Consider the following 288,358-nt stretch of genomic DNA (forward strand, 5'->3'; position numbering starts at 1 on the left):
TACTGGATACATTAACTCTCTGCATGCCTCAAACAAACATCACATGAAACAATCTGAGGAGGAACATTTTGTCTTGAACTGCTCACAGCTTGAGACAAGATGTTGCAAACAGTCAGAGTATTTTTCTATTTTATGTTACTTTATAATTCTACCCCACTACATGTAATCTGACTGCTTCAGTAAGTTATCGGTTACTTTGCAGAGTCGGATTATATATATATAATATAAGTTAACGTTAATCAACCAATAAATAATGATGTATTGTTATGGATTAAGCCACAGGGTATTTACAGATGTTTACAGATTAATGCATCAATAATTTTAAATCAATGATAGAATGTTCTGAAATGGGCCATAAGGCACCAGGAGTACTTTTACTTTTAAGTATATTTTAATGCAATTATATGAGCCTAAATATTGTTTTGAATGCAGTACTTGTAACAGAGTATTTTTACACTGCGGTATTGTTATTTTCATTCAAGTAAAAGATCGCTCCTTGTAGCTCTTATGTTTAGGGTTTACGGTGTTCTTTCTCACCCTCAGTATACACAGTTTTATTGTTGTGTTCAATTGAGTGGCGATAGGAGGACAAAAAAATCTCATAGGAGGATTAAATATAATGAATCTTATATAAGCAACGATGAAAAACCATGTGAATTCTTATTTATTTTAACTGAGGAACTCAATTGAAAAGAATAAGAAACTACATAACGTGTGTATGTGTATGTGTGTGTGTGTGTGTGTGTGTGTGTGTGTGTGTGTGTGTAGGGGGTTGAGGGTGGAGCCTGTACTCACAGCTCAGACTTCGACATCAGTTCTTGAGCGAAGTTTAGGTGAAAATAAATGGTAAGTTTTTCTTCCTTTTTTATTATCATATTTTTATGTTCAACTTTCTGGCTGTCCACTCAAGATTAAACACAGTGTTTCTGATAAATTTAATTCAGTCACTTAAATTAAGATTAAGATTGTCTTTATTTATCCCACAACGGGGAAATTCACATGTTACATGTTAAATTACATCAATGTTTTCCTCTCGCTGTTAACTTATCCAAACAGAGAAGCTCAGGTGTGACGATAGAAGTTTGTAAATTGACACACTTTGACTGTTTATTGGCCTGATTGTACATTTTAATCAGTAACAACCTTCATTGTGCTTTTAAATGGACTTGAATGGTTTTCAACTTGTTTTTAATTAACCAAATCTTGGGCAACAGGATTTTTTAACTTGAGGAGAGCAGGGTCATTTTTATCATCTATGTCTATACCTTCTAGTATCACATTTAATAACTAACCAAATAGACAAACCATCAGATATGTGTGATGCTTTTAACAAATATGTTGCTGCTGCTGGAAATCAAATTGACATGGTGTACTCAGGTTTTACTTTTAACAGTCAGCTGCTGCCTGATGAGCCCTCCTCAAACCATTCCTCTGTGTTTACACTGCAGAACTTAATTTCCTCTATTGTTAAGGAGGCAGTTCAAGGTGTAGATATTGGGAAAGCAACTGGGGAGGATAAACTACACCCAGATTTTTTAAAGCTCTGTGTTCCATTTTTTTCTTTTTGATCCATCCATTCATTCTGGGGTTATCCCTTAGATCTGTAAAAACTGTACACGTCGTCCCACTGCATGAAGGTGGTGATAAAGCTGATATTAACAACTATTGACCAATTTCTGGCACCTTTGCCTACATAGGGACAGTGCAATGGAACAAATTAGATAGGGATATAAAAGTCATATCCAGCCTAAACTCCTTTAAAAGGAGAATTAAGGCCTGGCTACTAGAGAGGGTAGCGGAATAGAGAAGGGGACCATCGAATGTATTAATGTATAATTTCTTTCTTTTTTTTTTTTTTTAAATGTTTCTTTGGTTTTATGGTTTTAGGTGACTATTATACACTCTGTGAGTGTCATGTCATGTCTTGTCTTGTCGTGTCTTGCCTTGATGTTTTATGTGAGGACCACAATGGAAATAAGTCCTGGACTTTCTTGTGTTTTTATCCTCAATTGTACTTTTTATGTCTTAAAGTGGGAGACATTTTATGCTGCAATTAAATAATTCAAATCAAATCAAAATTCTAAACTGCCCTGTCTTGCTTCAGTCCTGGAATCATTAGGTCAATAATCAGTTCAAATCAATCCTCTCAATATATCCTGTTTTGAGTCCTCACCAGTCTGGTTTCAGAGCTAAGCTAATATTGTTACTACTGTTACACTGAGTGTTCAAGCCTCGCGCAGGTGTGTTTTCATAGTTTAGCTGCTGTAGATGAATGATGGATTTATGTTGATTGAAGTATTATTGATTTGATCAATTTGCTAACATTAATAAACTCTATTATGTTGTACATCATCTGTCTGTTTTTGCGGTAATTTCTGGTTGTGATGGTCAGAGCTTGGATTCGCTTTTCCTTCAATTCTAAATATTTTACAGATATTTACATTTATAGTGAACCCTTCTTTAAGACGTTTTTTGGTCTGGTTATTGTTCTCTGATTGCAGGGTGGTGTCCGGTTTTAATGATTTGATTATTGTTTGAAGTAATTGATTTTTATAAATTTTATTTTAATAATTACTATCAATAATTATACATTTCTAATAACCACACCTGCCCTACCATAAATATTAACAATGGTGTCCCATGTGAAGCCATCTTAAACCAGCTTTATTGCAATATTTATTCACAATAAACCAGAATTATTCATTTTAATTTTTCAAAAAAAAAAATATATATATTATTTTGGTGGACAATGTGGATTTGATAGTTTGGGGAAAAAAACAAAAGGAAGGAACACATGGAACAGAAGGTGTTAATTTGCTAATGCTTTTTGACATACTCAATTGAAAACATTACAAAGACAAAATACTTTATGTATCTATTTTTACCTCATTAACTTCATTGTTTTCTCTAAATATAGGGACAGGGGCAACAAAAGAATGGAAAAGCTCTGGAATGCTCAAAAATGTTATTAATGTTCAGGAACAAGACCACAACAGTCTCTATCAGTCACCTGTGCAGACCTGTGAGGTGTGTCTAACCCTTTTCTCTCCTGTTGCATGGGGTTGCACAGCAGCTCAGCAGTTGGCAGTCGAACGCTGGCCATCCAGGGTCCTTTTTGCACAGAGCCCACATTTCAGTGCTCGCGTGGGTTACAACAGGTGCTCCAGTTTCTTCCTATCATGATTAATACTTCTTTCTCAGTAACTCTTCTTCTCTATCACAGGAAGCACAGGGGGGGTGATCAAGCCACAATATGCTCGTTGAGATGTGCCCCCAACCCTACCCCTTCCATAAGACCTCAGCAGGGCCACAGGCTGATCGCCTCCATGCCACGCCACATTGATGCAGTAATTCATGCAAAAGGAGCCCTGACCAAGAACTGAGTGCATAAATTAACATACTTTTCAGAAGACTGACATGCCTGTGTTATAAATCCTTTTTGTATTGGTCTTATAAATATTGTAATATTTTGAGATACTTGATTTTTGTTTTATGTGTAATGAATATAGACTATATGAAAGTTTCACTTTTCCCCTGTAAAGAGGAATAGAAATGCTTTAAAAAGAATCCCACTCATAACCTGTTCAACATAATGAATAGTCTTTGATGTTGCTGTGACTATCCAAAGGTTAGTTACTGGCTTGAGGAGTGTTCTTCAGTCATATGTATTTGAAATACGCAATGCCAAAAATGCTAGGTTTTTGGGGAGAAGTTGTCATGTATTGCAACAGTTAAATATGTTCAAAACAGTATTTTACCACTTATGAAGTCTAGTTTGATGCTGTGTTTCAGACATAGCTGGATTCAAAACGTTGTGCTCCACACCACCTACAGGCTCATACTGCACACCTGTTCATTAAGAACACCTGTCGCTGTGCTGCCTATCACCACGTCAACAAAACCTATACTACACCCTAGTGGTCAGTATGACTAAGGCCAAGGTCAAATTGAAATTGACGACAAGGCTAATGGGTGCCAGCTGTATTTCCTCTAAATACATGTAGTTCCTGAACATAAACTGCAAAAACAAACTGCACTCTGAACATGAATTAATATTAATTGTTACTATGTTTCATATAACTGGGACACACTTCCATAGAGGCCATCAGAGATTTATACTGTAGCAGATGTAGTCACAGAAAATCAGAAGTCTAATAAAGACAACATTTTGATCCCACTTGGGTTTACAGGCGTAACCTTTTTTTATTCATTAGAATTCCTGATAGCATATCAACCTAAACAAACCATGTTAAACTCAGAGGTTACATCTGTGTGTTTGTGTGTGTGTGTGTGTGTGTGTGTGTGTGTGTGTGTGTGTGTGTGTGTGTCTGTGTGAGAAAGCGTGTGTGCAAATATGTGTGTGTGTGTGTGTGTGTGTGTGTGTGTGTGTGTGTGTGTGTGTGTGTGTGTGTGTGTGTGTGTGTGTGTGTGTGGTCTGAAGTTGTCACCACGCGTTCATTCTTCATAAAACACTGGTTTATGTGTTGGGAAAAGGTGATGCATGTTTTTTGTGCATCACATTATTGAGGGCACGGTTTCACATACGCAAAATGACCAGTGGAAATTATTCACCTCCTTAATACAATATGAATATCAGAATCACTCCTGCAGAAGGCAGCCTTAGACTTTGTTAAAGCCGTAATTGTATTGTTATTGTACAGATTGTGTAGAGGACAAGGCCAGGGCACATTAGGAAGTGTAAACACTGGCCTGATGACACTGACACACCTGATCACATCGTAACTTCTAACTTCTTTTAGAGACATTAAATATTATACTATACTGTTGATACACTAATTATTAAGTCAGGGCATTCTCAAAATATATAAGTGAGCTTACATTGTTGAAAGAAAGTACAGCTGTGATTGAGATAAAGAAATATCCCAGTTGAAAGTTTCTGCCTAGCTCAGCAAAAAAAACACAACAACCTCCACCTCACTGCTGGATTTTAAAAAGGAGATCATCTTTAATCAGTAGTAACAGTCATGGTGCTCTCGTGTGGACTTCAATGGTTTTTGATTTGTTTAAATTGACCAAATTTAGGGCCAAGATCATTTTTTATTGTGTTGGATGTGGCATAATGGTGAAAACACACCTTGGAACATAAAACTTTTTAATGTAACTATTTGATCTTTCCTCCAACACACATCTCACTGGGAGGACTGAACTTTGACTGTGATATATTTAATTTTAACTGACACAACTTTGTAAAAGAAGAGTGATAACTGTGTATCGTTGTGCTGTGCTGTACTGTATGATTGATAAAAAGTGTATAACTATGTTTTTAAGTCATAACAGCAGAATAACAACAAGAATCTGTAAACATTTCTGACAGAATCACATTTATTGTTTGTCTTCAGTGGTTTTACAAATGTTAGTTAAACATTTAATGTAAATCATCTCATCTCTCATCTCATCTCATTTTCTTTTGCCGCTTATCTGTGAGGATCGCGGAGATGTTCCCGCTTTATCCCCCCCCTTTCAGGGGGTTGCGGGGTTGCTGGAGCCAATCCCAGTTTCTTTATGGGTGGAGGCTATAATGTATTGTAATGTAATGTAATGTAATGTAATGTAAATCAATTAATGGTAAATGCATCAATTTCAAATTCAGAGAAACTCAACAGTTTTCTTATTAACTGTGAAATGACTGTTAAATGACATAGTTCACTTTATGCCAGTTTTCTCTTTGATCCAATCCATGTATTTACAGACGTTCACGAATCCAGCTTGTGGATCACATATGCTCGGGTCCTTAACAGAGGACTTATGGACACCATAAATCTTGCCATTGTACTCCACTCCTCCACCAGAGTCCCCCTGTAAGAGAGATGCATTGTTTTGTTTCAGAGTATTGCGTAATTCAGAAAAATACTTATTTACTGTATATGAAAGTGGTGAAACTTGCAATGACTGTAGAAAAGATAGAGGGTGAGAAGCCATGCATACTTACACCACACATTCTCACTCCATCAGTTTTGCCACAGAACATGGCCCGATCTGGATCTGGGTGGACATCATCAGCCTCACAGGGAGAAACAGTCAAGTCTGCACATTGGAGGTTTACTGACGCTGTAAGAAACAGAAAAGATGTTTTACTAAACTTATCTTGTACAAAGAAAATCATTCTACAAGCAAACAAACTAAACACTGTATTACCACTGGAACTGGAATATTCATACTTATTATTATTAATTTTTTAAACCTTTGTATTTAAAAAAAAGAAAAAGACAATAAATTAACCTTGTCAATTTGTCACTTTGTTCTTGATGATGTCAACGTAACAACGTAATGTAACATAATGCACAGAAACATCTTTGAAGAAAATAGGAAATTACGGACTCAAACAGCATCTTTAAATTAGGTCATTTATCTACTGAATAATTCTTCAATTGTCAGTTGACTTTCCAGACTTCTTGAATTGTGCTGCTGGCATAAATAAAATACATCTACTAAGTCTACTGACACATAGACAGCTTTTATTATAAAATAAATAAAATTTGTCTCACGTGGATCGGATCCATGACCTGCAACCCGAACTGTTGCACCTCTGAAATACAATAAAACAATAAAAGAGAAAGATTTCTGAAATAACGGTTTTCTTTTAAAAAAATCTACGAAATTGCACATAAAACAAAAACAGAAACTACTTCAGCACAAATGGCTCTACATTTAAAAAAGAGTCCACATGAATTTCTCATTTTTGAGTTCAGAGAAGTTGAGCTGTCAGACTTATAAAAAGAGAAAGATGAAGCTCCAGAGAGTTCAGACAGGAAGACTGCTCTTTTGTATGCTCAGTCTTTAGTTTATTTCTCATGCCATCCTTTCATTCACTCCTCTCACACATGCTCACTCATAATTGCTTGTCATTATGTCTTTCAATTCACATCAGCTGCTCACATCAGATGGGCACTATAGCCAATAGCTATTGGATATAGTGCCTACCATCTTGCTGCTGTCTCTGTAAATACAATAATCTCCCACCTTTAGTTCATTCATGCTGCTGTTTTGCATGCCCCCTCTACTGTACCTCACCGTCTGTCTCAGAAGAGTCATCAGTCACCACCACCAGTGTCTGAACTCCATCGGGGGATTTCTTCTTGATGCTGCTCAGAGCAGAAGCCCTCGTTCACAAAGACTTTCTGACTGGACTGATCACTATCACATATCATCTGCTTTCATAAACATTTTCTTAACTTCAATCATTTGTCTCTCCTGATTGAACTCACATTGGGGGGGGATCCTGAGATACACAGTCAGGAAGGTTTACATGTTGAATCCTAGGATGGTATGATAGCTGCAGCAACACGATATCATGGTCATCAGCATACACAACAGGTGCCGCGGTTATTATCTCCAAAACTGGTTGTGGTGGATTTGAATATGCACCTAAAACTACTTTCATACCCCTAAAAAAAGAAGAGGTCAAACAAGAGCATCACTGGATTATTGTACATACATCATAATTTAATTTCAACTTTAACTGAATTTAAACATAAAACAATGACAGCTTCATTTTGGGAATTCTACTTCAAATCATTACTGAGTGCTGCTTCAAGACGTTCAGGTTCAATTTATGAGAAATATGTTAAAAGATTTGAAGTACAACTTTCACTTTCTCACTTCTCCCAGCAATCAGCTGCAGTCAGAATCCACGTGCCATTGAGCAGAGAGCCACCACATCTGAATTGATTATTTTGATTAAATATTTTCACATGGTACTGACGCTCATTTTGACAATCATTACCGCCTTCGACCCTCTTCTGCAGATCCAACACTGTGCTCACTGTGACACCTGAAACAGAAAAGCTACTGTGAGTTAGAACAGTGGTCATTGTAGAAAACAACTTGTTCCAACTTTACAAAGTTGACAATCAGAATCAAAATCAGAATTCCTTTATTTGTCCCGCAATTGGGGAAATTTCTTAGTCACAGCAGCCAAAGGACAGTGTCACACTTAACAATAATAAAAAGTAAAATATATATATATATATTGTATATATATATATGGACAAAATACATTATTCAAAAGTTGGTTCCATTAAAGCCCAGTATTACAGTTTTTTACAGCTGGGAACACATTTCTTTATACTGAGTTCCCCTTTATAAAACTCTTCACACACATGACGCTCAGTACAACAGTTAATGTCACATTCAACACACTCTAATGCAACAAAACACACATCTCAGAGTCAACTTTTGTGGCAGAACACTGACAACAATAAGACTTGATCACTCATCACACAATGACACAACACTAACCCCCAGTACCATTAAAATATGTATCACTATTGTCTTTAAAGCAGCCGATCTTTCTACATTCATTCATTCATTTAGTCAAAACAAAGATTAAATTAGAAAAAAGTGGCACATCTTTACTGCATGGATTGAGCCACCTTACAGTACATGTCACATAAATGAACTAGAAACACTGTAATAAAAGGGCCTTTTACCATTTTTGCAGAGTAATTTCAACTTCACAAAATGGAATTAAAGTTATTCCAGTGAGACAATACACAACTACATAATCACTATACAAAGATGTAGAGGACAGCGTCAGATATAGAAATACAACACGTGTCTTCTACATTCAGCCTCAAGTTATCATTGAGATCACACCTTATGTTCTCTGTTGTAATGCACCTGGGAAATAATATTTTCTGATCTGTCACTGACAATCTTCTGCAGATATGCCTGACATCCAGTATTCACTGTGTCCAAGAGGGACATGTGACCATGTGTGGCTGGTGGTCATGAACTTTACACCTAAACAAGGAAGATGATTCCTCTGGTGGGTCGAGGAATGGAGAGTAAAGTTAGATTAAGCGACACCATCTTTGGATGGACTGAAACTGGAAGAGAAGGGTGAGAAGCCACATTCTCCCAAACATACTTGACTCAAAGTGTGAATGTGAGTGTGAACTGTTCTCCATCTCTGTGTGTCAGCCCTTTAACTGACTGGCAGCCTGTCGAGGCTGTAGCCAGCCTCTTGTCAGCTGCATGGCTCCACTGGATACTGTTATCACCTGCAATTCAGAAAACAACCCTACAATATCCTCACTAAGTGCTGTCTGAGCCTGCATAACTTCTCTTAGCTGTGGACTTCTTCATCTGTTTTCCCTACACTGGTGATGCAGTGTGAGACTTCACAGGTAATTACAGAACATACAGTAGTTAAAGTCAGTAACAGACGCGTGAAGCATAGTGATCTACTCACCGACGCACAGCAACAGGAGAAGACTTGTCAAGCCACCCATCTCTGACTCTGACTCTGACTCTGACTGCCCTCCTGGTTAAACTGTGGTGCCTTTTTAAACCTGTTCACACTGACCTGTTGGCCTTCGAGCCACCAATCACCTCATGAAGGTTTATCAAATCAACCTCATTGGCTACAAAGTTCTGGACTGATGCAAATTACCGATGACGGGCTCGTTGCACCTGTCTCACATTAAGTGATGAAACTTTGAGTGACGAATTCACACAGATTCCTGGACCTTCATGAATCTGCTTCAGAAGGTGCAGAGATGACAGTTTCTTGGAGGAAACACACATACTGTGCGGGGATGACAGATATGTGACAGCTTCTTGTTGCCCTTCTGTTTAGTTTAGTTGAGAGGACTTTTTTATATATGAAACAGGACATTCAAAAATACGTTTTTCAAGCAAGAGACAATATAATGAACCTTTAATGAATAACGGTGAGCTGTAGAGGCAGTTAGTGTTAAAAACTATTTGAATGACTATTTACTTTTACTGAGGAAGTCAATTTAAAAGATGAAAAAAAAATATACTGGTTGTAAAACATTAACTCACTCATTCGATAACATCATAACTGCAACTGTGTGTGTGTGTGTGTGTGTGTGTGTGTGTGTGTGTGTGTGTGTGTGTGTGTGTGTGTGTGTGTGTGTGTAGAGAGAGAGGTTTGGAGGTGGAGGCTGTCCATAGAAGGAGCTGTGTAACGTGACATTTTACACGTCTGTCTCTGTGTTTTTTGTCTTCGGTGCTCAGAGTATTTTCATGTTTAACCGTCTGACTGTCCACTAAGGCTTTGATAAGTTTATGTCAGTTACTTAGTAAAATGTTTCCTTTCATCTTATCGAAAACAAAGGAGCTCAGGTGAGGCAGTACCAGTTGTTAAATTCAAACACGCTGAGTTTTTATTGGCCTGATTGTACATCGTATTTTAATAAATGAACGTCGGCACAATACGGCCGCTCATGTCCGTGTAGTGAATGTATCCAAATGTCAATTTAAATATCGCTATCTCAGTGCAATTACACACGCTTTCTGTTGTTTTAATTTAACTTTTCCCTGACCTCATTTGTACTTTGTTCTCATGAAATACTGGATACTTTAACTCTGTACATGCCTCCAAAAATCCTTCAAATGAAACAATCAACTCTTGAGATGAACTGCTCCCAGCTCTTGTGACCAGGGGCCACAAGCTGGATACAACTAAGTACCTGATTAAGCGTATTTTGAGCAACTCATTTCTGTTTTATGATACTCCATTACATTTATTTAACAGCTGTAAGCCATTACTTTGTATAGTCAGATTATATAAATCAAAAATACATGTTTTAATGCTAATGTAATTTTACTTAAGTAAAGATTTGAAGGTGGAACTTTTACTTTCATTAAGTAAAGGATCAGAGTCATTCTTCCACTACTGCTGTGAGTTTACATTGATTTGTTTGAGGGTTGAGCACTGGAGTAGAAGAGCAGAGGAAGGAAAGTAGTGATGGAGATGAGATAACAAAGGAAAATGGTAAAAATGGAAATAAACACAAGTATGAAAGAAGGAGAAAGATAAGGGGTAGGATAGACTGCCAACGGTCCAGCCGTCAAATTTGGCAAAAGATTTTCATCATAGCAAAACAAATGTAAACTTATCTACTTCTGTGTGTCTACAGTGTACACTGTGAGGGGGAGGACAGATGTGTGACAGCTTCTTGTTGCCCTTTTGTTCAGGTTTTAAGGTATTTTTTGAACCCCAATATATAATTAGGGCCTGAGCAGGGAACCTGCAAGGAGCCTATTGTTTTTCTAATGATTATTATTTTTAGTTTTCCTTCCTCCCAAATGATCGCGTTTTTCACTACCTGAACATGGATGAAAATGCGATTTTATTTGGCAAACAGATTAGGCTAGGCGAAAAATGTTATAATCTATGGTCGTCGTGAAGTTCCACCACTAGGTGGTGCTATAATCAAAGAAAGTGCGTTTTGGCTTATAACTCCCATATAGCCTGCTTTGTCGCACATTCAAAAGCCTTATAAGAACACCTGTCGCTGTGCTGCCTATCACAACGTCAACAAAAACCCTATACTACACCCTAGTGGTCAGTATGACTAAGGCCAAGGTCAAATTGAAATTGATAACAAGGCTAAGCTGTATTTCCTCTAAATACATGCATGGTTCATATAACTGGGACGCACTTGTTTGTAAACCTGCATTGATGCATCTGTGCTGGAGGGCTGGTTAACGGGTTTGTAATGACACTGTGTGAATAAAACTTCCGGCATAGAACAAAGGTCCGTTTACAAGGTTTACATTGTAGTGGGCATGTTGGTATGGTGATGTGTGTCGTTTTGGGAAATGCAAAAGTTCGATTGATGCAGTTGTTGACGTCCGTGAAACTGTTGGTCAGTTACTATTTTTCTGAAGGCTTTTTGTTATTGAACTATTACCACACCAATAAAATGGCTTCTTTTTAGAAAACTTCTGCTAAACAGCAGACCAGAAGTATCACTGCAGTCACTCTCATTTGTGTTGCTGAACAGTCATAACATACTGTATATAACATATACACTTACACAAAAAAACACTTATACAAAATCCTCCCACTCACATACAAAGCCATTAATGAACAGGCACCGGCATATCTTAAAAAGGTCATAGTAGCCTATCAACTAGATGTTGAACAGTAGAAATTGTGCAGAAATATGTTCATGTATCTTTTTTTCCGTGACATTAAATCAATAATAATTTCTTAAATTATGATCATACATCTACTTTACTTCAAGTGACATAACCTCATAAAAAGAGTCATAATTGTTTATCATTGTGTTTTTCCATACTATGAATGTATATTAACAGTCATCACAGGCTGTAAAAGCATAATAACAGGCATCATCCATTGAATTTAAGTATTGAAAATATAGGATTGTAGATATAACAGCAAGAATCTGAACATTCATGACAAACATGGCCTTGTATAACTTTGCAAAATCACTTTTATTGTTTTAATATAGGGCATTGCAAATGATAGTTTGATAATGAACATTTAATGCAAACCAATCCAATGTAAATGTTTCAACTGCAAATTTGGAGTACCTCAACATTTTTTATTAAAAGTGAAATACCCTTTAAATGACAGGACATATCACAGCTTAGTCACATCTTCCTTTATCAGGTCTATTTAGTGGTATCTTCGATCCATTTCTTGTATTCACAAACATCCATAAATGCAGCATCTTTATCATGTGCTTGTGTAGCATTACCAGTAAAAGAATTGACACCATAAATCGTGTTCCCGACCACCACTCCTCCTCCAGAGTCCCCCTGTAAGAGAGATGTATATATTGCCTGCTTGTTACAGACTTTTGCATGATTTATTGAAAAGCTGATTGACATTAAAAAGGATTAAACTACTACTGTAATGACTGAAGAAAAGATATTAGGTTGGAAGACATGACTACTCACATTAGATATATCCACTGTGGTAGTTTGGCCACAGATCCAGAAGTCATACTTTCTTAGTTCATAATAGTCCCTGATAAGCTTGAGGTTCCCACAGTCAGAAAGCTTGATGTCTGCACATTGGAGTGTTTTGGTTTCATTAGTCTCTAGATTAAAAAGAAAGTTTTTTTTATTGAATAGTCTACTTTTCTTCACTACTACTGCTATTATCTGCACCTTACAAATGAAATCAGATTAATCCTACTTCTTTAGATTTATATAAAATCTATCCAGACATCTTAGAGAAATCAAATCAGAAAGCATCTTTAGATCAGATCATTTATCTCCTTTATTTGGAAAACGTGTCGCTGAGTTTGACTAAATTTTGAAATGCGTCAAGTTGAGCGTGAATGGAAAGTGTACTGGCAGATTTATGTCTTATGTTTATACTGTAATTAAACAGAAACAAAAGTTTAAGACAAAATAAAAATTAATGTAATATAATTAGTCAGCAATGTAACCAATCATACATGCATAAATAATGACACTAACTGTGATAAACATAGATAATAATTATTATAAAATAAAGAGGATTCATCTCACGGTATTCCTTATTAGGGCCTGTGTAGTTGGCTCCATGACCTGCAGTCTGAACTGTAGCACCTCTGAAACACAATAAAAAAGACAAAAGGAGAGATTTTTTACAATAATAACCATTTTCTTTTTAAAGAAGTCAACAACATGAAACACCAAAACAGAAAAAAGCTTCAACAAAAAATATTTTTTCTACAGGAATATTGCATTTTTTAATTTCACAATAAGTTTAGCTTCCAGATGTATTAAAAGAGAAAGATCACAACTTACAGCTTGGGTTTCTTCGTACAGTCTACAGGAAGATCTACAGGTTTAATCTGAATATGGCTGAGTCGGGGAGGTAGCTTCAGTAGCATGATGTCATGGAGCCTGTTTTCGATATCCCCATGCATCACAGGCGGTGCTGTGATCCGCACAGTGACCGGTTGAGTAGCTGGTGGAGTACCTGGATGCACACCTACAACTGCTTTCATACCCCTAACAATAAGTGGAGGTCAAAGAGGAGCATCACTGAATTACTGAAGGTACATTGCATTTCAAAATCAGCAACAGCATGAACATAAGCAATGATATCTTTATTTTGGGAATGCTATAGTTTTATATATCAAACCATTACTGATTGCTGCTTCAGGGTTTTCAGACTGAACTGATGAGAAATATGTTTGTTTACAGATTTTAAGTTGAGCTGATGCTCTCTCACCACATCCAGCAGTGAGCTGCAGTCAGAATCCAGTTGTTCTTGAGCAGAGAGCCGCCACACATGAAGTCACCATCCCCATCAAGTATTTTCACATGGTACTGACGCTCATCTGTATGACAATCATGACCGCCAATGATCCTCTTCTGCAGATCCAACACTGTGCTCACTGTGACACCTGAAAGAGAAAAGTCCTCCACCAGGTTACTGTGAGTTAGTGCAGTGGTCTGCGTAACTTCTCTTAGCTGTGGACTTCTTCATCCATTTTCCCTACACTGCTGATGCAGTGTGAGACTTCACAGGTAATTACAGAACATACAGTAGTTAAAGTCAGTAACAGACGTGTGGAAGCATAGTGATCTACTCACCAACGCACAGCAACAGGAGAAGACTTGTCAAGCCACCCATCTCTGACTCTGACTCTGACTCTGACTGCCCTCCTGGTGTAACTGTGGTGCCTTTATAAACCTGTTCACACTGACCTGTTGGCCTTCGAGCCACCAATCACCTCATGAAGGTTTATCAAATCAACCTCATTGGCTACAAAGTTCTGGACTGATGCAAATTACTGATGACGGGCTCGTCTCACATTAAGTGATGACAGGAAAATTACAAAGAAAAAAAAACATATATACATATGTATTGTTTAAGTTTACACATTTTATTATCTTATCTTATTCTAGTGGAGAGGACTTTTTTATATATGAAACAGCAACATTAAAAAATACGTTTTTCAGTCAAGAGATGGAATATAATGAACCTTTAATAAATAATGGTGATCTGTAGAGGCAGGAAGTGTTAAAAACTATTTGAATTCCTATTTACTTTTACTGACGAAGTCAATTTAAAAAATGAAAACTGGTTGTAAAACATTAACTCACAAGTCGATAACATCATAACTGCAAATGTGTGTGTGTGTGGGTGTGTGTGGAGAGAGAGAGGTTTGGAGGTGGAGGCTGTCCATAGAAGGAGCTGTCCACTAAGGCTTTGATAAGTTTATGTCAGTTACTTAGTAAAATGTTTCCTCTCATCTTATCGAAAACAAAGGAGCTCAGGTGAGGCAGTACCAGTTCTTAAATTCACACAAGCTGAGTTTTTATTGGCCTGATTGTACATCGTATTTTAATACATGAACATCGGCACAATACAGCCTCTCTTGTCCGTGTAGTGAATGTATCCAAATGTCAATTTTAATCTCACTATCTCAGTGCAATTACACACGGTTTCTGTTGTTTTACGTCATTTGTACTTATACTATATTATACTATACTTTAACTCTCTACATGCCTCTAAAAATCTTTCAAATTAAACAATCAACTCTTAAAATGAACTGCTCCCAGCTCTTGTGACCAGGTTTCACAAGCTGGATATCACAAAGTACATTCACTATTCTTTACATTCTTCCACCACTGCTTGTAGGTTTTCATTGAGTTGTTTGAGGGTTGAGCACTGGAGTAGAAGAGCAGAGGAAGGAAAGATGGAGATGGGAAAACAAAGGAAAATGGTAAAAATGTAAATAAAGACAAGTATAAAAAGAAGGAGAAAGATAAGGGGTCGGATAGACTGCCAGCGGTCCAGCCGTCAAATTTGGCAAAAGATTTTCATCATAGCAAAACAAATGTTAACTTATCTACTTCTCTGTGTCTACAGTGTACACTGACAGCTTCTTGTTGCCCTTTTATTCAGGTTTTCCAATCGGGAGACAGAAAATAATGAACCTTTAATGAACAATGGTGAGCTGTAGAGGCAGGCAGTGTTAAACACTATTTGAATTCCTATTCACTTTTGCTGATGAAGTCAATTTAAAAAATGAAAACTGGTTGTAAAACATTAACTCACAAGTCGATAACATCATAACTGCAACTGAGTGTGTGTGTGTGTGTGTGTGTGTGTGTGTGTGTGTGTGTGTGTGTGTGTGTGTGTGTGTGTGTGTGTGTGTGGAGACAGAGAGAGAGAGGTCTGGAGTTAGAGGCTGTCCATAGAAGGAGCTGTGTAGTGTGACATTTGACATGTCTGTCTCTGTGTTTTTTGTCTTAGGTGCTCAGAGTATTTTCAGATTTAACTGTCTGACTGTCTAACTGAAGACTTCTGATAAGTTTATGCCAGTTACTTAGTAAAATGTTTCCTCTGACCGTTGGGTTGCTGTTATCCCCCGCAAGGTTTGTTTCAGGAGACGGGGGAAGCGCGGCGGAGTGCTGGTGAAACTTAAGGCCTACCTGGAGTCCACCTGTGTGACGTGTCCTTATGATGGATGCTACGTCCCCGCTGCCCAACGACTGCTGGAAAAAAGAGGCCGGTGGCTCCGTCCTGTTGTCCCTGGCTTGCTGGATGTCTCCGACCTGCTGACACTGCTGTCTCCTCCCGTGCGGTTTCGGCTCCACACAGGTGGCGTGGATTTTTCTAACTTGGATTGTGCTGCGCCTTCGTTTGGCTCTGATTAGGCAAACAAGACTTTTCTGCTGAACGACTTCTTCACTCTGCATAAGTTGGATTTTATGTTTTTTGTTCACGCAGTTCTCCGAGCTTCTTCCTCCTCAGTGTGACTTTCTCAGCTCCCATCGGACCACTGGTAAAGGTGGGGGACAAGCATCTGTGTTTAAGTCCTCTTTCCACTTTCTCTTGACCAACCTCCCAAGTTTAAGAAGGATCTTATTCAGGACTTTGCAGACTTTGTGGCAGGGGTTGTGTTGAAATATGATCAGCTTTTAATTGTTGGTGATTTTAATGTACATGTCTGCTGTGAGTCCAGGCATCTGGTCAGGGATTTTCTTAATCGTATCCACGCTTTTAATCTCAGTCTGTCTTAGCTAAAGTCTTGGAGAGAATTGTCTTTCCTGCATGATTTTAGTATTTATGAAAAGTTTCAGTCTGGTTTTAAGCCTTGCCACAGTACTGAAACTGCCCTTCTAGGAGTGCTTAATCTTCTTTTAACTGTTTTTAACTGACTCAGGAAACTCTGCTGTTTTAGTGCTTTTATATTTGACTACTGCCTTTGATACAGTCGATCACTTGATTCTTTTATCCCGACTTGTAAAGTGGTACTGCCTTTAAATGGTTCAAATGTTATTTGACAGAAAGGAGTTTCTCTGTACAACTCGACAAATTTTCTTTTTCTGTGGGCCCTCTCTCCTGTGGGGTGGCCCAAGGGTCTATTTTGGGTCCTTTACTATTTTCGTTATATATGCTGCCCTTGGGTTCCATTTTTAAGAAACGTAATATCTCCTTTCATTGCTTTGTAGACGATGTGCAAATCTACTTGCCATTAAAACCGAATGATTCAGACTCACTGCAGCCCTTATTTAACTGTTTGAGTGATCTAAATCTAAATATATATATTTTTATATATACAAACCCCCCACACATATATAATACATATTTATTTATATTGTAAATGGCACTGACACACCTGATCACATCGTAACTTGACAGGATGCAGACCGAGCTCTTTTAGAGACATTAAATATTACTGTATACTATACTTTTGATACTTTAATTATTAGGTCAGGGTATTCTCAAAATATATAGTGAGTGTGCATTATTAAAAGAAAGTACAGCTGTGATTGAGATAAAAAAATATCCCAGATGAAAGTTTCTGCCTGCCTCAGCAAAAACATCAACCTCCACCTCACTGCTGGATTTTAAAAAGGAGATCATCTTTAATCAGTAGTAACAGTCATGGTGCTCTCCTGTGGACTTCAATGGTTTTATATTTGTTTAAATTGACCAAACTTAGAGCCACAGGATTTTTAACGTGGGTAAAGATAATTTTTTGTTGTCTTGGATGTGGCATAATGGCGGAAACACCTTGATGATCTATGGACCATATAAATCACGCTTTTTAATGTAACTATTAACTGACACAACTTTGTAAAAGGAGAGTGATAACTGTGTATCATTGTGCTGTGCTGTACTGTATGATTGATAAAAAGTGTAGAAATATGTTTTTAAGTCATAACAGCAGAATAACAACAAGAATCTGTAAACATTTCTGACAGAATCACATTTATTGTTTGTCTTCAGTGGTTTTGCAAATGTAAGATGAACATTTAAAGTAAACCAATTAATTGTAAATGCATCAATTTCAAATTTTCAACAGTTTTCTTATTAACTGTGAAATGACTGTTAAATAACATAGTTCAGTGTATGCCAGTAATATTTTGGATCCAACTCTTGTATCTGCAGACGTTCATGAAGTGAGCTTCTGGAGCACGTAAGGTCCTGTTCTGAGAGCCTTGAATGACACCATAAATTCTGCCATTGTACTCCACTCCTCCACCAGAGTCCAGCTGTGACAGAGATGCATTGTTTTGTTTCAGAGTATTGCATAATTCAGTGAAATACTTATTTACTGTATATGAAAGTGGTGAAACTTGCAATGACTGTAGAAAAGATTTAGGGTTAGAAGCCATGCATACTTACATCAAATGTTTTCACTCCAGGAGTTTTGCCGCAGAACATGGACCGATGTGTCTGTGGGTGGTCGATATCAGCCGGACAGTGGTCAACTCTAATGTCTGCACATTGGAGGGTTCCTGTCGCTGTAAGAAACAGAAAAGATGTTTTACTAAACTTACCTTGTACAAAGAAAATCATTCTACAAGCCAACAAACTATCCTGGAACTGCAATATTCATACTTATTATCATTCATTTTTTAAACCTTTGTATTTTAAAAAAAAGAAAAAGACAATAAATTAACCTTGTCAATTTGTCACTTTGTTCTTGATAATTTCATAAAATGGACAGAAACATCTTTGAAGAAAATAAGAAGATTAGAGATTCAAACAGCATCTTTAAATTAGATCATTTATCTCCTGTATAATTCTTCAAATGTCAGTTGACTTTCCAGACTTCTTGAATTGTGCTGCTGCCATAAATAAAACACATCTACTAAGTCTACTGAGAAAAGTAGACACATAGACAGCTTTTACTATAAAATAAATACAATTTGTCTCACGTGTATCAGAGCCTGCATTTCTGGGTCCATAACCTGCAACCCGAACTGTTGCACGTCTGAAATACAAGAAAACAATAAAAGAGAAAGATTTCTAAAAATACAGGTTTCTTTTTAAAACAAATCTATGAAATTGGACATTAGACAAAAGCAGAAACTCCTTCAGCACAAATGACTTTACATTACAAAAAGATTCCACAGGAATTTCTCATTTTTGAGTTCAGAGAAGTTGAGCTGTCAGACTTATAAAAAGAGTAAGATGGAGCTCCAGAGACTTCAGACAGGAAGACTGACTTTTGCATGCTCAGTCTTTAGTTCATTTCTCATGCCATCCGTTCATTCACTCCTCTCACACATGCTCACTCATAATTGCTATGTCGGGCTTTCAATTCATATCAGCTGCTCACATCAGATGGGCACTATATCCAATAGCACAGCGACAGGCCTTCAGTGTTAGCCTACCATCTTGCTGCTGTCTCTGTAAATACGATTACCTCGTGCCTTTAGTTCATTCATGCAGCTGTTTTGCATGCCCCCTCTACTGTACCTCACCATCTGTCTCAGAAGAGTCATCAGTCATCGAAGACTTTCTGACTGGACTGATCACTATCACATATCATCTGCTGTAATAAACATTTTCTATACTTCAATCATTTGTCTCTCCTGATTGAACTCACAATGGAGGGGGGTCCTCGGATCCACAGTCAGGAAGGTCTACATGTTGAATCCCAGTGGAGTTGGGTAGCTTCAGCAGCATGATATCATGGATCTCTTCTGATTCATCCCCAAACATAACAGGTGGTGCAGTGATTAACACAGTTTGTTGACTTTGGCCTGAATATGGATGTGCACCTAAAACTACTCTCATTTCACTAAAAAAAGAAGAGGTCAAACAAGAGCATCACTGGATTATTGTACATACATCATAATTTAATTTCAGCTTTAACTGAATTTAAACATAAAACAATGACAGCTTAATTTTGGGAATTCTACTTCAAAGCATTACTGAGTGCTGCTTCAAGACTTTCAGGTTCAATTTATGAGAAATATGTTAAAAGATTTGAAGTAAAAATTTCACTCTCTCACAACTTCCAGCAGTGAGCTGCAGTCAGAATCCAGTTGTTCTTGAGCAGAGAGCCACCACATAGTAACTTAAAGGGAAAGAACCCGGACCCTATTTTCACATGGTACTGACGCTCATTTTTACAAGTAAAACCGCCTCCGATTCTCTTCTGCAGATCCACCACTGTGCTCACTGTGACACCTGAAAGAGAAAAGTCCTCCAACAGGTTACTGTGATTAAGACCAGTAGTCTTTGTAGAGAACAACTTGTTTGAGTGTTTGACAAGAAGTTGTAGCCAGCCTCTTGTCAGCTGCATGGCTCCACTGGATACTGTTATCACCTGTGATTCAGAAAACAACCCTACAATATCCTCACTGAGTGCTGTCTGAGCCTGCATAACTTCTCGTTTTCCCTACACTGCTGATGCAGTGTGAGACTTCACAGGTAATTACAGAACATACAGTAGTTAAAGTCAGTAACAGACGTGTGAAGCATAGTGATCTACTCACCGACGCACAGCAACAGGAGAAGACTTGTCAAGCCACCCATCTCTGACTCTGACTCTGACTCTGACTGCCCTCCTGGTGCAACAGTGGTCCCTTTTTCAACCTGTTCACACTGACCTGTTGCCTTCGAGCCACAAATCATCTCATGAAGGTTTATCAAATCAACCTCATTGGCTACTTAGTTCTGGACTGATGCAAATTTCCAATGACGTGCTCGTTGCACTTGTCTCACATGAAGTGATGACAGGAAAATTACAAAGAAAACAACTGTGTATATATTTAAGTTTAGTTTAAAAGATGAGTAAAACTCTTGTGAACAACTGTGGACTGTGAGAAAAGTAAAGAAGGGTGGTGGTCCTTCAGCACGAGGAAGGTTTTCTGGCATGTAGTGTAGCCTGCACTGCTGCAGCAACTCATGAGCTGAAAATGTTTCATAGCTTTAGTGATGAATTCACACAGATTCCTGGACCTTCATGAATCTGCTTCAAAAGGTACAGAGATGACAGTTTCTAGGAGGAAACACACACACTGTGAGGGGGATGACAGACATGTGACAGCTTCTTGTTGCCCTTCTGTTTAGTTTTCATGGTATTTTTTCTAACCCCCTGTATACACATGTTATTATCTTATTTTATTTTAGTGGAGAGGACTTTTTTATATATGAAACAGGTCATTCAAAAATACGTTTTTCAATCAGGAGATGGAATATGATTAACCTTTAATAAATAATGGTGATCTGTAGAGACAGGAAGTGTTAAAAACTATTTGAATTCCTGTTTACTTTTACTGATGAAATCAATTTAAAAAATGAAAACTGGTTGTAAAACATTAACTCACAAGTGGATAACATCATAACTGCAACTGTATGTGTGTAGAGAGAGGTTTGGAGGTGGAGGCTGTCCAAAGAAGGAGCTCTGTAACGTGACATTTTACAAGTCTGTATTTTCATGTTTAACTGTCTGACTGTCCACTAAGGCTTTGATAAGTTCATGTCATTTACTTAGTAAAACGTTTCCTCTCATCTTATCGAAAACAATGGAGCTCAGGTGAGACAATAACAGGTCATAAATTCACACACACTGAGTTTTTATTGATCTGATTGTACATCGTATTTTAATAAATAAACTTTGCAGAATACGGCCTCTCTTGTCGGTGTAGTGAATGTATCCAAATGTCAATTTAAATCTCACTATCTCGATGTACTTACACAAATTTTCTGTTGCACAACTTTGTTTTAGTTTGACTTTCCTTGACCTGATTATCCTTAACTTTGTTTTGTTAAATACTGGATACGTTAACTCTCAGCATTTGCACGCTGCAAACAGTCTTTTTCTATTTTCTGTTACTTTATAATTCCACCCCACTACATGTAATCTGACTGCTTCAGTAAGTTACCGATTACTTTGCAGAGTCGGATTATACAAAAATATAAGTTAATGTTAATCAACCAACAAATAATGATGGATTTTTATGGATTAAGCCCCATGGCATTTACAGATGTTTACAGATTAATGCATCAATAATTTTAAATCAATGATAAAATGTTCTGAAATGGGCCATAAGGCACCAGGAGCACTTTTACTTTTACGTATATTTGATGCAATTACATGAGCCTAAGTATTGTTTTACTTGTAACAGAGTATTTTTACACTGTGGTATTGTTATTTTTATTCAAGTAAAAGATCGGAGTACTTATACCACTACGTCTTTCTTTCTTTCTTTCTTCTTTTTTATCTCAGCAAAGAAGATATGAACTGATCAGTCTTTCTACATGTAAACAAGGGTTAGGGTTTACGGTGTTCTTTCTCACCCTCCCTATGCACAGCTTTATTGTTGTGTTCAATTGAGTGGAGATGAAGAGGACATTAAAAAAATCCCATAGCAGGATTAAATATAATGAATCTTATATAAGCAACGATGAAAATCTATTTGAATTCTTTTTTATTTTAACTGGGGAACTCAATTCAAAAGTCAGAACTTGGCAGAAAAGGCTAAACTGATGAGGGGAAGCGATGCAGCTTGGTTCATAAGAAACTAGATAACATATGTGCGTGTATGCGCTAGTGTGTGTGTGTGTGTGTTGGGAAAAGGTGATGCATGTTTTTTGTGCATCACATTATTGAGGGCACGGTTACACAAACGCAAAATGACCAGTGGAAATTATTTACCTCCTTAATACAATATGAATATCAGAATCACTCAGTCAGCAAACCCCTGCAGAAGGCAGCCTTAGACTTTGTTAAAGCCGTAATTGTATTGTTATTGTGCAGATTGTGTAGAGGACAAGGCCAGGGCACATTAGGAAGTGTAAACACTGGCCTGATGACGCTGACACACCTGATCACATCGTAACTTGACAGTATTCTCAAAATAAACAAGTGAGCATACATTATTGAAAGAAAGTACAGCTGTGATTGAGATAAAGAAATATCCTAGTTGAAAGTTTCTGCCTGCCTCAGCAAAAAAAAAACACAACAACATCCACCTCACTGCTGGATTTTAAAAAGGAGATCATCTTTGATCAGTAGTTACAGTCATGGTGCTCTAGTGTGGACTTCAATGGTTTTATATTTGTTTAAATTGACCAAATTCAAGGCCAAGATCATTTTTTATTGTGTTGGATGTGGCATAATGGTGAAAACACACCTTGGAACATAAAACTTTTTAATGTAACTATTTGATCTTTCCTCCAACACACATCTCACTGGGAGGACTGAACTTTGACTGTGATATATTTTATTTCAACTGACACAACTTTGTAAAAGAAGAGTGATAACTGTGTATCATTGTGCTGTGCTGTACTGTGTGATTCATAAAAAGTGTATAAGTATGTTTTTAAGTCATAACAGCAGAATAACAACAAGAATCTGTAAACATTTCTGACAGAATCACATTTATTGTTTGTCTTCAGTGGTTTTACAAATGTTAGTTGAACATTTAAAGTAAACCAATTAATTTTAAATGCATCAATTTCAAATTTAGAGAAACTCAACAGTTTTCTTATTAACTGTGAAATGACTGTTAAATGACATAGCTCAGTGTATGCCAGTAGTCTCCTCGATCCAATCCATGTATTTACAGACTTCCGCGAATAGAGATATTGGGCCACTGGCTCGGGTGAAAGTGCTGCTATGGACACCATAAATCCTGCCATTGTACTCCACTCCTCCACCAGAGTCCCCCTGTGAGAGAGATGCATTGTTCGTTTCAGAGTATTGCGAAATGTATTGAAATACTTATACACTGTATATGAAAGTGGTAAAACTTGCACTGACTGGTGAAAGATGTGAGGTTAGAAGCCATGCCTACTTACAGTACGTGTTGTCACTCCATCCTTTTTGCCACAGAACATATATCGATCGGGTTCTGGGTTGTTTGTGCGAATTTCCGTCCACGGACAGCCGACCTTGATGAGGTCTACACATTGGAGAGTAGGTGACGCTACAAAAACAGAAACAGTGTTTTACTAAACCGGTCTACTGTCAGATTTATGTTTTATCTATTATAGACATAGAGGCAAAAATAAAAACACTGGACACATGGATGATTATAAAATAAATACAATTCATCTCACGTGCATTGGAGTTTAGATTTGTGGGTCCATAACCGGCAACCTGAACTATACCACGTCTGAAAAACATTAAAAAGAATAAAAGCAAGATTTTTGAGGTGACAGTTTTCTACTTTCAAATTTTCAGATTGACTCAGAAACTACTTTCACCACTAATGACTATTAAACTGTTAAACAACATTTCATGGGAATTTCTGGTTTTTGTGCTCAGCAAAAGTTGAGCTTTCAGACTCATGAAAAGAGAAAGATCACAACTTACAGAGCGGGTTTTTGTTCACAGTTAGGGAGTGGTATTATATGATTAATCGGAGCAGGGTTTGTTAGCTGTAGCAGCATGATGTCATGGTCCGGGTTAAAGACTTTCACATTCTCTTCTCTGATTTGCACAGTGGGTTGTCCTCCAGCTGGATGCACACCTACTTCTGCACTGATAGTCCTAAAAATAAGTCGAGGTCAAAGAGGAACATCACTTAAATCCAATATATTTTAATGTTAGTAATAGCTGAACATTAACACAGGCAATGATATCTTTATTTGGGGAATTTTATAGTTCTACATCAAACCATTACTGATCGTTGCTCCAGGACGTTCACATTGAAGAGTATAACAAACATATTGTTTCCAGTTTTTAGGTAAAACTGTTAGTTTCTCACCATCCTTGCTGCCAGCAGTGACCTGCAGTCAGAATCCAACTATTACTGATCAGAGAGCCACCACACAGGAAATCACGGGACCCGTTATTTATAATCAATTTCACATGGTACCGACGCTCATTATCCAGACAGTCACGACCTCCAACGATCCTCTTGTGCAGATCCAACACTGTGCTCACTGTGACACCTGAAACAGAAAAGTCCTCCACCAGGTTACTGTGAGTTAGAGCAGCGGTCTTTGTAGAGAACAACTTGCTGCGTGAATTGTTCTCCATCTCTGTGTGTCAGCCCTTTAACTGACTGGCGACCTGTCGAGGCTGTAGCCAGCCTCTTGTCAGCTGCATGGCTCCACTGGATACTGTTATCACCTGCAATTCAGAAAACAACCCTACAATATCCTCACTAAGTGCTGTCTGAGCCTGCATAACTTCTCTTAGCTGTGCTTCTTCATCTGTTTTCCCTACACTGGTGATGCAGTATAAGACTTCACAGGTAATTACAGAACATACAGTAGTTAAAGTCAGTAACAGACGTGTGAAGCATAGTGATCTACTCACCAACGCACAGCAACAGGAGAAGACTTGTCAAGCCCCCCATCTCTGACTCTGACTCTGACTCTTACTCCGACTGCCCTCCTGGTGTAACTGGTGCATTTTTAAACCTGTTCACTCTGACCTGGTGGCCTTCGAGCCACCAATCACCTCATGAAGGTTTATCAAATCAACCTCATTGGCTACAAATGTTTTCATTGATGCAAATGTTTGACCATTTATCATGTGTTCCTGTGAAGTGACACAGGAAAAGTATTCCAAAGAAAAAAAGGAAAAAAATTCTTGAAATCACGTTGAAACTTTTATCAAATTCATAGGACCTCATGAAATCCTCTAAAGTTATAAAGTTTGGCCCTCCGAGCTGAATTTCAGCATATTTGTGGTTGTGTATTTTAAAGCCTCAGCAATTGCTTATTCTTACCTGGATTGGTTGAAATGTGCCCTGAACATCCAGGAGACCCTAAGGAAACTTGGCAGTTTGGGTTATTTTGACTGTTGATTCTTTCATCAAAACTTTTTTTTAAGGTGAAAGTGTTGATATTAACTGCATACAGCAATCAGCCAAAACATTAAAACCACTGACCAAACACTGTCGTCAACCAACTATACCCCTCATGGCAACGGCACTCCCTGATGGCAGTGGGCCCCCCCAGTCCTGGTGCCGGACACCACCGGACACCCCCAGAGGTCATATGACGTACCATGGCTGCACAATATTAAGTGGGTGGTTTTTAATGTTGTGGCTGATGGGTGTATGTAAAAACACCTGTTTGAACACCTGTAGAAGTCTACTGTTTTTACATCCACCACATCTGTTTTTTTCTTTTCTTTTTTGTCTTTGCACTCCCTTCACTTCGTATCGTTACCTTTTCACCTTACATATCATTACTCCTTTGAATATGTGTGAGTTATGATCTGACCTGAGCGTGAACTTGAGTAAGGTAACAATGTTACGGGGGAGCTGTGTGGGCACAGAATAAACACTCTGTTCTCAGGACACTTATCAGTTCAACGTAGGTACTGAGGTATTTTCAAGGCAAATCTCATATGAACCTCCCTTTTTGTCTTATTATCATATTATCCTATGAGATGTGACTTTCTCTGTAGCTCTTTGTCAGACTCATCCAGAGCGCCCTGGAGTGAAGAGCGCTGACCTTTGAGCTGATATAGTCCCTGTTAGCCTCTCTTTTTACCAATTTATGAAATAATACATCTTCTGTCGATTCATCCTCTATTTGTTCACTTCTCTACGAGGGGAAATAACAATTTTCACCACACAAAGAAGATATAAATTGATCAACCTTGGGTGCGTGCTTCACATATTCCCACAGCTCTTCTCGTCTTGCAGGGTTTGTGGTATTTCCTCTAACCACCTGTGTGTGCTATTTCATTTTATTTGGATGGAGAGGGCTATTTATATTATATCATATTATATTATATTATATTATCATTACATTAGAGGGGATTGAAATATATTGAACCTTTAATAAACAACAGTTGGCCACAGAGGGCGGAAATGTTAAATCCTGGAACTCAATTAAAATGTCAGAAATTGGTTCCCAAGTATTGACGCAAAAAAGGCTAAACAGACGAGGGGGGGGGCAATACTGCCCGGATCATGGCCTGTATTAACTAACAAGTCGATAACATCATTAACATCATAATTGCATTTGTGCGTGCGTGTGCGCACGCCCGAGCAGAGGGGGTTTTGAGGGTGGAGGCTGGTCTCAGCTCTCTGTGCGCGCAGACGGAGCTCTGCGGACGCGACAGTTCACGAGTCACATTTTAGGGGAAATTTAACCTCATTTGGAGTCTAACGATGATGCAACATCTCCAGCTGTTGGTGGACTGTGGTGAGTTCTTCCTTCTCTCCTTCTTCTGATGTGATCGCTGGCTCTTTTGTGTTCTCCGTCTTTGGTGCGAGCAGTATTTCCATGTTAAACTCTCCAACTGAAGATAAAAAAAAACAATGTTTCTGATAAAGTTCAGGTCAGTTTCTTAGTTAAATGTCTCCTCTCGCCGTTGGCTTAACCAAACAGAGGAGCTCAGCACCACTGAGTTTGCATTTTCGTATTTTAATAAACGAACTTTACGCACAGTACGCTCCTGTAGATGTATCCAAATGTCCAGTTAAATCTCATTTATCTCAGATTCGTTTAGCCTGTATCCACAATGAGCTTTGTGTCCACTGACTCATTCAACAGAAACAGTAAGTATTGTGTGTTGCTCACTGTAGGACCTACTCATGCGTCCAAAGGTATTATTCTGTACCGCTCGGATAAGTCTTGATCAGAGTTAGTCTGGCACATGAGAAATGATCAGCCCTTTTTTATACGACTGAAAAATAAGAGTTGAGGAGAAAAGAGGAGATGAGAGCTGAGACAAATGGGCTGCTTCCCCAACCTGTGGTTCCCAAGATACATCTGATGGCTCACAAGATGATCATAGGTAGGCTATAAGAAGACACATATATTGTCTGTTGTAGTTTTCCCTGACCTGCAGTAATTTGTGCTTTTGTCTTTGTGAAAACTGGACACTTTAACTCTGTGCATGCCTTTAAAAAAAAACCTTCCAATGAAACAGCCAGAGAAGGAAAAATCACTCATTGCTCACAGCTCATGTCCACGCTAAAACTATAATTTATGATGAGGATTTAATGGAGTACTTGTACTTTACAAGAGTATTTCCATTTTTCTGCTACTTCACTACATTTTGAAGACAAAAAGCTCTTTTTACTACATTTATTTTGACAGCGTTAGTTACTAGCTGCTTAGATTCGGATTATCAACACACATATTCAACTAATTATGATGTATTTTTATGGATTAAGCCAGATGGCAGTATATTAAATTTGATTTAAAGCTCCACCTTTATAAGCTGCAATAGATGAGATGCATAAATGATAATTATTATTCTGCATAATGGGTATTTTTTAAGTAGCCTATATTTTAATACTTCTAATACTTTTGTACGTTAACTGATGGTATTTCTACACCGTGGTATTCCTATTTTTACCGAAGTGAAAGATCTTAATGCCTCTGCCCCGCTGGTTTCCAGTAGACATTGATGCGTTTCGAGGGTTCACAAGCCTAAAAGGTTTGGGAACCCCCTGAAATGGAGGACCAGAGGAAGAGTAAAAAAAATAGAGAGAGAGATAAGAGTGGGAGGAGAGGAGCATAGAGGAGGGGAAAGGAAAGGGGGGAGGAGAGAAGAGTCATAGAGGGGAGGTGAGAGGAGAGGAGACAAGGAAAACAAGGAGAGGAGACGAAAAGAGGCGAAATAAGAGGAGAAGAGACGAAACCAGAAGAGGAAAAATGGTTGTAAAACACTAATGACTAATGTAAAACACCTCCACTGATAAGAAACATACTGAGCAAACACTACATCCCCAGTATGTTAATTTTCCTCTTCCCTTCATCAGTTTGCACCTGTGAACGAGTGAAGTCTCGCTGCTTGAAATAATGAATAGAAGCCAAATGAAGAAAATTATCAAACCTCTCATGACCCGTCTCTCTCTCTCTCTCTCTCTCTCTCTCTCTGTATCTGTCTGGGGACATGCAGGAGCTTTTAATTTAATTGGTAGACCTCCACTCTAGTGTTGCTTTTAAAGCTTTTTATTCCATTCTGTTCATCTGGCCAATTTGCTCTGTAATTACATGCATTTGTTTTGGACGCCGCGTGTGCTGCGCGCTGCGTGGGAAGAGAGAGTTAATTGTTGCTGACATTGTGTTTAGAAGAACTGTCAACACAACATAAATACACTCCAACATAATGTATAACAATCCACTTTGTGTCAGCTGTGGGTGCGGCAAAGTCTTCATCGTGTCACCTTCACTTTACTTACTCAGGGCAAAAATGACTCACTTGCATGTGTGTGCGTGAGAAGACGTCTGTGGGTTCAGAAAAAGGGAAAACAACACTGAAAAACGTGCACGTGCATGACGAGCTTGTAGGAGTATTGATCAAAGTCAGGCTAATCTGTGAGCTCTTGTCTGCCTTTTGTGATGAAGAGCGTGGAGGCAGCGACGTGGTGGGGATTCAGACCTGATCCAGCCCTGCAAATCCGTTAATTGATCGGCAGCAGAGGGAGTCGACTCCCCCGTGGGAAATAAGACGGATGGATCCCCAATTAGCTGATAGTGTATCCCTCTTCCACTAATAGTTTCTTGTTCCAAAGTGTCAACACAGTTGTTGATTTTCTGTCAGCTAAATGACCAGTACATACGGATAATTAGCCCACTGTCGTACCGAAAAGGGCATCTTCTGCGGGTCAAAACGCTGCTCGGTGCTCTGTTGCTAAGAAGATCCCTGTGTGTGTGTGTGTGTGTGTGTGTGTGTGTGTGTGTGCCACTTGTATTTGTAATGGCATTAAGCCTTTACCCTGTAATGCTTCTGTGATGTGATGGAGCTATTGATGCAGTTGATGTCATTCAAGCCAATCCAGGGGACATTTTTATCAGCTTTCTAATGCACCTTTGCTTCGATTGATTCTCCCATTCCCTACTGTGTGTTTACAGGCTGCCTTTTTTGTATAGCAATAAGTAATTGTTATCTTTACACAGCTACACTCATACATAACAAGTACCAACGATTTCATTTCATTTCGCAGGTTGTTGTGACGCTCAAAAAAGACGTTTTTCACAATGTAAGCTTAAAAACGTTTTTTTCTTAGGCCCCAATGCATCACGTGATGATGTGCTCAAAGGGTTTAACCACTAAGAAAACTTGCCTCAAAGCCTGGTGCTCGTCCTCGGGGCCTGGTCTCCACCTCCCCCAACTGTACAAAAATGAAGCCCTGACATGAGTGCTGCCATCTTGCGTGACGCACATTTTGAGCTAGAGTCTGCACAGAGATGATTGGGCGGCAGAGTCGCCATATCAAGTCAACTGCGCGCAGGACTCAGCTGTCAATCATGACATTTCACCTCCTTTTTATAGCATCAAATAACTGAATAAAACCAAGGGTAACAATGTTTTTACAGTTCTGGACCAAACTTGCTGGGAGAAGGCAGGAAGACACCATAGTAATGTATCATGGACAAGGACTTTATATTTATCTCTTGTGGCAGTGAACACTATACACTGCTTCTCAGGGACTATTAATCTGCAACCTGAGTTTATCTGGTTTATCTGGACACTTTTTAGCTGACGTAACTTAACTACCCCTAACAGCACACACTCTTCTGTGGCACCGTGCTGGCACTTCTCTCCACCTGCTTTCTTTAACAAACCTTCGAGACTGCATCACACACACCAGTTACCCTAGCACGGTAGGGGGGGGATGTTCAGCCAGTAACACATAGGTTAAGAGCAACAAAATCACCCTCATGTAGCCTAAATCTAACATTAAGAATAAAATAGGCTATAATAGGCCATTGACATGTATGCCAACTATTGTTATAACTGCTCAACCCTTTATAAAGGATGCCTCACTAGAATCTGAATCAATTTCTGAGATTAGAAAATCATTTTGTTTATATTTATTTCCTGTACTTCCTGGTCTGATTGAAAAAATGACAATATTACCTCTTAGTGCAAGTACAAAAGTGTGTGTGCGTGTTTCAGAGGACTGGGGTGCAGTCACGTGTACAGGTGGTGGCTTTGTGACCTCTAGCATCAGATATAGCCTATCAGGTGTGTGTGTGTGTGTGTGTGTGTGTGTGTGTGTGTGTGTGTGTGTGTGTGTGTGTGTGTGTGTGTGTGTGTGGAGTTATTACTGTGTGAAAGCTGTTAAGAAGAAGTAAAGGTGAAGAGATCTCTTTTAATGTAAAGTCCCCCAGGCTCAGTATTAATGGCAACGCAGTGAATTTCAAGCAGAGGGTGGAAAAGCACTTACCTGCTGCAAAAAATATTATGCAAATGTGTTCTCAATGTTAAAAAAGGTCTCCGAAAGTGACCAACTTTTAATTACAAACAAGACAGAGTGTAAAAAGAAACAATGGAAAAGGCCCTAAATGCACTCAATGAATGAAATAATAGTCGTTTCTATCGGAGCGATCAGCCCGACTGAATTATTTACCAGACGGGCATTTGTTTTAATGGTGACCTTGTTGCCTCTTGATCCCGCCAGCATGTTGTTTGTACTAAGCTGCGGCTTGAATAATTATGATGTTATTATACAGGCATCAGTACGGCTTTCAGTGAGGAGGAAGCGGCTCTTCACCCGCAGTGTGAAGCATGTAATCATGATGAGGCCTCTCATACGCAAAGAGTCAACAATACTGTCGGCATAACAGCACGGACTGCTTTTTAAAAAATTCAGCTGTTGAAACTGAATGGCTGCGTGTTGTGAAATATGCATTTGTGTGTGTTTATTGATACCAGAAATGAGAGCTGTTAAAGGTCTAGTGTGTATAATTAATGGGGAGTTCAGGGGCAGAAAGGGAATGTAATATTTATAATAAAGATTGCGTACGTGCTGCACACCTGAAATTGAAAATCATTACGTTTTCATCACCTTTGAATGAGACTTTTATATCTGCAGAGGGAGGGTCCTCTTCCATGGAGTCCATATTTCTACAGTAGCCCAGAACGGACAAACCAAACGCTGACCTTTTGCATTTTTAGCAGCCACCATACGGGGGAGGGGGGGTGAAACAAGGGGTATTCAGTTGGTTGCAGTGTGCAACCACATTGCTTTTGACACGCTCGACAGATGTGGCCACAGACTGAGCCCTAGCTGTAGCGGTGTGGAAACTGATGCATCCTTTAGGGAGAAAAAATGCCTCAAAACATTAAAAGTAGGATGTTAAAAGTTTGCATGCCTTGGTCTTTAGCAGAGGACGGCAACTGAAGCCAGCTTGTTTTCATAGCGGGGGTTTTGAAATAGCGATCTAGCGAAAGTTTCCACAATTGATCCTGTTCATTGTGTTCAAACAATTGTCCCCACACCAATAAATCTCTAAATGCGCCACTTCCACTGGGGCTTTGAAGCCCTGATTAAGTAATAGCACGTCATAAAAGTATTCATTGTAGACAAACAATGAGGAGCACAGCCAGCGTGGGAATCATTGATGGAGGAATGGATTACACTCCAGTTGTTGAATCCAGTGTCGTCAATACAGGCAATTTCACTCTCTCTCTCACACACACACAAACACACAAACACACACACACACACACACAAGCATTGATTTTGAGCCGTGTTCGTGTCTAACTGGCAAATATAAGTCAAATATTTCCTACACTACATGTTGCACTATGTTTACCACTTAGTCATCAACTTTGTCTTTGTGGGGTTTGTTGCTGGACCTACAACATGTTGTTACATCACTATGCACAACCTCTACATATAGTCATTTGACCCATTGTTAATACAATCATTTTAATTTGTGCAACTTTACGGTTATGTATCTTGTTTTGCAGAATCCACGGTGTTATGGAAATGTCAAGACTGTTAAGTTGTTATTGTTGTTAAGACTTGGACGTATAATAATACATTTCAAATATTGAGGAATCCATTAGATTAGCCATTAGTTTGTTATTTCCCTCCTACACCTGTTGAAACGGCACCTATGCTCTTTGCATACAAACTGTTCTCTTTAGTTGCATTTACCTGAACAGCAACAACAGCAACTCCCACTCTGCTCGCTCTTCGGCTTTAGTTTGTACTTTACTATTTAAGTAGTAAGTTAGTTTCTTGACAAGAGAGTTCTGACTATGCCAAAAAAAAAAAAAAGACCAACACAAAGATCACAGTGATGACCAAATGCTATTTTTTGACCGGTGGTCTGCATGACGTTGGGTTTAGAGTGATGGTGGTTCACTTCTCACCAAGTTTCATCACCATGGTAACTCATGTTTCACACGGTTAGGTTCGAGTTAGCACATTAATACATACAAAAGCACCACCTATCGACGATTCAATTTCTTGGATAATTGCATTATTATTTATAGAAGATCCTGTGGAGCTCAGTGCGTGGGCCGTGATGGCTGTGCACCTGTCATCCCATTTCATCTTGTTTTTCCTCAGATGGCTGCAAGCAAAGTCAGACCCATTTCATTTTACTGATGCATATGATATTATCCTATAACAGAGACTTATTGAGGCACTAAATCCCTGTGCTAGTTGTATTTATAATATATAAAAGCATTGCTTTGAACATTCATTTTTTGCCAGCTGTCCTTTCTGCATTTGGCAGCTGCGACTTTCAATCAATCTCATCAATGCCAGCAGACTCGCCTATATTGGCGCCTTTAATGTGAATGGCTGGATTGGGGAAAACTTGGATTGACTTTATCAAGTTAATATCCATTTTTGTGTGATCAGAGTGATTGCAGTTGTTAGGTGTAGTGAAGCCAGACAACAAAAAAAGATATATCAGGTAACGTAATGATCAAACCAAACCGTTTTCGTCAATAAGCAAACTAAGACTCAGTAAACGGCAACGGGAGGAAACAGCTTAACCGGCTACTATCTTTAAATACGTCAAAGTTTCCCTGATCTAAACCTGCAGTATCTGCACTCAACAGATGCACAAAGGAAGCAGTCTGCACACACACATGTACAAATGCACATACCACACACATGTCAACTCACACACAATGCTCACTAAAAGTCATTATTTCCTTTGTGTGTGGATGTAAAGCATCGGCTCTTCAATCAGCATTCATTTCGACTCCCTTGTTTGTCTCCGTGCAGGCCTTTAGGGCCTTGTCTTGACCCCTTGATCACCGTAGCAACATTTCCCAGGAAAGGTGTCCTGAGAGCCGACCATAGAGTAGCAGACAAAAGAGGTGACGCCTCCTGGGAAGACATACAGTCCGTCTGCTCTCATTGTGTGCGTCAGAGATTAGAGCGGCAGGTTATTGTGCTGCACAACCTGGAAATCAGGAGCACATTGGGAAGCCTGTGTGTGATTACATGAGATGTTCTTCTCTTCAATAGGACATTTAGTGAATATATTTAATTTTTTTGTACTATGATTTTGGTAAGAAGCCTTCTGAAGTGCATGTAATCACGTATGATTTAAAAAGATTTTAAAAAAGAAGACATAAATGTGCTGCACAAGGTGGTCATTTTCCTTTTCCACCTTACACCAGCTGGTCCAGGGGATCCAGGTCTACTGGTGATAACCCTGTATCTCTGTCCTCGAGACTGACACTGCTGTGATTTATGAATCACAATAATCCACAGCTTGCTTTACATTTTTAAATTTATCTTGTGCATTTTGTTAATATTCCTTTTCTCATGCATATTTAATGTTACCAATTAGTTTTAATGTTTTTTTTCTCCTGTATTTTCACCGCAGGACTAAGGTCAAGCATTCGTTGTTTTAACATTTAACTTATTGTCCATTAATGCGGTTCTTAAAAAATAAGTTACCCACTCTTTAATGACGAAGATGGACTTCATAACCAAACATATACATTCTTTAATATGCAGTTAGGGTTGGATTTTTTTTTAGAGCTCAGAAAAAGCTTCAACTGGACTTAAAATTGACTTTATATTCACTAATAATTAATAAAATACAGTACTTCAGTCATATTCTCTGAAAGTCATCATTGCATGAATCACTGTACAATCCACTAGGCTGGATAAGAATAATATTTTCACAGAACATATGTTCAAAAGAGTCAAATATAATTAAGATTATGAGAGATTTCTTTGATATGCACACAGACACATATGAGGCTGGGCACCTTTAAATGTTTGATACTTGAATCAAAGGATTACTTGGTTAATCTTTTATACAAAATCCTATCATACCCTGTCTCAGGTGATTTCCATGTCTGTATTATAGAGTGGTAGGTAGTTTGGACACAGAGCGGGGTCTGAGTGTGAATGCGGCATGCTGTGTGTTAGCTGATTTTTAACACCATACGCTTGCACAACCACCTCTGTGACAGTATTGATTTGCCTCTATAGGGTACCTCCACAGAGGGAAGTATAGCTCAAATGGTTGTAGTGCTCCATTCAGTTTGAGTTTGACTGGAATGACTGCCAGTAATTATCAACAGTGTTTAAAGTGGTGCCTTCTTTGATCGTATTGGAGAGTCTTGATCTTCACACCGCTGCGCTGCGGGACTTTGAATGATGTTAAACATAGTTTTTTTTGTTCTTGATATGAATGAACATCAGGTTTAAAAGGGAAGAAACAACAGGAGAAAACACCACGTTTTCCTGGCACGGATACATTTTGAGATGTTCCTCTTTTAGATTAGTTGAAAGAAAATGTACAAAAATATGTAGGTGTTCATTGTCGTTCACATGTTCTGGAAATGAATGCAAAGTATATTATAGTATATATTTAATTGCCTCATTTCCATTTCCGAACATTAAATATCAGAAAACTTTTAATACAAAAAATAATTGTTGAAGTAATGAATCGGGGAAGTTTCATATCTATTGGTTAAAACAATGACCCTATTTACCTGTAGTGTCTCCGCTTAAAAGCTCACAATCACCCCCAAATCAGAAACATCAAGACTGTATCAGGTGCTCCTGCAGCACTCTGCGACTCCAGTGAGGAAAATACAATAGAAAGAACCCAATATTGTACATATACTGGGTTGTGTGAGTGTGTGCTCGCATATTTTTAAGTATTAAGTGGCTCCGGTTGTCTCGCAGCTGCACAACATATACTGTCCACTGGCATTTACTTTTAGTAATTGAGGCCCTGACCTCTGGCTGCTGGCTCCTGCATTCAGCCTTGAAATGAAATATACATTGAAAAATGCGGATGAGTCATGTGCATCGAGATTTCAGCATGTTCTTGAACTAAGGTGACTTTTAAGTGGTGGCTGACCTTTACTTTGAAACAAAACCAACCTACTTCTTCTATTTGTTCTATTTATGGCTGTTGCAGTATTAAAACTTATGCAGCACAAAGAGGAAGAAAAATAAAATAATAATGTGTGTTTAACTGAACATGTTGTACAATATCCTCTGTTGTTTGTCCTTATCCTTTTAAAATTCCTGCCTTATATCCGTTCTTCATCCCTCTTCCCACTTCCCGTAATCCTCACATGCACATTGATGCATTTAAGTCAAGGTTGTGGAGGACATGCCTCTGTTATTTTTTCTCCATAGGTCAGTGCATTTTGTTCCTAACAGAGCACCAATTATTAGCCATCGCTGTGAGGGATGAGGGGTGTGCCTGTGCGCGGCATGGTAGTTATTAAGAAGGCTTCATCAACAAGCCCTGTACTAATGGAACTAAATGCGTTGTGTTTTTGTTCCGGTGCAGGCTTGTTTTTGTTGTGACGGATGATGGGTTGTTCGGATGATTAATAGCTTATTATTATGCAAGCCACCGGTCTGAGATCGGACCAACTTTTTAAAACTTCAGCACATTTACCCTGATAGTTAACAGACATTTTGGTGAATGTGCTTGTTATTTAAAAATATCTGTGTGTTAAGTATGGAGGTGGAGCTAGGAGACCATTAGCTTTGGCGGAAAACAGCTCTCTGACTCACTCTCCTTTTCCTTTCAGGCCTGTCGACCTATCACTGATGGGATCTCATCGACTTCTGTTGCTTCAACTTCCTTAACGCCTCCATGGAGCTCATCCAGGCCAGCCAGGTTTCCTTGCTGCCTCAGGAGACCCTGACAGCAGCCTGGAGCAACAACTCCCTTTCTCTTTCCAACTCCCTGCTCCTCTCCACTCCTTCCAACCCACTTCTCCACTACACCCCCAGCGACGCCTCGTCCCTCTTAAACAGCACCTGCCAGAACTGCACCACAACTGAACCTGGACCACTCCCTGGCTTGGCTGGCATCTTCATCCCTCTCATCTATGGGATAGTGTGTGTCGTTGGTCTCGTTGGCAACACTCTGGTCATTCACGTTATCGTCAACTACACCAAGAATGAGTCGGTCACCAACATCTACATCCTCAACTTAGCCATTGCGGACGAGCTCTTCATGCTGGGCCTGCCCTTCTTGGCGGTGCAGAACGCTCTGCTCTCTTGGCCCTTTGGCTCGCTCATGTGCCGCGTGGTCATGACGGTGGACGCCATCAACCAGTTCACCAGCATCTTCTGCCTGACTGTGATGTCAGTGGACCGCTACCTGGCCGTGGTGCACCCCATCCGCTCCTTCTGGTGGCGACGCCCTCGCGTGGCCAAGGCCATCAGTGGCACAGTTTGGGTGGGGTCCTTTGTGGTGGTGCTGCCGGTGGTGGTGTTCGCCGACGTGCTGAAGGACGATGGGAACTGCAGCATCGTGTGGCCCGAGCCTGCGGAGGTGTGGAAGACGTCGTTCATCGTGTACACTTGCACCGTGGGCTTCTTCTGCCCGCTGCTGGTCATCTGCTTGTGCTACCTGCTGATCGTCATCAAGGTACAACATTCACAGCCACACGTGTTTTGTTTTAGATAGGTTAGATGTTATGACCACCACTTTTAGTTATTTCAGCTTCTCTTCTGCTAAATCAGATTATCTCAGTCTTTTTTGGGATTGCGGACAGCTCAAAACACTACAGTACCCATGAGCTTGGGCCACTGTTGCCTCCAGTTGGAGGCGCAAATCAGAGTGGTAGTGCATCTAAAGCATTCGGTTGTTGAAGTCATGGCGCCATTAGTGGCTGAATTAAACCAAAAGTGACTCAGAAGCCAAAAGTAAATTCAATTTCAGATTCAATTTACCTGTTTTCTCAACACTATAATTATAACTTTCAGTCCATTAGTGGTGCGTGTCACTGCATTTTAAGCTTGGTGATTGGCTGTTCGTTGCCAAAACACACCTCTGGAGTCATATTTAACTTCTCCTCATGCATTTGTATGAACCTTTTAGAATTTTTATCACCGAACCGGCTATTTTCTAGCAGAGTTCATCATCTTCTGGATTGATAATTCCACCAGGAGAGTTTCATGTCCATCCAAGCCGTAGAAGTGCTCCAACTGTCAGTCATGTAACATTGTCTACGGGAAAAATAAATTTGGATTTTCACTTCCAAAACCAGCCTGAAATACTTCTGCCCACTTCTTACCTCTGTTGCATGACATTATGAGCCAAAATGTTTTTGCAAAAGCTGTAGTCTACATTTACAAAGATATTCCTCGACCTAAAGCTGCCGTGAAGAAAAGCAGCTACCATCACAAACTACACAAACACACTAATATCCTCCATAATTGGACTCTGTTGTTCTCTTTTGATATTAATAATGACGCTGGAGGGCACCTGCAGCGAAGCAATATGTGCAGAGATAATAAAGAAGCACACTGTGCCAGCGTTAGTATTTTCCTGATTTTATGGAAAAACAGAGAAATTATCCAGCACAATATATCACATAAAAGGCAACATTTGTTTTTTTACTTTAGAAATATAATTGAATTTTTACAGCATTAAGCAGCTCTATAATGATGTATGAAAAAATGCAGATGGTGTTGGTAATATGTTTTGAGTTGTTGACTGTTATTTTACTGATTTAGTCATAACTTTTCTGTGTCTCATGTCATGAACAGTGTATTATATTTGATGTGAGAGCAGCTTTTGCATCACGAAGCATTTTCAAGAATAAAACATGAAATGCCACTTTTGCTAAAAATAAAAAAGAAGGCCATGATACACACTGTTATTATGGCTGACGGGATTCATTGTTCTTTTTTTATCTGAAGCACTTAAAAATGTAAAAACAATGTCATACTGGCTCCAGATAATTACTATCACTGTCAACATTTTCAATACAAACCATTTTTAGATACAAAGTGATTTGACATTTACCTACATTTACCTTCTGAGTGGGTTTGAGGCAGAAATTTCCGGCGAGGATAACTGAAACTTCAGTTAAAATGGCAAGATACTAATTGAGAATGTTTTTGTTTTTGTATTTGGGTGAACTGACCCTTTACTAGTAAACACGTGTGTTAAAATAAGAGAGGTCAACGTTCTCTGTCTTGTCTTTCAAAGGTGCGAAGTGTTGGAAAGCGGGCGCAGGCCACATCCTCTCGGCGCAGGAAGTCGGAGCGTAAAATCACCAGGATGGTGGTCGTGGTGGTGGCAGTGTTTGTCCTCTGCTGGCTACCGTTCTACGCCCTGAACATCGTCAACCTACTGGTGGTCCTACCCGGGGACTTCAGAGGGCTGTATGTTTTCGTTGTTGTGCTGTCATATGCGAACAGCTGTGCCAACCCGATACTGTACGGATTTCTGTCTGACAACTTCAAGAGAGGCTTCAGGAAGGCCCTGTGTGGCGCTTCACGTAGGGTGAAGAGCAACGACAGGGCCGGCACTGAGGTGCAGCGACCGACAGAGGAGTGGGGCGGCATCGTGCTCCAAGTACAGAAAAGCGAAGGAGTCATCAACGTGCAGAAGGAGGATTGTGGGGAAAAAGAAGAAGAGGAGGACATCAATGGACCAAAAGGAGCCATACAGATGCATGAAATATGCAAAACGTCACAAAATGGAAACCACAGCGCAGGTACAGAGGGCTCAAGGACACAGGTGGTGCAGAAGGGTAAGCCTGAGCCGGAGCTCTCTGGTCACAGCGGCAAACATGGAGATCTAGCTGGGAAAGGTCCAGACTCTGATCCTGCAGAGGCAGTGTCCTCCACGGCAGGTAGAAGTAGAAACAGCAACTCCCAGCCTGAAGAACTCCCGGACAGAGTGCTTGAAATCAGCTATCTGTAACAGATGTTGACATGTTTCCACTGGGTTTTACTACATGCTACCTAAAGTGTTTCTCACTGATATTTAAAATGGCTGTAAATATGACAAACAAGCTTGGATAACAGATTACCAGCTCAGTTTTAGATGTGCGCATCCATTTTTTCATGGATATGATACATGATGTAACAGTCTGCAAATATCAATGCAGATGTTTTTGCGATGGTGTTAGATAATAATTAGAAAATATAAAATCAGGCATGATGTCAACCGTGTTGGATTGCAACCAATAGAAACCTGAAAAGCAGGAAGAACAAATTAAAATAACTAAAATACTGCAAGAAAAATGACCACAACTTTTAAGAAGTAAAATGCTGTAAATAGTGGAAGACATCCAGAAACACTGGTATGGTCCAGATTGAAAGTTCATTCTTGTGATTTTGATTTTTGCTCTCGATTGTGTCTCACTCTTTTTCACTGGTGTGGTATGTTTGCTTTAAACTGAGAAAAATCAAGATTCAATCCCAAGACAGTCATGAAACACTGATGTTTTTTTCTATATTTGTTTGTGTATTTATTTATTTTTATTTATTTATTTATTGCCATCATGTTGAAGACCTTTTTAATTTTTTTTAAACGATGAACATCTTGTTGTGAAACAGCTAATGTACTCTATGAATCATGTCCCAGTGGAGACAACACAACTAATGAGCTTTTGTGAAATGAAAATGTCAGCGAGGTGAGCTTTGTACTTCTACTTTTGAAAACAGCTTTTCAAAAACACATTTCAGGTTTGTTATTTTGTGCTTTTGTTGAGTTGAGCGTGAAGCTGGACGTCAGCGCTCGATTTCTTCAGTGCAACCGAGTGATTTATTTTCTCCGTTGAAAGGTTATCTGACAGCAAATTGCTGTTGTCAAGATGTGCAATAACAACCCATAATAAATATAATGCAAGATTGCTGCTTTTTAAAGAGGTATACAGCAGATTTCAGGAGGATTGAAATACTACTTCATACTAAACCTGATTCATTGGTCTGTTGGCATCATATCTGAAACATGCTAGTGAGAAAACGGCACATCCTGTGCAGAAAACAGACGATTGTGTTTATATTTATTTGTTTATTTATGTATTATCTTGAATTATATATGAAGGAGACATGTGGGAGAAGACACTGGAACAGTGTAGCTAAGTTTACACATAAGGAAGATCTTATGGATCCCTGAAGCATAAGAAACACAACTTGTGTCACCCTTGAACATGTTAAGTGTCATTTTCAGCAAAGATCTTTGCTTCAAGTTGTTTACATGTTGATAGTCATTGTTAACAAAACTGATTATGATGGTTGAAATAGTACATGTGTGTTTTGTCGTGTGTCGTGAATTTTATATTTAACGTCTCTTTAGTGCTCACAGATTTAAGTCATATCTCAGATCGGCAGGTTATATTTCAGGCCAACTTCCTCAGTTTGTCGTCTATGCTCACAATGTGCAGTGTGTTTGCATTAACATGTATTATCTGCAGTGTTGTCAGAGCTTTGGTTAAAGCACTAATGCCAAGACTAATTCTGTGAGAGTGGGTTAAATTAATGTTTACAGATGATACTGGAATGTAATATTCTTGTCCTTTGATTGCTGTTGTATGCATCGCTGCACATAGTGTGTACACACAGTGTGTAACTTTCAACTTTACTGTACAGTGTTCTCCAACAATGACTCAAAACCAATAAAAAATAATGCTTCACTTTATTTCAAAATTCTTCTTTTACAAACAAAATCGGGAATCCAACTGATAAAACATTTTAGTGGCAGCTTCAGACAAGTCCGAGCTGTTGCTCAGTTTATTCTGGCATCTGGGTAACTTTGAAAATGAAAGACCACGGGTGCCCTCTAGTGGTTAACTCTATAATGAGGGCTGGAATACAGAAAAAAATACTTATCTTATATAAATTCATAGCATCCAATGTGTTATTTCGTGGCCACTTTCCCTAATCTCTCATTTTCAAATGATTTTTTTATAATCAGTTGATCCACTCATCCATCAGTCCATCCTTACTCAGGGACGATGTCTCCTATCCACTTGAGGTAGGGCGGGTTGCCCTGGTCAATAGGCAGGCTGATGACCTCGGCCACTTCGTAAGGATGGTTAGAGCTGAAGAGGACAATGAGCAGTTATGAGTCAGCTGAGCACAGACAGGCACAGCACTGCTTATTTGAGTCATGGCAGGTAATGGTCGACACAGTGTTCCTGTGAGTTAGGTCAGAGGTTGGAATGAACTTACCGGACATATTCAGCGAGAGCAGGCACCTTGGAACTTCTTGTTTTTATCATCTACGCAGAAAAGAGAGACTGGGTCAGGTTGGCCGACCCCATGCAATGTCTTACATATCCCATGTTGTAGAAATAGGGTATTTACACAGCCTCAAACATGACAACACTCACCAGCAGCACCTCATTGTCCTCCTCAATCTTCCCCTGCCATTCATATCTGGGCAACGAGACAAAATAAAAAAACCTGTCACCTAATAAATCCCAGGGAGTCGTCTTTACGTTTGTGTTTATAAAGTATCAATTTGTAAAGGACAGTGCGTGACATGTCTACATATTACAAAACACAACACAATTCAGCTTAGCATGACACTGAAAAGCAGCCATCTCAAAACTTACACAGATTTAATTGCTGGGACGATGTTGACGCACGCTGCTAGCTTCTTTTCCACAATGCCCCTGTGTGACAGAAACAATGAATCAGCCACAAATGAATATGCATGAAAGTACTGACAAGAAAATCTACATTTGTCTTGCAGGGTGATGAAGTATTCGAGCTAAACTTATTTTCCAGTCAGATTTTATTTTATCCATTATTCTGCAATCGTGACTGTGTGTCACCTGGCCAAGTCTCTGGCCACCGTGTCGTTAGGGCAGGTGACGAAGGCAGCAGAGTGTGTGCCCGACGTGTACGTCTCAGATGCCATGGAAAACGCCCTCAGTCCAACAGTCCTCAGCAGCTGGAACATAAACACACTCAGGAGCACCGTCTGCAAGGAGAGGAGGGGGAGGAGAAGAGGATCAAACCCAACCAACATGGTGTGGCTGATGCCGGTTACATAACTGATAATTTCACATTTTTGTATTTTAAAAAGAAACTCCTGACATGTAGTTTATGCACACCTGAGGGTCAGATAGGCAAAGATGTAGTGAGCAAAGACAAATGATTAAATATTTCATATTCTTCTTCTCTTCTGTGTTTATTAGTGGATTGTGAAGCTACTTTCAGGGTGCAAACAGCCACCTACTGTTTATGAGTGTGTAAAAGCTGCTCATGTTAAGTCAATGAAATCAGTTTGGCTTCACACTGTTGACTCTATTTATCGGCTAGAATTTCACCAATACTCATTAAAACAATAGAAATGTTTAGACATTGGACATCTGTTATATCTTTCATACTTAACAATAACATGCCAAAAATTCAGTAGAGTAAGGCCTGGAGCTCAACATACATGAACAATGGACATGGAAGTGGTGTGTTAGGAACATCTGCATGCAGTGTGGAGCGTCAAATTATTTAAATTTTCAATTCCAGCTTCTTAAATGTGAATATTTTCTGGTTTCTTTCAGCCTCTATGACAATAAACTGGATATCAGGTCAGGGGACAGAATTCAAAAACTCAACCAAAGGGAGGCTTTTTGGATTCACAGACTGGATGTGTTGAAGTATCCTGGTCCCAATGGGGACACAGCTTTCACATGTTTTCTGTAATGTATTTTTTCTGTATGTTGTAAGCATGTAAACCTTTTGTGTCATCTCATCTCTTGGCATTTCATTGCTTCATTAACTTGTATTTGTTTCACCTGGTATGTCATTCTCTGTGTCACGTAAATGGCTGTGACCCCTATACAGGTGGGGCCACATGGTGCAGTGATGATATAGCCATGACAATAAAACCTTCAAGTGTTCCCTTCCTCATTTCTTGATATTTTATTTTTTTGGAGTGCCTGGATTGCCTTTGTAATCACTCTTTCCTCCCGTTATTTTTGGATTTTTAGAAACAATGACTGACATTTTATAGACTAAACAACTAATCGATCAATCGTGAAAATAATCCACAATCAAAACAAGCGAACACCCACTCACCACAACCAAAGCTTTAAGGGATCCACCTTGCAGTGTCTCTGCACTGGGCAGTCCAATGCGCATTGCCTGAGCGGGTCAAAGACATGACAATGAGCAGCCAACATACACACAATCATTGCTGCCATGTTTAACGTGTGAGAACTGCTAATATACACTTCAAGTATGTTATATTTAAACAAATATGCTGAGTAGGAAAGAAGTATTATATTATACTGCTATTGCTGTGCACAGTGTTGAAGTACAGCAGCAGTGAGCATGAAGTCTGTCATTTCCTAACCTTATTTCATCAGATAAACGAGCTGTATGCATCAGGCAGACATGAATAATGCAAATGTAACTTCATGCGACCCTCTAAACAGAAAAGTTTCAGGCTTATGAACGGAGGCTTGAGGACGGGGCGTGTTTAGCTAGCTAGCATGTGTGAGCGCTAGCACTGACGTTAGCTGTTGTTAGTCGGGATAAAAAGCTCTGACGACTTTATGAAAGAGCAACACAGCAAGACAGACTGACTGAAATTGGACTAAACATGATTTAGTAAACAATAGCGGAGAAAACACGGTAATAGGAGACTTTTTTGTTACCGTCTGACAGCTGCCTGAGTCTGGAGAGCGAGCTACACACTTTACCGTAAAGCGTGACGGCTGTGTGTTTGTGAAACTGTCGTAAAGATCAGTAGAATGGTCGCCCTCAGCAGAAAACGCTGAAAAAAAAAAATGTTTTGGTCAATTTAATATGAAAGGAAAATCAGGAGGATTTTTTTCCGGCAATAAAGGTACCTTAGTATCAAAAGTACAAGCAAAAGTTAATTATAACTTATCTAAATATATACTTTAAATACTGAATATATAACTTAATAGTTTACATTTGTGTATAACGTGTATATTATGGGAAAACCAATTATCGGCCTGGGTGATTATTGGATCCACCAATCATGATTTTTGTATTCATCAGAATCAGTACTTTTTTTCTTATTTTTATCCAATTGCCCATAACATAAATACATTTAAAAACGCATTGCTTTGTCTTGAATTCAGCATGCAATCTCCAAAATTACAAGTGACTTGTTGTCAAATGATAAATGCAGTGGAGTGAAAGTATACATTAGCTGAAAATGTAAATACTCAACAAAAGTCCAAGTGGGCCTTATCTAAAAAAAAAACAAAGTTAATTTACTTATTTACATCCCATCACTGCCTACATATTTTATGTAGCACTGCTAAGCTTTCAGTACTAGTGATATACATGAAGTAATACATCATAACTTTTTAGTTACACGTGTGTCCATTGTCATATTTGGTGTTTTGACATTGGTTTAAAACAATAAAGTACGTGTAGGATTCTCATCAGATCCTCCACAAAACAGAAACATTTGGCTGTATTAGTTGATATGTTGCTGAGATCCCTGATCTGGACACTTTTGGTTGGAGTTTTACTTCGACTAGAGGGCGGCAAAGTGCAGGGCAATCCATTCAGAAGTACAAGTCACTGCAATACAGCAGGAGACCTATGGAGGGCCCCCCCAAACCTCTTACAGCATCCTTGCCTTGCTTGGTTCAGTGAAGGAGGGTTAGGGGTTTGATTCCCTTTATACACACAAACACACTTTAAACATCTAAACAATAGCTGTGTGACTTTCATGAAACATATAGTTTTCTTTAATTAACTTATTCATGTGGAAATGGTTGAAATCCTTCCAAACTGCCACTTTTCATTCTTGCATTTTCTGCAAGACTTTAAGTGCTCATGTGGGAGCGATCTGAAACACATACCAGGAATTGTGTGCACATGCATATAACATGCACACACACACACACACACACACACACACACACACACACACACACACACTGGTTTAACACTATTGCCACCAACACTTTACAGTGTTAGAGGCTGTTAAACATGCAGTGGCAGTGGACAACCATATGATGGCAGCTTTTGTACAGCAGACAAGACAAGACTGTGCTTTTATGATCAGCTTTGGTACCACCGATGACTGTGATTGTCTGTGTGCGCACAAACGATGCTCGCTCTCATGCTGTGTGTGTGTGTGTGTGTGTGTGTGTGTGTGTGTGTGTGTGTGTGTGTGTGTGTGCGCGCGCGTGCAAGACCCAAAGCCACTTTGTTTGATAACATCCAGCGCCTCCCTCACACTCTCCTCTCTTCTCCCTCACCCTTGATTAAAGAATGAGACAAGCATGTCATGCACTAATATGCACACACACACACACACACACACACATTAGAGGCTGTGACACGTGCACTCAGGACAAGATAGATTGAGCTGCAGCTGATGTGAGAGCTCTACCAGGAATGCATGGACACACATAAAGACGCAGCGAGACGTATTAGCGGAGCTTGTCAGGCTTTTTGCAAGAGCAATGAGGAGCGATGGAAGGAGGAGGGATATGTTGGCGGTGGTGGAGGTGGGTGAGGAGAGGAGAGGTGGAGGAGGGGAGGGGGGGGGGCTTGTTCCCATGGAAACTGTGCAGTCAGCACATCTGTACGTGTTATGCGCTGTCCTCTCTCATCGGCATCCCGCGGCCTCTCTCCACCACAGCTGGACATGACAGCATGCGCTCACATGCAGGAGACGCGCACGCTCGCGCAGAATACGCACCGCCGCTGCCCTGACCCCGTTGCCATGGCGACCATAGAGCCCTCAACCCATGGGATGCTATCTTAGTATATGGACAAAACACAAACAAAATGCATGTGTGTGTGTGTGACAGAGACCAAACATCCAAACAAGTTGCTGCTGGCATTTGCCCTCTCCGTTTCATCACCAAGATTTGAATCCTCCTTTTCTTTTTTCTCTCCTCCCTTCTCTTTCTCTCTCTCTCTCCATCACCCTCTTTCTCTCCCTCTTTCCGCTGTCTTTTTTCCCCCTCTCTCCCTCTGTCTCTCGCCCCCTCTCCCTCCAAGCATGAGGAGAATCAATATGTTTTCAATTTGCAGCAGAGCCTTCCTCCTCTGCATCCTAATCAGGCTCCACTGGCCCTTTAACTTCCAGAGAGAGAGAGAAAGAAGAAGAAGAAGAAGAAGAAGAAGAAGAAGAAGAAGAAGTGGGTAAGGACCTCAACCAAAGGACATTTCTAATATGCAGCTAAGATTTCCAAGTCAGGATCAGTGGAGCTGATGTGCTCGAGAATGTTTTTTTCTGCTGTTTCACTCCAGGCCACATGAAGCCTATAGAGAGCCGAAGTCATCCGGGTTATCAGCTGTCCATTAACTTCAACCAAACACTGTAACTCACTGCAAACTCTCACTAAAGATTTCTTTCATTGGTCCTTCTGGAAGAGTGAAACACGTTGCAATTTTCCAAGATAAACGAGTGTCTATACAGCACTTGATGATTTTTTGTAGTGAATTTGTCAGCAGTCAACACTCATAAAGTTTCTCAATCTCAATGCACAAACAGATAAGAGCTAACCTCACCTGCCAGATGTTTTCTGGAAAGGCGTCATTAGGAACTTTGTGGAAAAGGGCAAGCACTTTTAAAGAAAATGCTTGGCAGGTGATTGGACGAACCGTCTGTCTATCACATGTGGGCTTACTTCAGCCAATCAGAGTAACAGCAGGAGTGCACTACCACCAGCTGATTAACTCAAGCTCTTGCTGAAGCCAGTTGCGCCTTTGTTGTTTTTTTCAAACATCACCTCTGTCGCTGGTCATCACACCTAAACCACTCCCACAGCTTCCTGAAAGGACACTGATTGGTTTCAACCACTGTGGTTCAGCCACAGACACTAGCTTGAGGCCTCAGGAGACAGATTTGCAAGATGCACGATCATGTGATTGCGAAAATCCGACTTGATAAAAGCAATTCTTAAAATGAATAAAGCAACACCAGTTGATACTCCCTGGAGTGCACATAAAACACATGATTTAGGAGAATTAATCAAAAAAGAGAAATTTATTTTGGGTGTCCACTGACTCTTCTTATACTTCAATGAGAAATATGTTTTTTTTTAATTGGTGGGTGCATTACAACTTATATATTCTGTCTTTATTGGCTCCTGTTGCTGCTGTAATGACTGGATCTCTCCACAGGGATCAGTCATTATCGTCTTATCCTCTTGTGCTCGGAAAGCAAATAAAGTCATGCTGATTCATTAAGATATATTAGAGGAAGAGGAGTCTCTATTTGTCACATTCATTCATACTCAATACAACAAAGTGCAACTTGGTCATTGTATTTAACCCAGAACCTTCACGCTGTGGGGTAATGGTGCAGTTCTACACTCCTTACTACCTTTCACCTGAGGAGGTGGAGGTGAAGGAGGCGGAGTTATGGCAAGCTACAAGGCTGCCAAACAGGCGGCTGCAGTTTGGTTGTGTGGGGACATTTCGGACCATCTCCAGGTGTTTTTGTTCGGACTAAAACAGGTATTTGACGTTTTCTTAACCCTAATTAACGGGTTTTAGTGCCTAAGACGAGGTGGGTTAAGTGCGGCAGTACAGTACCATCCTCGCTGTGGGCACCAGCCAACAAAAACCACAAAAAGAGTCAGGAATACATTGACGGAGAGAATCTCCAGGAGGAGGTCAGATTATAAAGTGAAACACTGGGTAAGAGAGAGAGAAAATAGAAGAAGCTAAGGGTGAAAAGAAGAGTAAAAGACATCTTGATTGAGCTCCTTTCTTTCCCTCCCTCCGCTCTCCTCTGCCCCCATTAACACTGACTTCTGAGGAGGGAGGACCACTTGGGACCTCCCTCGTTCACCCAGGAGACGAGAGGAGAGAAGAGTTCACCTCTGTAACAGCAGGGTCTGGGAGACAATACCTCGGAGGACTGAAAATCCACAGCAATTAGCCCGTCTCTCCCTCTCCTCGCGCTCATTCCTGCACTTATCTGCTTATTCAAATTGTACCCGTGGCTTAAGGACGGAGGCATACATGTTGTCTGGTGATTAGCTCTTTGACCTAACAGTCCTGACCTTGAATGGGAGGCTTTTTATAGGTGACTAGTCACCCGTCATGCGTAAAAGTGCTGATCCCACAGTTACACGGTATTCTTCAGCCTGGAAGTCAAGAGGGTGAGCAAGATTTTATAATGTCTAGAAAGAGAAATGATTATCTAGTGACACTGCGCCTTGCAAAACAGCTCTGGAGTCATTTCACACATGTTTCAGTTGTGTTCAATATAAAAAAACACATGAAATAAGGAGAGAATGATCAGTGTAACTCTACATTATCACTCTACATTATTAACATGACTTTTGTCAGTATTTTGTCCTGTTTTTCAGTTATAACTGTGTTTTTGGGGAACCAGGAGGACAAGCAGCCACGTTGTTGAAGCTAATAACGATATAAATACAGAATAAAGAATGTTTGCTTCATTTTCTCTTTTTGTCAGTGTAAACTATTATGCCATTTGATTTTTTTTCCTTTCCTTCGGTGTGTTACAGTATATAAGATCTTGAGAGCTCCTCTCTCCCACAGAAAACACTGCTCCTGAAACACCTCTTCACTCGTCCCGCCTTTAATCCTGTGACTTTGTGACATCACACTACATCACCATGTCACAGACTAGTTTGGCACTTAAGAATTTATTTATTAAGCACAGCTGAAGTTGTTGTTGTTAGCAATGCTGGCTCAGGTGTGCGTGAGCTGATCAATCAGAGCAGACTGGGTATTTCGGAGGGGGGCGGGGTCTTAAAGAGACAGGAGCGTAAAACAGAGCGTTTCAGACAGTATGAGGAAACTGATGTGTTTTCTGAGCATCAAAGCATATAAAGCTATTCTAGTACTAACCCAAAACAAACCCAGGGACCCGAAAATGAGCATATGGTCTCCTTCAACTGTATTACAGTGTTTTCTATGTAGTATGCACTTAGGAAAGCTTTTCTTTTTAAATTCATGGTTAACTAACTGCAGATTCCTCTTTACTCTGGTCTTCTTTCTCTTCTGTCTTCTGTATATATATAATAATATATAATATCCACTGCCATAATGCAGTGGAGTGAAAGTATAATGTAGCAGAAAATGGAAATACCCGAGTAAAGTACCTCAAAATTGTACCTCGTACAGTACTTGAGTAAATGTACTTTCATTGAATGTCAGGAGTGTCAGAGGACGAACACGAGGCTCCAAGGAGAAGGAGAAAAAACATGTGTAACACAAACAGATAGGTGACAAAAGCTTTAAATGTCATGCAAAAGAAGAACCACAAGCTGTACAGCACTTCAGTTAAAGTCGACTGTTAATTAATGCAGAGGCGTTTTTAGGCGTGAATAAATAAGCGTGCGGTTAGCACACTGATAAAGAGCGTCTGCTCGTGATTCTTAATGTTTTGCTTTTGAGGATTCAGAAATCCTTCTACAAATACTGGGGTAGAGGAGAGTGTTGATGTATAATTTATTTCATGCAAATTATTCCTGAAAGGAGGTCAGGTCAAAAACATTTGACCAAAAAAGAAAAAACTTGCTATCTCTTTAGCTAAGATGAGAAAAGACTGCAGATACCTCAAGTTAGGAAAATAAAAATGACACACTCGATACTGATACCTGTAACACTACAGATAGGATAGTGGGACCAATCGTGTGTGTGTGTGTGTGTGTGTGTGTGTGTGTGTGTGTGTGTGTGTGTGTGTGTGTGTGTGTGTGTGAGAGAGAGAGAGAGAGAGAGAGAGATTTGGGTGAAATTACGCCTAAAGAGCTTTGCATATTCTCTCATAAACAGATACATTGCGAATAAATAACCAAAGCTGTAGCGTGGCAGTTTTTCGCTCTTTAACAAAGACCATATTTCTCATAGTCTCATGTTTGGGAGTACAGTGAGCATGTTGCTGTTTACCCCTCAGGTAACGGCTTCTGATAACAGTAAAAATGTATTCTGACGGGGTCAGCTAAAGACCAAAACTGGAATAAAGTCAACTTAGACTAAATCTGCAGCAACAATATGTGTGTAGAAAAATTGCAAAATACTTCCAGTTTTGTGCTCCACGCAAACTCTGACCTATTTTAATTTGGCGTAGCGGCTGCCTGTTATCTCAGCGATGGTGTAATTTGTTCAGGGCAATTAAAGTAATGTCTGAAAACGAACGTGGACATGATTTATTTAAATGATTCCACTCTGAGTGTTTCCACTGTAAATTAGAAAGCAGCAAAACAAAAGAAGTGGAGCAGCATGACCAAACTGAAAATTTCACTTTGTGTCTTTTTCCTTGCGAGTCTCCAGTTTTTGAGAGGGGAAAACACTCGAGAAGAAAAAGAAACAGCTGGACAAACAGATGTGGCAGCATCCATTCTGAGAGGCTTTACCATGTCTGGTTTTGCTTCATCGCTACGGCGGAAGATAAAAAAAAAAAGAGAGAGAGCATGAACCCCTTTACATCAGCACTGGCAGGAAATTTTCCATTGTTCTCCCACTGAAACAATGAATAAACCAGGATGTCCTCTGTAGAGTACTGCCACAATGTGAATGCAGCACGAAGTGCTCTTAAAAATATATTCAAAGCCTCACACTTTTCCTTTCTTTCGCTCCTCTCTTATCTGCTCTTCCTCTCCCTCCACATTGCTAATTCACCAGCCCACCACCTCTTTTCTGTCTGGCTGTGACTTTGCTGGTGGCGCTGGAGCAGAGCAGAGGAGGAACTTTCGAAGTAGGCCAGGTTGCAGCAGGTAACGCAGAGTCATTCATGCAGACTGGAAGCTCGCGATGAGAGCGAGGAGGAACAGGACACCCTGGCTCACCCTCAGGCAACGAGGGGTGGGGGGGGGAGAGGAAGAAAAAAGAAGGAAGGCGGAGGAAGGATGGGAAAAAAAAGTGCTCGGGAGTGTGAGGGAGAAAAAAAGAACTGTGAGCTTAGAAAGGAAAAATGAATCGAGAAGGAGAGCGAGAAAGAGAGGAGAGGGAAGAGGAGAGCGGAGCCACGTTAGCCTAAATTAGACATGTACAAATAGGACTCTTGTATGTGTCTGTGAGTTCTGCGGGTGCATCACTTTGTGCGTTAAATACTCACAGAGCCACATAAATTATGATTGTTCTTAAAATTAAAATTCAGCGCACATGCTTATGCAGCCACCTTCTGCACGCTCACACAGACATTTCTCCCGCAAATGGTGAGAAAAAGCAGCAGGGATGCACAAAACGGCTAAAAACCAGTCATGCAAGGCAGGATTCAGTTCATTTGAAGGGTTTGGGTTCAACTTTGACACATTTAATTTGCGTCTAAGGATCGATGACCATCTTCAAAGTTGTCACAAAAGTCGAACAAAAGGTAAATCTAATATTTAAAGCTGTGATAATTGATTGAATGATGGAGAATCAATTAAATTCTTTAGCCATTTTTGGGTCATTGGAAGATGAGAACACAACACTGACATAAGATCGCCTTAACAGTTGCCTTTTCACCAACACATCCCCATACCTAAACTGAGCAGGTCGATTGCATGGGACTCAAATATGACCATTAAACCATTAAAGTCTGGATACAGCTTCAGAGGCTGAGCCCAGTTCATGAAGCCTAAAAAGCTCAACTTCCTGGGTGCAAAATTACCCAGATCTCCTGCGCTGCGGGGCCTAAAGAGCGTGTGGAAGTTATAACGACAGGCGACCGAGTGAAATCCACTGATTCCTTAAATTAAAAATGACAGATTTCTGAATATTGTTGAAAAAAAGTACACAACTCAACAAAATATGTTACAAAGGTTTAGTGGATACTTGCGTTACGTTACTTATTATATCTTTTAAAAATAGCACTCATAGCTTAATGTACAATAAGAAACACATTTAACAACAATAACGATTTCCTTTTTTCTGAAAAAGTGCATGTAAAGAAAAAGCTCTTGAGTTTTTGATATACATCTAATGCTGCATTCAATACATAACTTGACAACGCAACAAGACTTTCGAAGGTGAAGATGATGAAAACACCAAAACAACAGACAAAACTGCAGACGTGTCACCGGCACGTCGCCCGTGCAGAGCGAGCGCATGAGATACAGCGGCGACAATGCAGCAACAATGCCACGCTGGTCATGATTAAGGGATTTTCTGTGCCTCTCCTCTCGTCTCTGGCCATCAGTAACCAGAGTGTAGCAGGGACTTGAGGCTGTGGCTGGATGAGAGGAGAGGAGGAGGAGTAGAGTAGAATGTTAAACATGTCCTCTAGACCCCAGAGGAGGAGGAGGGAGGGCGGCCAACATGGCAGACTGTTCACTCTCTGCCTCTCTCTTCTTCTCTGTGGCTCTTGTTTTCCATCCCTCTCTCTATCTCCTTTCTCTCACTTTCTTTTTTCACTCCCACTCTTATCTGCAGCTTTCTCCTCTCTCCGCCGGAGATCTTTTGTATCTTTCGTTTGGAAACCGTTCATGTATTCATCGTTCTCCGTTTGTCTTTCCAGAATGTTCAGATTTAGTTTTGTCACACCGATTGTAATTCACCGGGTGTAGGAAATGTTATTAGGCTAAAGGATTTGCGTCACCGAATGAGGTAACGCTCATTTGAAAGAAGTTAAACCTGTTCTTTCAGAATGATTGATGGAGCAATATCATAATACCTCGCTGGACGCTTTTAGAGCACTTAAATACCCTCGATTAACAAATCCCAACAGTTTTTTTGCACGCTTAATCATCTTTTTGAGACATTATAGGCAAGATTCTCCAACAGATTAGGACAAGCGGCAGATTGTGATGGCACTAAAAATGTACAAAGGAACTCAATGACACTTCCAAATGATGGATTTTGATTGATATGACTTTTAATTGATGGATTGGACCTCCATGGCTCAGGTTGTTTTAGGTTTAGGCAACTAAAACTACTCGGTTCATGTGAGGAAGGATTGTTGTTATGGTTCAAAATGTGGCATTGACTTTTTGTAGGAGACTAACTGTCTCTGCTTCTGAGACACATCAGGAATAATTCACACAATCACAAGAGGTAAAATGTATTTTTATATTTTTCGGTGCACATTTTTTTTTCTGGGTTAAGCAGTGGTTATAAATTTAACAGACTACCTTCTGGCATTGTGTGCTGCATTAAAAAAATTAAAGGATAAATGTATCAGTTAATTGTGTTGATGATTGAGACGTACTTTACATTTTGTGAAATATTTGCTTCTGGACTAAACAGCCAGCAGCAGGCTGGCAGACTTGGAACAAGGGGAAACAGCGAGCCTTGATCTGCACCCCTAATGCTCATTAATTACCATGTCATATATATCTCTCTCTTGATTAATCCTTAAAGGTCCAGTGTGAAGGATTTAGGGGAATTTAAGCCTACCAGTCTCACGCCAAAGCATGTACAGTAAGACGACACATTGTGAGGATGATGGTCTGGCTCGCCTCAGCGTGAAAAAAAATCCTTCACACAGGACCTTTAATAAAACCAAAGTGTAATTATTCAGTGACTTCGCCAGACCAAGGAATAGACATAACCCCCTGTTTTGTATAGAATAGAGTATGTTAATTAATAACAGCATTCAGATATATTTATTACCTTTGGAGAGAGCCAGGCTGGCTGTTCCCCCCTTGTTTCCAGTGATGTTGCTAAGCTAAGCTAACCCTCTCCTGGCTGTAGCTTCATATTTAGCTCATAGACATGAGTGGTGTCCATCTTTTCATTTCTTGTCTGAGCAGGATTAATCCACTATGTCAGATTTTTCTAGGAAATCTATAAATACAGATGACAAGTATTTGTTTCAGTGTTCTTGCTTTGACAGGTTCACATCTGAACACGTGTGTGGACCAAGACATTATCACAAGCGCACTGTGCACGTCATCACCAGCAGTTGGATGCAGGCAGCTGTGGGCCAATCAGCGACAAGACAGATCCTCCCGCATTACATCCAGATCAGACCACTGCTGCAGCAGTTGTGGCCTTTCAAAGTTTGAAGTTTTGACATTTAATTACAGCATCCCCAACAGGCAACTTAGTGTAATTTCAAAACGCTAGAACAATGACAAAGTCCTTCTCTCTGAGTTTCTCTAACAGTATCCCAGTAACGTCTCAGGCCTCATCTGAAACATGTATGAATTTAACAGCCGGCTGAACCGCTCGCTTTGCTTTCTCGGTTCATACATCCGCTCTGAGTCTCCTGAATTGCTATTTCAGGCCAGCAGCACTCGCAGCCTTGTACTGTATGTCGAAAGCCGTAGTGAGCAACTTTGCATATCAGAGGCTGCAAATGGCAGCGAGAGATAACTGTGAAAAATCTGAACTTTGGTACCTAGAAATCATGAAATGTGTAGGAATCGCACCTCCTCTGTGAGTTAGCCTTTGTACTGCATAGCCCACAGCGACGCTGCTGCTGCATGTGTAGGATGTGAGCGCCGTGCATCTGAAACGTCACAACTCATCTCATCTGAAAGAGTCTGCCTCTCAGTGCCAGCATGTAGCTATAGATTAGGATTTGACTCTGCATATCCAGTGCAGTGTAACTGTAATTCATGATCACGTTAACAGATAGTTTTAAATATTCTTTTCCTTTAGCTTTGATGGAGACCTACATGTATGTTGACCATGTTAAAGGGTCAATCCAATGATTTTACATGTTTTTTTTTTTTAATTGAAAGCCTGCGACACAAACTAGAGGTGGAGTGTTTGGACGTGGTGAGGGTCTAACAAACGAGTTGCATTATGGGATATGTAGGATCCAGTGTTTTTGGAGCATGACCCGTGCTTAGGACTCAGGACCCAGCCTGTTCTCACTCCCAACACGTCAGATACAGCAGCCTGGTCAGTCGCCCTACGCTTCTGAGTTTGATGAGTTTGATTTGTAAGTGACGTCACATAAGTTACGAATCTGTTATTTTAATCCAAAGTATGATCTTTTTCATAACCCGCCCGAGTAGTTTTGGATCCCAAACCTAACCAGATAACAGTCCACAAGTTGAATGTCATAATATGTGAACTGTTTGTCAGCAAGCTTTATTTTGAAGGTTTAACCGGGCATTGCATAGTGCGTATTGGTGCTAACCTGAGCATGGAGCCCTTCATGTGCAAAACCCTAGAGGGGTAGGTAGATGGTCATAGTTTGAAGCTTCAGGCCACGGACCCAGCTGCTGTAATTAAGGAGTTGGGAGTGAGAAGGTTTCCCACCGTTATGTGAGCTCACATGCTTATAAACTACCTGTTTGGTTTTAATACATATTGGGATACTAAATGGCAAAAAGAAGATGCAACATAACATAGTTAGTCTGGCTTTCTGTACTGTTTCAGGACTGTGATTTGGCACTTTGCGCTGTTTAAATGTGCATATCATTAAACATTTGGCATCAGAGAACAATGCAAAACAGACTGATCTAATAATGTTGTGATATGACATCTCTGTCACAAAGTATTTGTGTGATTTTGACAACGAACACTGTAACATAAATGTACTTTGTGATTACTGTGAAAGAGATTCCCTTACTTGACCTGCCAGGTAGATCAGAGTAAAGTGTTGAGAGTGCTTCAGTGTCCTGATATTGCCTTTCTTTTCTCCATGTAGTCTTCTTTCTTTTTAAAACCTGGCGCCTACATTACCCACAATGCAACTTAGCCACTGAGAGATATCACTTGAGAAAATGTGTCCGATTACACTCAGCTTCTTCTGGAGCCACAACAGGCTGTATACTACTTTTTCCATATATGCAGCGATACTCCCTAAGACCTGTTAACACACTGTAATGTGTGAAATTGGTGGAGTTACCCTTTAACCTTTTAAAGCCTGGTTAGTCCCCTATTTTATTGGATTAAGCATCCTCTTTTCTTGCAAGATAAGGCCATGAAGAGAAGCAGCAACAGTTCTGATCAATGAACGCGTGAGGATATTAGCTCGATGCATCCATGAACAACAAATCAACATCATCACCAACAGGCTGAAATGTATCCTCAACCCATCCTCGCCTCCAAACATAAACAGTTTGTTACCTCGAGGCCAGCCTGCTGCACTGAGTATCTCTATGTGTGTGTGTGTGTGTGCATCTGTGTCTGTATCCCTGGCAATCCCCATGAAAATACCATGTGGCTCCGGAGCAGCCTATCACAAGAGGGAGACAGTTGCCGTGCTTCTGGATCCGGAGAGGGAGCTGTCCATTTCAGCACCGCGGAGAGGCAGCAGTAACCATGGTGCACTGTGAGGACGAACAGGATGTGACTAATAAAAACACAAACAAACAAACAAAACATGCAGGGACATTTTTACACAAACATGATGAATCTATTTAGAGATATAATTAAACACGTACAGAAACGATCCGTATGCAGATCAGGTCTGGAGCCCATTCAGACTCCCATGTGTCGTTCACCACCTACATCTACAGCTGATATCTACATTTGCATGCATAATGTTTGGGCACTCGAAGCATAATTTACCTTTTCATAATACATTTATATGTATATACTCTGTGCGATTGTTGGAACACGTGTTTGAATATAATAAAAAGGATATTTCAGTGGGTTTGACAGCATCAGAATCATTGTCTTCTCTGCGAGGCAAGGCGATGTGAAACATATGACAGAGTCAAACATACAGAGCACGGATCACTGAGCTTTACAACCCATCCCATCTATTTCTGCTGAACCCATCCAAGCCCTTAACCGCCCTGTCAGGTGTTTCACACTCGCTGCTCGCCCCCTTTTTCATCATTTGTGTCTCTCGTATCTCCCCCTTCGCCAGGAAATTAAAATACACGTCAGTCTGTTGGAAAAATAATAACTCGGTCATGATAATAATAATAACGCGACACCTTATTGATCCCCGTCAGAGGATTGTCTTTTTTTTCTCACCCCAAGAGGTCAGAGGTCGGAGGTCACGGGGCGGTGGCTTGCTGCAGGATACAGGATACTTGATTTTAAGCATTAGTCACACCTGACACCTCGTGAAAAGCAGTCCGAACTGTGCATGTTTCTGTTTGAATTGCTCTGTTTGATCTGACCGGAAACACACGAAATATCACACAATCTAACCCCAGATTCATTTAGCAATTTAGGGCAGCTGCACTGCAAAAAATATCTGCCTTAACAAGCTTCACATCCAGGTCCACTGCCGCCATCCAGTTTCAGTGTGAGAAGGCTTACATACCAGCATTAGAAACATGCACATGTGCACTCATTTTCAGTGTGTTTCGACTATAAATCTTTAAATCTGATCTCTTGTAGGCCAACAAAAAGAGATGCATGAATGAGTCCATGTGTCTTTTGTCCCTGGCAGCATGCAGACCTGGGGAAATAAAACGCCAAACATTTATTTTACAATAACCGAGGTTTCCTCGAAATAACTATGATGTAACTGGGTACTAAATAAAGGGGAAAATGGAGCATGTTCTGGGGCAGTTATTTTAGTGTACGAGCAGTTGTTGATTTGCAACTGAGGAATTTCTCAGGTAGAAGTGGGACTCTAACTCATAACCTCTGCAGCAGCTACTAAAACCCTGGCTATGCTGCCCAGAGTGGGTGGGGGGGGGGGATTATGGAGATTGTTCCCTAGTTGCACTTATTCTGAGTATTATTTCATCTAATTACAGCACTATAAGTGCAATATAAGTGATTCTGGATATTTCTGTTTTTAATCTCATTATATTCTGTTTCCAATGATGTAATTTGGCTTTTTATGGCGTTTTTAATGCATTTCTTTGCCTCATGTGAAGCACTTTGAGTTGCGAGGTGCTGTATAAATAAAGTTGCATTGCTTTGATTCGATATATTGTAAAAGGACATCGAGAGAAATGACTCTGAAGACAATAATTCTGCACACAGGTTGATGGAAGGCATGATTTTTTTGTCACCATCGAGCCACAGGAGGCTTTTTCTTTCATTCTTTATTTATTTATTTTTTTGTCTCGCTCAGAGAAATGAAACACTGAGATGCAGCATTACATGAACTGACTTGTTGAAAAGGACATTTTTTGCAGTGCGCTTGTTTTTGCGTAAAGTGCTGCTGCTGCTGCGCACGGAACATCTCCCTCTCTCTCTCCCTCTCTCTCCCTCTCTCTCTCTCCCTCTCTCTCCCTCTCTCTCTCTCTCTCCCTCGCTCTCTGGTTGTGTCGATTTTTTTTTTTCATCCTCTGCTTCTAACCATCATCCACCCCCTCCTCCTCCTCTCCTCTCTCCACTTCTATCTCAGCTCTGCGAAGAAGAAAAACGAGGAAACCAAAGGATTGGTGTGTTGCTCGACTTGAAATTTTATATATATTTTTTTGCGCACATTCTCCCCCACGCCTGACAGCCTCGCCAAAAAGAAAAATAATAATAATAACAATGATCAGTGCTTTTGATGATATCTGATCTTTTTTTTTTTTTTTTTTTAAATGTGATGACAGTAAACGGGCTGTGTGTGTCTATGTGCGCTCGCTGTGCTCCGGTTGGCCGTGATATAACCGTGTAGGATCGTTTGGATGCTGGAGGAAGAGGCTCTGACGCTCCGGGAAGCTTCGTCCATCCCTCCGTGTCCTCCTCGTTCCTGCGACCGGCTGCATGACCGGTGATGCTCGGCCTCTCCGCCTGGATGCGCCCCTCTCTCCGCGGTGTGCCGTCGGTACCGCTGCCTGTATCCCCCTATAGCAGATTTCCAGTGTCGCCGGAGAAAGGTCTAGGGACCACATATGGAAACTGGGGATCAGAATTTTAGGAAAAAGGAAAACTAAGCAGGCTGCCGTTTGATTTTCATTAACTTAATATTTTTTCCTCCTCCTTTTGGCTTGATTTTTTTTTTTATTTGGAGAGAGGGGTTGATCGTCCCTGGTTGGTTTATTTTCCTTCATCTCTTTAAGGAATGGCTGGTTTTCATGGCAGTCATGGTACCGGCTGATTATTTGGCATTATTTATCACTCTGTCCTTGATTTTGGGGGAGCATTTGATTCTGCTGGTTTGAATTTGTTCTTTCATTTCTTTCAGCACATCCAGTCCTTCCTTTTTTTTTCAACATATTTTGGGCCCTGCCTGTCTGTCTTGCCTTGTCTCCCGTCACCCTCTTCCCACAGAGTACATGTGATAGCCTGATTCTTCAGAAAATGCCTGTGATGAGCCTCCATAACTCACTGATCCACTGGGTTACATCAAGGTAGACAGATCTCATCCTGAATTGTGTCATCATCTGTTGGAGGTCTCTGCTTCTGCCTCTTCTGTTTTTTTTGGGGCCATTTTAAAGAAATCAGGCCGCCAACTGTGTTAGTCTTAACCACCCTCCACCCCCACACCCCAGTGTTTCTTCATCCCTGTTCAGTATGAATTAATTCACACTGCGTGCATGCGTGTGCTCGTCCGTGTACAGGTGTGTGCCAGTGAAAGTTTGGCTCTGTGAGCGAGTGTGTGTGTCTGTGTTTGTGTTTGTGTGTGAGCCGGAGAATGACAGTGTAGGTTGTTGTGTGACGGCCTGTGTGGGAAAAAAGAAAAAAAATCCAAGCGCTACATGCACATCATTCCATACATCACCGTTGAAGCTGTGAGGATTGTAATACATGTTTTAGTCAGCTCAGAAAGCCAAATTCAGGCCTGAGACGACCACGGAGAGAACCAGAGCAAAATCCTCCATCTTCTCATTATCTCGGCCTTTTTCAGAGTTTGACATTTAGAGGCCTTCCAACTCAACAAAGTAGGCCTAGATCCCAGACCAGGTCTCTTGTGGGATCTGCTAGAAGCCTGTGTTTTTAGGTCAACATTTTTTTCCAGAGCAGGGCAACTTACTGCCACTTGAGGACTAGTATTTAGAAACCTCTGTAGCTGAGGGTTCTGTCATCCTCGCCAAAGTCTGTTTGACCCGTCTGTTGGGCCAAACAGCCTCCCATCCATCCCCCCCCTCCCCAACCTCACCCTCATCTTAATTCTCACCTGTTTGCTGTCCCAACCCAAAACCAACCATACGATTTCCCCCGAGCTCCCCTAACTCCCCCGCCCCCCCAGCGGCCCCCCGCTACCGTCGTCCGCCCGACACCGCCCACCCCCCGTTTTCCGAGCTGGCGTGGCGACGCAAACTCACAAATATTTACTTCCTATACATCAAGAGGAAAGGGGGCCCCCCTTTCGTGGAATGCGGCAACATGGGCGTGTTTGACCGCGGAGTTCAGATGCTGCTGACCACGGTAGGGGCCTTCGCCGCCTTCAGCCTTATGACCATCGCCGTGGGGACAGACTACTGGCTGTACTCGCGCGGCGTCTGCAAGATCAAGAGCACCAACGAGAACGAGACCAGCAAGAAGAACGAGGAGGTGATGACGCACTCGGGCCTCTGGAGGACCTGCTGCCTGGAAGGTGAGTCGAAAGATGCCGTATATATACATGCACAGATACACCGACAACACTCAGGCGCACAAGGCAGATCGATTCCTACATGCCCACACACACACATACACACAGTCCTGCATTTGCACTCACATGCCTACACATACGCTCACATGCCCACACTATTCTGTATGTCCTCTGCATCCATTTCCACTCATGAAAACACTCTCTTTAACCTACACACACCTCTGCTCTCGCTATCTATCTATCTATCTATCTATCTGCTTACTTCTGAGACAAAGTACCACAAGTCCTTTGGGTTCATGCGCAAATAGTGTACACACTCATGTATTTCACAGTTTACCTTTGAATCTAAAACTGCAGCAATCGTCTTTAGTAAAGATACAAAGAATTAACCCTGATTTGAAACCTTAAGTGAAGAGTGCAGCACCTTCCTTGGATGAAGCTTCAGACCAAAGGTGTTTGGTTGCCTTCTTGTCCAGGGTTTCGGGGTTGTTGTTTTTGTCGTCTGTCATGGCCGGTGTGTTGTCCTAGAAGATATCGGTTTGGCTCACTTAGCTTAACGATCACACCGGACCCCAGAGGACATGCATGGTCCGGCAAGGCATACAGCTGACTCAAACGCTCGTCAGTCCTGCGACAAGCTTGTTGCCACTGTTGTTGTTTTCAACTTTATCTTCACGACAGGCTGATAAACAGAAAAACCCGGATCTCTCTCCAGCAGTCTGTGTTTAGATTGGCACACAGGCACAGTCAAATTCAAGATTTCTCGAGTCCATCTTAATTTCACATTCCTTGCTAGAGTCTATGTAGGGCATGTTGAGCTATCTCAGTAATCCTTCCTCCTCTTCAGACTAGCCATGAAATGTTCTGCTGTAGGAAAGAATGATCCGAGATCCTGAGTCCATGCATAAATGTTGTTCAAAGTTGAACCAAAGCCTTTGCAGTTTTTCTCTTGCAAATTCAAGCGCTTATTTTATCATCATTTGAGTCAAAATTCCCTCTGCGTTGCATCTTTATTGTTGTATCTGTGGCGGGGGTGAACTCACTGATGTCAACTACCTCCATTGTTCTGGGTAGTTGTTTGCTGAACCATCAAATGAGGTTAGACTGAACATTGCGTAGAATAGGAGTTTTGAGAACATTGAGAAATGGACTCACATAGGCCCAATATACAGAGGAAGAAGGATTACAGAGACCCTTAACACACATTTTCCTTTAGTCAGTGTTAAAGTTGGGGTCTGACTGCAGCACTCACAGTCTTGTGTTGGCCCTTGGTCAGAACATTACTTGGTTGTGTGCGGGGGTCATTGTGTTCCTTCGACTCCCTGGGCTCGTTGACAAGAAGCTGAAACACTGGTTTAAATGTGGCATAAACTGACTTTGCCCAACGTTACATATTATAAGACATTACATAAAAAGTCACAAAAACATGTTGTGTGTGATGCAATGTTATGTCTTGTGAGTGTGATCTGAGCCTGTCCTAGTCCTAATCTCAACAATTGCCCTTAAATACATTACTAACAGTTAACGTCAACCTGTCTCTGACTCTAACCTTGCCAACACACCTAAGCTCTTAGAGAGGACTAAACAATCCTGAAGTTGCAAAGTTTGCTGGTCCTCACAAGGATAGCAATTCAAGTGCACCCACACACACACACATACTGCAGAGAGTCAGGAAGCACACACACACATATGGGATCCATCTCCATCCTGAATCACATAATACACTTCCTCAGATTAACTTGGTTTGTTGGACGATGTCACGTACTGATGACATAGTTTCAGTTGTGTTTTCTTCTTCAATGATTCGGTTCGTCGTCTTTTGGTGATTGCCGCATGCATGACACCTGTCTCGTCAATGTAAGTGTGGGTTTATGAGAGGAGTCAGGATGGAGAGACGGACATACAGACCAAAAAAACACCATACTGTGTAAAACTTTTTCCCAGTTTCCTACTTTACACTAATATTTGTGTGCATGCACTATGAATATGTGTAGCTTCTGATTGCCATTTAGGGATTTTTGAATACATCAAAATGAACATTGAATGACGTGGACACAATGCTGAGTCAAACCTCTTTCTATAGGATGTTTGTCATCATAAGCGCCTACCTATTACTCATGTACTGTGTGTTGTGTTATGTGTGTGTGTGCAGTTTTGTTTATGTATATTTGTGGGCTCCCAAATCCAAGAGCACACTTACGGAGTGAGGTCCGACAGCTTTATGGGGACCAAAATGTTGAACCTGTAATGTGAAGCATTATATTTTAGGGTGAAGACTTAGGTTATGTTTACAGTGAGGTCTAAAGTCTATGTAATGTCCCCACAAGTGATAAAACATGGATGTGCGTTGTGTGTGTGTGTGTGTGTGTGTGTGCACTCATGCATATCCAGTCACGGTGTTGACGCCGTGACGTGACTCTCTCTTATTGTGACCTCACATTTGTCGCATTGGTTGAGTAATACAGCCTGATCCTGTCACACACCTGGTTATCCGTTGTCACAAGGCCCCACCGTTACATTAAGATGTGTGGGTAGATTAACTATAACAAGTTCCTCACCTCGGTTCATGAGTAATCATTCGAACTATAGTGGCGTGCATAGCAGAAGTCACTATATATAGTTTTTTTCTGCATCTATTTTACATCAGTACCGAAGCCGGTTCATTCTCTATCCTGATGCTGAAGCAAAGAGATGTAATAGAAAAACACTAAGCTCTTTACGACACACCAACTGTATTTCCTGATCTGACATTATAGAAAAATGTCAAAAGATGGAGTTCAGGTCAAGCACATTTGTATATTGAAATGTAATGAGTAAGAACTAGTGTCAATTTAATGTCAGGTCGCTCTTCTTGGAAGGTAAATTTAGAGTTGGGGGTTGAGGTCGAACTCTTAACTCGTGCCAAACATGGGTTATACATACTCACTCCAGCCTTACAGTGCTGCTATTTGACATCTCAGTTTCACGTTATACCCAGATCACTTTGAGCAGATGTTTTGTTTTCTTGTTTTAGGTTTACAGCAGGTTAAACTTTTCCTGGATGAGTCTTTTCAGGTTCAGACAGGTGATCTTTTGCAGTTAACAAGGCAGATATCACAGTCACGATGTGCAAATGAAGCTGAAACATTATAATGGGCAGACAGCTCTTTAAATAGTGATAAATGAATAGTACTAAAGATTTTGTCAGCTTTCCTAAGTATTAAATCTTGGCCGCCATCCTTCCTACATCTTTATTCTGTTACAGTAGCTAACTTCATTTTTTCATTGAGGGCTGATACTGTCGAACAGATTCAAACATATGTTATGCTTCCTTTTCTGCATGAAACACTTTTATTATTCAAGCAAAAGCAATTTATTGTAGCCTACAACTTACATTTTTAGGTTAAATATTGCTAACATTTGACCTGTTGGGGTTAAAAGTCAAACAAACACAATTAACCAATTGTTGATGTCATCTTAACGTACTTCTCCCAGTTGCCTTAAACAGCACGGCTTGGTTCTTTGCTATGCTGGTACAACTTTGTACCAAGACAGAAAGGGAGGACATACCTGGCTCCATTTGTTTCACATCTGTTTCACATTTCTATTGATGCCACTTCTTTTTGTCAAAGCCTTGCTCCTACATCTCTGAACTGACGCTTCATAGAGTAAAAGTTCAGGCTCTTCAGGCCGAGACAATAATAACTCTGCAATACCTTTGTCCGACTCAAAAAGAAAATGGTGTCTTTTTACTACGTCCCTTACTAAACCGGGCATCCTGCCTAAAACAAGGAAAGAAATCCAGTCAGATAGATGCTTATAGACTATTACAGACAAAAAAACTTGTGACTTGTGGCCTTTGTTGGTAAGATTTGTTGGGTTTAGACTTGTGGAGTGACATGGGAAGGATTTAGCTAAGAATACCAAAGTGAGCTAATCAGAGGCAGAATAGGGCAGGTCATGCCTTAAACATCCTGGGGAAATAATATAATTAACTGGTTACTATTATATAAAAAATGGCTACTTAAGTGAAAGGTCAATACTTGGTTATTGCAAAAAAAGCCTATGTGAAATGCAAGTCTCTGGAAGATGAAAACAAATCTCCAACTACTACAAGATTAATGACTTTAGCAGTAAAGATGCTAATGCTACACATGTAGATAACCTGCTCAAAAAGGCAGGAAGGGGAAAAAGGAGACAGTTTCTGGATGTCAGGCTCCTTTATCAGGTCACTTACATCACCCAGTATGAAGTAGAACTAATGATCATCATTTTTTTAAGCGAGAGAAAAAAGAGACCCACAAAAAATGTTTTATTTAGCTCATGAAAAATGAGTTTTGCTCTTGTTCTGCACTTCGTGACCATGTTCTTTTTCATCCTGCATCCTGAACATTCCTCTCAATGATTAGCCCGGTTTATTTGAAATCACCTCAAAAAGAAAAACAGTGTGCAAACTTGTTTCACATCAGTGCTTTTTTCCAAGCTCCGTCGAAAATGACTAATTTGGTGCAGGTGTGATGAAAGCTACCTGTGATCAACCACGTGACCGCGTTATGTAATCATACTAAAGGCAAGGTCACGGGAGTGAATTCATCGCTGCAAGTTTGGAGCTACTTTGGTCGCTAGTTTCCTGCGAGTTTAAGGACAAAATGTCTTTATTTTTTAAGACAGAGAACATGAAATCTTGGCAGAGGTTGCAAAATTGTGTCACATCACCAACACATTTGTCGATGTGAATGCAGCCACGCCAACTCACTCCATGTGATATGCTTATTCTCCCCGCTAAGTGGCTTTACTTTTCACACTCTAAGCTCACTCGGTGTCCTTGGCACTGGAGATTTGAAATGGTTAAGAGCAGAGAGGAATCTGAGAGAGATCCAGCTCGCTCTGTGTGCTTCGCCTTCAGAGCTACAGTTGCTTTATAGCTGCGTGGTGCAGAGAGGAGAAAGAGAGAGGAAGAGAGAAATTGGGAGGTGTTGAGAAAGAGAAAAAAAGAGGGAGAAAAAAGAACAAGAGAGAGAAAGAGCAGGCAGCCCTGGTTTTCTGTCACACCCCCTCAGGCATCCTGTGCTATCTTTAACACACAGGCCTACGTTCTATCTAACCTATCTTGCCCCGGCTTTTAACATAATACGTCACAGTGTATGCTTTTATTTTAATGCTCGGGACATTATGTACATGATTCGCAGATACCAGTGAGTGACGGACTGTTGTGGTTCTGTCATCCCGGTGACATGTTAGCATCATAAAACCGGAAAGATCACACATGACATTTTCACGTCGAGCCTTGAGTTACATATTGCAGATTTGATTATGTTTCTGCTTCATGCTTAGGCTTCTTCACAAATGTGTGCGTCCTTGAGTGTGTGTGTGCGTGCGTGTGTGTGTGTGTGAGGCAGGCTCGTCTCAGAATTGGAGTGCATTACGGCGATGACATTAATTATGCTAATAGCCATCAGCTCCGTTAGCTTTGCAGTGCTGATCGTCAACAGAGCCTCTCCACGCTGCCTCTTTATCTAAAGCTCCGGCTAGTGATACGCCAGGATAGGGAGTAACTAATTACATGGAATCAGATTACAAAAAAAATAATCTGTTCACACGAAGGAAAAACACCACACAACCACTTTATCTAAAGCTCCAGTTAGTGGTTCAGTGGATGGGGAGCACAAATGACATGTAATCTGATTACTGATCTGGTTGGGCAAAAAAAAAAAAAAAAAAATTGATCTTTCATATCAAGCTACCAGTTGGACTAATTACAAATTACATGTAATCTGATTGCAAAAAACTTACACTGGTGCTTTATCTGAGGCTTCATTACGTGATGTGATGGGATTGGAAGTGATTATTACGAGCCGATTTATTCCAAATTTGTGTGATCATGTGTGATGTGGGATCTGCCGGCTGCCAGATAGGAAACAATTTTGGTGATGAAAATACAGACAAATTAAATGATGATTTGAGGAGATAGTTCTGTTAACACTCTTCAAATTACAGCCGGCACTTTTAGTGACTAATGATCACCTTTAATTTCGTCCTGTTCTGGTGGGTTCTCGGTCTCCTGGTTAGATAACGACCACATCTGTACTGTGCTGTGTTATCTAATGGCATTCAAGGAGTTAACAGAGTCATTTTCATAGAAGCTACAACAATGATAATGTTTGAGATTAGGTTTTCCTTGTGTTAAAATACAAGTTCAGGACAGCATTCATTCATTGTGTATCATAGTGCTGTAAGGCATTAGGGAGGCCTGCTTGGTGTTAAAAGAGACACATCTTCCCACAGTGTATTATGGGATACAATGTCAAATCCATAATGGACTGGTCCGAGACCAGTGATTGTAACTTAGTAAATTTCCTCAAGTACTGTACATAAGTACAAATTAGCATTTATACTACTTATTTGAGTATTTCCATTTTCTGCCACTTTTTACTTCCACTCACACATGTTGTACACAAATATTGTACTTTTTTCTCCAGAACATTTATTTGATAACTTTTGTAATTAGTTACTTTGTAGATTACACGCTGTATCATAGCTAAAATGAATTTTTTTTTTTTTCAGCAGTCGGATTAAAAAAAAAAAAAAACAGTGATTTCAATAAACAGAAAAAGATTATCAGATCCAACTAGGCCAAGCCAATAATCGTCAACAGTATATGAATACATGCAAATGTATGTTTACATGCATGTAGATATATGTATAATTTACTTTTACTTGTACTTTTGATACTTAAGTACTTTTTGCATTGCTGAAAGTATCGCACATGATTTGCATGAATGAGATGTCTACACTTTCAAATAACATTGTGAAAAAAGACATTTTAATTGAATGGAAGCCAGCGAGCGATGCGGGGGTTTTGCATTATTTTTTATTATAAATAAACCGACAAGTTATTGCAAACAAACTTTGTGATTGGTTCTATTGCCCCCGACGGACTCTTCCTTGCAGATGGTATTTCTCAGGGTTTATCCAACCATGTGAGCATTTCACAGACTGAAACCAATATAACTTTTACTGTGTTGGAAAGCCATTTAGCACTTGATTTCAATAATAACAATAATGATAGATCATCAGCGAACGGTGGCACTTATTGAAAGAGAAGACTCACAGTAACATTTGTCATGATGGAAAAAAATATTAATGACCATCTGAAGGTGAACGCCATCATCTCTGTCACATTTTGCATTTAACTTACAAAGAAAGACAAAACGTATTATTTCCACACATTTCTGACATCACAAGTAACCAGTTTCAAGCAGAGCAGAGGTGAAACCCATCGTCCCTTCATTAAGATTCAAAAAGATCTAACACGCTATTTATGGTGTGTGATGGAGGAGTGCTGGGTAAGGAAATAAGAGCCATTGTTCTGCCTCTGCACTGAGGCTGGCAAACAGTCAGCATCCAGCAGCGCTCTGTGGGCGTGCTGTTGTTGATACTGTAATAGAAGTGACTGACAGGTCACGGCAGCTGTCAAACCTCAGCCATCAATGTGCTGCAGCCGCCCAACTCCTGGAGACTTCTTCTTCTTCACAAACCCAACAAAAACTTGTTTGAAATTATTTTTAGCTTCATAACTTATTTAAATTTATTTTTTTTATTTTTTTTCTCTATCACGTAAAGTCTAGGACCAGGAATGTTTTTGCAGTAACAGCTTGAAAATTCTGGAAAAGCATAGACTCTGTTTTGAAAAGATGTTGACTCGGTGTGATTTTTATTGGTGTTTACTGCTGTTTTCCTCACAACAGCATAACATCTGTTTATACAGTCATATCAAACAGATAGTGATCGGTACTCACAATGTACTATAACAAATATAACTTGTTAAGTCTTGTCTGAACACCATAATTACTCATTTTTGTGGCATGTTTATTTTTAGCATGCTAGCATAGCATGGCTCTAGTGACAGTAATATTGGTCAGTGAGATGGTCCATCTCTTTGGTCCTGATTGAAATCACTCAAAAACTACTTGATCAATTGCCATGAAGTTGACATTCATGGTCTCCAGAGGAGGATTTTTAATGACTTTGGTGACCCCCCATCTATAACTTTTAATAGGCTTATTATCTTGCAGGAGAACAGGCAGTTTCTGACTTTTTGATAGTGTTAAATGGCAATAAAATAGTGTTTGGTTTACTGTAAAGTCCATCTGAAGAGAGAGAATACTATATGTATGCAAGATATATGAAACCAAGTGAGTAAATAAGAAGTACTGAAAAACCAAACGACATAAAAGCTGACAACAGAGAGGCAACAAGGAGAATCCAAGAAAACAATACGAGAGTTAAACAAAAAAAAGCACACAAGAAGACAGGAAAGAGTGAGGAGAAACGAACACCTTTAACAAAACAAAGGCGTACACAAAACACGGACGGGGAAAAAGACAAAGACAGGAAGTGGAGAGTAAAAGCTGGCACACAAGAATATAATCTACAGAATCAAACAGGAAACAACTACAACAAAGTTTCAGCGAGTGACTCCAAAACTGACTTTACACTAAAACTTGTGGAGCTGGAACTTTATTTTTGTAGTTTTAAGCAGTGATGCATACACAGGCAGCGACGTATACATGGATAAACATCTCATTAGGTTCCTTTACTTTGAAAGAGCACATTCTACATCTCGTAATCTATCTTTATCAATCGCACACACAGTATTAAACTCTGTGATTGTGTATTTGTTCTCAAAATGGCATTAACTTGTATAAAAGCGCACACACACACCCACACGTCTCAGCCTCAGCCTGATATCCGTGCAGCCATCACACGTCCCCTCGGACCCCACGCTCCTCCATCCAGCAGCTATCGAGTCTGCTCCAGTTGGATTCGCTCTGTGTGCCTGTCAGCCTGGACGGATGGCCCCGTGTCGGTGGTCCAGCTGTGGAGGCTGGCTCCAGAGATCCAGCCTGTCGCGGTCTTCCATGATGGATCTTGCCTCAGGACAGTCTCTCGTTCCTAGGCACAGACCGGAGCTGCCCTGGGGGCCCCAGCCTTGACAGGTGGAGCTCAGCAGGCTTTAAATGCTGCTATTAATCTCCATCACGGCGGGTTTGAGAGCGAGCGAGGTGTGTGTGACAGGAGATATGTTTCTGGGAATGAGGTGTGAGTGTCTGAGAGTGTGTGCTCTGTGTGTGTATGTGTTTGTACCGGCATTCAATTTTAGCTTTCATCACACTCAAAATCATTTTGTTACTGGAGACATCTGAACCCTTTGAACCTTTGAAAACCTCACCACCTTTAATAATTTCCATCTAAGCAGCAGTGGCCTGGATTGTCAAAACACGTGATCCTCTATGGATGGGAAAAATATCACCTTTGGACCTTGGTAATTTCACAGTTTAAGAGCAATATTCATTTTCCCTGAGCAATAACAGATACATGTTTTGGAGATGTGGAGGTTTTTTTGATGACAGCTAGAAGCAGAGCATTCATGATCTCAAGTCTGTAAGTGGATTCAGTGTTATTTCAGCCTTTGAAGAGAGAGAGGAGCTACACAAATAGTTACAGGAACATGGTAGAGCTGCTGCTTTAATTGATACTTGGAGAAAATATACATTAGATGTTAATTTTTTGCAAGTGTTTGTGTGTTTGTGCTATGTACAATGATTTGCATTGTGGGTAATGTAGGCATCAGGTTTTAAAAATCTCATTATGGACAAATGTTCAAAATTGATACAGCAGAATCAGAGATATCGTCTTTTCTTATTTGACACATTTTTCTTCCTTTTCAAAACCTGGCGCCTGCATTACCCACAATGCAACTTAGCCAATTAGAGGCAATTCATCAGGTTACAAAGCTGTTTCCTCTAAAGCCACAAAAGGCCCCAAGAACTGTAAACATGATTTAATGTGACTTACCCTTTAAACTAAGTTATAGCATACACCTTAAAAGGTTGAATATAAAGGTGTTGGAGTTTTGGGTTTTTCAATTTGTAGTTTGCAGAATTGTTTAGGAAGATAATTAAGTATTTTCTCTTGAAAAATCTAAATATTTTATTTATTTATATTTTGAACTCTGTGGTGAAGCCAACTCGTCCCCCTCCCTGAATGACTGAATAGGTCGATCGCCAATGGTTCCCAAAACGACAAATTGAACCGGTCCCACAATGACATGACAAGGTACCAGCAACAAGTACTGGACCTTTGTCGTCACGTGGTTAACGTTGCAAAATAGTTGTATATTGGTTAGTTACCTTACTTTTGTTACATAAGTCAGCGCTGACTTCTGGTTTCACATAGGCCATGAACATCCACCACAACCTCGTCCCCATGTGGACTTTGTCGCCCTTTCTACACTGTCATCTAACTTCGTCCCTTGCTCCCGTCATAACGGCCACTGGAGGTCAGAACATAAATATGGTTCGTACTAAGCTGCTCGCACAGACGACCAAAATGTTAGTTTTTCCGGTCAGCCACCACAGCGTCATGTAATTCAGTGCAGTGAACATCAATTTAATTATTGAACATGAGATGGTACATTTGTCAGTTGGTATGTTTTTACAGTATATATACATCATATTTATTATCTTTTTATCACCCAGTGGTTAAATCCCTAATGACCTTCTCCTCATTAGCTAATTAATGCAGTCGATTTGCAGCAGCTCTCCTCGTCCTCTTCCGACGGCAGCCGCCGAGTATCTGCGGCCGCATGACGCCGTGGCGATGCGGCGCTCTGCTGGCAGCACAAGGCCGCCTGTCAAACAGGCATCACGGCCTCTCAATCAAAGAGACTGTTTACGAGCACTCACACACACCTGGGACTGACACACACACTCGGCTCCGCACCATGGGAGGGACATCAATCACACACATACACACACACACACACAGGAGGATACAGAGCACATTTACATGCAGGAACATGCACACACATAGTCACAGGTGTGGCGGAGACACAAGGACACACAGTCGTAACACGCAGCACGCGTTTACAGCACGTTTAATATTTAAAAAATGTGACGACTCGCTTCGGAAGCTCAGCAAAAGTATTTCTTCACACAACATGTATCGGATGATTGTTTTTCACTGTGTGTATTATGATCCAGATGCAGATTAAAAATGTATAAGCACGTTCTATTATTGAAACGGAAAAAAAAATCTGAAGATTGTGCTTTCTAGTCAACAGCCTCACTGTTGACTAGAAAGCAGTAAGCTCGATGCTAGGGGCTGTCGGATCCAGAACACGGTGAAGAAAATGTTGCTGCTGGTGTGTATGTCATACATTTTTGTTGCGATTTCTTTTTGTTGTAGGCCTTTACCCTCGACGCTCCCACAGAAGTGGTATGTACTGTTTACATAGGGAACATGGTGTCTCTCAGGTTTAGTCAGCGGTCGCAAGCTTCAAACTACAGCACTGTAAGTGCCTACTAGTGTGACATTTGCATGTGCGAGGCTCCACAGTCATGTTAGCAATAATAAATATGCAATATCTGGTTGGAAATATTTATAATAGGAAATAAGAAAGATGTTTTCTCCCCATCTCTGCTTTTCATTTATCTTAAATCTGATCTGAAGAGAGAAAAATCGCCCTTGAGTTGAACTGGAAGTCACCTATAGACATATGCAAACTGTGATTTGTGACACTAGCATAAAAGGTTGGGAGCTACTGGACTAGTTTTATGGTGTTTGTATATCAAGTCCGTTGTTTTTCAGGGCAGAAACTGTGAAATATGTGCTGTGTTTTAACAGCATTCTCAGTCAACCAGGCCACAAGAGTCCTCACCAAATAAAACTGGACTTGCTCTCCAATATTGAAGATGTTTCATCAGTTCGAGACCAAAAAAAAAGGGAAATCCCGTTTTGTTCTCTGCTGTATTTTGGGGCTGTGGGTTCCCATTTCAGATTTCCATATTCGCCCCCCACAGGATCTTCAGTTTATGCAGAAAAATAAAGCCCGTCCTCGAAAACTTCACATTTGTTTGTGTACAAATTGAACTAAATCTCTACCGTGAATTATGAACAATGTCAACAGCTTTCTGTGAACAAATAATGAGCGCTTACTCTAACTCCGCTTCCTTCAGAGATTAATTTGATCAGTGATGGTAAATTACATTGTGTTTTAACAGCACGGGGACAACTTAATAAGTCACTACTTTACACTGGAGTAACAATGAATCATGTCATGTACCGTTTTGTCTCAGGAGACGTTTGACCAAAGACTTTAAGAAGTTTTACAAGCCTTAAGAGAAAAGGTATATAGTATTAGACAGGAAAAACACACAATATGTTGTGTATATTTTCCTTCCTCGATTCTTTAACTATCTTGTGACCCCTCGGATTTATTTATTTACACTGAGAACCGCAGTCTCGCAGTATAGTCACAGTGTAATAGTGTGATTTTCCACCATAATAACAGTATGTCATGTGCTGCGTTTCACAGTGGAGTCCAGTGTTTTATAGTAGTAACAGTATGTCACGTTCTTTGTTTTACAGTATAGTAGGTTGAGCGTGGTGTAGCGGAGAGCTGTTGGCACCTCCACACAGTCTGTTTAACGCCTGGTGGGAGAGGTGCTGACAGGCCGCCTGCTCCCTAATCCTACAGACATCAGGAGCCAACGGGAATGACCAGGGAGCTCAGTGTGTGTGTGTGTGTGTGTGTGTGTGTGTGTGTGTGGGCAATATGTATGTACAGTATGTCTCCCTCTGCATAGATAGACACATGGCTGTTCCTATGACTGCTAAAATTTGGCTCAACAAGCTTTGATTGCCAACCCAATCACCAGAATTAATGGTGGCTATGCACATCTTTGCAAATCATGGATATATTGACACCTGAACCATGAACAGAGTCCATTTTTTGGGGGGTATATGTTGTAGCAACGCTGTGCTTACAGTCTGGTTAGGTTTAGGCACAAATAACACTTGGTTAGGTTAAGGAAAAGATCATGTTTCATGTCTCATTAAAGGTCCAATTTGTAAGAAAGTCATATACTGATGTTTTAGGTTGGTAGGTCGGGTCAACCAACAGCTCAAAGTGTCATTTGAGGAGTGGGAATGACACTCAACAATAAACTTTCTTACAAATTTGACCTTTAAAGATAGCCTACCCAGTTTTGTTGTCTGAAAAGCACTCTGAACAGTTAAATAAACATATTCATAGGCTGAAGACTAAACATATTGTATACAGTGTAATACAATGGAGAACATACCTTCACATAAAAGTCGTGGGAAGTATCTTACGGAAAAGAATAACATTCATCTTTTCATAGTGGTTTGAAGGCAAAGAACCTGGTTTTAATTGGTTGTTCACACACTGCCTGTGTGTTGGAGTAACCTGGACACATGTACTGTACAAAGAAACATCTGCTTTTCCTCAACATGCTTCCTCCATGCTAAGACCTTTCATGGGTGCCAGAACAAGATGTGTAGGAAGACTACGAACAATATATCTGAAGCACATAGTAGCGACAGTATAGTAGAAGCACCAGCGTGGATATATGATGAAAACTTATAACTGTTCCTCCATATTTTTTCATCTACAAATTCTCCCGAGATCTCTTAAAAAAAATGTGGTTTTGGTTGCCACTAAAGCAGCTGGAGATTGTCCTGACGTCAGTGGTTTGCCACAAGCTGTGGTCTTTCTGGTCTCTTGCTTGACAGTCCTGCATCACCATCCCTTCCTGCTCCTGACAATGAAAGTCACCTTATATACATGTAGAACACATAATGATGAAATATACAAATGTAACGTATCCATGATCTAGACAAAACATAAAAAGCCAACATTGTATTCTGGCAAAGGACCATCTGTCAACGCAAACAGAAACTCTTAACCCTTAAGACAGGAGAACATCCATTGGGTCTATCGATGCCTTCAGAGCCTTCGGTCCCGCCCTCCATCAGTCAGAGCAGAGTGACGGATCGACCGAGCTGCTCTCAGTGGGAACGCAGGGTAAAGCTGCTGCTGCCGCTCCATTATGGAGTTTGTCTTAGTAGTAACATATGGTCAGACTGATGGAGTAACAATGCTGTCATCTGTAAGCTACATGAGTCATAAACACACACTCACAAACATAGTGTCTGTGTGTGTGTGTTTGTGCGTTTCCCACTCTCACTTGCCTGTATATGATACATTAGCCCATTGATTACTGATATGCAGTCAGACAAGAAGGCTCAAACAAACCCAGACACATACAAACACACACACACACACACACACACGCATACACACACAAACGTGCACATGTTACAAGACACAAACACACATTGCATTTCCTTGTGTTTAATGATATTTTGCTCCCACTTGCACACTGTGTGAGTAATCATGGATTGAACATTATGTAATCCTTTTAACAGAGAGCCAAAGTGAATCAAGAAACTTCCGGGTTCGATTACAGAAACAAATAAAACCCAGATCAAAATCCCCTTTTACATTTGTAACAGCTCTAATAACTAAAAATCCACTCTTGGAACAGAGCCCTCTGAGCAATATGTTGTCTGGCTCGCTTCAAATGCTGAGATAAGGATAGCTCTTTGACAAACAATCTAATATTGTTGTTGATTTATACTTTTTACAGCAGCATTTAAAAACACAATTTCACATTAGCCCTGGATCTTCATGGGCTAAACGTCACGGCTCGACCGAAGAGGACAGACAGCGGACCACGTTTAGGTTAGACATCTATAATACGTCTGTAATAACAGCAGGACAGAGAGAAGCTACTGGTGAAGAGATGATTAAATACTGTAAAAGGTATAACGACCTAGGTACCCACCCCGAGGTTGCAGCTAGTCACAAAGTAATCATGATCTCTGACATAAAAGCCATGAAAGAAAGGCTGAATGAGAGATCGCGTTGAGTTACAGACGCTCTCTATTAATTCACACACCAGACAATCACACCGGTGCATCAGTGTTTTCTTTAATGAGTACAAAAAAAATACTAGTTTGATGTTTTTGTGGCTGGTTTGCTGCTGTGGACTGTGTTTGTGTCTCACATGACAATGAGGTATCCATGCATCCACCTTTAAAAGGGTCAGAGTTCAGAGGTTAAAGGTCAAATCTGTTGTCTTGTAAGGTCAAGTGATGTATTATGTAAGAGGACTCTCTCTCTCACACACTCACACACACACACTGATAGATAAAATGAGTATTACCACCTAATTATCTGACAATGAAATGAAATGAAATGAACTGAATTTCTGTATTCATATTTATTTATGTTGTAAGTTCCATGCACTAAAACAAACAAACAAACAAACATGTAAAGTAGTAAACAGGCTGTTCTAAGGCTGTAAGATGATATTTATGTAGTTGCAGATGGACTTTTATTGGATACAATCCAGGACACAACGCAACCCGGTACACTGTAATACACACCACCTGGCAGTCATCAAATATACCTCTAACACTGGGATATTTAACGGTGGGGCTGGGCAGAGTGCAGCTGCAGAGTTTAAACTGCACAGCGAGTAACTTACACTTACAGAGCAAATATTAACAGTAGACAATCACTGACATGTAAAAAAGTGGCATTTCAGTCTAAAGAAAAGCATCATAAACACTGACTCATTAGTTACATTCATGCTTGTTCATTTTCCTTCTATAGACATGAGATATTCATCTGTTATTCCTGTTAATGTGTAGAAGGAACGTTCATTGCTCTCAAACTATTTCGTTGTTTAAGTGTACTTCATGAAACACACACTGCATGATAACCAGTCAACTTCGAATACTAATTGCTCAAAAAACTCAAAATCCATTAATTTCAGAGTTGCACAACTGATTGTTTCTGCCAAGACATTCCTACTCCCACCTCATCAAAGATGGCAGCTTTGGTTACTACCACTACTACTGGACCTGCGGATACTCCCAGTCACTGTCTGGCCCGCAGATGAAACGAATAGCTCTGTAATCTGCTTGTTGACTGTGCGAGAAGCAGCCAGATGTCTTCATGAAACCCGGCGAGGTGTCAGGTTCGATTCATCAGATTTTTATGGTCAGTGGGATGAGTTTACAGCGATGCGCCAGATGTGGCAAAGTCACGTTAACGGTAATGGTGCAACATTAAGCGGGCTATGATGAACTCTGGTGTCTGTGTTTTACGACTGGTGGTCTGCAGTAAATCCTCAGTGTGTTTATGTACTGTATAGTGTGTGTGTGTGTGTGTGTGTGTGTGTGTGTGTGTGTGTGTGTGTGTGTGAGATCTCCGTAGCCTCTTGTTGAGGCCAGCAGTTAGAGGCTACATTAGCTGCTCCTAGCACAACACAACACAACAATCTCCTACCGAACTGTTGGTGGTCGAGTTGTGTTGTATCTCCCGTCCTGCTGCATCAATTTTGATACTTTTTGGAAAAACTATATCTTGTGCGTGAGATAATATTACTAAGCTAAACCACTGCAGTACTCTTTAAATGTTGTAGATAAATATAACCAGGGCTAATGATCTGCTCACATCTGTCAAGTGCAACTAAAAAATGTTCTTTGGTTGCACAAGTTTGTTTCAAATTTAGCAATTCAGATTAAATAATGTATAAAAATATTTTTAATAAGCACCAACTGTGTGTGTAGACAGTTGCCTTTGAACAAATATTAGCCTTTGAATATATTTTCTTTTAGATTAGATTGTAGACTTTTTTTTACGATTTTTACCAATTGTGGTTACAGTATCTCAATTTCTTGTTGTGTGTGCTGTGATTTAATGGAAGAAAAACATTTATCTGCACCATTATTCCTGTTTACAAAAAAATCCAAATTCATTGCACTAAATTATTTAAAGACCAAGTTTCAGGACCTTGTGAGATATCAGAACTGTGGTTAGGTTACGTTAAGATGAAGGTTTTGGCTCATCAAACATGTGAGAGCAAGCTCCGGTTGCCAGGTTGAGTCTCTGAACTGGATAAAGGTGCCGTCATGATGTCCCTGAGAAAGGTTTTTAAATCGTACTTACAGCTATTTTCGACCTTTCGTCATCATACTATCAATGGCATCGATTTACTCATACAATTGTGTAATGGCTGAACTTTGCTGTTGCTCTTTCGCTTCCTTGTTTACTGGTTGTTGTGGAGTTGCGGCTCTGTCTTCGCTCACCTCTCAGCGGGGTGAAACTCTGAGTGTTAACCCCTAAAGAGCAGCGAAAGGCAAGTAGGAGGTAGCGATTACTATAATTAGCAGGTGAGTGTTTTCCTGAATTAATCCGTCATATCCTCCGGCCTTTCTGATTTTCAGCGCTACAGTCACGGAGCAAAAGGCTTGTGCATGAGGAGGAAATGGTATAGAGGAAATTGAGCCTGAAGAGATGAAAACAGACCATTATTCAGGTTTTGTAATTTGCATGAATTGGCTTTAGGCCGTTCTCTCGCAAAAACAGTTACCATTGCTTAGCCTTTTGGGCACGCACGGCGTCTCAGGTGTAGCTTCTAATGGTTTTAATCTAAGCTGGTTCCAGCAAATTTATGTTGAGCAAGACATCTCCATTTGGTCGTCCTTAATCACAAAGTGGAAGGGAAATTTCTTGCGTGCTTCTTCGGTGTAAAATAGGGCAGATAGTCTTTCATGTGAAGCCGTGGATAAAACTGGAAAAGTAGTTTGACTACAGAAGCTGGTTACTTCATTTCTTCGGTGCTCATCACCCCCTGCAGGGCTGAAGTGGAGGGGCCACAGAGAGACGTACAGTAAGTATCTGTGGAGTGAGTCGGTTACTGACACTTTTAAACACTCGCTGATCAATCGCAGCAGCTAAATGAGACAGTGAAAGACTGTGGTTGTATCGGGAAGGTGGTGGTGTGTGGTGGTGTGTAAACGCAACAATGAGCTGGAGTCTGAAAACACGGTTTGCACGCTCATCCATCATTCCCCTGTTTAAGCTACTAAATATATATATTTTTAATTCCCATTGTCTTATTTTTAACAGCCATCTAACAGAAGAAACACATACAAACATGGTTTTACTATTTTACAGTCCAAGGTTTGAATCTGTCACTTAGCTGGGGTGAGAATTTAGCAACCCAATCTGCAGAATGAATGTTGGCAATGTAAGTTAAAGCAACATTATGTCACTTTTTTACCTTAAAATAACAGCTTCGAAATCACTGCGATGGTACAGTGTCTTGTAACCAGGTGAACAGTGTCTCCGTCACTTGCCACTGCTCTATGTAACTTCAGTGAGAGGGTCGGATCACAGCATACAAGTTTTTAACACATAACATTGTCAGGACGTAATGAGTTTTGTTTGTGGTTAGCAGGAATTTGTATTCACGACAGTCGTGTTGCACTCAGAAACTGTGGGGGGCGCCAAATCGCACAAAATGCCAATTTCTTCAAAATGTTGCTTTAAAGAAAACCACATGTATGTCTAGGCTTTTCATTTCTTTATGTTTCATTGGTCGTTGCTTATGGTCTGGTTAGGTTAAGGCACAAAAAACACCCGGTTACCACTTGCCCTAAAATACCTGTTTTTCACAAACACAACAGGTGACGTCCCGACATCCTGTCCAAAAAATGTTTTAGACTCCGGTTCCTTTGACAAAAAAAATCTTGAACTTGAATTATTAGCAAAAGTGGCAAAGTGATTCAAGATCATAATTTTGACTGGTGATGGGGCGACTTGTCCCCTTCCATGTTACTGTTGGCTTGCTTGTTTCTTACTTAAGTCTCTGTGAACAGGGTCCTTACTGTCCAGCCGTCATCATCCAAATGAGAGAAGATCTGACTTGAGAAAAGTATTGCGAATATGTTTTTTTTTTTTCAGCTTAGATTTGTAATTTGATCAACATTTGTATCCACAGTTATGCCAAACACTGTCCTAAACAAGCAAATGAATTGAACATCTGTCAGAATTCAGGCTGTGAAGCACAAAGCACTCTGAGCTAAAGACATTATTCCCTTACTTCTGAAAACAAACCTGCACTCTTGAGTTGTTTGCTTGGATGGAAACCCAGTTAACGTGAAGTGATTCTGAAGTGTAAGCGAGATGTACTTTACTCATGCAAACAGTTGATGACATGGATACAAATGCGACGGTGCTGTTCTTTAGAGACCGGGGAGCTTCTTCCCTACAGCAGGTACTGTAGCGCACGAGTTGAGTCAGAACATGAAGCGAAAACGATTCAGCAGTTTCCTGAAGCCCTCTCGGATGTGTGAGTTCAGGTCAGTGCAGTGACGGCAGCATGTGGACACAAAATGGCCTCCAGCTAGTCTGCTTGTTTTGTTGTTTGGTAGCCGTGCTCAGATGTGCTGACGGACAGGTGACACACGCAGAAGCAACTTTATTCAGGGCAGGTTTGCAGTGAATATGTATTTGTGTGTGTGTGTGATTTCAGTGTGTCTATACGAGCACTATTTTCAACCCTCATTGTGAATTAAACGACTGTTAAAACCGCGTCGGCCCATCTGCTAACCGTGCGGCGGAGTGTCACTTCTCTCAGAGCGTCACATGTTTCGGTGTGTTTTGAAGCTCCAGATTGTTTGCTGATCTCTCTTCCTGAAGACTTCCCGTTAAATATGTAATGTCAGGTAAAAATGCAGCAATCTTCAAACTAGACGCACGAAAACAGATGTCACAACATATCCAGAGAAATTGGGTAACTTTATTGTAATTTTAAATGTCTCGCCAACAGTGAGCCAATCAAGTCATTAGCAGGTTGAAAAGACTCAACCCCCCCTGGAGCTGTGTGATAATTGTACAGTTAAAAAGGCAAAGTCAAAATGTATGTGTACTTTACTAGATGAGTTAAAGAAGCAGAATCTGATAGATTTTGGTGTTTTGTGCTTTTTTGTGATCCGGCTCTCTCTTTTTTGTGTCCACGGTTGAGCGCAATGTTTTCTTCTTTTACCTGCAATGTGATTTTAAACGCCACGGTGGATCTCACCTTGTTAAAAGCCTCACTGCAGTATTCTGAAAAGGCAACTCTGTCCGAGTAAATCAGCAGAATCAAACATTTGTATCAGTGCTTCAAAACAACGTATGGTTACAGCCAGCCCAACATGTGTTATAGATCCGCCGATCAACGACAGTTTGCCTTGACTGGGCGTCAAAACGTACATGAATGTATGAAGGTGCAGTACCAGCAGGGGGCGATATTGACTGAAGGACTAGCGTGGTAGAAAGAGCAGAAAGTTCGCGACCAGATGTAGATGGGGACGGTCGGGTGGCTCATCAGTAGGACAACATTAACCGAGTAGTTACTTACACCAGCAATAGAACAGAATAGACGTTCTTTGCTTTAACGTATCATAATGAAGTCAATGTTGATCACACGATATAATAGCTATAGAATAAAGCCACTGTCTGCATGCGAAATCAATAGGGAACTGTATTTGGTAGCTGCTTCTCTGAGGTCTTTGCAAACTCTACACTGCTTGGAAAAACTTTAAATCCTGTGGTGTGATGTTTCCTCCGCAATAAATCTAAACCCTCTTTGGCAGATGAGAAAATGGTCTACGTTCGTCGTTTGTTGTGTTTTGGCAGGCACCGAAAACCCTATATCGCCCTGTCAATAGGGGGGTTTAGATGCATTGTTTTGGAAGACAAGGACAAACAACATATTCTTCCATTTATTTACCGTGTGGGATGAACTCAAAGACAACGCTGCAGACAAAAAAGAAACAAGTCGAGATGGAAATTTGACTCCCGTTTTAAAAGCTTTGACTGACGGGTCAGAAATGTAATTTCATTAACAGGCTTTTTATCCTGCTGCTTTTTTAAACGAGCAGGTATCCCATTAGAAAAGTTTATATCCGGATTCTGAAAGAGACTCGGCTCGCTGTGGTTTGCCCTTGCCGAGGAAGAGGCTGGTGTTTTAATATGCTCCTTGTGATATTAAATGAGAATTATCGGGCTAATTTTTCCACTGCTGTTGAATTAGAAAGTGTTTTGAAGTCGTAGTGAAACACAGCTAAAGGCTGGCCTCTTGGTTTCAAGATATTTATGGATCTAAATAGTTTATGAACTTTAGGAGGGGCAAATATTTTTGTTTTTCTTTCCTAAGCATTTCGCCCTCCCTCCCTTCTTCTTCTTCTTTCTCTCTGCCCTCGGTTCCTTCCTGCTCGTCACGAAAACACTCGGGCGTTTTTGTTGAATATTCACAGATAATTTAGACGGCAGAGGACAAGGGGGAGGGAGGCAGGAGGGGAAGGAGAAGGAAGAGGGAAAAAAATAAAGGGACGAACAGAGGAGGTGGGAGAAGAAAGGAGGGATGGATGGAGGTGATCTGGAGGATCCAAACTCTGCACCCATTGGCTTTTTTTCTGAAGGCACCAGAGGCGAGAGCTGCAGCGAGGCGCTCCTCAGAATACTGGATGCTCCCTCCTCCCCTCCTCCCTCTCTCTTTCAATCCCTCCCACATTCTCAAGGAATCAATAGTCGCAAATTAATCATTCTGCCCAGAGCGCTTCGGGAGAGAGAGAGAAGGAGAGAGAGGAAGGAGAGAGATGGTTTGCATAAAGACAGCGAAGCAGCAGCACTGTGCATAATCACACCTTCAGTGCTTTGAGCCTGATTAGATGTTATTCATTGTTGTTTCACTTGTTTGGGGATGAGTAATCATTGTTGTCATGGCGATTGTTGTGGCGCCCCCGTTAGACACTCTTTATATCATTTTCAGGGGAGGAAATATCTCTCGGTCTCCCGGTCTGGAAATCAAACAGTCGGGGATTTTAAAGGCACATCGGCTCCGAAATGTGAAACTGAGAACAGGAGAGTCAAAAAGTTTGTCTCACGCTGATATTCAAGTTTTAGTCTTCCTGACATGTGAACTAAACCTGTTTTAAATTATACAAGATCAAAACACATTGTATATTTGCATACGTGTCACACATACGTGTTTTGTGCACTGACATTCACGTTAGTTTCCAGATACTTTACTTTTTGTCCTTGAATGCCATCAGCTATCAGCCTCATTTTTATTTGCTCAATTACCCTTTTAATGGATATTACTGCATATTCTGTATGATTGTATGAGCATGTGTGGGATGTAAAACCTTTGTGTCTCTGACTGGTTTTCATGTTCAAGCCTGGTCTGCTCGTACGCTTAATAAGAGAGTTTTAACGCTGTTCGATTTATATCCTCACATTATGTACAACAATTCAGGATGCTTGCATTTCTTGGTATTGTGTCACACTTTAAAAAATGGGAATGATAAAAGGAGATCCAGATAGCATTTTTTCCTCCGAGCTGGACTGTCTTCACACTTCCTGTTTTGTTTATGTTTCTCTGTATTTTCTGCTGACTCTCAGCACCTATTTCAAGGCTGATTAATCTATTGATTATTCAATCAATCCTTTAGTCTATAAAATGTCAAAAATAATGACAAATGTCGGTCACAATGTTCTGCCAAAGACCAAAATCATGTCTTGCTTACTTATTGACCAGCACCCAAAAAAAAAGAGAAACACTAAACAAAAGCAACTAGTGCACTGCAATAATTTTAGAATTGAATAATGAATAGTGATGACATGCAAACGTGCATTTATCAAATTACACCCTAATCAAAAACCCAAAATAAATGAGCTGTTCATTAGAAGAGAGGACTTTCCACACACGTACTGAATGAGTGTATTCTGACTTCTTCTGTGTGGAGTATCTTGACATGTTGGTGGTGCCACGGACGTCACTGACATCCCACAGACAGCCAAAAATAAAGTAGTTTTATCGGAGCTGCATAATTTTTATTTGTACTTCAGAACAACTGACTCTCCTCCTCCTCTTAACATTTGCAGCCCATCTGCCTAATCCCCTCACTCGGAGATAAACTCTAACTTTCTGTACGTGGCGCGTGTAATTTGCATTTTTTAGGACATCGTGCTCATCTTAACTTTTGTGAGAACAAATTGGACAAAAACATGTAAAATGCAAATGATACTGGAACGCCACTCAAAGTCCTACTTTTGGGGCAGATTTGGGGCACATCCATCTACTGTGACCTCATGAGTGAGCATTTGTTTGACGGCACACAGCAATGGGGAGGAAGTAGGATGTGTTTGTAGATGACAGTATTTGTTTTAGGCTAATGATTGAAATATATAGATACGTTTCCAAGTATAAAAAGTATTCAAAAATGTTTTTAAAGTTATAAAAGTTTGTTGTTTTGTGAGGCTGCACTGTCAAATTCTGACCTCAGACATATGTCCAATATTCACTCTCTTTTAGCTCTGTTTTTGGTCTCTTAACCAACTCCTCTGGGAAATATTGCGCTTTTTAAGCTGCTAAATGTTCAGCAGCTAATCGCTAACTTTGTCTGTCTGCCGCTGGGCGATGAGAAGGCAGTGTGCAGAGGGTCTGTAGAGCTTTCTTGCCAAAAGCTGACCGCTGTGGCCAAAACGACGCTATGAGAGCAACGTTGCGGGTTGGACAGATAAAGATCGAGCTGGAACTTGTTATAAAGCTCTGTGATCCTTGGGGGGATCTGCAGATTGAATGGTGATTCACTGTTGGTTCATCAATGTGAGCGATCCCTTCCAGATCGTAGATTGTAGAAGCTTGTGCAGCCCTGACACTGGCACTAAATGATCTGCAAACACCAAAAATGATGTTACAGCTAGGATATATAAACATATATGCCCACACACTTGCACACTCTTTTGCCAACCCTGCTCAACCCTGTGTTACACAAACACACGCTTCCACAGCTTGCGTGACGGTATGTGTTGCTTTCTTTATCGAGGCTGCGGGCACACGACTGTGACACGACCCCCCCAACCCAAAACAACAAGTACTTCTTTTGCCGCGGGACGCTTTTCAGTTTCATTATCACTGCGGGAGAGATCATCTCTGTCCAGAAAACATCTGGGAGAGAAATGAGACGGAGGGCTGGTGTGTGGAGGGAAAAGGAGAAGGAAAAAAAAAACAAGTGGGGAAACGAAGAGTTTGAACATTCGGGTGTGTGTGTGGAGGGAAAGCGAGGGAAGTTGGAGGAAGGAGTGAGGGGTGGAGAGAGGAAGGGAAATTGGGAGAAAGAGCAGATGGAGAGACAAACAGAATCTGGATGAAGAAGAGAAGCTGAAGCGAGCGAGAGAGAAGGAGTGTAAAGGTGCGGGATGGAGAGAAGTAGAAGAAAGGAGAAAGGAGAAGAGGAAGACAGGGACGGGGTAGACATGTGCCAAACAACATCTGCGAAGGGAGGGAGGAAGAGGGGAGGTGGCCGTGGATGTGTGCGGGAGAAAGCTTTCCAAACAACATCTGTAATGAGAGCAACATCTGTAACGGGAGGAAGGGAGGAGAGGTGAGGCGAGAGGAAGAGAAGATCTTAAACTGAGAGTGTGCCGAGGTGATGGCTGACGCCGCTGTGAGTGATTCTTACTCATAGTTAATGTTGTTGACGCAGCAAGCACGGTGAAAAAACAATCCCGACACTGGAAGCTGCGGCCGTAACATCAGCTGATGGTGACCAGCAACACTTTCATCTTGTTTACTCCTTTGCTGATTTTGGGGAAGAAAAAAAAAACTTGACTCCAGCTGAGTTTTCTGGGAAACATCATCCATCAGCAGCAGGGCTTGCTAGCTTTTGCTATTCGTCCCATCTATCACTATCAGTGCTGCAGGCGCCTCAGGTAGCACTGAGCTAGCTTTTAAGTTTCGAGTGGACGGTAGGATTGTGATGCTCGTTGTGTGAGGGCAGGTAAAGGCTGGTTTGCAGACTACCGTTTTGAAGTCTCCAGTTTGGCATATCGGCAGACGCCATCTTGGATTTTTAGAGCCAGCAGTGAGCCTTGGGGGAGGATATCCTGATTTGATCTGACTGAAAAACCCAAGAACTCGCCGTGGTAGCGACTTGTCAATCAGAAGGTAGCCACGCCCTAAAGCATACCCTGCTATTTTATTCTAATTCAGATCATAATTCACAAGAAGAACATCATGCTGTGTTGAAGAAGACTTGAAACGAGCAATTGAGACCGTAAACTCATTAAGAAGCTGCTCACTGAGGTAATAAATCAAGTGACAAGGAGGGTCGTTTTCTCATAAGCTTCAACTTAAAACAATCAGACTTGTTTTCGCAACCAGTGGAGTCACTTCTGCTGCATTGGCTTCACTTTTCAGATGTTGAAGCCCATATTTTATGCAGTCAGTGATTTTATAGCTGTGCGTCATTGTCTTCTCAAAGACCACAACCAAAAAAGGTCAAGGTCCGTGTATAACTCTGCTAGACGTAAAGGTTCAGCCTCACAAACAAACTGACTCAATAGCGTGACTCAGCGGTAGGCAGGTTGAGTCAAGACAAAGTTTGTTGTGTCGAAACAGCAGAACAAAGTTTGTGTCCAAGTCCATGTAGAGGGCTGGACAGGCAAGGAAACAGGACAGCTAGGTTCTAAGCACATCTAAGCACAAGCAGTATAATCCAGCAGGGAAGTGAAGGACGGTGTTTGGTATTTATACCAGGGGAGCTAATTAGAGGAATTAGGGGGCAGGTGAGGGTCATGTGACAGGGGAACAAAAGTTAGAGGTGAACCACTGGATGATGAGGGGCTGAGATGAGCGGTGAGCGGCAGTTCCTGTACCAAAATACAATCATCCATGCTGTTCCAGTCATGACACAGAGGTGACATGTTTGGTTAAACTTATATTCATATACGGTGCTTCAGCTGAGGATCTGAGCTTCAGATTGTGGCTCCCTGAATGATGATTTGAATCATTGACCCTAACAGAAAAGTGCTATTTTCATCAAATTTACCACACTCAAATGTAGGACGCTTTAATTGCAGTATTGATTGAGGGGTTTTCCACCACTTGAAGGCTGCAGTAACATATTACGTCCTTATGTTTAGACACCGATTACCTTTATCAGCAGGCATAAAGCAACATGGAGGATGCCGCCTCTCACTGGACCATCCCACAGAGTCTCTTAGCCGCTTGTATGCAACTAGGGATATTAACATCTAGTCCTACAAAACAGATCTATCAGCAGGCATAAAGCAACATAAGCAATTTTTGGAGTCAAGATTCCCTCCTAAATGTAACTCATTCTTCTTTAAAGCGTCCATGCACCCCTGTGATTGGCTAGTTAGATGCTGGCTAATTAGCTACAGCCTAAGCTTGCTTTGCCTGTCTGACATTTCAACGCTAACCAGTTGATGCATGATTAGAATTAATCAAAACACTGAAATTGTGGGCTGCAAAATCAAAAGAATGAGATGAAGGTTAATAAAATCGTATTACACATATTCATTTGAGCCACTGTTGGTGGATCAAATTATTTTGGGTAAGGTTTGGGTTTGGTTCTGAACATTACTGACTTGTATCCACAGTCTCTCATTCATATTTCGTTCAAAAACTTTACATCAGATCAGTTGGAGACGTGTCTACTTGACTTGTCTGCAAAGTACCGTGTGCTCGTGGATTGGTGTATCTATGATTTTCTGGGTCCCTCTGACCTGTTAATAGTGTTTATAGGCCACTACACTATCAGCAGTGGTTGCTATGGACCTATATGAGCTTTTGCACAACCGTTGCTATGCAGGGAGACAGAGAGAGAGAGAGAGAGAGAGAGCAACAGAGAGAGAGAGAGAGAGAGAGAGGAGAGAGAGAGCCAGAGGCCCATGCAGTGGATGAGTCATAGCCCCCCCAGCCCTCCCTCTCCTCACACTCATACCCCCTGCTTTCCTTCCACTGACTCAATGGGACCTCACACACACACACAAACACACACAGCTGGGAGTACACATGCATGTGCATGAACACACACACACACACACACACACACACACACACACACACACACAGCTCCTGGTGGTTTCTTACCAATCCTCTCAGTGGTAGCCAAACCTGTTAACATGTCTTCCCTGTGGATAACAGCTAATGGCTCATATTCATATGCATGCGTGCACAAAAACACAGCACACACACACACGGATGTGCTTGTGGACATGCCTGTCTCGTGCACAGCTGCAGATACACACTGTAAGTATATGGTGTCGGCGCACACGCAGGAATGCGGCCACAAACACAAGCACGCAGATGCACAAACATAACCTTTTTCACACACACACACACACTCCTCCCTCACCACATTCTGCCCTCAACAACCACCGCCGAGGTGTTTGAGGGAAGCACTTAACCTCGTGGCTGCTTATTGAAGGACCGGTTGGACTGTGAAGCTCAGAGGTGTGAATGTGTGTAACTGAATGAACGGGAGCACGACAGCTCAGAGGCGCTTCCTTTATGAATTGAGATGAGGGTATCTGCATAATTTAAAATTAGAATCGCTTCTGCATGTAAGATTTAGGGACACATGACTGGATCCATGGACGGGTGGAAGTTTTGAGGAAAGGAAGTTGATACAGACGGGGCAAAAAGAAGAGGGGTGGATGAATCAGCGACAGAAGGAGTCAAGTTGGACGGGAATTAATGGGATGCTTCCCCAAATTTGAACACTTGACTTTTTTAAAAGCCAGACAGAGGTGTGTTTTGCCATTAACAGTAAAACCGTAACATCCATGAATGCATCTCAAATGAGACCATGCAGCGTTTTGCAAGTCTTGGGTACGGCACCAAAACTTTTCTAGGTGGAGGGGATGGTGGTGAAGTTACAGGCGACAAGGCTGGCGAGCCAGTGACCACTTCAGGTCAGCATTTCAACATGTGTTGACAAAAAACGACCATAAAAAGGTATTTTAAGTCAAGAACATGTCTTTTCCCGACCCTTACCAAGTGGTTTGTGTGCCTAAACCTAACCAGATCATAATCATTTCATCATTTATTCCAGCGATTGGTTTGCTATAACCCACTTCTAAAAAAACACTCTCATGTCCACCTCTGGCTCATTTACTGGCCGATAGTTTTGCTCAGTAATTGCTCAGATAACATAACAACACGTTTGCCAAAGGGTAGCCAATGAGTGACCTTTATGACTGAGTGACCAATCCAGGCAGCCAGTAACTGATCCTCCCGACTCCCCATGGGTGAGGGGCGTGATGAGGATAAATAACCCTGTTTGAAATAGTTTTGTGTTACAAGCTAAGAACGGAGCTCGTCGCTCATCATCTGCTAAAATCTACTTACAGTCAGAATTACTGGTATCAGACAGCAAATGAAGGTAATTAAGATGAAATGAGGCTTTATGTGACACATTTTCAGCCATAATTCTGAAATGTAACATCCCGAGTTTTTTCAGGATGACATCAATTATGAGGGCACAGAATAAACAAGAGAGAAAATGTTTCGAGATGCGTCATACATCAAACAAATCTGATGTTAAAAGCACCAAAAGAGGCAAAATCCAAAGAATCTTCATGTGGGGAAACATCTTTGTACTTTGCTGTAGTTTGGGAGGATGAATCTGCAAAATCCACGGCGTGACTTCATCAAACAGAACAAAAAAAAAGCAGACATGAGGCGAGATATGGAGGAATATTTGGACGCGGGGCAGAAAGGGGGGATGCTAGAAAAAGAAAGATGTAGGGACGGATGGAGTGAGAGGAGGAGAGAGAGAGCAGACCAGTGTTGCTGCTAGTATCTTGGTTATTTATAGTTTAAATGTCCTGGCTCCTTTTGCCTGAATTCATTGTCTGCCCCTCTCTCTGTCTCTTTCCTCCTCTCCCCCTCTAGCCTCTCTCCCTCCCTCTGTCTCTCCCTCTCATTTTAACTCCCTCCCCTCCTTTTCTGTCTCCATTCTTTCCATCTCTCATCCCTCGCGCTGACTTCACCTCCGCCCTCTCCATCTCCATCTCCATCGGTCTTTATTCCCCTCCCCTCCCGTCCCCCTTCATCTCTCTTCTCTTTCATTAGATATTGGGTCAGTGCTCCCCCCCCCACCCCCCCAACTTCCCCACTCCTCACCCCCCACACACTGATGCTGCTCACTGGTGTGGCGTTTCTTTAGTAATGTTACGCAACGGCCATCACAGACACACTGTGGGGCATGGGAGGGCGGTGGGGATGAGGGAGATGCTGGATCGGGAAGAAAGACAGAGGATGAGAGACATGGGGGAGAGAGGGAGAGAGAGAGAGAGAGAGAGGGCTATTCATTGCTCATTGACCCACTATCTTACCCGGTCTCGTGGTCCCATCAGTCACATCTCAACCTTCATGAGCTAATGGCTGATTCTGACCCATTTACACTCCCGAGTTTTCCACTGGAGCGTGAATGCATTTTAATGCGGCGTAATGTGTGACATTATGACCACGACCAGCTTTTTCATTCAACTTTTTGTAGTCCGTAAATCAATGCACAGATTTCAGGTCATAAATATACAAATATTTCAGTATATGTGTGTTTTTGCGGGGCCTGCGACCGCTGCATAATATTAAAATTTTAATTGCACTATAGCAGCAATGAGTCACTCCGTGCGCTGAGAGTAAGACCGCTGGTTAAATCATTTATTAGATCAATAGGCCGCTGCAGTTAATTTGCATGGGCTTTTTAAAAGCGAGGGAATATTTTCGGCTGTGTAAAAAAGGTTTATTCTAACATTTTCGACATTTGAATAAATAGACCAAAAGAAAAATATGATCCTGTGCTCCAAAAAGTGATTATGCAAAGATGTTTGGATGACTCAGGACTTTGTAAGAGGGGTTAATTAAAAGCTAAAAATATTTTTTTGTAATGGTGCTGAAATCCTCACAGTCTGAATATCTCATTAGTGCAACAGTAACAATACTGTGGATGTAAATAACATATCACCGATGGGATAACGCTGATTTTACTTTGACTTTCAGTGTGTGCGTTCTGGAAGCTCAGATTTTGTTCTGCTCAAGGCTGATCCCAAAGCATTGTGGGCAAGTAAAGTTGGAAAAAGACACTTTATTAAGAAGAAGTGTTTGCTTGCTCACAGGCTTTAAACCTATGGAGGGCTGAAACTGTCAAACAATAGTATAAATAGATAAATAAATGGCTCCTTAAATATGTAAATATGCCAAAAGCAAAACTAAAAATCAACATCAGCATTGATTCATTTATAAAATCTGATATAAATTGATATTTATGCCCTCCACACATCGCACGCCTGCAGCTGCCTCACAGTTTAAACCCATCCAGACCCACTAACAATACCTCCAGCAATTGAAGGCAATTTGACTCATGTTAAGGTCTTTAAATGTGAGTGTCACGGTACGATGACTCACACTAAAACAGTTTTACCCACCAGCACTCATATACAACTAATTTACACAACAGCATTTACATATGGAAGGAAGCATAATGCCGGCCAGATTGTGTTTTCTATCAGGAGATGATAATTAACATATCTGCAAAGTCACAAAATGTTGATACAGAATGCGTTTTGTTTTCCTTCAGTATCAGTTCATGCTTTTCTAAAATGTTCTCGTACAATAAAACTTTTTAGAGCCTGAGTGTTATATCGATATTTTCGGCCTAGCACAGATATATCAGTATCAGTGAATGTTGTCCAATACATGTAAATATTAAAACTTGTAACATAACGCAGAAAAAATACTCTTGGTGTGATTAAATTCCCAGTGGAGTTTACTGTTTCGGTGCACTGACGTCTAGTTTATTTCTAAACTGTAAAAATATTCTGTCTCTGGTACATATTTCTGCCACGTGTTTGATAACCGCATTTAAGGTATTGTTGCAGAAAAATGTGCATTTATCATGTATGTATTCTGTATATATGAGAATACCAGCGAATATATCTTTATCTGAGTGTTTTTACTCCCTAACATCGGCCCCAAAGATCAAGCAAAGTCTCTAAAACTTTTATCATCTTCCCGAACTTTAACCAAAGTGCTTAATGTTTAAACAATGATTTGAACCTCAGTCTCCAGTGTCAGAGTCCTGCACTGCACCGTGTACACCCACTATACAACACCCTCCCTGCCGGATGACTTCTCTGAGGTTCAGCACTTCCTACACTTGAAAAACCGTTGCCAGGAAACATAATCCAGGCAGCAATTAGGTTTTCCTGCTAAATGTAATTGGAAAAACAAATTAGTAGTATATCAGCATCATTTCCAGGAGACAGACTCGGTCCCACGGCATCAAGTTACTGTAAATGAGTCGCGTGCCCCATTTATGTTTGTCATTCACGTGTATTCGTGGTGCGGACATTGGAATAGTACACAGAAATGACTCACATAGATTTTATGATGCTTAGAATAAAAAGAGCAGGAGCTGGAAATATTGGGGTTTTATTTGCCTGCCCTTTACTGTAATGCATCACCAACGTCTGAGTCAGTCTTTGGATTCTTGAAAACATTGGAAGACTTTTTTTTTTGCTTTTTAACCTATGAAACCACTCTGCTCGTGTGGCCAAGCATTACTCAATTTCACAGACCTTTACTTCAAATTCTCGAGCAGATTTCAAAGACTCAGTATATTCATAAGAAGCCATGTTAAAGTGTTGAAACATGACGCAAAAGACATCTATCCATTTTCTGAAATCGCCCGGACAAAAGACATGGCAGCTGAGTTTTTCCACTCATAACTGTGCAGTATAAGTCAACATCTAGTAAATCTAAAGAAGAGACAAAGCCTGACATTCTCCTACTATTCTGTAATTTCTGATAAGCTGCCAATGTAACGATACAGCAGCATAAATCATAATAATACAGTAAAAATCTGAGCTCTCATCATCCTCTCTGGCTCCGCTGGCCAGCTTGTTGTAACGGAGAGGATTTGGGGAGGATGTAATGTAGAGCTGCAGAATGAGGCCAGGTAGCTGTTCCACATATAGCTGCCTGGTGTAATTTTATACAGGACTAAACATCTGTTGCCTCATTTATCAATGAGCTTTGCCGGGACGCTCGCGGTTCTTTCGTTTCTGTCACCTCTCCGTCTCTCACATCTCTTCTGTCTGTCTCTCTCCCTCTCCCTCTTTTCATTACCTCATTTTTCTCCTTTTTTCCCCTCTTTCTCTCCCTCTGTGCCAAATGAATTCATCTGGGTGGGAGGGAGGGGGGGGAGGAAAACATTGCAGAAAGTTTCACTAAACAAAACTAGGATAGAGCAGTGAAGGGACCGGAGAGAGAGCTGAGGGATTTCTCAAAAGGGGGACAGTCTGGTTGTTTGCAGGTGGTTGCTGTTACTCCCCCATTAAAGCTCTTTCAGCCTTGTTTATTAACTGCAGTGTTTCCCATACCATTGCCTTTGGGGGGCAATGGTTTCCTCTGCAAGAAACAAAATATTTTATTTATGTTATGTTGTGAATTCTTCACTTTTCATAAACAATTACGTTCAGAGACTCTACCTCTATCCGCTATGTGTTTCTGCTCTCCTTACGCTACCGGTGCAGACGTCACTGATGATGTTAACTGCAACATAAGCTGCTATCAGGTTTATGTAGCGCAATAACGCAATTATTTTTATATTTAATGATGTTGCACTGTCTAGCCGATAAGACAGCATGTAAAGAGCTCGAACACCAGAGGTGGACTAGTCCCACTGAGTTAAACCAAAGTCCTTTCAGGAGAAGTCTTGCCACTTGGCAGCCATCTTGGCAACACCCCCAGGCAGTTATTCGGGGCTACCAACACCAGGTCCTTATCTTAAAAAAGTTTGGTGACTTCAAATTAAAGCTTAAAATGTTTGCTGATTACACTTCAATTACGGCTCAATCCACACTGCCGTGACGTGACGCCATCTGCTTATAGTCTAATGTTTGGATCACCTCACCTTACTTGATAGTCCTGTGCGTTAGCGTGATCTCCTCTTCTATGCTTGGTAGAAGTCCATCTGCAGCTGCACCAAATCGGTTGAAACTGTTGTGAATTTCAACTGTCCAACTGCAACAACGCAATTGGCTGATGTGTTTCCCAGTTCAGCTGGTAAAGCAGACTATTGGCTTTTGAAGGGAACTGGTAGGATATGTGTCATTTGACCGTCGACCATCTCTGCTGAGTGGCTCGTCTCCTCTCTTATAGCATCTCTGGTTCAACCTCAGCCTTGACAGTGGTGACTTTTGAGGGAACTGAGAGCTAAAATCATTTCAACTGTCTCGCACCATCTAGTTTAACATAACCCAGATTTGCTGGAGTATAAAGTGCTATGCAAAAAAAAAGATGTGAGACAGGAGGAGATGGTTCAAATACGTTCTGTTGAATTAATGTTGTTAACTTATTGTCTTGCTTCGTGACCGAGGGAGCATCACAGTGCGTCACCTAGTTTCTGGCACCGTCTACTTTGCAAGGACGACTGAATGAATTTTCGCTGTGGCCAGACACTGTGATCCTGTTTCCACCATGCAGTTGTTGTCGCAGTCACTTTGAGAGTCAGGATTCGGTAAAAATGCTTTATTTCCTGCTACGGCTGGCAGCTTCAGATTGCTGCACATGTTTTTTGGGGGAGGATAGTGAGGCTGTTTAATGTGCTCTGAAAAGCTGCAACCCTTGTTTGAGGGTAGTATGCACTCACCACGTTGTAACACTCTTGTCCTGAGAGTGCTACATGCCGGTGACACAGCTCTGTCCCTAAAAGCGTCGCTGTTTTTTTTTCAGCTCTCTGAAATTACACAGATACGTCTGGTAACAACAAAAACCCACCTTTTACAGAACAAATCTGATTTTATATATACGATACAAAAGAGATCTGTAGTTCTACAGTGGGGGAAATGCATGAGGGGAGATGTCTGCAACTGTTTGACTGATCCAATGCATGATGGGGATCAGTGATGGAGCTAACACACTTCAACATTTTACATGATACCAGTGCAGATCTAAGTGCCCGTGGTGCCTCTTACATGTACGCTAGCTTGTTAGGTTGTGTAGTTTCCTGTTAGCAGACACACGACTAAAGCCGGAGAACAGAAAGCACCGAGACGACGCAGTGAGTGAGGTTAGAAAGGAAGGTTAGAAGGTTAGGTTGGCTTTAAACCTCTTAACCTGTACTTTTCCTCAACAACTTTGAAAATGTCGTCACTGAATGTTCTGAAATGTTCTTATTCAACATAATTTTTGCTGAATTGTACCCTTCAGTCCGGTGAGAGGTGTGGTTGGAAAAGTTTCCTCCTGCTTGATTTACAGCCGTTTCAGTGGATCCCAGTGATTCCAGCGTGACCCAGTTTTACAGCGAAACAAATTATTCCCACTTTAGAGTCTTCAGGCATTATTCAAGATGGTTACTCTGACTGCGAGCCACATTGTAGTCGCATCATTTTACTGTAGCCTAGATTACAACCCCAAATCCAATAAAGTTACGACCCTGTGTAAAACATCCTGGCCCCGTCCTTGATCGTGAACGACTGAGCCTTACGAGGATGCCCCTTTCATACCCAACCCTGATACTATCGAGGTGTTTTTGGAGAATTCAACAACTTTTCCAGTCTTTTGCTGCCCCTGTCCCAACTTGTTTAAAATGTGTTTCTGCAAAAAAATCAGAAAAAGCACAGATTTACAAAAATCAATGACAAAAATGTTAATGTTAATTTCATTATATATCAAACAGGATCACAGTCTGTTTTATTTATGTTTAACACAGAGTCCTAACTTTTTTGGAAGCAGATTTGTAGCTACTTTTGAGTTACACATGTTACGCTTATACAGTACAGCTCCTTTTAAATGAGCAGTCGTCTTGTATTTAATTGTCAGGGCTTTGCTTTGCAGCCATTTGCAAATAGTTTGTTCATACCTCTTTACAAGTGTGAGATATTGGTGCTGTCAGAAATTCCTGATTTTTCACAGAAGCTTTAATGATTTCTTTTCTGATTCGGCTGCTCATACTTTCCATATAAATGATATGATGTCAAATCAGAGAAAATCGGTGAAAGATGGAAGTCATACTGAGAGAAGTGACAACATTACACCAATTCCTGCTGTCTTTCACTGGTTTCCTGTGAGTTTTAGAATTGATTTTAAGATATCAATGCTTCTTTTAAGCTTTGAATGGTCTGGCTCCTGCCTATATCTGTGATTTGCAAACCCCTTATGATCCTGATCCCTGCTTGAGATCCTCCTCTTCCTACTAAATGGTCCCTAAATCTCGACAGGGGCTTCTGCTGTTCGGGCCCCTCAGCTGTGGAGATGTCCGGCAGGCAGACTCAGTATCTTCCTATAAATCGATCCCAAGACTCACTTTTATCTCAACTGATCACATCTGTTATTATTACTTCATCTTGTTTAAATCTTGTTGCTATAGGTATAGGTGAAGGTGCTATATAAATAAAGTTAATTATATTATTATGAACTGGCATTAATCTGCTCACACTTTTGCTGCATATGGCCAAACAGAGCTGCTTAAAATTCAATCATCGCGCACGACCCTGTCAGGTTAAGAAGTGAGCTTGTGTGTTACATGTTAGAGTGCTTGCCTCATTCATTTTAATACTGAGGGGAAATTTTTTTAGCAGCGATGAACTCATTTGGATGGAAAGTGTGAACACCTGGTTGTGGAATAGTCTCCGACCACCTGGCCTCTTTGGTGCCCTTCACCACACTGCTCCTGTCCTGCCAAATTACAATTAGAAAGCCGTTTGTGCTGCTGTCACATTAGCAGCTTCTTGTTTTGTGCCACATGACAGCGCACTGCTCCATTTCTCTCCAAAAAATCAAAGACAGGATGGAGGCTTTCATCAGCAGCGAAACCCAGCAGTTTTATTTTTTCTGTCACATCTACACATCAAACTAATTTATGTGTTGTGTGTGTGCGCACACACACACACACATACGTGCGTGCCTGCAGACAGGAAAAGTAATTGCTTACTCTAAATTAGTTGGTGCAAGTAGGGTGAGAATCTAATTCCACATTTATTACAATTATCTTTAATAGGTCTCTCTATTGTCGAATGTGTTCTGAAATTGTGCGGAAATGAATTGGGCTGTCCGGGTTCAAAGATTAAAATGAAATACAGCTCACAATGAAGTCGTTTAATGAAGTGAACGCTTTTCAGGCGACACTGTTCCTCGGCTTCATGAAGTGGAACACATCTTGCATGTCAGAGTTTTTATCTCGAAATACACGAAGAGCTGATTTTGGTATTCACATTCATTGATTGCAGAGCATTTCAGAGTACGACCAAATCAATAAACTTGCGCGTATACTGTATGCATGGAGACACAGTCGATAACAAAGATCGGAAACCTAAAAGAATAACATGTCCTCCAACCTTCAAAGCGAGCAGATAGTTCAGCAATGTAATGAATCCATGAAAACTTTATGGGGGTTCAGTAGTCGAGGCTTAAAAATAGTATATGACCTGCATCACTGGATTCCTTTGATGGGTTCTTATAGCAGTTTCTATAGTATGAGTGTTCATGTGGATCTGCAGTGGCAGGGTACTTTGGAGAGTAAGGCAGTCTCTCCTTTTCTGCAGTATGAACTAATAAAAGAACAGAACAACAGAGCTGATTGTGAACACAACCTACTGGCACTGGATGTTGGACTGGTGAAGGAATAGGGCAGCCTAGTCCAACCTGCTCGGCACCTTCTGTAATGACAGGAAGCGTTCACTTCACCATCAGAGTTCTGGGTAGAGTTGAGTCCACACCCACCAAATCCAGCACAGCCAACAGCTACAGATGTAAAATAAAAAAAGGTCGTTGGAGAGGTGAGGAGGGGAGGTTGAACAGCGATCGAGACAACTACAACTTTCCGAATTTAGGGTTGCAGGCTGTGTCCGATTGTTCTCGCAACTATCGGAAACCGACAATCCAACATTCACACCCACTTCACACTCTGATCGGCCAGCTGTGCCGAGGCCAATAAAGGAGCCAGGGACTGAACTTCTCAAGGTCTTCATTAATTAAAATAGTATCAAAAACACATTATGGCCAAGTGCAATATCCAAATCACAAGAGACTTCAGAGATGTTCTGGCCCACAAATCTTGCTCTCCAGATGTAAGAAAGCATGTTTGTTTGATAGAGACCCCAACAAATGTCACATCATCATAATTTTTAGGTTCTTTTTTGGCTAAAATTGAAACTGTAATACAAAAACGATCTCTTCACTGATAGGGAATCAACTGGCAAATCTAATATCTGTCAAAATATTTGTGATATGGTTGTTTTACCATTGTGCAGCCTTGTAGAAACATGCAGGAAGCAAAACAGTCAGTTGTCTTGTGAACAACTGAATGCAACAAAATAAATATCTTCCAGACTGTCTGAGAATGCATTGCTTTGATGATGACCATATTGCCCCCCTGCCTTTAAGTGTTCATTTTTATGTAGTGACAACACTGTGCTTATGGTCAGGTTAGGTTAAGGCACAAAAACCACTTGGCTAGAGTTAGGAAAAGATTATTTTTTTGGCTTAAAATACCTGTCATGGCTGCCACAAACATGGCTGGAAATAGTCTGGAGGTCTCCTCAAAGATACCCACTTGTGTGACACTTACAAATGTTGAAACAGAGTCTGGAACTGCCCCACCACCGTCCCCTCCACCTCCAGATGGTAAGTAGTCTATGTCGCCTACAAATGTGAGCGTATCAGTGGTTTGCAGATCCTGGCGACTGGCCTGTGTAGTATTGTATCTTAGTATGGCATCCAGTTCAGAATACAGTCATATGTTTTAGGTTATCCATATTCAGTGCAGATGGGGAACCTACAGTACACAAGTAAATGTTTGCAAACGCGCGAAAGCAGAAAAAAAAAAGTGAGAAAACCGTCTCCTGGATGAATTAACGTTAAAAGATCAAGAAAAGCAAAAGCAACACATTTTCTGTGCATCACACCTGTAATCAGCTGAACTGAGCTGATAGCCATCTTTGCTGCGCAACACGTCTTCTTTGAGGTCTCTGATGTTCATCCACCTTTGCAGCTGAGGGATTACTTTAATGGCATTTTAGCATACAGATTGACTGAGCCATAATTAGCATAAAGAATAAAGACACTATGCCGAGTATTTGCATAACACACAGCGCTGGTTCAGAGGAGGGCGTTTGTACTTTACATTACATCTCTTACTCTCCCACACACACTTTCTGCAGTGGGTTAGGGTGTTAATTCTTCATAAAAGGATGTCTGATAGCGTTTCATCACACTACATTAACTTATCCTTAACAGCCACGAGGTCAGTCGACACGCAGGCCCGTTGATTGGCTTGTGACAGCAGAGGGGTCACCGGGGTCTCATATTATTGGTATAAATCACCTGCGGAGTGTCACACGGGCCCGTCTTGCTGCGAGGATAAGTGGGTGATGGAGCCGTCCTGACCCCTGAGGTGCAGGTTGGTCTCAGAATAATAGTATCTGTTCCATGTTTAAGCAGGATGTATAATTTAACAGGGGCAATTTGGAAGAGCGACACCTCATTATGACGACTGCAGGGAGAGGAGGAGGAGGACGAAGGAGAGCGTAATGCAATAGTTTATTTCAAAAGTAGAGATAGAACAGTGGTATGACTTTTATTCATAAAATCACAATAGAGAGAAGCTGTATAGTGCAACTCAAGTGTATGAAGTGTATATTTATTCATGTATTTTTATATATATAGTTATTTGTCTTGTTTATATCTGTCCTGCACTGTACTTAACACCCAGATTAACAATATAACAACTGGCAATAATATGGTTGGAAATTGTTGTAAATTAAAGACTGTTTAGTGCCGACTCGTTTATTTGTTGTTCTAAATTAAATAGTGTGTAAGTCAGGAAGACTTTATTTTAATTTCAGCTCTGTTCTTTATCTATACAGGCTTGTGAGTTAACATTCAATCTTCTTGTCACTTGCCTGCGTCTTTAGGCATAATTTAGCAAAATTTTGGTGTATATCTGTCCAGAGGCTGAACGTTTAAGTTTGTATTTACATTTACTTTTGCAAGGATCAGCTTTTGGTATTTGTGCAATGTGTAAACGTACGGACTGTTAATAATGTTGTCAAACAGCCGTGGATTAAACATAAAACTGTTTGGTCAGTGTTGGAGTTAAATCACTCGGTTAGGTTTAGGAAAACATCCTGCTTTGTGGTTGAATAGCGTTCACTTACGTAGAGTTGAGTTACGTGAATTCACTTATTTACGCAACATAACTTAAGAATAAATGACTGTAGACACTTGGTCAGGCGCTCCAGCCTCCCAGGGGAAAGTCCTGCATATCAGCCACCCTAACCACCCACTGACTCAGCCTTTCCTGCCCGTTATACCATTGTACTTGAGGGGAGCTTTCAGAAAAGACACTAGGGGGTACCTGGCGTGTCAAATTTAGAAGTGACCAGGCTGCTGTATATGACGCGTAGGGGGTGAGAACGGGCTGCTATATTTCAGATTTGCATAATAACTGTACCTATCAAGCAAATTAGTGATTTAGGAAGGATATGGAAATTTGTTTACACATCCACGGTACACCCACACAGGTGTTTGCACTCATTTTCCCTGATTAGACGTCTTCTCAGCACCGTGTAGGTGTTCAGACTGTGATTGATTGGCATCTCTTGCATCTGTCTGTCAGTGTTACTGCAGTGTTATTTGAATGGTATAACTTATTCCTTTATGCTTCTTATTTTTAATTGAGTGGCCTCTTGTAATCCAAACTCCGCCCAGTGTCAAGCTGATCTGAAGTTTAATCAGTCTAAGTAATCGACAACACCTGTGTGTATGTGTGCAGCGTCTTTTAAAGGTTATAAAGCCCAGGTGTTACTAATTACATTAATGACGGCCCCGATGTATTCAAGTGTCCCAGTAAATCATAGCAGCGAGACAGCGTGTACAAAACCAGGATCCTAAAACTGAAGCAGCAAAATGGAATCCACCCATCAATAATTTATCACGCCTGTGCTTTCTCTACAGCGTAACGTTGAACTGTCATCTGTGATGATCCACGTCTTTATCTCAGTTTTAAAATCCCACCAACATTAATTCTTTCAAACCCAAAAGAAGTTTTTCATCAACACCCCTGAGAGTGGTTGAGTTTTAAATTGCTGGTCTCATATTGCAGCGTGAACAGATGAAATGAAGCTTTCAAAAAAGAACAAAAAGAAACACTTGTTTAGTATTTCCACGAGCATCAGTGTTAAAATTAATCCGTCTGTCTTTCTACAACGTGGTTAATTATAAAATACACGAGCAGTCACAATAATAATAATAATAATAATAATAATAATAATAATAATTCATTTCATTACAATAGGGCTTTGGCTAGGGCTTGCAGAACAAGCGTATATTGACATAGACTGAAAATAATGTTATACGTAAGTCCACATATTTTGACTACATGCCAATATATTCAAATTTTTCTTCAAGAATGTATAAAAAAACATAATCAATATACATTTTGATGATATGTTCATGATATGTATATGAAAATCTATTTGTTGAAATATATATTTTTTTATATTGTATCTTTGTCAATATAGAGAGAAAATGTCATTTTATATATGCAATAATACATCACAAGTACACATTATAGTGTATATAATATAGTATTAAATATATTTTTGAATACATTTGAATACGACACCAGACATAAGCCTGTGTCATCTCTTCATATCAGTGTGTAATTACAAGGTGGAAAATTGTCACAAAACTGTTTAATTGACACAAATAATGAAAAGAAAGCATAAAGGCCGGCTGGTCCTGAGGCCTTAAAGAAAAACAATGACGACAGTGCTGTAAACTCACATTGTGTTGGTTTCTTTAACTGGTGCTCTACATGCATTTCCGTGTTGATTGAAAATCTGTGTGCTAGTTGTGACTGATTGATCAAAAAACCCCATTATGATGATTATGAGTAAACCTCACAAAACTGGTCTCACAGTCACAAAATCAGAACACAGACACGAGAAGCTCATTGACTCATCTGATGACAAAAGAGTAGTAAGACCATTTGTTCTTGGGTAAACATGTGACACATGAGAACAGTGTGTGTGTGTGTTCAGTACTCTGATAACTAGAAGTGGCTGTAAAACGCTCATGACTGAGGCTCATAAATGAATAAGAAACAACATGCCAAAATTTTCAGACCCAATTCATGTTGTTTGTGGCCGTCTGTTAAAGCCAGCGCCATCAGTGAATCTCAGATGATGACATAATGCTCCGCTCGGGATGCACAGGTTTCATCCCTGTCGAGACAATAAAGTGTGCTCTTGATTTTGAATTGCGGGAAGAAGAAAAAGAAAAGAGAGGGAGAGAGAGGAGGAGGAGGTGGAGGAGGAGGAGAGGAGGGCCGAGCTGCCAGCTCAGTTCAAATGGGAATCTGGTCCTCGGGGTACATGCACATGTATGCATGTGAGAGACAGATAGAGGAGCGAGAGGGAGAGGGTTGTGTTGAGGGAGAGATAGGAGAGAGAGAGAAGGGAAAGGGAAAATGCAATTCCAGATTACATGTGCTTGTGCTGCAGCGTGGGTGGGCATGTGTTGGAGGGAGTGAGGGAGAGTGTGAAAGGCAGAGAGAGAGGAGAGAGAGCAGTGATTGAGGAGAGAGGAGATGATGGAGATTCTGCCCGGCAGTGAGTGTGTGAATTGCTTGTGTTTGACATAATGTGGGTTTCTTCATGTGGAGTAAATTAAAACTGAAAACCAAACACTGACACAAAGAGTATTATTATTAAAGTTGAGGGAGTGTTGGTACAAGTGTTTTTTTATTTGTTTGGGGTTTTTTTTGACTGTGTCTTCTACTTTGCACATCTCCTAGCAACCACGACAGACACCATTTTGAATGTTTTATAACAGTGTAGCTACATGTGAGTTGGATGGTTGAGAAAAATAACAGAACTCATGTGAAGGCAGGAATGTTAAAAATGAACGGTCTGAGTGGGAGGGATGAGTCCAAACTGGATGAGCTGATATGCTGTCTTGTAGTAAGCAGTTACAATTTAATCTGGTTAACAGACCCGAAGACTTGGTAAAACCTATAAAGACACACCACACATACTGAGTCCATTCATTCCTGTGGGAACTTCTTTGATATAGAATGACGGTGGGGAAAAAATTTGCGGTGGGTTTTGGAAAGACCACATCCACCGAGGGCCACAGGTTAGCATAAAACAAATTAACTAATTCACAAAAAAGTTTGTACACTCGCTTGAGGTGGCTTTTGTCTTTTGCGAATCAGAGTCAATGCGCAAAATGTTTGATGGAAACAGATTTGCCAACTCAACTCACATGACTGATCAGCTGTTTCCACTGTCTGCTGCGTGCATTATAATCATCGTCTCCGGACAGCATGCAACATGGCCGATGCAAGCTGACATGCAAGAACAATTACAACGTGCCCTATCGAGAGTAATTCCTGACGACCTCTCTCCGATTTGTCTCCTGGTTAGTTTACCTCTAGCCTCTGTTTACTTCCACATCCACGTGTGACGTAGCCACGTAGCCTACACCGTGTCATCCTCTGACGTAGCCTACTTCATTCGCTCAAAGAAGTTTATGGAAACACACCAGATTCGCATTTTGACATTTTTTATTTTCTGCAAACTTTCAGAAGTTCACTTAAAATTCGCCTGACATTTTATGGAAACGTGGCTATATTCAGCTAACACTGTAAGCACGCTAGCTGTGTGACATATGCATGCGTGTTCATACTATTCTCAGTGTTGTGATCAAGAACACCTAAACCAAGACCAAGTCATGACCAAGACTAGTGCGTGTCCCACACTATGGTTTCCCACATGCAAACCATAGGACCTCTGGAAGATCCACATTCACATAAAAACAATGACGGAAGACAAATGAGACCAAAATACAAAAAAAGTGTTAAACCTTGGCCCATCCTTGCTTATGAACGACTGCGAGGATGCCGCTTTCATACCCAATCATCACATATTACCAATGAACCTGTTGACCTGGGGAATGTTTCAAACAGGTGTTTTTGGACTATACCACAATGTTTCCAGTCTTTTCTTGCCTCTGTCCCAACTACAAATTCAGAATGAGCATATTTTTACAGAAATCATTGAAGTTAATAAGATAAAACATTACATTTATTGTCTTTATTGGGTTAATAACACTCTCAGAAACATGTCATTTTCATGATATTATCTGTATCAGGAGTTAACAATTATATGATGCATGTAGCAACGTGCTGACGAGAACAACTGGGACTATCCTGTTATTTATAGATGGCATTATTTCAAGACAGAGCTGATAAGATCCACCCGTAATAAACCTCCAGTTGAACAAATAATAATGTTTTTGACGCTGATGACTCAGTCTTTTTAAAGAAATACTGAGACCTCATTCGTGTCCCCCTGGAGATCAAACTACATCACCCGAGAGACCCGAGCTCATCAACACTTTATTTCTCTCCTTGACAAAAAGCCTCTTGAGTGCACCCAGCATGAGTCAAGTCTATTTAACTTTGTAGTATCCCTGCCATCTGCACAACAAATAGTTACAGTAAGCAACCGAGACAAGATACGACGTGAATGCAAAGCTATTTCCTCCCGAAACACGCAGCGCTGTTGGTTCATCACAGTCCTCTCAGAAACGGGAAAAGGAATTTCAGCACACAGCTCCACACAGTTCACACCGAAATTATAAAATGATGAAAGCGTTCTCGCTGAAAGGTTTTTCCGAGCCGCATCCTGGTGAAATATCTTTAATGTATCTATCAAAGTCTACCTGATGAAAAACACTTTGTTCGCCTGAGTGTTTGCTGAGGTGTATTAAAGATATGTAAATATGAAACAGGCTTGTGGTAGACTTCTGTCATCATTTTTCTTTCACTTTTATGTGTCGAGCTTTGGTGTAAAATTGTTCGTCTTCTCCGTGGCCATGATGAAAATGCAGAATATCTGAAAACTTAGCCGTGAGTGTTATCACCGTGATGAGTGAGAAAGACAGCCAGCGAGGCTCTTGACAATAGGGCTGATGCTATAGTATATGAGCGCGTGTGTGTGTGTGTGTAAGTGTGTGTGTGTGTGTGCCTGTAAGTGTGAGACATATTGCGCAAGTGTGTGTGTAACCGATGCCCATTTGAAAGCCGGGCGCGAGCCTTTCGTCCTTCAATCGCCAATTAACAAGGGCCCATTTAATTGCAGTGGTTTGGGAGGGCATACAATTACCACTGGAGCTGAACCAAGCTAAACACACACACACCCACACACACACACGCACACACACACACACACACACACACACACACACAATTCTTCTTAATGAGCGGCACTATCAGCTCTCCTTTCTTCCTCTCCTTCATTTGCATTTTCGCTCACTCTCTCCTCCTGCCTCCTCCTCCTCCTCCACCTCACCCTCCCGCCTGCTCTGTCGAGGCGTTTAAATTAAACTCCTCCTGCTTTCTTTCCTCGTCTGTCTGTCACTTTCCGTCCTGTGATGTGTTTCCTTCAAAGCTGACAAACCTCTCTTCCTCTCCTTGTTTCCTTTGTCTCAAACGTTGCATCTCTTCTCCCCCTTTCCCTTTTTACCTTTGCTTTTTCGCTCTGCTCCCCCTCTTCTCCCTCTTTTCTCTTCCTCTCTCTTTCTCTTCCATCATCAGTTTTTACTGCAATGAAAGTGATGAGTTTATGGACATTTAACTGAGCAAAGAGTCATGAGAGGCACACACACAAACAAGCGTTTACATAAACATTGTTGGATTTTATTATGTTTTCTTTACACTGTTCCATTTCTCCAGTCATATCAAATGAATTCAGTTGTTTTTGACTTCTGACTAGTTATAACTGTCCTGTTCTTTCTCCTCCTCTCTCACACAGGTTCTTTTAAAGGCATGTGTAAGCAGATAGATCACTTCCCTGAGGACGCCGACTATGAGGCGGATGCTTCCGAGTACTTCCTACGTGAGTCCTTCCCTCCGTCCATCTCTGTATTCTCAGGATTTATTGTGTTTTCATCCATTTTTTGCGTCAAGGATTTCTTGCACTCATGATCATTATTACCTCAGCCAAGGGAGGTTTTTGTTTTCACCCGTGTCTGTTTGCTTATTGGTTGGTGAGTTGGTTTGTCAGCAGGATTACACTGAAAAACTGCTCAACTGATTTCCAAAAAAACTTGGTCTCAACTCAGAATAGACCCCATAATCTTTAAGTACAGATAAAGTGACGGATCCAGGAATGTTTTCCCCCATATTGGGTGTTTTTCATTAATTTCTTAGGGAATAATGCATGAATCTTGATGAAAAAAAGTCGGTATTTAGGTGGCTGGTATCTGTAACTGAGTACAATTTTATGCAAATCCATCTACAATACATGTCATATCACATTCACTTTACATGTTAATGACCTAACAATCATATTGTGAGGTTGGGGAGAGAAGGCGAGAAGGCTGCCAAGCCAGTAACCACAGTTCGAGACTGCATTTAAACATTTGCGAAGCCATCGGATATTTTTAAGGAGACCTTGGGACAATTTGTAGCCGTTTTTGTGGTGACATTTTTTTGATGCCTAACCAAGTGGCATCAAAACTTCCTAAGCCTAACCAAGTGTTTTTTGCACCTAAACCTAACCAGAGCATAAGCACTGCATTGTCTCATCATAACATTGGAAATGGAACCTAAAGAAACGTGAAGGTTTCAAGATTTCAGAAATTTCAGATACAAGAATAAGTCAGTATCAACTTTGCCATCAGAAACCTTAAAGTGTTTCAAGCTTCATGAAAGATGGTGTGGACTAGGGGACAACAGCTTTGGCCACCAAGGAAAAAAAGGAGGCAGCTGGGGCAAGAAGTTTGAGGTGGAAGAGAGAGGGCGACGACAAAGAGTTAAGATCGGAAACTAGAGGGAGCGGTGTAAAGGTGGAGGTCCACAAAAGAGGAGTTGGAAGTCACGGTCTGCGGAGGAGGTCATTGATGTGGAAAAGGATGAAAGATGGGCAGCCAAACGGGCGATGAAGTCTTCGAGAAGACAGATGCTGGGGGGTGAAAGAGGACAGGAGGACGAGGTGGCAGAAGAAGGCAAAAGACAAGGAGAAGGGAAGGTGAAGGAGGTGAAGGACAAGGAGTAGGGTACCAGTGCAGTGCTGTTGCTCTCCCAGCGGCTTGCCAATTAGGACACTTTCTTCTATAAATACTCCAGGCTCCGCTATGTGGGTCACACCTCTCCCTCTCCTCCTTCCTTCCATCCATCCCTTGCCTCCTCCCTCTTGCTTTCCATCCATCTGTCTGTCCATCTCCACGGAGGCCTGCACGCCTGTCTGACAGCTGGTGGATGGAGGCTGTGGGGTGGAGCGAGGGGATAATGGGGAGCAGGACAGAGAGGGACCCGAAGTTGGTGTCAGAATCCACTTCAGATGGTTTTTAGCAAGTTTCAAGAGAGTTGGATTTGAAGAAAGAGTGCACCAGAGTTGTTGTCACAATGAGCCACTGTAGTCTGACAGTAGTCTGTCGAGGTTTTATGAATCTTTTACTTTGGCAGGTTTTATGGGTGAACTGTGATTCCTAAAGGTCCTGAAGGACTTTTTGAGTGGCTCCTCTGTACAGCACCTTGTCGGGTGAAGGTGATTAATAATCCCTGACAGAGATAAGACATTGATCAGTTGGTGGTCTGGTATCCTTTACACTCTTGTAGCCACTGAAACAGCAGTCACCATTTTGGGAATGGAAGACAGAAGATACTATTCATTTTGAATTTGCTGCATTTTTCTCAGGTGAACCGCTTATCCTGTATTCCTTCTTTACCCGCTGTGAGCTACAGCAACAATTTGAAATACCTGTGCACTCGTGTGTTTGTATATGTAGTAAATCCTTTCGAACATGAGCCTAACGTTGTCAAATGGTTGAAGTTTTGCCAGGTATTATAGAACCAAAACTACATGGTTAGGTTTTGGAAAAGATCATGTCTAATCTTGCCATGTTTGGGTTCACACTTGAGTTAGTTGAAAGCCTGGTACTTTCTTCATCTGTATGAGATGCCAGGGGCTATCTGGGAATGAGAGAGACCTGATCTCTTGGGAGAGTCAGGAGGGAGCATAAACCGCCTACAACTAAGCTTTGGCCGTAAACCCCAGCTCCAATTGTTACATGTTCTTGTACCATTCACTTCTCCAAGACATAAATATTTTTAAAAAACGAGTCGCAGTTTAATTTGTCCTTTAAACAACTGGGCATTGTAGTTTTGACCAAACATTACTTTCAAAAGAGAAAATAGGCCATTTGTTTTGGACTATTTTATTCTCATTCGGTGCACTGGTCAGGATTTGCACCACCAACTGATTGATTCAAAATAAACTAGTTGTTCCCATGTTCAAGGCATTACAGTAACATAAATCTAGTGCAATGATGTGGCGGTGTGTGGAGTTGTATAGTACAGAGTATTAAGATATAAGAGTTAAGGTTAGCTGCACAGGAAGTACTCATTGACAAGAAGGTAAATAAAGAATACTGTCAGGATTATCCTTTAACTGTCTTAAAAACATATCAAACCCAGCTGCACAATGTTAAGATGAGTCACCAGCTTACTAGTGAGCCGTTCAGCCAATAAGGACCACTTCTAGTGGGGATAGTGGAGAGCTACGCAGCGCATGTATTCAGCATTGCTGTGTCAGGTCCGTAATTGTATGTGACTGTGACCATTTGACAAATTGTCCCTCTGTTCTTATTCCGCTCGTTTTCTGAGCACCACTTTAATGGAGTGCAAGATCACATAATTATTGTAAACGCACTCACACACTGACTCTTGCACTGCTCGCTTTTGGTTTCCTGTAATCTTCAGTGATATGGTAATCAAAGCTCATTCTACTGCTGCACTCACTATAAGTCACTCTGAATCACAGTGTCAGCTAAATTACCGAAATGACAATGTAAAGTGCGGATGATGATACATTCTGACAGATGGAAATGATGCAACATTTGTTTATCACTCATACAGATTCCCTCCTGGAAGCTTCCCAACACAACCGCAGTCTTACAAGTGGCCACCGAGCAGCTCTGCTGGACTGGTTCCTTGTTAAACAGTCCCTGAATGAGGGGAGACCACTGCTCTTTCATAACCCCCTACAAGCCTCAATTGTCTATTCTTTCATTTCCAGGCTGCCAACTTGAATTTCAATCATATAGTTTTTAATGGCCAAAGCCTCGGATAATGATATGAAAAAGATTGCGACTGATCTGAGAGTGCAGCAGCTTTTCATTTTTAGTGGGAAAATCTTCATTCTCAAATGACTCAAGCCAATTTCTGGAAGAGATAGACATAAATATCACAATTCATGAACAGACTGCCACAAATTAGACCACTTGTACCAACAGCAGTAGACCAATATTATATGGAGGATGAAAGTTGCCATTCATTTTGGATTCTTCACACTCTCCATCCTCTCTCTCCTTCCCCAAGAGTCTTTTCGATCTCTCTCGGTCTCTCGCTCTCTGAGCCGTCTCACCCTGCCACCCCCACCCTCCGCTCTCTCTCTGGGTGAATTTGTACATGTGGTTATGTAAGGGCGAGCAGTCAGCCTTCCTCCTGCAGCAGTACTATCAGCCGCAGCCACAGAGAGAGAGAGAGAGAGAGGACAGAGCCACCACCCCAATCCTTCACTACAGCATAATATAGAGGACAGGGATTACAGTTTACCATGCTGGTGTATCCATTTGAACCACAGAGCAGAATCATCGGAAATATGAGCGAATCATTTATAAATCATAAGTGCAAACGCAGCTAATATGTGAGTGAATCCGAATATATCAGAGTGTACCATCTACTCTGATCACATGATAACGTAAATAGCATGGTGGGAGAAGACATTTGAGGAAATCAATAATGTATGGAACTCATCCATGATTTGATTTGATTTTTGATTTGAACAATTTTTTCAGCATGGGCGGCCATGTCACGGCGAGTCTACTGCATCCGGATTTGGAAAAGATCAACAGATCGTTGGTTTTATGCCCTAACAACTGTCATTTACATTTTCAAATTCCTCTAAAAAGATTCGGGGATTTAACATCAACAGCTCGACTTTTTCCTGATGGCTTCTTGACGGCTCGAGTTCGGCGAGCTCAAATAATATTCACCAAAAATAAAGACTCCAGAGTTCAATTTGTGTTGTCGCCTTCCGAGATTAACAATAAACAACAACAAGATAGAAGTTCGGTTTGTTACAAAGTTTGGTTTCTTAAATCTGTCCCGCGTAAACCCTTTTCCCAACCAATCAATAAAAGGATCGCAGAAAAATAAACTAAACCTGTCAGCGTTACCCCGACTGATGGTCTAAAGATAAGGATAAGTGTCTGAAAGTGCAGCTGCAGGCTGGCGGTTAGCGAGCTGTCTCATCTTTGAAGCGTGTTTTTATTTCAACTTTGAACGTGCAGAAGTGTGCAGGGTTGGAAAGATAAAAATACTAGTTGAACCGCAGATTCTGCTTTTGATTGCGATGGTTAAAACTGAGAGCTCATTTCGATTTAGAATTGAATTTGTGACACCCCTTATCTTCAGTCTATCGCTCTGTTGCAGAATGCTTTAATACTTTTAATTATTTCTCGTCTTTGACGCACATATACAAATTATTTCAGAACAGATTCATTTAGAAGTAGTTCTTAGGGCATTATTATCAAATTCCTACTTTTATTGATCGTGGCTGCTTGTTAATTGATAGCGCATCACGCTGCTGCCAGGGCCTGGTGGATCGGGTCTCATTATCCCTGGTTCCCCTGTTGAAATGAGGTGTCTTTAATGCATGTGGGTTAGGATTTGTATGTTTCCATTCTGGATCAGGTCCAACATTTCAAACCCATGAAGACCTCTAATTCACATTCTACAATTTATTGGGAAATATCCAAATACATTTTAGCCTTTAGACCCGTGGTGATTGGAGCATTTGAGGCTGTTGCACTGAAACTATGGGATGCTCTGCCAGCACTCTTGCACTCTGCTGATTCTGTGGATTATTTTAAAATGCAGCTAAAGACATGCCTTTTAGACTAACCTGTGTGCACTATGTCCTCATTTTTTGTATTAATAAGTGGCTCAGGTGGTTACTTCATCATTTATGATTTGTTTCTGTATGTTGTATGATGCCCTCGTAAAGCTCTTTGTCACCTAGGTTTGTGAAATCGCTCTGCAAAAAAAAAAAAAATCGATTATGAACTTCCTTGAAATCATTGTCTTCTGGCTGGTCAGTGGAGCATTTGGGAGTAGAGATGAAATGCAAAAATATGCATGAGACAAAATCAAAAACTGGGGCTGCAGCAGCGTTACATCCAAACTGAAACAGGCAGAAAGTGACAGTACTTAATTAACACTGAATCAACACTTAATTGACACTTCTCCAATCTATTAATATCCTTTCTTATCATGATCACAGAATGTGTTGCTAAGTAGAAAACACTGATAATCGACACTTTTCCAAAAGTCCCAAACAATGCTTTAACCAACAATGGCACTGCACCAAACAACACAGATCTCCTCATTAATTTCATCCAGACCATCATTTGACAAGCAATGGTCAAGCACGCAAATGACAAGCACGACTGAAAACAAAGATGATACGAGGACATAACATTCACTTCAGCCTGCTGAGACTGTGATGTCCTACATAAGTTTGATGTATAGTCTAATGTCCAACATATTTCTTCTGCTGTTGCTATTATTGCACATGAACTCCTGTTGTCCTTGAAACCTGAGCTGCTATTTGTTTTATCGTACAGTCACTACACATCTGCTGCACTCACAAACAAAGAAATCCATACAATTAATAGATTTAATTACTTGTTTCTACATTTGAAACAATTTTACTTTGATTAAGATTTTATGAAATAGGAGGGTTACGACTGAGTGTCTAAGGCATGGTTATCTTTGTGAGACTGTTTGTGGGCACATTAAAGACTGTGTGTATTTGGGGTTTGACTTAAACGATGTGAAGTGCACAACACTTTGTTGTTTATGAGCCAATGTGTGCATGGTTGTGTGTGTGTTTGTGTGTGTAACGGAATAAATATAGGATAGTGTCTTGGCTGTGTGTATGCAGGGTTAGATGGAAAGGGTGTGAAATATATAACACACAGTGTGTGAATGTGTGTTTTTGTAGGTGTGTGTGTGTGTGTTTGTGTCGTATCATGCATGGAGCTGTTGAATGGGATTAGATATGGCTAACAGCTCAGCTCTGGCCCTAACTGGCTTGAACAAGGCACAGGAACACACACACACACACACACAAACACACACACACACGTATGTACATATATATTTGAGAGGACCGTCACTGAAAAATGTATCCCTTTGTCCCTCAACCCAACATTTCTAAAAATGAATTGTTTATTTGGATAAATCAAAACCAAACTGTCGATCACCAAGCACAAGAAAAAGGAAAAAAATGAATAATAAGAAGGTGCACACAATGTGTTTTGAGATACAGTACATTTTTCTTGACAAAACTCCACAAGAAACCTTTTAGTAAATACCAGAATGTCAAAATATCCTAATACAAATGAATACCCAACAATAAAAATATATATAAAAGTGGCAACAGACAACTTTTCCCCACAAGAGTTTCTAAGTGGTATTAGTGTTGGCACTGCTGTTTGCAACTTCATCTTTTCTGTTTTCCTCAGAGTCGCAAATACCAACACATGACAAAATGTGAGTTTATTCAATCATTTAGTCTGTAATAGAAATGGATCAGTTAACCTTTTCCTGGGCGTCGGTGGCAGACAAAATTGTTAAGTGATAGAGAAGTTTGGGGAACACTGATGGTTTTATTTTTCTACGTCTATTACATTGTGCAATCAACACTGAATCTACAAACTTACCATATACTGACTACAACTGTTGCAAAAATATGTAAAAAGTTTTAAATAATCAAGTAGTTTGGACGAAATGAATTAAGTATTTGAGTAAATTGATTTAAGTACTCGACACCAGTGCACAAAAAGCTGTTTTTAAAAAGGGAGATTCGGCCAAAATGTCCCCACTTCACAAGAAGGTCCCCACTCATCTACAACTTGGTCCTCACAAAGATAGAAATACAAGAATGTATATACACACACAAACAGACACAGTCCTGATTTGCTCTGAACACTCTGAAGTGGAAGCGGTGCGCAGTCTTGCCGTTGCTAAAATTAGACCGCTGGATCCTCGTACATAATGCTAATACTCCGGATCGGGAGGAGACACGTGACGTCACCGACCGATGACGTCATCCGACTCGCTGATGTCACCGCGGCTATTTTTGGGAGCGGAGTTGTGACATGGAGGCATATCACGATTTACATGAGTAATACGGCATGATAATGACTGGCAGGCTGCACAGGCACCCTCGTGTGTGTGTGTGTGTGTGTGTTTGTGTGTTTGTGCGTATGTGTGTGTACAACATTCATGCAACAACACACTGACACAGGCACGTGCAGACACACACACATCTGCCTGCTGGTGTGTGTGTTCATGCTGATATGTTTCTTCTTACCCTCTAAATAAGATGCGTTCATTTTCTAAATACGATTCCACTGGTGAACACGTCTGTCAGCTTTACATGGACACACACACACAAACACACACACACACACACACACACACACAAGCACACTCACTCATGCAGTTGGTTATTCCCCTGTAGCTGTTTTGCCAAGTTCCCACAACCACATGTTCTTTGCTGCTGGGCTCTCCCACGTGGGCGAAATGTGTGTGCGTGTGTGTGTGCGTGTGTGTGTGTGTGTGTGTGTGTGTGAGAGAGAGAGAGAGAGAAAGAGGGAGCGAGCAGATCGTTCCTGCGTGGGTAGTGTACAGTGTGTATGGGAAACACCCCACTTTGGAGCAGGAGAGTGAGCGAGTGAGTGGGTGGGAGGCTGATCGATGAGTGTGTTCACTTTGTAGCTTGTTGAGCTGGTGTGTGTGTGTGTGTGTGTGTGTGTGTGCAACAAAGTAATGGTGCACTGTACTGTAGTTTGTGTGTATAAATTAAAGTGAGTGTGTGTAGGTGTGCGTGTGCGTGTGTGTGTGTGTGTGAACCCAGGGAGCTCCCAAGGTGGTGTCCACCCCCGCCTCTATAATTCAGCCACAATTACAAGGCTCTCCTCTGCCGCAGCTAATGAAACCATAAGTCAGCCAAAGACCCACACACACACACACACACACACACACACACACACACACACAAACACACACCACTGCAGCAGAACCAACCAAGCAGTGGGAGAAATAAAGGGAGGCTGAAAGTGTAACAGTAAGATGAAAAAGGAAAGAGGTTTGAGAGAAGGAGGGAGTTTGTGTGTGTGTGTGTCTGTGTGTGTGTGTTCTGCCTTCTGTCTGTGTGTTGTACCAGAATCATAGCGCACAGTAGATATTGTCACACACAGTGTTGCTTAACTTTGTTCATTTGCAGAGACTCAGCCAGCGGTTGGTAGAATAGCAAACACAACTAGCTGAGCATCAGCTTCGTATCATCCGTGTGAACACGCAGGTTATGATTTGTGCGATGAAACATCACACAGCTGATGACTAGTTATATTTATGATTAACTGTAGGCCGACATTATTGGAATATCACTGGCAACAGTGGCATTAGCATCAATCTTCTCTTCCCTTCTTCCTCCTCCGGATGATTGTTTCAGTACGTACAGGAATGACTCTAACTCTCTTCTAGTTCTAAATAGCATCAGTACAATAATAATCCTCCACCACCGCACGATCCGACAGGGAAACATTGCAACAATATTACATATCATTTGTACTCAGATAATTAGCAGACGGGTGACTAGTCCAGGGTATACCCCATCTCTGTCTTAATATGAGCTGGGCGAAGATCAATCCCCCTGCAACTGTACAAATAAACGGGTATAGATAAAGGATGGATTGATGGATGCAGGGGATCAACTGTTGATCCCTTCGCTAGTTATGCTCGCTTATTGCTTAGTGAAAAAAAAGCCCTAAATGTTATACAAGGTGCACATTATAGTGTCTCCATTCAGTGGGTGTAGGTGTTTTGATAAGAGCCTGACTGATACTTGATTTTGGGGACCGATGCTGATGCTGATACTGATATTAGGAAAGTGTCAATATATCAGCTCATGTTCACATACTTTTTGCAATGATCCCTCAAGTGTGGTTATCTTTGTCGTACAGTCGCAGTTTGGTCGGTTTTTGGCAAGAAAACAATTCAGAAATTCAGAAAACATTGCGGTCTGAGGTAAAATCATTACATTATTTCTGTAGCTTCCGTCCCCTGAATGAAAATCCTGTCCTTGTTCAACCCGACCGTCCATCCCGACCTCCTCCCTACACAGACTTGTCACTCCTATACTTCTTCTCCAAACTTCCTCCTTTCCAGCTGTAGTAGTATCTACGGACACTAGAGGTCGCCACCTAACGACAAATGTAAATACAGGCCATAATAAGCTGCTTTCACTTTCCACCTATGTGGTGTTTTTCTGACGAGGACAGGCTCTACCAAACACTTGTGACTTGTAACAACAAACTTTGTTGTCTAAGATTACATCATAGGTCTGAAACAATAAACCTCATTAGGAATTTAATCATTTTAAATTACCCAAGCATCTTTTCCTGAATTATAAAAATAAAGGTTTCCTATTGGCACATATTGGACAACATCTACAACGATTATGTAGGAAAAAAAAGGTCTTGATTCTCCTCTGCAAACTGGCCCATAATTTAAAGCTAATTAATCAGCTAGCTATTTAACAGGGGACATTTAAAGTGTTAAGACACTGTATAGATGAGAACACCTGACAGCCAAGCACAAGTTTTATGATACACCACTGGAGCAAAGTGTCAGAACAGGCAAAGACCAAAATAAACTGCCATGGAACAGAATTTCTGCCGCAACATTGCCTTGGACAGCAGATGCTTTGCGAAAGTGTTTGACTGTAGTTGTGTTGTATGCCGAGGCAGGATGGCCTGAAGTTTACAAAGATAATCCCACAAACCAGGAAGTCAGAGGTTCACTCCCCACAGCAGCCTCAAGCCTCCTCGACAAAGAAACCAAAGACATACTGCAGACGTCTCCTCACACTGCTGCTGAAGCTCGTTCACTCTCAACTCACCTTCTCCTCTCTCTCCGTCTCTGTGCCGTGATGTGCTTGGTGGCGGGGTGCGCCTGGAGGCCGGCGCATTTGGTTAAAAATTCTTCCTTTTAAACTCCCTGCCTTCTGCTTAAAGCGCTAGTGCAGAGAGGAGTGGAGAGAGAGCAGGAGAGAGAGAGACAGAGATTGCTCGAGGCAAAGCAGCTTCACAGAGAAGTGAAGGCCTGCAGTCTTCTCGCTTCTCCGCTTGTCTCATCTTCTTTTTTTTCCCTCCTGCTTTCATTACTTTCGCTTTCCTATTCTTTTGTCTTTTTCTTTTCCACTGTCATCCCTCTATCCCCCTGTATTTTGTCAATTTTTGCTTCCCACCACGGTTTCCTTTTTTGTATTGTCCTGTATTTGGATCGCTGTTTGTTGAAAGCCAATTATTAACAGTGACTTTTCTGCTAGCTTTGATAACTCAATGCATTCCTTTCAGAAAATAAATCTCAGTAAGCCGCAAAGATAAATTCATATGTAATACAGAATTTAAGATTGGAAGTGAAAACCTTGAGAAAGTTAAATAACGATTTAATACATGAGCATACATAAACATCTCCCAGGAAAATGTAGGTGCGTACATTCTTGCGTTGTAGTAGTGTGGCCCTTACATACGATAGATACCCAACAACGCTCTGCTGTCTGTGACATCCAGTTCTTTCCACCCTGCTAGCTTAACTAGTAGCAACAACTTACTTTATTTTGTCCAATGAGTAACATTTAACTCAAAATATAATGCTTAACATAAATATCAGATATAAAATCAAAGTGAATAGCTATTTTTTGTCTGTAAGTCCTACTTTTTTATTTCTTTTGACTATGATGCTCTACCTACCCCTTTACTGTCAATTTAGCATGTGAAGGGCTTCGCGGTCAACAATACCTAATATGCAGTGTCCTGCTGATAAACAGTTCACATATAATGACATTGGATGTTTGGACTGTTATAAATGTTGTTAAACAGTCGTGGTTTGGTTAGATTAAGGCTCCAAAACTACTCAAGTTTAGGAAAATACCATATTTTGGGTTAAGATAACTACGGTCAGACTTGTAACTATGTGACGTAACACATCACGTAATATAAGTCACACACATATGTCACTTACTTAATGTCAATTACGTCATTTATGTGCATAACTTACAAACGTAACATAACTTAAAAACAAATCACTCTTGATTCTTCCTCACAAACGTGATGCGAACCCCGGTATGCGGCAGGAAAAGGCCAGTGCATGACTGATCCAGCTTGTCCAACCACCTCCTGCTCTTTATATACTTAGAAGCATCAGACCACCGACCAAGCTGCCATATATGACTTGTTGGGAATGAGAACGGGATGTCGTGACAAAGTGCTGCGTTAGCATGATATCATGTTTGCATCCATCAACCGGATGTTATTTTCAACAAACTCATGCAGCTGATGTCAAAGCAATTAGCTAGCTTGCTACAGCTGATAAAAACAGTTGTCAGTTCAGCTAACAAAATCAGTCAGTGGGTAAAATTGGGAAGCTTGATTTTTTTTTTCTTATTATGCTCTGAAATCAAGGACAAAAAGTTTTAAAAAGAAGCCTGACTTTCTAATGGCCGATGTGCCGCTGTTGTCATCGTACACTGCATATGTTGTGAGCTGAAATTGCTCAGCCTGACAGGTGTAACAACAGTTTCCGAAGGCGAGTGAGGTTTAGGATGTGGTCAATACAAATTTGATTATAAAACTCAACCTTGCTGCCATATATTACCTGCTGTCCAGGAAAATATTCTGTGCGTGTGGGTCCATCAACATCAGCAGTGTGTTCACCTCTAGTGAGTGATAAATCAAGTGTAGTTCATGTGTGTGTGTGTGTGTGTGTGTACGTGCGTGTATGTGTGTGTATGAGTGCATTTCTGCTTACTGTGGGGAAAAAAAGACGTGTGTGCGTACAGTATATGGCTTGCATGAGGGGCTTTCCACCTTGAAGACAATTTGCCCTGACAGCACATGTCAATGAAGAAGAGGAGATGGGGTTAAAACAAATAGATGGAGGAGGAGGAAGAGGAGGAGGAAGAGGAGGAGGAGGAGGAGGAGGGAAACCTTGGTGCAGTGCCAAGTCTGAGGTCACCTTAATATTTGATCTGCTTCAGTGAGTGGAAACATCTCAGTACGGAAAGAGAGAGAGAAAGAAAAAAAAAAGGTAAAACAGAAGGTGACGAAAAAAGGAGTTTGATAATTATCTTCGTTAGTGAAAGGAGCTCTTGAGCAAGGCAGCAAAGTCTGGTTAGAGCAATGAAAATCTTATTTTGCTAGTTTTGACCGTCATTATTTACATTATACTCTGGGAACTATTCCAGTCTCACGCCAAAGCTTGTAATAGCCCCGTCCATCCACTAAAGGTTAGGGTGTGAGCGCGACAGTTTGGAAAAATGGTTGGACACTTCATTCATAATACTTTCACCCAGACAACCAAAAGTTGGAGTCCCATGTAAGACCAATGGTCAATGGTGACTGTTAGTAGTTTAAGTACAACCAAGTCATTTGATTTCAATTGAAAATGATTTAATTGAAAATGAAACTGGGCGTTGCATGTTTATTTTTGGTAACTTGACCACAGAAGAGACAGGATTGTTTCCACAGATAGACGACAGTGAAACAGTGAACCAGCAGGTCTATGACATGGTTTGGCTTGATATACGGTTGCTGTGATGAAATTTCAACAACCAACACATGACAGGGGGAAAACACTGTGACAGGTTGTAGACCAGCCAAGATTTCAGATAGATTAAATCGCTTTATGGAAATGTTGGTAAGAATCCGTTGTTAGATGGTCTATGAAGTGGGTCAAAAATTTAATTTTTTCAGTCCAAATACATTTAAATTTGATCAGATGACTACACATAATTTTTGCACCATTAGTGTCACGATTCCCCAAATCGACAATCTTGATTCGTAAAGATCAGTAGATCATTGGTTTTATGCCCCGACTACTGTCATTTACATTTTCAAATTCTTCTTTAAAGTGGTGCGTGATATATCCGCCACATTTTTCCAGTTGATCCTGTCTTTGATTTAGATGATCGACACTGAAAGCTCATTTCGCTCGTTCTTCAATTTAAAAATGAAATTGTGATACCCCTGAGCCCCATTACCCATTTTAATATGATGAGTACAATACTATAGTTTGATTCTGCAACCTACTGCAAAAAGTACCAACCACCTGATGTCTCATTTTGGAAAGAAGTTTTAAAATAGTGTAAGTCTCTTCCAGTGAATGTTATATATATAAATATATTATATACTTGAGTAAAAAAGTTGAAGATGAACTGAGAGCAGAGCATTATATGTGAAGTTTGTGGTTCCCAACACTAAAATTAATGGATAACACTTGCTTTAATATTTATTTTGTCTTGCTTACTTTATCCATTTGTGTTCTTGCAAAAAGAGAGGTAAAATATGGTATCTTTACCGAGGGAACAGGACTATGCAGGAAATTGTATCGGCGTGAAATCTGCTAAAAGTTCAGGAATGTGACATTGGTCGCCTCAGAAACCAGATCAAGCTCCGTGACCACGGCAGCACCATGACAACCCCGAGGCCAATCAGCAAATCAGCCACGCAGAGGGCAAACAGACAGACAGCTGATGGACAGACTGATAGGGGAGGGAAAGAGGACAGGGACAGACGGAGAGTTAGAGAGATGGAGTGATAGGGACACACTGCACAATGGAGGGGAGATCTTTGATAGACGCGTCAGGAGAAAGAGAAGGTGGGAGAGATTTTAGAAAGTAAATACACTTTAATAATAATATGGAAGAAGAAGTCAAGGCATATTTTAATATACTGCAGGATATATTTAACTCTGAAGTGGATCTTTAAAGGATCATATTGCTGACACGAGTCTTTGCTATCGATGCTTCAGTTATTCATTACAAACTATTTAAAGCTTCCATCCATATCATCTATTATTTGGTCATTCCTGCCATTTGTAATAATAATGATATCTTTAGCATGTGCCCAGTGGTGACAATTATGACAATGACCGTTATTTTTCTTCTTGATGTGTGTGTGTGTGTGTGTGTGTGTGTGTGTGTGTGTGTGTGTGTGTGTGTGTGTGTGTGTGTCCAGGCGCTGTACGAGCCTCCAGCATCTTCCCCATCCTGAGTGTGATCCTGCTCTTCATGGGGGGGCTGTGCATCGCCGCCAGCGAGTTCTACAAGTCACGCCACAACATCATCCTCAGCTCCGGCATCCTCTTCGTCTCCGCAGGTACGGAGGGAAGGAGAGGGAGGAAGGCAAGGAGGGGTGAGGGAAGGAGGAGGATTTAGGAAAAAAGGGGGAGGAAATTGGATTGAGTAAAAATGGAAAAAATTATCAAAGAAGAAAGAAAAGGTTTGGCCAAATGGAAGGGGAAAAGGGAAAGACAGAAGGAGGGTAGAAGGGTATTGGATGTACTTTAGGAAAAATGATGGAAACTATAAATGAAGGCATCTTCAGAAAATCAATTTTCTTTTGGATTCAACATATCTGTCTTTGGGTACTGTCAATCCAATGAATGGATGGAAACTGATACAAAATTGGACAGAGGACAATACAAAGATGTTACCAGTGAACCTGCTCTCATTGATTTTTTTTCGGGCTATTTTAGGGCAGTATAACAATCTGTAACAACACTGGCATATTGGCTTTCACCTTATGGAGTTGATGTGTTGGCAAACGAATCTACACATCGTGCATCGTGTCATGTCTTCACCCACCTGATGAGTTTGAATCAAAAGTTTACTCCTGTTTAATTGTTTTGTCTCCACCGACTCCTGCGGGAAATATCTCAGTCTTTAGATGCTTAATGCTCCACTATGTTCACAAGCTAGTTGCTAATCTTGTCCGTCCCTCAGATAGTGCTGGATAGCAGTGTATAGGGCAGAGGCCAAGGACCCCTTAGCTGATAGAGAGACGGAGCAGGGACCTCCTATTACATAACTATTGTAGGCTTGGTTTTAAGTTTTATGGACCATATTTTTTATACAATAAAGTGTAGCTAATAACTGGCCAATATGTTTGGATTTTACATAGTTAGCCACACTTTCCTATCCCAGGTCATCAATAAATGGTTCGTTTTTATGGATAGGCACCATACAGGGAATTAGCATAACGTTAGTCTGCTCACATGATGGAAATCATTGGTAGACTATCAACCCAACTATCAAGCTTTTGCCGTGGCCTAAAACAACATTGTGAGAGTGGTGAGTGAGCAAAAACAGTAAAGCTGCAGGCCTGACAACCAAAACAAAGAGCTGAAAGGCGATAAAACCCTCTGTAGAGCTGAGGGAAACTTCAAAGGCATGTGATAAATATATGTTAGTCATTACCTTTCACATCAGATCATCAATATGTTTCCTGTGTATTTGTTACTATTTGACTGGCCAGCGGCACGTTCCTTCGCCGTCCAATCACGAGTGACCTCTTTGATTCTTCATGAAAAAGAAAATCTGCACCACACAATCACCAATGCATAAAAGGGAAATGAAAAGACGCTGAGGAGGAGGAGGCAGAAATGACAGAGAGATGAGGAAATCACTGGTGACAGCACAACTATCAAAACAGATGAAAAATACACAAATGTCTGTTTCGTGGAGCAGCTACAAAAAAAAAAAATGAAAACAGCGCTCCCTGACCAGCAGGTGATGTGTTGCGTAGCGTTTCACATGTTCCACTCAACGATCGCCCCAGGACGAAGCTAGGGAGACAAAGATAGCACAGGTTGCCATTTTGCCTGATAGTTTTTGTGTTTTTGCGAGTGCATGCATGTGTGTGTTTGTACTCTGGTTCTAGGCCATGGCCTACTGTGCTGCACTAGATAACTAGTTCCCCCTCCAAGTCAGAAGTGAGAGATGCAGTTCTCTCTGTTTCTCTCACTCTCTTTCCCACTGTGTCTGTCTCTCTCGCCCTGTTGCTAGGCTAAGAGGAGGCCACTGGGATTACACTCTAAAAATAAGGTGTCCCTGATACTCTTCTGCTCTGATCCATCTCAATCAGGTCCTCGCAGGCCTCGCACCTCAGTCTGCTTTTCTGTGTCTTCATGCAGTATTGTTTTCACTCTTTTATGTGCATATTTGTCCTTCTTGTCTGCCTCTCTGTCTGTCCGTGTGTCTATTTCTGGCTACAAACAAGCCAGAGTGATGATTTGTGACAACGGCAACATATGATCAAAAAAAAAAGTGGGGAGGGAGCAAAAAGGAAAGAGAGATGGAGAGAAAAGGTGAGACAGATGAGGTGGCTGTGAATTTGAACATAGACTGGTGGGAGGGTAAACAACCGAGATCCAGAGAAAAGATATTCAAAAATAAGAAAGTAAAGTAAGGTTGAATCTGCCCCATTTTGCTTCTCAAAGAGGGAGAGAAGGCTATCGGGAAAAACAGAATACAAGAAGAAGAAGAAGGCAGGTTGCTCCACTGGAGACAAGACAACTGAAACTTGATTTTAGAAAAGATTTTAATGCCAGTGACTCTGGCAGGCAAAGCTGAGGAGTTGACTCTTTATCTTTGGTTTCTGCTTTTGTGAGCACTATTTTTTGTGGCTTAACAGTTCAAATACATATGTACCTGTTTTGCCATCACATCCACATACTTAAACGACTGGAGAGGTTGATTGTCAAAGGTGACAACATCTTTCGCTGAACAGCTTGACCGTTGCGTACCAGCGACAGGCCAGACCTTTGTCGTACGCTTGCAGTTTTTGGTTCGGTTGAGGCTAGAAAGCTTGGTTAGGTTTAGCAAATTTGAGACCTTAGCCGCCATCGCGAGGACACAGCTTCTGTGCATGGGGCTTCACTCTGCAAGCTGATCTATTGGGTCGCCCTGTTAGACATATTCTTTGTTAGAAGTGGTTATTTTAGCGAGGGTGTTGTGAAAATGCTGCTTTTGAGTCTTGAGTCTGGTTTCCCGCCTTGAATGACGAATACAGACTACCACCACCTGGTGGTATGGAGAGTTATTTCCTCTCACAGCGGCAGTACATAGGAGATAGTTGGCCATCGAGGGTATTCTTTGCAATGTATTTAAGTGCAGCTTTTTGGACGAAGACGACATTAGGCGGTGCGACAGTCGGCTTTCGTTTTTGTTCTTTGATGTTATTTTGGTGTGTCTGGGCCTTACTGTTAGAAATACCCTCCCAATCGTTTCATTGTGGAGTAGAGGCCCAATGGAAAATGTCGAATCTGTCTATGAATGTGGCTGAAGTTTTGCCCTTAAACTCCCGTTGTGAACCACTCGTACAATGTTACACTCTATGTTTTTCAGCTGACAAAGATAATAGCTGTGGTGACTTTGGTTGTTCAGTGTGTGGGCCTACTTGAGTAACAGTTTGGCTGTGTTTTAGTTTTGATCTTATCTCTCTCCCTCTTTTCTTGTCCCAGGCCTGAGCAACATCATAGGAATCATTGTGTACATATCAGCCAACGCTGGGGACCCTTCCAAGAGTGACTCCAAGAAGAACAGCTACTCCTACGGCTGGTCCTTCTACTTCGGCGCCCTCTCCTTCATCATGGCCGAAATGGTGGGTGTGCTGGCCGTGCACATGTTCATCGACCGCCATCGGGAGCTCCGAGTGGGGGCGCGAGCCGCCGACTACCTCCAAGGTGCGGCCATCACGCGCATCCCCAGCTACCGCTACCGTTATCGACGTCGCTCACGCTCTTCGTCCCGCTCCACAGATCCCTCGCACTCCCGCGAGGCATCACCGGTGGGCCTGAAGGCCTTCGGGACGCTGCCCTCCACCGAGCTGTCCATGTACACGCTGCCCAAGGGCCAAACGGGCACCCCGACAGCCACCTATAACTCCACGGAGAGGGACCACAACTTCCTGCAGGTCCACAACTGCATCCAGAAGGACCTGAAAGACTCAGGCAACACCGCCAACCGACGCACCACTCCTGTATGAAACTGATAGAGGGACCTCAGACACTAAAAAAATCAGAGGGAATTTGGGGGGAGGCGGCAAAAGACAGATCACGGTATAAGGAGACGGGAAGAGGCTTAAATGGCTAGATGGAGTGAGGGGTAAGCGGCAGAGGGGAAGGTTCTGAGCGCTCCACAGCACCTCAGATGATCACTGAGTTTCTGTTTAAAAAAAAGGAAACAGAGAAAAAATGCATAAAAAAAGAAACATGCATGATTTTCCCATCTACCATTGTTTAACAAGTTTTGAACATGTTTGTAAAGATTTGAGGGGGAGGATGGGGAAAGAGGAGTCGGGAGGGGGGGTGGCCGGTGGATGTCTGTCTCGGGGCTGTGGAACCGTGGAGTGGTGGGCTGGGCCAGACTGCCCGATAAAAGGCGAACTTTATATTTTTTACTCTTCCTCAGTCTGATGAAAAAGGGGGCGTAGTTGACCCCTCAGCCCCGCCTATGATCCCGCCCTCGCACTACCATCCCACGAGCCCCCCCCAAACACACACACACCCTAACCTCCCTTAAACCCCACTCCTTTCTTTAGTTGCTGTATCTTCTTGATTTCATTCTTTATTCGCATTAATACTGTGAACCATTGCGGTGTGGGATTTTAGCAGGGAGCAATTCAGGCCGCAAAAAAGAAAAAAAAAAAGAAAAAAAACACATAAGTTAATATATGTATTGATTATATATAAATATATGAATATATATGTTAATAAATCATGACTAGACTTCCCTGGCGCAAAAAATATCAACAAGGAAAAAAAAGAGAAAACAAAGTAACCTACAAGTGAAACTAAATCAAGTCGTCATGGAAACCAAACCAAGACGGAGGATTCATCGTGACTGGCTCATGTGACGGGCAAAAGGCTTCAGCCTACTTGATAAACTGATATTGGTTAGTATTAGACACATCATCACATTCTTTTACAACAACAACAAAAAAAAAATCTTTTGGCCTTCCGCCGAAAAACCCTGGCAGCCGTCGTTGTTCAGGGTCAACTAGAGGTGAAAAAGTTGACCTCACTTTTTTTTTTTTTTGCTCCATAAAGGGGCGGAGCGAGGAGAGAACTCTGGGTAATGGAGGATCTCTCGGCAAACTTGAAGAAAGACTGTGGACAATGAAAATGTCACTACTGCCAAAGACACAAAGTAGTGCGTGAGAGAACATGGCTACCAGCGAGGTGAAGCTAAGTGACTCCAAAAAATTAAGAATTTACATGCATGCTAATCAAAATCATCCGATCTGCTTTTAAGGAACCTATGTTTTGAACAATTGAACAATGATACCATGTAAGGGCAGTGGGGTGACAAAGTAGAAATTAATGTTACAGTACTGTGTCTATTTCAATTTTTCTTTTCTTTTTTTTGTTCGAGTGGGTAATCTGGGCTCGGGGCTTCATTACGCTTGAAACAAAAAGAACAAACTTTGGAGAACGTATCAAGGCTTTTTTTAAACAGAAGAAAAATCTTATCTTGCCTTTTCTTTTTTTCATTTAATTTTATTTTCTCGGTTCCTTTGAACTCTCACACAGCCTTAGTCTCTTTTCTTTGTCTCATTTTTTCTTGTTCTTCGGTTTTTGCGTTGTGTTGTTGTAAATGAGAATTTTAAAAAAGCGTAATGTCTTTCAAGGTGCCAAAACTGAATGATTCTGAACTTGGATGCATCAAGTCCTGATGACGAATAAAAATTGAACCCCCCCGTAGGGAACAGAATGAGTCTTCTGTTGTATCATGTTTGGACCAGCGCCTTAGTCTACATTAAGATTTAAGGCATTTTAGCAAAGAGGAGACAAGAGAAGGACAGGTAAGAAAAACAAGAACAGAGAGACAACAGAAGGGTAACTCACATTTATTCAACCCTGTAACAGTAAAGCGCTCGTCTGATGGTTAAGACCCAGTGAACATGGTGCAACACAAAGCCTGAATGAAGCGGCTTTAAAATCATTGAGGGATAACAGGCAACTCAAGAATGACCAGCAGTGTGAAAAAAATAATAAGGGTCGGAAGTCAAAAATGTGCACAAAGTGATTCTGAGTCTCATTCCCAGACCGTTGCCTTTGTTAGTTGGGTTGGATCAGTTTAGGGGGAATGAGGTTGGTTAGGGGTTAGGGAAAAAACATCAGGGTAAGCCAATCAGAGTACGGTGGGTCTTCTGAAGAATAGCAGTGGGACCCATAATAATGTGGGAATGAGACAATCAACTGCCTTTCTCCAGAATCGCTTACTGCACCTTTAAACTTTAAGCTCCATTGTGGTTTTGACAAACTGCTGATGAACTGATGGAGAAAATTCAGTGGTTGACAGGAGGTACATTTTTTTTTTCCAGGAATAGAAAATATCTGTGGAAGAGAAGATCAATTTTGGAGTGTCCCCGATCGAACCAGTCGTAGGTTGATTACTTACAGTACACAAGCATTGCTCATGAACAAGCAGAGGTGATCGAGCATTGTGTTGCATGATGCGTTTGCTTTATGATCAACGCAACCCACAATCTTCTCTATCGCCAAAGTGGAAAAAGTTTGCCGCAAACATTCATTTTGCAGGGTCGTTAACTTGTTTATATTTTGTCTCAGAGCCCCACCTGGGTCAGCTGTCACTCAAACACATACACTAGCCCACCCACTTAATTGTGACGCTGCCATGTTTCAATAGACTACATTCACATATCATCATACCTGCCGACATGGGATGTTTTTTCGGCAGAGAGGGAGGGGATGGATAGTATTTAGACTGTTTTCTTGAAACGTTGTCCTGCATATAGATTTTGACGACAGTTAACATTAAACACGACCCTTAAATCAGGTTGTGGGTTGCCAGGTTGCAGTGACAGATGCGTTATGTGTGTGTCTGGCAACTTAGGCGATGTCAGACAAACTTATAGATCCGTGTGTGATGATTATTCATGATAAAGTTAGAGAAACTCTGTTTCCCAGGAGAAACAATGAAGTGGAGGAAGGAATCCGGGGAAAGTTCTGGTTGGTAGGTCTGCATCATAACGACGAGCCTCTCGAGTCTCTATAGCGTGACCTGCCTCCACTCCACCGTCTCATACTGCACATTTTCTCTCACAGAAAACATTAAAGTTGCTTGATGTTGTTGGGGGTTAATCGCGGTGGAAAATGCAGCAGTACATTGCAGCACAGGCGTGACTTCCTGAGGGTGCAAACAGTGTGTACCGCAACATGTTGGTGCGGTTTTATTAATACTGTTACACACTGTGTTTAATCCAGGCTGAAAGTATGCTCCACAATGAACACTCTGTCCTTTGTACTTTTTACTCAGTCATGCACATATTCACTCTCACCCCCATCACTCTCTATTCACTGTCATTCATTCACTCTCTCATCTTCATTCATTCACTGCCTGTTAGCTCTCCAGTTGCTGGCCGACCTGCCGTTCCATCAGCTGTGGAATAAATGTCAAATTCTTCAACATCAGCCTCGATGTCCTGCTGCATGATACTCTGTCTCTATGAGCTCTCTCTCTCTCTCTTTTTTCTATCCCTCCATCCCTCCCTTGCTCTCTTCTCTCTCTCTGTCTTTCTCTCTCTCTCTCTCTCTCTCCTCCCCTGGTGCGATGATCAAAGTGGCTGGCATGTCTCTCTGCAGTACTGCTGTGATCACTGAAGAGAGGCGAGCGAGGGAGGGAAGAGGAGGGAGGGAGGGAGGTAGGAGAGAGAAAAGGGAGTGGAGCAGTCGGGCAGCCCGATTCGAGCAGCGCCACACTGCCCCCCTCTGGCGTGGAGGTACATGATGATGTTATCACAGCAGCGTTCGAACTCGATGACCTCGCCAAAGTATATGGGACATAAATCTTCGACGAGAGTGGAAGCAGCGTGAATATAATGGAGGGTAAATCCAGTTGACAATCTCATTTGCAGAACAACACTCACTTTCCCTTTTTAAGATTAAGGAGGGGGTTGAGGGTTTGCTTTTTGCCGATACCCCAGAAAATCTCCCCCCTTTTTCACAGCCTAATATTGGCAGGTATGTATATTTATTTTTTAAAGGCTATAGACTTATTCATTTAAATGATTCATTATGGGGGGGGGTCCAGAACTTCACTAAGCATCTCATTGTTGAAGCTCCTTTTTCTACCTGTCAACACCTGTCTATGTACTGGTGACCATTTTCCTCTGACATCTCACATCTCATTCCCTATAAAAACAGGGAATCTGACAAATGGCTTTTGTTTCATAGCTTCTTGATTGATCAGCAACTGAGAAGATAATGGGTAGTGAAAAATCTGTACGGACATATTTGAAGTTAAAACAACATATTTAACACATTCGCTACCGTTACACGACAACTGATGTTAGCATTCAACCACCTCCTGGCTAACATTACTGTTTGATAGCGTCACACAATACGGTAGAAAAGACTTAAAATGAATTCTAAAATATCAGTGCACATTTATTGAAACCTGGATTTGAAATGCGCTGGACATAATCATACAGTAATGTTAGTTTTAGGGCTGGTATAACTTGCCGGACAACCAGTGGGGACTGCAGGAGGTTACTGCTCCCAGCCGAGGAATAGTTCAGCACACATTGTCATTTTTGCACTTCAGCCAGGCAAGCTGTTCCCCCTTTCTTTCTAGTCTTTATGCTATGCTAAGCTAACTGGCTAACTGCAAACAGACAGATGCAACATCGATTCTCGGATCTGTCTCGGCACTAGAAAGGGAACAGGTATATTTCCCACAATGTGAAATAGGACCAACTAATTAGCATGTTTTGGGCATGTTGAGCATCATGGCACAAAACAAAGTCATTTCAAAAACTATATCACAATATATTTTCAAACAACGGCACATACAGGTTACCTAATTTCCTTTTTTTCAAGACAGGGCATCATGTTTTTGAAATTGCAGAATGTAATAATAAATTTTAAAAAAATGTTATAATTCAGGCAAATTTGGGGGCATTGTGGGTAATTTTTGTCACGCTGCAGTTGAGACAGGAGGGTAGCAGATCTGGGGGAACAGCTGCTGTGTCCTCCCTCACCTGCAATTAGCAAGCTTTTTAGGTCATGGACAGTTAGGGGCTATGGAACAAGCCATGCTTGGACACACACTCACACACACACACACAGAGCAGGAGAGACAGAAACCAAGGTTGAGGTCAATTCAATCAAATTACTACATTAATATGAGTTAGCATAATGTACAATTACTGTATAATGGAATAATTTGGTTGTATCGCTATGGGGCACGACTTGATATAAACTGCAAAGGAACATGGGAAAGTGCAGGCAGGAAGCCATTACTTAAAAACTCAAAGTGTTTAAGGATCGAACGGACAAAATAAGAGAGAAAATCACCAGACAGACAAAGAGGTGATCTGCAGAAAACGAGCGAGTGTAGGTGTGAGATCTGAGCAGGAACTCTGTGCCCTGTGCTCAGGCTGGGTCATGAATACAAACCCTCTGTTTGTTTGGGTGAGGAGCGCTGCAGTGAAATACTGCTGAAATAAAACCCTGAAGTCCTGAAGCAGAGACTCAGACCTCGCACAGATATGATGTGTAGGAATGCACAGATACGACTGATTGCAGTCGTCGATGAAGTAAAGAGCACGGCGAGCATCATTTGTAAAACGTGCACATACGGCTGCATGACATTTCTCGGTAATCTAAGTACAAATAAATTAGTTTATCCCAACATAGTAATTAGTGCTCGAGGTGTTTACTCAACATTTGGCATTTGCAGCACATGAGAAGATTTTTAATGCAGCAGCTCTGCTTGAGTCCAATATATTACACCACTTTTAATTCATGATGATCACCTGTCAATACCAAGTGAATGATAATTTATGTTTTTAGGTTTTGCAGCACACAGATGCTTTGTTCCACGACTCCTTTAAATGTCCTGCACAACTGAAACTTTGTACGCACTTCTTATGCACTGTTGAAACAGTGGCTGACCTCTTTTTATGAGGTTGGATTACTTATTTATATATATGAATGATCAAAGCACGACCAGACGAGTGGCTGCACAAATGACAGATCCTGCTCCATAACGCAGTAACACCAGGTGCAATACTGATTTATTTGCTGAAAAACCTGCAGAAAGACATTCGTGCACATCCGCATCCTAATTTTTTCCTGGTATGTAGAGTCTATAGTGGTGATTTGAGACAAAATCTTCACTGTAGCTGCTATGCTAGAAGTGTAAGCACACCAACCGTCTGAAGTGGTTGCATGAGCTCGACCAGACATAAGGGGTGTAAATTACAACTGTTTAAATCAAATTGGGACCTCTGGGCTTCCAGAGACTTGGATTGTGCTGGACAAGCTGTATGGAGCCATTTTAAAACAAGTCCCCATCTACTTTAGTTGTTGAGTAGAATGCTCCAAAGCTGTTTTGCTGTGAAGCTTTGGATTTTTTTTTGTGGACGACGAAACTTCACCCAACTTATCATCGGCATGAGGGTGAGTAGATAATGGCTGGATTTTCATTCCTGGGTGAACCTTTCACCCAGGAATAGAATATGCAATAGAGTAAGAGTATGCAACCTTTTTGTCATTCCCTATTTTAATCACTTGATAGAGCACGGCAGCAATATCGTACAGTACTTCTGCGCCCACTCGGGCCATGCATGATCAAATGCAGGCACTTGCGCTATGCTTTAAATTAAAGCACCTCCCCAAATGGCACATGTAAGCATTAAGACGCGAGGCGTGAACAGTTTTAAAGCATTCATTAGTGGTCTGCTGAGTACTGCAAAAAAAAAAAGACCCCGCATTAATTATTGTATATCATAAAATAATCTTTAGTCGTACACGGTCGTAATCCAAAGTGAAACAAATCTATTAACCAAACTGTGGAGAAAGAAGTGGTCATGGTCTGCATTAGTGGAATGAAAAGCATCTGAATCAGTATTGGTGTTACCCTGACACACACTCAGTGGACACCCAGATCAGCTCCTCTTCATCCCGCAGTCAGAAACATCACAAGGCTGACCTCTGTCACCTACTGCAGCCCTCTCAGCTTTGAATGGGAGTGGCTGTGACCACTGTTGCCCTCTCTTGTGGCTAAAAGATGAACAACAGCAGTTGTTCCTGCTGTGCTACAGGTCTGCGCCAAGGGAACAAACCTGCTCTGAATACTAATGATTGAGAGTGAATGACTGCGTTTAAGCAGGGAGAGATGACTGAGCACACGAGAAGTGTATAAAGACACTAAAACATTTCTGCGATTGTTGACCGACCATCTCAATATCAGTGGAAATGAAGAAGTCTGTCCCAAAGCAATAAGTGCCAGCCCACAGTCGATCCTGAGATGTTATTAAATTATATTCCCAAGACAGGATGCTCCATTTTAAATGAATAGAAGTCAGACTTTAGGATACTGTCGAAGTGGTTAGAGTGTTTTTTTTTCAGGACGGTCAAGAGCTTGTGTTACACCGTCTTTGTGTGCCATAAGTAAGAACTCCTGGAAACTCTGCACACACATATTACTCACGTTCATATGCACATTGGTGGGCAAAAAATAAAGTAGAAGGTGTATAATCTACACGCTGTACACAAAGCACCCTAATGTGATGGACAGTATTGCAATTATTTGGATTTTGTACCCATCAGCCTCGGAAAAAAAGAACAAGCAGACGCACCAGAGAACATATGCCGACAGCCTCACACACACAAATAGACATTACAGACGCAAAAACAATGAGGACAGAAAGAAAGAGAAGAAGAAAGATCCTAATTGCTATAATTATGATCACCCACTCAAGGAGTACAAAAACATTGCGCTGCAACAACAATTACATGATGTTAAATACGGATTCTGTAAGAACCTCATTTTTCAGGGGGAATAAAAAATGACTTATTATTAAAGAGTATTGTGGTCTTTTAAAAAAAGGCCGATATTTCTCAGCAAATGCCAAAATACATCTGGCACGGAGAGCTGAGAGAAATGCTAATTAAAAATCAAATTCAGTGACAGCGTTTCCTAACGAGGACAGAGACCGTCTCATGATTATTACATGCTGCAGTCACTTTCAATGTAGCGCGTAATGAGATAAAAACCATTGTGTCTGGCCTGAACCAGCGCGCCCTCGTTTGAATGGTGGCAGCTGGTCTGAGAGACAGGGAGAGAACAAGGACGCGGCTTTGACCTGGTTTGAATGGAAGACCGCTAATTAGAACGGTGATTACTGGTTGTTAGCGCCGCACCGGGGACACGCCTGAAATGATGTGAGAGGGGCTGCAGCTGGGGAGTTAACACAACAAGAGAGAGAGAGCGAGAGAGAGAGAGGGGAAAGGATAGGATTGGGGAAGAGAGAGCAAGAAGGAAGGGCGAGTTTCAAAAACAGCTACAAAACTGAGGGAAAGTGAGACAGAGGGAAGAGGACAGAGCGAGATGAGGAAATAAGGCAGAGGAGAGGCAGATGAGGCCAAGAACACGGTGACTTTGAGATTACAAGCAAACATAAAAAAGGGGAGGGTGGGAGGCAATAAATATGGGAGAGCTTGAACCTTTGTCCCGCCTAAAATCAGGAACAGACATCTCTGCAGAGAGCAAAAGAGGTACAGACTCTGCTCTTTCCTCAACAATGAGCCAGTGTCTCATTGTGATTTTGGTAATGACCCAGACCATCACCGTGAAAGTAAACCCCTCCATCTGTGCAGAGAACGAGGAGATAAGAGACAACACACCTCACCGCTGATTATCATAGAAAAACAACTTTTATTCATCCGAATATCAACAAGCCATTCAACGGTACAAAAGAAAATAGGCTTCCTTTGAATCGCCTCACATTCTCAAGCGTGTCGTGTATAAAGCGTATTAAAGTCTCTGAATGGATATCCTGTGTCTATTATCCTGTGAGTGAAAAGTGGAGGTGTGTGTGTGTCTAGCCGGGACTCAGGTTCTGGATGGTCTCGCGGCGCTCTTGGTACAGCGAGTGGAAGGTCCGGGCTAAAGCGAGGAGCGGCGCATCGCAGTTCTCCATCTCCTTCTGCAACATGAGCACACGGTGATGAGTGATGGTGTTCTCTGCTCATGCATAAATACAACACATCCCATTTAGTGCACTTAAACCCAAACATGAGCGCAATAAAATGTCCATACTGAAATACACTTACAGCTGATGTCTCGTGGTACTCCAACCCCTGGCTCTGGGCCCATTCCTGGGCGAAGGAGGCCTGGACCTCCCTTCTAGCAGACAGGTCCGACTTGTTGCCCACCAGTACACCTGAGACAAACAAAAACAAACATTACAGCATTAATTAACATTATCTCCAGCTGGAAGGTGTTCAACCTACATAGCTGATGGTCATTTTATTCTGTTATCAGTGTCAAAAAAAGGAAAATGTGTTTTCACTGAGGCTCTCTGAGACTATATGAGAAAATATGGTGATGTATTATTTTTTTTCCAAACATTACTTGAAGGGAGGCTTTCAGAAGACTGACACTTTAGCAAGAATATCTCCATTTTCATATTTTTATCTGTAAAATGTCGAGCTCAGTCGAAGCCTTGGGCACAATTTTTTACTTTAACAACCAAATTTAAGGGATAGTATATTGAATTATTAATGTTAAATTAATTATCATTATTAATGTTTTAAAATTGAATATTTGTATTTGTATTATTTATATGTATATGTTTATTGCTGTCTTTCTATTCTTTATACTAATATCAATATCAGCCTCAAAGATCTAGTATCTTGCAGGCTCTGGTTCACAGCTATTCCACAACTCTACCAGATATTACTCTCACTCTCCTTGAACATCTTTCACATAATGAATAGTGGACAATCTGGGCCAATTCTGGAGAAATTGTGGTAAAAGAAGGAAGGTCAGGGGTCATGAGAAAATATCCACAGCAAATTGAATAGAAAAACACAATTGACAGAAATGTAGAGTCAGGGGGAAGTGAATTGAGAGCAACTTCAGTTTCTCTGACCTTTGGAGGACTTACCTGGAAGGTGGCGACCCTGGCAGTGAGCACGAACTCTCTCCATCCAGTGGCTGCAGTTGGCAAAAGACTGCTCGCTGGTCAGGTCAAAAACCAGGCACACCAACGACAGCTCACCCCACTGTGGAAGGGAAAGCGAAGGTTGTGTAGGTGTCACACGCAGGGAATGAGAAGAAGGGGACGAGTTAGTATCAAATCAGCTAACTTCTTTTTTTCTCCTGTGACAAAATACATAATAGTTCAGTAGCCCCCCCTGTGTTTGTACTGTATGAAAGGATGTGGAGCCCTGGATGGTGACACTCGCTAGTTTCATGCAAATGCGAGCAGTCTCACCATTTTTTCGCAGGCTTCCACTAATGTCTGCTTCCCTGCAGAGTCTATGATGTAGAGCTCCTGGAGGGGAAAGGCGAGAAGAGAAGGGAAAGGGAAGAGGTGTTATACATGGAGATTTAGTCAAATTACACGGTTTTAAACGTCCTATTGTCTTTGGCAATGCCATTAACGTTCTTCCCACTATGCTGCCCTATTGCTTACTGAATACAGATGAGAAACTAACAGTATTAAATGTCCCGGAAAACGTCTTCCACAGGCAGTAATGGATTCCAGTTCTCACCACCCGCCTTCAGTGATTTAGCGACTTTTATTATAAAAAAAGTTAGAAGCAGTGTGGCGGACACAGTATGAACAATGGCTGGACTCACCACGCTGTCGTTGGTCTCTGGGATGTTCACACATTTCATTAGCAGCTCCACACCGCTTGTCTGCCAATAACAAACACAACCAAGATGTGAATTATAATGCTGTATTAGTAATGTAAAGCTTAAAAGACCTTCAAGAAGCCCGCGGGCCACGTCTCCGTCTTTTATTTGAATAAACAATGTGACTGTATAAAACAGCATTTTAAATACAAAATACCTTACTGTGGTCAGTGTGTTTATGGCTACATTTTCTCATATGTTTGCTTCTTAAATTTTCTTAATCGAATCAGATTGTAGCTGTTCCTTCCTGTCAACATACGTTTTATAGAAGAGAAGAGAAGAGAAGAGAAGAGAAGAGAAGAGAAGAGAAGAGAAGAGAAGAGAAGAGAAGAGGAAGAGAGACATTTTGGCTGTCACAGAGTTGACACCGTACACAGTAGCACAACAAACTGTCTGGTTTGATTTATTGTTAATGTCTAAACATAAGCATCACTAATTAGCAGCTTGGCTTGGCTTGAAAGCAGCTACTCTTCCAAACCTTCTCTCCTGTGTCTCCATTACTCTGGATCTTATTATTCTTCATGTCTCAATAAAGAAAAAATGCCTTTAGGGAGGCGACTACCAGGCCTGTTTAAGTCTAAGATTGATACGAGCCCCGCTTGGGCCCAGCTGTGGCAACAATTAAGACATAGTGAGAGTCTTTAATTGTTAATGAAAATCTGAGAGGTGGAAGTATACATTTATAGAGGGTTGTTACCCAGGCTGGCAGTTTGACTGGGACTTGTCATTGCATAGACGTCATTTCCACTTTATACTTTTGAATACAACGATTGAGGAAGAGTAATCGACAATTTTTAGAAATAAATACATAAATGCATCTGGAGGAGGGTGACAATGAAGTAGATCTAATGAGGATAGAAGAAGAAGACTTCCTGCAGCAGTGTCTTTTCAAAATATAGGGATGAGTATCTGCGGAAATTTTGTATTACACGATATCTGGCTTTCAGTACAGATACCAAAATAATATAATAATAATAAAATACGAGGTTTTTCCATCAAACAGTTTCTTTTACGTCTGCTTTAATCGATCTTTTGGCCATCTCACAGCAGTGGAAACAAGCTGTAAATAAAATACCAATACATTATTGGCCCAATACTGGAAAATGTAAACTGTATATCGCCTGATGATGAACTTATCGTCGATAAATAGAGCCAACAATACCAAGGCAAATTGCTTTCATTGACTTAACAAGCGCAGCATCTACACACTCGATACAGTTAGGGGCAGTATGCGCCTTTAAAATTGGTTTGCAATCTGCTGTGCAGAATGCAGAATGCTGTTTTCACGCTATCTGTACTGAAAATCAGATATTTTTTCTCATTAGACTTTTTGAGCGGAGCGAAACCCATTACTCTTCCTCAGCTGGTCTGCACTGTTTCACCAGTCAACATTACAGAAGGGAAATCCACACCGGCAATTCCAGTTATCTGACGAAATGAGTGGAGTCCCCCCTCAAAGGCATTTTTCTTTATTGAGACATGAACGATATTAAGATTCAGAGTAATGGAGGCACAGGAGAGAAGGTTTGGAAGAGAAGCTGCTTTCAGGTCAAGCCAAATTAGTGATGCATTAACAATACTCAGGTGCACCTGGATAGAGCCAAACATGTCATTGCCAGTTTGTTTTGTGTGTCAGAGGAAGACAACATGTTCCACAAGGGTCCAGAGAGGAGAGAGAAGGGTTAGGGTCAAGAGGTTTAACACAGCAAATCTTATTAGAGTTATATTAAATCAATCATCTTTGCTCAGTAAGTCTTAGCCTTTCTCACCCTCAGGGGTGTACGAACTAAAGGTCAGGAACTTCTTTTTACACTATAAAATGCAAAGTTATCGGTTATCTTATCATATTGGCCATTAGAAGCAGGTAATTATAAGTTATTAGTAAAAAAAAATCCATATCAGGAAGCCCGAGGCAAAACTGCCTACTAGCAGAGACGGACCGATATTAGCATTCACTGAGAGTGGTGTTTGTGTCCATTGGATGAATGTATGTATTAATATTCACTCTCCACCAACCATCACCATATATCTGGCTCTATGTTCACCAGCTAGTTACTCACTTTGACTGTCTACCATTTGGTGCAGGACAGGTAGAGTACAGCGAGCTTTTTCAATGAAAAACAGCTGTTTGCTGCAGCCACGAACGACCCTCATGAGAGCTGTCATGACTGACCAAACATAGTAACGTTTGAACATTGAGTTGAAAGACACAATCGTATGTGATCAAAGAATAAGTTCAACAAATTATGACTAAACATTCAAAACAATATTAACAGTTGTGGCTGGTTATGTATCTTTTGGAAGACAATAATGACCAGAAAAAGAAAAAAGTACTTGTTTGAGCTTTGGTGCAGAGGTTGGAGTCATAAGAAGTTAAGATTTTTAAACATGAATACAGGGCAAATAGAGGAGGTAGATATAAAAAAGGAGACGGACTGCAGGCAGTAGAGGGCAAGGAGGATATGATAAATATGCTCTTATCACAGATGCACGTTCTTCACAAGCTTTGAGATCTAATGAAGTCCTAAGTGGACTGGATGGTTGCAGGCTGCCTTTCGCCACCATGCATCCTCTGGTACGAGATCAGTGGTGACCTTGAGGAGGCAAGTCGAGGTTTCTTCACATCAGCACCAAACTCTAAAATTGATCTGATCTCCTGAGCTCACACTTAACCGAGCGTGTCAAATGCCAGAGAGTAAAACGCTGAAAACACACACACACATACTTTTCACACTCACTGCCTCCGTGACACACACACACACACACACACACACACACCACAGACCAACATTTACCTGATTCATACACAAAAACGGTTCATAAACCAGGATCCACACACACACACAGAAGCAATGCGGCGGTCCTGCTTCGGAGCGGTCTAATGAGCTGGTGTGATGCATAGGAAGCCTCTCGCTGGAATGTCAATGAGGGCCTATTAGTAACAAATAAGCTTGGAATATTGCTAACGGGCCGTCTGACATTTTCAAAGGAGGACGTGAGCAGAATGGCCGACAGCCTTCGCTACCCTTCAAAATCAAAAGTTGAGGAACATGAGGGATGACTTAGGTGTCTGCACAAGGAATAACTCTTCGTAGGGGCTGCTTTCTTTTTCACATTAGTCACAATGTGAAGGACACGCTGTTCCCTGCTCCCATCTGCAGCGAAATCTGACAGAGAGAATCCAACTTGATACATGTACTACTGCTTACAATTGATATTGATAATGCATCTCTAGGTCATGAGTGTTAAGTGATGTGTCTATAGTGGTGTACAAAATGGTACAGACAATTTTGTTCTTTTTAGAGGCCTATCAGAGCCTCACTGCCTGAAGTGTAACAGCAGAATTAAGTCTAAATCAGTCTAAATGCCCAGTAGATTTCATGTCAGACTGTCCAATTAGATTTTTGACATTTCTTTATCTTTAGTGGAAATCCTTGGCAAATTGTGGTACGTGTGGGAAGGTCAGTGGTGGGGTTGGGCGTATAATCATCCAAATTGGCATATGACGATGTTGACAGTGAAACATTGCCATGGATTGTTGTTGGGAGTGGAACCTCTGAATCTGAGGTAGTCCTACGTCAATGTAAATCCAACCAGTAGTTATTTCTGAAACATTTTAAAGGTTCAATTAAAATGTAAGTGCATGTGTATATATGTAAATACATTAAAGTAAACAGCTCCAAAGGTTTGGACGGTGTAAGTTGTCCTACATGAAGCACTTGGCGCCAAGTGAGCAGATAGGAGTTAAAAGTTAAAAATATTTCGACTAATATCAAGCAAGTGGCTGGCTTCAGATAGGTGTTTTAACAGTTGCATAGCAACAGCAGAGAGCGTGACCAGCACTTTCCCATGAGCATTTGTTTCAGTGCATCCAGCTAATAAAGTAGAGTCTGGTGGACAAAGGGCCCTGGGCCTACAGGTACACATGCTAACCTGCATGCATCTCCTCTTACTTTCAATACGACATCCCTTCTCATTAGATATTGCATGTTTTTTTTTATTTCTTTTTTACAGAATTGCATCTGAACGTCCTGCATTTATTTTTTTGGTTTGTATATTTTCATTTTCTGCAGTAGCACAGATGTGTTCAGGCTTGCATGGAGTCACATAAAGCATACTAAGCCAGTGCAAATTAAAAATGCAGCACTATTGCAGCGCGTTTCTGCACTTTTAATACTCTACTAGCCGAACATGAACAGACATGCACAGCATCACAAATGAGTGGGTATAGGTCTATGCAGTATGGAGCAACTCAACACTGTTGTACAGTGTGTGTGCAGGCTTGTTAAGTACCTGTTCTGGTGGCGTTCCAGAATCCTGCTGTATTAATTATCGACGTTCCTGTCACCTCAAAAACCCCCAATACTGCTGATACAGCAGGAGCTGAACAAACACACACACACGGCTCTTGTCCAGTATTTTACCCACCGACCTGTTCTTTACACTAACCAGCAACAGAGCTTAATAGTAAGCTCACGGATGAATGTGTAGAGGTTGCGCGAGTGCACATATTTATGTTCACAAATGCATGCACTGCACCTGCAGTCACTTGTGTCATTTAGTCAGCAGCCCTTGAAACTTTGACAGAGAGAATCAGTGAGCAGCCATGACCCCATTTATCACTGAGTCAGGTTAATGACAGAGTTCCCTCCCTCATGCAGATTAGCATAAATAATGCAGATTAGCCTTCTCTGCATCAGCATTAATTGTTACATTATGCTGTTTAGCACTTCAGTGATTCCTGTAGAAGATTTAAGAGACCTCTGCAGGTCCTTGAAAAGCTGGCAAGCAGTTCCACTAAAGAAACTACATATGTAACAGGATCATGGTTATCACTGACCAGAGTTAGTCTTGACGAATGGCAACTGATACACAAATATGTCTTGCCAAAATCTTATGACTTCAGGCAAAATGACCAAATATTAAACTGGTAAAATACACTTTTTTTGCTTCTAAAGTAGATACTGATTGCACAGTGTAATGGCTGTAGAAAAATTATCCACATATCGATGGGTTCCTTATAAACCTGGCTTTCACTATGCTATTTGGTCTGCCACCGGGCTGGACTTTTCCCAGAAAAATGACAGGCAATGATGGCACAAAGGAAGCACATCTGCCACTGAGTAACCAAAACAGGAAAAGACATTGTTTTACCTGGTCGCTATCCCCAGGTGACAGTGGAACAACTTGAATATAAGGTGAAGAAGGAGAATGATAGAAACCGAGGTAAAACAGGAGGAGAGAGCTCCAGTGTCAAAATCTGTTCCCCTGATATTACGTGTTTCTTGGACTTGAGACGGTTCAAAATCATCATTCTTTCCACTAAATCAGCAAGTAACAAAACCTGCCTACTTATTAATAGAAGTGATGGTTTTAATCTGCCTTTTTCATCACACTGAGATCAGGGTTACTAAGTAAAAGTAAACATTTCAATTATTGCCTGATTCTAAAAGTATTGATTGATTTTGTAAATTTGAAATATGTGGCTATACATGATTAATAATGCAAAACTACAGTACACTAAATACTTTATTGCTACTTAACTGAACTGTCTGTATCTACAATGGAGCAAGGTATGACTAACTAAAGATGAGGTAAACGTGTACAACTAAAGCAGCAGACTTAACTGCTGTAACACCAGGCAGGACTAAACAACTGTATATTTAATAAATATTGCACTACTTCATAGCACATAAATCAGTTTATCCCCAACATATTGTTGTCTATTTTGGACTAACAATGAGCTAGACTAAAACTTCATGAGCTGCTTCGTCTTCTTACCCTACCTGAATGTAAAAATATAAGCCTGTGGCTAGTCCCTGACTCAGAGCGGAGCCAAATCCCTAAATCCCTCAAATAGTTGTTTTACAACTCAATTCCTCTGTTATGACTGTGTGATACGAATACAATAGAGTACATCCTTATTATTATGAGGAGCGTTCCCCACACACACTGCAGTAGATTTGGTATTGCATGCCCTTGCTGTGGGACGTGTAGCAGCATCAGCCCTTTATTTCTTTCGTGGTAATGCTCTCACCATGCTGTAGTTCTTCTGGAAGAGACTACCGTCACTGTGGAAAATATGGGAAAGTGCACTTTTCCCCACAGCAGCATCTCCTACAGAAACACACACATAGAAAGACAGACAGAGTGTTATAAAGTGTGATTGTTGTGATTTGTCAGCTGTTCTGAGTGCTTGGGCTTATCATTCACCTTCCTTTATTTGTCAGGCAGAGTTTGCAAGTTGGTATTACAAAGTTATCAGGTAGAATATACGAATACAGCCACATTCACCAGCACTTATTTAGCGTCCAATTAATGATTTTGTCTGTGACGCAGACATCTGAGGTCAGCTAACATTAGCTGTACTGAAGACAACAAGCCCGCAAATTGTTGTTCTTTGCACACTTGCTTTTATGAACCCTTACGATACGTAAACAAACACAGTTTTAGGTGTAATACCATTGTATTTATCTATAATGCTTTAGCGCCGAAAGGTTTAGTAGTCGACTTGTTAGCTTTAGCCCTCGTACCGTTAACCCCATGTAGCATAAAGATGGACTGAACGTATAAAACCTTACCGATAAGCAGACACCTCGCCCTCAACTTCACCATTACAGCTGGTAGCTTCCGGACACTCTACGTTAACTGTTTTGTTTCATTAATGACGCTTAAAATACTTTATTTTCTGTTTTATCTGTCTAACATGCATCGTGATATCTTCTTCCTTGAACCTCGGCAACATGGACACATCGCGTCTCTTAGCAACCAGCCACAGAGGTGTTTCATTGGTTTAGCCGGCGAGCACGTACAGCGCGTAGCTGAGCTGTCATTGGTTGGTTTTGACGACGTAAAATGTGCATCGCACGGGGGTATTTTCCCCCTGAGGATGTCTGTCAGGCGTGTCCCCTGCACAGGCACATCCTGGAGGGATGTATACAAAGTCAAATTTAGCCACTGGAAAAGGAAAGCAGTACATTGAAAACATCTGATTTAAAGGCGCACTATGTAGTTTGGGGAATACATTTGAAACAGAAGAGAAAGATCTTCATTGACTGTTTTTTTTTTTATGCCTAAACAAACTAAATAAACAAACTCTCTTGGTTTTCATGACAGATTAAACTGAATAAACAAACTGATCTTAAAGGACAACACAATTTCATACTGTTTTACTTTGTGTGAAGCTACAAAGGTTGGCAGGGTCCGCCACATATAAACAATGTTCTGCGGACCTTATTTTCCTCTGAAAAAAAGCTTGATTATTCACTTATGGAAAAAAAAAAAAATTGAGGATGTATTATTACCTCATTAATATTGTAAACATTAAAATTCTTCTTTTAAAAAAACTACATTGTGCCCCTTTAAAAAATTATAAACTGCAAAAACCTTTTACCTGTGCTGCTTGTTTAATGTATTTATTTAAGATATCCCCCTGGCCCTGTTCTTAACTTGTCCTTTTAAGTATTAATGACTTTATTTTATGTATAAATGACTTTATTTGTTCAGTAAAGAATGGAAAAAAATAATGTTTGTCAGGCAAGCTTCCTCAACAACCTGTGTACCATCTATCAACACTACTGGGAGTAAAAATAGCTGCTTTGAACTTCAGTTTGTTTGTTGAACTGGGAGTAAGAAGAAATCCATGCAACTATGGGTTGACGTTTACATGCAAAGCCCAGCACGACCACCAGAGGGCGCGCTTCTTTTTTGCCTCAGCATCTTAAATCACGTTGTTGACATGGACTTTCAGTTTTGTTGCGTTCAGTTGTTCTTGCATCGCTTTAAAACTTAAAATAATCGCGTTACAGTCGTTTTTTGAATATAAATATGTGTCCAAAGTTAATATCAACACATGTTTAATGTTGCATTAGCACCCTGGCACATCTTTATTAAATATAATATCCTGATTGAATCAACTGTTCCCTCGGCTGGGCCCACACCTCAGGTTTGCTGGGGAGAAAAAAGCAAAAAGCCCCTTTAAACAAATAGGGGGAAGAAAAGCGCGTGACTCCTTCAAACACGTGCGCGTGCTCGCCGAGGCGTGACAAACGGAGGCGCGTTCACGTGTTCGCCAGCGGCTCCCAGAGCTGAGCGAGAGAGAGAGAGAGAGAGAGAGAGAGAGAGAGAGCATCATCACAACACTGGCACACAGCCTCCCCCTGGCCGGATATCGAAAGAGGACAACAGGGGAATTTAGAGGTTAAATTAAAAAAAAACAACAACAAGAGAGGAGACACGAGCGTCCATCCGCCCTCACACCTCCACCAGCACCACCAGCACCACCACCAGCAGTGATAGTAGCAGCAGGAGCAGAGACTCGGGGATTTTTTTCCTCCTCCGTCTCGGTCGCCCCGGTGCTCCACACACCCTGTGCCTTTGAACCAGCAGCGGAGGAGGAGGGGAGGACCAGAGAAGGAGGCTGTGCAGCGAGGAAGGAGGAGGAGGACCATGGAGGGGATGCAGGCATACGGAGCCGGGAAAGCCGGAGGAGCCTTCGACCCCGTCACCTTCTTCCAGCAGCCTCAGACCATTCTCCGCATAGTGTCTTGGGTGAGTGGCCTCTCCGGTTAAAAGAGAGCAACAACAACAAAAATTACATATAAGTTTATTGTTTCTGAGTTTCTTGCGTTTTGTTGTTCTTGTAGGCCATTTTCTTACACCTGCATATGGTAAATGTGGATTTGAGGTGGCTTATTGTTTATAAAATGGGGCCAGATATTGTGCATGTTAATGAGAAATAACACATGATGCAATACACACGATAGTGCCCATTTTATTCTCAATTATTAAACCAAATATACCATCATTATTCTCCTACTTCACCTCACTCCCATTGTATGTTTATGGAGTTTACCTACACTAGGCTGCTGTAGGCCCCGACTGGCTCCTGATCACTGTTTGTTTTTTAATGTGCATTGTTCATTATACTGTCCTCTCCTTGTCAGCAACTATTGTTTTTCTAATAAGCATAGTGAGAGCTCACAGGCATGCTTAAAGGATTTCATAACAAACTAATTTCATAATAACTGCCCACCCTCCCTTCCCAAAGGAGGAGGAGGAGCACTAATGAAAAGGGATAGCAGCAGGAGGAAGCACTAAGGATAGTAAACAACGTCCCCCAAAAACTCCCATCAATGAGTGGGTACTTGATAGGGTGGATGTGATACCATTACAGATTGAAGATTTCAAAATAACTTTATGAATAGCATAAAGTGTGACAGCCGCTCTGAGCTCAAGACTTCATTACTTAGTTAGGAATCCAAGAGCTTATATTCGGCCTTTTGGCTTCTAATGCGATCTTCATTCAGGATGAGGAACAAAGAATATATCAGCAAGCAGACACACAGTAAACGCCACTAATGGAAGAATTATAGGATTTTTTTTTCATTAGGGAGCATCAAGCAGAAGCTCTGCCACTCCTTTCTTTCCACTGTCTCTCCTTTTTTGTCACGCTACATCTATTTTTCTGGTTAAATAAATGACATTGAAGGTCGTTTTCGTTGCCAGAATGTACCACAGACCGAGGATTACCTCCGTTTCTCATTTATCTGAGAATTTGTGGGTTCAGACTCTGTGATAACATTCACGTCACTTTTTGGACTGGCATGAAACAAGTGTCTCTTCAGAAACAGCTCAAAATTAGCACCAGCCAGCAGCCAAATGTTGGTTAAATATGCAAGTGGCAGATAGATTTTCTCCACCCAGCAGCCTGATTAGTGGCTGGTAGAATATTTACATTCACTAGCCATTTGTCTAGTCGACAAAAAAGTTTTCAACCTGGTGTCAAGCGTTATTTAACAGTGATTAGATCAAGATAACTGAGCACTAGCCCAGGCTGTTTCCTGTGTCTGATTCAATCATCTTGTTTGCACTTCTTCATAAGGAATGTGTACGTTTACTCTCTAACTTAACTGTTTCTCGTGAAATGCACACAGAAAACAAGAAGTGTGTGTTTGACTTTGCGTGTAACGCTGCTTAATACGACAACCGGCATACAGGTTTATTCTGAAAAGTGACTCAAAATATTAAGTGAAGGTCATTTTTCTCCAGCAGAAAGTCACACAGTTGGGATTATGTCTTATTTATAGGACTGTGTCTGTGCCTGCATGTCCTTAGAAAACGCTAAGAGCCTTTTCAAGTATGCTGAAAGGATAAAGAGGCAGGTGGATTCATGTGGATACACAAGTTATACTTTCCATCAGGTCACAAGGGCTTGGATACTTTAAAGCTGCTTTCAAAGTCAAGACTAATGAACACTGAAGGGAACTTTTGTTTTTTAGGCCAGTAGGCCAAACTCAAGCTTCGGGTTGTTTTATGTCGGCGTTTCTTGAGTACTGGGGAGAAAATGATGGATTGTTGTTTAACTGAAGAGAAGAGTTGTAGTCTACCATCATGTTTTGTCACATTATGGTCCTGTTTCCGTCCCCTCGTGTAAGGCACGCGTGACTGATTGTAAACTCAGCGTTCACATGAAACGTGACTTGTGTCGTTTTAATCGAAACCACAAGTGTGAAAAAGCGTGTCAACCCTTCATGAGTCATGTGCGCCGATTAAATGAACCGTGAAATAGTTCATATTTATGAAAGCATCAGATTTCTCAGAGTTATGAGGTCTGAAACACTTACTTGTTTATTCATTATAGCATTTTTTGTTTTAATTCGACATGGACTTAGCATATCTACAAATACTTTATCTAGGCCATGTGCTATGGTGTGGACTGCATTGGTGGAATGTAACAAAGTACGTGTACTCAAATAACATTTACTCAAGCACGACTTGGAGGTACTTGTACTTCACTCGCATATTTTCTTTGCATGCAGCTTTACACTTCTACTCGACTGCATCTCAAAGGCAAACATTGCACTTGGGCTGCTTTTATGTAGATTAAACTAGCCAACAGCATATAAAGTAGTTAAAATGAGCTCAGCTTTAATCATCTACAGCAGTGAAATGCAAAGTACATGTTAATGCAGCAGTAATATCAATCCAAAAACATCAGATATGATAATAAAACACTGAAAGGGAGCTTTTTCCTGATAATGCTTACATACTTTTACTTAAAGAAGGTTATAAATGCATAACTTTTACTTGAGTATTTTCACAGTGTGGAATCTGTACTTTTATTTAAGTAAAGGATCAGAATACTTTTGGAGACGTTGTTTTACTGCATGTGGGACATGAATAGTTTCTAGTTCATCAAGTAAGACAGTTACTTTGTGCAACGTGACATGTCACAATATATAATGAGGGTTTCTATCAGCGGAAACACTTGTACTGCAGCCTTTTAAACCCTTTTAGCATTTTTTTTTTCAAAATAAACAATATAACTCAGATTACACATAAGCACAAGCTATTAGGTTATGAAATTATTAAATATTTGCACTATAAAATGTCAGAAAACAGTGAAAAAATGCCTTTACTATTGCACTATTTCCCAAAGTCTAACATGACACCTTCAAATGAACGAATGTTCAAATATCAAAAATATTCAGTTTATGATGAAATCAAACAGAGCAAAGAAGCAACTCTCACATCTTAGAGGCTGAAACCAGCACATGTTTGGTATTTTTCTATCATTTAAGTGTTTTCAATCATTATTTTGTTGATCAACTGATTGATTAATCCACTAACTGTTCCATAGTCTGATCCAGTCCTCTCACTACACATCACTCTCTACAGGACACTATACTCTGAGAACACACACACACACACACACACACACACACACAGGTATGGAAAGACTTGATCAACCCTCACGAGATGGCCCGCCCCCCAGGTGTCACCAGAGCAACAACGTGTCTCCATAGTAACAGCCATAGCCGGAGTTGTGATGCTGTGTGCGATGGTGCTAAAACTCAGTTAGCTGTGGATTGTGGGGGAGGAAACTTTCAGCACTTATAACATTTGGTGATGGGGGACATCAGATGTGTGTGTGTGTGTGTGTGTGTGTGTGTGTGTGTGTGTGTGTGTGTGTGTGTGTGTGTGTGTGTGTGTGTGTGTGTGTGCGTTAGAGAGAGGAGGAAGAGCGGTTTATGAATGGCAGTCAAGGGCTCTCTCTGCCGTCCCTTTCTCTTTCTCTATCTCCCACTTTGTCTGACTGTATGTGGAGGTGGGAAAAAGTGCTTTTGTGTGTGTGTGCTTGTGTGATTCAGCCTCAGGGAGTCAGTCCAGTATGTTTGCGTTGATGCCCAACGAAGGGGAAGAAGAGAAGAGGAGTGAACATAGTCCCAGATGGAGGGGAAGCACCTTGTGTTCGTATTGATCGTTTAATTTATTCACTGAATTAAACTAAACAGGTCAAACCTGTCATGCAAAGTTGAGATCTCTTTGCCTATGGTTTTACTTTTGACCTGTTTTTTAAAAGAGGTAACTTTTTAAGCTTTCTTCACTTCTTCACTTTTTTTTTTTTAATATAAGTTCTGCTGCGGTTCAAGGTTTTGGGAGGCCGACGTAAAACATTTATCAAATAATACTGTTTTGGTTCTGCTCTGTGCTTTTTTTTCCACCGAAGAAGCAACTTTGCTTTCAGAAGTCGACATGCCCGAAGCGGAGTTCCTGTCTGCTCGCTGCGTGAATTTGCAGATCAAAGTTCAGCATCTAACTTGGCAAAAAGAACGTGATATTTGCTGAATGTGTGTGGTTTTCCTTGCAATGGAAAGAACAAACCTTTGCTTCCTTTCAGTCACTGTCTCTGTGCAACAGCTAGTTCTGTATACGTTGATAGTGATTATACTGATTTTATGAAAAGGCAGGGCACTCAAAGTAAAAAGTGTAAAACAAAGCATGACAAATGAGGATAAAACCTACAAAATAAAACAGGAAATAGGAAACTCAATAACCAAAATCATGACAGATGCATCTCAAAGTTAATCAGAGGTTGCCTTCTCTTAAGTGAGATCTTTGCTTTATAACACTATCTACCACATTTCAAAACAGACTCATTATAAACTGTTATTCACAAGATGATTAACTGGCTGCTGAAGAATGCCAACTGTTCATCAAAACGCTCCTACATAAGTAACGTGGGTTAAACATTTTTAAATTTGGCTCTGGTGATGATTTGCATTTCAGAAGTTGGGAGGGATTTTGTAGCTGATGAGTAACTATTTGATATCAGCAGCACGGACGCGCTCTCCGCTGTGCAGCGCATTCTGTCAGCTCGGTGTAAAACAGCAGCGCACTCAACACACAAACACTCACAGTTTGTTAGAGCCTACATGTCACAATTCAGACACACTTTGAAGGCTATATTAGTATGCAAGCTGCGTATTTGCATTGTATAAATGGTTTTATTTGCTTGCACTCATCATGTAGTGGATATGTGCTGTGTGCATCTGCAGATCTAAAAGAGCCTTTCTGTATTCTCTGCATAAAACATTTACAAATGAGCCCAGAGTAACACCCAGCTGTTTGTCAAATAGGATTGTTAATAGATTTTGGTATTTGGCTCGTCAGTGTCAGTAAATCCCTAAACCCTCCACCGATTTGTCAACACACTGCAGCAGGGATAGACTGTATTGTCTTCCTCACCCAGACGATACTCTCATGTGTGTATTAAAACAAAAGATGTGATCGCGTCTACTGTGGTTCTCCTTTGGCTCAAGTAGAAAGGTTAGATAAGTATTGTTTGTCTGTGTTTCATGCTGCAATGGTTAGTCAGTGGAGAGGAATTAGTTGCAAACTATTTTGATAATCAATTAATCACATTTTCTGAGCAAGAATGTCAAATATTTGCTGGTTTTGGAGTGTCGATCGGAAGAACTGATTTAAAAATGAAATTGTGATGAGCCTCTTTTCCAATCACTTAACACTGTATTGACTAAAAGGTTAATTACTCATAAAACTAATCAGAAGATTAAGCAATTAGGAAAATAATTAATAGTTGCAGCCCTATCTGTGTTTGCACTGCCTGATTAAAAGCACATAAATCTGTTTCCAGTCCCTGAAACTTAAGTTAAAGGGTGTTTCACCTGGATAGAAATGTCCCACTGTGCTGAGCTGAGGAGGTCAGACACGAATACCACCAAGATGTTGACATGTGGAAGCGGTAGGGAGCACTAGAAAAGTAGCAGCATGAAAGAATTGAGAAGAGACATGTTACAGACTTCAAAATCTTGACCTTACCATCACTAAATATCTCAGAGAAGCGAATACAGGCAGCATTTGAGAGACTACAGCACTGTGTTTGTAAGTTTTAGCACCCTAAATACATCTGAGCTCCCTAACTGACCTTTGTTTTACTGTCACCATTGTCGGGCGGAAAACAGATTATTTTCGTTATCAAGTAATCTGATTAACAGTTTGTGTTACAGTTAAACTCAGTGGCTGAAGCAGTTTAGTATTCAGACAGTAGGACTTGATGAAGTCAGTGAGTTAAAAGAGGAATTATCAGGATGCTGTTCTCAGAGGAAGTGTCTTTATCACTGTGTAAAGTAATACCAAACCTTTAATCAAAAGCAGCAGGATATAACAAAGACTAGTGTTTTTGTTATCAAGTCTACATTAAAGAGACGTCCCTGACCACTACCTGTTGATCTGCATTGAAGCCTGTCTGAGCACAGTTTGCCCGCCTCTACCTGCTCTCCTTTACCACTGTCAGGCTCTACAGTGTAATCATTTTGCTCCCAGCGAGAAATAGTGTGCGGATATGAAAAATGATTTAGACGCACTGATACGAGCGACTCTGAATTCTGACACCAACGTCACAGGTTTTAACTCGATAAGAGGCCGAAATGAATCCTGGCTGTTGTGTCAGATGTGTGTGTGCCTGCACTCGACCGAAGAGCACTTGCGAGGGAAGACGCTCCACTCTGTAACACCAAACTACAGTTTTAAGCGGACCATGTTTTCATTCTTCCCAGAAAAGCTGATCATCAATTTCAGTTGTTGGATTCTCCCAGTTATGTTTTCATTCATATAACGCCAATAATCAAAGATGATCAACTTGATATTTTTGATCCTGTAACTTATTTTGATATAAGCAGCTTATAAAAAATGAAGGTGTGTCAAATGGATGATATCGGCCTGGATATTGGCAGATTCCCACAATTAAAGGACTTTGAGTTTTAAGAGATTTACATACAGAAACATGTAACAAAAACAAGTAATTTGTAGTAAATGGGTTACAACATCCGAACACAGTGGTATGCTCCTTGAATATTATTATAACGTCTAGTGAAATAGCTCTTTAAGCCTGAGTATCCTGTCATTCTGGTCTAAAATTACAGGCTGAAATAACTGAATGACCACCAGTCCAGACTGCTGGTTCCACTCTCTCCTGATCCTATTGCGCTCGGCTTTACAAGATTGAGGAACCGTCTGTTTCCTTTGCAGAGACACAACCTTCATCTGTTCATGTTCTCACTAATTGCCTCCCAAATTCAAACAGCGAGGGGACGGTGAAGCAGGTTGAGGGTGTGTAGGTGAGCGAGCGGGTAGGACAGAGCGTAAACGTGTCGCCGTGCCCCGGACTTGTGATTGTGTCTGTCTGTCTCATTATGTCTCCTTGGTGCTGCAGTGGCTCTCCTTGAATCGTACGTTGACAAGGTCTCCTCTCTCCATCTCCCTCTCTTCCTCTGTCTCACTCTCTCATTACATGAGCAGCTGCTGCCATGGTGACAGCAGCAATCAGGTATGCCCAGTCAAGGCCAACATGCTGCAGCAGACAATAAGCCCCCACACACACACACTCTCACACACACAGACAGTATGAAATATCCTCCAGCAGTGATCCTGTATTATTCAGCAGTCCAGCCTACTCACTGTTGACTTGTAGTGAACATCTCTTCTCTCTGTCAAGTGTATCTCCTTTTACAGGAGAGATCTACCGATCATTCACTGCGGTCGTTCTCTGACATAATGTTGTCGTTTGCCTCAAACACAAAACCTGGGTGAACCACTCATTTTCCATTGTGTTTTTTATAGAGGATCTAACCTGTCTTTCGTCTACGGGTTTGTCTTCTCATCGGTGTATCGTAGCGCTCGGCAGAGATGGTTCTTTCATCATTTGATCACTTTTGCAGTCGGCTGTTGTCAAAATGAGGAGCGAGTGCAACAAAAGCTTCAAATAAACACGGATTACAAACATTTCAAGGAACTGTGAAGTGCAAGATGAGTGGTCGGAGTGGAGCAGGGTCACGAGTAAAAAAAGAGAAAATTCTGATTATATTTCTCAGAAGACCGTTTTTTCACAATGCTCTAAAACTTTTATGCATAGCTGAATAATCTTGATGGCTGATCTTATCGGCCGATATTGGCAAATGACAGATAGATGACAGATTTGGACATATGTTGTCCAATAATGTCAATGATAATATAGAATGAATAAATTCCTAGTACAGCATGTTTACTATTTCATTGCATTGATGTCATTTTAGACAGGGACATTTCTTGTAAAGCCATCTTCAGCTAAACTCATGAAGTCAACTAGCTTAGAACAGAGACACGAGGCACGTGTTTACATGCATTATTTCGATTACCAGTTTCACCGTGCCGAATTGAGCCGAGCCATGCTCCAGATGGACCTGCTCCGGAGTAGGGCCAAGCCGCTGCCGTCGGACTCAGTACTTCTGTAGCTTCTAACTGAATCTCTTTAGTTTCTCCCGTTCTGTTTGTACTTTCAAACATCTGCTGTGTTTTTGCTGTTTCATCGTGTTCACTTTCAGCTGTTTCAGGAGTCATGTTTAATTTACTGCTGCTGAAAACACAACATTTCCTGTTAAAGCTTTTAAATGTCTAAATAACGGGCGGCTTTTATTGTGAAGAAGGTCTAGTAAATGAAATGTGTTTGTTACTGAATTAGTGGCGCCGAGTCAAAGCGAGTAGAGCCAGGCGATTGAAATTTTGAGAAATGGGTTTTAAATGTCTGATTATTGACTTAGCTGCATTGAGACATGCTGTAATCGTTCAGGAGAGAATCAGGATGCATCTATCAGTCGATCTTTTCCCCCACCGTTATCTGATACTTGTTGACATTCCCCAAATAAAGGCAGGTCCTTTAAAAATGAGTTAAAAATGTCACTGTTGTCTTGTTTCAGGAGGTCTTGAAGGCTCAGTTGAGACAGAGATATTTTTGAAGCATAATCACATTTTAGATGGTGACATTCACTTGCTCTGTAAGAGAAGGACTCTGCTTTTCAGTATATTTTCCTTGGATGGCATTTCGTTTATTGCTCGGTTGTGAACACACTACGCTGAAGGTCGCTGAGACCTGGAAAAATGCAGTGCTAGGCCACGGTCTGGTGTGTCCTTCAGTGTGCGTACGTGTGGCTAGTTTCGAATGCAGGATTTCTGTGCGAGGTACAGTGTGTGAATACCAGGGTGACATGAGGCTCGGCTCAATTGTCTGCACTTTACAATGGATCCAAAAGGGCCTTTCAGCCAGCACAACAGCAGCTTTAAATCATTCACAACCAGCCAGACTGGACGGATATGATTTAGACCTATCCAGTGGCTAAGATGGCTGTTTGGAGTGTGTGTGCTTTGAATCTAGCATTTCAGATTTTAAATTTAAAACCAAAAAAAAGGGGGAAAGGTAGATAAAGAGTAAGGGAGGTAGAAAGAGAAAGGCAGAGTCTGGAGGAAGCACATGCATTCACGCATGCATGCACACAGACGCACATACTCCTGGCAATCGGCATCCTTAATGTGCAATTTGTAAGTGACCCTCTGATGGTCACAAGATCAGAAACCCACGTGGTGTCCTTCACAGTGCCTGCTTTCATCACCACCAGGAGCCTTGTGATCTGTCGACGGATCAGAGACGCCGGGAAACCTCCATGCACACACACACACACACACACACACACACACACACACACACACACACCTCTGAAGAAGTCATATACCGACAGAATCACAGCAAAAAGCAGTGGGGGCGGGCATGAAGGAGAGACACATATGAAACCATATCACATGCTCCACTTTTCACGGCTTCTAAGCAACTGAAGAATGTTTAGGAGCACCGAGTTCAAGCATTCACATCTCATTTGTTACACATTTTTGTGTGCAGTTCAGTATTTTCATGTATAAAGTACGCTTCGGCGCATATAATGTTTCTTCGTGGGTGCACGCAAAGTAGGAAAAGGGACCGTTACACCTTGCGATAAGCAGCTGATGTGTATGTGAAGGACATACTGCAGCTCCAGCCGTCACAAACGCGGCTGGATTTCTGCAAGCAGCCGGAGAAAAAAGCTCAGTAATTCAATCTGCCCCGCGCCATGTGACAGCAAATATAATTGTGACCCTGAAGACGATGCGTGTTTTCTAAACCCATCGAACTAGGTCATGCCACAACCAATCCTTATTTCGAGTAAGTGCGTTTGGTGTTTGTGTCACTGGAATGGGCAGGAGGAAAAAAAAAAAAGAGAGAGCGAGGAAAATAGAGGTACATAGAAAGATAAAATCCCCTGGTGGTGAGTTTATTTCCCGCTGGAGTTTCTCAGGGGAGCATCACAAAACCAAACTGTGTCACATCACTAAAAAACTAGTGGCCCTGCAGGTCCTGCTGTCCTTGTTACAGAAAGTGACAAACTCCCTTCTCCACTCGAATGAATAACAGCAAGGGACACAGATGTACATGTACAGAGGTTACTCTGTGTGGACAGAAACACTCAGCAGTTTGCATTTGGGCAGTTAATCAAACTATTAATCGCAATATGGTCGAGTGCAATGTCCGAATGCAGATGCTGCAATTTTTTAATTAAAAAAGGTAAAATGTGTGACAATGTGATGCAAGAATTATGAATGTATTTCACCATATCGTGCAGCTCTTGTTTGCTCTGTGAAGCGTACTGCAGTTGCAATAAATTATGTTTTTGTGGCATTTTGTTCCTGCATTTATGATTATGAATGCATAAGAGAGAGATGAGGTGGGGACGTTGCAGTTCACAGTTATTGAAATAAAAACTGACTTGCCTTAACACTTCAGCCAACAGGGGCATGCTTTTTCCCAAAACTTCTGACCAAATAGTTTGATTCACTGAAGGAATACTGTCAGATTCCTTTGAAACAAAATTGTTATTAAGCATGAGATCTTGTATTTCCTGCTGTTGCGATCTCTTCACCAAATATACCAGAAACAGTTCCTTACATTATTATCATTATGAATATAAATAACACAAAGAACATCTGGCCTTCAGTTGTAGCTGCATGTTGTTAACTGTATGAATGTGTTAGTTTAATGTAAACTATGTAAGCAATTCATTCGAAATCAGAAAAATCAAGTAAATAGATCTGAAAAAGTCTTTCAGGCAAATAAATCTATTCAGTTGAGTCAGTTGGAAGACTTGCTGTGCTGATTGCTAAAAAAATAACAAGCAGCTAGATAATAGGACACAAAGATTATCTCTGTCCCTCTCTTGTCTTTCACTGTGCAAACTGCAGCACACTTGAAGTTATTCTTTAAGTGTTCTGGTTCACTCTGAAGGTCTCGAGACTGAGACATTCTTGGTAAATATCTTTAGCACAGGTTCATTAGCTGACCTTTCTGAGGAGAAAGAAAGTCTTACATCCCAACGACATCATGTGATCGACTCTGTGTGTGTATGACTTTGTGTTTTCTGACCCGAATCGTAAAGAAAGCCGGGCATGTGAAGCAGTGGACAAAGTGTGCGTGTGTTTGAGCTGTGTATGGTTGAGTGTGTGTGTGCGTGTGTGTGTGTGTGTGTGTGTCGGAGTGCGCTCATCTCATTTTTCTCAAGAACGCTCATGGGCAGAGGCAGGGCGAGTAACGAGGGGGAGAAGGGAGAAGACGAGGGGGGGAGGGAGCCAGCGATGATGCAGCCGGTCCAAAAATAGCACCGCCTCCATACCCCTTCTGCCCCCGACGCTTCCCTCCGCTCATCCCCTCCGCAATCCCTCCATCTCCTTCCTCCATCTCTTCATCATCTCTTTCTGTAATGAAAAAGGGCTGCAGGTACACGGGGGGGGGGGGTGTCGAGGTGTTACTATCCTCAACCTGCACATCCTTCTTTTCACGGAGAGAGGAGCGCGTGAGGCCGAGACCGACTGGAGAGCAGAGAAGGAGAAAGGGGATGGAGGGAGGCTGTGCATGCTTGCTAACAAAGTGTTCCCGTTTGACATCAAGACTCCAAATGCCAGCTCATGTTTCGTCTCTACATGATGCAGAAAGCCGTTAGATCTCCACTCAACTTGTCCGAAGAGCGGCGAATTAGTGATGTTTTTACAGGGTCGCCCAAAAAGACCGCATGCACTGTAATGTACTGAGTCACTGGTGTCGTTGCTGATTAATACAAGTGACTCAGGCGTTACTTCATTAGGTAGTAAGATGAACGGCTGTCAAAACTCACTGTCTGATGCGCGCTCTCTCCCTGCATTTTAACAGTTTCTACAGGTCTAGGTGCTCTGAAAATACCCTGAAAGTATCGAATCGTCAATCCTCGGAGAAATGCACAGTCTGTATCCAGAGTCTGTGCTCTTAAACGAGCCGTGAGGGCTGATGTAACGTTGTGATGTCACAATTATACGGTCACCGTCAGTCTGACGCCCGTGGATATGTTTAAGGAGTTACCTAACCTAACCAGAGCGTAAGCACAACGTTGTCACAACATAATATAGAAAACTAAACATAAAGAAATGTAAAGTTTCAACATGTTAGTAGAAACATTGCATCGTACATTGGTAATGTTTTTTTCCAGCGGTACAGTTGTCTGTTCTGATAAAGTCTAAGATGTTCAAACACCATCACACACACACACACACACACACTCACACACACACACACGCTGGTGTTAACTAGGCCAGCACTGGGATAAAGTAAGGCATGGAGAGCAGGGAATTCCCTCAAAGTGTGATACGATATCAAAGTACAAGGTGACTTTTTATGTTTTTCCCCCTCTCTCGGTCGAATGGATTAAATCTCAGAAATCTAATTTAACAGACTTAAATTCTGCTTCGACTGACACTCCAGATGTTGAGTCCTCGGTGTCGGCAGTGAAAACGTCCAAGTGTGAACCAGACAGTGGAAAACAAGAGCTTGAAAGCAGATAAAGAAGATAAAAAAACTGCGCTGTAATCCCCATCATGACTGACATCCCCGTTTCCTCCCGGCCTGGTTGTTGGCCTTCATGGTCTTTTGCTGTCAGTGGATGCGCCGTCTATTGTGCGCTCTGCCTTTGTACCGCTGTCATTTGTCTCATAAACAGAGACACAAACAGCTGGGTAAACTGTCCGAGCAGCTAGCCAACCCCGAGGTTCGCTTCTCGCTTTTCTGTCTCTCTGTACCTCTCTCTCAATCACACACACACTCACAGTCCATCACTCACCGCAGCAAAAATCCGCACACAGACTGCAGACAAACATAAACACAGTGTCGGTCTCATCCAGACAGAACAAGCTCCCCCGGAGGTTTGGTCTGAGGGTTTGTCAGTTGGATGGAGTTGTCTGATCCGCTGCTATCAACTGAAGTACAAAGTCGACTGCTACGCTGCACTGCAGGGTGGAATACTAACACTGTGGGCGTCACGTATGTGTGTGGTCTCATATTTACGGCCTCAGAAAGGGTGTTTTCTGTAACGCTGTAGAGGAGAGAGGGATTAGATGGTATCTTAGTAACCTGCTCCTGTTATTGGCTCCATTTTGTAGCCCTTTGCGCCTCCACTCCTCGAGGCGAAGGCAGGCAGGAGAGGAGGAGGAAATAAAAGAGAGGAGGGAGGACGAAAGAGCGCAAGAGAGACGTAACCTCCTCCTACAATGTGATTGACTCCATTTTGTCGCCGTCTTCGCTCCAAACCGACCCCGTCAGGATCAAACCTCTCCAGTTAAGAATACAGGCATCGCATTTACAACGTGCCGCCATGGATCTTTTTAAATTAGACACGTTCGGTTTTTAAAAAGGATTTTGTACGATCAAGAGTCTAAAGAGGACCGTGTAATCCACCAGTTGAATTAAACAGACAAGCAATTAGCATCAAAAGCACATTCAGTGCGTATTTCTGTCAAATACAATACACAATACTTGCATTCTTAATATCGCCTGTCTTTGAAATAATTCATTATCAATGCTTATGCAAGTGTAGTATGGAACATGTGACGGTTTACTTTTCAGCACATGCACAAACACTGAATGGTTCATGTAAAGTCCCGACATTGGTGCAGGATGTCTATGTGACTAAAACCTTTTTTTTTCTTTTTTAATTTTGTTTTGATTTCATGTTACCATCAGAATATTCTCCTGGAATGAAATAGAATATTTTGTTGAGGGTGGAAGTTTTAAAATGAGACGACAGTGTGATTTTAATGCTACCACTAGTCGCTTTATATTGAGTTTCAGCTGTCTAACCCACACATTAACTGTTCTGATTCACTCTTACAGCTCTCGGGATGTTTTCAGCAAAAAAATAAATCTGTAGCGGAGCACTTACCAGCCAGACAACCAAAAAATAAGCTAAAAGAGTGTATGTGGACTGTAAATAAGCAACTGTTTGCAAACAGGTTCACTATATCCACTAAAAAAAAGAGATGATGTTTCAATGGCATGTTGTGTTTCTGCTGACCCCAAGTGGCCAACAAATTTAGGTGTTGCAGCTTGAGTGTAATACTGTAACTCAAAGCTTTTTCCAGATGTTTATGAGCATTTGGTGAAGTGTTTTGGGTTTCTCATGAGAGCCACTCCTATACTGTGAGGATGTGGACCTCAGGGATACACTGGTTTGTGTTGGAGTGAATGACTCCGGCGAGAGCTTTAGGTTTGAGAGGATGCTTTAATCTCCAATGCAGGTAAACTACCACAGTGAAGGTGTGTGGTTCTGATGGGCCAGGTATCAGACACAGCATTTGTGAATAGAAATAGTTTAGCATTTAAGGAAATTATTATTAGTACAAAAACCCCTGGCTCTGTCTAGCATCAGCTCTAAAGATCACTTATTAACACGATTACCTTTGAACAGACCCAAGCGAGCTGTTTCCTCATTTCGAACCCGCTGCTGGTGTTTTGTTGTATTGATTTTTTTTTCTTATAACTCTTGGCAAGAAAGCAAATAAGTGTATTTCCCCAAATATATCACACTATTCCTTAAAAAAAGGAAGAATAGTGTGTTGAAAGAAATTAGTTTCCACATGAAATGCAATTTTACTTTCAAATATCCTGGTGAAGCGGAGGGGAAAGTTGTTGATTTAGCTAACAGGTTCCTGTCGACATCCAATCTTATCATTACTGAGGCATTTAGAGGTGAAATGATGGTTGAAGATGCTCCTTATAAATTGCACAAAATTAAAAGGAAGATGCATTTGTAAACAATAAATAGTTTATTTAATTTGACCTGAACTGAAATGGAAGGGGCTGTGCACATATGAATAAATTACAGCAGGTCGTTTGCATCTGTAGTCCCTCGAAATGTAGGCGCTCTAATCTTTGGAATAGAAATTAGATCTGAACAAATGTTCAGTATAGATGTCATACTAAATTGCAGTGTTGCAGCGGAAGGCACATTTTTTCCACAGTTAAACCACATATTTGAAGAGAAAGCCCAGCAGCACACTGAGCGAAAACTGTTTGAAAAGGACGTGAGCGATTATTCATAAAACTCCCCCGCAGGGTTGTCGTGACATTAAGGGCTGAGAGCGTCACGCTGAAACATTTTCTTATTCATAAATTACCCGGTCAGTCTAAATATACCGCCTGACTGCAGCAGGTGGTATTCTTTTGGACTGTCAAAGGGCTTTTTCTGAACAAACACTGCAGCAAAGCAAATCAAAATGCAATAAGGCTTGACGATGGAATGAATTCTCAGATGATATCATAACTTTTTATTGCATATAATAGAGCTATTTTAAGTCATTTTATAACCTTTTCAGCTTCACATTAGAGAGTGGAGCTGTTCTTTCTTTTTAAAGCGCTGTAAATTGAATATCTGCAGGTTTTGGACTGTTGGTCAGACAACAGATAGCAATTTTATGATTCATTTTTGATATTTTATCGAAGAAAAAAATAAATTAATTATGAAAATAATCTGCAGTTTAAAGATAATGCAACAATTGTAATTTGCTGCGGATTTTATTTGAACAATGGATAAATGAATGTTCCATTATGAGTTGTTACTGTCTCCAAAGATGCAAATACTGTATATTATAAGACTTACAGTATTTAAATCTGTTAGATCTGGACTGATATTTGGATCCACATTTGATTTGCAGAACTTTTTTCATCATGATCCATGCATTATTCCCTGAGAAATGAACAAAAAAGGTCCAAAAACACACTTTCTTGCAATGATAAAGAAATGAGACAAAATTCCTTGACCTGTCCCTTTAACTGGTTCCTCACCAGAAGTAAGCGGGGTCTATTCTGGGCCGAGACCCATCCTCCATCCAAGTCTTGTGGAAATCTGTTCTGTCATCTTTGTGTAATCCTGCTGACAAACCAACAAATCAACCAAGCAACGAACAAACCGATATATGCCTCCTATCAAATGTCTTTAAACTGTATCCCATTAAATGACAGTCCAAAGTTCCTGACTGTATCTTCTTCTCTTTCCCCTCTGCAGCTCTTCTCCATCGTGATCTTCGGCTGCATCGCCAACGAGGGCTACATCAACCGCCCCAACGAGATAGAGGAGTACTGCATCTTCAACCGCAACCAGAACGCCTGCAACTATGGCGTCTTCATGGGCTCCATGGCCTTCCTCTGCTGCGTGGCCTTCCTGGCTCTGGACGTGTACTTCCCCCAGATCAGCAGCGTCAAAGACCGTAAGAAGGCGGTGCTGGCTGATATCGGATTGTCAGGTAAACCCAATGAGTCTTGACAACACAGCGGATACTCACACTCATATGGGTACACTGTTACTTTTACACATTTATCACTGACGTACTCTATACAAATACAGACTAGGCTGTATAATAACCTATAATAACCATGTAAACACCAGCCACCTACCACAATAAAAGACAAGCAAACTGATTTCTTTTGTTTTTTAAACACATTTTTACATGCCTTTTAAATACATCTGAACTTATCGAGTGCGGCCGACGACTGCAATAATGTTTTCTTGCTGTATTCACCTCCCACACACAGAAGAGTAAAGGCTCCTCAAGAGAATTAATGTTCACTCCATAGCATCAACACAGAGACGGATGCATGAGCAGGGCTGTAAAGCCACTGTGTGCTGCAGAATGGATACAAAATGAACCTGGGACGGATAATTTCGAGCTGAATGGTTCTTTTCGAAACGGATTCATAAAGTGAGCAGCTTGTAAGGCAATAACATTTAAAAGCTAATAAAATAAATTACAACAAGGCAATTACAGAGCACATGTCCCCATCGATGCAGTTTTCTTGCTTCCTGCAACACCCGAAGACATTTCAGCCACAGCTTACAGAAATAGATTTCTTGACCTCAAGTGTACCCTATAGATTAGTACACCAACCAACTCTGATAGGTCAATACGTGGCCCGAGGGTTTCAGATTTTATGGAAATTTGCTGAGACACACGTCTACCTCCCGGGACCTGCAGTACTATTGGCTTATTAAAATGTTATTGGAAGAATTACAGCGAATTTAGTAGACACAAAGGAGTCTAACAGAGACTAGAAGCAGCGAAGCACATAGTCGTCTGTTACTTTTCAGTGGAATAGGCAGTGTGAGCAACCCTTTTCATGTTGCAGAGTCATTTAATAGCTGATAATGGATGGATGGGGAGATAATATGTGAGATAAATGAACCTCATAAATGAGGTTTAACAACAAAAACAGTTCAGGGAAGTTTTTGTAAGGATAACGAGCCTGGCAGTTTCTGGAAAGTTGGGAAGAAAAAATGTGGAATTAGAGATATTTGATCTCTATTTTTTAGGTAATTACTGTTTATGCTTTCTGGTGTTAAATCTAGGCTTGGGTGATATCCAACATTTGTGGCCAGTTACTGATGACAACATACTACTATTCAAAGCTCAGGATTTTGTTTTCCATGTTTTGATACACTGGGAATCGTTTTTAAAATGATGGATGCTTCCAGGCGCTGTAATGAAATTTGGGATAGGCGCTCTGGAAACATAACAGAATAGCCTGCAGAGTTAGGTGCAGCTACTCTATCACTGGTTCATGACCTTGTCAAATATCGACTTGCGTTGCCTCCGCTGCCAAGACGGCTCCATTTTCTTCTCAAACTAAAAGCCGAAAATGCCGTAACAGCTGTTTGATATTGTTGAGAATACTGGATATGATGGCAAATATGGTGATAGTCGATGATATATAATATCGGCCCTGATCTAGTTAAATCATCTCCAGTATTGTGCTACCAAACTTCATTGTATTTGAAAAACAGGGTTAAGGTGCTCCTCTCTCTGTTAGGCTACATGAGATTGTATTGATCAGAGAACATATTTTATTCCCTCGTTCCTTGACAGATTTTCCCAGCTGATCAAAAGCCTCAAAATCTCCCCTACCCTCGGAGAGCGTCTCTAAAAAAAGAGATTGTTAGTTATCAACACAACAAAAGGAGAGGAGCTGTGAGAGGGATAATAAGTAGAGGAGTACTCCTCTGGCGCTAACAATCCTCTGAGACGTCGTGCTTTCGTGTTTCTGCAAGTGGCTTCCTCTCCTACTCTGCTGCACTGCTGTACTGCAGTGAACTCAGACTTGATGACAGGATAGTAAAGCGTGGAGACAGTTAATGAGGCCGTTGCTGTCACATACAAGATCCTCCTTCCCTATTTTCATCACTCATGCACTCTGTCTCCCTTTTCTTTCTCCTGCTGTCTCCAAGTTGTAGTCTGATATGCTTTACACTGTACTGAACCCGGTGAAAATCTGGTACATGTGTCCTGATCAGACCTGGATGTTCCTGATAGTCTGTCTCTCCCACTGCCAGACTTCCAACTGCAGTAGATGTCACTGAATCCCTTTTACATCTCGATCTTCCTCTAGTTGCATCAACTCCACAGCAGCATAGAAACGTATCTTGTTTTGTGGCTAATTTTCTGCTGAGTCTTTTTTTATTTTACATGGTGTGCCACAGGGGTCTATCCCTGGTCCCTTGTTGTTTTCAACTGAGTCGCAATTGTCTCCAGTGTTCTCCATTGTTATGCTGATAGTACACAATTTAAATCCCACCCAAGACCTCAAGCTGTTGCAGTTTAGCTGTCTTGGCCTGCACTTCCTCAGTCACTGTAAAGTATGTTATTCATACAGTACAAAATAAAGGAAAATGTCACAGATGGCTTTACAATCGATGCAGCACCTTTTTTTCTTTGACACTCATTTAAGATTAGGAAAAACTGCAGAGGTGCAATCTGGTGATGTCAACTTATTCTTATAACATTCGGGGAAATATGATTATTTGCTTTCCTGCCAAGACTTGGATGAGAAGATCTTTGTGTGTGTACTGCCAAACTAAGCTAACCACCTGCCAGCTCAATCTCCATATTAAGTGTACAGACAGACAAAGGCATTAATCTTCTCATCTAACTCTCGGCATGAAAGCAAATAAGAGCATTTCTCAGAAAGTCTAAAGTCAAAAGTATTTCTTTACCAGTTTTCACTCCAGAAAATGGTGAAAACAAAATGTCATATCTCAGGTGATGTCTTATATTGATCATTATTTAACTCTGTCTCTCCACCTGTCTCTCTTTCCAGCGTTCTGGTCCTTCATGTGGTTTGTGGGCTTCTGTTTCTTGGCGAACCAGTGGCAGGTGACCAAGCATGAGGACAACCCACTGAGGGAGGGAGGGGACGCTGCCCGGGCAGCCATCACATTCTCCTTCTTCTCCATCTTCACCTGGGTAAGGGCCTCCACACCTCAGTGTACAAACCTGATTCAGAAAAAAGCTGGGACACTGTGTAAACTGTATATAAAAACAGAACGCAGTCATCTGCAAATAAACTGTTTGAGCCCATGAACTTTGCCCCATCCTTGCATCCAACAAATACACAAATAGTGCATAGTTCAGTTTTGTAGCTAGCTGTTTAAGTTAACAGGTGGTTGTTTGTGCCTTTAAGACTATTACACTGAGCTAATGTTAAGCTAGGGTCCCAGAACTGTGCTGCTGAAACTGCTGCCTCCTATATCGTCTTTGTACCGTTTTCATTTGAGTATATGTCATAGTATAACAGAACAGGTGATAGGCAGTGCTGTGGATGGCGTAAGAAGACCTAATATTCGGGTCACATTTTTCCTTACCAGTGAGCTCTCGAAAAATGTATCGCCACTGTTCCTCCATCTTCTTTTTGTGCTTGGATCCGTGTACATGTGAACTCATATGCATGTGGATGTTTTTCCAACAGGGTGCTCAGACTCTCTTCTCTATGGAGAAGTTAAAGAACGTGTCGTTCGAAGAGGAATACACCAAGCTGTTCCCCCCTCAGCCCAATCAACCTTTTGTCTGACTCCGCTCTGTCTTCTCCTTCTGCTGCCGTAACCCTCCACAGCTGGTCGCACACACACTCCTGTTACTTGACTGTGGCTGCACTTGTTTAAGGGAGGAGAGCCAGTAACATCAAGATGTTGCTTAATATTTCCGCCCACCCTAGTTGAATTACTTATTTCCAGGCCGCAAGCACGTTTTTGATGATAATGTTTGTGCAGGTGGGTCGATTCAATTGTTGATCAATATGTATGACTCAACAGTGACATCGCCAATATGCTGAGATTTCTGGCCTTTAACACCTACTTCAATCCCTGTCATCTGTTTTGGAAATAAAAGCTTCCTGCCCACGTGAATATTAAAATCCTCCGAACCAAAAACTGGTATTACATATTCACGTTAATGTCTTTGATAGAAAAACAAGCGAAAAAATAAAGATAAGAATGCAAACGCACTGCCATGTAGTTGGTTGTTTTGGTTTTTGGACAGTTTTTATTTCATATTCAAAGCAGGCAGCTCAGCAGTTTGTTGTTCGGGTGGTTGACAGGTGTAGCTCCACCATAAGCCCTTAAACAAGTGCAGTCTTGATTTCCACAGCAGGCCATCACTTCTTCTCATCATTATGAAGGTGTGCAGAGTGATTGGTGTTTTACTTTTTCACCATAGGGGGTCAGAATTATTAAGTTTTATATCAAATGATTTGGTTAGAATGTGATTTATTCGATCTTTGTAATGAGTTTTTATGCATTTATCGAAGTGCATTGCTTTAAGCTGTAAAAGTTTTTTATTTCTCTGTGTTTTTGATGAAGCTACATTCAAAGCCTTAGCATCAACCTCCAGACTCCATACCTCAAAAAGGATAGTTTAGCATTTTGGGAAGACCGTTATTAGATGAGAGGATTGAAACAACCAACAGCGGCCGGTTATGTTAGCTTAGCATAATTGATTCTGTTTGGAGGTGACAAAATCCATCTCCCAGCACAAGCTCACTTGTTAAGATGTTATAGCTCATGTGTTTGATTTGTGAAAAGCCCTGTGTGAAAACAACATGTCGCAGTGTTGTGGGGTGATACGTGCCAGATCATTTCTTGGCCACGAGCAGCGACATCCTGTAGCGACAGGACTTCAGGGTCAAACGGGGCAGAGGGATATAACACGTTGATCAATGTGCTTTAAAGGTGCTGCTAGGTGGAATCTCTGGGCCTTTAGACAGAGCCAGGCTAGCTAAGCTAAGCTCACCAGCTGCTGGCTCCAGATTCGTACAGGGTGCTGCAGGCATGAGTCCCAAAACCCTGAGACGTGTCAGCAGTTTTGCACTTCCCTTCGTCTCAAAGTCAAATGGGTCTTTTGGTCTGTGCTTAACACGAGCGTAATAGACTTTCGCGTGTTGTTCTACGACATCAAACACACCAGCAATGATGCTGCATTCACATGCTCCTTGGATGCTCCCATTTCCAGAGCTGGGAAGTCGTTATCATGCAGGGATTTTGGGTGCAACATGGACGCCAGGCTTAGTGGTGGTGACGTCGAAGTCGTACGACCGTGACGTTGTTTGTCTATAGCATAACGTTAGCTTCTTTTACTTCTGATGATTGCATCTACGCTTCCAAAAATCATAAAAGTGGTATTCATTTGGAGGATTATCCTGCTGAACAAAACGTCTGAGCATCATAAACTTTTGTCCGCCACGCAGCGTATTTTCGGCAAGAATTCAAAATCAAATCGGAAAATTCCCACTGCGTTTTGTCTGGGGACCCGGGGGTGACGCTCACTATCGGCTTGGCCCACAAAAATCTGCATCCCTGCTGCACTCAATTGACAGGCATTAAAGTGGCATCAGTCGTCTCATCTAACTCTCTGCCAGAAAGTGAAGACGTGTTCCCAAAATGTCAAACTAATCCCTTTGATTCCTCCAGTTTTGTGTTTCAAAGTTTTTCACTGTAACTCTCGACGCACGACCGATGCCTTTCCCTCTTCATGACTATTTTATTAAGTTCAGTAGGTGGATTAGTTGTTTTTATAGCTTTTTGAGATTGACTCCACGGTTTAAGCAGTTTTAGGACAATTTAATTGAAGCATCAAACTGTTTTACTGCATATTCATGGGATTTTAACGGCTTGTAACTGTGCATGTTATTGGGTCATAAATTGCTTTTATCACATTAACGATAAATTAAAAATGTTCCATTTGAGCACAAAATCAGAAATATTCAGGGTTCAGTCTGTAAATTGTGTTATTTTCTCAAACAAGGAGCATAATAACTTTTCTGAGAATGTATTGCCTTGTTTTCGTATTTTGCAATCGACCCGCCCAATAAAATATTTGATGGAGACAGAGTGGTGTATCAGACCGACGGATCCTGTCTGCGACATGAGATCGAGTTTCGACACACCAGTAAATAAAACCCTCCCAGCTCCGAGCACTTGAATCCACTCAGCTCCCTCCGTGGTCGTCTCTTTTCCATCCGAGTGTCTGTGTTTGCTCCGTGTGCTTTTCGTCTTCTGCTTTTCTTGATTTATCCGCAAAAGTGTGATTTGTGGTGTTTTTGAAGTGCAGGGTCTCAGCTGTTTAATAATGCAAGCGGTTTAATTGCTTGGTCCCTCTGTGGACCGGAGCAGCACTGAGGTGGTGTTTCTCATTACGGAGCTAAACAATTGCACTGCTGCCGGTAGAACTAGCCTGCTCTGACTGACTAAATGACTCACAGTAACTAATAAGCTTCGCAAGCTTTCCGAGCCAACTAATCAATGTTTCCTTCTCTCTCTTCTCCCATCACCTCCCGCTGTAACACCGCTGCATCTCTGCTTCCACCTCTAAATCATTTCTCCTGCACCTTTCACCCATCTTTGCCTTCCTGTCATCTACCCATCTTTCCGATTCCCTCCGTCCCCAAGGCGGGCCAGTCCTTCCTGGGCTTCCAGAGGTACAAGCTGGGGGCCGACTCGGCCCTCTTCTCCCAGGAATACACGGACCCCAGCCAGGACGCAGCCGGAGCCCCTTACACCTCCTTCGGCGGGGACGACGTGGAGAGCCCACCAGGAGGAGGAGGGGGCCAGGCCAACAGCGACGGGGCCTTCGACGGCAGCAGCGGCTACCAGCGTCAGGACTACTGAGATATTTTTGGGGGAGTGTGGGTGAAGTTGCCTGTATTTCCTAATTTAGAGCGGGGTTTGTATGGTTTCTTTCACACTAACAATCACTGGGTCAAAATCAACCCAGTCTGGGTCAACGCAGTGCTGACGTAAGTCCAGTAACAATGTTGTTGACCCAGTGTCGGACTCAACAAGCTTAAAGTCTCCCAGTCAGAAATATGTTCCTCTTCTTGTTTCGGCAGTTGAATGTTTGAGTTCACTGTGTTGAATAATGTACGAGCAAAGTTTGACACCAGAAGGTTGTTTTCACAGTTCGTTGATCAAAGTATACATTTTCTCTGTACTCACTGAAAAACTGATTTTCATAGGCGGGCTAAAAGCATGAGTTGTGACATCACAAATAGCTTTGAAGTCAATGCCGGTCCACTAATCAGCATACACAAGTGTGACGTGGAAACTTGAGGACATACACAGAGGACGGACTTTACAGTGAAGTAGAGAAGAGAAGTCTAGAAGTCAAATTTGTTAATTTGAAAAAAATATATTTGCATGTTTACATATTCAGGAATTTTTAATAAGGGAGGAGGTGTCATTTTAAGGATGCTAATGTCATAATTTTTTCCCCTGCAAAAACCATGTCAGACACACATGAGACCATTTCTATGTTTCCCTAAAGGTGCAGTAAGCAACTGTGGAGAACGATAGTTGTCAAATATCTGCAGAGCTTTCTCCAGAATCGCTCACCCCACCTTTAATGCATGTGTGGAAGGCCATCTTTAAACATACTACACAGACCTTCTAACTGATTATGAATAAGTCTCAATTTAATACTGATGCCTCTATATGACCTGCATAAAACCAACAAGACCAAACAAGAAGGCTATTTCTGTGAAGTTTTTGTGGTTATTGAGATCCGACTGACCTGGGATGTAAAATTAAAACAATTTTTTTGAGGGTTCTCTCAGAATAAGGAAAGAAGCTGCTCTGTAGTCAGGTACGGTACCACAATCAACAAAGAAATTAAAGATCCTAGTAGTAAAAAGTCACTAATCTGCACAAAGCGATGTGTATATGGCATTCATAATGGCAAAGGATACATTTATTATTCCTAATCAGTAGCAAACAGTAAGTTTAAAAAGAGCTGGAGTAGATTGAAAAATAACATATTTTAATTTATGGTGAAGTAAACAGTAACACTCTCACTGGGTCAGAACAACCCGTTGTTTTGGGTGTTTTTTATCCATGGTTCTGGGTAAAGGTTACACAGTATTACATTGGCGCTGTATCATTTTGACCTGGTGATTATTAGTGTGTAGATGAAACGATGAATGCATTTAGCTGGGGGAAGAAATTCACTGGATTTCACATCATTCACTTCTTGGTCTGTTAAAAAGGATAAAACCTGAGGTTTATTGGCAACGTTTCACATTTTGGGAGCACGGGGAGCCTCTCCGGCTGGGACAAGGTGTCAGTTAGGAGTCAGTCTGCAGTAGAACAACACAGAAAGGGGGTTCAGGTTATCATGGGAGGGCTGTGGGATGCAGAAAGACAGTCGGTGCAGTCAAAGATGTCAGGAGCAGTTTATGGTTAAAAAATACACAGGGGGGTGGGAAGAGTCCGGAGGTCAAGCTTTTTGCAGTAACGGTCACCCTGTAGCAGATCAATGCTCGTGGCCACATTGCCTTCATCTTCTGAGGTCTGCTGTCAGTCAGCAAAATGACTGCGATCAGTGTTAATTGAAACACACACACATACAACAACCACACATTCATATCGATTTTAAACAGACACCACATGTTTCTGCTGACAAAACTCCTTAGAGGTGCATTACAGGATCTCGGCATAGACAAAAACGAGCAACAGTGGCATATCTGGCAACTAATTCCCCTCAACTGTTAAACGGGAGCGTGTTCGTGTGTGCTGAAAAGTCTCCTTTAAGTTTTAATGATGTGTGGATGTGGGACAGTGTGTGTTTTCTTATTTCCCCCCGAAGAACAGGCCTTTTTTTTTTTCTTTCCTCGACTGTTGCCTTAGTGCCGACTGCCAAGCGAAATCCGACGAACACAGGGCAACGTGTACCCTACATGCGCAGTGTCACAGATCTCTTTCAGCATCTTTACAGCGAAAGCTAATTGAGTTTTGTCTTGTTTTTGTCCTTAAGCACGAAAGAAAACGAGAACGAAACAAGCATTTGTCATCATTACGCATCCCAAAAATCAGCAGGCCTACAGACAACTCACCACACTGAGGAGCTGCAGGTTATTTATCTGTTGTGTTTTCCACTTTACTTCAGCAAAATCTGCAGATGAGGCAACCGTGAACATCCTGAGTATTTATGAACATGCATTGCTCCATTTTCTTAAAGAATAAAGTATATCTATCTCTCTATAAATATATGTAAATCTATAATTAAGTATATTAGAGTGTTTGGGGGAAAAAAATAAGATTATGCTTTATTTTAGGGCATTATGCTAGTTCTGTACAAAAAAAGAAAAGACAAAAGAAAGATCTATGTTCTGTTGAGTGTTATTGTGATGAGATTTAACGGTGAGGTCCTCCATGCCCTCGTCCTTTATTTTGCTTTCAGGCTAAGGAGATGTTTTTATTTTGGGATAATAATACTAACTCTAAAAATACAGCGACAAAAAATGTGACCAAATTATCAAAGTATATATTCACATATATACTTTATACCGTACAACCGTGTAGACGTAGACATGTGTGACGTTCCTTTGTGAAATCTGTTCAAAAGCAAAGTACGATTTAAGAAAAAAAGATTGTGTACAAATGTATGTTTTTGATGTGTTTCGATTTTAACCAATAAAAATAAAGAAAATACTGATAAAGATATGAATGACTGGTCTGAGATTTTTTTGGTTTTAGTTGCATTTTCATTGGTGTCCTCCGTTATATCTGTCCTGGATTGTTTTTACAGGAAATACAGATTAATGTTTATCCAATTCACAGTTGTAAAGAAACAATGATTTAGTTACTATCAGGTCATTCCAAGTTTTAAGAACAGAAGTGATACTGATCTGCTGCAGTGAGACACATTAATGTGGTTTGTCTCCCTCCACTGGCAAGAATTTTACCCTTAATCTGAGTGCAGACTTTACATCGACATGTTTTGATTTAGTGAACGATAAAGCATATTTATAACTCCTTTAATTCACTTTACTCAACCCTGTAGATCAAAATAATGGATTTGCATTAAAGGCAAGCTGCTTAGAAGTGAGTGACTGCATGACTTTAAAATATTTCCAATCAGTTTCTTAATTTCTGAGTATATAATAAGCTTTAAAAGCATGCCAGACCTTTATAAAAGGGCATGTATTTAGCTGCATCATCCAAATACACACCTCCTCCTGAAAATCCATTTATTGTATTAAATTATCATATTTATTTCACTGTAGGCTGACCACAATATAGTAAAGGCAAACTAAAATACTAATTATTATTATTAATGGTATTAATTGTGTCACTGAATAGATTTCAAATGTCATAAAGACAAAATGAAGTCAACAATGATGCTCAAAAGGCCCAACATCCATCAGCAACATGTAGGTGCAGTTTACTCTTGTAGTTCATTTTAAAACCACAAGGTGGCGGTGTTGTCAAAGAAATCCCACCTAGCAACAAAGCGGAAGTGGTGTTTCCTTGTTTATTTTTTCCTCGATTTTTATTTTTGTTTTATATTTTTTTTATGATTGAACTAACTCTGCAAACGTTTTATGTAGCAACAGAGCCGAGAACCTCAATAATCTCGCAATAAAAATAATTAAATTCACGAGTTTAACAAAGTAAGATGGGTGTTGCCTTAAAGGGCTGTCGGAAATTTAGGCGACCATTAATGATTGGTAAGTCACTAAAACGTAAAACAAACTGCTAAATCAAATAGACTCGTTATATTTTCCAGCTTTTACATAAGTAACGGTGAGTTTAATAGAACAAATATTTAATTTTGTTCTAATTTCTAATTCCCACTCAATACAATGGTGTATTCGCTCGACGCTTGTTTTTTGGATTTTTCGATGAATCCTGAACGCATCGTGTACCGTCCAACATGGCGGCCCAGCGAAGGAATTTGATGCAGAGCGTGAGTGAAAACTGAGCTATTAACCACTCTCACTAACCTGTAATGTCACTGCTGGACTAGTCGTGAGGACTGCCTCCGTTTCATGTATCCCCCCTGGTCCTTGTCGTGTTTGTTTTGTTCACTTTAGTGTGTTATTTCGTGTCATTCAGTGATGCTAGTTGCTAGCTACTTTAGTTGAGCTTGTGAAGTGTTTTGCTAGCAGTTAGCTAGCTAGCTACCCCAACTTTAATCTCAAAATAATGCGATTTACTAGCGTCTAATCACCCAGGACAGTTGGGATTACTGAAAGTAGTAGGAGATGTTTATACGGCTGCTGCTCATTTTGCAGTGTCGTATGTTTCACACACAATGAGTGGGTTAACTCAGGCTCAGAATTGGTTAACTCCTGTAGCTAACTTTAAAGCGATAACGAATGAAATGGATCATTTGCTCTTTCCGGGTGTTACAGTAATGTATAACGCTGCCTGCTGCGTCCGTGTTGACACTCGTGTTCATGTCAGCATGCAGAGACGATGTCAGTCTGTCGTCAAGGTGTAGAGTCTTCAGGTTGATCAGCTTCAGTCGCTAAGTTTTTGCACACACACAAGAAATGTTGCTCTCACTGTACTTACACAGTTTCAAAAGATAGAGATGGTCATGCAACTGCAAACAGGGACAGCAAAGACGAACAGAGATAGGTAAACATAAACAGTGCTATAATGTGCATGTAGGTAGGTGAACACAGGGGTGTATATAAAAACAACATACAATGTCTGTATACAAGTCAGTTGTTCATGGAAGTTGTAAACAATACAACATGTGCAAAATAATAAACATTGAATTGATATACATTATGTGGGTGGTTACATACAGTAGATGCAGCATGCAGGATGTAGACTATAATTATCATCTTAATTATTAGAAACTTAGATTTTAGAATACACATTATTATTACACTTTAGCATCTGTTGATTATTGAGGGATATCCGTGCTTCCCCTGCTGCCCAGTTTGAAGCCAAGTAGTGTCAACCTGTTACACACAGTTGCAGCCGGCCCAACCTAAATACAAATATATACAAAAAACATGTAAATCTAGAGGGGATGCCCAATGTCAGCTACTTGGACAATAAACCATTAAACAAATTTCTCTTCAGGATATAATCAAAACGAAATGTGCTCCTACAAGCCCCAGTGAAATAAAATGTCAGTTGTTGTCAGTTCAAAGGGAAATGTGTCAAAAAGTGTACATACACCAAATGCAAAAAATACCTGGAAAAGGAGAGAATACAGAATTTGAAGTTATTTGGGCCGTGTTGAAACATGGAAAAGTTTTCAGTTTTATAAAACTATTTTATTTGATAGAATTCTGTTAAAATACTGTGAAAATCATTGCTGGATGATTTAAGCTGACTATTTGTCTACTAGTCAAGTAGCAGTCTATTTGCTAACACTTGATTGTGTAGTTAGGAGGTTTCAGGAGAGCGATAATTAGGTTTCCGCAGAAACACAAAATGTCTCCATTGTGGTTTTAACTGTTAATCGACAAAGTACAAAGTATTTGTAAAGACAGAACATTTGTTCATGAGTTTATACTGTCATCAACTCAAATCCTGGAGTGAACTAAACTATAACACTGCAGCAGAACCCCGAGTAGATTTGAATATTGTTTCATATACTTGTTGATCTGCAACAGATAATCTACACACATCACTACTTCTGCTATAAAGTATAGAGAATGCAATTGTTGTACACATTTTCCTTATTCCTTTGTTTTGTTAACCTGACAGCATCAGAGCTGGACAGATGACCTGCCGCTGTGTCAGATGTGTGGGGTCGGCACTGCACCCAACTGTGTGTACGGCCCCGACGGTAAAGGGACTCAGAGCCACACCAACGAGGACGGACACCTCGGGTTCAGGTGAGACGCTGCTGACGCAAAAACACTTTTTTAGCTGTGAAAGCACACAATAAGCAAATTCCCTTTGTTATTGAAGTAAAAATGAAGCCACGTTTGTTTGTTTTCTTCTCCACCAATCAGAGGCGAGGACGGCTGTTTCCTGTACGGGGTTTTTAACGGTTATGACGGCAGCAGAGTGGCCAACTTCGCCTCCCAGTGTCTGACAGCTGAACTGCTGCTGGGACAGCTCAACTCCAGTCACACAGACAACGACATCCGCCGGATCCTCACACAGGTGTGTGTGTGTGTGTGTGTGTGTGTGTGTTTGTTTATATTACATGTTTCATGTGTTACTGATTACAGAGCAAGCAGTATAATGAGTTTATATTTAGGAAGAGTGAGACATGATGATGTGTGTTTTCAGGCCTTGTAGCTCCATCAGTATAGTGCCTCCAATACGGTCTGAAATAAACTGATGGACGAGCCAGCGAGGCCACCTCGTTTGTTGTATTTTGTGGTAGCAAGGTTTCTCTCCTGGAAGGCATTCAGTGTTTCCCCCAGTAAAACATACAAGGAAAACAAATAGAAATAGTCGTGTAATGAATGAATAGAGAGTTTGAGAAAGAAGTTCAAGCTCAAGTTACAGACGTTGTCAAACAATAAGCTGCGTCTATTTCTTTAAAGCACAGAAAGCAGGAGGGGGTAACTGTAAATAATATTCAAAGGCTTATGAAAAACAAGCTGGAAGTCCTGTTTCTGCTGAAGTCAGCTGAAATGATCAAACCTCATGAGAGATATAACATCCCACAATATTGCAGCTTGCACATCTCATATGATCTGTGTTTGCAGGCCTTGTAGCTCCATCAATACAGTGCTTCCAATATGACGGTCCTGTCAAACCACAGGGGACGCACAAGCTTAACTGATGGACAGGCCATTGAGGTCACCTGGTTTATTATTTTCTTGTGATATCAAGGTTTCATCTCAAAAATCCTTTTCTTTATAGCTTTAGTTGGTACAGCAGGGGAAATAAAAGCATTTAATAAGTATGTGTGATGAGAACCTAATGGGTTTATGATACGAAAACGGGGTCACGGTCATTCTAAAATGAATCATTCTCAGCATATGTCCTACTTTATATTTATGCACACACTACCTGTACGCCTAACAAGCATCTACTCAAACTCTTCTGCATCTGGCAGGTGCAGGAGTTTGTTTTCCGTGCTGATTTCATGCTCACTGGTGCTGTCAACACAGAAACCGTGTTGTATGATATCTAAGGAAGTTAGTTAGAAAATATATCTTGTCTATGTATTTTCAAATTTGCATTGAATGCAGCTAAAAAAACAATGGATGCTGTAGTGGTGCATGGTGCAGTAGTTCCTGTAGGTTTGTTAACCTTTTTAATCTTGTACTTGGCATCGATGTACTTATATGAACTGGACGCTGTGTCATCCAGATGCATGTTGTTGTTGCAGGCCTTCGACGTGGTGGAGAAGAGCTACTTTGAGACGATAGATGATGCTCTGGCTGAGAAAGCTCACCTGTCGAACTACCTCCTACCACACAATGAGGTATACACACACACACACACACACACACTGCAAAGCATATTGACAGATTAAGCTGAAAATTGAGGAGAGGAGTTCTCTGTTGGTTTCCATAGCAACCGCAGATTTGGGCATTAGCTCACACTAATGCCCAGCCATTGGAGAATGAGCTTGTTATGTTCTAATTGGGCTCATCAGCCTGTTTCATTAGATAAGCTGGTCTCTGTTTCCCTCCTCTGGATCCAACTCTCCCTGCTCCTCTGCCTCCACATCTCCCCCCCTCGCCATCTTCCTCTCTTTGTGCCATATCTCCTCCCCTTTTTTTCAATCTTTACTTCAAAAACTGCGTTCTAATATTATTGCCGGTGTGGGTGTTTTTGTAAGATGATGTTAGTCACTTTTTAGTGCTTGAGGTGGTGATGAAGAACATCGAGTCCTAATCTCCTTTTCTCTGTTCTCACACTTTGTCTTGTTTGCTTATCTGACTCTCATGCTCACTATCTTCTGTGTTCTTTCTTCCCTTCATCTCACCTCCTGCCTGTTTTCTTTTTTCCTCCTCCACCGCTCCTCCCCGTCCTGTCGCCTCTCCTCTCGTCTCATGTCTCTTCCTCAATGCGCTTTTATATCTCACCTCCCCTTTGATCATTTGTCTCATTTCATCCTTTTCTCTTTTTTCTTCAATCTGCCTACTCCAACTGTTACTTTCTTCGTTTCCCTCCTGTTCCTGCCACATTTTCTTTACTTATCTTTCTCTGTCTTCCTCATCTCCTTCCCGACTGGTCAGAATGTGTCATTCCACCATTCATCTCAGAACCAGAAGGTTCAGGAGCGTCTCAAGGAGCTGGAGCAGGAGGTGTCGGGAGGAGCTACAGCCGTGGTGGCACTGATCCTCAACAACAAGCTCTATATCGCCAATGTTGGTATGGACACACACACACACACACACACACACACACACACACACACACACACATCAACACGGGCTAAAGTTGTCCTGATGCACAACGTCTGACTTAAGAATCTGCTTTACACCAGTAGATGTCAGGCTTAAACAGGTCTTGGTTTAGGGCTGGTCACTCTTTAAAAAAAAAAAAGACCCAGTCAGACACAATTTTATTGGACTGATTAAGTGGTGTTCACAGAAAGCAGATAGGGTCTGGGAAATTAAGAAATCATGTAGGCCATTTCCACTGCAAGAGCTCTCCCAGGGGACCGAGAAGCTTTTTCAGCTGTGTCATGGCGAGAGACATTTAATCGTAACTGACGCTGAAAAATTCTCAAAACTCCAAATCTGAGATTTAATTTTCTGACACAGAGATGTTGAAAGTGGTGTGACCAAGGCCTCAAATGCAGCAAAGTGTCACATGACCTCATCTGGCTCATTAAAAAACAGAGGTGCTGCCAAACACCCATTTTCCGCCAGGCAAACCCAGTTATGAAGTCTTGTGTCTCTCTCATGCTCCTCTTGCGTCTCTACCCAGAGGACACAGGGGCTATATTTAGTAGCATGTAAGCTAATGCCGGATGCGCAGCATCAGTTGCAGACAGGGCACGGAAGGGCTGAGTTTGGGTTGGGCAGGTATTCCTCTTGCTTATTTCACATCCAGATGCATTAAGTATCAGTCGTCGAGTTAAGCTTTTTATCCTATTTTCTAATTTGATATCTCAACTTTCAGTTTCTGTGCAGTCATGGTTATTGTTGAAGTATAATCATGTTGTATAGATCAGGACAAGGTCAACAGCAGCTACAAAACAGTGCTATTTATGCTGTTAGGGATTCAGTGGCCTGCTCAAGGGCAAATGGCAGACGATGAAAGTTGCTACATTAGCTAGTCGACACCGTAAATACAAGTTGGTTAAACTTATTATTATTTGTATTGTATGTACACATTTAAACTCCGTATTGACATATTTTGCTCTTAAATGTCTTCCCAGTCAAATGCTCCTTTATAAAAAATTATCCTCCATCACTATTGTTGACGACGCTGGTTAACTGTTGCTTGTAAGATGTTACGCAATATGTCAGACGGAGTTTAACCTTGTAGATTAAATTGAACACAACTTGTGTGTTTTCTTACTTTTAGACTAGTCGAATAGTTTAAGTTTTTCCATTTAAACATCGGGGTAAATTGGTCATCAGGAAATCCCCTAGTCATTTGCTCTTACTCACCCAAAGCACACATATAGATACAGATCTTATCAACCATAGGGTTGCAAAGTTTCTGACATTATCAAGTTGTTTTGATAGAAATTACCAAAAAAGAAATGCTGTTTCACCCTAGTTTTGAAATACCTAAAATCAGCAGGTCCGTCGTAGAAAAGATGGAATGCCCCACCAGCAAAACGTGTTTTACTGACTGTGCAGAGAGTTTATTTCTTCAGAGAACCAGAAGATTGTTCCCACAGGTTGTGTTTTCTGTGGCCTTCAGACCGATGTTGGAATCACACTCTCTTCATTGGAAACATATCCACAATGTCGGTCATTGTTTTTAAATCTTTGGTGCCAAATCAGGCTCCTGCAGCCAAGAGCCACAGGGGCAGTAGCATGATACAAGTCCTGAGTGTGTGAGTTTAAATGTGTGTGTTTGTGTGAACTGATTCCCACCTGACTCCTTAAGCCACAGAGCGGAAAAGAAGCATTTGTCATTTATATTTTACTACGCCAATCAGCAAGCCATTTTAGATCCTTAACTGTGAGAAAACTCAAAGAAGACTGTGGGAGTCATGCACACGCATATGCACATGCACACGCTGCCCCTGAGGAGCCAAAGGCACTCCTTAGAAGTATTTTTCTTCAAGAACCAAAGTTAATCATAAAGTACCAGACCCCCAGCTGCTTTTAAAGAGGCCTGTTTCATGTAACTGGACACTGTAGCTATTATAACTGCCACTTGATTTAATCATTAATCAGGGTTGTGAATCTTATTTTACTTATTAAAAGTAGCTGGTAATGAGTGTAAGTCGATCTTTTAGATGTTTTTCTCTTTTTGCTTACATCTTATATTCTTTAGCAGGCAAAGGCAAAGAGCCCCCTCACCTTCTGTCTTGGATTTCCTTTTCTTTTGTCCTCAAGGACATGGCACAGAGCAGAAAAATGGGGGGGGGGTGTAGTAATTAGTAGCGAGTAGAAAGGAGGACTGTCTCCCCACTGGCCCGTTGTGCGAGGGTCGAGAGTTCAAAGTTGACAGAACATGAATCCCAGGGAGGTTTAAACATAAGAGTAAGTGTGCTCTGAAAACCTCTTCCAGCTGTGCCTTGATGTGAAATAAATTTGACAGTTAAGGTCGTATGACCCATAATTTGATATGCTGGGAGTGTGTGTGTGGGGGCGACTGCCAAGGGTACATGAACATACGACGGGCCCGGTTGGCTGTAGTTTTCAGATATGTAGCAATTGCAGCTTTGTATATAAGAACATGAGGATTATCACCAGGGTTAACAAGAGAGTATATTGTTACCAATAGACTATTACGACACTGCGAAAGCAATGTGTCCCGTCAGCGCTGACTGATTAACACACAGAGTCACAGGGGCTGAAGCCCAGGGCCCCACAGCGAGGACAGATAGAGGCACATTGGGCCCCTGTCTGCAATTTCAGGATAATGGTGCTGATTGGATGTCCTTGTCTGCAGATTAGACGAGCAGCTGCTCCAGGGAGCCAGATGCAAAACTGTGTGTACGCACAAAGACGAAAATATGCATCCGGATTCTGTTGGTCAGATTTATAAAACTGTGCCTTCGCCCAGTTCTTTTATAAATCTCTACCATTGTGGAAACAGGCACACACACACACAAGCTTCATTTCCACTTTAACAATTATTCATAAATGGTTGATGATGATGTAGAAATGCCCTCAAGCATCGGTTTGTCAAGCAAAAGTTGTGTTCGCGCCGACGCTCATTAAATTTGTCAATGAGAAGAAAAACAGCACATGCTTGTGTTTCATCAGCACGGTCCTCCAACAGTATCAGCTGGTGTTACGCACGGCTGAGGCTATTTACAGCACCCGCACATGTACCTGTAAACCATCACCGCTGTAATATCTCAGTCATCTTCATTAAACGTCAGAAGATGATCAATGATTAATTGATGGAGCTTGTATTAAAACAGACTTCACTAAGTCACGCTTCACACTCAGAGCTAGTATCATGCTACTGCCCCTGCGGCTCTCGTCTGCAGGAGCCTGATTTGGCAACAAGGATTCAAAAACAATGACCGACATTGTAGAAATGTTTCCAATGAAGAGGGTCCAACATCTGTCTGAAGGCCACAGAAAACAGAACCTGTGGGAACAATCTTCTGGTTCTCTGAAGAAATAAACTCTCTGCACAGTCTGTAAAACACACGTTTTAAAGACGTTTGTGGAGCTTTCCATCTTTTCTACGACGGACCTGCTGATTTTAGGTATTTCAAAACTATGATGAGACAGCATTTCTTTTTTGGTAATTTCTATCAAAGCGATCTGATCATGTCAGAAACCCTTCCTCTGGTTGATAAGATCTGTATCTATATGTGTGCATTTGTGTGAGTAAGTGCAAATGACTAGGGGATTTCCTGATGACCAATTTACCGATCTACCTGACCGATAAACGGAAAAACTGTTCATCTTGTGTAAAAGTAAGAAAACACTCTCAAATGTCAAAGTTGTGCACAATTTAATCTACATGATTGAAATAATATTGCATAACATCTTACAAGCAACAGTAAACCAGCGTCGTCAGCATTAGCGATGGATCGAGAAGACGGAGATAGTGACGCACCTCTGAGTGACATTTTACTGATAACAACAAAAATAATAAAACACCAAAGTTTTCCTCTGAGGTTATGTCTCACTTTATTTTCGTGGCCACTTCATAGTTTCACCCACACCTTTTCTAGAAAAACATGTGTACACCTGCTCTGAAGTATGTGTCAGATACGTACATTCCCCCTTTATGAATAACAGTTTATGAACGGGGAAAAGGCGTAGACACAATTTTTGTGCGCACACATCATTTTTACATCCAGCGCTCCTGAACTTGCTTTGTGGGTGGAGGTCGCCCCACGTCAAGCTCCCCAATCAGCTCATGTGTCAGCAACTGGCGTCATCTTCAAAGAACCACACTATTTCCACTGATTCATCGGTGTAGGTTTGGGCCTGTGAGTCACCTCAGAGCAGCATCAGCGCATTTTTGTCTCCGCATCATTAATGTGTGAAAAAATGAGTCAGCAAAATATCTCGTCCTCAAAAAAAGACAACCAAATTGAATGAAAGCCTCTTTGTGAATCCTTCTGTGTGCGTTCGTCTGGGATTCCAGGTACCAACCGGGCACTGCTGTGCAAGTCCAGCAGCGACGGCCAGAACCAGGTTCTCCAGATCGGACGGCCCCACAGCACCGACAACGACGAAGAGCTGCAGAGACTGGCTGCACTGGGTGAGACACACAGAAGGGCAGAAACATACAGAGATTACAGAACACATCACAGATACACAGACCGTCTGACCAGAGATTTATTTCCCTTATTTTCAAAATTATTCTTATTTTTAGAGTAGTTTAAGAATATTTTTCTATTAATCTTCTTTTATTTTAGCCAAAGATTTCACTGTAACACTGACTATCTAACTTCTGCTGCCAGTTGTCTCCGAGTCAAAATCATGATAATGTAGTTTGATGACATGAAGTAGCGTCGGATCGTGCTAGTTGCTATCTTCATTGTAAACAACCATAAAAATCTACCGGACATGAGTCGGGCAGAAATGTTCACGAATGTGCGAATGTTTTAAAGTTTTATTTAGATCACGTTTAGTCACATTCGCCTACTTCCTTCCACATTCTCTGATATATCATCTTATGTGTCCTGTGTCACAATTGACAGGCAACCAAATGAAACACACTGTTACCTTGAATAGTTCACTGGGTTTGAACATTGTTGGAAACATTTAGGATAACATAAGTACACAACACAACAAAAAACATAACAAAGAGCTAGTCATTTTTAGACATTTTAATATGGAAGTGTTATATATTATACATTTGAGATTTAAATAGAGCTCAGTTCAACTAATTTTGAGTAGAGCTGCAACAATCAATTAGTCGATCGTAAGAAAATGAATCACCAAACCAAGATGTCAAACATTTGATGGTTCCCGCTTCTTAAATGTAAAGATTAGCTGCCTTGTCTTTGGGTTTTGGACTGTTGGTTGGACTAAAGGAGCAATTTGAAGACGTCACTTTAGGCTCTGGGAAATTGTGATGAGCACTTTCCACATTTTTGTGACATTTTATGGACGAAACGATAAATAAAAATAATCAGCATAATCAGTAATGACAGTAATCATTCGTTGCAGCCTTAATTTTGAGTCAGCCATGCCCCAGGACCAACTGAGATGAATATTTAAAATAATCTGGTTGACATCCTGTTTGACCAAGTTTAGAAGCAGTGCTGCCTCCTTCAGCTACTGCAGCTCTGCTGACTTTGCTGTTGCCTTTTTCTGGGAATTAACAAGGCAAGAATGAATTACGAGACAGGAATTAATCCTAACAAACACAAACTCCTCGCTGATCAAAATGAGAATAATAATTAAGATTAAGTTTTAATTTTGTTTGTCGATTTGAATATTCAGTCAGATAAATCTGAATTTCTTAAAGTCAGTTTGATTTGTAACTGTAGAGAAAAGCTTTTCAGATTTAGTTTTACCTTTTCAGTTCAGTAAAAGTCTTGGTTGCACTGGTATAGAGGAAAATCTGTAGCATATGTACATTCAGACGTATAACATTTCATTCATTGCATTCTGAGCAGGATATAAAGGCGGACATAGACGGCCATTAGCGAACACTAGCTGGCATAGAGACACACTTAGAGCCATCTATCCGCGGTGGACAGCCAAGCTAATGGTCCAGTAACGAGGGTCGTGTTTGTAACAGGAAATACATACGTTGTGTGGCAAACTTGATCCACTCCAGTTTGCCTATCAAAGCCACAAAGGAGTGGATGATGCCAAACTTTTTATTCTTGATAATATTTACAAACACCTGGAGAAACCCAAATCCCACATCAGAGTCTTATTTGCTGATTTTTCTTCAGCTTTTAATAAAATGCAACCTCACATTTTAACTGAGAGGTTAGCCTCTTATTTTAATTTGCCTGATCAGCTTCTTATGTTGTTTTTAAACTTCTTAACGGACAGGACACAGCAGGTTTTAGTCAATGGTGTCTTGTCTAAAACCCTGGTCTCGAGCACAGGTTCTCCTCAAGGGTGTGTTCTTTCTCCATTGCTTTTTATTTTATACACTGACAGCTGTAGGTCTCTTAAAGAGGACAGTTACTTCGTTAAATTTTCAGACGACACAGCTTTGCTCTCACTCCTTCAGGGCACAGAGTCAGACCATGGACGGGCACTCCCAGACTTTGTGAAGTGGTGTGACGATAGCTTCCTGGACTTAAACGTCTCTAAAACGAAGGAACTTGTCATAGATTTTAGGAAAAACAAGGCAAACACCACAGTCAGTAGGATTCATGATGAGGATGTTGAGATTGTGAACTCTTATAAATACCTCGGCACCGTGTTTGACTCCCAGCTTAAGTTTAACTTCAATACTGAGTCAGTAGTCAGACGGTCCCAACAGAGAATCCACTTGTTGCGGAGGATCAGCTCCTTTGGCGTCTCAAAACCCATTCTGTGTTCTGTGTATCTGTCCTACATTGAGAGCCTCCTTACTTTTTCCTTCATCTGCTGGTTTAATAGCCTGGCAGTGAAAGACAGGAACTGTCTAAATAAAATTGTAAATGTCTGCTCTAAAATCATAGGTACACAAATGACAGATCTAAACTCTCTTTGGGAGAGACGTGTCCGTAAAAAGGCAAAAGGCATTATTAATCAGGAGCACGCCCTTCACAAAGAATTTGTGCTGATGCCATCAGGACGGCGATATAAGCAGCCTCTTGGGAAGACCTGTCGGTATTCCAGGTCATTTGTGCCTTCATCCATTCGGCTGCTAAATGCAGAGAACTGAGCCAGAAATGTGTGCAATGAAATAGTGTTCTGTTTTATTTATTATAATATGTCTAAGTATGTATGATTTATGTTGTATGAATGTTTTTTATGACGGTGACATCTACTGTAGAAACTGAATTGCCCTTTGGGGATAAATAAAGTATTCTTCTTCTTCTTCTTCTTCGTGATTAGCTTTTGCAGAAGATGCATTAAGTGAAGCCTGGCACCTGTAATGAATATAATGGTGAATAAGCTGCATTGTTTCCCAGCATTTCACACTATTAGAAGAGGGGCAGACCTCTCTGTCTCTCTCTGTCCTCTCGCTCCGTCTCTCTGCCTTCTGTTTGGAGTCACATAATTATTCTGTTGTTCCGGCTCTTCTCTGAGCGATTTAAATGAAATGGCAGTCATTCCATTAACCCAGCTGAAGGTGACCTCTCCCCCTTATACTTTCATCCACCCCCAAACACACACACATCCCCCCTCTGCTCCATCCTCCCACCCCCATCTCCCGCTTCTACTTATTGCTTTATCCTCTTCTTTCCCCAATACTAAACCTCCTGCTCCTCTCCCCCGCTGCCTATCATTATTCTGCAGTCCTCAAACTGATCTCCAGTCTGTCCTAACTTTCAGACTCTTGCTGTCGTTAATGTTTTCCTCTCCTCTCCTGCCCTTTTTTACACAGGTGTGGACTCAGCTCGTGTCAGGCAGGCAGGGCAGATTGCTGGTCAGAGCAGCACCAGGAGGCTCGGAGACTACCGGGTCAAGTTCAACTACAATGAAATTGACTTGCTCAGGTGAAGTCACAATACGCCAACCACGTCATATACACATGTTGTGCACACCATTTTTTTTTATTTGTTTGTTTTGTGGTGGTTTTTGATACATTTAGACATTTTGGAAAATAGGATTATTTTCGTTCTTGCCTTTAGAAAAGAAGATTGACACCACTCTCATGTCTGTGTGATGAGTATGGAGCTGTAGCCAGGAGACAATTAGCTTAACAAAAAGACTGGAAGCAGGAAGGAAACAGCTAGCCTGGCTCTGTCCAAAGGCAACAGAGCCCTTCTGCCAGCACCTCCAAAATGTGACTAGCTAACATGTCATATCACATTTGTTTAATCCAAACACGAACAGAAATCTAAAAACAAGTTTTGGTTTTTAGCAGGAGTTACAGTATGTGTTGGAACTATTGCTTGATCGATAAATGACCATGATGACCAGGACTCCTGTCACTGTTTTAATTAGTATAATTAAGATTAGCCTGTGGGCAGATTTTTTTTTTAAACTTTGGACAGAGCTCGGCTAGCTGCTTATCCCCCTGTCCAGTCTTTGGACAATCCAGTTGAGCAAAGCTAAGGCCTCTGCCAATCAGAAATCAATTCCTATTTTGTGTACAGACAGGAAAGAGCTTCTTTGTTCACCGCTCAGCAAAAAAAAAAGCAAATTAGCGTTTCCCTCGTCAAACTTTTCTGTTTAAAATGTTTAATTAGCTGCCACAGTTCAACTTGACTTACAGTTCTTAAAGTAGACTCAGTTTCTGACATGTAGCTGTGTGTGTGTGTGTGTGTGCACTCAGCACTACCTGGACAGTGGAGGCTCTGTCTCCATTTTGACAGTCTTCATTATCAGATCTGACTCCGTTCCAACCTCTCTTTTTACCCCGGCTGAGCCTCTCGAAATTCCACGATCCAGGGGCCCCCTCTCTCACACTTCTCATTTCCTCTTCCTGTCTGCAGTCCAGGCCAAGCAAATCAGGCTCAGATATCTACGAGCCGTTCCAATTATGATCCTCAATAAAACACACAATAGAATCTTTATAGAATTTCCTCCGCGGTGCCATCAAAGAGAGTGCAGGAAATTTGATGTGGATGAGGTGTAAGCGATTTGTTGGATCTATGAGATTAGATGGGTTTATTGTATTTAGTTCAGGTGCACTCATGTCTCTCTTTCTCTCTCAGTTCCTCCCTCTTTCCACTCCTTCTCTCTCCTCCAGTCCCGTCCTCGTTTCTCTCGCTCTTTGACATCAGTTTATCTACTAACATATCTATTCATCCTCCTCCTCCACCATCAGCGCGGCAAAGACGAGGCCAGTCATTGCAGAGCCGGAGATTCACGGCAGCCAGTCTTTGGACAGCGTGACGGGCTTCTTGTTGCTGATGTCAGAAGGTCTCATCAACGCCCTTGAATCCGCCCACGGCCCCGAACAGGCCAATCAGGTTAGAGGGCTCATCCTGACAGTTTCAACCACTTTCCCTCTGCGTGTTTTCCTGGTGTCTTTTTATAATCTCTACATAAATGTTTCTCCTCCTCCTTTTGCAAACCACCTACTCAAAACCACACATTTTATATCTTTGTCTTTTCTAATTCCTTCCTGTCCTGTTCCTCGCTTCCTTCTTATGCCTCTGCTTTTCATCCTTTCCACTGATATCATCTTTCTGTTTCTATTCTTTGCCCCTTCTTGAAACCCAAGGCCTGTTTTTCTCGACCACTTTTGGTCCGAGTGTCCATTGCTGTTTTCTTTCGCTCGCATATCGTATGTCATTTTATTATCTTATTGGGCCTCTTGTTCTTCTATCTTCTTTTCTAACTTTCTCTTCTTTCTTTTCAACTTCTGTAGTTCTTAAATTCTAACAACAATAAGAAAGGATAAGGTAATCCGTTATTGATTTTCCCAGAGGGGAAATTCTGGTCTTACAGAACTTACAACTTAAAACAATAAATATTTAAAAAGAGTATAAATTAAAAATAAGAATAGAGTGAGACAGAAACTACACAAAGCAATTAAACTCAGAATTACAATAACTATTAGGCAATAGCAGTACACAGAGGGCCCACAACTGGTATTATACTTGAGCTAATAGTGCAATACCTTCATAAAGTGACACAGGACGAGATTAGTGCAGCAAAGTCAGCAAAATATCGTTTATGTAAAATTAATAGGATACCACCAGCTGTAACAGCGTACACCAGAATATTATGATCATAAATGGAATACGCAGAAAGTCTCTAGGAGGCACCATCTCGTAAATCTTGCAATCTTTCTTTCTCTGATCCTCTGCTGTCCATCGTAGGAAATCGTTGCCATGGTAGCGGCAGAGCTGGCCCAGCAGACCACTCTGGAGGCGGCGGCTCAGTCGGTGGTGGACCGCGTCAAACGGCTGCACCACGACGTCTACGTGTCGGGCCGTCAGAGGGCCACCTACTGCTCTCGGCACGAAGACATGACCCTGCTCATCCGCACGCTCAACTACGCGCTGGCTGACGGAGCGCTCACGCCAACACAAGGTAGGGAAGTGCATTCTGGGATTGTGCTATGCTTCACAGACCTTCGCCTGTAGCTAATGTACCACACCAGCGACACCAACAGTTTTCCTCATTTTTTTTACGTTAGGATGTAAGAACCTTAGAAATAGTTATCATATCAATAATTTAAGATCATCAGATTTATAATTTTGAATCAGCACCGCCAGTATTTGGATTATATTTTGGAGTAGCTACAGCTGTTGCTGTAAGTCAGATAATTAATCATCATTTATAAATACAAGTATGAGAATGTTAATGCTGGATTTGGATTATATTGGATTCTTATGGTTTCTCAGATATGGATTAACACTGGTCCCACACTGAAAGCTAACACCAGCAGATAGCTACACTTCAAAAGAAATCTTGAAATAATGCTGGGTTTATCCACACCTGAGCAGCCAGCTTTCACAAAAAGAAATCAAAAGATTTTGAGAGGTGCAGTCAAGAATACCACATAGAGCCAAAATAACAAAGTCCAGGCTGAAGAAAATCCAATTTTCTCCCGGTTCCCAAGCTGCCCATTTTATGCTGAGGCGGCGCTTAGTTGTACTTTGTTTTTCTTGATAATAGTACTTGTGACAAGTCTGAAAAACAACACCGGTGTACCTCAGACATCTTCATTTAAAAACAATCGAACAGCAGCCTCTAACTTGTTGCGAGGTAAGCGGCTCCGAGATGAGCAGGATTTATAATCTAATGTGATTTTTAACAAATGTTTGTCCTCTGCCCTTGTTTCAGGTGGACGCATCTACCCTGTGTCAGTGCCCTACTCCAACAGCCAGAGCACCAGTAAAACCAGTGTCACCCTCTCACTGGTCATGCCCTCGCAAGGCACCCTCACCAATGGAACCAACACTGCCTCCACCTTGGAGGAAGGCACCCCCACTCCTGGGTAAGCTCGGTTTGTGTCTTGTCCCTGCTTTATTTTCACTCCTGGTTCTCTCTTACTCCTGTGTTTGGTCTGGGTAAGCTTATTTTTTACTCCTTTGCTCTTTTTTTTTTTGCTGTGTATGCTCTAAACTTGCTTCATTTTTGCTTTTTGTCACTCTTCTGCTTGATTTTAACTCCCTTGTCCCACTGCTGTGGTGTTCACTCCGGGTGAGCTTTATTCTGACTATTTTAGCTAAGCAAGATTTTCAACTCCCTCGTCCCTCGCTTGTTTTATTTATCTTAGGTAAGCTTGATTTTCACTCCACTGCGTCCGTCCGCTGCTATGCTTATTTATGTGTAAGCATGGTTTTCACTTCCCCGTCGTTCACCGCTGGGTGTCGATCGATCATGCGGGGGTCCCTTTCACTGACTGGAAAGGGAAGACTGATCAAGTACAGCTGGAAAAATATGCTATTATTCATCTTTCCCATTAGCAAACAGTGCACGTCATATACTGTAATTTAACCATTTAAATGCAATTAAATCAGGGCGTTTTTTTCTTAGTGTACAGAAACAAATTACACAGTAACACAGTAATGTCCAGGAAGTCCAGTCGAAGTATCAGATTATTGTGTTTAATGGGCTTTCAGACACCAAAACACTGCGTGGTTTTTAATACTCAAGACAGGAATTTACATCTCTGGAAAATAATCATATTTTTCGTTCACATAATGGATCCTTTTTTGGAAGAGCCACGAAATAATGAATTAAAAAATGCACTACTTTGGCTCTGGATGTAGCCGCCCGTCTGTCTGTAGTCGCTCGATGTCCTGCCAAAAGCTCTATCTCATTGGTTAGACGTCACGAGTAATGGCCTATCAACACTGAAGGGCTACCGTGTCGCAGAGACTGGAGCTGCTCTGGTAAGCAAGTGGAGCCGTGTGTTGAAGGGAAGGCAGCAGATGTTGCCAAAGTTGGTATAAGCAATCTTAGGATCTATTTCTATGATGACAAGCATGACTAGTTTCCCAGTTACTCCACTGAAAATGCCCTAAAATCACAGCCAACAGGATTTCACTCACAGAATGGGAAATTAGATGACTACTTCAATCCTTAAACTACTTTACTGTCACTCTGAAAAGTAATGGCGGCAGTAAAACTGTATTTTACATTATTGCAGGTTAAATTTCAGAATTAATCTGCGAATCACAGATCAACTACGTCCTGTTACACCGCTACAATAAAGCACTCTAGTTTAGATTATATCTCGTTTATATCAAACGTGAATCACTGACAGCTTCCATCAGCATGTTTGGAAACGGGCCGTCAGTCAGTGAGGTTACCTGCATGAAACCACCTGTAGTTAATATGAGCGAACATGAGGAGCACTCAGGCGAGGCACTTTTCTCTCTCCAGTTTTGCCTTTTGCTCGCTCGTCCGCAGGGATTGCTCCTCCATCTTCCTGTCACTCACTGTCTGACTCACATCTATATTTCTCTTCCTCATTGGCCCCCGACTCGCCAATATCCATCCTGTGTCCTACACTCTGTCCTTGCCTCTCCTTTTTCCGCTCCTCTAGCACGTTCCACCCCGCTACCTGCCAAACTTCTGTCGACATCCTGCAGCCCATAATTGAACTCCCTCTTTCCCCTCTCTACCCCCTCTCTCCTCTTCCTCCTCTGCCCCTCTCTACCTCCCTCTTCTCCCTTTCCACCACCCCTCCCCCTCCCCGTCCTCTCCCTCTTTCCACCTCTCTCCTTTGTCTCTCCACCCCCTACGTGGACCCCTTCCTCTCCTCTGTCGGCCCCACATCTTCCTCCTCTATTCCCACCCTCATACCCGTCTCCTCTTCTTTCTCGACCCTCCCCAACCAACCACCTGTCTCCTCTTCCCTCTTCTACTCCTCCACTCTCCCCAGCAGTCAGAGCCCGACGGCCACCCTCCAGTCCACCAACACCCAGACACAGAGCTCCAGCTCCAGCTCGGGAGATGGGAGCCTGTTCCGCCAGAGGGGCAGCCAGGCGGCTCAGCCAGACGAGACGGGCCGGGTCCCGCCTTACGTGGACTTCAGTCAATTTTACCGCCTTTGGGGAAGCGACCACAGCGACGGCCAGAGCACCCAGGGAGGACTGGGACCCCAGTGAGGCCCACGAGGAGGGGTGCTCGGTGCCAGTTGGAAAGGGACAGACTGGGTTTTTTTGGCAGGGGAGGCACATGGATTGAAAGGGACACGATTTTATGAGGTGGTTGGGATGACCGATAAAATGCTATTAATGTATCATAACTAAAAAAATAAGTGACCTAAAGGTGCATGGAGACGCATGGTGACTGGGGTGAAAAGACAGCGGGCAAAGAATAACCCGGACACAGTGGAAATACGGTGTCACTGCACACCACAAAGTCACGTTTGCTCTTCTGTAGTAGATGCTGGTCATGAGTGATTGTGAATATATGTAATCCAGATTGTAGCCGTTATTGTCAACATGTATCTGCAAACAGGAATCTCATAGACTTGAGGGGTTTGTGGAGTTGAGAACGAGTACATACAGTAAGGCCTTAAAAATGAAATGAATGGATGTGTTTGGAACTAACTTTTTTTTATTTGTAATGAAACTATATCTCCAAATGAATCAATACACTTTCTTCTTTTCTATTCTCATTAGCACTTAAATTCATCTCTCGCCTGAAATAATTCCTTTGGCTCGATTTTCACCGGACGAGGCCCGAAGAATGACTCATGTCGGTTGGCATGGTGACACCTGTGGTGACAGGTGGTCACATAAAAGGTATTTTAATAATACAGAGTTTCATTTTAATGACACGGGAGGTTTTTGTGCCTGTGGAGGAGGCAGCGGAGCACCCAGACAGTTATTCATCTGAAGAAGAGGAATTCGTCTGTACGGCTACGCATCCAAAACAAACTACTTCTTCTAGTTAAAAGTGAACGAACATTTGGTTTTAATTAGAGGATGAGTAAACAGCAGTGCTTCTCATGGAAGGAATGTGAGCCACAAATGAATTGTGTTTTCTTAAAAAAAAAAAAATATGCATGCAGACTTTTCTGTGCGTGCATGGTTAATATTTCTGTAGTTGGAAACCGAAACGAGCGTGTAGAGAAGCACGGTACTGAGCGCTGTCAGATTGCAGTACTCTTCCTACAACATATGGACGTGTAATGATCCAAAAAGTAGGGAGTCAACAACTTGTTGACAATCGTCCAGCACAGATTCTGGTGCCCATTGCCCATTACCTCTCCCCACCAGCATTCCCCACTCCGGGCCTTAAAAACCTCCTTTTTTTGAGCAGTCCAAAGTGTCTATAGTCCCACGGGTTTAAACACCAATGTTCCCCCGGTGCTCCGAGTTCCCACTCCAGCAGAGTCAGCTAGCTGCGTGGCTAAACATGGCAGCTACAGTTAGCAACAGTTATAGGTTACGTTAGCAATAAGTGAAGCTGTCTGTCCATCAGGAAACTCAATTAATCACAGAGAGTTGAGGCAGCGTCCCAGACAATTCGGAAAATTCCCAACCTCCTGCTACAAAAAGTACAGTGGAGAGTCGCGATTCCGACTTGTAAACTCGGGTCACATCCATCTACCATGACTTCATGAGGGAGCAGTTGTCTGACGTCAGCACAACAATGGCAGCACCCATTGGGAGCGGGTAGGATGTGTTTATAGACGACAGTATTTGTATTAGGCAGGTGAACGGAATCTTAAGATACGTTTCTAAGTATAAAAGTGCCATAAAATAAAATGTATAATGGCGTCTGTTACCTCATATGTCCTTTCTCTTTCTCCATTTCATTTATATATGCAAGGACGCAGCACTCGAGGGTTCACTCTTGTGTACACTTTCCAAAGAGACAGCCAAGTGTTTTGTTAACTTTTGGCGTCTTGCACCTGGACCGCTTGGAGGTTGGAAGTTGGAAGAGGTGCTGTTCACCTTATAACAAGTCAAAGATAGTGTACCGTCAACATGATTTTGAAGGCAGTAAAATAGCTACATGATTTTAAAGGATGAACATAAAAAAGTCAGTATTGGTACCTTGTGTAAAAGGTATATCTTCTGAAAATGCTCATACTATATAAATATATTTTTAATTTAAGGCCTCAGTGCTACATTTTGATGGCAGAAAAAAAGCTGATAAAAATGCAGCTACATGAGAAAGACTACTTCCACTGAACACAAATCCAAATCAAACAACCAAGAACCTCAACCTGGAGGTTTTCAAGGATCAACAATGAAGTGATTCACTGGCTGCGTAATGTGAGACAAGCTACAGCATGGGAAGAGTGTGAGATGTGGGGGGAGAGGCAGCTTACTGGAAGCTGAATCAGAGCGCTAAAGTGCACCATAGCTTACGATGTTTGAGTCCCGGACTATGAGGCACGGTCTTGCTCTTTCAACATGATATAGAAAAAAGGACAGATCTGGCTCCTCAGCAGCATGACAGTGATGGATGGCGAGTACCTGCGACTTGAGCCTGTTCACAACGCGGTGAAGTAAAAATATGATTGACCATCATGTGATGGGTGAGAGCGGGGAGGGTCTACAGGAGGAGTTGAGTGATTGTTGGAACAAATGGAGCCATCCATCAAAGTCAAACGGAGTCATCACTCTTTGGTTATTCAATCCTGCATGTCCCATGATTTCAGAATCACCTTTGACATAATCAAAAGTTTTGTACTTGGTAATTTAAATTTCCAAACCCCCTTCAGTCATCCTTCACTGTCGGATGGCCGTTTTTGACGTTAACTGCACGTCAAGGTTTTCAAAAATGACTTTAAGGAAGGAAGGAGAGCAGCACATTACAATGAGACACTAAAGACGTCTCTCTGGTGTGAATATTCAGAGATTCAAAGGAACATTCACAGCTGTCGGACTTGGAAATATGTCAGCATGAAATTGCATTGTGTGCTTTTAGCTAGTTAGCGACTCTCCCCAGCATTATTTCCATAACGCCTTCCCCTTAGAAGTCAGCAGTTAATCTCATTCCCCCAAATTAACTTCCCACTTATACAAAACTCTAATTGGCTTAATCAGGGAAGCGATTAGAAACACACACATTTAACAAAAAAAAAGTAATAAATGGGAGAAAAATGATTTCCCATTAAACTTTCCAATCACCAAGTTGGAGCTCTGGCTCGAACACACAGTTGTTTAATATCAAAGCTGACGCAGGGTGTGTCGCTAATTGCTCATTTGGTGGATAATTGGTGTTTTCCTCCTGCTTAGGCCATGACCCAATTCATGAAAAGTGGGTTCAATTAACTTTATTGCTCCTCGTAGAAAACGAATGGAAAGGAAGAGTCAGGTGAACGAGGGGAGCAGCTGCCATCACTGCACAGTACATGTAGTCTCTGTCTGCCAATCTAGTATCCTGTATACTCCGTGTATGTATATGTTCGATCGTGTAACTTGCTGCTGCGTGCTGGGAAATGCAGTGCCTCGCTGGTGTATGGTGTATTCTAGAGAAACATACCGTGTGCATGTGTTGTTGAGATGGATGGTCTCAGAGGGAGCGCCATGTAAGCGCCATGGCCCCTGGATGTCCACAGTTTCCGGGCTCTGTTCCAGGACTGAGACAGTTACCAAGTGGTTCATTTATATGAATAACAAAACATTAAGCGAAATGACACAAAGAAAAATGTTATTTCACGTAATGCACAGCTGCACACGTCGAACATAGATTGAGTGTTTGAGATTTCAGATGGTTTCATTTATATTATTTATTTTTTTAAGGGTAATACACAACAACTCAACATCCTGTAAATGTGCCAGTGTTGGCCACTCATTCTCAACTGCAGTCCGTTGGTTACATGCTTTGGGAGCCCTTATAGTGATAATATTTACTCAAGGCAGATAGCAAGAAGCCATAAAGATAACAACAGCAGCAAAACAGGAATTCTCAAGGCTGAAGCCGTCCAGAGCAGCAAGAAACAGCAATATTGCAACATCAAGGATCGACACACAGCTGAGCGATTTGATACATCTGTCAACTGAGTTCAGATTTAATGAGTTAGAGGACAGTGATCAAATTAAGTGTCACTCCAATATCTATCCATTAAATAAGCTTCAGCTGGGGATACGGTTAGCTTAACATAAGGACAAGAGGCAGGAGTGATTTGTTATTTGACTACATTTAAGTAGGTTAACTTATGTTACTTAGGTCGCCTTGCGTTGTGTTGCGTTGCTTACAACCCCTCCATTACGTAACTTAACGAGGCTGAGCATAGTTATTTTAGACCAAGGTATCATCTTCTCCCTAACCTAACCAAGTAGTTTTGGTGTTAATAACAGTCCAAAAGTCAGATTATGCTGTAATATGTGAAGCTTTATTTTGAAAGTCTAACTGGACTTTTGCATTTTACATAAAATTGCTATCTTGACCACGGACCCCTGCACGTGCAGAACTGATGCTAAAGAGGCAGATAGAGCGTCATAGTTTGAAGCTTAAGGTCACTCACCAAGGACATGTTGGGAGAGGAGAGAAGGGGGAGAAAAGTTTGCAAATCCACCTATCAGCACCTCTAAAGCTTTCATCACCTTTGTCTAGAGCCAGGCTAGCTGGTTCCACCCGTTTCCAGTCTTTATGCTAAGCTAACCTCACTGTCTCCTTGATGTACCCTCATATTTAATGATTGAATCTGATCACTACATTATCCAGCTTTGTTTAATTGAGGGGGATTACTTTTGTATGAGTATGCATTCTCTGTAATCTCATTTTAAAGGTAGACTACGCAGGATTTTTTAAAAATGAATTAATTTACAACAGCCTCTGTCATCAGTTACATCCTCTGAGAGCCTCATGTGACCATGATTTTTCACCGCACCAGAAAGACCTTTACACTTTACTCATTATTGAACAAAGTGCTGAGGTTGCTTTGTCTTTGAGCGTGAGCATCTGTTCTTTAGGTCCACTATACTGCAGGTTTTAAACACAACTCCTCATTTCTTGATTCTGTCTGAGGAACGTACGTCTCGAGCCGACAACTTGCTGCCACTCTGGCTTGTTTTGCTGTTTGTTTCAACCAGCCCATCAGATGGCAATGTGGAGCTAGTTTTGCAGATCCGTCACGGACCATATTGACAACAGTGTCTTCAAGTATCAACCTGTGCCCTAAGGTTGTGACTTGGTCTGATTACAATTTCTTTAGTTCTGTAGTTCCCAGCTACGGGATTGTCCTCCTTCTTTGTGGGCGTGTTTACTGTGTAAACACACCCAGTGAGCATATCCACCGTTTGTCACCTAGCAGAGTGTGGATTGCCAGGTTTGTTAGCTCACACTCAGTTGATTGTTCTCAGGGTTTGATGGCAGTGCTTGTTGGTGTCAGCTGGAAGTGGGAGTGCAGGACATAGCAGGCAAGAGTGTGGCGTACCTGGAGCTTATTAATACACGTCGGACTGGAGAGGAGAGAATGATAAAATACAGGAGGTAAAAAAGAAAAACACAAGATTTTTATCATTCATACTCACTAACTGGAAATATCTGTGGATGAGGAGGAGCTGTGTGTGTGTGTGTGTGTGTGTGTGTGTGTGTGTGTGTGTGTGTGTGTGTGTGTGTGTGTGTGTGTGTGTGTGTGTGTTTTAACAGATGCAGGCGTGACAGCATGTCTGCCACTTCTCTGGAAAAGGAGGAGAAATCCTGTGAACTCTATTCTGTCAAGCCTCTGTAAATTCTCACAGTGAGCGTAATGAAGCGTGACACTTTGTCTCTGAGAGTGAACACAACCGCTGCAGTTTTAAGTTATTATTATTACTATTATTATGTATTTATTTATTATTTCGTGAAGTTTGTGTGTTGGGGTCCGTCACAGGATGTGTGACATGTTTTGAAGGCGGTGATGGACATTTGTTCACTTGCAGCTTTGGTGCCTGACAGGCAGCCTGCTTTTAGAAAAGAGACAACCAACACGTTGTTTTGATATTCAGCAGGTAGACCAGGATGTTATTAATGCAAATCAGTAACAGGTGATCTCTGATATTTGTATATACGCCACGGTCCGTTGGTCATGAAGACGGTTGGGGATTCTTGAGAAAAATCTTGATGAACTTGTGGCTGCGTTTTGTTAAATATAAAAAATGTGCTTTTTTTAGCTTTATATGAAAAGATCGGTCTGACTTTTATGTTTTCTTGTTTGATATGAAGCTGGAGTTAGCAGTTATCTTAGCACACAGACTGGTGAACAGCTACCTGGCTCTGTCAAATCCACGAACCAGCACCTGTAAAGACAACGAATTAGCACCTTTACATCTTGTTTGTTTAATTTATGGAAAGAAAAGAAAGAAGAAACTGCTGCTGAAATGACAAGTTCCTGGTTTTACTGTGGTATTTATTACATGCTGGACTGTTGTTTTGGTTTGGATTAGTGACTTTATGGAGTCCTGATGTGGCGCAGTAAAATAATCATCTCCTTAAACTGGGCTGGTTTTTTTAGCATACAGACAAGTGGTACTGATCTTGTGATCTAACTCTGGGCGAAAGAGCAAATATGGGTCCCAGACTGGTATTTCCCAAAATGTCTAACTATTCCTTTAAAGGAACAGTTCATCCAATATTGAAATCTCCTCACCCCCATGGAAAGTCAGGTGGCAGAGTAGACAATGACTGAGCTTTAATTTTAGGCTGAACTGCTCCTTTAAGTCACAAAGCTTTTGACTTAAGTGAACATCACTTTTACTACAACACAGCACATGGCCACATTTTGACTCTCTTTGTCTCAGAGAACTAAAACCACGGATGATGTGCCCTGTATTTTCCGACACACACCTCCATGCATCTCCAACCTTGCCTTGAGTTCAGTCAGGTGGTCCGTCTGTCTGTCTCCAGCTCCAGATTTCTGTCTTGTCACTGTGGAATTTTATCTGAGGGAAGTTCGGTGGTGGCAGAGGTGAAATCCATAGCCAACAGTAAAATCTGGACCGAGATGAAAGTCCTCCATAACCTTCGTATCTCCAGTGTCATCTGAGAAGCTGAATATTTTACATTCTGCATTTGGAGCTCTCTCTCTCCCTCTCTCTCTCTGTTTGTGTGTGTGTGTGTGTGTGTGTGTGTGTGTGTGTGTGTGTGTGTGTGCAGAGCGCACAGATACACGGAGGAAAATGAGATGCATGTCTAAAAACGGCTGGTTTTTTTTCTGTTTTATCTTGAACAAGGGCTTTTTGTGGAGTTAGGGTTTCATGCGTGCAGACAGAAGCAGGCGCTTCTATGCCAGATTTTTAATAATTGTTTTAAATTGGACCTTTTTTGTAGCTTCGAGGCTTCAAGTGTTACATTTCTCCTGTCAGTACTTGCACTTGCTATCGTGGTGTTCTTGTTTTCAGGCATTAAATCATCTTTATCCCAAGAAAGACTGTCATTTTCAAAAATTCATATCTGCTGTTTTTCATTGTCTCACAACCACATTTCGGATCTGTGTCGTATCAATATTATACCACATCTTGAAATGATTTGGTGAGGTTTAAGAGCTTGATTTGGAGCTGAAAAACCCACTTTTTAAAGATATTTTGACTTTATTATTCCCCAAGATTCCCCGATTATTTTATTTTTCTTGAAACTTTACATGTGGAAGTGTTCATTGCATTTTATAACTTCTTCAGCATTTATTTTTTTTTTGGAAATTGCTTATTTATCACACTTTCACCTGCTGTAATGTTACATTCAGTGGTTTGATGTCAAGGTTGTCTGTCTTTGTGCGATACCTATTGAGCCTGTTTTTCATTGGGTTGACGAATTGTGTAAGTTGCATACAGATGATGTCACCTTGTTCTCTGTGGACAAAACATTAATCTTAAGTACCTTGAATATAGCTTTGGACACAACCTGCGACATGAACTGGAAACAGTTCTGACTTCTGGGTGTGTTGGCATCCAAATGACCCAAATATGAGCTGATTTTTACACCAGAGTTTACAGAAAATCATGCAAATAAATTGTTTATTTTGAAGTTTTAGCTGCTCATTGGAAATCAAAATATCAGCTGAGTATGTTGCACATGAAGCTGATGTAAATAAACCATGTGTGGCATATTAAACTGACTGATTTTGTTGATGTCTTGTGTTACTTTGTGTAACACAGCAGGTTCGGGGAACTCAAGTGAACTATTGGAGGTTATATGGCCTTTGTCTTTCCCTTGAGGCAGGATTCCTGCGTTATGTGTGTAACTGCAGCTGTTTTTGCCATGATTATAGAAATAAGAAAAGGACAAAGCATTTAAATTTCGCGACGTGTCACAGCCATAGCTTCTTTTTTTTAATCCATTATCCTTTCTTGTGGCCTAAAAGTGTCCAAATTTAACACACATTAACTTAATAACCCTGTTTTATGAAACAGTCCCCTTTTAACACAGGATGTGTTGACAGACTGGTATCAATATTTGATAAAAAAAAAGGCAGAAGCAGCCCTAATATCTGTTTCTGGAAGCCTCCCTCCTCCCTCCAGCTGCTGACTGCTCAGAGGGAGAACAAGTGGAGGCTGTGAGGCTGAAGATAGCAGGCTGATATGAAGGATGTTGCACTACTGGAGGCACCACACATCCAGCTGTATTTACTCTGTAGCTAACAAGCTGAGGCGCTGGTAACTTCACTGACTTGCTACACTCGTTAAAAAGAAAGTAGTGATAGGCCAGTATAAGTCTGAACTGTATCACTGCTGCCAAATAATGAGCACCTGGACTTCTTGTTCACATGAGTGAACAGCTCTCTGTGAGAAAAAGCGACTCAACTGTAACCTGATACCAGGCCTGAAACAGATGGTCACACAACAGCTAAAAACAAACCCATCAACAATATGACAATGAGACTACAGAGTTGTGTTTCCAAAAAAAGTCAATAGGGCGGTTCGCTCATGAGCATCGCCTGCTATTCCACCGAAAGACGAGTTGGTAAAGGTCAAGTTTATTTATAGAGCGCTTATTCAGCGTAACTGAGCCGCACAAGAGTCACATTGCGAAACAAATGAGAGGTAGCTGTTACAGCTGTAGCATCAATGCTGCACAAATTATAACAAACATACACTGGAAAACATTAGCAAACACAAGTTTGTCTCCGCAAACTGACAAAAGCTGGAAGTCTTCCCAGATCTGTGAATCTGTGTCTCCGAGGCCTCGTGAAATGATCCAGCTCACAGACGAGGCTGGGAGCTAAAAACTCAGCATATTCTTGCGAGGAGCTGAGTAAACATGGTGGGTTTTTTGTTGCCTGATTTTTAGGTTTATTATTGGTTCTCGGTGGTTTAAGGCAGGCTGGTGGCACGTCTCTGCGGATGGTAATGTCAGTCAGTTCACCGCTTTGATCCAGACAGAAATATCTCAACAACTGTCGGATGGACTGAAGTCAAATTCTGTACAGACGTTCATGCTCCCCAGAGGATGAATCCAACTGACTCTTGTGATCTTGTAACATTTTCTTGAGCACCACAAGCAGGGAAAAACCTAACCCTAACCCTATCCTGCTCAATATCTCTACTGGATGGATTGCCACAAAGATATTCTTGGCTCCCAGAGGATGAACCCTCTGACTTTTTCTCAACCCAAACACCAGAATATGTTGGCAATGTGTTGCAACTGGACCTTTCTCTAGGCTCAATTTAAGGTTAAACAACACTGTGCTTATGTTCTGGTTAGGTTTAGGAAGGAAAAGATCATGTTTTGACTTAAAATACCCGTGTTGGTCGCCAAAAACACGGCAGAAGATGTCGCTGCTTTCATATTTAATTTTGTCGGCATTAAAACATTTGTAATCACCCTTACAAATGTTGAAATGCAGTCTTGTTGAAGCCACAATGGATGAACCGCCTTGAATTTTATACATTCATTTATGTCCCTGTCAGGATGAAATGTAGTAACTTGACATTTATCCAACCCTCTCTTCAGGTTCATTACTTTTAATGTTTTTCTACAACCACACTCTCCCTTCTTCATGTAATAAAAACCAAAACTCTCTAAAATGTGTCCAATCATGAGCAGCTGTACATTAACTTAATTAAACCACATACAACATGAAATTATCATCTAAATCAAGAGCTATCTCATCAGTGAGGAAGTAAGATTATGAATTTGACGGCACAGTGAAGCTTTCAGTCGTACGCAGGTGTTCCCAGGTATACACAAACCTATACATACCATGACATGCACATTTCCTCATGCATTTGAATATGATGGAAATTATGGCCCCCTGGTTTTTTTTGCCGTCATTAAACAAACGATGAGATCGATGGGAAGAAAACCAGACGGCGCTTGAGAACAAATGCACGGGCGTGGTGAGGGTGTGTGCGCTTGTCGAAACAGCTCATTCCAGGCGTGTTACATGTTTCTTATTCTGATCCCTGAGGATAAAAACTTTGGTGGAAGTTTCTGATGTCTGATGTCGTTGCTTCCAGAGGAAAAAATACATTTACAGTCAATGCAGTTAGTCACCTGATGTCGTTCACGCTGGCATCGTTTCATGGTTATCTGTGCTCGATCTGTAATCGTCACTGCTTGTCAGGTAACATCCTGGAGGGCATACCAGGGCACTGAGCTGCTAGACAAGTTAAACTATAAAGAAGTAATTACAGAGACGCCTGAGTGAGAGGGCATCAGTGATTACAGCTGACTGAAAATATTTTGATTGTGAGTTTACTGTCGCTGCCAGAGCCTTTTCTTTGTGCAGGACTGTTTTTACCGTGGCAGTCGTATTTAAATATCCGAGCTCTTCCACCACCGACGGAACATTTGAGTTGATAGTAATGTCAAATTAAAAATGCAAAATAATGGTAATCATAGCGCACAGCTGCAGGGCAGGTCTTTGACTCTTGTCATCTCTGGATGGAGTTAATCCCAGTTGGGTTCGGGCCCTGGACTCTGTATTTACCACTTTGCTGGATTTGGCTTCTCTCTCTAATCATCTGTAATGCAAGATGAGAGCATCAAAACAATGTATTATCAGCATTACCAGTGTCAGACTCTTCCTTTTTCATTTTCCATGGACCATTATTACAATGTTTGTCTTTTATCGACTACTATGTAATTAAAGTCGAGGAGGAAGCTGCACTCGTGGCACAGAAGACTCAGAAAATGTGGTTTCCAAGAACAATACGCTTCTTAAAATAGCGACGTGGCTTTAATCCAGGTTCCTCAAAACCAGTCGCCTGGCTAACAGCAGTGCTAGTACATCATAATTGTTGTTACAGGGCCGTCGCTGTAACCGACCAATCACGGTGTCGTTATGTCACAGCTCTGTGACTCATGGTGTTGTTGTTCCTGGAACATCATGATTAATGTATCTCTGACCATCACGTCAACTTACTATAAACAACGACCACATCTGGAGCAGGCCGTCAGGGTCGAAAGGGACGAGTACAGACTCTCAGTCAGGAGACGAGGTGGGATACCGTTTGGAAAATATTCTTATATCGTTCACTTATTATTTCCCATTTCTTTTCATTTTTCTGTCGCTGTTTGGTCAAGTTGAGGCAAAGAAAGTTTGGGTTTAAAAACCCTTTGACAACGTTAAGAACGTTACAAAAACATGATTTGATCAGTTGCATTGGTGAAAATGAAAAACCACCTTGTTTGTTTGATCATTACAAAAACAGAAATTATTGTTTTTTGTGCAACATAATGTTAATGTAATTATGAATCCAACTGCTTTTCTTGCTAAGATGCACCCTACTCTGCCTCTGATTGGCTTAATATGTTTACCCTAACACTAAAGCTAACCAACCCAACTGGAGAATACAACCAGTCAGGGTCCAAGTTCATGTACGCCTACCAGTGTCTGCTCTCAGCTTGGTACTGAACAGCCATATGAGAGACTGATCTTAAGCTCTCTGTTAAAAAGCAAACACAATGTGCACATTTCCCAAAATCGCTCATGATTCCTTTTAAAGGAACAGTTCAGCCAAAAATGAAAATTTGCCTACTCATCACCCTGCTGATGGAAAGTCAGGTGAGGTTTCGTCGTCCGCAAAACATTTCTGGAGTCTCACGGCAAAACAGTGTTGCAGCCTTCTCCTAAACAACTGAAACAGATGGGGACTTGTTTTAAAATGTAAAAAAACAACAGAAAGAAACACACAAAATGGCTCCATACGGCTTGTCTGGTGTTATCCAAGTCTCCTGAAGCCCAGAGATCCCAAACTGATCGAAAATACATTATTTTAACCCCCGACACGCGGTCAAGCTTGTGTGCCAACTTAGCGCTTTTAGCATGACAGCTACAGTGAAACTGACTTTAAAATTAGCGTAAATAACGTCTCTTCAAATCAATTTGATGTGAGTGGTATTCGGTCTATCTGAAGACTTGGATTACTCTGGGTGAGCTGCATGGAGCCATTTTTGTTTGTTTTCGGTTGTTTTTTGCAACTTCACCCAACTTTCCATCGACACAGGGATGTGTATTTATTATTATAGATCATATTATATATTTTTACTATTATAATTCTTGGGTGAACTTTTCATTATAGCTCAGGTGTTTCTCTGGCACCACCCTCACCTGCACACCTGACCCTCTTGTCTCCAGACAGATCTCACCTCTCTTCATATTTTTTAATCCATGCAACCATTTTTTTTCTTTCTCAGGTATGTAATGTGCATTACAGCCTCACGGGGGCTCTGCTGTGGTCCCACACTTCCAGTCATGTTTCCCAGTTCTGCGGGGTGTACAATGCGCTTGGATACGTTTGGGGGTGTAGAGGAGATTCTCGGAGTATCAGAAGGGGAAGTGGCAGCATTAATAATAGCAGCCTCCTCGGTTTCAGCCCTCTGCAGACTGCTCTCCACCAGCAGCACCACCCCTCCTCTCTCATATTTCCTCTTTTTATATCTCCCTCCCCTACATGATGGGCGCCCCCCTCGTCCTCCGCTGATAAGCAGCATAACGGGGAGGAGCTCTCTTCTCGCGGGGGCTCCTCCTCCTCCACTGCCTCCGTTTTTCTTTCACTTACACATACACACACACACATAAATGCACACACCTCCCCCCCCTCCTCCCTCCTTCATGCAGCCTGTCTGATCGAGAGAGAGGGAAGATGATGAGAAAGAAGTGAAAAGGAGAAGAGACGAGAGCAGCAGAGAGGCGGGGGGATCTTATTTTCTTACGAGCGGAAAAGGCGTCACGCCGGGCGCAGAGCGCAGCGCGGAGGACGGAAGAGCGAGAGAGACGCATCACGGAGTGGGAGATAGAGACGACCGGAGGGGAGGAGGCGACAGCGGCTCGTAAACACGACAGAAAAACGGCGAATAGGACGGCAGACAGCGGCGATCACCCCCCACCGCCAACCCCGTGTCCCTCCTCATCTCTCCATCTCCATCTCCATCCTTTTCCTGCACCCGAGATCGGCTCATCCCCTCTTTGCGCACCGCAGCGGCTCGGTGTTTTCTGTTTACTCTCTTTTAATTGTGAGAATCTCCTCCGCCGCTCTCGCCTCTTCCGTGGGTAACGAGCATCGAGAGGCGAAAGGAGAGAGGGGAGGGCTGTGCCATCACCGCCGAACCGACTGGATCCGACTGTTAAGTCCTGCTCGGGACGATCATCGGCGCGACCGATCCGGTGGATCAAACCAGGAGGAAGACGAGCGGGGGGTGGGGGGGTGGTGGTGGTGGGAGTAAACACTGCGAGAGATGACTGGAGAGTGAACCCGGCTCAAAGGCACACACAGGGAGGGAGAGAGAGAGGGAGAGACCCCGGCCCCCCGGTTATCACCGAGACTCCAGCATCACCAATGCGATGGCTTAGCGGCTCCTGCAGCAAAACCGGCAGACTAGAATCAGATCAGCAGGGCTCTCATCCACCATGAACCTCTGAAAGACATCCGACACAGGCACAGATGGGTAAGAGGAGATGCTCTGCTGTGTTTTATATGATTATTGTGGATGTATTCCGGGGATGTGGAGGTTATTGTGCAGAGGGGGGGTGGAGGAGGGAGCAGGAAGGCTTGTGACGTGAAGACCCCTCTGCCTCTGCACGTACAGTGTCAGACCTGTAATGTAGAGGAGGGGGTGTATCAGTGCGCGCGCGCGTGTGTGTGCGTGTCATCTGATGAATTCGGGTAGTATAGATGGGAATGAACAGATGGCATTTTTTTATTTGAGATGGAGCAGCCTATAGCTGATGTCACCTGGTGCGACTGTGATGTTACAGGCCTGTGTGAGGTTTAGTTTTAATGACAGAAGGAGTACCAGGACCGTGGATGATTGGTGAACAGGCACGGGCTCAGGGGGCCAAGGGGTCAGGGGCCGAAATGTCACCGACAGAGACACAGAACGACCATGATGAGACTTAAAACGACAAGAAAGACGCACAAACTACCAGAATGTAATGTATTTTAAATGTATGTGTCTTGCTGCTGTGTAGGAGGACTGGGGGCCTTGTACATGTCAGCGCCCAGGGGCCCATTGTCTCGTAACCAATCCATCACCCACACAATACAGGACTCGAGCCAGAGACCAGAGCCATTGTGACGCGAGTCACTGTTCTGATGACTCGACAGAAAAAGACAAATGACTTGAGACCGAACTTGAACTTGGAAGTGAAAGACTTGTGGCTTGTTTAGTCTGGTAGCTAGTTTGAGTCTGGCTTTCAGTATTTCACTGCTCAAAGGTGATTAATTCACTGAAAACAACAGTTATTATACTGAAATCCAATAAATAATAATAGTAAATAACACTTTCTGAACAGGTTGGATACATTGGCCTGTACTGTCAGTATTCAGGGCTCTGGACAAAATGAGGGTCATTTAGGTTTCACCCAATAAAACATTTAAACACAGTTTGTTTACTCAACAAGACACATTTGAATTTTTAATCTGACCTGCTGAATTTCAGGTGCACTAGTGCGACCAATTAAAATGTTTAGTCGCATTTGACAGATTTTTTGGAGCGTGTGCGACCAAAACAGTGACACCAGGAGCTCTGGGTAGTGATACCTTGCCTTTTCTCTTAATGAAGACCGGATCCTTAACGAAGGACTCGACATGACCTGGCAGTTCTGAGTGGCTCTGTGGATTAACGCTGTGAGGATTTGGGTTTTTGATTCCTGTTTCGGATGAATCCACGGTCTTATAAGGTGTTTAATGTATTCATGTTCCACGGTTCTAGTCCTTCGTTTTCACACATCGCCTCTCCCCGAACGCCTGAACCGATGGCAGCGCTCGGCCTCGTCGGCGCTCCGTCTTCCAGCCCAGAGGAAATCCCTGCTACACGTCACCTCACCTCGTCTGGATCGCCCTGCCTCGGGCGGTTGTCTTCCGCATGCAGCGACCGCGAGCCTCGCTGACAAAAAACATTTTCATCTCCCATCTAGTCGAACCAAAGCACAACACCGTCGTCTGTCGAATCCATTTCTAATTTCCCACGAGAGCTGGGCTGGGCTCCCTGGTCGCTGTTTAGGGGTCAGGTATTGATCCGGGGTCCCAGATGGGTTTTGAGCAGATGAGGGCTTGAGTAAGCTGATCCCTGATAGGCGGTTAAGTGCATATTTAGTGCAAATGAACGGGGGAGCGGTGGAAGCCTGGAGGTTCATAGTGGAGCAGATGAAGACTGTGACCGTTGAGAAACGCTGGAATAATCTGGCAGCCGAGTGTAAACATAAACCTCTTTCTCTTTCCCTTGACTTGCTGCCCTTGAGCAAGGGAAATTAATCAGCGATGATTCTATTAGACTGGCTCGTTGGTGCAACAGTAGCAGTCTGTCGTTGTACCTGGCAGCTCCCAGGTGTGAATGTGTGAAACGGCGTCGCTGCTGAGCATGCTCAGTGCGTTCCCTCGCGATGAATCCAGGTTTTTAAAGATGCACGTCTGGTGGAGGTGATTATTTGACAACCTGGTGTTGCTCCAAGGCGGATCAGTGTGTGTCTGCTTTGTGCAAGAAGACAAACCGCGTTTAATTTGCTCCAGCAGCTTTTTTTTCTTTTCTTTTTTTGGATGAAATGGCAGCCGGATGGGTTTTGACTTGTTTGGACAGTGAATTGGTCCTGGATCCGTACCTGCCAGTCAGTAAAGAGAGCAGAGCAGGAAAGAATTTGAGCTCGTTGAAAGCAGGAAGTTTATACTTCAGTACGTGCGCAGCAGCATAGAGCAGAAGGTAGAGGCCCTGCGACTCAATGTGCCGCCAGCCACTGCTGCTCTGCTTCTCTGTGGTTATCTCGCCGTGGCTTCAAATGGTCGACACGGTGAACCCGGCCAGCAGCCCAGATCCTCCACGTTTCAAAACAACAACATCAACAAAGACCGCGTCTCATGGGGTCGCTGGCCTTTTTCGCTCTGCAGTGATGCTGATGCTGAGAGACAGGGCAGTGGGCTCGTGTGTGTCTGTGTGTGTGAAGGGGAGCTGTGGGGCTGCACTGGGCCCTTTCAGATTTTTTGATGCCACAGTGGGCGACCGACACTGTTGTCACACTTGAATCAGGGCGAGGCAACATATTGATGTTATATCTCGATATGAGACCATATATTGTCTTAAAGTGTTGGATATTGTTACATCATGATGAGGTTAAAGTGTTGTCTTTTCCCGGTTTTAATGGCTGCATCATCACAGTAAAGTGATGTCATTCGTGTCGGTCTATGTGTGAGTGCATTAGAGTCAAAAAGGGGAGATGCAGGGAGTCAAATGTAAAGATGAAGAGTGGATGGATGGAGGGATAGAAGGACTGAAGAATAAAAAAGGAAAAGAGGAGAGAGAGAGGAGAGACCGAGCAGGCTTGGAGGGGAGGACGGGGAGGGATGTTATCCAGACGTGTGTCTGAAAGAGTGTGTGGACTCCAGAGATCCACCTGAGCCCCGCAGCTGAAGCCTCACTTCTTTTGCCAGATCTGATTAAGAACACACTCCTGTGATTCCTCCTCCTTCTCTCTCTCACACTCCCTCAAATTCACTTCAAATCAGCTCGACTGGCACGACATGAATCTGTATCGTAGAGGAAGAAATAGTGAATTAAAAGACAAGAGGAGATGCAGAGTATGTTAGAAACGGTCATCTGGTATGGATGTAACTTAACCCTGTGATCAAAAACATTATCTGAATCCCAGTTCTGAGGCTGTTCAGTAAATAGTTTTCCAATAAATAATAAATATAGCAACTTCTGATCAACCCTTATAAATGTCCTGCTTAAAAATGGCTGCTTAGCCCCGCCCACTTTTGGTCTAAGCCCTACCGACTTCCGTTACGGATCCTGATACTGTAATTTAGTTGGTTGAACAGGTACAGATACAGGTAATGGTGTAGTTACTCATCCCTAGTACTGAGTAAGCCCCTCTAAGTTTCTTCATTACATATATTATACAGTATATGGCATTTAAAGGACTAGTCTGGCATTTTGCTTGTCAAATTAAAGGTCGAACAGGACGTTTTCCAACTGTTGGTTTCAGAAAAACTTGGTTCTGACAGATATTTTTGCTCCAAACTATCGTCATTCTACTGGCCTTTAAAAATCCACATTGAGTCGACCTCTAGTAAATATGAAGCTGGAAGGAGCTTAACAAAAACACTGTAAACTAGGGGCTGACACTGCGAGCCTGAGTCCGTCCTAAGGTAACAAACTCCCCCCGCCAGCTCACATGTAGCAACATGAGTGTTGACTGTTACTGAAGCTCACTGATTTAAATGTTATATTCCCTTTGTTTAATCTGTAAAAAAAATCCCAAGTGTGAAAGAGTCTGTCCATCGTTAAATGGAGGATCATGTGCCAGGATATTTCTTGGCCGGAGCCAGTAACTTCCTGGATTCACAGCTGAGGAGAAGTCCAGTGACTCCCCCTGCGAACGGTGAATTGACGTTATTAAACCTTAGTTGCGTTCACTGTACTGATACGACAGCGGTATCAATCTTCTCGTGGATGAAAGCTGAACAACGCTGAGTCCCAAAATGTCAAACTACTCCTTTAAGACAGTTGGACAGATGATAGATAATCTGTCCGGCTGCATCTGCCTTTGCGTTGTGCTGTCAGTAGATAACAAACTTAGCCTGTGATCCTGCGGGGGTTTCTATCTCTCCCCCAAAAATAGAAAAGGAAGCTTTGGTCGTCATGTTTGGAATACTGATGCTCTTTCAAACATATTTTACTTCACATATTTGTTTATTTTGGACATGTGCAGGGTGACATTTTGATGCCTAGATATCAGTGCTGAGTGTCTCTCTCTCCCTCTCAGTCTCACCTTCGAGTCGGCAGATAGCTCGTGCACCGTCACTGTTGTCAGTGCCTCTGAAGGTATTAAGAATTAATGTGTCAAAAGAAATGATTGCTGTTAAAGTGGTTATTATATTACTCCATACCGGTCTTCTTGTCTCATTAAACTGTCACATGCAGCTTTACGCTGTTTTTCTATTTGTTTAATCACCCCCGTACAAACAGCTCTTACACCCTCTCTTCCTTTTCTTCTCTCACACAGCAATTTCATTATGTCGTTCCCTCTTTTCACCGCCTGCGACTTAAGTTGCAAGGCCAAAACAAATGGCTCCGCTGGCACACAAAGAGGCCGTCAGTTAACGTTGCCAGAGGTGATCTGGGCGCGCAGGGAGATCAGCAGCTTCTTCCTCCTTCCACAGCATCCTGTTTTGCAGGCATTCCCAGTAAAGGACTGTTTTTTTTTTGTCATAAGAAATCAGATGTTAGATGTGAGCCACCCACATGTCAAACTCCTTGTGATCGTAGCATGCCGATTTCAAAACTCAAAGGCTGCAATCAGATCAAGATGTTTAACGCTTCAAACTTTGACTGCGTTGGTCGGAGGGTTTATTTTATTTTGGTTGAGGAAGGTGAAGACTCGTGCTGTTTAAAATCCATTTGGAGGTCGTTCCAAGTCAAACATATTGCACTTTGTAGGAAGTAAGTCTGCAGGAAATGACCACAAAGCGGGCTTGTTGTTGTTGTAAGCAGATGGATGCAGACATCTGATATCTTGCAGTGTGTGAACACCAGTGAAGGACAGCAGAGAGCCATGAAGACAGTTTTGCATGGTAGTAAATTGGGCAGAGTGGATGTAAATAAGCTCGATGCAGAATGTAAATATATCTTTGTTAAATGCAAAAGATGTGTTGTTGAGCTGCACTGTGCCAAATCTTACATATGTCTTCTTATGAGCAGTGACGCTGCAACTAGTCTGGAAGACGATCAGGTCCAGTGTGCAACAAGTGTGATGTGGAAACTTGAATCCTTCAGTGCAGTGAGTCTGGACGTTTCAGCGAAACATCTGAAACATCGCAGTCCAGCAGTTAAACTACTGAAGGAAACTTGACAGAATATCTGAAGTCAACTTTAAAAGATATCCGCAGCAGTTTCCACATGATTAAACTGATACAGAGGAGAGGCTGTTGATGTGACTGAAGGTGATTTCTGCTTTAAATTTCATGAATCTGTAATCTAGAAACTGAAAGTAGTCTCTCAGGGTGCACATTGTCTTCCCGGGGCCCCCTGAAGTTTAAAGTTAATGGCCTCGAGCAGCCGCTGTAGATGAAACACAAATGGATCCGATTCACTTTTTAAGCCGCGGTTGTTGAGCTGACTTAAACTGGAGCAGCAGCAGAGTAATCTTTGAAAGAAATGCAACGTATAGATGGCTCATCTATGGTTTCTGTAATTCGATTTTACCTGTGTATCCACAATGAAACCTGCAGGCTGGAGAAATTAGAGCAAAGGTTGAGGGAAGCTGAAGAATGGCCATATTTGTCCCAGAAGCTAGTGTTACTTCCTGCCCGGGGAGGTTTTTTGGCATTAAGGTTTGCTTTATTCCTCTGGAAGTCTGTGGGACAAAGGGATGTTTTCAGCGCCGGGACACAGAGGGTTTTTTTCCTGGTGAGCGCTAAAGTAATTACAAGACATAGCTCAGTGGAGTGTGAAGGAAGAGAACAAAAACACATGAAGCAACATGAGTGTTGACTGTTGCCCTTCCATTGACCTGGATCATACAGCAGAACTAGCCGCTGTGTGCACCATTACCACCGTTGTGTGTAATCTCCGCGGTTCAGGCGGGGTCGTCCCGGTCTCCAGGATGGACAAACAGCGCCGTGCTATCCCCAACCAACGGGTTACGTAGAGGCGAGCACAGCCGGCTGCCGCTGCTGGGGGAATTAAGCTGTGTTCCACCTCTGATCTGGCATCTGCACACACACAAAGACACACACTCACACTGCTCAGGCACACACCGGTGTAGGCTTCTGGCTGCGCTCACACTATTCCTGAAGAGAGAATCAGACACATGACATACATCTCTTTCCCTGTTTTTTGACATCTCTTTCTGCACACACTGACTCAGGCATCCAGAAAAAGTTTGCAATATCTCTCTCTGTCTGCCTACACACCTCGTACACAAGGTTCAAGGTTCATGTATTCATTATTTTGCAACACGGGGGTTTTATATCAAGTCTCTGAGGAAAGAAGCGCCTTCACAGCAGATACTTCTGTATCTCTTGGCAGCAGGGTGAACAGGCTGTATATCCGTTAGGCTCCGTGCAGACACCTCGCTTCAGCGTTGTTGCTGATGTTTGGTAGATGGGTATCAAGGATGCTCTGGGTGGCTTTATCACCCGCTGCAGAAACTTCCTGTCTCTGCCCTTGCACAAACTATGCCGATTCTTAATGTTTCAGTCAGGATACTACCACTGCCATGGAAAGGTTTATCAAGAACCGTTTCTGTGCTTTTATTATTTTTTTACCTTAAACTGTTCACTCTGCCTCAGCTGTGTTTCTTTGCTTTCTTTTTTTTCCTAAAATGAACAATAAGCTTTGCCCTTTGGCGTTGAATTTAATGCAAAGATAACGTAACAGTGTGTGAACACCAGTGAAGGACAGCAGAGAGCCGCGAAGACAGTTTTGCATGGTACTAAATTGGGCAGAGTGGATGTAAATAAGCTCGATGCAGAATGTAAATGCATCTTTGTTAAATGCAAAAGATGTGTTGTCTTACTTCAGTTAATGATGGTTGAGCTGTGCAGATTCAGAAGGCATTATAGCCTGTGACATCTATGTATAGTGTTGCAAAGAAGTTTGCATGCTAACCAGTTAGCCCCGGCCTGTCTGGTTCACTACATGCACTGCTAGCCAAGCTAACTAGCTAACAGCAGCTACAGTTAGCAGCAGTAAGCAGTTACTTAAAAGAGTCAAAAGAGTGACATGACACTGATGGATAGTGACGACACCTCCAGTCGTTTGTGGGGCTCGGTATCGGTCAATTCTTAAGTAACCCATAACTATTGAATTTTCCCAGTCAGGCAATACCTGAATTTGATCCTTTTTGTGCTCAGTTAAATAAAAAAAGACTATTTTTCTGTTTTTTCTTGCAGCTGATTGCCACAAGCATTAATGTGACATGTGATTGGCCCGACAACCACGGCAGCTATAACCCAAACACTCTGAGGTGTTGTCAAAGCAATCGGTAGATGAACTCTGCTGGTTTCGGTATTATAACTTTTTTAAACGAAGCCCGGTCCGACTTGTTTGGCAGCGGCGCTTGTTTACACGAACCAGATTTTGATGCAGGAAACATCAGCCATTAGTTCCACTTTAGGGTGACAACATGACAGCAGGCTGAGCTGATGAAAGGGATTTTGATACGAGATGACACCGCGAGCATCTGCAGCTGTGTGAGAGCAGGGCAGCGTATTGATATTTATAGGTGTCCTCTGTTATTGTAATAAGTTGCGATGAATATCGATGTCTAAACCAACAATAAGAGCGAAAAGGGTCGGATACCTTCCTCCTGATGATTTCTAAAATGCCTGAGAAAGATGCAGTTCTTAGATGTATAAGCTGATGTTGAAGTTTTTCTTGAACGTAACCAGTACGGCTTGACAAAATCTTAACTCAAAGTCCACGTACCAGATTCTTCAACAGAAATGGAGACAGTTTTTCATACTGGTGTATTAATACATCCCATATTGTGAGATGTACTTCTGTTATTTTGTATTTTATGACCTTTTTAACCATTTTTTTTAATTCCAAAGCTTTCAAAAGCATCCTACACATGTCAAAGCACTATTTCCCACCCAGAGAATGAACATCCACGCTCAGTATTTAAATCTTGTTCCTTATAAGCCTTAATTTGCATGTGTCAGTCATCATGATAATATTTTAACTTGGTATGTTAAGCTGAGAGGATTTCGGTGTGGTCGTGTGGTTTCTGATTGTGTTGACTCACGTCGTCGTGTCGTCGCTCGGTCTATTAAGGCTTCTGTGCCGTTTTCCTGAATGTTTTGTGATTTTTCTCCCTCTGTCAAATTTCTCAGCTTCCCAATCACAGCGTTGTCCCAGGGGTGCTTTAGAATCCGTACAGCGTATGACAACCTGTATTGTTACACCCCAATTATCATAATAATGAGGCTTTCATTATTAAGAAAACGATTTACTCGTTGGATTTGTCTTCTATTTGTGTCTCTCAGGAGGTGCCCGCTGAAGACTAGGTCGACCATTGTCACAGTTTTGGGCTTTCCACCGCAGCGTTTAGCATTCTGTGTCTTAACCGTGACCTTGCCTGAGTGCCGTCTACCGGCCTGTAAAGACCACTATCGTAGAGATCTCATAAAAATAATCCTACAGGTGCTGAACGGATCTCATAATATTTGCCGGCCGACGTAAAAATGATGGACTCTGGTCGATGTGCTTAAGAAAAACATTGCAGCAACAACAGCCAGCGGCCGTATACTGTGAGATTCTGGCCCTGTTGTAGTCTACATAAAGCACGGACTTTGCGATGCAGTTAGTCCCACTCAGTAACACCCTGCATAATCTCTCACACACATCCATAAACACACTCGGCCTCTCTGGCAGGGTCTTGAGGGGGCAGCAGTTGTGATGATGAAGTATGGATTCCTGTTCTGGCAGGTCACAGTGAGTGTTGCTGGGCTTTTTGTGGGGGTGGATGAAGAGCGCTCCACACGCCGCTGCTGTTTGTCCGAGCGTTGACGGACCAGCATAGCATAGCTTTTCCTTCCCTTTACTCTCCCCCTCCATGCTGTCCCCCCTCCTCCTCCTCCTCCTCCCCTCCTGCTGTTCGGAGGGTGCTCCCCCTTTCTAAAAATGGCAGATTCTCCCTCCGTGACCTCGGCTCCCCCCCCCATCATCCACTCTCACACACCGCCACTGTGTCGCACTCCTGTCAGACAGCCAAGGCCAGTTTACCACCAGGCCAAAATAGAAGTTGTCTGTCCTTGAGGATGTCTCTCTCTCTCTCTCTCTCTCTCTCTCTCTGCATGCCCTGCAGCCTCTCTCGCCCTCTCTATTTTTTCCTTCCCCTCGTCTTGGTCACCTCAGTGTCACCTTACAGTCGCGTCCCGCCAGCGAGACCTCGGGAGACCCACCTAGCGGGGAGAGAAAATGGTCCTGACCTGTGCTCGACCCAGAATGTGTGTTTATTGAGCCTACAGTGCCGGAGCGTACCACTGCCGCACAATTCATGGGGGGAGCCAATTTGAAATGAAGCACGAGTCATGCATGGGTCAAAGATGAATATGCAGATAATTTCTTTGTGAGCTGAGCCTGTGTGAGGTACCAGATGGGTTGAGTTTGTGTAATGCAGGACAAAACATTATTGGAGGGAAAGTTTTGCTGACAGTTTTGCTGATTTGCATCTGCTATCTGTTCATCTCGGTCGAAAATGGGCTGAATGTGGCCGAACCTTACGACGGTTTCAATAGCATTTAAAGCAAATCGATGTACTGACATCACACACGTACCACTGGAATGACTGGACTGTATTCTTTCCAGTAAATCGTTCAGCAGTTGCCATCAAGGACAAATGTGCATGAGTTCACATAGTTTCTTTATCTGCACCTGCACTCCTACACAGCAAAAAAGAAAGTGCTCGAATAATAAAGCTCGCCGCATGTTTGGTTCATGGTGCAGAGTCACAAAAATAAGGAAATATAGACTCTGTAGACTCTCTGAGTCTACTTGTTTTCACATTAATGGGAACTTAGTCAGCAAAAACTAAAAAAAATCATTGACCACAAGTGGAAAAAGCAAAGAGGACTCAAAATGAAAGTTAACTTTTTTTTTTTACATTTTACATTTTCTGATAGGATGTTCAAACTGAAAGTGAAGTACACATTTTTTATATTTTAAGTTGTCTACTTGAATTATCCCAAGTGTTTCCAATAATGTTTAAAGCCAGTGAAATCTGTAATTTAACTCAAGCTCACGGTGCGTTACATTTGGTTGCCTGTCGCTGTAACATCCAGGAAAAACCATCAGATGATACGTCAGAAAATGAGGAAGAAAGTCTTTCGAACATTACTCCGTCGATGAACATTTCTGCCTCTATCGAGCTGAGCCTCTCGGGATGAGGGGTGAGACATCTTCAAGAAACTGACACAAGTCCAGTTGCCTGCGATACGGCACCTAGAATAGATAGTGTCACTCTAGTTATGACATTTCTGAGTACCCTAACTCCTGATAATACTAATAAGCCAGGCCTAGCTATAACTAAGATGTCTTCTGACCTGCAAATGCCAACCGGATGTAATGACAACCTTGGTAACACTATCTGTCCTCGTGCTGCAAATCTGATACGTCAAGCTGGTTTAATCAGACCCTGAGAATTATTTTTGAGTGCCGTTCAAGCCGGATCTGATGACGCTTTTATGTGGATTTACAGTCCAAAGTAGAGAAGAACAGGAAGTGGGAGAGAGGTCAGTAACCAGTGAGAAGGCCATCTTCCTTTCCGTGTTTTTTTAACATGTGCATCTGTCGTTGGTTTGAAGGTTGTCTCCGTGCAACAGACACGCTTTTGACGCACTTGTGTTTTATTGCCTCCTGCGAGCCTGCAGCGTGTCCTTAAACGACTGGCTGAAAATAGCAGACGATGCTCGCGCCGGTTTCCCCGAGCGAAAGAATGAAGACTGTTTTTTTCACATGTCAAATCCAGCTAGGTGTGAAGAGCAACGCGCATTTTCTAGAAAGCACTATAGCATATGGCGTGAGCGCTGCACAGAGACGGGAGGCTTTGCTTTTACCAGCATTGGGTTGCTCATAACAAGCACTCAAGTATGCGCTGGAGAGCAGAAAAGAAATGAAGAATCTGGAAAGATCAATGAGGACCAAGGTCAAAGCTGCAGACAGAAGCCTGAAGAAGAAGGTTGGGGGCGTACTTATGATTCATTTTAACAAGAAAAGCAGCTCAGCCTTCAGCAGAAATGACAATGATGCAGTCATCACATTACTCTTTTCTTTTTGGCTGTTGAGAGATACCGACGTCAATGAGGAGCCTGTCAGTCGTAGTGCGAGGGAGGTGAGATGTGAACAAAGGTGGGAGAGGGAGAGCGAGGGCGGCCCGCCAACTGTTTGTCTGCGGATGGTCGCTAGGATGGACGGACGGATGGAGAGAGGAGAGGGGGGGGGGAGACATTTTCATCAGGATTATCCTGCAGCAGAGAATCTCATCTGGGAAAGTGGCCCAGTGCTTAGCAAACACACACACACACACACACACACACAAACACACACACACACACACACACACACACACACACACACACACACAAACACTGCCTCAGGAGGCTACAAAACCTCTGCTTCACCTCCGTTTGCCCAGGAAAGCCCCTCTTTTAGGCTTCGTGCTACACTGTGCAGAAACCACTCCACTGCTCTGGATCTTAATATATAATTCTGTGAATTTGTGTGTGTGTGTGTGTGTGTGTGTGCGTGTGTGTGTGTGTGTGTGGTCCATCCATCTGTTCTCCTTGCTGAGTCTCGGTGGAGTTCCTCCCACTTGATTACACTGTTTATTCTGCGTGCGTCCCCCAACACTCGTGCCCACCCCGGCGGCGGGCTGCAGCCGGGAGGAAAGCCCTGATAGCAGCGAGGTGCTTTTGTATTCGGGGGCACGGAGACATCAGGGCAGATGCATAAAACTCTGCGAAGAGGTCAAGACTGATACAATGCACACGGACAAAGGCAGAATTATGTGGGTGCCAAAACGATTAGTCTGCTCCTCGGATAGTTGATCAGACGACAAATCTGGTAATTGATTCTTTGTTTGGCAAAAATGCCAAACATTGGCTGGTACCAGCTTTGCAAATGTGAGGATCTGCTGCCTCTGTCGGTTTTATATTAACTTAAATCAAATACTTTCAGGGTCTGTGCTGTTGGTCAGATAAAAACAGCAATTTGAAGATGTCCCCACGGACTCTGGGACAGTGTGATGGGCATTTCTTTCACTGATATCCGGCAGTTGCTCATCATTTTTGGAGACCTTTTTCATCGTCATTTAACAGTGTACAGCAGTGTGCAAACAGGAAATGATAGGAGAGAAGATGCACGTTATGAGGGCGGTGTCTTGATACCATCATAGACTGTTAATGAGCCTTAAAATATACCCTTTGGATCCACACGGTTTCATATTTTTAGCCTCCCACAGTTTGCCATGAAGGTATGTAGACGCGCTCTTCATCAACTGAATGCATGTGAACAACTCCCTGAGCTCCGCCATCCTTCAAACCTGTCACTGGAAAGAATAGCAGGAAGAAACTGTAGCCTGATACTGTATTTATAGCGCCAGTGGTCTCATTAGGTCTACTTAATCCCACATGCAGCTGTAAACGATCTCCATCATTACCAGATTTCGGTGAGGTAATCAGTAGAGATCTACAGCCCGTGATCCGACACGAACGCCTCAACCAGAATGTGTTATTTTTACTTTTTAAATAATAACAGCGCGACTAAAATAAATCACTCACTTCCTCCATTTTTATTTCAAACGTGCCACACAGACTCGTCCCTCAGGAGGCTGAACTTATTAATTAAATGCTGCTGACTGTTGTTTATCTCAGTCCATGTGTCAGTGTCATCCCTCTCAATTTAGTCTTTCCAATGTAGAATAATGGCTCACTGGTTTCAAAAAGGAAGTCCAACTGTATGTAAGCTTATGAGAAAATGACCTTACGTCTCACTTGATTTATTAGCTTTGTGAGTCTATGGTCTCGATTTCTAGTTTCAGGTCTTTTTAAATACAACATGATGTTCATTTTGTAGTGATGGTCCCATTTAGAGTAAAATAAGCAATAAAGTAGGTTTTGCTTGTGATCGATAAGATCCAATCAGGATATCCGACCCAGCTCCATCTCTCTCATCCAAATATGGTCACATCTGGCTTTAAAAAACCAAGATGGCGGAGGGTGGTAGTTCACAAATCAATGGGTGGGTCGACACTTGGTGTAAATCAAACAGCTTCAGTAACTGCGAGAAGTTCGAGGCCAGATCGTAGTAGCATTAGCTGCTAATGCTAGAGTTGCTTGCATGCTTGGCTGCTACTTCCTGCATTCATTTTGTCAGCGGTCACTGTGTTCGCAGTACCAGTAGTGTAGACCGAGTTAAGCTGATGGGATTCACACTCTTTCCCACACATTAATGCTCTTATTTTGACAGTAGGTTAATCTTAAATACTTTCATCAGCAGACGTACACGCTGCCCGCTGTAAAGATTAAAACACACTGAGGCTTTGGTTTTCTTCCAGCTGCGTACGAGTCGTCAAGGGCGACGTGCCGCTCTGCACAAGATGAGTCAGTTGACATTGAACCAACATTTTAAAAAATCTGTTTTGTGTTGTTATAAAAGGTCGGGTTTCAGCGCCACATTCAGCTGCCTGCACTTATAAAAACGCTGCGACTGTGCGGACGGACTCTGTTAACACATTAACACTTCTCCCGTGGCACGCTGGGAACGGGTCGAGTGTCGTGTCCGTTCAGCTGCGCGAGATCAGGATCGAACTGGAGGACTGGCGTCGACTCAGACATCATTAATACACGCTCCGTTAGAGATTTTTAATTTGTGGTATCAGTAATGTGATTAAATGTTTTTTATCTTCATCAGCGCCGACTGGTTCCCACCGCATGCTCCACGATTACAGTTAAACCCACTGAGTGTGAAACCCTGCGGCCGACGAAAGATTTTGATGTTTTTTTATAAAAAAAATTCTCCCTATTAAAATGTAACATCTCCAAAAACCATGAATTGATTTTTATGACATTTTATTATATGACATCATCACCTGAGCTCGCACAAGTGTTTCATTTCAGTCCCCTCCTTTTATTGTTGTAATCACCTGAGGCTCTGATTTGATTTAGTCTATAAGCCAAGAATGGAGGAGCTGCAGTGTGTGTGTGTGTGTGTGTGTGTGTGTGTGTGTGTGTGTGTGTGTGTGTGTGTGATAGAGAGGATTCATGCCGATGCATTTTAATAAGAATGGTGGGAAGTGACAAGGGAATATTCATCATATCACACTTCCCGGTCTCCTCATGGCATCATCTTGTACCCAACATATCATTTTCTGAGTATGTGTGCGAGTGCGTTACGCTGCTGTCATGTGCCTTTGTTAAATAAATAGCTCACGCACGCAGAGATCCTGGTTGAGAGCAGCTGGGGGTTGGGCTGATGGTTTAACACACCCTCTCACAAGATCAGAGGTTGAGTCAACTCCGCTGTTGATAAGATTAGGTTCACTACAGGGAGGCGATTTCCAGTCGAGCACTGAAGCATTGCTGCTGGCTGCCCGTGACTTTTGATCAGTGCTGAAAAACGTACGTCTGCATCTCTGAGTGACGCAGAAAAAGACACAAGCTCACTGTGTAAACACGGAGATTGAAATATTCCCAAATGTGGGTCAGCGTTACCTCAAGAGTGGCTGAACTAATAATCGAAATGTTATCGAAGCCGCAGTACAGCCAAGTGACACGGAGCTGCAATTTTTAAGTAAAATGTGTCGACATGTATAAATGAAGGTGCCACAGCGATGCCGCCGGTCTAGAAAATAATATTTTCTAGATGTAAGGAAACGCTTGTTTGGTAGAAAACCAGCAAATATCACATTATCATAATTTTCATATTTTCATTCAGTCCTACAAAAAAACAATCTACCAGTATATTCATTTATTTATTTTCTCCAAGCCCATATTTAATGGTCTTCTCGCTGGAATATAGTCATGGCCTTGTGCAAAGATATTTGTTTTCTGCATCTCAGAACAACCTTTAAAATGTGAAATTGATTCGGTGCATCGACATTTGTTTTAGGTTTTTAAAACTTGACCATTTGGGATCAATATCACAAGATAGTTGAGTTTGTTTTGGAGCTTCAGCTTTATACCTGCGAGACATAAATCCATTCATCACTTACAATTGTCACATATGTCTCCCAAACTTCCGTCTGTTTTCGAACTCTCTCTGTGACTCGTGTGGTTATAATGAAACCTGCAGCTCTGACGAGAACACGGATGCTTCATTCATGTACTTTAAAGAGCACATGTATGTATTTAATCCATACGCTCCATTTAATTGGCAACTCTATTTAGAAAGACAGTGAAAATACAATAATGGAAAAGCACATTATTGACGTTTTTTTTATTAAGAAAGAGGATTCAGGAAAAAATCATCTGTTGATTTGTCTCCAGCCCTCGTAGCTGAAACATATATTAGAAAAGTTAAAACAGAGGTTAGAGATGAAAAGATTGTTTGTAGTATTTCCTGCTTCCTGTTCCCTCCTGCACTTGCATGCCAACTGTGTTTGAAGGGTCATGGCATATGCCTTTCTTTAGTGGTGTGAGCGTGGATGGAGATTAGATCTGAAACAGGTTGGAGATAAAAAAAATGTATCAGCGTGGACGTAGCCTTACATTCTCACAACTTGTTTTCTTAAACACAGAAAGAGGAGACTCGCGTAAGTCCGATCTAATAAAATGTGCAGAGCTGCGGTTGTGTTCTTTGGCTGAACATTTATTGACCAAAGTTAGGATTAATCTTAAGAAGCACATGTTCAGCATTTTTTAATAAGCACAAAGCCAGGAACACATTGCGTAACCTCGGGCCCCGATGTTATCATATCCCAAGCATATTCAAGGAATTTGAGCTGAGTTGGACCTGATCCTGTAGTTGGTTAACCTGTGATTATCAGTCAGTATGAGTCGGTCCTTTATCGGAGCTGCACACCTCCCCGGCCTCGTAGTCAAATACTGAACTCAGAAGGTTTCTGCCTGACGTTTCACTCCACTGGTGCTTCATTGTTGTGTAAAGGTTGTGTAAGCAGACACCTGTCCCACCGGCGCTGTATCTCTGTCGTAGATACCTGGAGCAACACAATGCAGAGCTGAATAGGTGCGATGGAACCGCAGCTATTATTGGGAAAGGAGGACTGATTGTAAAGGAAAGGTCGTGTGAAAGATCAGGAGTGTTTGGGACTTTGTGTCTATTTGGAGCATGTAGGTCAAACACTACACACATGAAGCCGGCTCACATTTTAAAAGGCGTGTGAGATAAGAGGTCACTCTTACACACCTTTATATACATTGTCAGTAACCTAAGATACTCTCAGTGACAGCGTAAATAATGTGTACGGGTCATTTTGTGTATGCTTTAAGAAGATATCGCTGCGGGCGGCTATTGTATGTCTTACCTGACTGACAAGCGAGTAAAGGGCCAAACAAAATGCGGATTATGTCATGTAGCACATCATTTGTCCCTTTCTTTTGGTTCTCCATGGGTCTTTATGACAGAAATCTGAGACTAACAGGCCCGTCAGGTGAATACATGTCACAGTCAACAGTATTATTATTTGTTAGGTATGACTTTTTGTATGAGGCTGTAATGTTCTAATAATTTCCTCATATTTTCCAAGAAGTTTCATTGAAGTAAAAGTAAATTTTGTGTAGAATAAGTGTCTTGCTGTGAGGCCGCACCTGTACTTGAACACATCGGTGCCTTTAGCTACATGCTAATGTCAGCCTGGGAACATGCTAACTTGCTGATGTTTAACTGGTATGATGTTTTGTAGCATGCTAGCATTTGCTAAACAAACTAAACTAAAGTACAGCTGAGGCTGATGGGAATGTCAATCAGTTTGCAGTAATCTGATCATGAACTATAAACCAACATATTGGACATATTGCAAAATCTGGACATGTGAAAAGCTGTTAGGACTCATTCTCAGGGGATTGTGTAGAAAATGTGTCCAATAGTGTAGATAACACCGTCTGGGCCAAACAGACTGACCCAACATTCCCAGCATGGCTATAAAGTCGTACTTCCCCTCAGAAAAGCCTCAGAGTAGAAGTATAAAGGGACATAAAATGGAAATAATCAAGTGAACTACCTCTACGGAGTGCTTACATACGGCCCACAAGTAGGAACCCACTACTTTTCTGTCGGCACATTGTATTCAAGTTCCAACTCCTGATTAGAGAAGTCTCTTTTCTCCCCCAGTGTGATTGCACATAAATGCACCACTGCAGCGGACCGCGCTTTGATCTGCATCTCACACACACACACACACACACACACACACACACACACACACACACACACACACACACACAGCTCCGAAAGGCAGGAATAAACACAAAAACACCAAGAAATCTTAGTGGGTGGGAGCCAATCTTTCTGAGTGGGCCTCCAAAATAAAGTTATGTGTATGAGAAACGCTGACAAACGACTCTGCTGCTGCAGGAGACGAGCGCTCTCCACTCGGTTGTAACCTTTTATAAACTCTCGGGCTTATCAGTCAAGTGTCGGGCAGCGTATTGACTCGAACCTTTTACCTCATGCGAGTCTTCTTCTGGATCTGCTCATCAACTTGTCATATTACACTCACAGATAATAATGCAGCCGTACATCATGTTGTCGCGGGAGATTACAGCTATTAAAAGCCGCAGCTGGACATGTTTTCATATCTATATTGTGTTTTCAATATATGAAAATGGGTATTTACGTGTACGTGTCCATCGCTGATGAGCTTCAAGGGGCATTAGATCGCCCCGTGTGAGTTTTTACATGCGACGTGATGAACGCCCCTCACACTGCGCTGGCATTACACGTCAAAGGTCTGAAGTCATTATAATTCACCGGCTGACACGCCAGCCCGTCGTCACATTTGCTCATGATGGTATTACATCAACGTAATGACAATTCAAAGATGGCTTTATTGCGGATTATGCGACTGTAAGCGTGTGTGTGTGTGTGTGTGTGTGTGTGTGTCAGACTCACACACACGTACATGTTGTAGCCCCATCAGGAGCTGTGATACAGCACTATTCTGGAGACAGGAGGTGGCTCCAGGGTTGAATGGGCTTCATTGTGTTCCAACAGCACTATCTTGGAGACAGAGTGGCGAGCCAGTGAGCGTGCACACACACACACACACACCCACACACACACACACACACACACACACACACACACACACACACATATACAATATTCTGTACCCAGGCCTATGCTTGACCCCACAATGCTCTCTCTCATGTTCTGTTCCCCTCTCACTCTCTCGAACTCACACATAATGAGAAGCACTGTACTGGAATCAACGGCGGTCTTGTTCTCTAATAAGCGCTGCATATTAACACTGTTTGTCCACATTAGCTTCCTCTCATCTCTCCCAGCTCCACATACATCTGAGGCTCTCAAACACGTGAGAGAGTCCGGTCGTTACGTCTTTTGATGCAGACGCACGGGGATTTTTCTTTTTTTTCTTTTCTGCAGCATGCGAGTCTCTTATCTAGCTAATTCTGAATCACGCGAGACGAGAACGCGCTTCGGTTTTCTTCAACCAGCTGTGAGAGATGCAGCTGTCAGGACAGCACTCAAGACAGCGTTCACAGTCTCACACTGGCGTCGGTTTTCTTAACCTTTTTCTGGCCCATTACCCGATTTTGAGGCTTAAACGTTCTCATGACCGCGGAGGAAAATCACACCGGCAATTAGAGAAAGATCTGTATGAGCAAGCACGCTGATTTCTTTTTCTTTTTTTAAATGTGCTATCGTTCACCTTGAGGCCTACAAGCTATAAAATCACTCGTCACCGTAAGTTCAAGAAGACTGCGAAGACAAGAAGGGGCAAAACAGTAAACAAGCTGCAAGCAGAAGCATCCAGTTGAGTGTGAGGGGGGTGAAAAAATCCTGCAAGAGGAGCTCAATGTTTTTTAGCTTTTTGTTTTATTGTCAAGAACATCATTATTTGAACAAGCTTTGAACACAACCAGTCTATAGTCTATAATTTATATTCAGTGCTGTTAGCAAATGTTAACATGCTAAAACCCTAAGCTAAGATGCTTAGCATGGTAAACATTATACCGTCTACACGTCAGTGTGTTGTTTGTCACTGCGTGCATATGTTAGCATTTAGCTCAAAGCCTCCCTGTGCCTCAGTATCACAGCCTCACAGAGAAGCTAGCATAACTGCAGATGCTTTACAACCCTGTCTGATTATAAAGCAGCGTGTCATGGTGTTTAGCTTCAACTTATCTTATCTGATTTATACAGCTGTGTTTGCGTGTCTGTGTGATTATCTTGCTGTTAAGGGCAGGACAATATCTTCCATGATGCGTGTTAAGTATTGTTTGCTGTACTCTTTGTAATGGTTGCCTGTAAAACAAGTTTATTACCTTTATTGTCCAGTTGCATTGAGTCATTTTTGCATATCTAGAAATATAACGTTAACACTTCTACCCAGAGAGCTTTGGTTGTTGTGTAATGTACACATGCTAGTCAGGTTAGCCTAGCTTGTGTAGAGAATGGTTACACGGAAAGAGGCTTCACCACCTACTCGCTACTGATTTTAGATACTCGCTAGTCGCTACTGATTTTAGATACTCACTAGTCGCTACTGATTTTAGATAGGCGCACAGCAATAAGAAAAGACACAGGAGCGTTGATCTCCACACGTCTGCAACCACACTCATACTAAGAAACATGCATGTATTGGTTAAATGTTGCAATGAGTACCTTGATTTTATTGACTTAAATGTCAGATTTTTTCAAATTTAAAGCATAAAAATATTATTTTTGTGTACTAAAAGCATAAACAAAGCTGTGACCCCCTAAACTGAGCTCAGACTTCATTTTATGTTCTGTACTGTTACAGCTTTACTGTTAACACGACGCTCAGTTTGCTCTGTTGAATCCAAAAGACCAAAGCTGATCTTAGACTTAACAAGTGCGAACGTAAAGCTCTCGTTTAGTGATTGCAAGCAGGAGGGATGGGCGTGTTGAGTTTTGCAGAGCTGCAGAGAAGATGGCAAAAGAGGAAGTTGAGATGTGATAAAAATAATTAAAAAAAAACACACTGAGGGCTGGTCCACGCACACACATACACACCGTGTTGGCTGTCTCTCGTGTGCACACATGCTGTTAGATCTGTCTTCCCTCTCACACGCACATATGCTCTGACACTTCTATATCTGTGTGACACAAAAACACAAGCTCCCTCGTTGCTCTTGTTCTGCTCTCGCACTGTACGGCACAATCAGTGGATATACGACACACGGTGAAACGTGACTCGAATATAAAACCAGCCAGCGGGAGATAAAAGCCTGCAGACAGGTGGAAGTGTTCATGTGGACTGTATCAACGTAAATGAATGACGGATAATCAGCCTGCACATACTCGCAGTGAGTGCGTCTAACAGCAAACCGAATGGTTTCGTAAATCAGAGGATCTGAGGTACAGTTTGATGTAACTTCTGCTTCGATCGAGGGCTCACTTCCTCATTTCCTTGCAACACTTTTGCTTTAACTTGACATGCTTTTGCACCATGTTTCCCACAATAGCAATTTCTCAAATCCTCAAGTGACCTTCAGCTAAAATTCACTTCACATCAGACTGGGCATTTGAACTTGTCCTCCTCGGCTCAGCTGCCAGGAAGAACGTAGACTCTCTCTCTCCTCCAGGCAGGGCTTCATTATCAATGAATCTGCTGATTGCTTTCAAGATTAATGGATCGTTAACCCTTTAAAATGTCAAAAAAATGAGAAAAAACTTGAGTCATAATTTCCCGGAGCGTCTTCAAATCGTTTATTTTGTCCAGCTGACAGTGCAAAACACAAAGACTCTTCATTAACTATCATAAATGATGCAAGTACCTAACATTTACGAGACTTGAACCAGGAAATGTTAAAAAAAAGACTATCGATTGATCGTGCACGCAATATAAGCGACACATACGATAAAGAGACATTTACTTTTGCACTTACACAAAGTTGTGGGACTCAAACTAAGAGACAGACTGACAATAAACAAAGCCAAAATGATGCTGCAGAGGCAGATATTCAAGCTTTTAGTCCCTTCATGGCTCAAGCGCCATAAACCTTAAATAATAGGTGGTCTGCGACAACAATAACAACCCATTTAGACAATGCTGCTACTACACCAAACACAATATTGTCACAACAAATCATAGTCTTATCCGTTAAAGTGATTTAGGGCTGCAAACTAACAATTATTTACGAGATGAATAGTCTAATAGTCAATAAAATGTCAAAACAACTGTGAAAAATGCTCATCAAAGTTTCCAGCAGCCCAAAGTGAAGCGTTCAGATTGCTATTTTCGTCCAACCAACAGTCCAAAAGCAAAACACTCCTCATTTATGATCATAAGTGACAAAGAAAAGCAGCAAATCCTTACGATTAATGAGCTTAAACCAGGAAATGCTTGACTTCTTTTGCTGGCAAACAGATCGTTTATCAAAATAGTAGGTAAATCATTTTCTTTTAATCGATCACTTATCTACTAATTGTTGCTGCTCTACTTACAGACAGCGGTGGGTAATCTCCTTGTACCGACTAAACCAAAATGAAGAGTATTTCACTTGATGAAAGAGACTCAACGTTGGGTTTTTTTTGGCTAACAAGAACTGATCTCAAGACATTTGTTCCGCTGCTGCCACCGAATGATTGACAGGCGATGCATTTCAAAAAAACACCAGCGCAGCGAGCCCCTCAGCACCAGAGACGCCGCCCTAAAAGGATATCACAGACGAGCTCTTTAAACTTTGAACGTCTCCCTCCCTCATCTGGGGGCAGCTAGCTCACACAAGTCTGCCGTGTTATTTTCATTTTTGTGCAGTTTTTACACATGAAAGCTTCCCGGGATGACTACAGTCACCAGCTGCTGGGAGTCTTATGGTGTTCGATGCCTTGCTCAAGGGCAACTTGATTCTAGTTGCTAAAGGGGGAGAAGCCATTTTCCTCCTCCTGTAGTTGTCGCGGTTGTTTCTTATCAGCTGTCTTATATCAAGGTCGCTTTAATCTGTGGTTTAGTTTCTTATTGGCACGCACACGCGCACGCACACACACACGGTTACCTCGCTCTTATGTTCTCATTTCATGTCACCCCCTGCCTCTCTCTACCTATTTTTGTCTCCTCCTCGTTCTCCCAGACTGACTCTGTGTCACGCTGCCTCTCTGCAGGGTCTCCTGCCATTACTGCCACTCACTGTGTTTCATCACAGCGTTGAAATGTGACGGAGGAGCTGCTGAAAGAAACTTCTATTATTATACGAGTGGATTTTTGGCTGACGGGAAAAGAAACGGGGTCCGTCAAGACTTAAGACGACCGCGGGTGATAAACATGTAGATTAAATGAAATCGACTAGGAGGCTGTGTGAGCTGCCGAACTGCCAAAGTCTGATGTTTCTACTTGTATAAGTGGAACAAAAGGTGACTGTACATTACAAGTATGAATACTAATGTGGATGTAATGAATATTTCAGCCTCAACAAGCCGCAGATTTTTAGCGTCGTTGTTCAAGAAGCTACGACAAATTTGCTCGATGGCAGTAGTTGAGTGTTTCTGTCGCTTGCTACTTCTACAAACTTGAGAGCTTGGTGGAAAAAATGTGTCGGGTAGTGTTATTCATTGATGAGTGATGGTTTGTGGCGGGTCCATCAGGCCTGAAATGAAGCCCGCTTAGCTAAAATGTACTTTATTAAATCAATTAACCACCAGAGGAAAGAACTCAGTCGCCAGAATGAAAGTTGGAAATGAACATTTCTGCAACCACTTACAACTTTACGTTTCTTTACCTCCAGTTTCTGTTTTATGTCGTGACAAGGTTGTTCTTATGTTCTGGTTAGGTTTAGGAAAACATTGGCTTAAAATTCATGTTTCTGTCCAAACAAACATAGCTGGAAATGTCTTGAGGCCTCCTTAAAAATCACTTTGGATCCCAGACTCGGGGGTTTCACACCGTGATCGCTGGCTTGGCAGCCTCCTGCTGTCTGTACCTCACCCAGATATGAAAATCAGGTCGTAAACGTGTAATACGACCGTGATATGACATGTATTTGCATTAAAGGTCATTATGGTACTTAGTCTATGACCATGCAAATGTGGCTGAAGTTTGGGACCAGTGTCTACCTCAGGTGATTACAGCATCAGTGCGTCAGGATGTGGTCGGCTCTGCTGAATAATCTTTTGGGGGGAGAATCTTAAACAAACCTCGACGAAGAAAAGAAAACTACAGATTATCACATGAAATTAATCATGTCATGCTCTCTGTAGTTATTGGTTTTAAGTCACATTGCACTGACTGACAGCGGTTTTGTGTGGCGCAACACTGACGCCGTTGTTTCGCTGAGTGATTTAGTGACATGTTCGCAGGGTTTGTGAAAGCTCTGGTGCTTTTTTATTTTGGCTTGAGCTGAACGGTTCTCGTTGATGCAGACAGACTGTATGGAGAGCGTTGGCAAACTGCTCTTTTCTATTGAACAAAGCTCCCTATTACCGCTTATTTCCCAGAAAGAGCAGCGTGTGTTGTTTGTGTGCTCAAACTGACGCGCGTGCGACATTTCAACGTCCACAATTTGCCCTTAACGACTCATTGACGAGGCACGAAGTTAGAGAAAAAGCCCCCAACCGCTCTGTGCCCCTCACTGTTTCAGCGACATAATGTGGCATTTTATCAGAAAATAGAGCGGCTGTTTGTGCGTCTAAACGATCCAATTTATGTGTTTGAGCCGCGTACAGCTGCGCTGCTGTTAGAGGGACTGCGTCGCCATTGTCGGCTTAATTCAGGAATTTGTTGTTCAGTTTCCCTTCCAGACTTTCTTTGTCCTTAACGGGAAACTTAATTTAGGGAAAATCAAAAAGAATACAATGCACACTCGCACAAAAACACAATGCCGGCGCGATGACCCTCTCACCTCTCTTCAGAGCACGAGCTGTTGACTGGAAACTCATCTTGTCAAGAATAACCCCGCGTCACCCCACCGACTCACAGCCTCCCTCCTGCAGCCACCTCCTCTGCTCGCACTAATTACTCTCATTAAAGAAATCCACCCTCCTCTCCGCTTCTCACTTCTGCGTCCATCTTCTCTGCCATGATCCTTTTAAGGGCAGAGGAATTTTGTTTTTCTTTCCCTGATGCTCGGGAGCAAGAGGCTTTCCTGCCTGCTCTTTTACAGCCGGTTGATTGAAACAGAAGTGATCCAGGAAATTAGGCTTATTCTGCTCCTGATACCAAAAAATGCAAAATGTAAGCAATGCAAAGAGCAGGAAATTGAATGAGCAGTGAAGTGGGGGGCCGCTGGAGCGTTTCAGTGGTGAAACTTCGCAGCGAGTTGGGTTTTTTCAGCGAGGGGAGTCACTGCGGTTTAGAGCTGCGGTTCACAGACTTCCTCGGTTAGGGGTTAAGGTCATTGAACTGAGAGCTGATCAACAAAAGAAGGTATTTCTTCTTCGTGGGTCGTTTAATTTGAAGTCGTAGATTTACAGTATGTGTTTCCCTTTCATCTCACAGCCTTTCAGATTGTATTGAAGCCAGAGGGAGGGGGGGGGGCTTCTCAGGGTGGGAACTACTGGGTCATAGCACAGTTTTCCTGGAAGGTTTTTTTGTATGTCTTGGTGGCTCCATGCCCAGGGTTTTCTACTTTAGATTTTGCAAATAGCCTCTCTTCTTGAGAAAACCCCCCCCAGGCACAGAAAGTAGTTTTGAGACAGATGGGATACAGATGGCCGAAGAAGAAAAAAAAAGAGAGGGAGAAACAAATCTTAATATTAAAAAGCCTAAGAATAGTTCTCAGAGGCAGGTGTGTGGCTGCGAGCGAACAGGTAGCTCGAGCCGATTGATGTTTTTCAAAAGGAAAATTGAAATCCTAGAGGACGCTCACCTAAAACATTGATTTTTAAGTTTGGATCATAATTCCCTTCATCGCCCCGAGACAACAAATGTGCTGAAAATTGTTTTAGTCGCGTTGGCGCCGAGACAATTTACCCATGGCATCGATTAAGACCGCGCCGTATGATTTTAAAAACGTCTTCTCTGAGAGGAATGGTAGAAACATTTCTGCAGTATTGACACCTGCGTTATGGATTGCATCTGACTGAACCTTCTGGTGTCATTAATCCCATTTCTGTCAATTTTGTCTTCTGAAGGTCCAAATAACTGATGTTTTCTCCCACTATTCTCTACTATACCTTTTAAGTTTACTGTTTTAATGGATATCTTTTCTTGTTGGGATGGAAACACGTGAAGCAGCGTTTGGAGCATCTTGACAAAACGAGCCTGATTGTGTCAGGATGAGCAGCTCTTACGTGGCAGGTCGACTATGAGGTGTTTTTTAAAAAACGTCATTCATTTCAGATTGTGCTCTGTCGTTGCGTTGCAGATCACCGTCTGTCAGGCAGTATTTTTCATCATTCGGCCTTGTGTTCACCTTCACAGCACGAACGCAGGCAGGAAAACTAGCATGAAGGCAAAACAAACAAACACGGAGGAGAGTGAATGTCTAACCCGGACAGGAGAAGCACTCGCACCTAAAAGACGGGTTAGTTCTGTCACAAAAGTCCAACACGGACCAGACAGACAACCGTACTTTGCAATTTATGATTGATTTTGATATTGTTTTTTACCTTATTCACATTTTAGGCCTATATTCTTTTTGCAACTACAGTTAAAGGGTGTTTTTATTTGGCTTTTTATATTTTATACATTAACATTTCACATTTTCATATTTTGTTACATGGTTAATTGAAAATATGCACAACATTTCTGAATAAACGGATGAAGATAAGCAAGTAAGGGTACGTTTTATAATAAGACACGAGCCTGTCCAACGTGCTGTACGTCACCATGAATCTAGATATGAAATATTTGGCCATGTTGCAACACTCTATCTCTAAACCTGATCCGTAGCAGAGAAGATAGCAGATCATAGATAGCGGTTATCAAAACTGGTGCAGAAATTCTCAGTTCTCAGTTTCGCGGAAGACAATGCCATTCTTCTGTGTCCGGTCCCAGCTGCACAGCCGTATGCAAAAGACGGCACTCGGAGGGAGGCCGACACTCGCTAATCAACAGCAGCCATTAGTCGTCTCATCCTGCCATCACGAGAAGGAAGGCTTAACATCACTAATAGGCCCTCTGTAATTGTGTGTGTGTGTGTGTTTGTCAGCGTGTGCGTGTGGCTGATTGAAAGCTGAAGAGTCAAGATGAGGAGGAGCGGACAGATGTCGCCGAATTGCCAGGAACTCAATTAGATCTCGTCGAGTTGCGAGCCTGAACGTATGGGCGGCATGAGGATGTGAGTTTTCTATAAGGTAAAGAAGCTGTTGATATCTGCCTGTCGGTCTATTTATGTTCCCCGTTGGTCTTTTTTTATAGACACTCATTTGCCTGTGTGCGCCTGTGCATGCACCTTCCTGTCACCCTGTAACATCTAATAGCAATGGGTGAGGTGCGAGCCTGAGTGTCGCGCTCGCCCACCGCTCGCATCATTAACAAGGTTGTCCTCCGGGGTTTAATGAGCTGCCAGTCGCCTCTCCCTCCTCTCACATTCCCCTCTATAAACAGCCCAGATGGGACAGGTGCTCATTTTCAGATTTTTTCGATTTTTGCGGAGAGGTGAAAAAACAGAAATCCCTCGTTCGTCTAGTTGCCAGTCGGTCCATGTGACCGCGTGCACGTGTCAGACGAGGCCCTTATTTACCTCAACAAGAAAAGTGGCAGGTATTCATTAAAGACACGTCATTATTTCTTCTAGCAGGCGTTCAGAGCTTGTGTGGCATGAAATGAATTCATGACCTGTCAGTGACAACCTGAAGTGCACAGATTTATAGAAAGCGTTTGTATTGACAGCTTTATTAGACACTTCCTGCTACTACTAATAATGATTCTTTAATACAGGGGTCTTGATTTAATTACACGACCACACTTTTGATTTTGATCACGATCGGTCGAACGGCACAGGTTGTTTTTTGAGTTGAGATTATGTTTCCTGTTACATTGCTACATGCTAGCGCTAGTCGGTCACAACAGCTTCCAGATCCTCTTTGTATTTTCTCTGTGGCCTCCATGGCTATCTGAGCTATCGACTACCAAGGTTGCTAACTCTCAGATAGCAAGTGAACTTAGAAGATAGAGCTAACGAGATTGAAAGCAAAAACATTAATTTTGACAGTCAGACACATTTTTTCAGCTAAAACTATGCTGCTGAGAAGATGTTTTATTGGTTCGGGCAACTGCTGATTACTAACTGGCTGCTATTATTGGGATGAATATTAAATTAGTTTATTTTATAAATATTCTCCAGCTAAAATAAAAATGTGTCTATGTCTTTCAAATCTGCTAGTTCCCTGTTTTAGTTTGCCTTATTACAGAAAGTCAAACATCTGTGTGTTGGTCCAGCTCTTCAGACAAAGTGTGCATTTTAAAGACAACACATTGGACTCTGAGGATGTGAATTTCAGCCAAAACAATTAGGTATAATTAACAGAATCAAATTATATCGAGAGTTAAAAGAAGAACAGAATAGTCCTGGAGAGGATTAACATGCAGTTCACTAACTACTTAAAGCTCCCTCTGGAGATTTTTACTGTAATATTCTTGGTGGCGTCCCGTTGTGACCGGGCCTGTTTGGATAGATGTTTTGCTGCGGTTCTGCACCATTAGCGAATGAAGCGACCAACTAATGATGAAGCATTTTCACGCTGTGCCGGAGCTTTAGCAGCAGCATATGCCTGCGTTCGCCGCTCTTACATGTGGCACATGCAAAGTTAAAGTTTGACGGTGCAGGTGAATATAAACGAACAGCCGGAGCTCCTCTGTGTGTTCCCCCTCAGGCTGAACTACAGTGGTTTTGAATCATGTGGTGACCTATCAGAGTGCAGGCTTTCCCTGCAAAGCTCCGTCCCTGTGAGTGAGGTAATGCACATTACTGATGTATGACGTGACTTCGATGGAAAGCTGTGTATTTATATGTCGCGGCGTTGCAAGATTGAAACAAATAACAGGAAATTCGGCAATACAGGAAGCAATCACACACAATGTCCCCTAGTAGCAAGATCCAATTAGTGGATATCAGTTTGTGGTTCCTCAAAACTAACATTTACGTTTCCCCCCCGAGAGGAAATTAACGTTGGGTGATGCTGCAACTTCTCTCTGTGCTGCAGTGTGTGGAAAGGTTTTGGAGGAGCGTCTGTGGTTTCACAGAGATGCTTCATGTTTGTTTGGATGAGCCCACTCTGCTCCCCCTCTGCTCTTCTAAATCGCTCCATTATCGCAGGAAAATGCACTGGAAATGAAGTCATTATTTACATTTTTAAAGATTGTTCCATTCGCCTCCGATCAACCGTAGCACAGGAGAAGCCTCAAGTGGCTCATGAAGCCGCTGTGACCCATCTGCTCGAGGTTTAACTCTGGAGAATCGACAGAAAAACGTTGCAGCAGAGTGTTTGTCATTTTTTTTATTTCGGTAGCTGCTCTGCGAAATCATTTCATAAATGAGGAAAAGCTGATTAAATACGCTAAAGAGGGTTTTTGAAAAGACCTTGTGTTGATTTCCCTTTTCTCAGCAGCTACTACTTGTCCTTTTGTTGAAAATGTAACACTGCTCCTCTGCAGTGGTTTCCATCTGCGGTGGCACCTGCTGCTGTCTATGAACCTCAGGTTTAATTTCCCTTTAAGCGACTTTTAATTTAGTTTCCCGACCAGTGATCTGTTGTGGTCGTGTGAACAATGACTGTCCTCTGTCAGCATCAACAGCAGACCGAGCTCGGCGATTATCTGATACCACAAACCGAATGTGAGCTTTCTAAATGAAATGGTTTCGGTGCTTGAACTTAACCGAGACTTTAACCAAATGAGCAGATGATCAGAAACACCTGTTAGTATTAGTAACAGTCATGCAGGAAGTTTTGGCAGAGACTGAGAGATGACTTTGGTTTTGTGCTACGATCGAAAAGCACCAGAACATCTGCTAAATAGTCATTGTGGCAGGATTGTTTACTCTGAGATCAAGAATAAACTTTCAGACTGCAAGTCAAAGAAAATGAAATGAGCAAACTCAATCCATTGATGAAGATCGTGTGACCGCTGTGAGTTGTTCCAGTTCGTTATGGCACTTTTTTATGGTCGGGAGTGTGAATACCAAGAATAGCAGCTGCCACGAGGCCGCTTCTTTGGACATGCATGGGCTGAACTTGACGGTTGACGCACAGATTCCAGTTTAGCCTCATGGTTTTAATACTCAGGTGTACAGGGAAGTGAAACGCTTCTGTAGTACAAATAAATACAAATGGTGCAACATCACAGTGCAGAAGAGCAGTGAACAACTGTATTATAGTGAGGTAGTACTGTATGTACATGATGGCTGTAAGTGTGTCAGATGGGAGCCAGTAAGGTGCAGTAGCAGTAGTAGTAGTAGCAGTAGTAGTAGATAAAGTACAGTAAAAGTAAGTGTATTATAATATGAGTGATATTTATGATGATATATATTTATTATAATAATAATAAGTTTTGTCTGCCATCAGTGACGGAATGAAAGTGAGTACATTTACTCAAGTACTGTTCTTAAGTACCATTTTGAAGTACCTTATTATACATGAGAATTTCCATTTTCTGTTACTTTATACTTCTATAGTGTGCAAGTATTTTACTTTTACGCTGCTACATTTATTTGATAACTTTAGTTACTCTGCAGATTACATGCTGTATCAGAGCCAGTAGTGCATTTTTATATTAATATATGTATTTATTTTATCTGCAACTGAATAAAACTATAATCCAATAATCAGGAAAATGCTGAATATTGAATCCAATAATAGTCCAGGATGATAATCCATTGATCCATAGTATACAGTATATACATACATTTACTTTTACTTTTACTTTTGATACTGAAGTATATTTATTGCCAGAAAATTACTTTTAGTACTTCAGAACTAACATCAGATACTTTAAGACTTTCTCTCGAGTACTACTCATGTAGGTGACTTTCACTTTAACCAAGCTTTTAGCACAATATCTTCACTTTTCCACAGTAGGACCAGTCTGTGTCGGGTTGTTTCTGGTATAAATCAGTTATTTTGGTGGCTCAGTTGGTGGAGCGTGTGCCCACGAACACAGGCTTTGTCCTCGCTCCAGTGACCCGGGGTTAAAATCCGACCTGTTGCCATTTGCTGCCTGTCAGCCCCCCTCCCTGCAGCATTTCCTGTCACTCCCAAGCTGTCCTGTCAAATAAAACAAAAGCCACAAAAGGCCAAAAATAAATGAATACATAAATAATCTCATGTATTTCCAGGTTCATTTCGGGGTCTTGCAGAATAAGAGTCAAAGTGGAAACGTAACAAACGGATCTCCAGGGACTGATGCATGACTCTGAAGCTACTCGCTCGCTCGACACAACAAAATGATCCGTTTGCATGGAGTCGAGTTCATTACTGCGCTATGAATCTAATTCTGTTCCCTCGTTTAATCATCATACTGTGTCACTGTGTTAATACAAACAACGCGCGCTCGTGGTAATCACACCTTTGAGCTACTCCAACCCGGCCTAAATGATTCCCCATCATGCTTTACCGCCTAAAGCCATCTGTGGTTTCTTATCATGTTGTCCTCCGATGATTTATCCTAATAAAAAATGAATAATGCGTCATGTTGATGTGCTGCGATGCTTTCCAAGGAGCCCTGAGCATTTGGCTGTGCAGAAAGGGAGTACCTCAGTGTTCTCTGAATGAGTGGGAGCTTTAAAATGTCAGCAAACTTTCTCCCTTCCTCTCTTTGTCGGCCCGAGATGACAAGGAAGGCAGAAAAAGAAACAAAAAAACTAGTCGAGTCTTATTTTCTGTTTTTGAAAGCCGAGAGCAGAGAGGAAGATGGAGACAGACTGAAAGGAGAGGCAGGAGGAGAGAAAGAGAATGACAATGAGGTGTCAGCGAGGGGGGGAGATGGAAAACGGTGACAAAAGGTGTTATTTGTGTGCGCGTCTGCGTGCGCACGCCCGTGTGGAGATTAGCATGAGCACAGCAAACAGCCCAGGGTTATTTACCCAGCTCTCAGAGGGATCGGACATGCTAGCACGTAGCCTTTTTCTCTCCGGCACGCATCCTGCTGACGAGTAGAGCTCAGGGCGCCTGACATTTTCCTTTTTCGTTCCTCCCCCACAGCCCCAGTTTTCTTTTCCCTCTTCATCCTCGACCTTTTCCAGTGAGAGCCCCGAGTGCAGGTGAGGCTTGTGCTGTCGAGAGGGAAGAAGGGTCGGCCGAGATGAGAGCACTTGAGATGCTAGTCGGTTAGCTGGGCTGCCAAAGGGTCAAGGTGGACACCGACGGCAGAGAAACACGAGCTGAATGCAGAGCTGCAGTCGCTGAATGGACGCTCGCTGTTGAGCTCGAGCGGCTACTGACAAAATCATCCACACACGATCACATGAATGAGTCACACATTCATATTGTACACTATTTGACTGTTATCAGGTCTGGTCACCCGTATTTTCTCACTATCTCTAGTGGTATCCAGTCATGCCTCCATTTAAATACAGTGGAGAAGGAGCGATGTGGTGCTCACATAAAACCAACACAGACAGTTAAAAGTGAGGTTAGTGGATTAGGGAGGGATGCACAATTAACTGGAATGGTATCAACATCGTAATACGGCCAAGCTGCATTTTTTTCTGACAAGATTTAACGTGTGCAGTGCTGCAGAGATGCCCTGGCCTACAAGCCTCGGTCTCCAGATGTGAGATAAGATGTTTATTTGGTACGGTCGCCAACGGATGTCACACTATTATTATCATTTTTTCAGTGGAAATGAAAACTGTGATAAAAGATTATCATTCCTGCTAATCGTGAATCATATCGCAATCGTAATATCTGTCAAAATAAACTCCCTTTTTTAAAAAAAAACACTTTTTCTTCTTCTTTTGTTTTTTCAGGCCGCACCAATGAATAATTTTTCGCCGGCCGTGAATCAAAGAGTCGGTTGAGACAATGAAGGAGTAAAGAAAATGAAAATTGGGCTGAGCAGATGGCCTGAAGCACACAAGTTGAGCTAAAAAGCTAATGTTGCTACTTTATTTGTAATGCTACACAAAGAGCTCGTTACACCGCGCCACAAAAGTGGCCACAAAAATCAATTAATGCAGCTTTAAATGTCGTTTTAATTCAGATTTCCATTCATCTCTCATGTTATCAGGGCGGCAGCAGGCGTCTGCAGAGATAGATATCTCAAAAAACATGTCCGACTGGAATAACCGCCTCGTGGTTGTATGCCTCCGTGCACAGTAGAAGAGAGGATTTGTCTCTGAGAGTTTTGTTCATTGTTGATTCCTGCCACTTCCCTGCACCCGTCATATATATTTTTCAAGGTTTGGAGAAGTGCGAGCTGTCATTTTTTTCCATAGTCTGTAAGCCTCTGTGCACCAGCACCTTAATCACGTCACACTGAAGTTGACCTTTGACCTCCTGGATATTTAATGTCACCACATTTTATAAGATGAGACATTTGTGTCATAATTAAGCACGTGAATTATATTTCTGTCCGTGTTTTGTGAGGTCACAGTGACACATCCTTATGAGGTCATCCCTGAGTCCGAGTGGACATTTGTGCCAAATTTAACGAAAATTCCCTCGAGGTGTTTCTTAAGATATTGTATTCATGAGAACGGCGCGGCAATTACTGGTGCGGCGGCATGAAACACTTCCAAGAACGGCAGTATTTGGACGGCTGACCGCGAGAGAGATGATGCCTGTTTCATAATTTGGCTGAACGAGCCCTTTGACACGGGGAAATGGCGGCGGGTCAGTCGCAGAGGAAGTTCTCCCTGATGCTCTAATTGAAGCACTTCCAGACTGCACTCTCTGAGCCGGCAGATGAAAACCTTCTTAAAGTGTATCAGTCAGTCTTGTCTCTTCCACTCTCCTTCAGCGCTCTCATTGCTGTAATGTGAAGGAGCTCTGCTTCTGACAGTGACTGGTGTCGATGCGGCAGACTGCAGCCACCGTGACCTCTCCGATCGGCCGAGGGAATGATAGACTCTCCTTCCTGCAGTGCCCCATGTATTATATTTTTCATCCCCGTATCTTTGTGTCTTGTTACGCTTTTTATTTGAATATATTCTGTCGTCTGTTCGTGCATATTTTCTGTGTCTTTTGGCCATTAATCACAGAAACAGAATCAGTGGAACAGTGCACAAAATGTACAGATTTATCTTTTGTAGCTGAAGTAAAGACAATCCATTTATTGCTTTGACAGTACACTCGGCTGATTATACAGTCCAAAACTGAGCATGTACTGTTCAGTTACAGTAATTATCTGCCTCCCTCTGTCACGCCCCCTCTCTCTGCAGCCTTTCGGGTCATTATATAACAGCACTAAGGTCAAGGACGGCAGCGTTCAGTTTTTTTCGCTGCGGTTTAAGCAATTAAGCATCTCTTCACCCAGAGTGGTGCCATCCAGCTATAATTGTAAATCCCTGAACTGTACCCGGGTCAGTCACCAGGACCACCCCTTGTTCTCCAAGCTCGTGAAAAACCCAATTCTGCTCGAAACAGGAAAGTCATGTACGTCAGAGGCTGCTTTGAATGCGAGGCTTCTATGGCAACACTGCGGGGAAGCAGATCTGGAGTGTCATCATAAGTGGCACTTGAATTGCACCAGCGTCGTGGCTTCTTATGTTGCAAGACCTTTCTTTTTTTTCTCTGTTTCACAAAACTCTTTGCAAAGTATTCTGAGCAGCGTGTGTTGTCATACAGAGCATTCCTGGGTGTTTTTTGGGGCGATTTTATTAGCATTTCCTCCGCCTCTTGGCGTCTTGTAGTTTGCGTGGAGCGGAGACTGATTAAAAAAACCCTCAGGAAGTTTATTTGCCTCAAAATAGGCCAGCGGTCAGCGCGAATCCAGGAACCTGCCAAACCTTTTTTTTTTTTTTTCAGATCCACTGTTGATTCTCCAAATTTAGGAGCAGAGCAGACGCTTTATGATGTGTCCTGCTGCTGCTGGAAGTGACACAAATTCACGTTCCCATGCAGATGCCTTGAAATGACACATCCCTTTTTATTCGCAGACGGGTCACTGAGAGGTTAGAGAAGGAGTCTAAGCCACAGAGGGAGTTGATGGACCATGGAAAAGGGAGTGAAGCTCGGTTTTAACAAGTTATATTTCCTGGCATTTTTTTTATTCTGGGGCTGTGTAACTTTATTTGCGGACTGGCTTTCCATTCGCTCTGCTGCCCTGTTCGGCTCCGTTCTGTGGCTAAAATTAACACCCTAAATGTCAAGTCTGAACGTGAGCGAGGGTGTGGCGTGATGGCTTACGGTGTTATGGTGATAACAGTAACACGCGCACACAAAGAGCCACAGTCTCTTCGAACGGACATGTATTCACTCGCGCAGAAAGACACATCCATTACCCTTTTTTTCCCTTCTTTTCAAAACACACGCTCACTCACACCCTACATCAGAAAATAGTCAGAGCCAGCAACTCTGAATTCCCAGCGTGCACGGCGCCTCCTGAGCTGTGCCTCTAACAGATAAGTGAGCTGTGGAGCGCAGAGACAGGCCTTGTGATCGCACTTGGCAACCGGACTCGTTACAAGTCTGGACAACGCGGCGGCCGCGGAGAAATCTGCCAGACCCGATCGGACACCGTCGCTCTCTCACACGCGCGACAGCGACTGCTGATCAGTCTGTCACACCGCTTGAAACCTCTCGCTCAGGCAGGAAAAGAGCCGCGAGCAGCACGAGGGGGCAGGAAACAGAGGAAGTTTTTGTCAGGGTGTGTGTTTGTGTGTGCATGTTGTCAGTGTGTGGCAGCAGTGCAGGTCCGAACGTGCTTTTTCGGGGTCGTGTGAGGAGAGTTAACGTGGTTGTGGTATGAGTCAACAGATGGGCCTCGGAGTCAGCTGGCACTTTGCAGCCGGTACAGTGTGAATGCAGTCTTACAGCTTGAATTTGAACGCACGTATTTCAGTTTTCAAAGTAATGTGCGTCTCATATGTGTCGACTACTTAATAGGGACGTCACAAGAAAATCGGACTCAACTTAAAGGTAATTAAATCACACTTACAAAAGGCATATTCACAGGAAAGTGATTAAGATTATGTAGATGAATGCCACTTGGCTGCATGCGTCAACCTTTCTGACGAGAGCTCTTTATGAAGTGCTTTAATGTGAGTTTTTCAAAGCTGCATGCAACCATAAACCTACAGGAACCTGGCAGGGACAAAAAGGGAAAATACAATCCTCATAAAATCATAAGAAAATGTGGCTGACAGGACAAACTTTTTAATTTCAGACAGGCACTCAACAGGACGATTAGCCAAAACTGCATCTCATTGAAATGTTCAGTCGAACCGCTGTTGCAGCAAAAAATGTAATGCTGAAAGTTTACAGATGCAAAAACACGATGATGATTTCACCTCTTTTCCCTCATCTGCTTCAGCAAATAAAACTATTTCTTAAACTGCTGCCACCTGTCCTATGACCGTGCACTATTGGCTCTGCTCATTGCCCCGAATGACCCACAATCAAGTGACGTAAGGCTGCTTTTATAGGACCGAGTTCCTTCGTGCCAAGATAATGCGGCCATTAAAAACACAACACTCAACAAGTTCAGCCTCCCAGCTTTTAATCGGCTCCATCAGTGGTTCTCTAACCGAGAGTCAGCGAGGGTTTATCTGAAGTTGTTGGAGCAGACGCTGCAGAGGAGACTTCTTTCTTCATCCCACGGTGAACTGCAGCTCCGACATCTTCATACTTTGATTCTTGATTTTTGCAAAAAATCGCGATCACTATTGTTTTGGTCAGCAGGATTATTTTACACGGCTTCTCTTTGACTTTGGAAACATCATGCATTTGTTGCAAAGGATTGCCGAAATGCAACTCCTACGTCCTCATTGGCTGCTCCGAGCCCTGGTACCATAAAAAACCACAGACAGACATGCCACAGCCTGGCTGAGAGTCAGTTTGCGCCTTTAGGGAGGGGCAGGAGAGAGCCACACAATGATAATCAGCATGATAATTGTTCTTATCAATTATGTAGTTTTCATAATCGCTGGAAGCCACACCAATGGATATCATGATGCAAGTGCTAGGTTTGATTTCCTCACTTTGGAACATTTTTGGCACAAACCAGCATCTGTTCAGCCTTTCCCTCTGCTGCAGTTGTTCTAGATTGCGACAGATCGGGCAGGAACTTATAGATAAAATGTGCAAGTGGCACGTGCATACATGCATGCAAACACACAGACACCGGCCAGCCGAGTCAAGCGACACCATCACAACAACCTTGCGCCGTTCGCTTCCGTCAGAAAACCCTCGGTTGACACCCCAGCTGCACTTTTCTCACACTTCCTGTTCAGCAGAACAGAAAGTGGTCACATATGCTTCAGTGTTTATTTGCGAGAGCGACACTGCCATCTGTAATTCACTCATTAAAAGAAAAGAGGGTTAAAGATGACATTAAAGTAAAATATGGGGATTTTTTCCAGATATAGACGCAGATTTCTGATCCTTCTGCACAACATGTGTTCAAACAGAGGTGAGGTGTTATGACATCATTTTCCAAAGCTGGGCCTTTAGCGTAAAGCTAATTCTAGACATCTGTGACATTTTCATTAACATTTCTGTCCTTTGGTGCTAAGCACTCAGTATGTTTGGGCTTTTTGGGTCCATGAAGGTTGAGGTGTTCGTTCCATGATGGCAGTTGTTGGTGCTGCAACAAGATCTTTATTCGCGGGTAAATATTGCTGATTTATTACCACCTGTGTCGCGGCATTTATCGCCCTTCGTCACACTTCCTGTGTCCCCGTGTTATGAAAGCGCAGATCTCCTGAACTTGGTGAGGGAAGGGACTGGCAGTGTGCGCCAAGTGCTCTCAGGCTTTTCTCTCTGGTCGACTCCTCAGTAAGTGAAGAGCAGATGACAGCAGAGGCAGGAAGAGCGGAGCAGATAGCGCCGGCTCTCGCTTTCCTCTCCGAGATCACACAGCTGACAGGAATCACCTGATCCTTTCATCTCGCTTCGTGGGCGTCCGCTCCTCTGTCTCTCTCTGCCTTCACTTCGCTTATTGTGCCACTCTGCCTCCGCACTTCCCTCGCCCTCCATTCCACCTTTATTTTTCTCCCTGTGTTTATATGAACTCTTAATAATTTGATTAGAGCCAGTCGGATAATATTGCAACTGTCAGATAAAACCCCTTTAGAGTTATCTTACTCGCATTAAGGTTGTAATCGCAGGAGCAGAACTCGATTAACCCAGCTGGATTACTCAAATTCCTCTTGGCACCAATACAGCTTAGTGACTTCCCTCTATGAAAAAAAATATATATATATATCATAGCCAGCAGCTGTGTCAAAGAAATGGCAGATTTTTTATTTAGTGGGTGACAGAAAAACAGCTTAAATGTTGGAAACTAACACCGTAAGTATCCGAGCTGGTGCCAAGGTGATGTTTCCTCAACAGGGAAGAGAAGCACATCTTTGAAATTTATCATTCTGTTATATTCCTACTTCCTGTTAGCTTGTTAGTCGTGCATACATCAGTACAGGCATTAATATGTAATGAAACACTTGAAGTTATTGCCCTATTTTCACTTAGAGATATACAGCAGATATATTCGTATCAGCCAACAATTTGCAGAATGGAATTTTTTTGGACGTATTTATTGGTTGGAAAAAGATAAATACTGTTAGTAATCAGTGATAGTTATTCTATTTATCTGACAGTTATTATCTTGATTATTTTACTGTCAAAAAATGTCCATTTAAATTGAAGATGATGTCAAACAACAGTCCAAAAACCCTCAAACTCCATATCAACATAGGACTTGATGACCTGGAATTGTCTGTTATCAATTAGAAAGTTAGTTTCAACCAACGTATTGATAAACTAATAGTTTCAGCTCTAGTGACGGGATATTTGAACCTACAGTAGGAAAGAATATCCTAATCTTAATATGTTAAGTCACGTAGATGGATTTTCTTTGATGATGACAATTTTAATAAAAATGTATAAAATCTGGCCCTTTTCTTAACATTTTAATGCACAAAATGTTACATGTGATTTATTTAAAAAACTGGAATCATAATTAAGACTTTTTTCGTAAAAAAGTTTCTTCAGAAATCACACAATTTGATCAATCGATTATCAAAATAGTTACGGATTGATTTAATATTAATAGTAGTAAAGTAGAGCCTGACCGATACTGGAGTTTTGGGGCCGATACCAATATTAGATATTGATATATTGGCCATTATTCTTATACACACAGAATATATGTGATGGATGTGTATGTAGCAAAGGCAGGAAAGTGCACTGAAACAGGAAACTTGACAGGAAATGTCATAATTATGAATAATAATAATGCATTATGTAAAAATAAAATCCTATCTGCCAACATATACGCTGACACCAATACCAATGTCTTCAAATGTTCTTTTATTTGTTATTTGGCCAACCAGCTCTCCCAGCAGTCAATCTTCACATTTAGAAAACTGCACTGATCTCACTGATTGCTTGAAGATTGACCTCCAATCACCAAACTGATTAATCAGCTGATTGTTTCATCTCTACTAAAGGGCTGTTTCCACCCCCATCCTGCTCTAGTTGAAGTCGAGTTAATCGTACCCTATCACACAAACCATCTAAGCCTTCATTTTCTTGCCTCAACTTAAAAATGCTTTGTCAGGTTTGTGTAAATCTCGTTTCCTTAATCAGACTGTTACCCTCAATCTGTGACTCCGCAGCGCTGAAGTTGTTTGTGTGCATGTAAACACACCGAATCTTTCATCTCTTTCTGTTGAACTTTTCTGTAGCACATCCTCCTCTCCCACTCCAGCCCTCCTTCACACTGTGATCTCGTCTGCAGTCTTGATCACACACACACACACACACACACACACACACACACACACAGCTTCTGGCTCTTTCTTTATTCGGCGCTTGCGCTGCATTCCTCCCCCACATCTCTCTCTATTTCTATTTCTTCCTCTCCCTCCCTCCTTCCTACTCTCCCTCACGTCCACAGCCACACATCCTCCTGCCGCACCACCCCTCCTCTCCTCTCACCCTCCTCGTGCCTCCCCTTAAAGACTGCCCTTTCGTCCCCCTTTTTATCCCTCAAGCTGTTTCCTTCTGATTTTTCGCTCCTTACATTCCTCCCTCTAATCACTGTCCCTTCACTCTCACTCTCTCCGACCACCCTTACTCCCGCAGCAGAGTGCCTCCATCGACCTGTAATTAAAAACAGTCGCCGAGGCCGAACGGGCAGCGGTCAGGTGAAACCCTTGACTCCTGTCCACCACTTGTTCCCCGGCGCCGAGCATAGTTTCTGCTGCTGCAGAACACATTACATTACCGGCATCAGAATGCCCACTTGCCTTGTCGCAGGAGAGTTAAACCGAGCAACTGCTGCAAGAATTGAATGTATGGTTGTAGATTTCATGACTGTGGGCTGCTTTAAAACCAGCGTGGCCACTTCTCGGCATTCAGTATCGTGTTATGCATTACACAGCAACAGTGCTGGACACAAAGGCGCCATTCTCTGGGTCCATCAGGCCTGATTTTGTGCTTTCAGCAATCACTGCCCGGACTGTACGCTAATGCAAAGACCATAAGGCTTAACCGGAGCCAAAATGGAACCTTTCAGCTTCCATCTTCCTGTTTCCGTAATAACAATGGCAGCCACACACACACACACGCACACAATAGAAGTGTGTCAGCGAATCCTTCAAGCCCTGTGTTTTTTGGGTGTTGACCTACTTAAGCTAATCCCAGGCCTGTGTGACTGTGTGCCGTTTAATCAGGCTCCATTTACATGTAAGCCATTTTGATTGGAGTGTCAGTGACAAGTATTGAACTGGGGTCTTGACCTTGCCAGTTAACCGGATCGTTAGCCGGCCGACTGATTTCATGAAAAGGTGACGCGGGCTGCTTTCAACCGGAGAGGACGCAGCGACACAGGAGCGGATGAAAGGACGCCACGAGCACGAGCAGGTGCGCTTTTCACAAAAGCTTGGCTCGCCGCCGCGACGTGTGTTCACACGGGTAAACAAACACGCCCCGGAGAATTGACAGTAAAAAACCCACTTGTGTCTGCTGCCGTTTAATTTTCTCCCACACAGACAGACGCGGCGAGGTTTGTATGTTCAGTGCGTGGATGCAGATCCACAGCAGAGACCACTGTCACCCCACGATCTCTCTCTGTTGTACACACACACACACACACACACACACACACACACAAGCCCAAATAATGACTTCAATACTTCAGGCACAAACAGAGGCGGTAGTCCTTGCAGCAAACAATTCTCAGTTCAGCAGGCATCCGAGAGAAAGAGAGGGAGGACAGGAAGGTGGGAGAGGAACGGGGGGGAAAAAAAATCTTGCGAGAGAGAATTGGTGTTTTCATCCTGTCTTGAAAATAATGACACACCTGGGGAAAGAATTGCAGCAAGGAGAGCATGTTTGTTTACTGTCAAGATGATCTGCACAGCCCTGTTATTACAACAAACGCCGGCGTGAGTCAGCTGAGTCCGCCATACGATCACAATGCAGAGCGGTAACGAACTAACTGTAGCCGGAGATGCAGCAGTTGGCCCTTTTTTCGGCTTCCAGTCGAGCCGAAGCGAGTGGGCGTGGCAAACAGAGGAGGATGGATGCTGCAAACGACTGAAGGAGTGAATCACTGCAGCGAAGATTGCTTTTTAAGAGAGCTGTGTTCATTAGCGGAGCGGCACGGTGATGTACGACGGTGCAGGGGATTGTTGGAAACTGGGAAGATGGACGTTAAAGCCTTTGTAGTGGAGGGAAGTTTTCCCGTAGGCCGCAGATGTATAATTGGCTTACCTTTTTAATTTGGTGTTCAGTCAACAAGACCGGAGGCTGTGGCAGCTGAACTGAGATCAGCGGGCTGCGGGGAGTCTTATTAGCTTTTCAAGACAGAACATCCCGGAGACGGAGGGAGGAGAACTGAACTCAGATCAGCGTCGCAGAGCCGAGAAGATGCAAAGCCAGGAGTTTGATTGTACGCCGCAACTTGTTCTACTTACTTTCGGCGAGAGTTGCAGGCGTCGCTGCTTTTTTTGTGCGTGTTTCTTTTGCTGACACTCTTTATCCGAGAAAAATAACATTTCAGTGCTCCGCTTTTCAATCACAGCAGGCTTCATCAAATATGTAACATATCTTATGTAAGACATCCAACGTTAGCCGACAAAGCTGCACAAGTGAATTACTGTAAGGGAGGTGTTGTATAATGTTACGTTCCTTTTTTAAAATTCACAACACAGGAATCAAGCCTCATCTGACTTCAGAAGCAGGTCGACCACATTCACTCTGAGAGCGACTGTTCCTGAGATATTCATGATTTTGAGTCTGTCGATCATGAAACTTTGACAAAATAATCCTCATACGAGGTCCGGCTTTCAACAGCATCTCACAGTATTCACAAGTTCAAGACTGAGGTTGCTAAAGGAGCTCAGTGTCACTATTCATATCAGTTTACATGTGTTATATGGCCATATGTGAGTGGATTGTAATTGGACGTGAAAATTGAATTGAATCAGATTATTGCAGACCTATACTCAAACCTCGTGTGTTTAATCAATTATTACATCATGTACATAACCAATGTGTTTTTATTCAGGTTATACACATAAAAGTGACGCATTTCAAAATGGTTATTATGTCTCCTGTAAAGCTTTACATCAGACCTTTGTAACAGAATTGGAAAGAAAATGTACGAGTAATTAAAATACTTTAAGCTGCTGGTGTGTTATCTCCCGTTACCACCGACGTACGTCCCTGCGCCAGGTTTAAAAGCGTCCTCGTCTCCGCATCGCATGTCCGTAACTTAGCTTTGTTCACTCTCATATGCATAAAACAACGCTGGCCGACTAGCCAAGGAAGCTAAGCTAAGAAAACTGTGTGTAAAAACGGAGACACCGCGGGGAAAGAAACACTGCTGCCACACATTTAATGAGTGTTTTGGGTTCTCTCTAACTGAGCTGGTTTAATAAGAAAATAATAAACAGGACACGGAGACGTTATGTTAGTGCACTGAGCGGCAACATGCTTCTTTTCATTTCCTCTCCTCACATATCACAAACAACAACAGCTCTTTCCCTACGGCAACTCTGAGGGGACACGCCACTTAATTGCAGCGGGGAGCCTTTTGAACCACGATGTTACGATGGTCAGGGATTATGGATGATGGCGTTGTTCGTCGGCCCGACCCTACCTCCAGCACCTCCCACCCATGTTAACGTTAGTCTTTAGTCAGTTAAGTGGACTTCACATACTGAAACCTGCTGGACAACACATCCCCACACCCTGAAGTGCAGTTTAGTAAAACTACCGTCATTCCTGCTTGTAAATAACAGCCATAATAATAAAGCGTAACAATAACTGGACAGATTTTCGAGCAGCAGCCGAAGGTTTAATCAACATACGAGAAAAACCCAGCAGCCTGCAGGAACATGACATTTAAATTGAAGTTCCTGCGGGGGGAAGAGAAAAGGAGGACAGCGCTCCATTAATGCGAGAGCCACCTTTTCTGGGCTGAGACTGCAGAGATGGAGCAAAAGAAAAAAAAAAAAAGTAATAACAGAGGAAAATGGTACAGTGCAGCTGAGGCGGGATCAGGGTCTGAACATGTCGTCAGTGCCTCTGCAGACTGCTGGTGTCAGAATGTAAGAGAAAGTTGAAATGAAAGAAAGAAAGAAAGGAAGGAGGGAAGGAAGTGAAGAAGGAGATTGGCTGAGTGAGCCTTGAGAGAGGAAAACAGAGTTCAGCTGAGGCTTTATTGTCCCTGAGGTACAATGACTGTGCAGCTTTTATAGTTACAAACAAAACTTATACAAGGACATAAAACCCAAACACAGACCACCACTGCTGCGGCCTGAATGCTGTTTGCTTCACTCACTAATATTCTTAAAACGAGCACTGCAGTCGTTCCTCCACCGGGCCGCTGCTGCCTCTAGTATAGAAGTATATTTACTGGTAAGGATAAGACTGTGTTTGATTTGTTGTGTTTATATTAGTGTGGTACTATCAGTGTCCTGCCATTAAAGGGGCAGGACGCTTATATTACATGTCACTGCTAGAAGACAACCTGTGGAAACACCGGAGCTGCACTGAAGCCTCTGAGGTTTTCAAATGTAGCTTTGAATAACTGTGGTCGTATTTTATCAGAACATCGCCGTGAATTAAACCCCAAAACTAAATCCTCCATTTGAATAAACTGATTTATTGGATTACAAGAGCTTTTTTTTTTATTAAATCAGTGTTTCTTTAATGAATATAAATGAGCCAAACTGGCAAACAAACAGTTTTTGACTGCAGTGGAAAGGTTCGGAAAAACCAACAAATATGGTTTGAAGCAGAAAGTTCTGTTGGATAAATACATAATGTGAATTTTGGAAATGCTAGTGTAACCTCATCTTTATAATCCGATCTAACACTCACGATGAGGATATGTAATGGAGGAAGGATGCTTTGCAGGTTAACAATAACCTCTATTGTCTTGTGTGAGTTTTCATTATGGGCCAGTACCGATGTATCTGTGATGATGATCAGCCAGTTGAAATATCAGTCGGGCTCTGGTTATAAATGACACCTCAAGGCTTCTAACTATTCAGCAACCTAGACAACAGCTGTATTGTTTCTGCTGTGATAATTTGAGAAATTTGAGAATATAACACAAGTGACATCATTCGGGATCTCAGGTTGGACTTGGACAGTCCAGATTTTTAATAAAAAGCCTGCAGCAGCGTGGGCATTTAGGCAGCAATGGCCCAAAGTGACTAAAAGCTATATTTCGACCTCTGCGGCATCAATTTAACCTTTTTCCTCTTAAGTTTGAAGTGAATAATGTGCATTATTTGCCTTCAGTACAACTCCAGTCAGTGTTTTGGGGATGGGATAAACGGATGCAAAAAAATGGTCCTGGGCAAGAATCAAAGCTTAGTCATCGTGGCAAAGGCTGGTAAAGCTTAATTATGTAACAGGTTTAATACACAAACACAAGTGCTTTACATAACACGTCAAATGGAGAGACACAACATACAGTAAGATATTAAAAACGTGATTTCAAGGAAAAGGTAAAAACAGCAGGTAGTGCGTGGTATCAACTCGTGGTGGATGATGAGGTCGGCGTAACACGACGGAGAACGTGTACGTTTTGCTCATTCTGTATGTTCACAACATCTTCATTCGGTGAAATTCGCCGGGCTGCTGCTCACAGCTGCTCGAGGCCTCTGGAGAGGGAGCGTTAGATGGGGATGGATAGATGGGGAGAGACGGTGAAATGTACCGTGGAACACTTGTCTCCACCTTCAGTGCAGAGAGCGAACAGGGGGGAACGAGAGAGAGACCTCACGGACCGCCACGGAGCTGAATTATAGATGAGGTCGGAGGAATGGAGGCATTCCACCGGCTTTTCCCATCCTCCCACCTCAATCCACACACACACACACACACACACACACTAAATCACACCCAAACAATATTCCTCGCACGCACCAAATCTCTCAGAGGCAGCACACATTCACGCTGCAGCTCCAGCCCTCCACTTCCCAATATTCATGTACACCTAAAACCCTGGTTCTATCTGGACATACACACAGTTTCACACTCACACACACACTTTCTGGGGCCCTCACCATGCCTGCATTATTCAAACCCACTTAGCACGCTGGCTTTCTCCTGACATCTGACTCACCAAACCGGTGACCCATAAGCCCAGAGAATAAGAGCAGAATTCCCCGATTCTGCTGCAAAAGAGACGGGAGGAGAATATACTGTAGATGTTCTAGCGTAGGAAGCTGCAGTCCAGTCGCCAGGATGAAATCATGGCGGTTAACGCTACAGCAAACCACTGAGACGCTCACATTTGTACGTGTCACAGCCTACGTACCATATTGACATTTCTATGAAACGCCTGACTGACTGACATATCCGGAGCTTGAGGGGATGGTGGTGGAGTTACAGGCGAGGAGGCAGCCAGTGATGGCAGTTTGAGACTGTTTCAACATTTGTAAGCGTGACAACAGTGGATATTTTTAACAAGAACTCGGCACAGTTTCCCGTTGTGATTGTGGCGGATATATTTGACGGGTAGTCAAGCATCTCCAGCCGTCTTTCTGACGACTGAAAACAGGTATCTTAAGCCATAACATGATCTTTTCCTGACCCTTACCAAGTGGTTTTTGTGGACAAATGCTTATGGACACATAACTTTAAGGTATAAGTGAAAAGATACTGGATTTGTGTACGGCCATCTTCGATAATGGACACTGGCTGTTTAATTTTTGCATCCATTTGTATGTTTTAGTTTTCTTTCTTTTCTTTCTGGCTGAAAAGAGTCATAATTTAATACTTTTGATTGCACGTACAAACAAAAACTCAGTAATGATTAAAAGGTAAAAATGGAGAAGAGGAACTCATGTTCTGCCACTGGAGGAATAAGAGATGAAGAGCCAGTATTCAAATCTACTATTTTTGAGTCCTTAAAAGCAGCAAAATGCCACATTAAAGTTTTTAAAGTCACCTGATTTTTCAGATTTGACATTTATGGTCGCTTCTGTTCCAAAAGGCAAACAGGACAGCTATCAAACCCTTATTTTTGTACTGAGCAAGGCTACGGAGCATTCATCTAAAAGCAGCAGAGCGTCAGACTCATATAAAAACTACTTACCACAATTTCATACAATAAGTTTAATGTAGCTTAAGAGCCACAAATCAATCATATGGCAGTCAGCTAAGTGGATCCAGGGAAAGACACTAATGCACCGGCATTATGGGCATGAAAGTTGGAAGAGAGAGAAACTTTTTGCATATGCACTGAGTGAATAGCCTTCATCGGCATGAATGTGCTGCTATGTTTGAACACCTTATCCTGTGTAAACACACCGATGGGTGCATATCACAGCGTCAAAGTAAAATATGCTCAAAATGCTGGAACATTCAGGTCAAAGTCAATGTTTGGTTTGTGTTATTTATGGATGCTTTTATCTAACAAATCAGTCACAACATATGAAGACGGAGCTGACGAGCTTCATGTTATGTGGTGGCCAAAATGTAAGCCTTTGGTCATACGATGCACTCGGGCCTACAAATGCTACGTGGCACTCATCCAAAAGCGACAGCTCAAAGCATCACATACTGTATGTCGAGAACAGCTTAACACCATCAGAACCAACAGGTCAAACATGACTCAAAAGCCGCAGATCAAGCATGGCAGCCGGCCAGATGGATCCAGGAAAAAGACTCCGGTAAACATGCATTACGGGCACAGACGCCAAACAAACCTTTCCACAGAGAGCATGCAGTGTGCGCTGTGTGAACAGCTATAATTGGCATGAACGGGCGGCCATGCTTGGATATCCATTGCTAAATACATCCATACATCCCCCCCCCTCCCCTCCCCTGCTTTCCATCGGCATGAACTGTTCCTTTAATGCCACAGGAGGAACAGCAAGAAGAGCCAGCAAGGCTAAAGGGTATGTCTTGTTGATTCAACTTCAGTTGACTGTCAAAGTGTGTGTGCACACTCATGTGGCATGTTTGGAGAAGGAGGGGTAACATGTAAATGAGGAAGGGCAGCGATCCAGGTGACTGTTAACCAGGCAACCACCTATGAGAGAGTTGGCCGAGCAGAAACAACAGGGGGGAGTGCCGTCAGCCGTGCGTGGCGAGAGATTTACTCTTATTCTCTGGTATTGGGAGGATCAGTTCCATTAAACTTTATGGCGCAAGCGTTTTTTACTCTGTAACTCGTCCATCTCTGGAGGTAGTTGCTGCCTTGTGGATCAAGATTTAATGTACTTAAGAAAGTAAGTTTTTTTTTGTCATATTCAGTTAGTTTCAATTTCATGCGGTGTTTGTTTATCGGATTAGCGATTTGCACTCTTCAAATGGATTTTGGAACAAAAGCCCTCCAAGAAAAACAAAGTCTGTAGAAAAGTGTTAATGAGATTTCAGGTTTTAGCCTGTGTTACAGTTAAATACCTCTGGCTGCAGCTGATGATTATCTTGATTGTGGATTAGACATTTATTTCTTTCATTAACTGATTAGTCATTTTGTCTTCAAGAAGTCAGAAATAATTACAAATGCCCCAAACTGTATTATTTTAAAAGGCAATCAGCTCCACAAAGATATTCACCATAGAAGTGAGCGCTGATAAAAGCATGTTGAGCTCGCAGTAATGATCTGAGGAATACTGCATGACTAACATTAAATAAATACAGGTGCTTCCATAATGGCCACCATCTGCTTGGCAACACAATTTTCCATTTATTAGGCTTTATCTGTGTTTAATCCTGAGCTGAGGTGAAGGAGACGGACTTTAAAAAGTGTGCTAAACTGTGACCTGATCTGCATCAACCCGACACCTTTTATATACTGTGGGTTTTCGATTACAGAGCTATTCTGTTTCTGACCTTCAGCACATAAAGGGATATGACATTACGGGCTGTCACTGTGGATGTACACATCCCTATTGTGTCCTCACCCGCGTATCATCCTCCACCTGACGCTCACACTCTTTTGTCAGTGAAACACATGAAGACAATTGCTTTATATTTCAAATATGCCGCAGAAGTCCCCGACCGGTTTGTTGCTTCACGTCTCGTAAACAAAAGGTGCCCTGTTAAAGTTTGTGGGTCATGTTAAGGTGGGGTCGTCTTGTTGAACACAGAGCAATTACAAGTTGGTTTCTTTTGTTCCAGAGCCGCTTAAAAGACGCTTTAATTGGGCCAAACTTGTGATCGTCTGGTCGGAAGTTTGTCTCACTAGCTGCCGCTGCGCCCAAGGTGCTTTGTTTCGTTTTCGATATCCCCCCAGGGTGCTTGTTAGGTGAGGTCAACGGACTGGTCAGTGGACTGTGGGTGGTGCTGAATAAGCCGAGAGAGACTTTGTAGTTCAGATGAGACGATACCAAAGCCTTTCCCATGTGGAAAAGATGTTTGTGTGTTTTCTTTGTGCTGAAAGAGAAGAAAAAAGGGGGATTTAGTCGAGGCGGCTATAGAGCATCATCACACATACACACACACACACACACACACACACACACACACACAGAGCAAAGCTTCACTGCCTTGAGTTCTTATAAAACAAAGGCCTTTAAGCACGTCGGAGAGGTGCTGCATCATTTGTCATTCCACCTATGAAACACTTTTGCTGGCGTGGCAACATTTTTTAAAGCCAGCATGTGCAAGATTGTGTGTCTGGCTCCGTGTGCGTAAACACTTATATACACAACACTATATCTGCACATACTGTGGTTGTGTACTCTTGCTGTAGTTGAGTCCACGGCTGAAAATTGAATCCCAGTCCCGACTGATAGTTGTGTTTGTGTAACAAGGCCTAAATAGCGTGCCGTATATCAAGTGTAGGATTAGTCGCCTTCTGTCGGTAGATACATGAAGATGGTGGCTGATTTTGGCAAGTTCATGAAAGAAATACTTGTCTGTCCGCAGTTAATTGAAATCTTACCAAAAAGCCTCACAAATAAATATAGCAACCATTAAAATGCTAAACTGGTCATACATTGTGAAACTGAGCACATGGCAACCAAGCTAGCTGTTCTAGTTCTTAGTCTGAGAAAAAAAAACATGAGTGTTCCTGTCCAGACAATAGATGGCAGCACAGAAATAGACACGGCCTCCCACCCATCATTCCTCCACCCAACACAAACAACAGAGTCAAAGGAAGGGTTGCTTAACTGGCTGGTTTCAGTGGTGTCTGGCTGACCTCTGTGGCGACAAATATCAAAACCTATATACCGCTGAAACGCACGGTACCAAATGTTTATTCAAGTCAATCATTCATGTGGTAAAGGTTTTGTAACGAAGGCTTTTTTCAGATCTAAAAATACCGTGTTTTTTTTAAAGGGCTCACTTGGTCCTAAATTATATTCAACCAGATTTCACGCCCCCAAAATTTCCCTGTTGCAAGAGGAGACTGATCACGGTAATTTACAGTTAATGAGGTCCTTATTTGACACTGACAGCTCACAACATGCTCTCTGTTGCACAGGGGATGAGAAAAATGGGAAGGAGATGCAAATTAGATCCTAATGAGGAGCTGGATTTGTACAGAAACTTTAGAGTGTTTGCACTAAGAGGTTTTTTTTGGTCTAATTTTCCAGATTTTAGTAAAGTTTGCGCTTTTTTTGTTTTAAATCAGATTTCTGCCTCTCGTTTAAAACAAAAATCGAACCGATGTGTGCACTGATATGTTTTGTTTTCAATTAGGAGACACACATTATGCACAATGATGCAATTTGCCCCTCGTTAAGCCTCTGTAGCCATGACGACAGACAGAACCCCCCCTCCTCCTTTGTCTGCGAGCCCCAAATTCAAGGACCAACCAAGTTCAATGTGAAATTGGTTCAGCGGGTCAGCAGTGGCAGCACACACTCACACACACACACACACACACACACACACACACACACACACACACACACACGGTCAGACTGATGCAATTAGAAGGAGTTCAGTGCGAGTGCTCCTGGCACGTACGTTCTCTCTGCGGTTGTTTATCACTCCGATCGGCCTCCCTGTCTCCAAACCAAATGTTTGGGCTGCGTTCGTCAAACCGGCGGTCTGGGCTTTTCTAAACTCTCCAAGGGTGCATGTCCAGTCCCAAAACCTTTTGAAAAAATTCCCACAGAGCCAGAGTTAAGGGGCGGAGGAAGAAAAAGGAGAGTAGGGAGTTTTTGTCTGGGAGGAGCGATGTGAAAGTATATGACTAAACTGATAAGATAAACAAAGTGTTGTAGGGGAGAGGAGCCATCGCTCCGCCCTCCACCTCCTCTGATATCACACTGTCCTCAAATAAAGAGCTTTCAGTTGGATAAACACAGGAACTCGAGCCGGCCTGGATGAAAACACACAGAAAGTAGTTTTTTGAAAATGTCCTCTTCCTTCAGTTCAATGCAGTCCAGACCTGAACACATGCCTAGTTTTGATTGGCTGGATATCACCGTACAGACGGGTGAGGGGTGTTGCCCTGCTCAGATCTTAAAAAGCTTTTAATAGACTGGTTTGTCCTGAAGTGCTGTTTCTGACAGCAGGTAGGAATGAAAGGACATGAAACACAGGTTTATCTCTTATCTGATGGTAAGATTAACAGCTACACACTAAAGGAGCTCTCAAAGCAAATGCACAGTCTATTAATGAATGTAAAATTCATTAATTCAGGAAGTAAATGCATTGAAAATCTATACGGAGGACATAAATAACTATTTTCATATTGTTTAAGTTGTTGGCTCCAGATCCATCGCCCGTCACTGGTTTGACCACATTTTGTGCATACCCTTGAGAGGTCCCTTGATTGTGTATGATGGATGTCAACATGTGACATCTTACCAGAGCACTGTGCCAAAAAGCATGATAAGTGACTTACTTGGAAAACGCTTCAGTGTAAATCATGCAACCGAGTTTACCTCGGCGCGAGGTTTGATGCTGCCAACCCATCATATGTTCACTAGGTCATTATTTGTAAAAACAAATTTAATTTCCCATTTTTTGCTGAACAGATGAAATCACCACATTACTTTTACAAAGGAAGTTCAGTTTCTACTTGTTGTAGGGAGTATTACTGCACAAAATGGGACTCAGGCTGGCAAAACAACGTGAAGTCAGAGACTGTTGAGACCTGTCTACTACTACAACATCTCAGATCAAGTTTTTGCACTCGATGGGCTGACTTTGGTCTGAGCCGACAGAGTGCAGGACTACAGCTGGACGACCACATCATCATCACCGTCTTGTTGCTGCTTAGACTCACCCTGACGCAGATTCAGAAGATGCACTACGTGTTTATGTGTGTCTGTGTATTAATACCTGTTTATATGGTCTGCGTTTGTGTAGCATGAAGGTGTTTGCAAACTTTCATTTCGTTATACAACCCTGTGTTGTATGACGACGAATGAATTATCTTGTACCTTGTACCTTACAGTATGTGGCTTTACAAAGTCTGATAAAAAATTAACCTGATGCTGACAACCATGATGTTATCAGGGTTTTATTACCTCCGGCTTGGACACTAGACAGAAAACCTCTGCTACAAACTGGGGCATGAAGTTTGAAAGACATGGGCGTCCAGTGAAAAAGGTCATTTTTTGACAATTCCTTTGTCCCGTGCATGTCACACAACTTTGTTGAAGAGCAACACAAAATCACTTAACCATCCCCCGTTGAGCCGTCCCTGTCATCAATCCAGTGATGCTCTTTTGGCCAGGTATTCTGCTTTGCACTTTGTACTCAACAGGTTAGTCAGGTGTTTCAGCCTCGTCCTTTTTCCAACTAAATGCCGTGTCCTGTAATCTCAAAACTGTTGCTTATTAAAACATGTAGCAGATTGCAGATTAATTAGATGCAAATAGATAAAAAATAATAATTGCTGCCAGATATCTTTGGCACTGTCACTTTTTTAATTATACGCTCTCCCTGCAAAAATCAACAATAGAAAGAATAGAGGAAGGGAGAGGGTGGAGGCAGGTAAGATGCAAAACCAGTGACGGTTAGATCCATGCATTTAAACTGCCTTTATCCTCCAACTAGGCCGATAGTGTATTTGACCATGTAAATTTCAATTGTTTCCTTTTATGGGGGCTACGGGTCGGTGGACACTCTTATGTCACATGTAGAACTCCACCCTGTGCATAACCTGGCAGGCAGTATCGCAGTGGAAAGGTTTGCCACAAGACTGACAATGGCTGGTGACGTGAGCACAGTGGAATAAGTTGGACTCTCATGGCTTGGCTTCGAGGTTCCATGGCAACAATCAGTTGACAGAAAAATGCGGCTCCACTTGTAAGTGCTTTTGAATACGCTTTGGTGACGGGCTCATTACATTTGGTAAATTGTTTGGTCAATAATCCATCTTCTTTCTTGCTATTCAAAACTTTTCAGTACTGAATGAACGTTTTCTCCAAAAGTTTGAACCTTGTGTATTTATGCATGTTGAAAGGTGGTTGGTGCTTTGTTCCTTGATGATTCAGCTGTTCTGAAGCTAAACCTTCCAGTTATGTTTTAACGCTCAACAAACACTCACAGCAGTAAAACTACTATTCGTTGCCGAGACCAGTTTTGAAAGTGGAGCTGAGCTGGAAGGTGAAGCTTTTCGTTTGTCAGTCGATCTACATCCCAACCCTCACCCGTGTTCATGAGCTTTGGGCAGTGACCAAAAGAATGAGTCCGCTGATACAAGTGGCTCAGCCTTAGAGATAGGATGCGGAGCTCAGACATCTGGAGGGAGCTCAAAGTAGAGCTGCTGCTTCTTTGCATTGAAAGGAGCCGGCTGAGGTGGTTCGGGCAACTGATTAGGATGCCTCCCGGGCACCTCCCTTTGGAGGTTTTCTTGGCATGACCAACTGGAAGTGCAACATCTGGCTCGGGAACGCCTCCGGAGTCCCCCAGGAGGAGCTGGAAAGTGTCGCTAGGGAGAAGGGCGTCTGGAATAACCTGACCCAACCCCAGATAAGATGAAGAGGATGGACGGATGATTGAATAAACTCACATTTTGTCCTTTGTTGTTGTTGTTATCTGCAACGTTGAGGAAAGCGGTTGTCTTTGCAACAGTGGCACCAACAATCATTCCACTTGGTGATGCTCGGGGGCAAAAGTTGTCTGTTGACACTTTAAAGCATAAAACTTAGGATAGTAAACGCCTTCCAGGAGTTTGAGAACTGCCTTGCAATGGCAGTTTATATGAACATTGTGTCTTTTACTATTTAAAAACATATTTCGTGCACTATTCTGCAACTCTTCTTTGGGTCATGCCCAGATCTGACATGCAGCATCCGTGCATTTTTGGTAAAACAGAAAGAAAACCTCTTTCACTTTGCTCTCCGTCACTGTTTCTTTCAATTTCTCCGTGCGAGAGACGAGACTTTGATTCACCCCTCGCTTCCGCCTCTTTGTCTTTTCACTGCGAGCTGTGGGGGAGACGGAGAAGAGTGGAGTGACAGAGGGAGCAAATGTGAGGGGGAATTGAAGATGACAGATAATCGTGGGGAAGTGAAAGGATGTGGCAGTGGAAGATGAGGTGGCGCAGTGCCTCAGTGATACACCAAACACCACCAGCTTCCACCTCATCTCCGCTTTTCCTTTGTCTTCTTTTCTCCCTTCTGCTCCCATCTCCTCATCCCTCTCATCCTCTCCGCTCCCATGAATGATTTGTGTTCATGTCAACTGAGGTATTATGTATGCTTCATTTATATTTTGCAAAAGCAGCATAGCATCTCGGAAAAGAAAATGGAGTAGTTACACAACGTGAAATTGTCTCTTTCCGTAGATGGTTGCATATTTGTGCCAGTGCTGCAGTATTAGGGCTGGTTGAGTGAAAACACGGGGAGCGTGGGACAGATTTCCTTCCCACAACATGACCTGAAAAGAGCACCAGAATCTCAAAGACTGCTTGGATCTTCAATTTTGAAAAAAAAAAAAGGTATGGGGGGAAAAATGCCATCTCGACCGATATAATTTATTACTTCATCGTCACCAGTGCTCCTCTTTGTTTGTGTGCTAATTCTGTGTTAGTTAGGATCCCTCTAAAACTTAGTGGCTGATTAACTAAGCCAGCTAATGTTACAGCTCAGCCGAGGAGGAAACCGTCAATGTTTACATCCCACGCTGTCACAAACACCAGCCTCTCTTCAAATGGCTGTCAGCTGAAGTTTGATAGAGAGAAAATAGTTCCACCATGAAACTGCTCACAACAACATCTGCGGATCATCTCAAGTAACCGGGTCATGATTTCGAGGAAGAGACATCGGTGTTAGGTTTTTTAAATGTATGCTTGTATGTGCCGAGTGCCATCTTGTTCCATCATATTTGGGGGTGAACTTTCCCTTTTAAAAACACAAATGAAACTTGACTTCAGTTGGACATAATCTGTTTGATTTGGACTGACGTGAGATCCTCCCGTTAGTCTGCCAACAGATTAATTTTAAATCAGTCTGACAGCAGCCAATGAGGCTTTGTGAACAAGGGAGACGTGTGATTGGCAGTGCAGAGCAAACCAAAGTTTGGGACTTGATTTGGTCTTTCATTTGAAACTTGACTTACCTGACTTGACTCAGGACTTCATAGCCAAGACTTGTCCAAACTCAAGACTATAGACTGACATGATTCAACTCCAGTCAGGATCTTAATGCATCTGTCTTCAGCTGTTAGGATGAAACTATTTGAGCCTATAGTCTCAAAATGTTCTGTTAATGCAACACATGACTGTAAAATGCTTCATCCTCACAGAGTACCATCACTCTTCCTCCTCTCTTCTCCTCTCTGGCCTGACATTCGCTCCTCTAGGCACCAACTCATGCCTCATTCATTGCTATCCTCCCTCCACTGAACCACATCTCTCCACACCACCACCACCACCTCCCATCCCATCCCATCCTCTCCTCTTCCCCTTCGTCCTCCCCCATCTTCAGCCGGACCTCACTCCTCCCCTGCTCTTCTTCACACTCCACATCACTCTCCTCTTCCCGTTTCATATCCAGTAGTCAGGACCCTCAGGGTGGTGGAAGGGGTGGGTTGTGCTGAACAAGCTACTTCAGATTCATGCGATGCATTGCTGGGAGGTCACTGGCAGAGTTGGCTCTTTTTCTCCCCCCCTTAGCTCAGTGTTTTGTTTTTTCATTTCCCCTGCACATTGTATGCTTAATGTGCTCAGATGTCCAGCGTTTTGCGAAGATGGATTAGGGTACAATAATAAATCTTGCTGCGTAAGCATCGAGTGTCCCCGTTCCTTGACCCGGCACTGCCTGTGCCTGGCTGAAAAGGAAATCCCCATTCAAAGCCAAGACAGATGCTCATATTCAGAAGCTTTGAGTCCACTTTTATGCTCTATTGAGTCAATTTCTTTATTGTAACAGAAAGAAAATGTTGGTGAAACGGATCAGGCAGATGCTTACAAACAGGACTCGATAAGAACTGTCTGGTCCGTCTCACTCTATAGAAATCTCTCGTATCGTCCACACTCAGCAAGTCCTCCATGAGAAGCCAGACATCCGTGGAAATTCTGATTTCTCTTCTTTCAGTTCACTCTTTCCTCTGTCCTTTATCGCCCTCAATGAAAAGCTACAGGATGGAAATCAAATCGAATCATTTAATCAGCGCGATCATTAGCATAAATTATGTACAGCTGACTGGACAGAGCGAGGCCACAGCACCACCGAAAACAGGCCTTTGAGTCTCAGTGTGGCCAAATGTACTTGTAGGAACCAGTTTTTCAACATTTGTGGATTGAATACAACCTGAACTTTTACAGATTTGAGTTTAAGAGTTTGAGAGAGCAACAGTAGCTAACGTTCGTTCAGAAATGGAGTCGGCTACCGTAAAGTAACATCGTACAGCGCAACACAGAAGCTCCACACAGCCCCTTTCAAGTTGGCACGTGGTGATCGTGTTACAGGGCGAAATTAGCATTTAGAGTGATGTTTCAATCCAAATTATGAAGCTAGATCCAATATTCACTCTTGTTTTAGCTCGGTTTTGGTCTCCACCTTCTACTGAGGGAAATATTTGGCTCTTTAGCTCGTAAATACGTGCTTACATGCGCCAATTTGTTGCTGGGCTATCATCTACATGAATAATACACTGATGAGTGGTGAGTGAACCACAGTGGTGAAGCTGCAGGCTGCAAATACAAAAGAGTGAGATGGAAAAACGCTGAAAAGTAGAGAAATCACACTTAGCAGGGCTTAGTTTGTGCTGGGACAGGATCCAGGACCTCCCAGACTGGAACCAGCACCTATTTGATAGGATCTGCCACCTCCTTTATCTCTATCAAATACATTTTGTGTAATATTTAATGCTATCTACCCTGTCCTCCTCTTACAGCGTTTCCCACTTGAGATTGAAGTTGATTTTAAAGAGACGGAGGGAGCAGTCATGTCAAATAGCGTCGCCATGAAGCGTAATGGCTTTGACGTTGTGCACGAAACGTGAGCTGAGCTGTCATGTGGTTTATGCTTGATAGTGTCTACATTTTTTGGCACTGTGAACCGCACAAGTCAGTGGGCATTTGTGCCGTGAAATGATGGAATGAATGTGGTTAATTTAAGATGTGTGTGTCTAGGTGTGAGTCGGTGCGATGCCGTCCATAGAAATAGCAGCACTTTGTCTGTGTGCCGGCACCTTTTGATTTACAAATTAAGCGCTGGTTGAGGGAAACTTGTTTTACTGTCTGAAACATCAGAATTTTGCTGAATTAAGCTGAAATACCAGGCGCATGTAAGATCATCCATAATCAGATCAAGCTAACTCTGCTATCACTTTACATAGAACGATCTGCAATCTCTGCATCTAAAAATCAATTAAATCTTCTTAGTCCCAAACTTTTTTTTTACTTTTTATCCATTTTGTAATCAACCCTCAAAGGCTGATGCAACCAGTGGCAGCTAAAAAATGGCTATTGCTCCAAAATGTTTAGTAACTTTTGAACTGCTAATCCTATCCATATGATTTCTCAGGTTTTTTTAATGGTATCACACGTCTTTGTTTGGGCATTCAGGGGCTTTGTCACACTGTAGGTGATCACGCCATCACGTTCTGCAGCATTGATCTGTAAGGAAACTCGTGTAGTTTCTTCCTCTGGGCAAATGGGCAGAGGTTGTCGACAAGCTACTTATGTTTCTCTGAAAGTCAGTTGAAGTAACTTTAGCGTCTGTATCTTCTGGTGATTTGATAACCTTAATATTTACTCTCTAAATACAGGATTACACCCGTTTTTTCCCACTAGGATGATATTATAGTAAATGGCTGTAACTTGCTTAGGAAAGGTCAGATGTTGATAAAAGTATATCTTTAAAAAAAAAACACCAGTCAAAACTTTTTGGGTTTTCTGGTAAATTCATCCATTCTCAGACAAAGCAAATATAAAATTGGGACTCCAGACTGAATCAAAATGATTTATGGCTCTTGATGCTGAATGCTAGAAGAGAATAGGAAAATAAATAAATACAAGACAGTGAACAATTGTTCTCGGTCTTTGAGGATTAAAGGAGAAAACAACAGCCTGAGTGGAAAAACGCTGAATATTGTTGCACTCATTCTAGCTTGAAGGCTAAAATGCAGGTTCATGGCTCCGTGCACTTGAGTCTAACACTTTCCTCCTGTTATTTGGACTATTGCTCTCACCAAAGTAAAGGAGTGGTGATTGATTTTGTGTGTGTGTTTGTGTGAGTGTGGGTGTGTGTGTGTGTGTGCTGTTGGACAACCCCGAGGACATTACTTTTAAGTTAATTGTGCTTCGCTCACAGAGGTGCAGATGAGAATAAAGAGATTATTTCACAACGGAAATTGTTTTCTGATGTTATTAGTCGGACTCATGTTTCTTCATTTCCTCTCTTTCCAGGATGAAAATGCGGCGGCACAGGGTGTTCTTGCTGTGCACGGTGGGCCTGTGCGTCATCTCCTTCCTCCACTACTACAAGGCCCTCCACTACGTCTCCCTGCTGCGTGAGCTCTCCGCCCCGTACCCCAACATCAAGTCCTTCATCATGGTCACCGGCTTCTTCTGGAGGGAGAAGGGCGCGGCCGCCACCCCGCTCAGCCCCGCCTCCCCCGAAGAGGCTCCTCCCCTACCTGTTCTCCGGCAGCCGGACAGCAAAGCCAGAGCCCTGCCGGGCTCTTTGGGAGGCGGGGGAGGCGGAGGAGGAGGAGGGTTGGGTCTGGGGATTGGAGGGGTCATGGTCGGAGGCGCTGGAATCATTGGCAGCGCAGGGTTGGAGATGAGGTTGAGGGAGGAGCCAGCGCCCCCTCACCCTTGGGAGAAACCGGAGGAGAACCAGCGAGGAGACAGTCCAAATGAGGTGACACCAGTAAACTTTTATGACAGTATATTAAGCCACCAGTAAGTGCAGTACAACAACCCTGCAATAAAAATGTTTTTTTTATAGAGACCGCCTTCTTTAGTTGTCATAAGCTTTCTAATACGGTGGTGTTGTTGTATTGGATTTTCCCCCTAACAAGATCTCGCAACGCTGTGAAACACTACTTACATTTTCTGTTTTCTTACATTGTAAAGCTCCAAGCCCAAATTGGTTCTTTTTGTCAGGCGCCGAGGAATCGCTCAGCACCTGACGCTCCGTCACTGTTGAACAACGACCGCTCTGAAAAAGCCAATTTCGGCTAAAGACATTGTGATTTTTTTTCCCAGCGTTACTAAAAAAGCAATTTTTACACGTAGCGTTCTGCAGTTTTGGGAGGCAGAAATCACACTTAGTTGTTTGGACTGCGTGGAGAAGGACGTGTGCGTTTTGCTCACCGATTGTATTCTGAGTGGAAAATATCGTACAGACCTTACAACACATTTTTATTGATTTACTCTTTAGGATGACAAAAGATTGATAAGGTATAACCATTCAACACATCAGAAGATACAGTGTCAGTATCCGCTTAAAAATATGCACTTCACAACGTAAGAGCTCAGACTTGTTGAACTTGATGAACCCTTATCTGAGCTCGCCAGATCTGTAACAGCCTTCCAGTAGGACAACAAAGCAGTGCAGAAGGAATCATAATCTCCATTGTGTCGTCAAAGAATAAAAGGTTGATTAAGAAAAAAAAGATAACATTGTGCTGAAATTAACCCATTTTAGATCACATCCAAAATCAATCTCTTTGTATTTTTATATCAAAATCCAGTCGTGTCTTCGTCCTGTGAAACAAAATGTCGCGTGTGCTTACGTAAGCTCACCTCCAGTCACTCGGGTCCTTTGTGATCGCACTAAGCACACTTCCTGTTACACATCTGTCACCTGCAGGAAGACAATGATAAATCTTCATGAACTTTGTGATATGCGTCATTTTATTTAAGACATCTACAAATTAGTTTTGATAAATCAAAATCTGCATTTTAAAAGGACAGGAGAAAACGGAAAAAGACATCAAGAGTACATATGTTGTTGGCTTTTAAAACCTTCTTGAGGTCATTCTCATGTTATATGACATCCCACGTGATCGATCTTTTATCTTATCCGGCTATTACCCTATTTTGTTACTGTGTTTTACCATATCTATTACTCTGCCTCTTTATTGCCCAGTTGCTTGTTTTTTTTTTATCTCAGGCCATCTTTGAACATGTGCTCTTGTTAATATTTTTTTATTGCAATGTCTGGTTTAAGTCAAGACAAATATTAATAAAGCAACCTTAGTCTCAACCTTAATCACTTTGCAAATACATTTTCAACCTTCAGGTAGTTCCCACGCCCTTGTTGACAGAGGCTTTGAGACAAGAAAAACAAATGATTGCCCTGATTTTGATGTTACTCACCCAGTTACCTAGTTACACTGCAGTTTTAAAGATACTATATAACAAAAAGGTCCAAGGTCCAGTGTACACAGAAATACATTTCTAGGCAGTAGGAACTATAAAAAAAGCCGATCATCAAGACAGTTTTTGGCCAACACCATGATAAAATAAATAGAGGCAGAAATCTTTGCAGAAGGAACTCTAATAGTATAAGTAATCAGAACATGTAATAATAATATAACATGAAGTATAACTTTGGCTAGTGCTTGGCTGTATAACTATACCAGAGAGCAGATCCTATAAAACTGATGTAATGTTTTAATGTGATATTCGTCTTTAACTTCACTTGTCTTTGAGTTTTTGTATGTGTATGTATTTAATTTCTTTTTAAGTTTTTGCATTCTTTACGTTGAATTAAAAACACTTGTTGAATTGTACATATTAAACATGTTCTCAGGCCAACTCTGAGTTCAGTGGGATGCTTTGGATGGTATATAATAATTGGTACTTACTTCTTATGAGTCACCAAATTGGATCTCATTTGGTCTTCAGAGTGGGCAAATTTGGTATGAACTTGACAAGATAAGTGTGCAATGTCCCCAAGCTCTCAGCTCTCGATCCAAAGACACTGAACTGGAACTTTTCTCGTTGTTTGTTGCCATCTTTCAAATCGCTCTCAAGGTGCTAAACTACTTTCTTTTCCAATTTTCTGTCCAGGAAAGAGTTGAAGACCACTTGAAGCCACGGAACCCGAGCCACCCAGCCCAACCTGCCGGGCCTGACCTTCCAGAGGTCCCATTGGTGGCGAGAGACCACCATGTGGCGTTACATAGGGACACATTGCCAGACCCCTTGGAAATGATGGGAGACCTCCACACCCGCACTCACCAGCTTCAAGACGACAAAACCTCTTACTTTGTCCGAACCAAAGCTGGGGCCCTTTGCTTCAGGCAGGGGACGGAGGTGGCTACCCCAAAGGAGTACTCTGGGAAATCAGGGGGGTCTGTGGCCAATGGAGCTGGGGAAGGGGCTCGAGCTGTGGCTGCTGGGCAACGGAAACCACTGGAAGTACAGCAGCAGCCCTCCGTAGCGCCGAAAGCCAAGGTCAGAAGCAGGGGCAACGGGAAGCGGCTGGTCAAGTGTGTGTGTCGGCCGGGATGGCACGGACCTTACTGCGGGGTTCCCACCATGGTCTACCACTCCAACCTGCCCACCAAGGAGCGGCTGACGCCCAGAGAGACCCCGCGGAGGGTCATCAACGCCATCAACATTAACCACGAGTTTGACCTGCTGCATGCTCGCTTTAATGAGCTCGCCCAAGCCGTCGATCTGTTCCTCGTTTGTGAATCCAACTTTACTGCCTATGGAGAGAGACGGCCTCTGAGGTAAGACAGCATTGTTTTTTGGGAGATTACACATGCCATGCCTTTAAGGTCAAGGTGTGTTTAAGCGTTAATCCTCAACTGAGGTGCCGTGTGGCCATCGGCAGATGGTTTGTACCTGACAGAATGGCATTTTAAAATGGCATTCATGCTCAGCAAACGATTAAGATGGATTAAAGACGTAAAAGTGTGTGATATGGCGACAGGACTTGAAGCACAGCTCAGTGATGAGATAAACTCATTTAGTCATTTGCGAGGGACACGGTGCATTCTTTTGTTAGTTTGCATCCCATCTTTTTCATATCAGAGTTGTGTATTATACAATATTGATCATGTCATGGCAAGTCTTAGTTATTTGAGGTCACAGGAAAAGCTCCATTTACGCCCTATATTCACGTTCATTAGTACAAGATCCGAAAGTTGCAGAAAATTCCAGGTTTGTGCCAAATTGTGACACCGCCGATGCGTCGACTCGTTACCGTTGACAGCTTACAATCTTTGTTTACAGCCAACCTTCATGCTTCTCGACTATCAGTGTGCTGAATGAAAATTACAGTGAAGTTCCTTTGGCAACAACATGAAATGCCTCGGGAGCAATTTTACAGCAGATTATGACAAGAGCGACACGATCGACTCTGCATGGAGCCTTGGAGGGAGAGATTGGTGTGTTCAGTCATCGGATGTGACACTGCATGAAAGCAGCTACATTCAGTGAACAATCTCTTTGGCTATGCATTTCTCCAGGTTAATTGAGTTGTTCATCCAGTCACGTTGGTGTATGGACAGTGGGCTGTTTGACTGAAAGGTGTCATTTGTCGAACAAGGACCTTTGTCGCCTGTTATTCTTTATCTCTGGTGCAACATAATGCATTTTCCCACAGTTTAGATGTATTTGTTCTACTGCACCAGGCAACATTGGTTTCCATTCTGTTCTCTGCAGTATGAAATATCAATCAAGCAGGCTTTTGAAGCATGCTTGTGTTGTGTAATCCATGAAATATCTGTTAATTTTCTGACAAAGTCACTTTATTGTTTCATGGTTATGCAGTTTAAAGGAAAAGTTTGGTCATTATGGGCTCACCACTATGCCAGTAGAAAGTCGGTGATGTTTCTTAGTCCACAGAACATTTCTGGAGCTTCAAAGCAAAACAGCGTTGCAGCGTTCTTGGAAGTAGATGGAGACTTGTTTTAAAATGGAAGAAAACAACCCCCTGCCAAAAAAAACATTAAATGGCACCAGTGAACCAGTCCAGCATAATCCAAGTGGATTTGTATCATTTACACCCTTCAGACAAAATCTTCTCTGTAGCCGTTAAGCTACAAGCATTGGTGCACACACTGCCTGAAGTGGGTGCACAATGTAATTTCAAATCAGTTTGAGTACTCGGGGCTTCCGAAGACTTGGATTACACCGGATGAGCCGCTAAAACCATTATATTTAGTTTTTTTTATTTGTTGTTTTACGTTTTAAAACAAGTCCCCATCTACTACAGTTGTTTAGGAGAATGCTGCAACGCATTGTAAGAGTTCAACAAATGTGTTCAGGTCCATTTCCATTTCCCTCCTACCGAAAGTCAACACACATGTGGACTGCATGAACCACATGTTTGTCGTTAATACATGAGTTTCCACATGCATGTGCTAGTAAAACATGAGATGCAAAACACTAATGGAAATATTGCTTCGTAGCACCACCAGTAAAACACTCCACATGGGAACTTTTAAATGCAGACTGATTCTGAAATGGCAATCTGATCTTGATACAATTTTATACAAAGTCATGGCACTGTATGTGTCTTTGCATAAAAGAATGGCACTAAATGGCATTCGTCATTTTTCTCCAGTTTCCTGCATCTCCTCCTCAACGGTACGTACGACTACGTACGTCACAAGATCCTCTACGTGTTCCTCGACCACTTCCCAGAGGGAGGCCGGCAGGACGGCTGGATCGCTGATGACTACCTGCGTACCTTCCTGACCCACAATGGCATGTCCAGGGTGGTGGGCGCGAGACCGGACGACGTCTTTGTCATCAATGACGCAGATGAAATCCCGGCGCTTGACGGCCTCCTTTTCCTCAAGCTGTTTGATGGCTGGACGGAGCCTTTCGCCATCCACATGCGCAAGGTAGCAACGATATGTCAGCTTGTGTGTGTAGTTAATCAAATGTTTTTCTCCAGGATGATTGTTGATGGATGCGTCATTCATGAAATTGGTCTATTCAATGTCCTCCTTGCAGGCAATCTGTTTATTGTCCTTGTTTTCTTCTCCTCTCTCCCCACATCCAGTCACTGTACGGATTTTTCTGGAAGCAGTTTGGCTCTCTAGAGGTGGTGTCCGGCTGCACGGTGGGGATGCTCCACCACGTCTATGATGGAGACGGTATCAAGCTTCGGCGTCGCGAATACTACACCATGCCCGGTTTCCGTAAGTATGAGAACGACACAGGCCACATCCTGGTGCAGTGGTCAGTGGGCAGCCCCTTTCACTTCGCCGGGTGGCACTGCTCCTGGTGCTTCACGCCTGAGGGGATCTACTTCAAGCTGGTGTCGGCGCAGAACGGAGACTTCCCGAGGTGGGGCGACTATGAGGACAAGCGTGACCTCAACTACATCCGCGATCTGATCAGGACCGGGGGCTGGTTCGATGGCTCCCAGCAGGAATATCCCCCTGTGGAACCCAAAGAGCACATGTACGCCCCCAAGTACATGCTGGAGCACTATGACCGGTACCACTACCTCCTGGAGAACCCTTACAGCAGAGCGTCTAGACTGACAGAGGGCTAGGAGTCCAGCTAGGAAGAGATGAGTGAAGTAACTAGTCAGGCCTGAGTGAGGCCTCAACACTGAGTTTTGGGGGCGGAACGGTACTGATGAACTATATCTCTCATTGGAGCGATACTACATGTATCTCCACCAGGCAGCACTGATGTTGCAGGGATTTAAAATCTCTTAAAAAATCATTATCTTGGGGTCAAAAAAAGGGAGCACTGAATAACATCCACCATGGATTTACGGAGAGATCATTTAGAGGATACAACCACTGGATAAACAAAATCATAGATTTCCTCATTCCTCCCTTTTTGGGGGAGGAACCAAGCTATCTCTCTTTCTGTCACCCCGCCCCCTATCCTCCTTTTCTTCACCCGAGCCTGCTGAGAGTAACGGGGGCCGCTTCGAAGCAAAGACATGGATATTTCACAGCCTTGTGAAACCTGTGGAGACGAGAAACTTGGAAATGATGGACCGTTTCTTTTTTTTTTGTTTGTTCGTTTCCGTCTGTGTTTACTGAAGTTTACGGACTGATGCTCACGATTCACTCTCCACCTTTCAGATGTCTTCCTATCATATTTGGTGACCTCCTTCCAGAAACAGACGCACGTTCAGATATTATTCTTGGGTCTCAGTAGAAAATTATAAATCCTATTTAAACCCCCGCTGGAGTACCCACTGCCAAATGAAAAGGAACGACTCGATGGAAGTGTTTCCGCTCATTCATGTACTCACACTCATTCACATGCACCTTAGACCTGGATGTGTGTGAAAAAAAAAAAAAAAACGAAGATGTGTGTGTGTGTGATCTGTCTTTGTGTCATATTGCGAGGGCTGGGGCTGTAGAGGGGGAAACAGACGGTGAGAGAGAATCATCGGGGGGGGTGACGGGGAAGAAAGACAGCGAGATGGGAATACAGCACAAGCGAGACAGAAGGCAGGAAAGAACGAAGAATAATGAGGGAGGAAGAGAGCGGTGATGAAAAGGGAAGAAAGGGAGGCTCTGTCGACGTTCATTTTCCCACAGTGCCTGCTGATGCACGGGTGTTGCAGGCATGATCGTGCAGAATATGTGTGTCCCCCCTCAGTGCTCACAGACAGCTCTGAATAAATCATGGCCTGTCGATGGCATCCGAGACGGATGGAACTCGCTGTTGTTGTTTGTCCGACGAGAACAATCGAGACCGGTTGGGGGAAAGATCACCCTTCAGTTTTGTCTCTCTGTCTAGCCAGCAGCTGGGATGACTTTGTTTCCTTGGAAACTAAAGTATGTGAAAAAGGAGAAGGGATTGGTGTTTTTTAAAGATGAGTGGGTGGGTTCGTATCGGGCGAGGAGCTGCAGCGATCAGACGAGGTCAGCGTCGACTGCAGGTCCCTCCGGTTAAATATTCTACTTTTCCGTAGCTGTCAATCACCCACTCTCTGAAAAATGACTCTTTTCTCTGTCCGTCTCTTGTCCTCTTTCTCTTTTTATGCCATGAAGTGTCTTTTTTCCCTGTCTTTGGTGTTGGTTTCGTCTTAATCCTCATTAACATAGCCATTTTTGCTCTCTTCAATTCAATTATATTCTCTCTCTCTACACGTCCCCCTCTCTGTCTGAAATGTTAAATCTCCAACTCTTCCTCTAACTTTCCTTCACCCACCCACACACACACACACACACACACAGGCTTTCACACTTCATTTTGGGTGTGTATCTATTTCCTGTTAATCCTCACAGGAGTGTTTCAATAATAGATGTGTATTTATCGTCTCCCTGCCCCTGTCTCGACAGGACGGGACAGGGCAGCCGGTACCATCCCTGTGCCCGCAGATCTCTCTCGTCTGTACATTTAGGCATGAGCGCTCACGCCTCTTGCCTTCTCCCCGCTGTAGACGGCTGTCGATGTGGCTACGTGCCTAAATCCCCACACCCCACATCTCTTGGCAGAAGTCGGCGATGTTGTGGATGATTTGGCGAGCGGGCTTTCCTCTGTGGGTGGGTGTCATGAGGGCTCAGTTAAGCTCTTGTCAAGAGAGAGGGAGTCATTGCAGAAATGTTAAACAATGCTAGGAAGCAGCTAAGGAAAGAAAGCAGCTAAACATGCAGCAGACAAGTACCAACCAAAACCAGTAAAGTCATTGATTTTTCTTTTAATTGTAGATTGACTACATCCACCATCTGCTTCTTCAACGCCTGTCTGGGCTTTACAGATACTGTTTACCTCGGCTTCAGGCTAGATTCAATGTAAACGGTTCCCCAAGAGGAATAAAAAGTTTTTTGGGAGTAAACTCAATAAGTTGCTGAGGGGTGAAGATGGGACTGAGAATATTTTAAAATCTGAAAGCAAAAGTTTGTTGTTGTAGCTTCATTTTCACCTGAAGACAAGACAATATCTCAATACAGACCCTGCTCTTCCCTTCCACCTGTTGCACCTTGCTGAAAGTGTCCTTGAGTAAGACTTGAACTAAAACCTCCACACGGAGCGTTCAGTCCCTTTCCACGACTTTTTCCTCTAATGGCAGACAAGTAGGCTCGCACTAGCTTTGCAGTATCTCTTCTTTTCCAACTCTATCAGTCCGTCACCACGCTGGCTCTTCGTGGCTGTGAGCTCACAGTGGGAAAAGCAGATTAACCAACAGGCCGCTGACAGTCGCGTCGGGTCTGTGCCGCTGCCTCGATGGCAGAGCGGTCTGCAGCAGCAGCTGTTTGGGGTTTGGTGTTGGTGCTGAGAGCCAAACTCCCATCCAACCCCGGAGGGGCTGCGGAGGAACGAGCTTTAAATAGGACTTGACATTAGACGAGGGAGACGAGATGACGGCGATGCTGGATGTGACGCTTTTTGTTAGATAAAATTAGATTTTCTGCCTTTTGAAAAGGTGATGATTAATAATGATTGATGGAACAAAAAGAAACAGATGATGAATTTGAAAAGGGAGGAAGGTTTGAGATGTCAAACCATGAAATTAGACAGTTGTGTGAATTGGATGGTTGCGTTTTCCTTTGGGGGGTTTCTCAGATTTCGTGTCCAAGCTATGAAATTAAATCAATTGTTTGCAGTGCACGCCCTCCTGAATTAATGTTAAAAAAATAGCCAAAATAGCATTGATGACTGTTTTCTAGTCGCAACAGTTAACACGAAACCGACCTAAACTTTCCTCCTTCTCTCTGATTTCAGGGCCTCAAATCACAACCATGTGCAGACAGAAAGTTCATCCTCCCATTTACACGCAATAAACAAGCAAGTTTGCGCTTTATAGCTGAACGTAATCGCAGAACTGTAACCTTGGGGGTGTTGTTGTTCAATCCCATCCAGGGCTGGGGTGTGTGTGTGTTTAAGCCCTGCCAAGAGGCATTTAACCAGAGTTAACTCCCAGCTCTCAGCCTGCTGCAATCAGCCTGCACATCTGGCAAACATGCGTGCGTGTTTGCATACGCGTACGTATGCTATGCACTCATGAAACCATGTGTGCGCGTGACAGACGGAGTGACTCACGCCAGATAAGGGTGTCTGGCCTCGCTGAAAGACAAGCCAGGGTTACTTCACTCGGCCCGTTGCCCCGTTATCGCCATGGCAACCATCCTCTTGATGAATTCCTGAGCTCCCAAACAGCTTGAGGTCATCAACCGAGATAGCCGACCGCTAGCATAAGAGGTGAGGGGGAGCAGAGGGAGGATGATCGGAGGAATCGCAGAACTGTTTATTCTCCTCACACACCTCGACCCGAGTAAGAAAATAAATACAAATGCAAAGTATCTCATTGCACAGTCATTATCAGTAAATGTCACATCTCTGCAGAGCTGAGAATAGTGACACATGCATGCAGTGTTGAGCCAATAACCAGCACACACCTCTTTTTTTACCTTTTTACGGTTTATTGTTTTTCATCGATTGGACTGAGTCACCGCAGCGAGCAGACAATTTGCAAGAGGAGCAGAAAGGTAGACGGAAACACTTTTTAAAAAATAATAAGCCAGGAATAAAACATGAACGAGCAATTATTTCTTTTTTTGTCGGATTGAGCAAAGGGATGAAAAACAGAAAAAAAAGGGAGTCCTGTTTCAAACAAAGCCACAGCTTGATGAATGGAGACTGAAATCCAAAAAGAGACGTTTCCGAAATAATCCTTCCGCCGCTGTTCCCAGTGACAGTCTTATTGGATGAAGCGTGATTATGACACGCGGAGAGGAGGGAGGTAATAAGCTTGACCGAGCGGGCTTTGATTTTTCACTTTGATGAGGGGAAAGTCATCGCGGCGATGAAATGAAAACCGTCCGAGTGAAGGGAGCAGCTCATCATCCCTGTAAAAGGAAATCTATAAACCAGCGACAAAGTCAAAACGCGGTTGTGATGTTGAACGACTGAAGCGATGTTAGTGCGTGTGAGACGCCTCGCTGGGCTCATAATGGATTTAAAGTCTTTGATATACAAAAGAGAAAGGAGGGACTGTGTCTTGCTCAAGGACACTTTGGCAGATTGTCGCCACTCAGCAGACGGTATAGCGCTTAAACAAACCTGTGATCTCTGTCACTGCACAGTCTGATTGCTAATTGCAGCACCGGCCTGGTGCGTGCTATCATTTTTGTCATGATCCATCATAAATTCAATAAAGCAATAACATATGGGGAAAGAAATGGCTGCAGGCTGTGACCACAACACACCTTAAGGATGTTTTTAGTTTATTTTCAGACATTTTTTACCAAAGATACAAGCTCGGCTCTTGATGTGATCAGGTTTTCTCGGGCTCTCCGCCAACAAATCATCTGCAATAAACTTGGCTTCTTGCCTCAGGTGATTGGAACAGAGGGAATAAATTAACTGTAAAATGCAAAAACTGTAAACGAGACGGGAGCGCTTCCACCGTAGACACGTTTGGAGTTGCGTTGCTAGGGAACAGCCGGGCCGCCGTCTTTATTTCCTTTCAGTTATTGATATTAGCAACAGGAAATGAACTTGGACCCGCTCGGAAGGTTAATGTCGACGCTGCAGTGTTTTCTAAATAAATATTTGAGATGTTCTGTGTGCAGGTTGTCTGCTCCGGTATATTCAGGCAGTAACTGCTGCATATCAGCTTATTTATGGAGACGTTCAGGCTCATTCCTGCACATGATTTATGTGCCCAAAGGCTTAAAAGAGCACTGTAATGATTTAGTAAGCATTTCCGTGAAGTTGAGGGACTTGCAAGATGTATATTAAGAAAAAGAGAGATGAAGATTGCTGCAGCAGACGTCGAGATATCCTCCAAAAACACTCGATCCTACCTTTCCCACAATGCAACTCCAACCTCCGACCCTCCCTTCTGGCTAAAGGCACATGTCTGCCACCTGTTTTAACTCTGTTATAAATCTGCGGTCCGCAAGCCAAAAGGTCAAATGACATCATTATAACATCACTCAACAGAGCTAATCAAGAGCCACAGGAAACATTATACAACACTTTCCACAGGCTGACAAGAGCTAACAGTGTCTCCTTAACCTGCTGTGTAAAACTGGGGAAGTGCCCCTTTAATATATCCCAAGACAAGACAACTTTTAAGATGCAGAAATTGGTCACAAAAATCCGAAACGTGTGTTTAAAACGGTCACCATCAGCCCTCACAGCCCCCAGTATCGGTCCAACCCTCTGTTCAGCACACACACTAACCATCGACACATGTTTTGTAGTATTCAGCACGTGTGTGTATCCTGTACAGATGTGTGTCTCCAGGGCTCTGCAGCCCCACCACCACCACTACTACTACTACAGTCACCCCCCATCTGTTGTTGTGCTTGCAGAGCGGCTGGCTGTCTGTCTGTAGGGCCTTACATGCCTTCACGGTGCTGGCCCCCCTCCAGCCCTGTGGCTTCCACCGATTGATCTTTTCCAAGAAACATTAGCGGCAGGCAGGCCGGAAATCAAGGAGGCGGGTGTGGGGGTGCAGGGAAAAGAGGGTCATTTTACTGGAGTCCCTTTTGGACTTTGTTGTTGAAATCTTTTTATTTCTTTCTGTGGCTCCTTCCTTTTGCCCCGTAGTTTTGATTTGTCATCACATAAATCCACGAGTAAAACTTCACTGCAGACGAGTCGTGCTTTGAATCCTCAAATCAAAGTGAGAAATTCCATTCTTGAAAATGGGATTTTTGAAGAAGGGAACCGGCTCACGCCTCCACAGCAACAGAAAGCTGCTGCTATTGTTATCTTGGCTGTAAACATGTTGTTATTCTCTCCGTGTGAGCGACGGAAAGCACTCGCATTCCACAAGCTGAGCAATCACATTAACACCGACAGCTGCAACGATGTGTCACCGCCGATTGGAAAGTACTCGGTGTTACTAACCACAAGTATTCCCCAAAACAAGTGCAAGTCTCTTTTAGCGTACGTCTTTGTGTGCTTACTTGGAATTCAGGCCTGGACCTGTTAATATTAGACTGAAACAAACGGTATTAAGAGTTAGTTCACCCCCAAATTACAAAACACTTTCCTTTAGTGCGACAGTATCCAGGTTTGGCTTTTAGCTGCCCGGATTTTGAGACCTCTCCTGGCTCTATACAATAGGGGTCAGTTGAATGTCAATGGGATTACATTTGGTGTCGGTCCAGTTTTCCGTGGAACTGTTGAGCGCATATTCTGCGGAGTAACAGAGATCCTGTTCCTGGAAAGAGAAAGCTGTGAAAAACAACAAAAGATTTAGTTTTCACTTACATTGTGCTGGAGCGGAGGCAAATCTGCAAGGCCAAATCAAACCAAAAGTATCTGCGTGGATGGAAAACCAGTAGAGGTAAATGAGAACATTTGAGTGAGCTAAACTATTACAGCATTACAGCAGAAAGAGTGTCGGTGAAGACCAAAAAAAAGCCTCACAGTGTTGGATTCTTACACCGAGCGCCGAATCCTTTTGTTTATGGGTCTCATTTAATGAGTATTTCAACTGGGCGCGGTCCAATTCTGTTCAGTATAAAGGGAGCCAGCTCGCGTAGCTGCATGGGAAATGATTTGCCCTATCACACATTGAAGTGGACTCCAATTTAGGAAAAGAAACAGATCAAATTAAGCAGCATTTAAGAAGCGGTGTTGAATATGAATCGGTGGAAACGTTCGTGTTTATGAAAGGCTGGGAAACTCTGTAAACGTGTCACGTTTCGTCTGATGAACGCGTCTCCCTATTTATAAAAGCAAAACGGGGAAGAGGTGAGTGTTTGTGAGTCAGGACTCATAACACGTCTGAATGCGTTCCAGGACAGATTGCTGGCTTCGGGGCGGGGTGCGGGCCGAGACGCGTCCAGGAGTCCATATGTTGTGACACCGCGGATCAAAAAAGATGAAAGTCAGCGTGGCGCCGCAGAGACAGATGGACACGGTGACACATACGTGCACGAGGAGTCGGGCAGGCCGACACCTGGCTGCAGATCAAATGCCATCAGAAACTGGAGGGGAAGTCACGAGCGTCTCTGTGTCTGAGAGAGAGACAACAAAATGTGGCCAAAAGTATGTGGACAACACTGCCAACAGGATATATATACGCACCGAGTATATTTCAGCCGCGTCAAGCTGCACAGAGCAGGTCGAGTAAGGCACTGGAACGGCAAAGAGCATCCGGTGAATTTTCAAAATAAAACAACATTTACAATAAACGCACTTAAAGCAGACGAACAACGAAACATTTTAATTACATAGCTTGCTCGCCCATCGTAGAAGCACAAAAATCAAGGAAAAATGACAAAATGAACGCAATCTGAGTAAGTTCGTAAGTTAAGAAGGCATGATGACGGGATGCTTCTGAAGCGATCCCAGTGGGCTGTGAAGCCTCGTGGAGGACAGAGCAAAACAGCGTCGCACATGACGCGATAGAGATGGAGTGGAGTCAAGGCGTCAGCTTCAAATCTTGAGTATTTTTCTGTTACATTAGATATTTGTGCAACAATCAAAGTTTTAGGACTTGTTGGGTAATGAATCCCCTGCACAATGGCAGATTTTTGGATTTACACTTCAGTGTTTGTGTCTCGTGCCAAGAACGTACCTCAATTGTTAAATCTGTACCAACTGTCAGACTTTCCCTTGCTCTGTGTTGACGTAGGATCCCATCACTCACGGTATAAGAAGCTGATTGTGAACATGTGTTTTCAAGGTCTTTAAAATATGACCACTAGCTGCAGCATTAGACTGCTTCTACTTTGTGGTAACAGTTTAGGGAAGGCTCTTTCCTGTTCCAACATGACGATGCCCCCGTGGCCAAAGTAAGGTCCATAAAGGTTTTCCCAGTTTGGTGTGGAGGACTTGGCCTGCGCAGAGCCCTGACCTCAGCCCCATCCAACACCTTTGGGATGAATTAATTAAAGCTCTTCAGGGCTAAATGAAATTCGCTGCAGCCAGGCTCCAAAAAAAAATCCAGTGGAAAGCCTTCCCATAAGAGTGGACGCTGTTAGCAGATGGGTTTAATTTCCAGTTGTCTACATACTCCTGTCCATGTCGTGTCTTATTTTTTTTATATGCATGTGTGTGTGATCTACTTTGTAACACAAGCCTACCTGCAATGTTCGGAAACTTGCCGTCCCCTTTGCGGCCGCGACCCGAACTGAGGCCGGAGGCAGAGAGAGAGCGAGAGAGAGAGGGTGACAGGTCAGAAAAAGGCAAATGAAGGGGATGGCAGAGCGAGGGGGGGGAAGGCGAGAGCGAGCCTCCAGAGGGGTTTGAATTCCCCGCAATCAGAAACACAGACAGAGATGGAAAGAGGGAGCGACTGATCCACACAATCAGACTTTCCATACACTTACAGCGTCTATCTTTATTTCTCCTTTGGTTTTTGTTTTGCACTTATACGCTTTTTGTGTGAAGTCAATCGATGCGTCTTTCCTTCTGTTTTTGAAGTTTTAAACATTTGGTGGAAGTCTGAGAAACAGAGAGGGAGGGTGAGGAATCTTTTTTTGGCCCTCTGTTTTCCTATTTAACTTTGTTTTTGTACTTTTTTTTGTAACTTCATCCACTTGGCAGCTTGATATTTAATGTCTTTTTAAGGCGGTGTGTGTGTGTGTGTGTGAGTGAATGTGTGTGTGTGTGTTTAAGCTCATAAGCACTGTCTCAGCCTACTGCTAGAATATACTTCCACTCCACCTCACCGGTCTTTTATACCTCCTTACCTGCTGTAAAGGGGACTTCATACTGTGGCAGCCATCTTGTTTTCACTCTCTCGACTGTATTGATGTTTCGATGACATCATCCTCTCCTTGTGACCATAAAAGCATCACGTAACCACTTGAGTTGTTTTGTTTTTGCAAAAAAAAAAATGTGCGTATGTTTGTTTTCCATTGTGGGTTTCATTGCCTACCTTCACACACAGCGTGTCCAGATAACACAGCACATACCTACACACACACACACACACACACACACACACACACAGTACAGCCTCTGTTTTTTTTTAAACTGTGGTCTGATTGTGGCCGTGTCCTCTCGCTGGTCAAACAGTCAGACTACTGTAGCCGCTCTGTTTGCGCCCTCGCTGTTATGTGATCGCTATGAAGGCTCGCCATTGTGTGACCAAAAAACCATTTTTTTCGTCCCTCAGCCACTCGGAACCGGTTCGGGCCAGAGCGCTGACCTAAGAGGAACCCAGCGTACTGGAAATAACAAAACAAAAAAAAACAAACCTGCCCTCATCTTTTGTTCAATGTTGTGTGTCTGTCTGACAGGAAATTGATGCTGGTGTGATGCTTTTTGTGTTCTGCTTCTTTTTTCTTTTATCACTGATGTTTTGTTTCTTTCTCCTCCAAATAGACAAAGATGTAAAAAAAAAAAAACAACAAAAAAAGGAAAAAAGAAAGAGATGATTCTCTCTTTTGGAAAAAAGCTTTTTATTTGAGTTGCATGCTGAAATGCAGGTAGAACATCTGCCTTCAAAACTATGAATTGCACCTTATTGGAGGGATGTGGTTTTATTTTTATTTGTTTTTTTTTATGAGTACATAAATATATATATATGGGGGATGTATCTGTTGATTCATTTTATTTTTTTTATGTTGTTAGAAGATGTTACAGTTAGCTAGTCAGGCAATGTAATGTATCTTAAAACAGGGTTATGATTTTGCTTATTAATGTCAGGTTTGTTCATAATTGATTCAGTCACTGGTGTCTGTTGTGAGACGACTTCATTTAGGCAGCAACGCAAATTATTTCCAGGAATTGATTCTGTTAAGGGAAAAAAAACAAACTTTTACAATCTTTACTCCATAAAACAAAAACTTCTGAGGGCACAGACCTTGAAATGATGTGGATGTGCACGCTTAAATTGAGCCAATAATTAAATTTTATCCAAAGGTTAGATAAACAGAGTTTTAATTCAAGAAGTTTGAATGAAAGAAAAACCAACAAAAACTTGTTTCTCTACAGATTTGAAGCAGAAACATGTCGGTCCAGACTAAAACAATTCTGTAATTATGACCGTCTGGCTAATTGCTGCTTAGTGAAGCCTTGTCCACAGACAAACAAACACACACACACACACACACACACACACACACACACACACACACACACACAGAGGCCTATCCTCACACAGTAACCACTAGGAGGCATCCTGCATGTCCTCTCACATATCACACAAACACTTCCTCCGCCTTCCGTCCATCTTGTCCTTGAAAAAAGGACAAATGACTAGCAAGACACCATGTCGCTTCAACACAAACACATTCACACACACACACCAACAATACAGCCTTGGCAGATGACTGGCACTAGGCATGGTGCTGCCACCCGGTCTCATGTCCCCAGGGCAGAGTGCTGTCTGCAGCCAATTAACCAACAGGGCCGGTTGCCAGGGTCATATCCATCTAATCCTCTCCACCCTCCCGCCAAGTTGCCAGATTTGGCCCTCCACTCTTTGCACAGCCTTTGTTGTGCTTAAATAAATAAAAATAGGTTTACAATGTGAGAGGGATAATGAAAGTAGGTTAGACAAAGCGGTCTGGGTGTGTTTTTATTTGGATAAAGATCCTGGTGAAAGGGAGCGGGTTGCAGCACTTCGTCTGTGCTGCGTTAGTTTATCTAAACGAGATGAGTAAAACATAGCGACGTCTGCATGTCGGGTTCATCTCTGACGACCAGCGCAAACACCCGACGTACAAAAAACAACCTGAGCAGCTGAAAGAAACAATCTTTCGTAGCCTGTAAAGTCAAACTGCTCCTGTTCAGGCATCGTCAGCTGTCAGGAGAACACAAAGCAAGGAAGTCTTTGTTTTTTTTGTCCCTTTTACTTTCGACACAATGGTTACATGTGGGCATACCCGATTACATATTGTGACATTGTACAGTAACACAACCTCTGTTCCCATGCACTGATAATGATTGTATATGGTCGCATAGTTTTATTTTTTATATCATGACTGGGGCTTCAATCTGTTTTCTGGGGTCATTTATTATTTTTGTGCTTTTATTTTGAAAAAAAAGGTTTGATCAGTCTCTGTATTCGGTGTGCGGGAGAGTGTGTGTTTGCACTGTAGCTTACTGAATGTGTGTGTGTGTGTGTGTGTGAATGAGAGGAGAATAAGACTGGGTGTGTTGTTTAGCGGCTCGGTGTTCAGCTCCCAATGCACCATCAGCCCTTTTTGCCTGTGTTCATCATTGTGCCAGTGTGTTCAGGTGTTTCCCTCGCCTCTTACATCCGTTCATCCAAAACGAAAGAGAGAGAGAGAGAGAAGAGAGAGCGAGAACGGGAGATGAAGAGGAGGAAGAGGAGGCAGAGGGCCTTTTCCCTCAAAAAACACGGGGGGAAAAACAACACAAATGAGAAAAGATACTTTTGAAAAACGGATATTTTTCTCCTCTGTGGGGGTCACAAAGAAGAGTGTACATTTCTAAGTTAATTGAAAATGATGAATAAAAAAGCTCATTTGTTCTCTATATGAATGGCTGTATGTTAACCATGAACAAAAAGTAATGAGTTCTATGACAAAGACATATAATAAATTAATTTTAAAATTTTAAAAACAGCTCCGCTTGTTTTCTGACTTGGAGGCATCCGTCGAGGTGTCGGGTGGTGCCGAGGACCCGTCTGTGTGTGCGTGCAGATGTTCTGCAGGGTTTGCTAGATTGCGGTGATTTGCATCATCCATCCCTCATCTCACTAGAGGGCAGCACCGCAGCACACATCATTACAGCTCATTAGGATGCATCACTGCTCACACTCCATATTGCTTTGGATTGATTTAATAGAAAACTTTTCAAATGTCCAACGCTCCTAATGGAAAGTGACGTGTTTTTATTAAGTCAACTTCTGTACCGACAAACACAGAACAGTGTGCATTGTAATAATGGCATAACTGTTTGTTTTGAATTAATAACTTAGAGTTGTGTTTAGTTCAACATTGCACACTTATAATTACAGCTGGATTAACCTGTCAGATCGCATCTGAGCTAAAACTTGTTTGACTCACTCTCGCTATATAAAAAAGATGAATGAATGCAGAACAAATCTGACTTGATACTGCTCTTAAAATAATTTGTAAAGATATTTTGGGAGGTTTGTTTGCTCTGTTGCTTAGAGTTAGATGAGAAGATCTACACCACTCTCACATCTGTCTGTTAAACATGAAGGAAACATCAGGTCTGGCTCCGTCAAAAACTAAAAAGGTTGTACATTTATGTGGGCGATGTGCCCGACTGGTCTCCAGGAAGTCACAGCGCCCCATTTCAAGAAGTAGATGTTTCTCGTAGTTTCCCATAAAAACAAGGACACTTGTTTCTCTTTGTGCATGAATTGAAACAAATGGGCTGCAGTTAGTGCTCCTTTTCTGAGCTAAGAGTTTATTTTTTAGCTTTTTTTGACAGAGACATGCCGTCTTCTTCCCCCTGCATTCAGTCTTTATGCTAAGCTAAGCTAACCAGCTGCTGGTTCTAGCTTCATAACTTAGCGTACAGATCCGAGAGTGGTATCAATCTTCTCATCTAACTCTCAGCTTAAACGTTAAGATGAGTAAAAGTGTGCATAAATGACAAACTCAGTTTGATTGCAATGTTCTCTATGTGATCTAATTGACTCAACGCGATGCAGCGTGCAGATTTGAGATTAACTTTGAACTGCCGGACACCCCGTTTCTATTTATTCATGTCGCTTGCTTGAGATGTGATGAGGATCGGTTGATTCATGAAGGAGTTGTGCTATTTAAAACGATACCTCTGCATTCAGTTACAAAAACCTCAATAAAAAGGTGGCAGCTGCCTGGAGGGAGATCGGCCCAGGTAGCCGGAAGTTTCTCATGAGAAAATAAAATGTGCGAAGACAGCAAGTATTCACATCTCTTTTACTTTAGATCACATGTCCAGTCTGAGTGAATATTTACAGTGCAAGTCCAAAAATGTCCAACTATTCTTCAGAGTGGAATAAATTCTCTCGCAAGTGTGTAATCAATGTAATTACTGAAAACCAATTGACCTGCAGTGAACCTGCTTTTTTTGGCCCTGGGGGTCCTCAGGGCAGCTGGCCATCTTGCCTGATTGGTAATCCAGCCTCACGTCTAATCACTGACATTAAGTTGTTGAATTGAGCAAATTACAGAGATTGTAAAACTGTAAAATCCTCCAGGGACACATCAGTACCAAGATTATAATGACAGCGATGTGGTGAGGAATTACTAAACTGCGCTGAAATCAGGTGCAGCGGTGCGAGGTTAGTTCTACCTCGAAATTCAGCTGCAGCAATCCATCTTTCAGTCTTCATCTCTGGGAAACAAAATGCACAATAATGTGTGTTTTGAGGCCATGACACCACCGTGACACATTCAGCAGGGAGGAGGCAGCGATTTTATCTCCAGTTTTAAGATCCAGTTAATGTCCAGTTGAAGTGCCAGATCAGCCACAATGGACCAGGGTGTAACAGTTCCCGGCCCAGTCGCACAGGCCGAGGAATGCACTGCCGTTGTTATTCTGCGCCTGAAGTGGAGACGATGAGGCACGAACAAAAAGTCTCTAAATATCTGAAGACGCTCACACATCGAGTAAATGCAAACAGCTGCATGCACGGTGCAAACATAAAATATACATAGTTGCAGGCAGACGGTGAGGTGCATGAGTGTGCACACACTGACAGAAACAGATGTGAGTGTTGCTGTGCTGCATGGAGACCATGAAAAAAACATAACAGACACTATTTAATAGATTAACTGGGTCTATTTTTGACTACGGATGTTGTTCATGTATTGGCAACTTCTCCGCAGGTTGTCATAAATAAATGTGTTGTGGATAAACATGATAGGTTTCTGTTCATTCTGCAGCCTGCTCTGATGACAACAAAACTAAAAGAAACCCACTAACGGCTGGATTTTCATATATGCTGTCGATGTCGATGCATCCAGAGGCTCCTCGCTTCCCTCACGTCTTAGCTCCTACCAGTGAGGATGTGAGAGAAAGCAGGGAGACTCAGCCTTACTTCTAGGGTCACCATCAGGCCAAAAAAAGATGTCGGTGCCATGACACTTATAGTAAATTTCTCACAGTACTCTCTCAAGGACGAAGCCTGATCATGTCGGACTTTTTAGGCACCTTTTAGACTTTATTCAGTCCATGATGAGACGTCGAGGAAGTATGTGGACATGTACGGTTGTTACTCTTGTGAGGAAATGAAAAGAAACTAAAGTAAAGTAAGCAGACAGTGACACCTGTTGCCCAGTAATTGGAATCAAACACTGGGCCGACACAACACAATGAGCTCTCCTCTTTTGAACCACCCTCAGGCCCAAACATTACACGTGCACACTAGATATTAAAAGAAATGAAATGTCACGTTAAAGTTGTTAAGAGGATGTCCCCGTGAAAAGGCCTGAATCACCTTCACAATGAAGCCTGAATACCAGGGTAATGGCAGCTTTAATATTGCAGGTATTAAAACTACATTTTATACTCAGGGCCTCAAATTGGCTATAAACAGCAAGAGCTCCCCCAGGGCTGCTACACTTTCAGTTTTTTATATGCTTTTGTGGCGCATATTATCAAATAAATGTGTGATTAATCAAATTACAACAGAGTAATTGCCACGCGGACGAGGATTTGAAACGGCTGCTTGATTTTCCCCGATTGTTATCCAGCCTCGCTGTGACCTTTTCTCAGCAGCCACATGGGGCAACTTTACAACCATAGCCTGATTAGTTGAAAGGATCCTGCAATGAAAAAAAAATAATCCTCAGTATTTTTCTTTGATATTTTTGTATTATGGTCGAACACAATTACATAAAATCACTAGATATTAATGTGCAGAGAATCATCACTGACTTTTAGTTTTGTGAGGCATTTTAGCATCTTTCAGCTCATTGTTTTGGTTTTCTGGTCCACAATTTGACTGTTGCTGCTGGAGACAATAGTGATAAGAGTGGTTATAGTGTACAAAAACAGGCAGGTGTCAGCAAAAAAGTTTTAAAAACCCACACTAGACCACCTGCCCAGCAGAGAGTCAGCAATGATGTTAGCAGGTGATCATTTAGCAGCTAAAAGACCAAACATTTCCTGAGTTGGAGAGTGTTTATCGGACTTAATTCATCCTGTGGCCAGAAATACAACGCCCCAAATGAATGCTAATGTCGCTCCTTAACTGTTCAATGTAGCAGCAGGTTTGCTAACAAGTGTTTTTCATACTAAAGTGTTATTTTTCTTAACAGGGACTACAGATGTCAAATAGCTTTTGGCTCTGGTACAGCTGAGAAGCTGTGCACTGTCCCTGTCAGATAACAAATAAACCTACTTCTAAATAATCATGGGATTACTTAAACATATATGTTTTTATTCTGTAATTTATAAACGTGATGAATGTAGCCTGTATTTTTTCTCTGTAACACATCTGAAGAGACTGGAGACTAGAGTCTGTCCACAAATTGCTCATTAAACTTGCATTTTTCATTCAGTTCTGCTGAATTATAGAAAACTTCCGGCACCTCCATCACATTGAAGTATAATAATAATAATTGTGATTCCTGTTCAGTGCAGAATACAACCCAGAATCCTTTAGATTTCAGGTTTGATATATGATCAGAGGTCTGTTCGGTCCTCGCTCAAATTAGCAGATAAGCTGTTGCTTTTATCTCCTCTTTCAGCAACTTCCCACGGCTTTCGAGGGAAACAGCAACGCCACTGCAAAGATCTTTCACACATTTCATAACAGACCCCTGTTTGTGCGGTGTGTCATGTGGCGTACTATATAAATCAAAGTCGCATTACCTCCTGCGAGTCTTGGGAGCCCGTTAAGTTTAAATAAAAAGCTCCACCGGAGCTCCGTCACACACGCCACTGACTGATATACTCATCAGAAAGCTGTAATCCACCATGCAGTATTCAGCAGGGCTGCTTTGTGAGTAAGCAGCCCTAACAGCAACTTCCTTCGCAGGTAGCATTTGAATAAAAGCTGAAAGCTGCAGCGATGCATTATTAAAATTGATATTTAGAGCCATAATTTATGGAGATTGTTACAGTACAGGACCGACATATCAGCACTCAAACAGTCAAGGCACTATCAACATCTATTTATGCACGTTTAGACATCTTGGATTGTGAATTTGTAGATCTGTGAGAATCAGGAAGAAAACTATACTAAACATCAACATGATAAACACCCTTTTTTTGGTACGTCCTTATAAACTTGGCATCACCTTTGTCCTCCTCTGTCGTTATTCAGCAGTTTGCATCCGGCGCATCGGTTTCCTAATTGCCGATGACTTACACTGCCATCTCAGCAGCTAATGACCGTTCAATTAAAAGGCTTCTATCCAAAATTGCAGCAACCAAGCGATGTATGGGGAACAGACAGAAAATTAAATGGAACGAAGTGGAAAATTCAATTATAAAAAAGGAGGAAATGGCTCCAGTGTGGCAAAGAAACAGACACGGGACTTTTTCCCCTGCGGGGAAGATGATGGAGTGTCTGGCAGATCAGAGAGGTGCAGCATGTTCTGCAACATTCATGGCACATTGTATCGTGAATCTGCTGTCTGCTTTATTGCAGCGGCACAAGACGTGAGGGGACACTGTGGTAGTCTGCAGTGATGCCGTGAGTGGAAGTGATGAATGCACTTCACATTTGTCGCAATAAAAGCAAAAAATGCACGCAGCATAAGTACGAGGGCCGACTGTTAGCTTCCACCAAAAGAGAAAGAATATTGAACAATTTAATTCAAGATAACGGTGCATTTCATTCGGTCGCCTGTAGCTCTGACACCCGGGGAAGGAAGACGGCGAACGAGACAATAACGTTACAGTCGTCATTAAAGCAAAGTACATTTCCCCTCCTGCTCCAGTCGGCAGTCAACATTTCAGTACATAAACAACCAACCGTGGACGTCCTCTCTGTGGATAGCTGAGTGAAGATAAATCCGCTATTAATCCCAGATATTAAAACGTAATCTCTGAGCTCTCCTCCCATCGGTACACGGTTCCAGATCAGAGAAGCGTAGGCTGTTTATTCCTCCAGAAGGTCTGGCTCTGCGCCCGACTCGCCCCTCCTGAGCTAGCTGACTGTGCCTTTCTATATTCATTTGTAATCTTGGAGGCAACGGTCAAACAACAAGTGCTTCAATGCAAAACAAATGACCTTCTCCATATTTATTCAAAACTAGAAAAGAGAACATTTCCGAGCTCGTCTCTGCACCTTTTTCCATGCTTAACTCCTCACTCCTCACGCTGTGGGTCAACCACAATGCCCGAGAGGGGAGTCACTCACATCCCTTGAAATATGAATGGTGGCAAACCTCCACACAGCGTTGAGTTGATGTGTGCCATTGCACTCACTGTACAGTATGTTGCCAAATAAATGAAGTGATTTAGCTGGTGATCGCCTCCCTGCTGAAGTTCCTTTCCTGCACATCTCCACAGTTTACCTTGAAGTCTAGCAAAAATGTCACCAGAGGAAAGTAAAGAAAAATGAGGCTGGTGAGAGCCAGAGGCCCTGTGCGTTAATGATAGTAACTCATATAAACCTCCTGCAGATGGAAAACTCTGGATAGCTGCTGCGGAGCTGGATGGCAGAGATTACAGACGGCCTCGGGCTGAATGGATGGGTATTGCTCCTGTATTGCATGGTGCTCTGTGTGTGTGTGTGTGTGTGTGTGTGTGTGTGTGTGTGTGTGTGTGTGTGTGTGTGTGTGTGTGTGTGTGTGTGTGTGTGTGTGTGTGTGTGTGTGTGTGTGTGTGTGTGTGTGTGTGTGTGTGTTTGAGTAAAGCTGCCTCTCAGAAAAGCACGGGGTGGGTCAGGCTAACTAAGGCGAACTACTCTGTAATTTGCAACCCAAAAAAAAGGGAGCCAGACAGCCTGTCATTCCGTGTGTGTGTGTAAGTAGACTAAATGAGTACTTGCAGGCTTGTGTGTATGTACACGTGTGTGAGTGTCATTGTTGTGGCGGGGTTCAGCTTTGTTACCAGCATCAGCAGGTCATTTGAGCAGTGCAGTGGCTGTATTTTGCAGTCTCCGTGTCTCCAGACAGAGCAGAGAGAGCAACTCCAGGAGATGGAGCAGGAGGAAGAACGGTCGTTGATGGATGAGCTCGTAAGCTCTTTGTCATCTGAACTGAAATTTCAATGTAAAAGCTGTGTTGCAATCTCGTCACCGTGACCTCAATTCTTCAAGTTGTTGACCTCTGAAGCAGCAACAGTTGACTGAAATGTTGTAAAGTTCAGATTTTGTTTAACGTCATGGCTCTCAAAGCAGAGCTGCCCAAACTGGGGCCTGTGGGCCAGAGTTGGCCCTCCATAAAAGGGTCGATCTGGCCCGCCAGATGTTTTCTAGCAAAAATAGAAATAAACGGAGAAAAAATGTAATAAAGGCTCTTTAAATAGGCCCATGTAGGATCCATGATTATGTTTTTTCATCATCTGAGCACAGTGGCCAGAGTTTGTGCATGAAGTCGGTCGATTAAGGAAACTTGGGATTCTTCAAAGGAAGTTCTGAGAAGCAAGTGACAAAAATAAAAACTTTACCTTATCTTACGTCATAAAAACAGGAGAGAAGACTATTAAGATAAGATTGCCACATTTTTTTCCTTCTTCTCTGGGCTTCTGTATTTTGCATCTTGGTCCATTATCAACCTTCAGTTGTGTCCCTTTAAGAGAAAAAGATGGTCACCCTCGCTCTGAGGAGATAGAAATGTAAATCTGTTAGTCAGTGGGTCAACAAATCTGGTCCAGAAATATTTATGGATGGCCGTGAACTTTGGGCATCCTCAGGAGATTATAACTCCCTGGTCCCTGGTTCACTATGATGGTGACATTCAGTTATTCGAGGCCCAAAGATGATGAAGTAGTCAAACAAAAGGACATTTCTGCCTCAGGTTCAAGGAAGGCGCAGTTAACCAAGTAGCTACATATCCACTGGTGTGCTATTCAGATTCACACCCTTCATACCTTTTCATCCATTACTAATGTATACAGCGTCTCGAAGGAACTCAGTGCAGCTGCTGCTTCTTCGCATTGAAAAGAGCCATTTGTGGAGATTCAGAGAGTAGATGAGAATATCTCCTGGAAGCTTCCCTGTGGAGGTATTCAGGGCACATCCAACATAAGGTGACCCGGGGCAGAGCCAGAACATTCGAATTATATCCCCCATCTGGCCCGTGATGCCCCGGGAAACAGAGCTGTGGGCTACATAGCTTAGGCTGTTGCTGCCATGACTCAGAGCCGGACGGGACGGAAAGTAGACTGATTTTACATTCCTTCTTGTTGTGCATTCCCACTGCTGCTTCCATTATGATGTACACAAAAGATTAGGAAGAAAATGAGCTGCAGAGTCGCACAGGTGACCTCAGGTAGGTTACTTCCAGCGGGACGTTACAGATTACAGACGTGGCAGGTTCTCACAGGATTAGGAAGATCAGGACAGCAGGTAAGATCATCCCGCAAAAAGCCTTTTGACGATCAAGTAAGCCTCCCTTTGTTCAAGTTCAAATATCCCTCACGTGACCTGCATATGTATTCTGTAGCACTTGGCAGCATATACATACTCCGCCCCCTCCACGCAGACTCCGACACAGAAGATGTTTTCAAGTATTGGCCAAAGAATCAGCTTACTCTTTTCACAGCACCGCACACTGCAGGCAGCAGATAAGAGCTCTGACCCGGGGCGTCTGTTCAGGAGTTGACGTTTTGTTCTTTAGCCCAAAAAAGTGCACCGGGGCAGATCAGAGCCTGGATCAGAGGAGAAACCTTATCCGTCTCCTCGAGGATCGCCCTGTCAGCTGCCTTTCTCTGGCTCGGAAAACCAAACGACTAAATTAGCCTGTGATGGAGAGATAAGTCGGAGCATAGCGGCATTTTTTCACCCCTCGCTGTACAGTCTGCGCAGGGAAGACTCACGTCCTCCAGAAAACCTCGGCCTTGTTTTCATTGACAGTTTATATCTGGATTTTATAAAGACACTGTAATGCAGTGCAGCGGTGTGCAGTCGTTGATGTTGATCAGCAGAAGCAACGATTCTGGAGCTCTCCTCCCTCTTTTGTTTGAGCAAAAATCAATGGGAAAAAACATTTATGAGTTTTGGCTGTTTTCTTGTTAAAGGCACAGTATCAGGTCATTTCTGCCTTCTTCACTCTCTGATGCATCATCTGAGGTTTCCCCGAGAGTTACAGCCACAAATAACCAATTGAAACGCACTGATACCTTAAAAATGAAGGATTTCTCTTGGCTTGAACATTGTTGGAAACATTTGGAATTATAAATATAAACGAAACAAAATATGGTCAAAGGTCATTTTTAGACATTTTAATGTGGAATTGTTACATTTCATACCTTTAATGTGCTTTAGTCAAACTGATGTCCACTGTTTGATTGTAAAGTTGTGTATTTTCTATCACTGGAGCAAACAATCTTCTCTTGACAAGTTGACATTCAATGAAAACCAAAAAAGGAACAACTCTTCCTTATCAAGCCGACTCGAACCCACTGGTTCTGCCCCGAGGTCTCATTAAAAGCACCCGGTTTTGTCGTGACTGGAGTCGTCATGAGGTCTTGTTAACAAGACCTGTTTTGTCTGCATGAACACGGCTGGAGTTGTCTCGAAGCCTTGTTAAAAAACTCCTGGTTTTGTCATCGAAGACATGGTGGAGATCACTTCCTGTCGCTTGTAACTGTAAGGTACTCCTCAGTTATGGTGAGGCATTTTCCCAATACGACCCTTAGAATCTCAGATTTTAAAAACATAGCCTCCGGTGTTAGGGTAAGGCTTTCACAGAGACCCTGACATCACCAACAGATAATCCTCTGAAAAGAGACAGCGTGGCACATGTCGCTGACTTACTGAACTCCATTACGCCTTGTGAAAACATCATTGTGTTCCTTAGAAATATGACATCTAGCATCGCACACGTGGACCCAACAGCAGCAGCTGTGCAGCAGCGGAAGTGAACATGCGTCGACTACAGATTTTGTCTTTAAAAGTTTGAATCGTGCTCCGAACAACTCTCCCCGTCTCTGTCCTCTGTTGACCGGCCTGCTCTGCTGGCTCAAGACGAGATTTTACCTCGTTTGCAAAGACCCGAATCTGCTCGTCTTTGCTCAACTCGTGACCTTCACCGCGAGAAAAAATAAAACCGACAGAGCGTGGAGCAGTGTCTGCCAGTGCCATGTACCTCCCTCCCCTCCCTCATATTTGACTCACCCAGCAGCAGTCTGGCAGTGCTCTCCTAAGAGCCATTACCCAATTATTAGGTAGTGAGGCTTTTACAAGGGAAACAGAGAAGAGTGAGCGATGAGGGAGCGACACAGCAATGGAAAATACATTTGGATCGCATTATTCACTGTCGCTTTTAAAGGATTAAAACATTACGCTTAAAGTGATTGGATTAACATTCATTGTCAACCTTGAACTGAGGCTTAAGTGCAACTTTAATAACTCAAACATACAAATACGTTATATATTTGGCATTTCCAATAGCTATACTCCAAATATAGATCCTTTGAATGCATCATTCATAAACCTGCATACATGTAATGCACATTCAGAGTTGCTGTAAGCTCTCATAACTCATTTTAACATCTTGAAAGAATGATCAACCAAAATGGTAAAAATCTGAAACGTGTTGCTGCATCTTTAAATGGTTTTATTGGTTTTTACATAACCGAGATTATGAGGTGTTTCTAGCATCATGGTGCTTGAGCTGCCAAAGCCTCCAGTTTGAAGACTATGATCTTTTAAGGCTCTGAATGTGGACCGAGGGGATAGTATCAACAAACGCTCTGACCGCTGTATCCTTGCTGTCAGAGAACAGGACAGTAAAATATTAATACACTCTGACTGAAGGTGTTATGGCCACTCTCCTTAAGAATACATCTTTGTAGGTGCAATGTGTAAGAGAGGACCAGAATGTGAAGTAGTAACAGTTATCCTAACTGCTGTTTCGTAGGCAACTGGTCCTGTTTAGTTAGTTAGTAAGTTAGCATGCTAGCCGTCTAGTCCTGTCCCATCCTGTCTCATGATACAACTTTGGACCTCAAGAGGCGATAGACTAATCGTACTTTAGGTGGGAGTTGCATGCAAGGAGACGGTTTGTTTTGTTTGCTTATACAGAATGTCAAGAAAAGGAAATATTCTTCAAAATATTTTCCTCATTAATAAAACAAATGTGCACCTTCTGAATTCAAGTTAACAAATTAGGATGAGCTTAACTAACTCATCGTGTGACACATTTTCTTCAACCTGGACACAAAACCACCTTGGGTCGTCTTTCTACTGTTCCAACAATCACCTTTGGTTTGGTCGAAATTAATCCTCAGTTCACCGAGTTAGATGTGAAAAAATTCGGCTCCACACACTTTTCTTCTCCTGCTGATGATGCCTGACTCGCTCGCTCCTCTGCAACCTCTCCTGTCCGTACCTGTCGTCTTCATCATCCCTGGAGCCAGAACAGCTTGTTAGGACTACTGTCGTAATGTTGTGACGTGTACAGGTGCGTGTATGTGTGTGCTCTTGTGTCCTCTCTGAATGCAGCGCCTGCTGACCGGACTCCTCCTCCTCTGAGCGCTGATTGGTTGCCGGATCCGGCCGAGGCTATTAAAGACCGAGATGGCGTCGGAGAGAGGCAGAGAGAGACGAAGTCCACACGCTCCTCACAGATCCAACCAGCCACACCAGAGCATCTTTGTACTTTTGCGTTGTAGGGGTGGACTGCCATTTATGTTGATTTGTTTTCTCCTGTGTTTGGCCAGTCAGGGAGGTTAGCCTTTGTCTTTGAGTTCTGTTTTGTTTCCCGGCAGGTCAGCTGATTTCCGGAGGTAGATTTCTTTTTGTTTGTTATGTTGGCCTGAGTCCATCCTGAGATTATTCGTTAAATCGCAGTTATGTTGAAATAATAAATTCTTTATTCAACTACTTTAAGTTTGCATCCTGGTGGCTGCTTGGGTTTTGGGGAGAATTGGGCTTATTCATGTTGCGTCCCAGTCACCCCTGGATGGGTCGTAACAAGCTGTGAAACACCTCCGTACTGTATCACCTGTCGTCCCAGTCTGGTGTTCGGCTGAGCTCACTGGGAGACCTTGTTAACTGTAGTAACTCCAATCTGAGATCGCAGTGCGGGCAGACTCCGAGCTAATCGGGTAACTTAGCATCATGGCTTACTAAGCTACTTGCTAACAGCTGCTAGTTGCTACAGCCAAAGA

At 42.2% G+C, this 288,358-nt stretch overlaps 8 protein-coding genes and 1 long non-coding RNA gene across 17 annotated transcripts; 5 read left to right on the forward strand and 4 right to left on the reverse strand.

Moving 5' to 3' along the window:
- Positions 1 to 18,401: 18,401 nt before the first annotated feature.
- LOC311265299 lies at positions 18,402 to 19,664 on the reverse strand. Its single transcript, XR_014623568.1, has 3 exons — positions 19,599 to 19,664; positions 18,925 to 18,980; positions 18,402 to 18,507 (listed from the first exon to the last, which is right to left on the reverse strand). It is a non-coding gene; the product is annotated as an uncharacterized lncRNA (long non-coding RNA).
- Positions 19,665 to 23,488: 3,824 nt separating this feature from the next.
- LOC311270748 (anionic trypsin-2-like) lies at positions 23,489 to 25,327 on the reverse strand. Its single transcript, XM_084375885.1, has 6 exons — positions 25,272 to 25,327; positions 24,715 to 24,901; positions 24,321 to 24,497; positions 24,065 to 24,120; positions 23,804 to 23,931; positions 23,489 to 23,672 (listed from the first exon to the last, which is right to left on the reverse strand). Exons 1-6 carry the CDS (start codon positions 25,309 to 25,311, stop codon positions 23,526 to 23,528), a joined length of 735 nt encoding a protein of 244 aa, XP_084232011.1. The 5' UTR covers positions 25,312 to 25,327; the 3' UTR covers positions 23,489 to 23,525.
- A 1,741-nt stretch (positions 25,328 to 27,068) lies between these two features.
- On the forward strand, positions 27,069 to 41,444 carry LOC311274876 (somatostatin receptor 3). The gene is made up of 3 exons (XM_084382873.1): positions 27,069 to 27,118; positions 36,702 to 37,549; positions 39,119 to 41,444. The coding sequence occupies exons 2-3, from the start codon at positions 36,767 to 36,769 to the stop codon at positions 39,836 to 39,838; spliced, it is 1,503 nt and encodes a 500-aa protein (XP_084238999.1). The 5' UTR covers positions 27,069 to 27,118; positions 36,702 to 36,766; the 3' UTR covers positions 39,839 to 41,444.
- A 94-nt stretch (positions 41,445 to 41,538) lies between these two features.
- Positions 41,539 to 44,617, reverse strand: LOC311274886 (protein CutA homolog). The gene is made up of 7 exons (XM_084382883.1): positions 44,529 to 44,617; positions 43,948 to 44,013; positions 42,702 to 42,850; positions 42,480 to 42,539; positions 42,255 to 42,300; positions 42,094 to 42,143; positions 41,539 to 41,963 (listed from the first exon to the last, which is right to left on the reverse strand). The coding sequence occupies exons 2-7, from the start codon at positions 44,008 to 44,010 to the stop codon at positions 41,864 to 41,866; spliced, it is 468 nt and encodes a 155-aa protein (XP_084239009.1). The 5' UTR covers positions 44,011 to 44,013; positions 44,529 to 44,617; the 3' UTR covers positions 41,539 to 41,863.
- Positions 44,618 to 60,744: 16,127 nt separating this feature from the next.
- Positions 60,745 to 125,384, forward strand: cacng2b (calcium channel, voltage-dependent, gamma subunit 2b). The gene is made up of 4 exons (XM_084380619.1): positions 60,745 to 61,120; positions 105,507 to 105,590; positions 119,848 to 119,988; positions 123,134 to 125,384. Exons 1-4 carry the CDS (start codon positions 60,910 to 60,912, stop codon positions 123,655 to 123,657), a joined length of 960 nt encoding a protein of 319 aa, XP_084236745.1. The 5' UTR covers positions 60,745 to 60,909; the 3' UTR covers positions 123,658 to 125,384.
- A 6,955-nt stretch (positions 125,385 to 132,339) lies between these two features.
- On the reverse strand, positions 132,340 to 141,114 carry ift27 (intraflagellar transport 27 homolog (Chlamydomonas)). Of its 3 annotated transcripts, none has more exons than XM_084380592.1 (7): positions 140,930 to 141,114; positions 140,386 to 140,465; positions 134,292 to 134,351; positions 133,924 to 133,983; positions 133,594 to 133,711; positions 132,758 to 132,867; positions 132,340 to 132,630 (listed from the first exon to the last, which is right to left on the reverse strand). In XM_084380592.1, exons 1-7 carry the CDS (start codon positions 140,961 to 140,963, stop codon positions 132,526 to 132,528), a joined length of 567 nt encoding a protein of 188 aa, XP_084236718.1. In that variant the 5' UTR covers positions 140,964 to 141,114; the 3' UTR covers positions 132,340 to 132,525. The 3 variants fall into 3 exon arrangements, with proteins under 3 accessions (XP_084236718.1, XP_084236719.1, XP_084236720.1); XM_084380593.1 differs by having other exon boundaries at positions 132,340 to 132,668; XM_084380594.1 differs by having other exon boundaries at positions 133,895 to 133,983.
- A 1,295-nt stretch (positions 141,115 to 142,409) lies between these two features.
- On the forward strand, positions 142,410 to 168,604 carry syngr1b (synaptogyrin 1b). 2 transcript variants are annotated; one of them, XM_084342847.1, is made up of 4 exons: positions 142,410 to 142,898; positions 158,852 to 159,089; positions 161,935 to 162,080; positions 162,583 to 165,098. In XM_084342847.1, exons 1-4 carry the CDS (start codon positions 142,797 to 142,799, stop codon positions 162,682 to 162,684), a joined length of 588 nt encoding a protein of 195 aa, XP_084198973.1. In that variant the 5' UTR covers positions 142,410 to 142,796; the 3' UTR covers positions 162,685 to 165,098. The 2 variants fall into 2 exon arrangements, with proteins under 2 accessions (XP_084198973.1, XP_084198972.1); XM_084342846.1 differs by lacking the exon at positions 162,583 to 165,098 and adding an exon at positions 165,557 to 168,604 and having other exon boundaries at positions 142,414 to 142,898.
- A 1,193-nt stretch (positions 168,605 to 169,797) lies between these two features.
- On the forward strand, positions 169,798 to 188,080 carry tab1 (TGF-beta activated kinase 1/MAP3K7 binding protein 1). 2 transcript variants are annotated; one of them, XM_084341262.1, is made up of 11 exons: positions 169,798 to 169,850; positions 171,617 to 171,747; positions 171,868 to 172,021; positions 173,205 to 173,300; positions 174,061 to 174,196; positions 178,574 to 178,690; positions 181,937 to 182,048; positions 183,326 to 183,470; positions 184,326 to 184,539; positions 185,296 to 185,449; positions 187,346 to 188,080. In XM_084341262.1, the coding sequence occupies exons 1-11, from the start codon at positions 169,818 to 169,820 to the stop codon at positions 187,569 to 187,571; spliced, it is 1,518 nt and encodes a 505-aa protein (XP_084197388.1). In that variant the 5' UTR covers positions 169,798 to 169,817; the 3' UTR covers positions 187,572 to 188,080. The 2 variants fall into 2 exon arrangements, with proteins under 2 accessions (XP_084197388.1, XP_084197389.1); XM_084341263.1 differs by having other exon boundaries at positions 187,349 to 188,080.
- A 12,283-nt stretch (positions 188,081 to 200,363) lies between these two features.
- mgat3b (beta-1,4-mannosyl-glycoprotein 4-beta-N-acetylglucosaminyltransferase b) lies at positions 200,364 to 276,721 on the forward strand. 5 transcript variants are annotated; one of them, XM_084378668.1, is made up of 5 exons: positions 200,364 to 201,240; positions 258,737 to 259,193; positions 261,353 to 262,020; positions 263,862 to 264,144; positions 264,306 to 276,721. In XM_084378668.1, exons 2-5 carry the CDS (start codon positions 258,738 to 258,740, stop codon positions 264,801 to 264,803), a joined length of 1,905 nt encoding a protein of 634 aa, XP_084234794.1. In that variant the 5' UTR covers positions 200,364 to 201,240; position 258,737; the 3' UTR covers positions 264,804 to 276,721. The 5 variants fall into 5 exon arrangements, with proteins under 5 accessions (XP_084234794.1, XP_084234795.1, XP_084234796.1 ...); XM_084378669.1 differs by lacking the exon at positions 200,364 to 201,240 and adding an exon at positions 212,006 to 212,024; XM_084378670.1 differs by lacking the exon at positions 200,364 to 201,240 and adding an exon at positions 227,629 to 227,688.
- The last annotated feature ends 11,637 nt before the right edge of the window (positions 276,722 to 288,358 follow it).

This window comes from Pagrus pagrus, assembly GCF_965226575.1.
Source record: "Pagrus pagrus genome assembly, chromosome: 2".
Classification (NCBI taxonomy): Eukaryota; Metazoa; Chordata; class Actinopteri; order Spariformes; family Sparidae; genus Pagrus; species Pagrus pagrus.

What these genes read in the sequence shown, in the direction of transcription:
- LOC311274876 (XM_084382873.1), top strand. Translation starts at nt 36,767, where the DNA reads ATGGAGCTCATCCAGGCCAGCCAGGTTTCCTTGCTGCCTCAGGAGACC. An exon ending in ACCTGCTGATCGTCATCAAG is followed by an intron (nt 37,550 to 39,118) that starts GTACAACATTCA and finishes TGTCTTTCAAAG; the next exon opens with GTGCGAAGTGTTGGAAAGCG.
- cacng2b (XM_084380619.1), top strand. Translation starts at nt 60,910, where the DNA reads ATGGGCGTGTTTGACCGCGGAGTTCAGATGCTGCTGACCACGGTAGGG. An exon ending in TGCTTCCGAGTACTTCCTAC is followed by an intron (nt 105,591 to 119,847) that starts GTGAGTCCTTCC and finishes GTGTGTGTCCAG; the next exon opens with GCGCTGTACGAGCCTCCAGC. An exon ending in CATCCTCTTCGTCTCCGCAG is followed by an intron (nt 119,989 to 123,133) that starts GTACGGAGGGAA and finishes TTCTTGTCCCAG; the next exon opens with GCCTGAGCAACATCATAGGA.
- ift27 (XM_084380592.1), bottom strand. Translation starts at nt 140,963, where the DNA reads ATGGTGAAGTTGAGGGCGAGGTGTCTGCTTATCG. An exon ending in GGCGAGGTGTCTGCTTATCG is followed by an intron (nt 140,466 to 140,929) that starts GTAAGGTTTTAT and finishes GTGTTTCTGTAG; the next exon opens with GAGATGCTGCTGTGGGGAAA. An exon ending in CCAGGGTCGCCACCTTCCAG is followed by an intron (nt 132,868 to 133,593) that starts GTAAGTCCTCCA and finishes TGTTTGTCTCAG; the next exon opens with GTGTACTGGTGGGCAACAAG.
- LOC311270748 (XM_084375885.1), bottom strand. Translation starts at nt 25,311, where the DNA reads ATGGGGGGCTTGACAAGTCTTCTCCTGTTGCTGTGCGTTG. An exon ending in CACTGCTGGCAGCAAGGATG is followed by an intron (nt 24,498 to 24,714) that starts GTGAGAAACTAA and finishes ACTTATTTTTAG; the next exon opens with GACTATCAGTGCAGAAGTAG. An exon ending in AAATCTAAACTCCAATGCAC is followed by an intron (nt 23,932 to 24,064) that starts GTGAGATGAATT and finishes CTGTTTTTGTAG; the next exon opens with CGTCACCTACTCTCCAATGT.
- LOC311274886 (XM_084382883.1), bottom strand. Translation starts at nt 44,010, where the DNA reads ATGCGCATTGGACTGCCCAGTGCAGAGACACTGCAAGGTGGATCCCTT. An exon ending in GTCCCAGCAATTAAATCTGT is followed by an intron (nt 42,301 to 42,479) that starts GTAAGTTTTGAG and finishes CTCGTTGCCCAG; the next exon opens with ATATGAATGGCAGGGGAAGA. An exon ending in GCTCTCGCTGAATATGTCCG is followed by an intron (nt 41,964 to 42,093) that starts GTAAGTTCATTC and finishes TGTCCTCTTCAG; the next exon opens with CTCTAACCATCCTTACGAAG.
- mgat3b (XM_084378667.1), top strand. An exon ending in GAGGAGACAGTCCAAATGAG is followed by an intron (nt 259,194 to 261,352) that starts GTGACACCAGTA and finishes TTTTCTGTCCAG; the next exon opens with GAAAGAGTTGAAGACCACTT. An exon ending in GGAGAGAGACGGCCTCTGAG is followed by an intron (nt 262,021 to 263,861) that starts GTAAGACAGCAT and finishes ATTTTTCTCCAG; the next exon opens with TTTCCTGCATCTCCTCCTCA.
- syngr1b (XM_084342846.1), top strand. Translation starts at nt 142,797, where the DNA reads ATGGAGGGGATGCAGGCATACGGAGCCGGGAAAGCCGGAGGAGCCTTC. An exon ending in TTCTCCGCATAGTGTCTTGG is followed by an intron (nt 142,899 to 158,851) that starts GTGAGTGGCCTC and finishes TCCCCTCTGCAG; the next exon opens with CTCTTCTCCATCGTGATCTT. An exon ending in GGCTGATATCGGATTGTCAG is followed by an intron (nt 159,090 to 161,934) that starts GTAAACCCAATG and finishes CTCTCTTTCCAG; the next exon opens with CGTTCTGGTCCTTCATGTGG.
- tab1 (XM_084341262.1), top strand. Translation starts at nt 169,818, where the DNA reads ATGGCGGCCCAGCGAAGGAATTTGATGCAGAGC. An exon ending in ACCTCCTACCACACAATGAG is followed by an intron (nt 173,301 to 174,060) that starts GTATACACACAC and finishes CCGACTGGTCAG; the next exon opens with AATGTGTCATTCCACCATTC. An exon ending in GCTCTATATCGCCAATGTTG is followed by an intron (nt 174,197 to 178,573) that starts GTATGGACACAC and finishes CTGGGATTCCAG; the next exon opens with GTACCAACCGGGCACTGCTG.